This window comes from Thunnus maccoyii, chromosome 18, assembly GCF_910596095.1.
Source record: "Thunnus maccoyii chromosome 18, fThuMac1.1, whole genome shotgun sequence".
NCBI classification, from domain to species: domain Eukaryota; kingdom Metazoa; phylum Chordata; class Actinopteri; order Scombriformes; family Scombridae; genus Thunnus; species Thunnus maccoyii.
In genome coordinates, this window is record NC_056550.1 from 28,352,717 (window position 1) to 28,568,427 (window position 215,711).

The 215,711-nt window shown below is 39.1% G+C and overlaps 7 protein-coding genes and 2 long non-coding RNA genes across 30 annotated transcripts; 4 read left to right on the plus strand and 5 right to left on the minus strand.

Annotated features, from left to right (window-relative positions):
* Positions 1-2,402: 2,402 nt before the first annotated feature.
* LOC121884441 (caskin-2-like) lies at positions 2,403-83,958 on the minus strand. Of its 8 annotated transcripts, none has more exons than XM_042393250.1 (22): positions 83,643-83,958; positions 78,028-78,463; positions 48,882-48,933; positions 38,903-39,000; positions 37,456-37,601; positions 34,667-34,762; positions 24,771-24,901; positions 22,196-22,304; positions 20,708-20,816; positions 18,608-18,702; positions 16,235-16,352; positions 13,881-14,054; positions 12,524-12,598; positions 9,775-9,911; positions 8,242-8,305; positions 7,867-7,964; positions 6,741-6,851; positions 6,451-6,552; positions 6,212-6,350; positions 4,468-6,129; positions 3,543-4,140; positions 2,403-3,276 (listed from the first exon to the last, which is right to left on the minus strand). In XM_042393250.1, exons 2-22 carry the CDS (start codon positions 78,119-78,121, stop codon positions 3,180-3,182), a joined length of 4,305 nt encoding a protein of 1,434 aa, XP_042249184.1. In that variant the 5' UTR covers positions 78,122-78,463; positions 83,643-83,958; the 3' UTR covers positions 2,403-3,179. The 8 variants fall into 8 exon arrangements, with proteins under 8 accessions (XP_042249184.1, XP_042249183.1, XP_042249182.1 ...); XM_042393249.1 differs by having other exon boundaries at positions 2,403-3,273; positions 7,849-7,964; XM_042393248.1 differs by having other exon boundaries at positions 7,849-7,964.
* Positions 83,959-86,076: 2,118 nt separating this feature from the next.
* On the minus strand, positions 86,077-94,512 carry st6galnac2 (ST6 (alpha-N-acetyl-neuraminyl-2,3-beta-galactosyl-1,3)-N-acetylgalactosaminide alpha-2,6-sialyltransferase 2). 2 transcript variants are annotated; one of them, XM_042393348.1, is made up of 9 exons: positions 94,454-94,512; positions 92,122-92,212; positions 91,817-91,988; positions 90,561-90,714; positions 89,945-90,083; positions 89,750-89,853; positions 88,433-88,513; positions 88,250-88,352; positions 86,077-87,269 (listed from the first exon to the last, which is right to left on the minus strand). In XM_042393348.1, exons 1-9 carry the CDS (start codon positions 94,486-94,488, stop codon positions 87,090-87,092), a joined length of 1,059 nt encoding a protein of 352 aa, XP_042249282.1. In that variant the 5' UTR covers positions 94,489-94,512; the 3' UTR covers positions 86,077-87,089. The 2 variants fall into 2 exon arrangements, with proteins under 2 accessions (XP_042249282.1, XP_042249281.1); XM_042393347.1 differs by lacking the exon at positions 94,454-94,512 and having other exon boundaries at positions 92,122-92,313.
* Positions 94,513-99,615: 5,103 nt separating this feature from the next.
* si:ch73-366l1.5 (FILIA-N KH-like domain-containing protein) lies at positions 99,616-131,676 on the minus strand. 5 transcript variants are annotated; one of them, XR_006092355.1, is made up of 5 exons: positions 131,269-131,674; positions 114,225-114,798; positions 109,575-109,674; positions 106,955-107,039; positions 102,854-103,574 (listed from the first exon to the last, which is right to left on the minus strand). XR_006092355.1 is itself a non-coding variant. In XM_042393353.1 (5 exons), the coding sequence occupies exons 1-4, from the start codon at positions 131,542-131,544 to the stop codon at positions 104,381-104,383; spliced, it is 990 nt and encodes a 329-aa protein (XP_042249287.1). In that variant the 5' UTR covers positions 131,545-131,675; the 3' UTR covers positions 102,854-103,574; positions 104,367-104,380. The 5 variants fall into 5 exon arrangements, 4 of the variants coding, with proteins under 4 accessions (XP_042249286.1, XP_042249285.1, XP_042249287.1 ...); XM_042393353.1 differs by lacking the exon at positions 106,955-107,039 and adding an exon at positions 104,367-104,420 and having other exon boundaries at positions 131,269-131,675; XM_042393352.1 differs by lacking the exons at positions 102,854-103,574; positions 106,955-107,039 and adding an exon at positions 99,616-100,257 and having other exon boundaries at positions 114,234-114,798; positions 131,269-131,676.
* A 2,551-nt stretch (positions 131,677-134,227) lies between these two features.
* On the minus strand, positions 134,228-144,847 carry jmjd6 (jumonji domain containing 6, arginine demethylase and lysine hydroxylase). The gene is made up of 6 exons (XM_042393340.1): positions 144,418-144,847; positions 142,273-142,661; positions 139,605-139,891; positions 138,114-138,249; positions 136,577-136,712; positions 134,228-135,156 (listed from the first exon to the last, which is right to left on the minus strand). The coding sequence occupies exons 1-6, from the start codon at positions 144,544-144,546 to the stop codon at positions 135,025-135,027; spliced, it is 1,209 nt and encodes a 402-aa protein (XP_042249274.1). The 5' UTR covers positions 144,547-144,847; the 3' UTR covers positions 134,228-135,024.
* Positions 144,848-144,951: 104 nt separating this feature from the next.
* mettl23 (methyltransferase like 23) lies at positions 144,952-149,566 on the plus strand. Its single transcript, XM_042393392.1, has 5 exons — positions 144,952-145,276; positions 146,271-146,375; positions 146,457-146,694; positions 147,384-147,468; positions 148,846-149,566. Exons 1-5 carry the CDS (start codon positions 145,175-145,177, stop codon positions 149,012-149,014), a joined length of 699 nt encoding a protein of 232 aa, XP_042249326.1. The 5' UTR covers positions 144,952-145,174; the 3' UTR covers positions 149,015-149,566.
* Positions 149,567-150,485: 919 nt separating this feature from the next.
* LOC121884446 (NACHT, LRR and PYD domains-containing protein 12-like) lies at positions 150,486-168,235 on the plus strand. Of its 10 annotated transcripts, XM_042393269.1 has the most exons (13): positions 151,624-153,876; positions 154,408-154,547; positions 154,689-154,721; positions 154,836-155,115; positions 155,773-155,850; positions 156,668-158,510; positions 161,373-161,549; positions 162,485-162,658; positions 163,938-164,111; positions 165,758-165,931; positions 166,614-166,787; positions 167,463-167,636; positions 168,118-168,235. In XM_042393269.1, the coding sequence occupies exons 4-13, from the start codon at positions 154,845-154,847 to the stop codon at positions 168,161-168,163; spliced, it is 3,285 nt and encodes a 1,094-aa protein (XP_042249203.1). In that variant the 5' UTR covers positions 151,624-153,876; positions 154,408-154,547; positions 154,689-154,721; positions 154,836-154,844; the 3' UTR covers positions 168,164-168,235. The 10 variants fall into 10 exon arrangements, with proteins under 10 accessions (XP_042249202.1, XP_042249204.1, XP_042249203.1 ...); XM_042393268.1 differs by adding an exon at positions 150,486-150,819 and having other exon boundaries at positions 153,762-153,876; positions 154,408-155,115; XM_042393270.1 differs by adding an exon at positions 150,486-150,819 and having other exon boundaries at positions 153,767-153,876; positions 154,408-155,115.
* A 13,526-nt stretch (positions 168,236-181,761) lies between these two features.
* LOC121884568 lies at positions 181,762-183,991 on the plus strand. The gene is made up of 2 exons (XR_006092368.1): positions 181,762-181,891; positions 182,880-183,991. It is a non-coding gene; the product is annotated as an uncharacterized LOC121884568 (long non-coding RNA).
* Positions 183,992-198,429: 14,438 nt separating this feature from the next.
* Positions 198,430-213,720, plus strand: LOC121884484 (phospholipid transfer protein-like). Its single transcript, XM_042393328.1, has 14 exons — positions 198,430-198,569; positions 200,008-200,104; positions 200,470-200,619; positions 205,594-205,749; positions 206,218-206,269; positions 207,135-207,290; positions 207,632-207,805; positions 210,150-210,197; positions 211,067-211,195; positions 211,532-211,602; positions 212,386-212,425; positions 212,523-212,574; positions 212,696-212,769; positions 213,363-213,720. Exons 1-14 carry the CDS (start codon positions 198,461-198,463, stop codon positions 213,441-213,443), a joined length of 1,389 nt encoding a protein of 462 aa, XP_042249262.1. The 5' UTR covers positions 198,430-198,460; the 3' UTR covers positions 213,444-213,720.
* Positions 211,205-213,991, minus strand: LOC121884565. The gene is made up of 3 exons (XR_006092365.1): positions 213,840-213,991; positions 213,343-213,419; positions 211,205-211,595 (listed from the first exon to the last, which is right to left on the minus strand). It is a non-coding gene; the product is annotated as an uncharacterized LOC121884565 (long non-coding RNA).
* Positions 213,992-215,711: the final 1,720 nt, after the last annotated feature.

The window sequence follows — 215,711 nt, forward strand, 5'->3', positions numbered from 1 at the left end:
ACAGAGGTCACATGATCACTGGGGGTTAACAGTCATGTTAGCGCAGAGCTATGGCATGCTAAATATGGAAACTTTATCCATACACTGCAGGCTGGACACATAAAAGAAACAACATTTTATAAGCATCTTGGACAACAACAAGGACAAGATTTATTTTACAGGTCCTTTAAATTTGTCGTAATTTTCTGGAGTAATTTGCAGGCAACACAACCCCTGTAAAATACAGCTATGTTGTAAAAATCATTTCACATTATTATTAAAGAAAGACTTTTGTCATTATGGAATTAAACAGTAAAATCTAATTTCACTGTATTTCAGGATCTTGTAAAAAAATACAGCCATTTTGTAGAATCACCATCATTTGACTTTATTTTCAAAAAGAAAGACTTCATCACTTTTGTGGAATTAAATAATTTACTTAATATTATAATATATATATAATATATATTATTTTATTTTATACTTTGTATCAAGTTGCACCAACCTTTTTGTAAAATGTCCTAAAAATTACCCATTAAATACCTGCAAATTACTCCTACTTACTAACACTACCATGTAAAAATACATTAATGTTGTATGATAACTGGCATTGGCCCTATTTGTCACAAAAAGTCTTGCTTTTTTTGTATTACGAAATTTGAATGTAAAATTAATTTCTTGGTGTGTTTTTACTTACAAAACCTTTTTTAAAAAAACCCCAAAAACAGTCATGCTGTACTTATAACAAGCATCAACTTTAAAAAACAGACATTAACTTATCGAGTGTTTAGTGTCGAAAATGTATCAACACTCAACAATATTCTTCAAAAATGTGAAATGTGTGTAAAACAACGTGAAACTTTATCACAGATTGTATGTATATAAATATATATATTCTTACAGTATATTTAATGGTTAATTTTTAGGCATTTTACAGAAAAGTCAGTGCAGTTTGAGACAAATTGCAAGAAAAAATAGAAAAAATGTTAAGTTGGTTTAGTGTCGATTCATTTAATTTGGGTTTGTATATAGTTGTTAATTTGCAAAAATTACACTCTTAACAATTCTTTAAATGACAGGATACTTAGTTTTCAGTGTGTAGTTTTGTGTTTAAAATGGTATATTATCATATTAGAATCAACAGTTACAGCAGCTACTTTTTAGAAAATTGAAAAAGTGTAATATGCTAATATATGGTTTGACACAAAATTACATTGAAAACTGTTTTCTATCAGTTAATTGTCAAAAGACTAATTTATTAAGAATCTTTGCAAATGAACAACTACGAACCCAAAAATCGACTACTCACTAAATCGTCACTAAGTCGACTAAACACTTTTTTCTTATACTTTTTACCAAATTGCGCCACCTTTTCTGTAAAATGTCCTAAAATTTCCTGTTAAATACCTGCAAATTGCTCAGAAAATTTCCTGGGCTTTTACTGTAAAATTAAAGGACCTGTAAAGTTTTCTTTTTTAAAGGAAATGTTTGTGAAAATATGTGAGGAAAATCTGTACAAAGACCTTTGGTTGAATATCTGCTCCTGTATATAGCTCTAGTGTACAATATACATATTTAGATAACTCTAATTTAAATACTAATTTGGCTAAAATGAATATAAAAAATAGTATGTATGTTACTGACATGAAATGAGCTGAACATGCATCTCTTCCCTTTATATAAACAACAGGATTTTACAGGTTTACTGCAGCTTCATTAACACACACGTGTATTTGTAGAAAAGGTCAGTTTTAAGCACACAAACATACTTTAGTGGCACCTAGCTGAGCCGAGGACAATCTAAACACAGTTAACATCACTTGGTATAAAATAGATTTTTTTTTTTAAATATTAAAAAGGATAAAATTTGAAATGGTCAGACATGACAGATAGAGAACCGAAGTCAGAAAAGCCCATTCAAAACTACATTAATCAAATAAATGCCAAAAAAATCTGCCTTACAACGCACCCTTACTCAACTGTGTGTCATGTGGTTCACTCCATATATAGATAAAAATGGTGCACTTTTAGAAAGGATGTAAGATAATTGTTTAATTCATATTTTTGTTTAATCCGCTCCGTTTTGGAGCAGAAACGCCTAATATGACATACCCACCCACCTTGCCGACAACCTGATGTCAGCTCATCGCACACGCCAATAAATGAGTGTATAAACGATGGATTTGAGAAGTTGACATTTGGAGTAAAGGAGAAAAAGAAGTGAAATCCTGCTACTGTAGTTTGTTTACGTAGCCTCCGGAGCCAGAGGAAGCTTCCTGAAGCTGACCAATCAGAACAGAGTGGGCTCATCAGGAGGCGGGGCCTTAAAGAGACAGGAGCTAAAACGGCCTGTTTCAGACAGAGGCTGAACTGAGGGGCTGCATAAAGGACCAGTAGAAGATAAATAAGGAGTTTTTAACTGTAAATCATGCAAAAATATTCCAGTAGAGCCCCAGAATATAAATATACACCTGGAAATGTGCAGAATATGTGTACTTTAAGTTAGTTGCATGTATTCTTAATAAGTTGCTGATTAAAAAAATGTGTTTAAATAAATAATGTTAATCTAAATAAGTGATGATGGCAAACACATTCAACCTACTGCCTGTTAACCATCAACATCTCTGAGATTAATGCTGTTTTTTCATTGCTGAGAGATTATTTATCATGGTTTGGGGTATTCATATCGACCTCTGTAGTAGATGCTCATTTATATTAAAACATGGATGTTAAACCCCTTAATCACGCTTCACTTTTTCAGACAGTAAGTGACATCCAGACTTCGGCTCTCTAAAATGTCAAACAGACAGAACTTCATAGACAAATATTAGTATTTAAGAATAATCAATAATACTCAGGAGTTTTTCCTCACAGTGGACCGCTGCTCCGACTCTGTCTCTGTTTGGTTCATGTTTAATAAGACAACATAAAGATTAAAAAGATCCATCCGTACAGAAATCAGATTTCAATTGTTTCAGTTAGAAACATGAGTGCAGGATTCAGTTTTTCTGGTGGAGGAAGCACAGTGAGGATTAAGTGCTGGTGTTTGACTTTAGCTCCTCTGACTGTCTCCATTGTGCAGTTCAGAGGGAGAATCGGAAAATCACTCCATCAATCCTTCTCTGTTCCATCTTTTCCTCTTTCTGAGTTTCACTTCCTGAGCTTGAGGGTGCATGTTTTGTGGATTTCATACGAAATCTTCAGTCCAACATGGCGTCCAGCTGGTCGGCCAGGTCATCAAACATGTTGCCGATGTCATCCAGAATGTTCCCTGCTGACTTCACTGTGTTCGCTCTGCTGGTGTGGAAACAAGAAACGAGACTCAGTTAATATCAGTAGTGGAAAGTCATTAACTACATTTACTCAAGTACTGTACTTAAGTACAACTGTGAGGTACTTGTACTTTACTTGAGTATTTCCATGTGATGCTACTTTATACTTCCACTCCACTACATTTCAGAGGGAAATATTGTACTTTCTACTCCACAATATTTATTTGACAGCTTTAGTTACTTTTCAGATAAAAATCAAATGTAAGACGTAAGTAAGTAAGAATTTCTTACCTATCTGAGTCCTCTAGGTTCAGTTTCCTCTCAACGGCGATTAGAGCTGCTTCCAGAGACGTGCTGGTCTGATCCAGTCTCTGCTGGACCACCTCCGTCCCGCAGGACAGCTCGGGGACGAGGCCCGGACCCACCACGCACACCTGAGGCTTTGCTGCTGTCAGTGAGGGGCTCTGAGGGGCCGGGGACAGGGAAGGAGCCGGGGCCAGAGCTGGAGCCGAGACCAGGGGCCCATGGGCTGGAGCCGGGGCCGGGACCAGGGGCCCGTGGGCTGGCGCCGGGGATGGGACCAGGGGCCCGTGGGCTGGCGCTGGAGGCAGGACCAGGGGCCCATGGGCTGGTGCTGGGGCTGGGACCAGGGGCACGTGGGCTGGCGCCGGGGCTGGGACCAGGGGCACGTTGACTGGCGCCGGGGCTGGGACCAGGGGCATGTGGGCTGGCGCCGGGGCTGGGACCAGGGGCCCGTGGGCTGGCACCAGGGGCCCATGGGCTGGAGTTGGGGCTGGGACCAGGGGGACATGAGCAGGAGAGGACGGAGAGGTGAAGGCCACGCTCTGAACCACGCTGACGGTCACAGCTGGAGAGGAGGGTCCAGCTGCTGAAGAAACAGAAACAACAGCAGGTTAAATACCAACAAGTTCCAAATCAACAGCAACAAGTCACAAGTCAAGAATAACACGTCCTTAGTCAATTCCTGTCAAGAACAAATCAACAGACAAGAGTAAAAAGTGTCAACTCAAGACCAACAAGTCCCAAGTCAAGACTGACAAGTCTCAAGTCAAAGGTGACAAAGTCTAAAATAGTTAAATTCATGACTTGGGTCTGACTCGAATCCAAGTTATGTGACTAAGGAGACACAAATTCTGATTTGTCACTTCTTGTCTGTAAGATTTCTTAGCAGTGTTCATACCTGACATAAAATTACCTTGTGCTGCTAGCAGACTATGGCGGACAGGTTTTGGGGCAACTGCAGGAGGTTTTGGGGAGAGTGGAGGTTTGATGGGGGACCCTGTAGCTGGACTGGCTGGCCTCTCCACACTGGCCTCACTGATCCTCAGACTGACCTCCTCCTGGCTCTGGGACGGAGGCCTGCTGCTGTCTGACTCCGAGCCTGCCTCTCTGCTGGGGGAGCTTCCACCCTGCTCCTTGTCTTTGGGTTTGTGTCGGCGCTTTACTGTGTCTGACTCCTTCAGGTTAAACTCGGGCACCTCTAGGTTTTTGCCTGCTGGTTTCTCTGGTGGCTCCAGCACAGCTTCAGCCCTGGGCGGCCCCGGAGCTTTGGGCCTCTGTTTGATAGTCAGGTTGCCTTCCTCAGCGAAGGGGATGCACTCGCTGGAGCTGTTCTGAGGAGATGAAGATGCTTCCAGTCCGTGACTTTTAGATTCTTCTTCCTCTGAGTCTGACTTCACCCCTCGGTCTGGCTCGGTGCTGCTGGTCTGGACACACTCGCTCTGCACCCTCCTCCTCACCCCTGGAGTCTCTCTGGACTCGGGGGGAGGCAGTTCTTGCTCAGTGAGGTCTAGTTTAAGTCCTGGGTGGTTCGTCACCTCTGTGCTGCCCTCCAGGGTGGCTGTGATGCTCCTCACGCTCCCTGGACTGTCGGTCACCACCCCACCAGCAGAGGATGTCGTGCTGCTGTCGCTCAGCTCCCCACTGGTGGTGCTGCTCACTGAGCTCAGTCTCTTGGGAGGGGGAGGAGGTGGACCTTTTTTTCGGGCGCGCACTGCAAATGACTGACTGCGCCCTACATTGCCGTTCTTCTCTGGACTCGACTGTAATCGAGCCAGCTGGCTGCGGCCGGGTTTGCGGGTTAAGGTGGCATATGATGGCAAGTTTCCAGTAGGAAGAGTAGGTTCCTCGTCTTCATCATCGGGCTCTCCGTCTGAGAGAGCATAGCGGGTCAGGCTATGAGTGCGCTTCTTGGGATGCGTCAGAGTCTGGGTGTAATCCTCAGGTCTGGTAGATGGGTTCAGGTCTGTGGAGCCACACTGAGAATGCAGGTAGCTGAAACCTTTCAGTGCCGGGGAGCCGTGAGGAGAGGATCCACATGAGCCAGACAGTTTGGGTTTCGCTGGGATGGCTGGGTACTTGAACACAGTGGCTGTACCCAGAGGCACCTGCTTGGGCAGCAGCTGTTGCTGCAGGGGCCTCTGGTCCCAGCCCTCAGGGAGGTTCCTCTCCTTGGCAGGACTGCCATCCAGGCTCTCCTGGGACCAGCTGTGGGGGTTGATTGAAGCTGTGGGAGGCTCCTGGGAGCGGCCAGAGCCTCTGGACCTGTTGTCAATGCTCTCCTGGCTCTGTGACATCCCCACAGCATTCTTGATGGCCAAGCCTTCTTCACAGCCTCCATAGTGGCTGGACATGGCCGTCTGCAGCTCTGCGCTCAGCTCGCTGTCCTGGAAGGTCAGCATCTTTGGGGTGTGAGGCGAAGAGCATTCACCTCCAGCATCGGGCGGCTCAATGGTGACCAGATGGAGGGCTCCAGGGGCTTTGCGTCGCAGCGTGCCTTGGCCTGATTCAGCCTGAAGGATTGCCCTCTGGATGTCACACAGCTTCTTCACTGCCAGCATCAGCTTCTTCTGGTGGCCTGGAGGGGAGAAGTTTACCATCAAAACAAAGCAAAACAACACTTGTACAGTCACACTGAAGAGCATATAACATCTCCTCACCCAGCTTGGTGATGCCGATCTCCTGCAGATCCTCCCATGTGAGGTCTCTGACTATGCTGATCGAGTCGTAGCCGTTTTCAGAGAGTTTCTTGTGGTACTGTGGGAGGCCGATGGCACTGAGCCACTCACCCAGATCAGACTGTGAGAAAAGAAACATCAGTCAGATCAAAGTCAGTGATTGGAAGTCAGTGTATTCACCAGGTCTGCAGCAGCAGCTCTGGTATAAAACAGTTCCTCACTGGGATGTACTCCGGCAGCCACTCAGGGATGTTCAGGTTGTTGATCTCGATGGAGATTTTCTTGCGGTGGCCTGGTTTGGTCACTCCGATGGCTGTCAGATCCTGCAGATACAACAAGACACAAGACATGAGTTACTCTACTATAAGTTTTACACAGCGGTTTCCATTGAGATAAATTAAACAAATGAAGCTGCTGTCACCAAAAAACAGACAGTTCCAGATAGCAGGTCTAATGCTGTTAATTATGTGTTAATTATAAAAATACAAATCATCAGACTGTGTTTGTTCACCTCAGGAGTCATCCTGCTGATGGTCGGGACATCATAACCAGCACTGATAAAGTTTCCAGTGTACTGCTCCAGCTGGAACTCGCTCAGCCACTGATAGATGGCTTCTGCATCCTACAACACACACAAGTACAAAGGGTGAATATAATACACACCTCAATGACGTACTGCAGAACTCTGAAGTGTTCATTTCCTATTACTTTCTGTTAAGGCTGGGCATTTTAATCTAAAATTTAAAACTTGATAAATGGTGACATTTATCTTTATAACGATGAAATCGTTATAAAATTTATATCAAATTTATTATAAAGAATTCAAAATACACTTTTAAGGGCAAATGATGTTGAATTTACATTTTAGGAGATTGAAACTCCAATCATACAAATATGAGTGACATTTCGTCAGAATCAGTCATAAGCTTATCACAAGTTAGCGTGGAAAACTCAACTGGAAGGCTGAAGCTTTTAGTCTGACGTTGTGACCTTACAGTACCCTCACACTTTTGCTTACTTTCTTTAATATGTACGTATACATTGCAATACAGCTTTCAACAAAGGATATTTATAAACCAAGTCATAATACATTATAGAAATGCAAATAAGTACAAATAAATAAATAAAATAAAAATACAATTATAAAATAAAAATGCATGATAGAAAAACAAAACTTAGTAAATTGAAATCAGAACATTGGGGTGCACATTAAACCTGCTTTAACTGAGTTTTTGTAGTGAAAACAACACTGATGTATCATCAGCTTTTAAGTTGACATGTTGAACTTGTTAGCAAACAGTTGCTTCTTTCCACATCCAGCAGTTACGGAGCAACATTATCATTCATGTGGAGTCGTGTTTCTGTCCACCTGGTGAATGTAAGTCCAATATTCACTCTCCTTTAGCTGTTTTTGCTCTCTACCAACTCCTGAGGGAAATATCTGACTTTTTAGCAGAGATAATGGGATTTATAGGATACCTGCCCAGAATACTTTATTGCAAAGCTTAAAGAACTGCTGAAAACACATGCCTGACTTATAACGAACATGTTCTTCATCCACTTTAATAGAACATCTACATAAATAAAGGATTGACAAGGCAACAGTTTGAAGACAGCACCTCTGTGTGGATCTTTACCTTCCCCTCCAGCAGCTGCTGAGGACGGACAAACTGCTGAGAGAAACTCTGCTCTGCAGGCCTCTGCACCGTCACCGTCTGCCTCCGAGGAGTCCCACCTGCAGTGACATCACAGGAGGTCACACAGAGGTCAACGGGTGCACTGAACTCAGTTTGTAACCATGTCCTTGAAATATCGGCATCTTGGTAATTTCTATACTGTATATGTAACATGTGGTAACATTTAGGGAAGGACAAATGGGATGGAAGGAATTTGCTACATTTTGCTTAATATATGTTGAAAATATTTGATCAAAAAGGTGTTTGGTGTTTGGGAGTCTAATATAAGGGGGGAAATGTTATAAAAACATGTTTGATAAAGGAAATTAAAAGTACCTGCAGGATGGTCTGGCTGTTTGCTGAGGTCTGAGTGTCCAGAATCAACAGCAGAGGGCACCGGCTGCACATAAAAATAACTGTTCATTAGTAATATTTTACTGAAGAGCAGAGAACTGATCAGAAGTCAGAATGTAGAATAAGACATCAGCACTACATGATGAACTGAAGTGACGATGCTAACAGCTGCTATTCAACATCTTCAGTTTGTGACTTTGACTCAGAGAGACCTAAAAATCTGGATTTATTCTTGGCAGGAAACAATATTTTACACAAAGATTAAGTAACTCTAAATCTGAAATCCTGTAAAATACAGAAACAGATTCAGACATACTTTTGTGCAGGGCAAGATGAAAAGATGCCTGCCCACATGTAAATCAGCAGTAAAGTTCATGTTTATGTGTTGCCTACATGCAGCAAAAGCTGTCATTTGCATTTCTCCATTGTGGAGTTCTGCACGTCAACAGATTGTGATCTAATATTGCCTGGTTGGTTTTTAAGGATCTGTTTATTTTGACAAAGCAAACACAGAAAAACATTTTGAGCTGTTCACTAGTTTGGAGCAAAATATGCATGTAATTTTTATGGGAATTATAAATATGTGAAAAATTCAGATGACTCCTAGTTGTTTGGAGCAAAACACAAAGATGTCTGAAAAAACTAAAGACATAACAATTCATTCTCTGATAATCTGCTTAGAAAAAACCTAACTACTAACTACAATAAGCATTCAGCTAAGAGATGAAAAATTAAGAATAAATAGATCTCTCTGTCAAATGTAGAAATGGCAACATAATTGAAAAATGATTTGTTGTTTTACTTTGTTTAAACTAAACCTCAATGCTTACTTAAATGAACTGAATGTTTATGATGTTATTTTACTCAGTGTAAAAGAGAAATCAATAAGGATTTCAGATTATTTATATATCTTTATTGTAACTGTTTGTTTCAAATCATTTTAACTTAACTGATTTCTTTTATATTTATTTGATGTTTTTATATTTAAGATAAAAGAAGCACAAGAATAAATGGAGGAAGCAGAAATGGGGAGACTACCCATGAATCCAAATGAAATTAAATCTATATACAGATACAAAAAGTAAACAGTAAGTAGAGATCAAATTGAAATTAGAAGCTATATGCAGTATATACTACATAAGTGTGCTTAATGTGCAATAATGAGTTAATGGATTAGATAAAAAATAAATGCTCTTAATGAGATAGTTTTCATTATGTAAATCATAACATCTATCGATTCCGAAAATAAAAAAGTAGTATAGCTTTTTTTCTTTTATTTGCTATTAGAACTATTTAATACTCTGCCAACACATTACCCCCAAAGTGGTGCTGGCTAATTATCTTGTGTCTTGTTCTTAATTTACCCTCTTAATTTATCATCTGAAGAAACTGTTGCATAAATGAGCTGATGATTAAAAAAGGACAAACATAATCAAATATACTGTATGTCACATCAGATCTGACTGTTTTACATTAAAGACTGATATCAGCCTGATATACTGTATATTTGTGTACCTTGTTAGCGTTGTCATGGTGACCGGTGTTGTGTTGGAGTCCGTTGGATGCGTTGTTGCTCTCGGTGCTCTGTCCGCTCCCGGCGCTGCGCGTGCTGCCGACGCTGCCGGTGCTCCCAACACTGTTTCTGTCTCCGGCTGCAGAGACACAAATACATTTATGATGTCCGTCACATTCACAGCGGCGGACATGTCGGTCGGAAGCAACGGAGGCTCATCGCCAAGGGCCAACAAGCCTGCAGGGGCGATGGACTGAGGGGCCGGGGGGTGACGGGCGGGATGCAGGTTTCTGGTATGAAAGCTGTGCTGTGGCAGAGCAGGGGAGCCATCCATGACAGGCATGTAGCCAGCAGCATCAGGCTTTAAAGAAGGGGGGGTAGCAAAAGTCTGGAGCTGTACTCACCAAGTATTTCACTTCCTAAACTGCAGAAAAAGATACTTTTTCACTAAACTGCTGGGATGAGTGAAACTCAGAAGCTGCCTCGCTACTTAGCTAAAAAGAAAATATATTTATGTAGATGTAGATTTTTGGGGGACCCTCATTTTAAATTTAGGGCTTTGCTGCCTGGATTCCAAAAATTGTCTAAATGCAGCAGGACTACAATCACAGATCTAAACTATGATTATTCATTGAGGGAATAAATAACAGTACTCAGAATACAGGGATGGACTGGCATGGCCTCCTTGTGGCAGCAGCGAGGAGCTCTGACTTAGTTCAGCCTGAAGCAGACGATACATTGAATGATACAGAGTGTTTGGACCCAACACACCAAGACGACTGTCTGCCGCCGGCCGTCCCAGACCATCAGGAGCCTGAAGATTTTCTAGTGTGCTGTTGGCTCCAGTCGGCACTAATCAGTGACAGTTCGAAGACTACGTGAGATGATGTGAGGTGACGTGATGTGAGGTGACGTAAAGCGGTTTGACTTGAAGTCACTTGAAGTGACGGGCAGTGACATGAGGTGATGTGAGGCGACTTGAGTTGACATGAGGTAGCATGAGTCGATGTGACGCAACTAGAAGTTATTTGAAGTGAGGTGAGGTAACGTGAAGCGGCATGAAGTGATGTGAGGTAACGTGAAGCGGCATGAAGTGATGTGAGGCAACCATAACTGACTTAAAGTGGCATGAGACTACAAGAAATAAACTGAGGTGACATGAAATGACAGGACGCAACGTGTGCAACCAGAAGCAATGTGAGGGGATGTGAAGCGGTTTGAAATGAAATGTAGTAACATGACGTGACTAGAAGCAACATGAGGCAATCACAAGTGACTTCAAGTGACATGAGATGTGGTGATGTGACATGAGGAGACATGAAGGAACTTGGGGCAACATAAAGGAACCTGGGGCAACTTGAAGCGACAACTTGAAACGACATGAAGGAACTTGAGGCAACATGAAGGAACTTGGAGCAACTTGAAGCGACAACTTGGGGCAACATGAAGGAACTTGAGGCGACATGAAGGAACTTGGGGCAACATGAGGCAACATGAAGGAACTTGAGGCGACATGAAGGAACTTGGGCCGGCTTGAAGCGACAACTTGGGGCAACATGAAGGAACTTGAGGTGACATGAAGGAACTTGGGGCAACATGAGGCAACATGAAGGAACTTGGGCTGACTTGAAGCGATAACTTAGGGGCAATATTAAGGAACTTGAGACAACATGAAAGAACTTGGGGCAACTTGAAGCGACAACTTGGGGCAACATGAAGGAACTTGGGCTGACTTGAAGCAACAACTTGGGGGAAACAAGAAGGAACTTGAGGCGACATGAAGGAACTTGGGCCGACTTGAAGCGACAACTTGGGGCAACATGAAAGGAACTTGAGGTGACATGAAGGAACTTGGGGCAACATGAGGAACATGAAGGAACTTGGGCTGACTTGAAGCAACAACTTGGGGGAAACAAGAAGGAACTTGAGGTGACATGAAGGAACTTGGGGCAACATGAGGAACATGAAGGAACTTGGGGTGACTCGAAGCGACAACTTGGGGTGACATGAAGGAACTTGAGGTGACATGAAGGAACTTGGGGCAACATGAGGAGACATGAAGGAACTTGGGGCAACTTGAAGCGACAACTTGGGGCGACATGAAGGAACTTGGGTTGACATGATGCAATCTGAAGGAACTTGGGGCGACTTGAGGCAACAACTTGAGGCAACATGAAGCAACTTGGGGGGCAACTTGAGGTGACGTGAGGTGAGGTGATGTGAAGTTACATGAGGTGACATCAGGTGACATGAAGCGTCTTAAGCAACATGTAGGAACTTGGGGCAAAATGAAGTGACTTGGGCAACATGCGGTGACATGAGGTGAGGTGATATTATGTGAGGCGACATGAAGGAACTTGGGGCGACATGAGGAGACACAAACTTCAGGAAACATGAAGTGACTTTGGAAACATGAGGTGAAGTGAGGTGACATGAGGTGACATGAAGCGACCTGGGTGACATGAACGAATTTGGGGCAACATGAAGCGACTTTGGGGACATGAGGTGAGGTGACGTGAAGTGACGTGAGGTGACATGAGGCCACATGAAGCAACTTGGTCGACATGAGGTGACATCGGGCGACATGAAGCGATGTGCGATAATGTGAAGCAACACAGCCACGAGATTCGGACAACAGCAGCTCTCTGAAGTGGTCTTGGTGTGTCGGGGTCCTAATGCAGAGCATTCAGCGGGCAGCGATGCAGCTTCGGGGCAGCCGGGGAGGAGAAGCTGTTGTTCGGGGGCTCTTACCATGACACGAGTCCCTGAGCACCCAGATGTCCTCGAAGGGACACCCGGACTGAGACAGACGGCTTGGAGACAGACCTATCAGACACAAAGACTCTGATGGGCTGAGCTCTGTTGGGGGGTGGGGTGTGGGGTGTGGGGTGTTTCTGTCCGTGGAGGGGAGCTTTGATTTGGTGAAAATGAATGAATAAATTGAAGTTTTCTCTAAACTCTCTTCTTGTGCACAGTGAGTGGATGAGCTTCAAAGCTCCTGTGGCTGCAGTAGTGACAGTGTTTGCTGCACAATCCACTGTCGTACCTGTTTCACTTGCAGTTTATTGATGTAGAACGTCTCCCAACGGCGGCAAACACATACAAAAAACTCTTACAACTACTGTTACTGTCTACAGCAGGAAAGAGGAAATATTCAACACCTTTGGACAGGAAACTGAACACTTTTTAATACTTGTAGACACCCTGAAATATATGCTGGAGGTCAGATTTCGATGTTTATTAGCTGTGGTGGAAAATAACTAAGTACATTGACTTAAGTACTGTACTTCAGTACAATTTTGAGGTATTTATACTTGTACTTTACTTGAGTATTTCCATGTGATGCTACTTTCTACATTTCAGAGGGAAATATTGTACTTTTTACTCCACTACATTTATTTGACAGCTTTAGTTACTTTTCAGATGAAGATTTGACACAATGGATAATATAACAAGCTTTTAAAATACAACACATTGTTAAAGATGAAACCAGTGGTTTCCAACCTTTTTGTCTTTTGACGTCTTACAAAAAGCAGTGTGTAGTCGGGGTCACATTTCACATGTCTATGAGTTGTTAACAGCTCCACCAAATAGTGATTTTTCCCTCTAAACTTCTCACATGCTTTCATTTCAATAAATGTTCAAATGATCCAATATTTCAGCAAAAATCAAAGATTAGAGAAAAAGTCCAAAAACTGAAAACAGATTTGTGTATCAGAACTTTGTTTTTTCTTCTTTCCTCTCCCATTAATCATCTCACCACCCCTCAGATTTATCTGCTGACCCTTTGGAGGGGCCCGACCCCTAGGTTGGGAACCACTGGACTAAACTAGCTAACTGTATATAAAGTAGTGTAAACTAGCTCCACCTCCAGCAGCTACAACAGTAACATGCTGCTCTAACACTGATGCTTCACTATTAATAATCTAATGATGTCATATATAATAATATATCAGTCAGAGGGACCAAACCACTACTTTTACTGCAATACTTTAACTACATCAAGCTCATAATACTTATGTACTTTTACTTATGTAAAGGATCTGAGTACTTCTTCCATCACTGTTTATCACTTCCCATGTGTGTTTTGTGTCCTGAGTGTGTATACCTGTGTTGGCAGCGAGGCCGTTGGCTAGTGGCAGCACCACATGGGTGGGGGGGGCGTACAGAGTGTAGGAGTCGTCAGTCTGAGGGGCGGAGCTTAGGCTGGAGGAGAGGGGGGCTCTGGACAGCAGCTGCTGGCGCTGGGTGGGCAGAGAGGCGTGCCGGGACAGGGTGCCCCCTACAGGGCGAGACGGGGAGGAAGAGGAAGGGGAGGAGGAGGAGGAGGAGGGGGAGGTTATCAAGCTGATGGTTAGAGGTGGAGGTCAGTGATTACGTGATGTGGATGGAGAGATGGATGCAGGAAGGAGGAGAGAGGAAGTGGAGGCATGGGATGGTCTGGAAGCAGGCGGGTTAGTTCTTATTCAGGATCTGTAAGCAGCGCTGAGGGGCTTTAAATCTACGTCACATCCAGTACGATGAAGATTATGAAGCTCTCTGATCTATACATGACTGAAGTGAACACTGACCATCAACTGGGTGAAGATGTAGAAACAATGTCCAAAACTCCTCACTCATAAATGTCAAGTCAGCAAATCTTATGTGCAGAGAGAAGCCAGGGATGAACTGATCTATTTACAAATATTGTTATTGATATATTTTCTTCCTCTGTGTTGTAGAGCTCCATTATTGTCCAAAATTAATTATTATTAATAATCCAACACACACACCATCCTGCTGCCAGAAATACTCACTAGAGCACCAAATGTGGATTCATCCACCACTGAAAATAGTCCCCAACGAATGCACTATTTCCTCCTTTTTGAGTAACCATTTCTAAAATAAACAATTGACTTATGGTAAAGCTGGTCAAACAACCTTCATCTGGCATTTCATACAGAAAATGGCCACAGGCCTGCATATTATATACGTATATATATATATACACACACACATACACACACACACATGCACCCACAGAACAATCAATCAGTCTGAGGTACCAAGTAATCAATAATCTTATAGGAAAAACACACCTGGGGAGTAACAGGGGATGAATACATTTCCCTTAAATCCCCCAATAAATAAAGTATAAAAACAATGATCAGAGGGTAATAACCACCATTACACATCAGAGAGAACTCATGATTCACAATAAACCTCCAAAAGATAGTTTCACAGAGACCATGTTAATATTGACCATGAAACATTAGAGTCAAAGGACTAAACCTGTCTGTTTACACCTGTTTGCAGGATTAATAACCCTTTTTAAAAAATGAAACTATACATTTGTGAGCTGTTAAACCTTCAATAACTGATGTTTGATCCACTAGTTTTCAGAAACAAGTAGTTAACACAACACTGACATATTAGCTTTTAAGTTGATATGCTGAACTTGTTAGCAAACAGTTGCTTATTTCCACATCCAGCAGTTACGGAGCAACATTATCATTCATTGATAATGTCAACAATAACTTTTAGGGTTCCTCATGGTTCTATTCTTGGTCCTGTATAGTTTCAATCTGGTTAAAGCTGCTTGAAATTAGGTTTTTTTGTCCACTTGTTTTCAGCAGAACAGTGTAAACACAACTTCTGTCATATTATCAGCTTATAAAGTAGTTGTGGCTAACATGTTAGCAAACAGTTGCTTATTTCCACATCCAGCAGTTACGGAGCAACATTGTCATTCATGTGGAGTCGTGTTTCTGTCCACCTGGTGAATGTAAGTCCAATATTCACTCTCTTTTAGCTCAGTTTTTGTTCTCCACCAACTCCTGAGGGAAATATCTGGCTCTTTAGCTGCTAAATGCTCCACTATGTTCACCAGCTAGTCTACAGCTAACTGTGTCTGTTTGCCGTTTGATGCTGAGCAGGTAGTGTACAGTGACTTTTTACAGCTTTTTCTCTGAAAACGACGCTATGAGACGCTGAGAGTGAACCAAAAAAGTAAAGTTGCAACCGGACAGATAAACAATGAGCTGAAACTCACTATAAAGCTCCGTAAAGCTGAGAGGAGCTGCAGAGTCACTGATAATTCTCTGTAGGTTCATCACTACGAGCCACGACCAACACATTACACACTGACAGCGAACACAGTGGAGTTGTAGAAATATAGATTATATCTGCTCCAGTCTTCAGTTGGAACCAATGGACTTGGGGCTGCAGATAGAGTAGAGAAGTCACAAACTTTTGAGAGAATGCACATTGTTGGTTTTAATCTGCACATGAGATTTGTTGAGAATATAAAAATGTAAAATAATGGAAGCCTCTATCAGCTTTCCTGTGTTTCCAACATCATCTTTGACATTTCGACTGTCATCAGACAGGGTTTGATATTTTCGCCGAAGGTCTGGAGGCGTGAGAGGCTGAGTGACGACAGAAACAACCTGTTAAACCCTCCTCTGGGTGTGTTTAACTGACCGTTTCGTCTGCTGATGACCTCCACAATGGATGGAGGGAAGAAGCCGACTCTGTCCGTCCCTCTCTGGCTGTCGTGGATGTGTCCCTTCCAGCGTCCGTCCATGTGCTGCTCCAACACCTGCAGGAGGACGAGACGGTCACTGAGGGCCCCCTCCCATTAAAACAAATAAATGAATGAGAGAGTAATACAGGACAATAAAGACACAAAAGGAGAGAATGATGTGTTTTAATCAATAACCCAATTAAAAGAATCCTCATTAAGATGTTTATGTTGTTGCAGTGACGTGAACCATAAAACCAGCTGAAAACGGCAGAGAGTTAATAATTCCTAAGGTTTTCATTGATTAAATTAATGCAACCTGGACCAGAATAAGTGGCAGAAAATGAATAGAATCAATTAAAAATAATGAATTAATGTTAGTTTTCTCTAAACTCTCCACAGCGAGCACGTGTTTGCTGCGGGTCTAAAGCTGCTGACTGAAATAGAGCTGCAATTATTAGTCGATTAATCAATTGTGGCCAACTATAAAATTAATCGCCAACTATTTTGTTAATCAATTAATTGTTCTGAGTTATCTTTTTAGAAAAAAAATGTCCAAATTCTCTGATTCCAGCTCCTTAAATGTGAATATTTTCTGGTTTCTTTAGTCTCTATGACAGTAAACTCAACACTGATCCACATTTTTCACCATTTTGAAAATAATTGACAGATTAATTGATAACGAAAATAACTGTTAGTTGCAGAAAAGGATTAAACAGCTTCCTGCAGCACGATCCTCTGCCGCATCAGTCTCACTTGTAGTTTATAGACATAGAACGTCTTTTTCTACAGACGAACGCTACTTTCAACATCTGTTTTGTCGTCTGGATTTTTCCAGTCTTCATACAAGACATAAAAAAAAAACTGCAGAACTTCAGCACATCGAGGTTTTTCAGTACAAGTCTGAACATGAACAGACTCACAGCTGCATCACTTCAGCTTTACTCACCACTGATTCACTCGCAGGAAGTCAGACCGGTGAGCGCTTTGACTTCAGATGTTTAATATTTCTAATGTTTCATCAGTGTTGCACTGACTCTGTTGCAACATGTAGTTAAGAGTCAGTCATTTATGGGAAGTGTGGAGATAACTGAGGGGTAGAGGTGTGAAGCTGCTTGTTCAGGAATTGTTTTTCCCTGTTCTGTATTCACATTACTAAAATCCTCGATTTACTTCAATTACTGAACATAGAAACTTAAGACTCTCCTGGATAAAGTAACCGTCATATATGCGGACAGCTCTGATTACTACAATACCCAAGTCAGATGCATTTGGGAACAAAACGCAGCATTATAGTTATTGAATTAATCCAAAATCTGAAAATAAATTGATTTAATCTGCAGACTGTAAAATCAGCTTTCTGTGAAGCAGAATGTGAAGATCAGTGATTGGATGTTTCTCACTGAAATGCACCTTGGGAAACGTAGTTAATCCTTCCGTTTTATGTCCACAGTCTTGTAGTTTCGACTTTTCATTAAAGACAGGTTAATATTGTATATACCTGGTGCAGCTGCAATGATTAGTCGATCCTCAGAAAATTATTCAGCAACTATTTTGTTAATCGATAAAGCAATTTTTAGAACAAAAATGGCTTCCACATCTTTCACAATTTGCTGACATTTAATAGACCACATGAATAGAGCTGCAACTATTAGTGGATTCATCAATTAGTTGTCAACTATTTGAAAATAGATTAATCGTTTTGAGTCATTTTTTTAAGAAGAAAAAGTCCAAATTCTCTGATTCCAGCTTCTTAAATGTGAATATTTTCTGGTTTCTTTAGTCTCTATGACAGTAAACTGAATATCTTTGAGTTGTGGACAAAACAAGACATTTGAAGACGTCAACTAGATTAATAAATAATGAAAATCATCCAAAAATGAAAAAAGATTTTTACTTCTGGAACTCTGTTATTACCAGAAAGAAACAAATCTCACAATCAGAACCTAGAAAACTAGAATCATTCCTGCTTTATTTGGAGGAACGAGGACTAATTATAAACTGAAATTAATAAAATTAAAAAAAGAAAAGACATATCAGTGATTTTCAAAACATCAAACATCTTCCAGGTCACAGACACACACGGAGAGAATTCTGCTGGAAAACTGAGATTTTAATTTAAATTACAGGTGAGACAGGAAGTGATGCGTCAGAGGGAAACACCTCTGATGAGGCAGAATGTGTGTGTGTGTGTGTGTGTGTGTGTGTGTGTGTGTGTGTGTGTGTGTGTGTTGGACTTGTCTCCACCTGTTTCTAAGAGATTAAAGGTTTGTCTGACTTCAAACATTGACCTTTGCTCAGACATTTTTGAGAGAGAGGAGTAAGCGTCTCACCATGATGACGTCTCCGGCTCGGATGTTGAGGGCGGTGGGGTCGTGGAGGTTCCAGTAGTCCTTGAGAGCTCTGACCTGCAAAACGCCCGTCGCGTCTGTCGGAGAAACAATTCACAGTTCAGTTTGGGAGGTCAGGAGCAGAAACAGAACCAGGACTTTAGAAATACGGAGTCCAAACTCCTCCAGAAACACCCACAACTGTAAGAAACTATAGAGTCAGTATATAAAGCTGCAGAATCAGTAGGAAGTTATTTCAAGAGACTGCAGCTGACATATAGAAGAAACGCTCAGACAACAGGGAGAGTTTATTCTAGAAATGATAAAAAAAAGTATTGTGCAAAAGTTTCAGGCCGTTTAGATGTTTAGATTCTTCTCCATAATGCTCAAACATCCAGCCAGAGTCATAAAGATCTATCTTCATCAACAAGAAGAACAAGGAGTCCTGCAACAGTCAGTCTGGGATTAACATAAAGAGACAGAAGAACTGTGGCAACTTCTCCAAGACGCAGGAACAACCGACCTGCTGAGTAGCTGAAACACTGAGGAGAACTGCTGCTGTTTTAAAGACAAAGCTGCTCACAGCAACATATTCATTGACTTTCTGCTGTTTAATCAACTTTGGATCAAGTTAACTGATCAATAAAAACTATTCAAAACATCCTCACTTTACTTGATGTGTCTTTAACTTCTGCACAGTATGTACTTGCTGATACTGATTAAAGCCAGACAAAAATATGAGTCAGTACATCAGTATCAGCGTATATGTCAGCTGAGGATTATCAACCAGCAGCTTCACATCTTGAGGCTGAAGTATCTTAGACGGCCGCTAGCTGCTCCAACTGACTCACATTCAAAAAGCATCAACTTGTCTCTAGAAACATTGAGTCAATCATTGTTTTCAACGAGTCATTCTGGTCTAAATCTCTAAATTCAGACCCTCTAATTAGTGTGCTGGTGGTCACTTTGGAGATTATTGCTCCGTTAATATGATTTGAAGACTTATAGTAGCTTTGATGTCTGCCGTGTGGGCGTTGATTGACAGCTGTGATTGACAGCTACGTCCGTCTTTATATACAGGATATGTTTTGAGTTTTATTCAGAAACCATGTCTACGTTATATAATTTGTCCACCAGAGAGCACTGACAAGTTTATTTACAGTAAAATGTCCTGATCACTACAGGTCGTCACTGTTATAAGTGAGCGAGTGCTGAACCCTCAGACATAGCATCACACTTGTACAACATTGTCAGAAAACGTATAAAAATCGATGCAGCAGAACCAGAAACAGAGTCTTTTACAGAGTACCTGCAGTTGTTTCTCACAACTGAAAGAAACTTTGGACAAGCCATCAATGTTCTCAATGTTCAATTATTTCATAAATGGCTCAAAATTATTAATTGATAATCAAAACAGTTGGCAATTCATTTTCTGTTTTCTGCAGCTTGAGAGAATTCCTCTGAAAATTAAAAATATATGGTAGAAGTTTCTCAGTTATGCCAACACTAATTTGAAACTCTGTCCAAGTTAATATAACGAGCACGTACGACTATCTGTGAAGCCACAATCACATAAACTGTATTTATGTATTTTCTGTATTTTAATGTCTCCTCTCTCTGTTGTGCTGTTAAGCTCAGATCTGCTTCTGTCTGTCTGTGTGAAACCAACAAAGTGAAAAAGTCTCACATCGATAATGAATCCTCAGCAAGTGTTGACTGAGTGTGTTCGAGTTATTCATGTCTGCTCTGCTTCAGTAAACAAGACGGGAAAGTCTTCTTCAACACAACTGCTCATTATTCCCTCAGTCGGTTCCCACAGGAACTTCAAACGCCGGCCGGATTACAGAGCGCACACACAGTCTCTCATACTGTATATACAGCTCTGTGGATGTGAGCCGGCTGCTCTTTGAAGCTGTGAGAGCTGACAGATACGAGTTTAAGGTTACATAACCCCAAAACTTTAAGCACCAGCTGCTTTTGTGAATTGCAGATTATAGTGTAGCGTCAGGTGAATCTGCAGCACAGAGAGCTGAAGACGAGCTCTGAAGGGGAGAAAGAAAACCAAGACAGAAGTGAAGGAAGCAGAGTCCGTGTGTTTCTGACCTCGCAGCAGCTGCTTGATTTCCTTGCTGGCGTGCGACGTGGTGAACTGGTTGACGATGTCCAGGGCCGTCTGGTTGTAGGTGTTACGGATGTTCACGTCCACTCCGGCCTGAACAGACGACACAAGAACAATTCAATTTACTGTTTTCAGTCTCCAATTTTGTTTTTTGGTATAAAAATAATTAGTCTCAAAATATTGAGACTATTTACTTCAGAGGTTTCAGGTCCTCCAAATTCAGTTTAGTTCAGTTAAGTTCAGTTAAATTAAGTTAAGTTCAGTTAAATTAAGTTAAATTAAGTTAAGTTCAGTTAAATTAAGTTAAATTAAGTTAAATTAAGTTAAATTAAGTTCAGTTAAATTAAGTTAAATTAAGTTAAATTAAGTTAAATTAAGTTAAGTTCAGTTAAGTTAAATTAAGTTAAATTAAGTTAAATTAAGTTAAATTAAGTTAAATTAAGTTAAGTTCAGTTAAGTTAAATTAAGTTAAATTAAGTTAAATTAAGTTAAATTAAGTTAAGTTCAGTTAAGTTAAATTAAGTTAAATTAAGTTAAATTAAGTTAAATTAAGTTAAATTAAGTTAAATTAAGTTCAGTTAAATTAAGTTAAATTAAGTTAAATTAAGTTAAATTAAGTTAAGTTCAGTTAAGTTAAATTAAGTTAAATTAAGTTAAATTAAGTTAAGTTCAGTTAAGTTAAATTAAGTTAAATTAAGTTAAATTAAGTTAAATTAAGTTAAATTAAATTAAGTTAAATTAAGTTAAGTTCAGTTAAGTTAAATTAAGTTAAATTAAGTTAAATTAAGTTAAATTAAGTTAAATTAAATTAAGTTAAATTAAGTTAAATTAAATTAAGTTAAATTAAGTTAAATTAAGTTAAATTAAGTTAAATTAAATTAAGTTAAATTAAGTTAAATTCAGTTCAGTTCAGTTAAGTTAAATTAAGTTAAATTAAGTTAAATTAAGTTAAGTTCAGTTAAATTAAGTTAAATTAAATTAAGTTAAATTAAGTTAAATTAAGTTAAATTAAGTTAAGTTCAGTTAAATTAAATTAAGTTAAATTAAGTTAAATTAAGTTCAGTTATCTAATCTGGCGCCTCTATCAGCAGTAATCGTCAGGACAACATAGAGGTTTGATTCTAAGCTGCAGATGCAGACGTGGACGCTTCTGAATCGACTCAAATGTCAAAAATCGATTTTCTAAATGTTAGTTAATAACGTGAACTCAACCGTCAGTCGACAGTACGCACACGCTGGAGTTACCTGGCAGCTCATCTTCCAAAAAGGCAGCTGTTACAAGCATTTTTTGATTTAATGACTAAATATTACCTTTGCGAGACGAACCTGAAGTATACTGTGAACTTTCTACGCCGTCTTTCAGAGACTAATGTTAGCAGAGCGGTCAGCTGACCAACACACACTGCAGCATTAAACAACTTAAACCAACTCTGAGGTGTATCTGTATATAGTGAGTGTTCAGGTGAACTCACGTCCAGCAGCAGTCGCACCACCTCTGTTTTCCCGTACAGCGAAGCTTCATGCAGAGCCGTTCCAGACTTGGTGGTGTTGTTGATGTCGATGCCGGCCGTCAGCAGCAGCCTGCGACAAACAGAGACACACCATCAGCCTGCGAGTCCTGAAACTGGGCAAACAGCTGCAGCTGCTGTACTGAGCTCTGAAGTGATGATTTCAATCAGACTTTGGTTAAAAATCCCCCAAATTCGTTCATTTCAATTCAAAAATTCAATTAATCCTGTGATCTAAACGTTCTTCTACTTTTTATGTGTCCCAACAAAGCTTTGGGTTTTGTTAGAAAGCTGCAGGTTTAATGAAGACGTAATGAAGGGTTTCAGAGCTGCAATAATTAATCGATTAATTGAATAGTTGCCAACCATTAAATTAATTGCCAACTACTTTGATAATTGATTAATTATTTTGGGTCATTTTTTATTAAAGAAATTTTCCAAATTCTCTGATTCCAGCTTCTCAAATGTGAATATTTTCCAGTTTCTTTAGTCAGTAAACTGAATATCTCTGTGTTGTGGACAAAACAAGACATTTGATGACGTCATCTTGGACCAAACAACTAAGCAATTAATCAAGAAAATAATCAACAGATGATTCGATAATGAAAACAATCATTAGTTATGTTTAAAAGCCCTAAATGGTTTTTAAACATAACTCTGGTTTTATTTATCACTAGGCAACAGCTTGTTGTAGCTTGTGTACTGGTGTTGATAACAGTCATAAACTTTATTTCTACAGAACAACTCGAGTATAAATCCAACACAAAATGCAAAATATATACATATTACACAGCAGGTCCATGTAAACGTCTATAGTGTGATTAAGAACACACACACACACATGAAACAAGGATGAGAGCATCACTGAACTGGGTCACGGAGACGTTGGAGGCGATTTCAGATTTCAGAGCTCTGCACACACACACACGACCAGCACCAGAGTTCATGCTCCACATCCCCGTGCAAACACACCGGCTCAGTGGTTAACAGCCACAAACCACAGCAGCCTTCACATCCACACTCACACACTGAGAATCACCGCAGTCACCACACGTCTAATGTCCACAAACAATGACACAATCATGTGTTTAACATGAACATATATACATATTTAGGGACTCATTACAGGGTGGATTCTGCTCTTTGTTTCACTCAGTAGGCTGTTTTTTATTTTATTCTTTTATCTTTTATTTTGAAATACAGCAGCAAGAGTATTCGTTGACTCCCTGATCGTCCAGGTTTCTGCAACGTTCACTAAATTTAATTTTAGATTTTCTAAGATCTTGTAAATAGAGGTGTGACGTGGGAGGAGATACTTCAGGTGTCTCTGGTTCATTCATGTAGACGATGTTAGTGACTCTCAGTTTTCTCTTCTACAACATGAAACTCTGCTGGTTGAATCATCAGAACAAAAGATGAACAGCTGTGTTAGAAAATATCTGGTTCTTTCATAAAAAGTCAAAGCTACACAAAGCCTGTGGACATAAAAACAGAAGGAGAGAAGTTAAGTACGACTCCCAAGGTGCGTTTCAGCTAGAAACATCCAATCACAGAGCTTCAAATTCTGTCATTTCTGGGTCACTTTTGATCGAATTCGGTATCTGTGGCGCCATGTTTTGTTTACAACTGCAATGATGAAGCGTTTTAATTCACTCCTGCTCTGATTGGCCTCTTCTCCATAGCAACGGCAGCTGAGGGCTCATGGGTATTGTAGTATATTTAGTTGTCTGCCAAAATGACGACAAAACCTGATTTCTCAGAAACAAAGTTGAAATAATTAGAACATTAACATATATGATGGTTTACTTCATCCAGGAGAGTCCTGAGTTTCCATGTTCAGGAATATCGAGGATATCGTTTAAATAAAAACGGGAAAACACTTCTGGAACCAGCAGGTGCTGGAGGGACAATAAGGCCAATAATTATTTAGTCCATGAATTAATTAACATGTATATCATATTTTTATCATTACTTCCCTGCTGTAAATAATAATAATCCACAGTAATATAAGAATTAATCAATTAACATGACTTGGACGCAGATAAGTGGCAGATTCACAGAACTCTATTAAAGGACTATTACAAATGTTTTATTTTAAACGACTTGAATGGATAAAGTCAGTTAATTAGACAATTTTTTTGTTTCAGTTTAATGTTTTTAAACTCCTGCTGAATAATTGTTGTTATTTTTTTAGCACATGGATTTGGAGCTTTTGATATAATCCACTTACTGAAGTGAGATATTAACATGTTTATATATATATATATTATTTCTCTCAGCAGCTGGAGGTAAATATTGTTAGTGGTGAATTTAAATTTTAAACTTTTTTAATGAGCTCAAACCTTTTCAGTCTCTGATCTGCACTTTAAGATGCTTCCCTGTCTTAACATGTAACACTGTGAACCAGACTTCATTCACAAAACTCCAAATCCTCCTCACTCTTTCCAAACATATTGTGATTTTTTTTTAAATTTAAAGGCCGTCAACAACAAAAAATCCCAAAATCTGACTGAGGTTTGGCTCCTGAGACTCATCTCACCGTATGATGTCTTTGTGTCCGTTGCGGGCGGCGAGGTGCAGCGGGGTGGTGAAGGCCGAGTCTGTCGGCTCCTTCCTCTCTCCCTCCAACAACGCCACGACCATGTTACTGCTCAGCAGCAGCTGGGCCACCTGAGGAGTCAGGAGAGACGTCGATAAGGTGAAATGAAGACTAAACTGCAATTATAACACCTGCAGACAACATAACATAACACACAGAGCAGCCAGCTCAGACGCCTGCAGGTGTGAATGATGTAATACCGCAGTGACCCAAAACACCATAAATGAGTCCAGATGTTTGGCAGCAGACGGTTTGACTCACAGCTGGAACCTCATGTTCATTTTTAAGAGAACAAAACTAAATTTTGTTCCAATCTATCAAGTAGATGTTCAGTTATTTCAAAGCGTAAGTGAAAACTTTGACCTGCTGTTTTAAATTATATGGCAACACATGTGATAGTTTTATAGTTTTTTAAATTTTATGGCAATCAAATAGTTGTTGAGGTGTTTCAGTCTGGACCAAAAGGCGAGTGAGGTGATCAGTCCACTAATTAGTTTTTAAAGGGAACGTATTCTGTTTTTTGTGGTTTACTGTTATTTATATCTTGTTCTGATGTCAGATGTTAAACATGGTCAAAGTTCCTAAACCAGAGGTGAATGTCAGTAGAGACGCTGCCTGCAAGTCAAAAATCAGGGCTTCAACCTGCCCTGAACGCTTCGTTTATGACGTGTTTTTCTACCTTGCTGATGTCAGCTCATCGTACATGCCCTTAAACGGCCGTCCATTCTGTAGTCTTGGTTGCTGAGATTGTTGCTAAGGTGGTTGCTAAGGTGTTTCCATGTGTTGTTCAGCTCCAACATGTACAGATGGATTTGAGAAGTTGACATTTGGAGTAAAGAAGGAGAAAAAGAAGTGAAATCCTGCTACTATAGTTTGTTTACGTAGCCTCCGGAGCCGGAGGAAGCTTCCTGAAGCTGACCAATCAGAACAGAGTGGGCTCATCAGGAGGCGGGGCCTTAAAGAGACAGGAGCTAAAACGGCCTGTTTCAGACAGAGGCTGAACTGAGGGGCTGCATAAAGGACCAGTAGAAGATAAATAAGGAGTTTTTAACTGGAAATCATGCAAAGATATTCCAGTAGAGCCCCAGAATATAAATATAGAGCTGGAAATGTGCAGAATATGTGTACTTTAAAGTTTTGCCAAATTGATGAAGTTTTATTTGATGGTGATTGACTGTTTCTATCTGCAGAGGGAGAATAATGCTGTAAAAACAGAGCCTAAATAATAAACATGGATCTTATGAATCATCAGTTTAAGTTTCTGGATCATTGTCTTTGGTTGAATATGGTTTAGGATATGTTATTGATCACTATTTCTTAAAAATTTGAATCGATTGCATCTGTTTTCATATCCCTTGTTAAGTTACATCAACTGCTCTTTTTATTCATTTTTCTGCTGATCACATCTGCTTATTGATCAGTGATTACTCTGTTTATTCTGTATATCTACATATTTTATGGTGTGTGTTATATGTTTTGTAACTCCTTCACTGTATGTTGTATTTTAACCAGGGTCCAACAGTCCAAAACCAAAATATATTCAGTTTACGATCATGTAAGACACAGAAAAGCTTTAAATGACCACATTTGAGAAACTGCAACCAGCAAACATTTGGCATTTCTGCTTAAAAATGACTAACAGTTGTGGATTAATTTCAATTTAATATCTAAACAAAAAAATCTGCCAGTTTAATTTTCCGTGAACAAATAACAAACAACGGCTGCAGAACAACGACGGGAGCTGCTGCTTGACAACGTCTCACCAGCTGACTGTTAATAACTCGATAAACACCATCAATGCCTCAGTTTTAGAAGGAGAGCTGAGTGGAAACACAACAGCTGCTGTTGACACACCCGACACACCCTGACATCACTGAGTGGCAGCTGACGCCTTAACACACACACACACACACACACACAAACACACACACACACACTCTCTCTCTCTAAAGATATCTCAGTGAAGTTTGGATCAGCTGTGAGAGGATCAGGCTTCACTTTCATGTCTCATTTAACAAACTCACACGAGTCAGAACAAAGATGACAACAAAAACTTTTAGATCCTTCATCATTGAGGAGTTTGGTCATGTTAGTTAGTTTAGAAACAGCTCCAAAGACTAATAACAGCATCATGTTTTCAGTCTCAGGAGAGTAGTTCTGTGTAAGGACGTATTCAGACCAAATCAGGCAGTGCGGCATTGAGCTGCAGGGTCGTGCGGAGGTGTGGTGGGGAGGGGGTGTGGGCGTGTTTATTTGTGCTCTACAACGTAACCGCTGTGAAACAATCAGAAAATGACGTTTTATTGATCTGATTCACCGGCTTTCTCGCTACCAGCGCTCCCTCTCTTCATTCACTCTCTAGCTCGCTCAACCACTGCCGCTGTCTCTCTCTCTCTCTCTCTTTCTCTGTCGTCTTTTTTAAAATGAGTCACGAAGCTGACAGCAGAGTCTATCTTTACTTTTAATATTACCAAACAAAGAGAAATGTCCTCCCCTCATCCTAGTGACGTCTTTGTGCTCTGTCATGGCAGAGTTTACAGCTCTGATCAGTCTGATCTCTGGCTGTGATTGGTCACCGCAGCCTTCAGCTGCAGTGACGTCAAGTTGCGTTTTTCCAAAAGTTGACTCTGGCTCAACATTTTCGGCTACAGTCTGGTGCAGCGCCGCAGCGGCCAAAACAGCCGCAGCCAAAACGCACTACCCCCATTCAAATGAATGGGAAGACCGGCGTTTTCACCGCACCACCTGCCCTGGTCTGAATACGGCCTAAGACAGACACAAATGAGCATGTGCAGCAACACAGTTCTGTTTACGGCTTCACTAGCTTGTTGTGCAGCAGATCACAACCTCTGGACTTTGTGTTACATTATAAATAACTTTAGTATCAAGTCAAGAGGTTGTGATCCAGATCAAACTGAAGTCTTGATTATTGCTCCTGATAATCTTCACTCAGTGATCAGGCAGAAACTTGTTGTTTATCCTTGTCTTCTCGGTCTAGTCTGCGTAATGTAGGTGTGATATCTGACCAATCAATGAGTTTTGATGCTTATATTAAGATGCTGACTCAACAGCAGAACTCATTACACTGATTTTAACCTCTCTACATTGACTTCCTGTCAATTTTGGAATTCATTTCAAAACCTTGGAGCTCACTCATAGAGCGCTACATGGTTCCACATTGTATCATGGACCTTCTGCACCCCCACACCACCAGCCGAGCTCTCAGGTCCTCTAACCAGGGTCTTCTGAGGGTCTTCTGAGGGTCTTCTGAAGGTCTTCTGAGGGTCTTCTGAGGGTCTTCTGAGGGTCTTCTGAGGGTCTTCTGAACATCTTCTGAAGGTCTTCTGAGGGTCCCTCGGACACGCTTTAAGACTCGGGGAGATCGTGCTTTCCAGTCGGCAGCAGCTAAGGTTTGGAATAGTCTCCCTACAAGTCTGAGGTCTGTTGAGACAGACATTTAGGCAGCATGTGGTATTTTATGTGTTAACTTGTGTTTTATGCCTGTTTTTTTCTCCTGTTTGTTTTATTTGCTGTTTATCTTTGATTTATTTTGTGTCTGCCTGTGAAGCACTTTGAAAGGTGCTATATAAATATACTTTACCTACTTTACTTACTTACCTGCTCTCTAGAGACTGAAACCATGATGCTGTTATTAGTCTTTGGAGCCGTTTCTAAACAAACTAATGTGACCAAACTCTTCATGATGAAGGAACATGTCACCCAGTGCAGTGGCTTATAGTCGGGTTGATACAGTATTGATTGTTTATTGACTAAGTTACAAGAAGTAAAGCTGTGTAAACACAAGTACACAGTAATAGTTTTTGGAAAACAGCGGAGGAATAAGATGAACCTGAACCAGATCAAACTAAATGACTGGTCAGGATGGATGAACTTTGTGTTTGTGTTTCCACCACAAAATGTTTGAAAGCAGTGAGAGAAAAACATGGAGACAATACAAAGACAACAGTGATGTTTACAGACAGAGATGGAAATGTAGCCATGGCAACGTAATCAAAGCTGAGTGTATGCGAGTGTGTTTGTCCAGCTGTGACTGAGTGTTTGACCCGTTTTTAAACGAGAGCAGCCAAAACACCCTCAACAACTTTCAGTTAGCCTGAAACTTCATGACTTTTCCAAAAGTGACCAAGAACAAACAAACATGGAAATATTTCACCTTTTTATTTATGTTTGTGAACCTCATATACATTTTATACATACTGTAGAGTAAATTTGACCTGTTTTTATTCAAAAAAGTTAAACTGAGCAAACAGAAATGTATTTTGTAGGGCTGTCCCCGACTCAGAGTCAGCACCTCAGACCATTCTCATCTCTATTTCTCTATATTTATCTCGTTACATGTATTTAGTTCTTATATGTACTGAAAAACATTATTACTTATTGTTTCTTTCCTCGATACAGCCCTCTATCAGAAAGTCTCATATCTCCGCCCGGTTACCGCAGTCACAGTCAAATCAAGCGCACCTGCAGGGCAGCCGTCCTGCACTAAACTGATATAACAGCTACATGAGTCACATGTTTTACCTGAAAGACTCGTGTTTTCATGCTGCTGTTCATCAGCTGTGATGTGAAAACATCAGATTTACACAAAGTCAGAGAAATAAAAAAGTCCAAAATCCAAGTGCAGCACGGATCGTCTCTCCTGATTGGCTGCTGACGGTGCTGTCAGCCGTCAGTAGAGACGCTGGTAGAGTTTACTCACTGAATTAACACCAGAGCTCAGAGAAGGAAACAGTCGCTCTGCATCGCACTGTCCTCCATCTCCATCATCCTCTGTTTCCATCATCCTCTGTTTCCATCTTTCTCTCTGTTTCCATCTTCCTCTCTGTTTCCATCTTTCTCTCTGTTTCCATCTTTTCTCTCTGTTTCCATCTTTCTCTCTGTTTCCATCTTTCCTCTCTGTTTCCATCTTTCTCTCTGTTTCCATCTTTTCTCTCTGTTTCCATCTTTTCTCTCTGTTTCCATCTTTCTCTCTGTTTCCATCTTTCCTCTCTGTTTCCATCTTCCTCTCTGTTTCCATCTTTTCTCTCTGTTTCCATCTTTCTCTCTGTTTCCATCTTTCCTCTCTGTTTCCATCTTTCTCTCTGTTTCCATCTTTTCTCTCTGTTTCCATCTTCCTCTGTTTCCATCTTCCTCTCTGTTTCCATCTTTTCTCTCTGTTTCCATCTTCCTCTGTTTCCATCTTCCTCTGTTTCCATCTTCCTCTGTTTCCATCTTCCTCTGTTTCCATCTTCCTCTCTGTTTCCATCTTTCTCTCTGTTTCCATCTTTCTCTCTGTTTCCATCTTCCTCTCTGTTTCCATCTTTTCTCTCTGTTTCCATCTTTCTCTCTGTTTCCATCTTTCCTCTCTGTTTCCATCTTCCTCTCTGTTTCCATCTTTCTCTCTGTTTCCATCTTTCTCTCTGTTTCCATCTTTCTCTCTGTTTCCATCTTTCTCTGTTTCCATCTTTCTCTCTGTTTCCATCTTTCTCTGTTTCCATCTTTTCTCTCTGTTTCCATCTTTCCTCTCTGTTTCCATCTTCCTCTCTGTTTCCATCTTTTCTCTGTTTCCATCTTTTCTCTCTGTTTCCATCTTTTCTCTGTTTCCATCTTTTCTCTCTGTTTCCATCTTTCTCTCTGTTTCCATCTTTCCTCTCTGTTTCCATCTTTCCTCTCTGTTTCCATCTTTCTCTCTGTTTCCATCTTTCTCTCTGTTTCCATCTTTCTCTCTGTTTCCATCTTTCTCTCTGTTTCCATCTTTCTCTCTGTTTCCATCTTCCTCTCTGTTTCCATCTTTTCTCTGTTTCCATCTTTTCTCTCTGTTTCCATCTTTCCTCTCTGTTTCCATCTTCCTCTCTGTTTCCATCTTTCTCTCTGTTTCCATCTTTCTCTCTGTTTCCATCTTTCTCTGTTTCCATCTTTTCTCTGTTTCCATCTTTTCTCTGTTTCCATCTTTCTCTCTGTTTCCATCTTTCTCTGTTTCCATCTTTTCTCTCTGTTTCCATCTTTCCTCTCTGTTTCCATCTTTCTCTCTGTTTCCATCTTTCTCTGTTTCCATCTTCCTCTCTGTTTCCATCTTTCTCTCTGTTTCCATCTTTCTCTCTGTTTCCATCTTTCCTCTCTGTTTCCATCTTTCCTCTCTGTTTCCATCTTTCCTCTCTGTTTCCATCTTTCCTCTCTGTTTCCATCTTTCTCTCTGTTTCCATCTTTCCTCTCTGTTTCCATCTTTCCTCTCTGTTTCCATCTTTCATCTCTGTTTCCATCTTCCTCTCTGTTTCCATCTTTCTCTCTGTTTCCATCTTTTCTCTCTGTTTCCATCTTTTCTCTCTGTTTCCATCTTTCTCTCTGTTTCCATCTTTCTCTCTGTTTCCATCTTTTCTCTCTGTTTCCATCTTTCCTCTCTGTTTCCATCTTTTCTCTCTGTTTCCATCTTTCTCTCTGTTTCCATCTTTTCTCTCTGTTTCCATCTTTCTCTGTTTCCATCTTTCCTCTCTGTTTCCATCTTTCCTCTCTGTTTCCATCTTTCCTCTCTGTTTCCATCTTCCTCTCTGTTTCCATCTTCCTCTGTTTCCATCTTTCTCTCTGTTTCCATCTTTCTCTCTGTTTCCATCTTTCTCTCTGTTTCCATCTTCCTCTCTGTTTCCATCTTTCTCTCTGTTTCCATCTTCCTCTCTGTTTCCGTCTTCCTCTGTTTCCGTCTTCCTCTGTTTCCATCTTTCTCTCTGTTTCCATCTTTCTCTCTGTTTCCATCTTTCTCTCTGTTTCCATCTTTCTCTCTGTTTCCATCTTCCTCTCTGTTTCCATCTTTCTCTGTTTCCATCTTTCCTCTCTGTTTCCATCTTTCTCTCTGTTTCCATCTTTCTCTCTGTTTCCATCTTCCTCTCTGTTTCCATCTTTCTCTCTGTTTCCATCTTTCTCTCTGTTTCCATCTTCCTCTCTGTTTCCATCTTTCTCTCTGTTTCCATCTTTCTCTCTGTTTCCATCTTTCCTCTCTGTTTCCATCTTTCCTCTCTGTTTCCATCTTCCTCTCTGTTTCCATCTTCCTCTGTTTCCATCTTTCTCTCTGTTTCCATCTTTCTCTGTTTCCATCTTTCTCTGTTTCCATCTTTCTCTCTGTTTCCATCTTTCCTCTCTGTTTCCATCTTTCTCTCTGTTTCCATCTTTCTCTCTGTTTCCATCTTTCCTCTCTGTTTCCATCTTCCTCTCTGTTTCCATCTTTCTCTCTGTTTCCATCTTTCTCTCTGTTTCCATCTTCCTCTCTGTTTCCATCTTTCTCTGTTTCCATCTTCCTCTCTGTTTCCATCTTTCTCTCTGTTTCCATCTTCCTCTCTGTTTCCATCTTTCTCTGTTTCCATCTTTCTCTCTGTTTCCATCTTCCTCTCTGTTTCCATCTTTCTCTCTGTTTCCATCTTCCTCTCTGTTTCCATCTTTCCTCTCTGTTTCCATCTTTCCTCTCTGTTTCCATCTTCCTCTCTGTTTCCATCTTTCTCTCTGTTTCCATCTTTCTCTCTGTTTCCATCTTTCTCTCTGTTTCCATCTTTCCTCTCTGTTTCCATCTTCCTCTCTGTTTCCATCTTCCTCTCTGTTTCCATCTTCCTCTCTGTTTCCATCTTCCTCTGTTTCCATCTTCCTCTCTGTTTCCATCTTTCTCTCTGTTTCCATCTTTCTCTCTGTTTCCATCTTTCTCTCTGTTTCCGTCTTCCTCTCTGTTTCCGTCTTCCTCTGTTTCCGTCTTCCTCTCTGTTTCCGTCTTTCTCTCTGTTTCCATCTTTCTCTGTTTCCATCTTTCATCTCTGTTTCCATCTTTCATCTCTGTTTCCATCTTCCTCTCTGTTTCCATCTTCCTCTCTGTTTCCATCTTTCTCTCTGTTTCCATCTTTCTCTCTGTTTCCATCTTTCTCTCTGTTTCCATCTTTCTCTCTGTTTCCATCTTCCTCTCTGTTTCCATCTTTCCTCTCTGTTTCCATCTTTCTCTCTGTTTCCATCTTTCTCTCTGTTTCCATCTTTCTCTCTGTTTCCATCTCTCTCTGTTTCCATCTTCCTCTCTGTTTCCATCTTTCCTCTCTGTTTCCATCTTCCTCTCTGTTCCATCTTTCATCTCTGTTTCCATCTTTCATCTCTGTTTCCATCTTTCATCTCTGTTTCCATCTTCCTCTCTGTTTCCATCTTTCTCTCTGTTTCCATCTTTTCTCTCTGTTTCCATCTTCCTCTCTGTTTCCATCTTCCTCTCTGTTTCCATCTTTCTCTCTGTTTCCATCTTTCCTCTCTGTTTCCATCTTCCTCTCTGTTTCCATCTTTCTCTCTGTTTCCATCTTCCTCTCTGTTTCCATCTTTCCTCTCTGTTTCCATCTTCCTCTCTGTTTCCATCTTTCTCTCTGTTTCCATCTTTCTCTCTGTTTCCATCTTCCTCTCTGTTTCCATCTTTCCTCTCTGTTTCCATCTTTCTCTCTGTTTCCATCTTTCTCTCTGTTTCCATCTTCCTCTCTGTTTCCATCTTCCTCTCTGTTTCCATCTTTTCTCTCTGTTTCCATCTTCCTCTCTGTTTCCATCTTTCCTCTCTGTTTCCATCTTTCTCTCTGTTTCCATCTTCCTCTCTGTTTCCATCTTTCCTCTCTGTTTCCATCTTCCTCTCTGTTTCCATCTTTTCTCTCTGTTTCCATCTTTTCTCTCTGTTTCCATCTTTCCTCTCTGTTTCCATCTTTCCTCTCTGTTTCCATCTTTCTCTCTGTTTCCATCTTCCTCTCTGTTTCCATCTTTTCTCTCTGTTTCCATCTTTTCTCTCTGTTTCCATCTTTCTCTCTGTTTCCATCTTTCTCTCTGTTTCCATCTTCCTCTCTGTTTCCATCTTTCCTCTCTGTTTCCATCTTTCTCTCTGTTTCCATCTTTCTCTCTGTTTCCATCTTCCTCTCTGTTTCCATCTTTCTCTCTGTTTCCATCTTCCTCTCTGTTTCCATCTTCCTCTCTGTTTCCATCTTTCCTCTCTGTTTCCATCTTTCCTCTCTGTTTCCATCTTCCTCTCTGTTTCCATCTTCCTCTCTGTTTCCATCTTCCTCTCTGTTTCCATCTTTCCTCTCTGTTTCCATCTTTTCTCTCTGTTTCCATCTTTCTCTCTGTTTCCATCTTCCTCTCTGTTTCCATCTTCCTCTCTGTTTCCATCTTTCCTCTCTGTTTCCATCTTTTCTCTCTGTTTCCATCTTTCCTCTCTGTTTCCATCTTCCTCTCTGTTTCCATCTTCCTCTCTGTTTCCATCTTTCCTCTCTGTTTCCATCTTTTCTCTCTGTTTCCATCTTTCCTCTCTGTTTCCATCTTTCTCTCTTTTTCCCTCTTTCTCTCTTTTTCCATCTTCCTCTCTCCTGTTTCCATCTTTCCTCTCTGTTTCCATCTTTCCTCTCTGTTTCCATCTTTCTCTCTGTTTCCATCTTCCTCTCTGTTTCCATCTTCCTCTCTGTTTCCATCTTTTCTCTCTGTTTCCATCTTCCTCTCTGTTTCCATCTTCCTCTCTGTTTCCATCACAGTATGTATTTAGAGACAAGAGTCTGTAAAGGTTTACAGGGTGTCATGCGTTGCTCCGTGTGTGTAATGACGTGGATAAAAAGGCGGCTTATCAACTGCATCAGCGACTCGGCAGCCTTAATATTTTGTGTTAAATAAAGTCATTTACAAGGACACAAGTTATCTCAGGACACTTTTCACATAGAGCAGGTCTGCCCTTTAACAAGAAGAAAGCTCAGGCAGAACCGGACTCTAGGTGGACGACGTCTGCCTCGACTGCTTGCTTAAACTAAATTATCCTGTGTGATAATAACGTCTCTATAATTTTATTATTTTATTTGGCTCACCTTGACTCGTCCAAACTCACAGGCCAGATCGAGGGGAGTCTTCTTGGCCTTGTTGACCAGACAGGGGTTGGACTGATGCTGCAGCAGCATCTCAGACTGAAACAGACACAACAACAGCTTTTAAATACATTTTACAAAGTGAAACAACAAGAAAACGTACAAGAGGTGACAGACGAGAGAAACGTTTGTGTGTGTGATGAAGGAAATCAGTGAATGTAAAGTAGCAGAGTCGAGGAAAATAGAATATGGATAATAAAGATAATAAAATATATCACATTGATAACATGGGAATAAATATCTAATAAAAAACTGCATGTTAACATCTTGGAACCAGCATTTAAATGAATTAGAGCTGCAACAATTCAATAGTTGATTTTATCAGTTAGTTGCCAACTATTAAATTAATCAGCAACTATTTTGGTGATCGATTCATCGTTGGAAAATGTCCAATTCTCTGATTCCAGCATCTTAAATATGAATATTTTCTGGTTTCTTTCGTCTCTCTGACAGTAAACTGAAGATCTTTGAGGACGAAACAAGACATTTGAACACCGATCAACATTTTATAGACCAAACAGCTAATTGCCCTAAAAGCAATAATGTCAGTGTTGACATAAAAATATGAAAAACAAACAAAACAGACTGTAATCAGTTTAAAGTTTTACATTTTGATTTCAAATCAAGCTTTAATATTTTAAGCAGAAGCCGCAGACTCTCTGATCACATCGACATTAAATCTGTCTGAGAATGATGCTCAGCGGGGGGGCAGACTCACCTACATTCAACATAATCCTAACAGATTAAATAACAACAGAACAACAGTCAGATCTGAGCTCAGGATTCATTTAAAAACACCAAAAACATCCCGTCCTCCTAAATCCTCCTCGTTATCACGTCTGAATCCCAACAAACCGTCACAACCAGCTTCACCACCAGCGACACAGACTCCTCCAGTACAGCTGCACCAGTGCCTGAACTTCACACCATCACTGAAGCATCAATCATCTCAATAACAAAGACAGATGAATCAGCTGAGAGGAAACGTGGTGAGCAGCTATTAAACAGTATTAAACAGTGAGCAGGCAGATTCTAGCATTAGAATCAATTACTTACATACTTATTAAAAGAAAACCAGGATATGTTTGATAAGTTTGAAGACCATTTATTACTTTTATGAAGAGTTTGTCACATATCAAGGAGCATTCATTCCTTCAATCTTCTATCAGTCCCAATTCTGTGCAATTAAGATATTATTTGAATATCTATTTCCAATTTAGAAATGTGTTTTTACATTATTACACTATAACAACAATCTACAAAACAATTGTTTTGTGTATCGCTGCGACTAGTAATTATTTATAGATTAATCTGTCGATTATTTTTGTGATTAATAGTCGTTTAATCTCTAAAACGTCAGAAAACTGTGAAAAATCTCAGATTTCCAGACTCCAAGGTGACGTCTTCATCTGACCGTCAGTCCAAAACCCAAAGATTCAGTCATGTAAAGTCAAAAAAAGGCATCAAAACCCACAAAGATGATCAAAATAGTTGCTGATTAATTTTTTATTGATCGACTAATCTGTTCATAGTTACAACAATGTGTACTTGTGTTTACACAGCTTTACTTTTTGTATCTTAGTCAATAAACAATCGATACTGTATCAACCCGACTAAAAGACGACGCTTCTCCAACTCTGACACTCGTCCTGTTGGGAAAGTTTCCCTGTTATTAATATTACTATTAATCCAAACAGAAGAGTCTTCATGCTTCCATTTAAAGCAGAATGTAAATGTCTCCTGTCACTGATCTTTGTGTCTGTCTGAGCTCCTCATCCTCAGTGACGGCAGTAACGTTTTCACTCGTCATGAATTTATTTCCTCCGCGGCAGAAAAACACGTCACACGAGCCTTCAGAAGATTCAACACTTTTAGCACCGACTGACTCTGATGCTGCGTCTCAAATCGCTTCACTTCTGTACTTACACTTAACATTTTGAGTGCATAAGTGCGTTCACACTGAGAATTATGGGAAATGCAGCGTACTGTGAGAACCCGGATGGTGCACTCAAAACGGTCAAAAAGTTGAGTTTGGGACTATGGATACTTCTCACTCTCAATGGTCGCCATCTTGGCTACGTAGCAGAAGGGGAGGGACCACTTTTCAAACTGGAAGTGACGGCCGAGTACGTTGTAACTACGGTGAACATCACCACATTATATAAATGTGAGTTATACATGTGTTTTTTAGCAGTAAGCATCACTATACTGTTGTCGGATATAAGCCATCAGTATGTTTTTTGGGTTAATTTAGCAGTCTGTAATGATTTGATAGCGCGAACAATAACGCGAATGCTAACGCTAGCTAATGCTAATTTGTGATTTGTCATTTCCAGTGAGTGCGCAGTGGACGTGTTTGATTTGAGACAACACTATCCTGTCAAAATGAATATATAGTGTACACAGTGTACTACATGACAGTGTACTAACAGAAGTATGTGGTTTGAGACACAGCTTAACAGAATCACTATAAACACACTGGAAGAAACTAGCTAGCCTAGCAACATTAATGCTACAAACAACCCATAATGCAACATTCTCTGTAGGAGCTGCAGGAAGATCTGATGTTGTCTCGTCTTTAAATATAAGACAAACCAAACTACTTCAAATGTAATTTCTGAATAAAATACCGTCTTATATTCGGGCTAATACATGATGTTGTGATTTTTTAAAAAGTGGTGACAAGTATAAACTGGTGATGAAGTGAACGATGTGCTGAAGTGTAAACTCACCACTTCGTAGTGTCCGTACTGAGCCGCCAGGTGCAGAGGGATGTGTCCGTCCAGCGAGACTCCGTTCACCGACGCTCCGGAGCGAAGCAGCAACAGGACCGAGTCAGCTTTACCCTGCCAGGCTGCATAATGCAGCGGACGCATCCCTGCACGGGTCGGTACACAACACGCACACACACACACACACACACACACACACACACACACACACACACAGACACACTTTAATATTCATTCACATATTCTGCTGCACTTCTGTAAAATCAATTAATTAAGATCAGTTCAGAACATCTCTGTCACCTTATTGTACGTCTGACTCTGCTCACTGTAAATGTTCTTCATTAAAGTTCAATAGAAGTGTCAGTAATGTGTGTGTGTGTGTGTGTGTGTGTGTGTGTGTGTGTGTGCGCGTGTGTGTGTGACTTTCAGGGACACATCAGACCTAAAACCTGTTAATTGGGGGCAGCTTGTGCAGACAAAAGCTTTGTCCCCAATTGGTAAAATGCTGATTTTTGGGTCAGTGGTTATTGTTAGGGTTAGGTTAAGGTTAGGGTGTGTGTGTGTGTGTGTGTGTGTGTGTGTGTGTGTGTGTGTGTGTGTGTGTGTGTGTACACCAGCTGGTTGACACACAGATGGAAACGAGCTGCAGTGAACGCAGCACACGTCAGCTGTTAAATCTGCTGTGATGATCTGAACCAGCTGATGCTGTCTGACACTGTACACACACACACACACACACACACACACACACACACACACACACACACACACACACACACAGCCAGGTCATGTGACTCATGTGACTTGACAGAAAATTAAATTTGTTCTCAGCAGCTGTTTATTTAAATAAAGTGAGTTTTAAAGAGAAACTTTGGATGGTTCACACCGCTGGAAGATGTTATTAGTAACGCTGATCAAAATAATGTTACATGTAATTATGATATAATTACATGTAAATATGGATAAAGGACTAAAAAACACAAAGTTGTGCTTTTGTTGCATCAGTTTTGTTGTTGCTATTTTTCAGCAGGTCTGAGAGTTAATGTACCATTTGTATCTAATTTTGTGTTTTTATCTTGCAAAGTTTGTGCATATTGTGCTTATAGTTTAAAGTTTCATAGTTTAATATTTAATTCTCAACTCTGTTTTGTTATCTTATCTTAGTGCAAATGTTCTCTGTGCACATGACGGTAAAGTTGATTTGATTGGCAGCATCTCTCAAAACCTGCAGATCCTGATCCTGAAGTCGTATCTATCAAGAAATCACTCCTAACATCCTCAGAGTGACACATGTGTGGTTTTTCCATTTCCCAGTGTGTCTTAAAGCAGACTCTGCACTCCTTTCTTTATCAAAGTTCGATAGAAAACATTAAAAGAAGTGCGGCTAAACTGTTGTTTTTCGTTGTTCACTGAGGAGGAAGGAGAACGTGTTCAGTGTATTTCTCACCGTTGCTGTCCTTGATGTCCACGGTGGCCTGAGCCTCCAGCAGCGCCGACAGCAGCTCGGTGGTTCCTGTGAGAGCGGCGTGATGCAGCGCCGAAAACCTGCCGACAGGTCAGAGGTCACAGCAGAGAGAGGGAGGGAGAGAGAGAGAGAGAGAGAGAGAGAGAGAGAGGGAGGGAGAGAGAGCTGATTAGGAAACACGTCTGAAACAGGAAACAAAATCCCTGCTGTTGACTGAAGAGTTTCCCAGAATTCCCTGCAGTAACCCACCGCACCCAGCCGGATGCAGTCGTCTCCCTCAGAAGCACTTAAACGCACCACATCACATCACATCAGATCAAATCAGATCAGATCAAACACTCGGAGGGTTTCATTAAGAGTCCTCAGATACAGACTGTAAACACAAGAAACCCTTTCAAATGCTGTCAGAGTGTTTTTAACCACAGAGAGCTGAGTGTGACCCCGACGACACCCTGGAAACCACTGGTTTCATCTTTAACAATGTGTTGTATTTTAAAAGCTTGTTATATTATCCATTGTGTCAAATCTTCATCTGAAAAGTAATAAATGTAGTGGAGTAGAAAGTATAAAGTAGCATCACATGGAAATACTCAAGTAAAGTACAAGTACCTCAAAACTGTACTGATGCACTTAGTTACTCTCTACTACTGGGAACCACTGAAACAACTACATTTGTGGAGTGAAAATTCAGTGATTTGTAACTGATGAATGAAATAACTTTACTGTTCACTAAACTCCTCTCGACAGTCTCAACAGCAGGTGTGTCAGTGTTTGTGCTTCACATGTTGAAGCAGTGAACAAGGAGCTGACATCAGTTCCCAAAACCAAAAGCACAAAAGCAAAAGTGAAAGAAATAGATTAATGTTTATCTGCTGCTGTCTTAAGAAGACCTACAGAAGAAAACTGGAGTTACTTTAACGCTCTGATGGACTGATGTGTTCCCAGCCGCACGTCCACATCTGACTCACGCAGCAACGCACGCCTGACTCCTCCTGCCTGTTAACTCACATCCAGCCAGTCAGTCCAAACACCAGCAGGGACATCACTCATACACACATACAGGATACAGCAGCTTTTGTTCTACTCGTCCTTGATAAAGCTGCTATTGAACACCAACACTAGTTACAGGTTCCTCACATCAAACAGTTTCAATAATTGTTCAGTAACAATAAGAAAAAATACGCTGCACCAAACTACACATGAGTTTGTACGGAGCAGGTTTACATCTTGAGAGTAAAGATGTTTTGGGAAACTTACAAATGTCCTGATGTCTACTTACAACAACATCATAGAGTCTTATAAATATTGATGGTTTATATGCTGAGTAAGGCGGTTAAAATAAAGTTTTACCACTAAACGCTTTACACCAAACCACTTTTCAAACGATTTCACTGTCGCAGACAAATTTCCAATGTCGGAATAAAATCATGAGAGTCTTGCTAGAGCTGCTGCGCTCCCGTCATCTCCATCATTTCATATCAGGTGGTCATAAAACTCAACCTGTATGAAGGCTTCTATACAAATAAAGCGGTTGAGTCATTTTTTTTAGAAACCAAATTCTCTGATTCCAGTTTCTTAAATGTGAATATTTTCTGGTTTCTTTAGTCTCTATGACAGTAAACTGAATATATTTGAGTTGTGGACAAAATAAGACATTTGAAGACGTCATCTTGGACTTTGGGAAACACTGATCTTTCACATTTTTCACCATTTTCTGACATTTTATGGACCGAACAACCATTTGATTAATCAAGCAAATAATCAACAGATGACTAAGTGCAGTTAATAATCATTAACTACATTTAGGAACTCTTTAACAGACAGTTTTTTTTTTTAATTTTCTGTTTCTAGTTCTTAATAAAGTCGCAGCATCCTCCCTCACATGTGAAGCAGACAGAGAGACAGGAGAGGAAATAAAGCTACAGGCTACATGTGGTCGTCTGTAAATAACCAAGCAGCCGCAGACATTAGAGCAGCTCTGCACAGGAGAAAAGAAATAAAAGAATAAAGAACTGAATACAGACAGAGAGGAGGGGGGGGGGCTGCTTCTGAGTGCTGCTCTTCCTTCCTTTCTCTCTGTTGCGTAACGTCATTCATGTGGGCACGGTAACAAACAGCGCCGAGGGCAGCTCCAACAGTAATGGATGGATTACTGAGAGAGGTTACAAAGAGCAGGAGAGAGTGACAGGAAGAGGAGAAGAAGAAGAAATCCTTCAGTCATCGCAAAGTCTTTAATACCAGCAGCCCGTCTGAGTCGGGAGGGTTTAAACCGAACCTCGGTGCAGAGAAACAACGAGTCCCGCTGGTGTTGAGGTGGAACTGGAGGAATGAGATAATTAGTCTGAGTAGAGTCCCTGAAGGCTCCTAATGAAGACTCTCACATGGAGAGACTTTATTATCAGTAAGTCAGACAGTCCAGGCTCCTCGTTTCTAATGACAACAGACAAAGTTTTTTTTTCATTAAGGGGGAGGCAGACGTTGCGGTTATGTGGCCCGCATCTTAACCAGCAGGTAAACGGGACACGTACCTCATTTATAACGTTACATATGTCATTCATAATGTGGCATATGAAATTTATAATGCAAAATTTATAATATTATGTACGTCATTTATAATATTATGTACATCATGTCTTACATTAATTGACATCGTTACACACAGTATTTTTAAAGTAATGTAAGTCATTTATAACGTTACAAACATAACTTATGTTACGTACGTCCAGTGGCGTTTTTAGGTGGAAAAAAGGAAGCATGTCTACGTTCCCTCAGATCAGTACGTCTGCCGATGATGTTTTCACCCCTGATTGTTTGTTTGTTTGTTTGTTTGTCTGTTATCAGATATTGTTAGCGTGATATCTCAGAAAGTTATAGACAGATTTGAACATGGACCAAACTAAACTGAACTGTTTAAAATGTCACGCATATTAGCCAAAAGGGGGCGTGGCATGTCACAAAAAGGCACTTAACCTCCTATATCACAAAAAGTTATAGACGGATATCCCTAAAAACTCAAAATTCTTCCGGATCAAACACAGAACAGTAACAGAAACAGACTCAGGTGACCTTTACACTCTTATCCAAAATAAATGGCTTCCATGCAAGTTTGAAGTTTTCTGCAGCAACAAATACAAGATCACACATCCAAAACATAAAATATGACTGAATATCTGCTTCATCTTATGCATGGCAACAGTTACTTATGACGCTAAAGACCAGTTAGCTACGTGAGTGATGATTAAACCCCCAAGAAACAGCGAAGGACTTTGAAACCAATCTGACATAGCGACCAAACCGTGATTACAACGTCACATGGACTCACACTATGAAAGAGACGTCTGTAAATCAGCGCCTCCGACATTGTATCCAGTCCTCTTTATACATCCATGGTGATGACGGACTGATCACTTGTGTACGGATGAGCTAATGATGCTTTAGTTAACTTAGTATCCTGCTGTTATTATTCGGCTCTGAGGTGACCACAGAGACACTTCCTCCTCAGTCCTTCAGTCTTCCGTCCTGCTCACCTGACCATCCTCAGACCTGTTGAAAGCTCCAGGTCTTTCCTCTCTCCCTCCCTCCCTGGGAGAACTAGGCCCTCTGTGACCTCACCTCTCATCAGTAACGCCACTCGACATCCAGAAGGAGAGAGAAGAGAGGGGGGAGGCCCTCAGACGGAGCTCCACAGAGGCCCTGACCTCCTCCTCCCCTCCTCAGCCCCCTCCTGCTGGTGTCATCCCTGCAGACTGGAATGCACCGTGGTGGTATCAGACAGAGAGGGAGAGTTACAGCCGGTCGTCACGTCAGATGACATTCCTGCTGATAGTGTCACATTCCTGCAGAGACCCGGCCAATCATGAGCTCTTCATCTTCCTCTGACTGTAGTCTGGCAGCAGGACGCCACTGATGAAGACTTCTGATGAACAACAGTAATGTTTGGTTTGGATTCGACCATTTTCAGACCCACTAAATTCCGTTAGTTACTCTTTCTATTGTTGTCACCAGACTGATAAATGGTCCAGGCCAATATATCGGTCGATGTTCCGAATGTTGATATGGATCCGTTAGACATTGTGAAAAGACGTCTTCTGAATTTTGAGTTTGAGATGTTCAATGACAATCAGCTATCTGGATATAAGAGGGGAACATCAAAGCTGTAGAAGAAACTTCTTTAAAATGAAGAATTGTTTCAAGGAAATATTATATCAAAAAGATATTTCGATTTTTTTGTCAAATTTTTAGCGTCTGTTGTTTTTTTTATGTGGAAATTGAAAATATGAATAAAAACAGGTGGAAACAGACCTACTAATACTGATTCTATGTCCGTCTCCTCTGTAGCTTCTTCTGAGGTTTCTTCCATTTTTTCCTCTGTTAAAGGTTTTTTTTAAGGGAGTTTATCTTTATTGGAATCGAGGGTCAACAGAGGGATGTTGTATTACTTTACAGATTGTAAAACGCTCTGAGGCAAACACGTGATTTGAACTTCACATGAGATGTATGGTCCACCTTTTGGTTTCTATCTCCTGACTCCAGCTGCCTCTGGACATGTCGGTTTGTCCAACAAGGTCTCAATTAGTTTCCTGTTTTAAAGGATCGGTTGTTCTGCTCCATAAACATTCTCTCTTTTATAAAACGAATAGCGGTTTTATCATTAAACTCTGGAGGATACAGTCTCAGAGTTTTTTGTCGAGCAGCTTGTTGACAGAATAACACTCTGAATAAGTCAACAAATAAAACTGTATAATCCAGAACAGATTGACAGAAGAAGAACAGAGCTGGAGGTTATGTTTAATGAAACAGAAAGGTATTCAGCTTGCCTCGCCAGAACTGTCTGTCTAAACAACTGCTGACATACTTCCCTCCCTCAAACTGGCTCACTGATGATGTGCAGCCCCTCCTCTCCAGGTGGATCTGGGTGTTATTCATGTTGTGATTGGAGGGAAAGTTTCTGAGAGGAGAAAGGAAGGATTGTGTTTGAACATGCAGACGGACAGACAGACCCGACGAAGGCGTGGAGGTAAACTCAGACGAACTGCAGTCATAAATCAGTGTTATTAAGGATGTGTGAGCAGCTATTCATCACTGAGAGTATTTTGTCTTTATTGACATGCATGTCAGTGTGTGTGAGAAACAAACACACACAGGGTATAAAAGGAGGCTTGTGAGACAAATTAGTGTTTGAGTCTGTGCTGACGTCTCCGGCGGAGCGTTGGCTCAGTGTTTGGATGTGTTTCCATGGAGAGCGGTGCTGGAATGGGTCTGCGATGGTGGGAGCTCTGGCCTTTTGTCCGGGGGGCTGAGAACCCGGCGCTGCCAGCGGCCGTCACGTGTCTGAGGAGGGAAAGGAAACCAGCCGGCACAACCGAGCAGAGTTCCCCCAACAGAATCTGCTAGAACACCTCCAGTCACACCTGAATCCACAAGTCAACACATGTATCTGCAGTGGTTATTAGAGCAATCAGTACTTAAGTGTTTATGATGCATTTAAGAACGTCTGCACAATCTGAACTCTCAGACTACGACTGTAATGACTGTGGGAAACTTATACTATGAGGTTTTACAACATTATACAACATTATTACCATCATTTTTAGGTTTTCATCAAACCCTGAGTATAAAAAAATATGTGAAATGATGAAACAATCAGTTTTATTGTTTGAATGAGCCATAATTGATTCTTGACATCCAGAGATCAATCTTTGCATTTGTGCCTTTGCTAAGTAAACATGTGTCATGTGCATTAAATGTTATGTGCATGCAGTGTTTACTTGGTTCAGTTAGAGCTGCATGATGTGTTAAATGTCTACTTTGTGGGAAAAAAAATCTTATTTTAAGTTAAAAAGTAGCTTTTAGTACAGCTGCTATATTAACGACAGTCCTGTAAAGCATGACTCTGCCATAATTTTATGCTTTTCTTTGTCATACATGATACTAAACTAAAAATATTTGGATTTTCGGTCTGTTGGTTGAACAAGATAAGATATATGAAGATGTAGTTTGTGACTCTGGGAATTTTTAACGGATATTTTTCACTGTTTTCTGACATTCTACATGTTTATCTGAGTCACATAAACTCAACATACAGAGCGCAGCAGCAGATCAGATCTAACAGAACCTGTGTGAACAGAGTCGGTGTTTGCTGACTCACTCAGTATAAACATGATCTGACATCAACACACTGGAGGATTCTGGGATGATGAGTTTAGACACAGCGCTGTTATTATTACCGCTGCTGCTGCTGCTGCAGGAGGCGGAGTTTCGTCTGAGCTGCATCGCCCGGCGACTCGCCAGCAGCTCTGATGAATAATGAAAAACTTTTTCCTCCGCTTGAGATCTACAGTCCCTGTGGAGGCTATTAGCCCAGACAAACACACACACACGTAATCACACACACTGAGGGAAAGCACCAATTATAGCTCAGACATGCTAATGTTGTTCTCCAAACATATCACAGGGTTTGAGCGAGAGTGAAACACTGCAACAACCATAAAAAGATAAAAACTACAACCTCCCTGAGCCCCATTGTTCCTCATAAAATCAGAGCAGCCTCATTAGAATTTTTAGATTTTATTAGCTTGAATAAAAATGAGAAAAGCTCACAAACACTTCCTGCAGGCAGACACACCTGACACACCCCCAGTGATGCTAATAATACTCACTAAAGATGTCGAAGAACAGGACTGTTTATATGTTTTATTAACAGACTTTACTCTGTTGCTCCGTCCAGACTAAAACAGCATTTTGCTTTTCCAGAACGTCCTCCAGACTAAAACATGTGAAAACGCTGGCTTGGCGTCGTAGCGTGTGCGGAGAAAATGGAGCTTTGTAGAAACACTGTCATATCAGTGACAGAACAGATGGTGGCAGTAGCGCGGCGTTTCATTAGAAGAGAAAGAAGAAGAAACATGACAACAATGGCGGACAACTTCAGTGAGTTTTTCTCATTTTTAGTCATGAATGTATTATAAGAGCTGGACTAAAAATGGAGCCCATTCAGTCCTATAGGAATTGCTCGCCTGGCGCATACGCCAAAAAAAGTTTCTAGCTTCCAGGTTTGCTTCCGCGTTGTGCGGCCCACTGAATATGCGCAGTAGTGTTTCCCCCACTGGCCCCGCCCACGAGCTCCCGCTCGGTCCATAGACTTTACATTGTGATGACGTTGCGGATTTTTAAATCGCTTTTCTCGGCTCGAGGAAAGTTTTACAAATATAAAACCTCCATGAATCAAAAGTTCATAATAGAGACAGTCATAATTGACGTTGTTTGCAGTTCGAGGCGTCCTGTAAACAGTTTTACAGGCGTCTCTTTTACAGTGGTGGTCTATGGGGGAAAATCCTTTTTGGGCCACAGGGGGATTTTTCGCTGCAATACTGCGAGTGGCCACTGGGAAAAATTGGCTGCAAGGCTGAGCGGCGTAACAGGTGTAACATCTTTCAATTTTTAGATTTTATTAGATGGATCGACATTAATTTCATGAGTTAGTGAAACTACAAAATGAAACTGTTAATTGTGCTTCACAAACTGGTGTTTGTATGCTTGGCCAAGGATGGTTTGTTAAACACTGTTCCACTTCTAAAGGTAATGATTAGAATAAGGAAAACTTAATTTAAATATCACAGTAATGTAGCTGTTGTGAGCTAAATAATATAAATAATATAAATATGTAGATTGATGTAGATCAACTGAAGTTCTGTGAAGTTGACGTCAGCGGTTCAGTTAAACTATCAAACTCAAATCTTAAAATTTTGATCCACATGATTTTATTATAATTATTGTTTATAATTTGTTTAGTGAAATTAAAAACAAAATCAGATATAAATTAAGTTGTTATTATTGTGTCACACACTCAAACCTGCAGTGTGGAACAGTCTGTTACATTCCAGCCAAACCAGTTCACACATTACTGATTAAGTTTATTAAAACCAGATGAATGTCTCTGTATTTCACAGTGCAGCTGAGTTTTTAATCTGGTGTCAGGTTTAACTTTCCCACACTGGTCGGATGTTTGCATGAATGCAGACCTCTGCCGGCTGAGCGGCTAACGTCCGGTTAGCTCTCTGCTTACTTGAATGGGAATAAAATAATTTAATAATGCGGCTCCTCTAGACCTTCCAAATGTTATCGGACCAAATGGATCAAATTCTGACAGTGAAATGATTCATTTCTCGGAGGTTATGTGACGCTCAAAACAATTTATTCACTGTTTTATAGCCACAACAGTAGCGACGGAGTCGGCTACACCGGAGCCTACGACGTCAGCAATTGTCAACAGTGCTTTTGTAATTACTCTCACTGCCAGAAGGAGGAGATAAATGTCCCCTTCCTGCAGTTTTAACGATGCTTTGCCTGCACAGATTTACAGGTCAGGAACAGAGCGCCGCGTTTACATCAGAGAAACTTAACTTTCACAATCAAATCTTTCGACCTTCATTGTCTTAAATTAACTTCACAAATCACTGATAAAAACATTTACTATATAGTGGTGGAGAAATCAGAATAAATACTAATTAAATGGTCTAGCTTGTCTGTTTGTTAACACTGTTAATCGACACTTAAATCATCATAACGTCTAACATCACCTCAGGAACAATCTTTAACTTTTGCTCATTTTTCAGAGGCTCCAGCTGTCAGCGCTGCATTAAGTCATACTGGCTCTTTGTAAACACTGCTATCTAATCGGTCATGGTCCACCCCTTTGCTCCCTGACCTTTGACCTTGCCGGGTTCCCCCTCTGCCCTCCAGAAGGCCAACAAAGGAGTCCAACACTCGACAATGTCTCAGGACTGAAGTGGAGGTCTACAGTGTGTTTTACTGCCCTCTCAGACTCCCTGTGAGCTTTTGTTACGACAACAATGTCGACTTTAAACTGATAACTTTAAAGGACCAGTCTGCTGTTTTTCTACATTTTTGTTACACTGTCAACAAATCCCATGAAAAGACAAAACCAACAATGCGTTAGTACGTCTCTCAATACTTTCCTCCTTCACCCACTGGTTCCTCTTTAAAAAAAAAGCTCACAAATATCTAGTTTAATTTTTTAAAAAGGTTTAGTAATTTCCTAATACATAAATACTAATAATAAACCGACACAGAAAGTAGATCACTGCCTATTTACCATATAGTGCGCTATATTTACTGACATCTTATTTATGTGTATTCTGAGTTTAGACGTTTAAACTCTCCAACAGAGAAAAATGACATTTACACATTCTGATAACAATCCAACAAGGCAATGCGTCACATTTTATAGGTGTGAAAATGGCCGACTTCACAGCTGATGGTGAAAGATAGATGACAAGTCAGAAGACCAAAGTTATTATAATTCATCCTGAGAGGAACATGACTATGTGAACCAAATTTCACATCAATTGATCTGATAGTTGTTGAGATATTTCACTTAAAGCCACAAATCTGAACCTGCTGGTGGCGCTAAGAGGAAAAGTCGACCAGGAGCTTTTCCATCTGGGTACGCCAAATATATATATATAAAGAAGAAGAAGAAAGAAATATTAATTAACACAAAGGTGGTGAGACGAGACACCTCTGAGTCCAGGAGGAGGAAACAGCAGTGAGACATTACATGCAGGATAATAAAAACTTTTTCACAAAGAGAAATATTGATGAAGAGAGAAACTTTCTTCCTATTCCTGCTTCCAGGCTAATAAACTGTGAGGAGGGAGAAGTGAAGCAGTCAGCGTTTCCAGCGGGGGGAAAGTGAGGGTGAGCGGAGCGAGGTGGAGGCTCAAGGTTCAAATACAGAAGAGTAAGAAAACACGTCTTGAAATGATGTTTTGACTCCAGACTCAACTAACAACACTTGACTTGAATCTGCTGCCTCAGCTGGACAGACAGCAGCAGTTACTGCGGAGTGGAAACACCGTTTTATAGACGCAGAGGGAGCATCGAGCAGAGAAAAGTGTCCAAAGAAATGTCTGTTTATAGTGTTGACTTCATCACTCACCCGTCTGAGTCCTGGTAGTTCACATTCAGTCTCTTAGTAGAGCCCAGCAACTCTAAAAAAAACACAAAACACAGAATATTAATATAATTTAAACATAACATGATACACTGTACCAGAGGTTATAAAAGTCTGACACTGTGCCCCACCTTTAATCACCCTGCAGACAAATTTCATAGTGATAATTGAGATTTTTGTCTTCATGTCAACACAGGACTAATATCTGTATCTGACTGGTAGAATATGACTAGTAGTGTAGTCGGCTATTCATGTGTGACGGCTTGAGAATAAGGAAGGAACGTTTGTGTGTCTTGTTTGACTGGGAGGACGACGGGACGACAGAGAGACAGAGTCTGGTCTCAGAGATGAGGAGGAGAGAGACTGGAGATTATTTGTATCTCTGACTGTCTCTTTCTGGTGTCACTGGGGGAGCTCCAGTCAGAGACGGGAACATTTATTCAGCAGACTGAGACACCTGAGAGCTGTGACTCATAAATCCCTCCTCTGTCTCTCTGCTAGACCTCCTGAGGAAGCTTCATTAGCCTCTGACCCCGGTTTGACTTTCTTGGCTGGGTCAGAGGATGAACTCACAGCTCTTTGATCTCCTGCCAGACAAAGACTCCCTGCTTCTTCTTCTTCTTCTTCTTCTTCTTCTCCCCGAGGCCTCTGCTGACTCCCACCTCGTTAGCCGGCTCTACGTCCACCGACTCCAGTAGCTCGGCCTTCTCTCTGCAGCCTCGTTTTCACTCCCACTCACAGGAATGTCGTGCTTTCTCGCAGTGCAGATCCTGTGACAGTGTGAGCTGTGTTCGCTGCAGTGGTGGCCCGGCCTGCAGGTCATTATAACGCCACGGTCACTGACTCTGCACTGTCCGTCACCAGGCTGCTTCTGAGTCATGAAACAATCACAGTTCTGTGCAGAGTCACAACTACAGCCAAGTACAAGACCTAAACTAATCAACAACAGAGAAGAGTCATGATGTCACCTACTGTCTAGCTCAAGCAGCTACCACGTCTTGAGGCTAAAGTGCCACAAACGGCGGCTAAAAGCTCCAACTGCCTCCGATTCACAAAGCCTCAACTTCACCCCAGAAATACTGAGTCAATCATTGTTTTCAACGAGTCATTATGGTCTCAGACTCTAAATTCAGGCCCTTTAATAAGTGTGCTGGTGGTCATTTTGATCAAGATTTAAAGACTTATAGTAGCTTTGATGTCTGTTGTGTGGGTGTTGATTGACAGCTGTGATTGACAGCTGGACTCACACTGAGTCAGACTATTGTTACAATATTTCAGTAACTTTCACAAGTTTAATATTACTTGATTATGATACCTGCCCTGTTAGCACAATTTAGCTAAAGTAGCTAACGTTAGCCCAAGTGTGCAGTGCTCTGTATTCCCAGTAAGCTAATGTTAGCTTGGATCGGAGTTAACCATGGATGTATAAAGAGAACTGGATACAGCCCGGATCTTCCGGGATCATTGGGCCCATAGAGCAAGCACACCAGTGACTTTAGTCGGCCGAGCTGGCTACTTCCAGTTTAGCCCTCCGGCTAACTTGAACGAGGATGAAACAATTCAATCATGCGGCTCTTTTAGGCTTTCGAAATGTGATCAGACCGAATGAATCAAATTCTGATAGTGAGACGAGTCATTTCGTGGGGGTTGTGATGCTCAAAAAAATGTATCTGCTGATTTACGGACGTCTCTTTCACAATGTAAGTCTATGGAAAAAAGTCTTTTTGGGCCCAATAGCGTCACATGACGTTGTAATTACACGGTTTGGCTGCTACGTCAAATTGGCCTCACAGTCCAGCACTGTTCCTGGGGGCTTGGAGTTAACAGGGCATGTTTCAAACACCCCACACTCCTTATTTGGAAGGTCGGGGCTCCAAATAAAAAAAGATGGCGCTGACCGTAAGCTACAAACGTTTTTTTCATCTGTCTTTCTGAAAAAGATGAAGCATGTTCCTGGCGTTTATTCTCCATATTCTCAGACCGCTCAGCTTCACTACAGCAGCTGCTGTCAGAAATTTAAACTAAAAAAAGTTAAACAACTATTTCATTGTGTGCACAGAAAAAACTACAGTTCCCATTAAAAGAACTACAAGTGCAACAGTGCAGGTACTTACATCACCATAACTTGGTTTAGTCCATATCCATAAAACTCATTGTTGCTGTTTGCATCTGTAATCTGAGCTGTGTAAAGACGTCTATCTGTCCTGCTGGTGTTGTTTATTATTATTCAAACATGGCTGAACTCGCCGCCGCCCTCCACTCGCTCACGGACTCGTCTCCTCTGTTGAACCATGACGTTTAGCCCGCAAACCTCTAGGACTTGCAGGAAACGGTGTTCGTTAAAGTTCGCTAAAATACGTAAATATTGAATAAACAACTATATTAAGATGGTTTTCCAGAAAACTCCCATCACAGGTCAATGAGATTTATTTGAGGGGGGGCATTTTATGACTTTATTATAGAGACAGTGGAGAGATGACAGGAATTAAAGGGAGAGAGAGAGATGGGGGGGGTTTGAGCCTCTGACATTACAGTTATATGGCATGCATCTGAACCAGTAAGCTACTGGGGCGCACTGAACAAATGTTAAAGAGATAATTTAATGAGGTTTTACTACGTCTGTAGCTTAATTCGAATGCTCTGGTTTGACTTTGGCTCTCTATAACTAAAGGTTAAATAAAATAAAAAGGTAACACGAGCCTTCAGAAACTCCTGCAGGTTAAACTGAGCGAAGCAAACACTTTTGTTGCTGATTGACTCCAACAGACTCACTATAAACACACTGGAAGAAACTCGCTAGCCTAGCAACATTAAAGCTACAAACAACCCATAATGCAACACTTTCTCTAGGAGACACTCATTCAAAGCCTCCATTTAAAAAAAAGGAGTATCTGATGTGGTGAACAGTGTGTCCTAACACAAGCATCACTTTTGCAAAATGTAATTTCCAGAAAAAGAAAATCATGCTCGCACAAAAGAGGAAAAAAAAAAAACACTATCAGAGGTCACAGCAGGTCAAAGGTCAGTCACAGGGCTCTGCAGGGGAGGGCCCAGACTCCAGACTTTAAATGTAGCTGCAGGAGAGAGCTGGGCAAGAGGCTGTGTGTCGTATTTAACACCTCCCACCTCCACACCTCAACCCCCCCCCCCCCCCCCCCCCCCCCTCACAACAATACAGCTTTGAAGTATTTGAGATCTCGGGGAAACGCAGGAGGAGTTCCCTCTGGGGGTCTGTGCGCTGCTTTGATAATGACCTGGATTTTATAATTAATGGGAATAAATCAGCACATGAACAAGACACAAAATGAAACCACAGACACACACGGAGCTTTCTCCTCTCAGGGCTTTGCATGCAGCGTGAAATGAGAAAGTGATGCAAATGTGGAAAAGTATTTGTACACACGAGTTCTGACGCATCTGTTACCTCTCCTCTCGCTTCATTATTGGCAAAGATCAGTGGAGAGTCTTCGATCTGTGAGTAACTTGATGACCAAATGTCTGTCAGTTTGTGTGTCTGTACTCGACCAAAGATCATTTGTGAGGGAAGAAGCTCCACTCTGTAACACCACCGTACAATCAGAGTGTTTCTGTAGTTCCAACATCTGCAACAGAGTGAGACATCTTCACTCTCTAGAGGATCAGGAGTCACATTCACAGCTTTCATTCAGATCAGATCAATAATTTAAGCTGATCGATTAAATACACTATTTTCATAATCGATTAAACATTTTATCTATAAAACGTCAGGAAACAGTGAAAAATGTCAGTGAAATTTTGTCAGACACGAAAAAAAAAGACCTCAAAGGCAAAAAAACCCCAATATAACTGTATAAGAGTGAAACATTTGATTACAGTATTCTGACTTTTCTTCCACTGATCAGGATTTCTTCTCTTTTGTGGTCACTTCCTTCGGTTTTGCTGCTGAATTTTTCAGTTTCAGTTCAGTGTTTTTTCATTTCTGACACAAAGCTCTCATGTGGGCGGGTGGCTGGTTACTTTTGGAGGGACAGGTCAGCGGTCCAACGTGCAACAGGTGGTACAACTTTAATTCAATTTACCCGACCGACTCCTTTTCTTCATTTTTCTTAGGTTAGATTAGTAATTATAAATAACCACATGGATATTGGAAGTTTTGCCTTCGAGGTCATTTTTATGGTTTAAATTTATTTGTAATTTATTCTCTTTCAATTAAATTTTTTGTTTGATCCTTGGGGGATTTGGTTCAATTTTTATGGCACAAATTGAATCCCATATGCCTCTCCTTAAAGTTCTTCTTCCCCTGCAGATTAACGAGGCCGACTGACATCAAACTCCACTTGACTCACTTGACCGACAGCTCTGGCCGCTGTATGAGCTCCAAGAGGAAACTACAGTAGTTGCTGCTAAATATTGTAGCCAGCAGTCATCCTAAAGCTATCATCATCTGCTGCACATTTGTCCAAAGTTATTTTTAATGTTGTTTATGGAGAGAGGCGGAGAGGCTGGGAGCTGAGCTGGAGCCTGATGCAGCTCCAACATTTGCTGCGACTCGGTCTCTTTTTATAATTCCAGCTGAAAGTTTAACGTCCCGTGGATCTGCTGCCACAAGAATGTAGAAAGGAGGAGGAGGTTTTGCAGGAGTCTGCAAATTTGAGAGGTCTTGTTGGGATCAGGCCCAGCTGAAAGGGAATCTGTTGTAAAAATCTATCGACTAAAATTAGACGACCGCTGTGAGAATCAAAACTATGATTAGACGTCTGCAGGCAACGCCTCACACATCTCTTTGTTTCTTGGGGCTTGAACGGCTGCATTCGGGACAAAGCAATAAACAAACAAGGACGATGTGGCAGCCCATCATTTTCCTCTTGCTTCTCATTGCGGTGAAGTGTAGAGACCACGTTTTCTTTCAAGAAAGCTGGACGTCCTCCAGAAACACCACAACAGACTCCAGTCAGAAACGGTTCCCTGAAACGCAGCAGAGGTCCGACTCCCACCGCTGAAGATTTATACTGCAGATTAAATCTTGTAGTCTGAATATAAACAGGCCTTCCAGTTTTAAAAGCAGCCATAAAAAACAATACACGTCTTCATCTGGTTAATAAAGAGAAAATTGTTTCCAGAATTACTACGAAAACACCTCCAACACTCTGACACACAGGATGATGCTGTAGACGGAAGTAAACAAAGCTCCAGTTCTATGTTGAAAATATAAAATAAAGCTTACAATCTACAAACTGAATGTGTTCCAGTTTGAACTTTTTATCATCTGCTCCATCAAATCTATCTGACTTTCAGAAATCTGAATGAAATCCTCATGTTTCATTCTGAGCAGCGTGCTGACAAAGAACTGACCAGGAGCTCACGGTGTCACAGTCACATGGACAAACATTTCTGGGACTTGTGACACCAACACTAAAAAAAACCAACATCACAAGTTTTTCGACTTCAGCAAGAAGAGACATATTCTTTACATTTCCAGCTCTATATTTATATTCTGGGGCTCTACTGGAATATCTTTGCATGATTTCCAGTTAAAAGCTCCTTATTTATCTTCTACTGGTCCTTTATGCAGCCCCTCAGTTCAGCCTCTGTCTGAAACAGGCCGTTTTAGCTCCTGTCTCTTTAAGGCCCCGCCTCCTGATGAGCCCACTCTGTTCTGATTGGTCAGCTTCAGGAAGCTTCCTCCGGCTCCAGAGGCTACGTAAACAAACTATAGTAGCAGGATTTCACTTCTTTTTCTCCTTCTTTACTCCAAATGTCAACTTCTCAAATCCATCCGAACATGGAAACACCTTAGCAACCACCTTAGCAACCAAGTCTACTGAATGGACGGCTGTTTATGAGCATGTGCAATGAGCTGACATCAGCTCACCAGCAAGGTAGAAGAAATCGTCACAAACGAAGCGTTCACAGCAGGTTGAAGCCTTGTTTTTTGACTTGCAGGCAGCATTTCTACATACGTTCACCTCAAGTTTTGGAACTTTGACCATGTTTAACATCTGACATCAGAACAGGATATAAATAACAGAAAACCACAAAAATCAGAGTATGTCCCCTTTATGTTCATCACAAAAACTAAATCTGAACACAGAATTTGTGGCATTAAAATGTTTACGTGTGGAATATTTTCCCTGAAGTCTCGTGTATGAATTGGCCTTCACATGCTCCCCTCGGTCAAACTTTAGTGTTTGATAGTGTCTCTTGGACAGCAAAGCCGGAGAGATAGTGGGTTTGATTGATGCAGCAGGTCTGTTTGAAGATTCGGAGGTCTCTAAGGGAAACGTGGGCACCATCAGCAGCTCATAGCTCCCCCTCCTCCTCTCTTCTGGCCTTCAGATAGCCTGGCACAGGAACACAGGAAGCCGTGGAAGTGTTTGTCCAAAGCAGGAGCGGGACACATCCGTCTCCTCTCTGCTGACTGAAAGAGGACGGTGACGGCAGCACAGCGGCAGCAAAGAGATGAAGATTAGCTTTTCTTGTCTTATCTGTCAAAAAGGGTTCATCCCTTCAGCTTGTCCTACGAACCGCAGGGAGACGAGAGCTGCTCAAACCCCCCAAACTGAAGACATGTCGCCAAACTGGAGCACAATCACACAGATGCACATTCAGACTGTTTTATAAGTTTACTGAGTTCAGTGAAAAACAAAGTCTCAATGTTAGATATTTAACAAATAGTTACAGTAAGGACAAAGCTGTTTGTGTGTTCAATAAGGCTGGACACTACTGAATGCCTTTAATTAATCTTCAAACACTTTTACGCAACAAAAGGCCGACAATAAATGATTAAATAAAAGAATCACTGAGTCTTTAAAGTTTAACCTGGTCATGCTGAAAGGGGAATCCTACATGTAAAGGCTTGTATGGAAGATTTGAAATGCCTAATTTTAAACAAATCAAAGTATTGAAGAGAAATACGTTTATTTTTAAAGGCAAAAGTTAAATAACTCTCCTTTTAACATAAGTTCAATTTCATAATGACAGTAAATGCACACATATAAAGCAAATAAAATGTGTATTGTAATGTGTTTTAATTGAGACATTTTAAATCCTTGTTAGACTGGAAGTTTCAATTATTTTGGTGTTCATGTTCTTATCATTCATCAAGCCATTCAAACTTTTCTTTTCAAAATATTTTTCATGCAAGATGAAGACTTTATTATCACAATGTAACTTTTTCTGTATTTCTAAATTTATGATTATTTTCTTGAAATATTCCAATTTGTTTCTTGTACAAATACAATTTTATTTTTTCATGCCATTCTGACTTTTCTTCTCTAAATATTTAAACATTTTTGTTAAAAATGTTGTGACTTTTTCTCATAAAATATTACTTTTTTCTCTAGTGAAACAACAACTTTTTTCTTGTAAATTACAACTATTGTTCAAACATTTAGGTTTCATACTAGTGAAATTGTGACTTTATCTCATAAAATACATAAAACCCTTTCTTTCAAATTACATCTAATCCTGAAATGTTTGGATTTTTTCATGTGAAATTACTTTATTTCATGACATTACAACCATTTTCTTGTAAATTACAAAACTGCATTTAAATTATAAATTACATTATAAAATTACATTTTCTACAAAAATTACAACTTTTTTCTCATAACATTACAACTTTTCTCGAAAATTACAACTATACACAAAATATTTTTACTTTTTTTCTAGTGAAATTACTTTATCTCATAACGTTACAACTAAAATTACAATGTTCTTTTCGTAAAATTACAACTTTCTTGTAAATTACAACTCTTCCCAAAATATAAATTAATAACACCACTTTTTCTTGTAAATTACAACTATTTCCAAAATATTTAGATGTTTTTACCATGAAATTACAACTTTATCTCATAACATTTTATCTTTTTGCAACTTTTCTTTAAAAATATTTGATTTAACTTTGTTTTTTCCCCCTAACAATGGCTTTAGTACTCAGTCATGACTATACATTAATCATCTTAGGACTGAGTATAGGTTGGTGGTTTACGACATGAACACCTGTACGATATCATGCGGCCTGGTACGATAAAGACAACATGTGTGAAGCCTGTAATGATTATTTTTGTTGACACTGCCCCTCAGTCAGCGGTGAGTGTCTGTGGTGTTTATGGTTTAAAGGAAACGGGTGAGGAAGTTTCCTGTGTGTGCTAATGTGAGCGTTACGGAGGCGTTGGGCTGTAACCTGGCCATGACTCGATGTCAGAGGAAGAGGAGGGGGAGTGTTGTGTTGACAGAGGCTCTCGAGGCGTGGAGGAGCTCTCAGAAACAAAGCCGGGCCTCGGAGCAGGGCCCCTTCTACACTTCCTTTCCCAACACTATTGTTCCACAGAGCGGGAGGCCGAAGCATTGTGTGAGCTCAGACCCCTCCCTGAGGGAAACAAGAAACCCACAGAGTGATGGACTGAAAGAAAAGAGGAAGCTGACTGATGTGGTCTAACTTACTAACCTCCTCTCACTTTCTCTGCTTTTTCTCCGTTTTCTCTGCAAACATAAAATTTTAAAAGTACGTTAATGTACTCTGCACTTAAAATTAGAGCTGGAACGATTTGTCCATCAACAGAAAATTTATTGCCAGCTATTTTGATAATCGATTAATCATTTTGAGTCATTTTTTTGAGAAAAATATCAAAATTCTCTGATTTCAGCTTCTCTAATGTGAATATTTTCTGGTTTCTTTAGTCCTCTGCGACAGTAAAATGAATATCTTTGGGTTGTGGACAAAACATTTCAGGACGTCATCTTGGACTTTGGAAAACTGTGATTGACATTTTTCACCATTTTCTAACATTTTATAGACCAAACGACTAATTGATACATGAAACTAATCGTTAGTTGTAGCTCTGTTCAAAATGTTACAAATGTTCATATTGTACGGTGTCATGAAATTTCATCCTCCAGAGGCTGCTAATAAGGTTTTCAGACTTTAAGTTTTGGTGACAAAGATACAAAATCAGCTCCTTATAAATCAGCAAAGCCAGAAATCATCTACCCAACACTACATTACTTCTAAATAACTCCAGCAGAACACTTTCTTTCTGCTCCTCCCTGCTGCTTTGCCGCCACATTTATCAGCAGACGAGCGCAGAGTTGATAACACCGACGTCACAGCAGAGCCGATAAGACCGGCCTTGTTCCTCCGTCAGCGTCCCCACTCAGCCTGAACCCCCGGCCATCGCTGCACTCCACCACCCGACACTCCAGAGGCTGCACAGGAATGTAAACAACTATTTTTACTGGGTATCTCAGAGTAAATCTGAGATGTTTTTAATGGTACAACGAGTTTCAGGCTGAAATGGAAGAAGCGGAGAGAAATTCAAGGCTCTGCCCTCTCCTGATGGTTTGGAGGTTTTGGCAGGAGGAGGGACGCTGTGGCATGGAAATACAGAAGCTTTAACTCACAAATACACTGCAGGAGCCAATAAAAACATGAGACGGAATGAGCTCTGAATCACACACACTTTGAACACAAGTACTCGTGAGCAGACACAAGGAGGGAACAAAAAATGCACAGTTCAATGTGAGGTTTGGTTTCAGAAGGCAAAAGATTGTAAAACCTCCAAAAAATAAACATTAACACATCAGTAAGTAATCTAGAAGAAAATAAAGGCAGGACGCCTCTTACTGCTGAAAATGACAAATCTGTATTAACACATTCACATGTTAAAGGGAACATATTCTGCTTTTTCTGTTTTTCTGTTATTTATAAGATTTATAAATAACTATTTTTTATATATATCCTGTTCTGATGTTGGATGTTAAACATGGTCAAAGTTCTAAAACTTGAGGTGAACATATGTAGAAATGCTGCCTGCAAGTCAAAAGTCAGGGCTTCAACCTGCTCTGAACACTTTATTTCTACCTTGATAATGTCGGCTCGTCAAACATGCTCATAACCGTCCGTTCTTAAGCCTTGGTTGCTGAGGTTGTTGCTAAGGTGGTTGCTAAGGTGTCATATTTCAGATGTGATTCAGCTCCAACATGTACGGATGGATTTGACAAGTTGACATTTGGAGTAAAGAAGGAGAAGAAGAAGTGAAATCCTGCTTCTATAGTTTGTTTCCGGAGCCTCCGGAGCCGGAGGAAGCTTCCTGAAGCTGACCAATCAGAACAGAGTGGGCTCATAGGGAGGCGGGCCTTAAAGACAACATTTCATTTGCAACAATCTGTGAATCAATTTTGGCAGCATCTGCACAAATCTCTCATAACTGATCGTTGGTTGCAGTTAGCGGTGCAACGGATTGTAGTTGATCCTTGATCGGTACAGATCGCCCCCCACGGTTCGGCACGCATGTGAACCGCAGATTAATTTAATGTCTCATTTAAGACAAAGTAAACAAACTGCTGTAAGTACAAGTCAGGGACAGACAGCGTGTCGCTAACAGGGATTTTGAAGAGCAACGACCAAACCAGCATCTAACAGCTCCGCAGTGACATCTGCAGGTATGTTTAGCTGCTGTTTAATGTGCTGCAGCTGAGCAGCTAATTAGCGTCTAGCTGCTAACAGACGTTAGCAGTGAATGTTTGTTTGGTGGCTCGTTCAACAAGCTGCAGGACAAGACGTGTGTTCATGTTTGTAAGTTATTATCAAGTTTTGATGATGTAGACAGAGGCTGTTTCATTCACTACCATGTTTGAAAGAGGAAGGTATCAGGTCTCATATTGTAATTTAATTTAACTATTGAATATTTTATACATTTTAAGATTTTATTTAAACATTAGACATCTTGAATGTTGTTTTCATTTAAGAACCAGAAGTTCCTCACTGTAAATGTTTTACAGAATAAAGTTGTATTTGTCTCCTTTTTTTTCCCGCTGATCCGAAAAATGATACGATCCGTGACTCAAATCCGTGATACGATCCGAACTGTGAGTGTTGTGATCTGTTGCACCCCTAGTTGCAGTGAAGCTTCTTTGAAAGATGTGTTAAAAAAAGATGGAAGTCTTGCTGATTTATGACAATTTTTTGAAGTTTTGAGCTAAATTCTGTTCCCTCGCTTATAAAGCCTGAAAACCAAAACCAAATTTCACCTGCTGACTAGAACACGGGACACACAACATGACTGTCAGGTTTATTCAAAGTAAACCTGTTCGTGGGAAAAGAAACGGCTGAGCGCACTTTCTTATAATTTCTAAACTTTGGTTTCGAGAGATGCAGTGAGGTCACAGAAATGTCAGACAAGAGAACAAACACACAAATCTTTTCTCACAGAGATCTCGCAGATAAAACATGGATGCAGGAAAACAACAACATGAACTGTAGAGCAGAAGGCCTCCGTATCTCTATTAACATCTTTGATGGTTTTGGAAACCAAAAGCTTCTCTTGAAATTAAAAGTTCTGCACAGAAGCTACAGTGAGCTCCTCTGAATGAAGAACTTATGTTGCCACCAAAGAAAACTAATCTGTTCTCATCATGAAAACAAGCTGAGTAATCACAGTCTCAATCTATAACAGACCTCATATTTAGCAGATTCAGTTTTTATGACACTTCCAGCTTTGATGTACAGCTATGAAACTGCTTTTATTGTATTTCTGCATGTTTGTTTGCACTTCCTGTCTGTTCACACAAGCCTCCCTTCCCGAATCACAAAATAACTTTTATATATGACATTTCTGTTACGCTTTCTGTGTGCAATAAATTCTTATAAAGAAAATTTGGGATTCAAATAACAACTTAAGTCTGTTAGTAGGGATTCGTTAAAACAGCACAGGGAGCTGCATTGGTAGAGGCGTTTTGTTTAAGCAGGTGAAACATGAAATACGTCCAGTTGAAACTACAGATTAGTGCGTTTAAAGGTGTATCAGATGCCAAAACACTGCAGAGAGGTTTATAAAACTCACAGACAGGATTTTACAACTCACGGCGGCAACTTTCGTCAGGTTGATCACGAGGTAAACTGTAGAAGTCTGACATTCACGTTACAAAGTAATCCACCAGATGGAGACATGATGTCGTTTAAATAGAGGGATAATGGCGGATAATGGAAGAGTTGTGTCAAGAATGAAAACAAGACGTAGAGAGAGAAGTTCAAACCCTGCACAGCTGACCAATGATGACCCTAATCCGACGTAGGAAAGGACGACACATATTCTGCACATTTCCAGCTCTATATTTATATTCTGGGGCTCTACCGGAATATCTTTGCATGATTTCCAGTTAAAAACTCCTTATTTATCTTCTACTGGTCCTTTATGCAGCCCCTCAGTTCAGCCTCTGTCTGAAACAGGCCGTTTTAGCTCCTGTCTCTTTAAGGACCCGCCTCCTGATGAGTCCACTCTGTTCTGATTGGTCAGCTTTCAGGAAGCTTCCTCCGGCTCCGGAGGCTACGTAAACAAACTATAGTAGCAGGATTTCACTTCTTTTTCTCCTTCTTTACTCCAAATGTCAACTTCTCAAATCCATCCGTACATGTTGGAGCTGAATCACATCTGAGATATGAAAGTGGATAACATATGGAAACACCTTAGCAACCACCTTAGCAACCACCTTTGCAAACAAGGCTAAAGAATGGACAACTGTTTATGGGCATATGTGATGAGCCGAAGTCATCTCATCAGCAAGATAGAAATAAAACGCTGCAAACGAAGCATTCAGAGCGGGTTGAAGCCCTGAGTTTTGACTTGCAGGCAGCAAGTTTTGGAACTTTGACCATGTTTAACATCCGACATCAGAACAGGATACAAATAACAGAAAATCACAAGAAGAACAATATGTCACAAACCTTCGTGAGGCAGGACTCAAAAACAAGATTTCAGAGTAGAATGGAAGTAGGAAACAGCCTCCCATAACAATTTTTCCACACAATGACAAATAATTCATGTAGTAACAGGCCTAAATTCTTCACTAAGTGGTGGGTTTTATGTTTCTCTTTGTAATATTTGGTATTAGAGGTGGTGACAGCTGAATAAAGGTTGTCCCTCCCTCCTGAAGCTTACAGTATCAGCATCACCTTCTAAACACTGATCTGACCGTGGAATAAGCTCACCTTTGAACTTAAATGAAATACACTTTTTTTACCTTGAAGCTGACGTAACATTTAGATCATTTTTGAGAGTATTTATGAACTCTTGCTATATGAATGATGGCTTCAGGTTTGAGCTTGTTCAGGAAACATCTGAAAACTTTTAGATTTGTCAAAAAGCAGCAGAAGAAGAAGACTTTCAGCAGCTTGAACCTGACACTCAGCAGCAGCCGGGGGGAATTAAGAATTTCATGTTCCATGAAACGGTGTTCAATAAAGCACAGCGAGTCCAAAGCAAACACATTCTCCAGGTTTTTCTTCCACAGGAGACTCAGCTCCGGTTTTTCCTTTTAAGACGGCAAAATGAGCTTCCCGGCTCACACAGGGAGATCCTGCTGAGTAAGAGACCATAAATCAGAGAGTTTGACGGGTTTCACAGCCGGTCAACAGCCAGGTGATCGCTCATATCTGACAGGAAAACATATATACACACGAGTCTGTGACGGCTGAGAACTAATTCTGAACTGAAGCTGCCGAAAGTCTGTGATTCAGAGTTTAAAATCTACAAGTTCATCCAAAAAATACAACAAGGACTCAGTATTCTGCCCCCAACACCACCCATCTACCGTCCAATTTAAAACAGCGATAATTAAGTTTCCTGCCTGTATGTCCTCAAGTTTCAAGAGTGTTTCAGGAATATAAGATTCTGAGGATTAATAATGTCATAAAAACATTAAAAAAAAGTTTGTATTAATGGATTTTGTCACACTGTTATTATTCTTTGTTCCTTGTCTTAGCTTGAGTTGGTTAATCATGCTCTCAGTTTTGGAACTACAGTTCCCATAATGCTTTGAGGGATGTGAACAGGAAGTAGAAGCACAACTTGAGCCCCATTTTTTGTTTTTAGCCTGTATTTGTTTACAACTTGGTTAATTGGTGCGAGAGTTGCAACTAACAAGTATTTTCTCAATTAATTCTTTAGTCTGTCATAAGAAAAAGAAACAAAAAAGTGAAAATGATGTCACAATTTCCCAAGTGTTGTATTACTCGACCAAAAGTCCAAAATCCAAAAATACTCTTTATTTTCATATCTGACAAACAAAAGCATCAAATAATCACAATTGGCAGTAAAATTTGGGCATTTTTGCTGGAAAAATAACTAACGATTATTTGATAAAATAGTTGCAGATTAACTTTCTGACAATCAACTAATTAATCTCTAATTGGCTCCATTAAAGGTAATGTCAGCTGTTAGCTGTTTGCAGACAACTATCACTGGATTACTGTGATACTGAAGAAAACTAAAATGTGATGATTCTCTGCAGGTTCTGTTATGAGGAACGTCGTTTTTGTATGATTTTGAAGCATATTTATGGACGTTTACTGGTGATGTACATCGGAGATAATGATATCTCCAGGAAGTCACACTGAATCTAAAAATTATGACTCAAAGAAGGAGAACAAGTTTTGACTTAAACCTCCGCCTTACATACAGTGAAATTAAAGAAATACGGAACACATTTTGCATTTGATACATGAAGCTATCTGATTACTGTGAACACACCGACGGGTAGAAGTGTGTTTTGGATGCTGTTTGCTGAGAGGCCAGAGTCAACAGAGGCTAATGAGGAGGCAGAGAGTTGGTTTGTGGTGTGTTGATCCAGCTGGAGGCTGCCGACAGCCGCCTCATTCACACTCTGCTGCGGAGACGGTGAGCTGGACGCTTCAGGCCTGAACAGGAGAGGACGTCCTCATGAATGTGGCTGACTGTTGGGCACAGACTAATGGGAGCTAATGGACAGTTGGCGATGTAGTGGCAGCCGGCCGTCCCGCTGGAGTGTGTTTAGTGAGGTATTATGACACCAGCTTGTTAATGAGAGACTTGTTGTCCCAGAGGACAGCACCGTTAGACTCTGAGTGAAAAATAACACAAACCCTTGAGTTATTCTGAAGGAAATCAGGAGTTCACACATGCAAGTTTTTACTTTTAAATAGTGTGAATAATGCATTAACAGCTCAAAAAACTAATCTTTTTAGTACTGAACACTCATCTTGTAGATTATAAAGGTAGGGTAGGTGGCGACAGTTAGGGAAGAGTATAAGTAATAGATTCATCGATTACTTATTGGACAGTATGGACACACATATGGGAAAAAAAAACTGCATTAACTGATGTTTAGTTTCCATCAGAAACAAGTAGTGAACACAACTCTGACATACGGCACATAGGTTGAACTCGTTAGCAAACAGTTGTTTATTTCCACATCCAGCAGTTACGGAGCAACATTATCATTCATGTGGAGTCGTGTTTCTGTCCACCTGGTGAATGTAAGTCCAATATTCACTCTCTTTTAGTTCTGTTTTTGCTCTCTACCAACTCCTGAGGGAAATATCTGACTCTTTAGCGGCTAAATGCTTCACTATGTTCACCAGCTAGTCTACAGCTAACTGAGCAGGTAGTGTACAGCGGCTTTTTACAGCTTTTTCTCTCTGAAACGACGCTATGAGACACTGAGAGTGAACCAGAACAGTAAAGTTGCAGCTGGACAGATAAACAATGAGCTGAAACTCACTATAAAGCTGCAGAGTCTCTGATAATTCTCTGTCGAGCACGTTCAACAAAAGAACAATCTATATTCTGTGAAACCTCTTTAAGTATTGTTTTCCCTCTGAAGAGTTTCAGGGTGGAGTGTTTTGTCTTCTGTTTTCTTGTTCCTATTTGAACCTAAAATAAGAAAGGGCACAAAGCTCCACACACATTGTTCAGGGGGATGTGAGCTCAGCTCCACACCCGTTCCTCTGCTCATAATGGACTTTTCCTCACAAACGAACCTCCATCTTTTTGTACAGTCCACCCCTCCTCCTCCTCCTCCTCCTCCTCCTGCATGTGACCGGGCCTCCACTTACAGTAACAGAGATAAGGTGACGTATTAACTGCAGCAGGGAGAAGTTCCTTCTCTCTGCAGCTCCACATTTCTTCTCTTTTTAGCTTTCAGATTGTGTTTGTAGTGTTGAAGCCTCTCCGGGAAAAGAGCAGCGAGAGTCTGCTGGCGGTGTTGCAACAGCCGTGAGGCCACACTCGCCTTTCTCTCTTTATGTCTGCTGAAAAAACAACTTGAGGAAACATTCTGTATTTCAGCGGAGTCAGATTCCAGCTCCAGAAAGGGGATCGAAGGTATTGCTACGGGGTTCACATACCAACGCCATGACATCACCACCTCTATTCAAACGTTCGCTGCTGCTTGGACAATAGCTGGCACAGACACAACTCTGGGGATTTTTTTGGGGGGGAGGAAAAGAAAATAACTGAAATTTTAAGCTTAGAGTTGACAGCTGTGAGTCAGACGTCACGCTGTGCTGTTGGCCTCTGCGCTGATCCTGAAAGCTCTTTTCAGTTTGAAGGTGTTTGGATAAGCAGACCTGCAGTAGCTGCGGAGTAAAAATACACACGTTTTTTAGCATCTTACCACAATTCTGACCCAAATTAGTATTCTGTGAATTCCTCTCATGCTCAGCGGTGGGAAAACGTCTTCATACACAGTCAGACAAATCAAGTCAGATACGAGACAGTCTGGAGAGAAGATCTAGTTTTACGCTTATATAATCAACAATCAATCAATCAACACGCAACTCCAGCATCCAGTTTCTGGAGAGAATATGCACAGAAATACTTCAGTACACCAGTTCAACAACAGAAATATGTGGAAGACGTAGTGAAAGAAAGAAGTCATATTTTTTGTTTTATTAAAGATATTAAAGACATTCTATTTTCTATGTAGGACTTGTATTACTTGGTAGAATACAAACAGAAAATCTGTGCAAGAATGATGATCTGTACTTTTTAATTTAAAGGATTTCTGCTTTGAAATGAAAGACAAATCCAGGTTACAGGTGGAAGTAAACAAGCCTCCATCACTGCGCTGGCATCTCATTTGTAAACCAGCAGATCCTGCAGCAGCAGTTCTATGTTGAACATATAAAATAAAGTTTATAATCTACAAACTAAATGAGACAAACAAACCAACAACAAACAGACACCACAAACATCTGCTCCTTCAAATCTATCTGACATCCAGAAATCTGCATCAAATCCTCGTGTTTCGTTCTGAACGGCGTGACGACAAACGAGCGACCAGGAGCCGCCGAAGACAGAACCAGTGTTACGTTTCCTGCTGAAATTCCACGTTTACAGCATCATGTGTTTGAGATTTGTATGAAATGATGCATTTATTCTGATGACAGTGACAGAAATCAGGAGTTTGATGATTGAAAGTCATTCCTGCTGCTTTAATTAACGAGTTTACACAAACAGTATGTGTATGACACCGTTATATACAGCACACAGGTTAATAATAAGACAGAACAAATGTAAACAGTTAAAAAGAAATTAATATATTTTTAAATGATGAAAATGTAATAAATGTGATGGATATAAATAGTAAAATATGTCAGATATGAATGTATATATATGTTTTATATTAGGGGTGTGCCCGAATACAAATATGTTATTCGGCAAAGCACAAATAGTGGGTTTTATATGAATATTTGTTTCATACAAATATTTTAAAAATTATTTGTTTTCGGGAAGGAAAAAAAAAAAACATGTTAAATACCAACATGCAGGTTGTTTACATCACTATCTCAGTGTCTCTCCTCTGCTCCGCTGTGACGTCTATCAGCAGGTCTCAGTGAGGGGAGTCACATCCACCTGCTACATGACGCACATTTCCTAATTTGGACATCAGTCCCAGAGTTGGGGGTGTTCCCCAGAGATAAAGCTGAACTACTGACACACGCTTCATGAACACTTATTGTAACACTTTAATTTTCTAAAATTAAAAGCCTAATAAAAACAAAAACAGGATTTTTAAGCCTCTTTCCACTTTTATTCGAATACAAATACAAATAATTTTGCTGCCTCAACAAATACAGATACAAATACTGGGCCCTCTGCACATCCCTAGTATATATATATATATATCTCTGTTGTGGAAAAGCAGCAACCTCAAACAGACGTCATCACAGGTGTTCACTGTTAACCTGGCAGCTGAAAAGATGCATCCAGTGTTATTAAATGCAAAAAGTCACATCCTATGACCTCACAGTTCAGTCATGTGACCTCTCAGCTGCAGAGATGAAAAGAAAGAAAACCTTCAGCTTGAAATTCACAAAGGAGGAAACCGACCGACAGAACGCCCGGTGCAGAAGATCCATTACATAACACACCAAATAAAGAAAAACCTCCAGCAGCCATTACTCTGCTGATCCACTACACAATATATAGCCTCAAACTAGATTCATTATCGTCTACGTTTCATTTCAAAGCCTCTGTAAAAAGTGAGACGAGGCCCACTACGCTGCTGTGAGCACACTCCACTTGCAGGCAGCTTATTTTGGAAGAGAGCAATCTAATTATATTGTAGATGGTGTTTATGTGAAAAATATGAGGACAGCGAACTATCAACATGAGACCGTCGGTTCATCAGCAGTTCATCAGACGTCCTGGAGGCTGATTGGACCAAAGAAGGCAGAAAAAAAAACTCTGGTTAATTCGTTTAGCTCAAAACCAGAGTCTGTATTTATCAAGTATCTCAGAGCAGGAAATCACTCCTAACTGGTCAAAAACTCCCAAGTGATTATTATCTTATTTATAGGTCTGAGTGTAAAAGGATCTTATCAACTTTCCTAACTTTAACTAACCATTAACCCCGACTATCTGATGTTTGGGAGCTGCAAGAGAAACCGTCAGTGGGAGGAGATATTCATTGATAAATATGAGCTTTAAAGGACATGGTTTTGGCAAAGAAAAAGAATATTTTTTTAAATGACCTTGTATGAGATGCAAAAGAGAACATGCTCTCAAAAAGCAGACTCTCAAACGTGGGAATTTGCTGCTTTTTCCTTTTCTTACATTAGAGTAAACTGAATGTCTTTGGGTTTGGGACTGTTGTAGAGCTGCAATGATTGGTCAAATAATCAATTAGTTGCCAACTATTAAACTGATCAGCAACTATTTTCATAATCGATTGATACTTTTGAAGAGGTTTTGGGAAACAGTGATTAACATTTTTCACCACTTTGTCATTTTATAGATGAAACAACCAATCAATTAATCAAGAAAATAATCCACAGATTCATCTTTAGTTGTTCATTCTCTACACAACACTGTTCCTGTTTACAACCATGTGCAACATCATAAATATCTTCCACGAGAGACCGTCTGAAAAGTATTTAAACGATTATCATGTCTCCCCGCTCTATGATGGCGAGCTCTTCACCCCGCCTCTACGTGTGGCCGTTTGGAACAGCTGTAAACACTTATGTCTTCAGACGTGGTCAGACAACATGTTGTGTGAACTCTTTCCTTCCAGCAAAACCCAACCCTACGAGACACTTCATCATTCATGAATGAGGTGCAAAATTATTTAATATCTCCGCCAAACGTAAGCCTGGAGGAGATCATGTGTTCAACTGTGTGTGTGTCCGCAGCTGATCTCACATTACTACTATCCATCAAGCCCAATATGTTTTGTGCAAGGACCTCTCACGTTTGCAGTGATTCACAACTGTTGAAAAATCTATTTTATGACTTGTTTAATACCATCACTGACTGCTGACTCCTCCAGTAGAGGCCACAAGTGATCAACAACTGCAGCAGAAGGCCTTTCCGTCCGATCGACTAGACTAAAAACAGCTGCAAGCCACAGTTTGGCCTTTGTTGTGGCTCAAAAACTGACATTCATAGAAATGTTTGGTCTCATCTTGAACCGGAGCATCTGCAGATTAATTCCTGATATGTTATGATCCATTACAGTGAGGCACGATATGATGAATAAATCCCTGTTTTTGTTAGCTTCACCGCCATCTTGACTGTAAGGGTGCTGGGAGGGACAGTTGAGTGAGATTCAGTTCTTGTCCCGTTTATTGTTTCTTTACTAAGTTTATACAGTCAGGTGAACCCAGGAAGACACTCGGGTACAATAACATTACACTTATCTATGTAAGTTAAAGAAAACTGCCTCCAGACACACCTGGCAGAGATCTGCACTCTTCTGTTTGAGAATAGTTTGAGTGCAGACACAGACTCTTGGTCCAATGCTGGAACAAACACATCTTCAACCCCCTGATTACTCCGCTTCAGTGAGCCTGAGGTTCAACATCATGTGGGCTGCTTGGACCCTCTTATACTTGCATACAGTCTAGTTTTTAGTTCCTTTTTTATTCTGGCAACAATTTTTGTACCAATAACCAAGACAGCTTACTCAACTATATTATTTGCCTATATAGCTTACACATGAATGTGTTTCTATTTCCTAAATATCACCAAAGAGTTTTTCCAGGAAATAGAAACAGACTTGAATCTCATGTTCACGTAACCATGAGAGAAAATCGATATCAGTAAGTGTTTTTGCATCCACCTGTTTTTATGTGCATTTTCAAAAACCTGAGTGGCGACGCTAGAAATCTGAAAAAAAAAGTCAAAATATCTTTAAAAAGAGTTTCCTGTCTGAGGTGTAACAGCAGCTGTGTAGATAAAAATCAAATGTAAACAGACTGAGTGAATAAATGATGACGTACATGAATCATGTGACTGAAGAGCTGATAACATCAGATCTGTGTGGAGCGATGATGATGAGGAGACTGTAACCTTCCTCACATCAATACATGAAACTAACAGAAACGTCATATTTCCATCATGGTTTCCATCGTTTGAGCTTTGAGCTTTTTTTTGTGTTCTCTTCTTCTGCAACGGTTTAACGGCACCGACTGAAGAATTGACACCACCAGCTGTTTATCATGAAATTAAAAAGATAGATAGATAGATAGATAGATAGATAGATAGATAGATAGATAGGCCTCAGTTGGTTTGCTTCCTCTTCTGTTTCCCTTCACGTCAGAGTCAGGACTGACCTCCTGACAGCCAGAGGTCCTGAGGGGCCCCTCAGTCCCAACATATAGCCTATATATAAGAGCTTTGTTTCCCTTTCAGAGGTATGACCAGCCTACTTTACAGGCTATAGGGGACCTGTCTGTTGAGTAGAGCAATTAAACATTTAGCACACCAACAGCAGAGTTGACAGGCAAACACCATCAGCTCAAACACAGAGGCAGAATTTCATGGACTGTCTGAAAAGTTTTAACACTTTCCCTCAAATCTGTCGCGTCTGGAGGAGAGTGGAAATTTCCTTCCTAATTATGCTCTCAGGCTGCAGTTTGGTGTTTTGTGACGAGACTTCTTCGACACTGAACAAACAGCCTTCAGAATAAAGTGCATATTATGTGCAGGAAACTTCCTGTTTCTGGGTGTGAATCTCAGTATTTCTTCCCAGTTACATACATGTTAAGTGACTCAGTTATTCCTCATTTGTCAGCAGGAAAACCAAGATGTTTGACAGCAGGCGGCGAGCGATTTGCACAAAAACGCTGCAATAAATGAGTTTCTGGAGAAAATCACAAGTTTGCAAATCTGGTTCTGTATTTATTAAATGTGTCAGAGCAGGAAATCAGTCCTGACTGGCTGAAAAGTCTCAGAGTGATGCACATTTGGTCCTAACCTGTAAGACTGAGATATTATTGCAAAGAAGAGAGAAATCATTTTAACAAACTCTGAATAATTTTCAAGACTGACCTTCATGACTAATGCTGCAACTAACGGTTATTTTCTCATTTAATTGATGGATCATTTTGTCTGTAAAATGTCAGAAAATAGAGAAAAACCCACTAAGCCAATATTTGGCAGTTTTGCTTAAAAAACGACTACAACGATTATTCAGTTATCAAAATAGTTACAACACACAAAACTCATAGCGAAGAGCCATGTTTCTATGATAACACTTAACACCTGCTGACCGGTGGCACTGAATGACATAAAAATAGCGTTTTTGAGAGCGAGGAAACCTGTTGGAAATATTCAGTACTGAGGACATGGTCCAGTGGAAGGTTTTGGTTTTGTTACACTGCTTACTGAATTTTCACAGACTAATTTCCTTGAAACTTGTGATTTTTTTCCTGAATAGAAACATTTTCTGCTGGAGTGAGTGAAGATGGGCGACGTGATGCAGTTGCCATGTTTTTTAATTTGAAAAAAAGGTCTTTATTTACCCAGAATTCATGGCAAAGTAGTCCTACTTAAGATATTTCAGAACTTGACAGTAGCAACAGCAATGGATGAATTTAGACATCCGTCTGAAACCTGAGTATTAGTTTCCAGCAGTGGAAGAAGTACTCAGATCCTATATTGCAGTAAAAGTACCAATACAGCAATGTGAAAATACTCCATTACAAGAAAAGTCCTGCATGAAAAATCCTACTAAAAAGTAAAAGTACATAAATATTATGAGCTTGATGTAGTTAAAGTAAAATAAAGCTGTTTAATAAATGTAGTGGAGTTGAAGTATAAAGTAGCATCACATGGAAATACTTTAGTGAGTACTAAATGTACTTAGTAAATGTACTTATTTGCTTTCCAGCACTGTTAGTTTCATCTAAACCAGAGTAAAAGTCTTTGTGAAACCAGCCCCTGATGTAGGAGTGTTTTGAGTCCTAAGATCAGTTTCAGAGAGATCCCGAGACATTTGATAAATATGGGCCCAGTGTTAAGAGGTAAAAGTGAACATAAAGGAGAATCTGAGATGAGCCGCAGAGGAAAACAGTCCAAAATAAAACAGGAGTGCTGCAGACAGTGCTCGTGTTAGGGGAGACTTTGTGGGGGATGATTGGCTGAGCTGAGTTTGAACCCAAACTCATGAATAAAACATGAGGCAGAAACGGTCTGAGGGGGTGTGAGGAGAGACAGTCGGGCCGTCACCCCCCCCCCCTCCTCTCAGAGGAGACTCCGACATGCCGCTTGCCGTTTTGTTTCAGTTCTCAACCGCCGGCTTTTCATAGAGAGACACGACAGGTTTATGAGGCTCCAATAATGAGACACTGATGAGCTTCAGCGGTAAACATCACTCCAGTGAGTCAATGATAATAACGCCTCCTGTGGCACACTTTGTAGAGGAGACAGATGGGGACGTTATAGGCCCTTTCATTCTGCTGCTCTTTGTTTTTAAATGTCTAATAACCCACCAGACTCTCTGGTCCTTCAAAAGAGATTTTATATGAGGATATAAGTTCTTAAGTAGGACTGCAGTGATAAGTTAATCGATCAATTAGTCAATCAAGTCCAGCTGGTTCCAGCCTCTCAAATGAACATAATAATATACACATGAATATTTCCTGGTTTCTTTACTCCTTTATGACAGTAAACTGAATATCTTTGTGTTGTGGACAAAACAAGACATTTGAGGACGCCATCTTGGATTTTGTATGTCATCGACTTTTTTTTTTTTTCATTTTCTGACATTTTAAAGACTAAACAACTTATCAATTAATTGAGAAAATAATCAACTGCTAATCTATAATTTTTGAGTATTTCTAAAGCAGAAAGGAATTGGCTTTCATGAAGCTATTTAAATTATATCATATTTAGCAATAGGACAGGATTAGCAGTTGGTGCCTCTCATGTCTCAGAGCCAAGCATACATTTCTCTAAAAATCATAAATACAAAATCAATCTTTAAAAAAGCTAGAGAGTTCAGAAGGTATTTCAAAATTATTCATTAATGTTTGAGAATTATCAGTGACTCTGCAGCTCCTCTTGGCTTTACAGAGCTTTATCTGTTTATCTGTCCGGCTGCGACTTTACTGTTTTGGTTCAATCTCAGCGTCTCATAGCGTCGTTATCAGAGAAAAAGCTGTAAAAAGTCACTGTACACTACCTGCTCAGCACCAAACGGCAAACAGACACAGTTAGCTGTAGACTAGCTGGTGAAAATAGTGGAGCATTTAGCAGCTAAAGAGCCAGATATTTCCCTCAGGAGTTGGTAGAGAGTAAAAACAGAGCTAAAAGAGAGAGAATATTGGACTTACATTCACCAGGTGGACAGAAACACGACTCCACATGAATGATAATGTTGCTCTGTAACTGCTGGATGTGGAAATAAACAACTGATTGCTAACAAGTGAGGTACAAGTACTTTATAAGGTGATAATATGACAGAAGTTGTGTTTACTTTTCTGCTGAAAATAAGTGGACAAAAAACATCATTTTAACCAGATTGAAACTATGAAGGATCAAGACTAGAACCCTGAGGAACCCCACATGTAGTTATTGACATTATCAGTGTGATGATAATATTAACAACTGTTTGCTAACTAGTTCAACATAGTAACTTCACTTTGTGTTCACAACTTGTTTCTGCTGACAACTAGTTGACAAAAAATGAGTTAATGCAGGATTAAATATGTTTCAAAATCTGATAAACTAAACCAAACTAACTATAAATATGTCATATTTTGGAGGGAGGCTGGCTGCTAAAAGTGTTTAGTTTGTTTCTCTTAGGGTCAACGTTTTTGCATTTCAAAATGTTTTAGACATGTTAGAAAGAAAAAGAAATGCAGCAGAATGATTCAGCTTTCATGTGTTTTTCTGTTTGCTGCAGAGAGTTTAACTCGTTTTCCAGTGACAGATGTGTTTTGTTCTTCTTCAGCATCTTCCACAGTACAAACAGACTCGCTGACAAGGCGACTGAAAACTATCCTGAACACAGCCTCAGAGGTTCTTCAAAGGAAATTGAGGTTATGAGATTAGTCAGTTCAATTGTAATCTAATAGAGCGTCACAGTCACAGTGCGTTGACTGTATGAGAACCAGATTCCAGTGCATCTGATAAACAGAGCTGGACTCCCTCCCCTTCCCTCCCCAACACTGTAATTCCTGTTAATCCTGGCCGGGCACCAGCTGGGAGCTCCTTGTGATTTAGGTGATAGCAGTCGGGCAGATACTGAAACACCAGATGTCAGGAGTTTGGGTCACACATGTCCCAAAAAAAAAAATTACCAGCAACATCTGAAAATCAGCAATGAGGCCGTCAGTGTTTCATCTCCAGCTGCAATTTTCTTGATTAATGGATCAATCATTTGGACTATAAAACATCAGATTAAAAATGACTCCTAGAGCACAAAGTGACATCATCCAATGTCTTGTTTTGTCCGACAAACACTCAAAAAACGAAAGTCATTTGCTTGAAAAATGACTTGGACTTAGAAACAAATTATCAGAAGATAAAGTAAAAATTTAAATTGTGCCAACAGCAAGCTAGTCTCAATAACTTGTCATCTTAATCAATCTAGATCTGCAAAGATTAGTCAATTAATCAACAGTCATTTTTAAACAAAAAAGCCCAAACATTTGTTAGTTGCAGCTCCTCAAATTTGATGATTTGAAGCTTTAATGTGTTATACATGATAGAATACCTTTGGATTTTGGACTGTTGATCAGAAAAAAACAGATATTTGAAAACATCTTCATGAACTAGAACAGTTTTCCGTCATTTTATAGACAAAATGATTTAAGGTTACAACTAAGGATTATTTTCACTATCAATTAATTTGTCGATCATTTTCTCGATTAATCAATTCGTTTTTTGGTACATAAAATGTCAGAAAATGGTAAAAAAAAAATGTGGGTCAGTGTTTCCAAAAGCCCAAGATGATGTCCATCTTGTTTTGTCCAAAACCCAAAGATCTTCGGTTTACTGCCACAGAAGACTCAAGCAACCAGAAAATTCTAGCAATTGTCTTTGAAAAAATGACTCAAAATGGTTCAATTAACAATTCATCTTCTTTCAGTTAACCAATTGTTGCAGCTCTAAAACGATTAAATCCGAAAATAATCTTCAAATCAATCAAGAATGAGAATAATCATTAGTTGCAGCTCTTGATGCACGAAAAGCTTGTTTTAGTTGAGTTAAGATTTTCAGTTTTTTGCACTTTACTCAACCCTTCTGGACATATTATGACTGAGAATCCTCACAGGCATTTACACTGGATCAACTCTAAGCCTAAACATAAGAAATTAAGTTAAACTGTATATGAAATGGTATTTATTCACAAAGCAGGAGAGACGTTTATTTGCGTCCCTGGTGTAGAAACCGGTGAACAGGCTGGTGTCGGCAGTAACAATGGTCACTTGCTCTCATGTAACATATGAGCTGATGGATTGGGTGTGTTGAGGTGAGGAACAATGGGTGGGAGTAACATGACAGTCTGCAGGAAGTCCCTTGGGGAGCAAAAAGGGGGCCTGTCAGCTGGCCGAGGAGGCCTCCACCAACATCTACATATGAACCTCTGCAGCCTGACAGCACAGAGGCTCAGCTCTGACACGCTGAGCAGTACAGAGACGTGTTCATGACATGTCAGAGTCACCATGAGCGTCTTCACATGAACTCTAGTGTCGCAGGTTAGAGTCTCATCCTGGTTTTGAAATAAAGACTGATCGTCCAGTGGACTCACAAGCCGTTTGAGACTAATGTATGATTAGAAAACTGAAACCGAAAGCACCAGTATGTCCGACTTGGCTGTAAATAATGTGGAAGTGCTTGAAAACCCAAACAAACATGGATGCCTCACATCAGCCAATGTTTTGTTGTTCAAGGTAGTCAAAAGGCTAGTTTGGTGATCCTCTGACTTGTCCTCTCGCGCCACCATGAAAGGAAACTCTTAGTACCTTTACACCTTGAATTAAAACATATCCAGATTGTATCTAGATATGATTTAACCTGGTTACATTAACACCAGAAGGATGTACTGAGGCGAGATATGTGAGTTAGCGAGGTATGTTGAGCCTGCAGGGTTTTCAATGTCACAAAGGTGTCTCTCTATTAATCTGGCTAGATCACCATGGTGACTTATGCTTCAAGCTTAACCTGGTCCAGAGCAGGTTATGTTCCAAGTTTCGGCTTAAATCAGCAATAAAAAGTGTCGCCATTTCACCAACTACCTGATTTGCTGCCAAGTCTGTTTAACACTGCTGCTACTGCAGCTATTAGACCACCGATTAGAAAACTGATTAGTCTTTTATCATGCTTATATAATACAACACGATCAAATCACAATCAAAAAAGCCGGGTGCTGAATCCTTTAAGTGTTAAAATTGAATAAAGAATGGAATTAGGACAGCACACCTAGTCAACTGATTTTAATTTGAATTGCCAAACGACGGACGTTTCAGGAAACGTCTGGCGAACTTCCCAAAACCAAACAGTATTTGTATTACAAAGAAAAGCAGCAAATCCTCCTATTTAAGGAGCTGAAACCAAAGAATGTTTAGTTGTTTTGCATGAAAAAATGACTTAATTGATTAATTGACTGTCAAAATAGTTGCTGATTAATTTTTTCCCTATTGATTAATCAATTAATTGACTAATCATTAAAGCTCTGATGTCCCTCAAGGCCTGTTCTCTGGAAAATGAAAATCTACACAAAGTAAATTTAAAGTATATAGAAGTCTGTTTCCTATTTTGTCTTTTATTTTATCTTCATGTCTGTCGCATCATTGTGACATCACAGCCTCAACATGTGACCCATGTTTGGTAAACAGGTCAGAGATTGCTGAACCCGTCCACTCCTTCATCTGGCCTCCAACGGTCAGAGGTCACTGATGACGCCGGGCGGTCCTGTGACAGGTGAGAGGTTATCTGCCTGATAGAGCCTGACCTCCTGCTGGCCCCCAGGGGCCCTCAGTGGCCCCCTTTTCTTGCTCACTCTGACAGCAAACAAAAACAAGTGTCAGGCTGAGCAGAGACGGAGAGGCCACGACATTAGTCACAGAGAGAAGGAAGAGGAAGAGCGGAAAGCAGAGAAGACCTGGGTCAAACATCAGATCTCCTGAACCTCTCTGACTTTTCTCTGTGTTCCAAAAAACTCGCTGAACATCACAAAGTCTTTGTAAATCTCTGGTTTCAGCCTGATGAATGTCACCTGCTCACGAGGAGGAGAATGTTCCTGAGATTTTATCATTAACACCATCGATGCCCATAAAATGTCCATATAAGGAGACCTGTTCTGCTCTGTTTGTGGGCGAGTTTCATTCACAGAAATGTTCCCAAAGAGTGAAAAGAAGAAAAACAAGAGAGGCCGCGAGCAGGACTCCGCTTCACAAGCAGTGAGTCCAGGAAACCTCAGAAGGACGGGTTCACAATTTTTAAAGTGTGTCTTAAAACAACAGTCAGGGGCCCAAATAATAGTAATAAGCGAAAGTAGTCACAGCTTTTATTTTTATTTACATTATTATATAAGCTAACGTGTATTGTTCTGTTAGGTAGATACAGCACAAAGTTAAATGTTTACATTATTCTATTTCTTATGTTAATTATAATCATCATTAATTATTAAATAACACCAATTAAAAGAGGAAGATGATGCAAACATATTCACAGATTCTTGAGGACAGCAACTTATCAGAAACAGTTCAGGATGAGCAGCAGAAAACAACCATAATGTGACAGAGGTGGTTTTAAATAAATAAGTCTGAATAATTGATCAGAGAGCAGCTACAGTGACCAATAACATCTAATCAGACGTTCACATCACTACAGCCGTCATCATTCAGCTGCTCGCTAATCGCTGCAGTATGTTGTCAGATGTCAGAGAGAAAAATAAAATGTCTTGTTTAAAACTATCTGATACAAAAAACAGCTAAAACTGTGAATTTAAGGATGAGTGGACTGAAAAATACACGTTCAGTTTGCTCGAGGGAAGTATGAGACCAACAGTTTGTGATTTGCAATGAAACAGCGTCCATAATGAAGAACCAGAAAACTGAACCAGCTGATGTCGTCACATCAAGACACCAGCAGAATATTTATACAATCAATCATTTTGAACTATGAATACAGGGAAGAACTAACAATGAACACTTACAGTGTCTCCACCTGCCATCAAACCCTCTACTTCAAGTTTAGGGACTCAGTTACAGAACGAAGGTGTAACGTCTCCCATTAATACAGAGCTCTGTAGTTTCTATACTGAAATATTATTGAATGCATCCTTACTGGACCTGTGATGTGGTGGAAATGTAAGACTTGTATTTGAGCACCTCTGGTCTAAAGTCTGCACTACAAGCTGGAGGTGTGGAACTGTTTACCAGCAGGGAGGCTCTAATGAAAGACAGTTGCATTGTGGGAAATGTAGGATGCAGCGTTGTTGGAGCTTGACTTGAATTACAGACTACAAGTCAGGACATCTCAGGACTTCTGACCACTCGTCACTTCCTACATCCTGCACATGTGACTTTAAACATCAGCAGCAGTGAGCGGCTGAACCGCGACTAGCAGCAGGCAGGTAAATGAACAGGTGTACTCACTGTTTCTGTTGCTCTTGAGTTTGGACAGCAGCTTCTGAGTGGACAGCAGGTCACCACTCTTCACTGCCTGCAGGAGATCCTGCTCCTTCCCCATAATCCCTTCCTCCTGTTTCAACCAGCTTTATTTAAAATTCCCGCCGCCGCCTCCTCAGAGCCGCATGCTGCTGAGCGCCGGAGACATGCACCTGCCTCAGGTGACACTTCCTGTCTCTGACGCTCAGCTGACAAGAAACAAAAACCCTCCTTTGCTATTTCCTCTGGGATCCGAGAGACGGAAAACTGCTCTGCTGATTAATTTCCCGCCCAGACGTCTCTGCTTCTCAGTCTGTTATTTCCAGGGGCAGCAGCAGGATGGTGGAGCTGCTGATGTGACCGGAGGACAAGGAGGATGAGGAGGATGAGGAGGATGAGGAAATGTAGTCAACCCCCGCTGAGCCTGAGAGGGAAAAGAAACGAGAAAAACACATCAGAAAACACAGCAGCTCTCCTGTCTGCCGCCTGAAGCAAAGGTGTCGGAGATGAAGAACAAACCGACTTTGTCTTCTCTCCACAAAGAGAGATACAAGAGTCTGACATGTTTCAAAGAACTTCTAATTAAAGGACAGATATTCTGCACATTGCCAGCTCTATATTTATATTCTGGGGCTCTACTGGAATATATTTGCATGATTTATAGTTAAAGGACCAGTGTGTAGGATTTAGGGGCATCTATTGGCAGAAATGGAATTTAATATTCATAAGTATGTTTTAATTAGTGTATAATCACCTGAAAATCAGAATTGTTGTTTTCGTTACCTTAGAATGAGCCTTTATATCTACAGAGGGAGACCGCCATGTTGGACCGCCATGTTTCTACAGTAGCCCAGAACGAACAAACCAAACACTGGCTATAGAGAGGACTTTTCATGTTTTTCGCAACTTTCACGGCCCCCGTAAGTTCTACACACGAATCCTACACACTGGTCCTTTATAAACTCCTTATTTATCTTCTACAGGTTCTTTATGCAGCCCCTCAGTTCAGCCTCTGTCTGAAACAGGCTGTTTTAGCTCCTGTCTCTTTAAGGCCCGCCTCCTGATGAGCCCACTCTGCTCTGATTGGTCAGCTTCAGGAAGCTTCCTCCGGCTCCAGAGGCTATGTAAACAAACTATAGTAGCAGGATTTCACTTCTTTTTTCTCCTTCTTTACTCCAAATGTCAACTTCTCAAATCCATCCGTACATGTTGGAGCTGAACAACACATGGAAACACCTTAGCAACCACCTTAGCAACCAAGGCTACAGAACAAACGGCCGTTAATGAGCATGTAAGACGAGCCAACATCAGCTCGTCAACAAGAGATAACGATGACTTCAAGTTTTGGATCTTTGATCATGTTTAACATCCGACATCAGAACAGGATATAAATAACAGAAAAGCAGGAAAAGCAGCATCTGTCCCCTTTAAATAATAACAGGACGGACATGATGCTGAAAACAAACAGAGATTCAATCACATTTTATCAAACTCAAACCTCGTGTTGAATCCACTAATCGAATCCTTTCACATTCCTTCTCAAATCTAATGAGGTTCAGCTTCCAACATCTATACAGAACTCCACATATAAATAATAATAATAATAATACTAAAGCGATAAAACTCAAAGATTCAGGTGATATCTGTCATCAATTTTTGTTGTATAAGAAGTAAGAAACAGTTTTCAGTCCAACTTTATTTATAATGCAGCTTTCATACATGTTAACACAATGATAATAAAACAGAAGAAGAAGCTGATGATTAGTCCACTGACAGAAAACTAATCTGCAGCTATTTTTAAACAACTAATCGATTAATTGAGAAAACAATTCAAAGATTAATCAATAATGAAAATGATCATTAGTTGCAGTCCTGGGTTATTGTAAATCATCCATCATAAATCCTGAATGCAACTTTTAACATAATGTTTTTGTATTTTTGTGTTTGTTTTTCATTTTTTTGGAATTTTATGTAAAGTACTCTGGGCTGCATTATTATTTTTATATAATCATTATTATTAAATATGTATTAATCGTTAATCAGATTTGAAAGAAAAGCTGCATTACATCCATATTTGAAGCTAATAAGAGAAATGGAGGAGAGACTGACAGAGTTCATGAATTATTTAAAGAACATTTCAGAGCTTTTGTGTATGAAACCTGCTTCACACCTGACGCTGATGGATGAACTCTCCCCTCATGTAAAGCTTCAAATTCAATTCACTACTTTTATGTCACATTTTTACAGTTTGTAGGGAGACAAAAGAAAACGTTACAACAAATGTTGCTGCATCAAGTACTTCAAAATCATCAGTTATTTGCTGTTTTCACTATGGATTCAGACCAAATCAGGCGGTGCGGCGAAAACGCCAGTCCTCCCATTCATTCAAATGGGGGTAGTGCATTTCGGCTGCGGCTGTTTTGGCCGCTGATCAGCCTGGAGATCAAACTGATCAGAGTAGTAAACTCTGCCATGGGGGAGGACAAAGACGTTACTAGGATGAGGGGAGGACATTTATCTTCATATGATAACTAAATAAAGTTAAATAAAGTTAGACTTTGCTGTCGGCTTCTCGATTCATTGTAAAAAAGAACACAGAAAAAGAGAGCGAGAGAGCGCAGCTGTGGTTGAGCGAGCTAGAGAGTGAATGAAGAGAGGGAGCGCTGGTAACGAGAAAGCCGGTGAATCAGATCAATAAAATGTTATTTTGTGATTGTTTCACAGGGTTACGTTGTAGAGCACAAATAAACACGCCCACACCCCCCCAGCACACCTCCGCTTGACCCTGCAGCTGAACACCCCACCGCCTGATTTGGTCTGAATACGGCCTTAATCTGCAGGCTATTTGCACAATTAAACTATTCATTGTTTTGTCAATAAAATGTCAGAAAATAGTGAAACATTACATCATCAAATGTTTAAAGCTGAAAGATATTCAATTTAAAGATAAAACTGAGGAAAGCAGAAAATGATCACATTAGAGAGGATAAAAGTATGAAAAGTTTGACTTTTTTCTTTTCAAAAATGGCTTAAAATGATCAATTGGTTATCAGAAAAAACTGCTGATTATTTTCTAATCATTTAATTGACGAATCATTTCAACTCAACGTATTTATTCATCAAGTTCTTTCTGGTTTGGAGTAAAAAAAAGTGATTTTAAACAGTCCAATAGAAGTCAAAATGATCAGTAACGTTCACACACGATCAGAAAATAGTCGATCAATATCTGTTAAAATCCTCCATTAGGAATCATCACCCTGTATCCAGATTTAGTCACGTTGGTTTCTGGTCTTCCGCGTGAGACGTCACACACCTGCTCCAGGTAGATCAGGACTTGTGTGACCACACAAACCTCCTGAGAGCTGATTGGTCGCTTTGATTACAGCTCAGCAGCTCCTTCAAACACAAAGCGCTCATGAAGAATCTAACTGGTGGGTTCGACCGTGCTGAGTAAACACTGATGTGACTTTACTGCAGCATGAGAAGTCACACATGTGCTGTGCAGGGGCTTTGCACCAAACTCCACTCAGTTCTTTCACATTTTAAGCCACAGAAAGGCAGGAAGTGGTCACCTGACAGTCCTGCATGCCACTCGGTTGACCAGCTCTGCTCTGCAGCTCCCCTCGGGGCTTCATGATAGATTATAGGCTTGCTTTGGCCATGCATTGACTTCCTCTCAGCTGCAGACCAGGCTACTTAAAGTCTTCCAGCCCAGTGGCCAGGCACAGCTCTCTCAGATATAGGAGGAAGAAGTTGGCAGAGTTAGTCAGACCTACTTTCTTGTAGCTAACTGACATTACTGTTGACAGTCCTGATCTCTGCATGAAAACATGACCGCTGCTGCAGCACATCCAGCCCTCTACAGGCCTTTAAAACAGTGTTGCTACATAAACAGAAAGAGTGTTTTGGGGAATGTTCTGCACTCTGAAGCACTGCTCTGTTTTCATGGTCACAACTTGTTTCATTACATAACCAGGCAGCCACAGAGGAGCGCTGGGCGTCAGCAGAGCTGTCAGTCCCATTAACACCGATCATGTCCCCATTTTTTTCTTCCACCTCTCTCTCAGGCGTTTTGTATTCTCACTGCATCCATGACAAGAGGAACGACGCACAGAAATTTCACTTTGACACTACTGCAGAGACTCCGAGTCTCAGCGAACTGATCCAAAATGGAAGTGAATAAATTATTTTACTGCTCACAAACTAAAAAAGAAAAGTTAAACTGGTGCAAGATGAATAATATATTATTGTTTTTGCAAATACTGAGACCTACTCCTTGCCTGTGAAGCTGTTTTTGGTGCGGTGACACTATATAATTAAAGGCTCAACCAAAAGTTTAAATAAATCAAAACTTCATTCTGTGCCAGACTCCATCAGACAAGCTTCTATATTAATATTCCCACGTTCCCCGACCACATTAAACACATACATACAGTCTGATTTCTCATTTTTCCTGAATCTGTGGGAGTCATTCTTCCTATTCTAACTTGACTTTTTACTGAATGAAAGAGCTGCTTGATGCTGTCAAAACACGCTGAACTGAAGACTTTAGTTTTATTATAAGAAGCTTCAGGATTTCTGAGGTGTTTCACTGTATTCTGATGTTTCCTGATGAGGAACTTCAGCTGTGCAGCCGCTGCAAACTATCTTGTAACTATGAGATCATTTCTTACAAGATACGACAATAACACGCTGCTTCTGCATTGATTTATTTCATATATGAGTCACAGACCCATTTCCTGCAAAATTAATACTTTACTTTAGTACTTTAAGTAAATTTAGTTGGTAGTACTTCTATACTCTTACTTAAGTAGGATTTCAAATGAAGTATTTTTACATTTTGGTGTAATCTTCTTGGAACAATAATGTGTGTCTGATATGTTTGGTTCTTCTCCCTCATTAAAGAATCTATAAATATGTAAATATATTTTCATTTCTGAAGTTTTCCTGCTGGACACAAGATGTCTCCTCCTTCACTGTAAAGTCTCAGTGTTTGTGCTCTGGAGGCTTCAGGTTTCCACATCACACATTTATTGCTTTTTATATTCTGTTTTTATATTTATATGCTTTATATAAACGTATTTACTGCGTCTGTAATGGAGCATCTCAGCCAAAGAATTTCACAGGAGGGACAATAAACATCTTATCATGTCTGGCTTCAAACTATAAACTGTCAGTGAGCTTCAGCAGATGATGTGAAAACAAACAGGGTCTCCACACACTTTCACAGATAACATTTCAAAACTGTTCCATGACTTTTCAAGGACCCATAATATAATTTCTATGACCATTCCAGGTTTTTACATGACCGTGGGAACCCTGGAGAAGAGAACAACATCCTACTGAAGGAAGAGGAAGAAGAAAACATATCATTTTGAGTGGAGGAGGACTTTAAGTGAATGATGTGAGTTCTTCTTCCAACACTGCAGGTCACCAAACACGGTGTAACACCGGAGAAACAACGGGCTGCAGTCGGTATGTAAACAGCCGGGAGATGGCTTCACACCGCCGCTGACCTTTGTACCCAAGTTTGTTTACACACCTGTAAAAACCTTTTTACTGAATATATACCTGTTAGAGGGTTAAATCCATATAAGACTCACCTTTTTTACTCAAATACGTCAGAAACTTTTCACCCTGTTTCCAGCGGACCACGGTGGCAGTTTACAGGAAGAGCTGGGAAAGTATTCCTTGTGTTAATATTCCATAAAAATCGGGTTTCCTATTCCATGAGTTTTACTCTCCGACAGCAGAACAGTCTGGTTTCACCTCCGCGCAGAACTTCCATTAAAACTTTATGTATTTTAGGAACTTTGGTGTCGCAGTCGGTCAGCCGCCGCCGCCGCCGCCGCCGCTGCTGCTGCTGCTGCGTTTCCCTCCGCGCCGTGAATGCCTCATTCTCCCCGCTGCGGGCTGCAGGATGCGGGACAGGTGTCAAGTTACCCGCAACACCACACGCAACATCCGGCTCAAACTTTCAAATGAAAGTTTATCAACTAATATCGACAAAATCTTACAACAGGGGTCAGAAGTACTCAGAACCTTTACTGCAGTAAAAGTACATAAGTATTATGAGCTTGATGTAGTTAAAGTATTGCAGTAAAAGTACATAAGTATTATGAGCTTGATGTAGTTAAAGTATTGCAGTAAAAGTACATAAGTATTATGAGCTTGATGTAGTTAAAGTATTGCAGTAAAAGTACATAAGTATTATGAGCTTGATGTAGTTAAAGTATTGCAGTAAAAGTACATAAGTATTATGAGCTTGATGTAGTTAAAGTATTGCAGTAAAAATACATAAGTATTATGAGCTTGATGTAGTTAAAGTATTGCAGTAAAAGTACATAAGTATTATGAGCTTGATGTAGTTAAAGTATTGCAGTAAAAGTACATAAGTATTATGAGCTTGATGTAGTTAAAGTATTGCAGTAAAAGTAGTGGTTTGGTCCCTCTGACTGATATATTATTATATATGACATCATTAGATTATTAATAGTGAAGCATCAGTGTTAGAGCAGCATGTTACTGTTGTAGCTGCTGGAGGTGGAGCTAGTTTACACTACTTTATATACAGTTAGCTAGTTTAGTCCAGTGGTTCCCAACCTAGGGGTCGGGCCCCTCCAAAGGGTCAGCAGATAAATCTGAGGGGTGGTGAGATGATTAATGGGAGAGGAAAGAAGAAAAAACAAAGTTCTGATACACAAATCTGTTTTCAGTTTTTGGACTTTTTCTCTAATCTTTGATTTTTGCTGAAATATTGGATCATTTGAACATTTATTGAAATGAAAGCATGTGAGAAGTTTAGAGGGAAAAATCACTATTTGGTGGAGCTGTTAACAACTCATAGACATGTGAAATGTGACCCCGACTACACACGGCTTTTTGTAAGACGTCAAAAGACAAAAAGGTTGGAAACCACTGGTTTCATCTTTAACAATGTGTTGTATTTTAAAAGCTTGTTATATTATCCATTGTGTCAAATCTTCAACTTGTTAAATATTTGCTGGTTGCAACTGTGAAGATTTGATAGTAAACTGAATTTTTTTTGGATTTTTGTCGATCGAGGAAACAAAACAAAATGTCTGAAGACGTCATCACGAGCTCTCAGACTTTATAACGGCCATTTTTTTGAGACAAAACGAATGATCAAGAGATAATTATCCAATAATGACTATAATCATTAGCTGCAGCCCTACATTCAATCTCAACTTTTAACAAACGTTATGATTTGTAGGAAATAGTTTTGATTTGGCGTGTAAATTAGTTTCTTTAAAAACTTATTCCAAACTTGAACTGCTGAGATTTTTCTTTCTTTCAACCTTTATTTAAGATTTTTGGAGAATCACTGAGGTCACTTCAAACAGTTACAGGCAGGTAGTTGATGGTTGTTAATAAGGTTCCTATGAGAGTTTTCAGTTTTAGTCGGTGAGTTTGCTGCACTGACACTGAAACAGTCCGTCTATCATCCAGTCACCAGCTTTAAAACACAGAAATGTAAAAGTTCCCTTCTGGATGAACAAATCTCCACACAAGTTATTATTTTTATTGTTATTTCTTGTTTATAAATATATATTATTGGCTTCATATCTTACTTTTACAGTTTGCTTTGTGAACTGTTTCTGTCTGTTGGCCAAATAAATCTGATCATTATTTAATGTTTATATTTATTTTTCTTCCACATTATTTGAGTCTTTACTTTGATTGGTTGTTGTTGCTCTGGTGAGATTATTCACTGAAATGCCTTATTGTGGGCTATCATGTATTATGTGAAAAACAACTCAAATAAAAACTGTTAACATCAGTAAATATTAAATAATATAAATAAACATAAATATTCTGACAGATACAGAAATGCAACGTGCGTCTTCAACATGCTTTTATGTTGAAGAATCAACACGCTGTTTCCTGTTTAATCTGCCTCTCAGTGAGGATTTTAACAGAAATAATCTGGACCCTCCCACATTAATCTCTCTCCTCCTCCAAAAAAAAAGAGATCAGTTTAAATCCGTTTTTTTAAATATATTTTTAAAAAATCACTTCATTTAAAACAACATTTATTGACTTTTTTCCAGCTGGAGGCATCAGATTAGCACATAAAACAATAAACAACAACAATAAGCGATAAACAACAACATCCAACACTATCAACAGCTTCTGCCATATTAAATTGATCCATAAAAATATTGATTAGTGCAGCTTTAATGTTCATATTTCAATATGTTAATACGCGACAGCTGTTTTCACTTTTACACACAGTAGTCTTAATAAAATCTTGATGTTGGATTTAAATATATATTTAATATATAATTCCTCTATTATTAAAACTTTATTGTTACTTTTATGTGAGAGAAGAATCAAGAAAATGCTCAAATAATCAAAATGTTTACTCAAAGTGATACTTGTGATTAAATATAAGTGCAAAAAAACAACAAAGACACGAAAAACCGCACATCACACATTATAATGACAAACTATAATAGAATCTGCTGCTTTGTACAATATAAAACATCATCTATATAAAATAATGTCGGCTGAAGATGCTCAGAGTGCAAAATGTGTCATAAAAAATGGTCTTAACATACATTTCAAATATAATTCAGGCCTTTCAGCTTTGTGACAAGTTATTTTCAGATAATCCAAAATGTTTTTATTTAATTGTTTATTTAGCTCAAGAAGCAGGAGGAAATATTAAATCCCAAAAAACAAACAAAACAAACAGTTTCATTGGAGAGTGATGATGTGCTTCGTGGTATTAAAAGGAAAACCTGTAATTTAAAGTGACAATTTTATTATTTATTAATTAAAACATTCAAACGTCAATTAATCAAACCCAGAATGCTGCTTTTTACAGCTTCACATCACTTTTAAATATGTGTGTATATATATATATATATATATATATATATATATATATATGTATTTGGCCTGAAAAATGTTTGGAAAGTTTTGGCTCCTCAGCAGAATTCAAGCTTCTTGTGTGCAGTTAAATCTGGAGCAGGCTGCAGACACCTGACTGAGATATGAACTGACGTTGCTCCTCCTGTCCTCCGTCAGCTCCGTGAGGTCCTTTGGTACAACCGGAGGACGCCCCGGCGGTGCAGCGCCTCCCACAGCCGGCTCTCCATCTGCAGGTCGTGGTTGGCGTAGAACCTCAGAGGTTTCCTCGCAGAGTCGAAGTAATGATCGGAGAACGCTGCGTAGTTCCTGGTGATGAAGCCGTACGCAGAAACCTGCAGGAGAGACACAACGTCCATCAGACACGGCTGGATTAACAGCGGGGCCCCCGGACCTCCAGGAGCCCCAAAGGCCCCAGCTGCCATCCTGTCCTTAATTTGAACAGATTTTAATTCAGATACTATTTAACTATTGATGGTATAAAAGTGGATGCTACAATATTTTTTGATACAATTGTCAATGTTTAGGTTGGGTTGGTTAAGTTTAGGACTGAAACTAACGGCCGATTATTTTCTCAATCAATCATTTTGTCTATAAAATGTCAGAAAATAGTAAAAAACACTCTTTATAATTTCTCAGTTAAAAATCCAAACATATTCAGTTTACTGTCATATAATAATAATAATAATAATAATAATTTGTTAATATATGAGAAAAGCTTCACATCACCAAAACTGAAAAGTTGCGATCAGCAAATTCTTGGCATCTTTGCTTTAAAAAAATTACTAAAATTTATCAATCTATTATCAAAATAGTTGCATTGAATGAATGAATTTATGAATTTTCTGTTAATCAACTGATTGATTAATCAACTAATCGTTGCAACTTTAGTTAAGTACAATATTTCCTGAAATGTAGTGGAGTGGAAGTTAACATGTTGTTTTTTTTTCTTCCCAAAAACAAATAATTTTTAAAATATTTGTATGAAACAAATATTCGTAAAAAAAAAACCAAAAAACCCCACTATTTGTGCTTTGCCGAATAATGTATTTGTATTCGGGCACACCCCTAGTACAAGTACCTCAAAACTGTACTCGAGCACAGCACTTAGTTACTTTCCACCGCTGTCATTCCCACATTAAAACTGTAGCCTTAATATTAATATGTGTATGTTACATGTTATTAAGAATTCTGCGTCTCTCATGTTAACACAAAAAACTCAGAATCAGTTAATAACCAACTTCCTGATATTAAGTCACCAGGATCACCAACATCAGGCTCAGAGAAGCAGGTGAAACCAGGTGTGTGTGCTGACCTGGTCACAGGTGTGCACGGCGGTCAGCAGCATCAGGGCTCCGGTGCTCGGCATGTACAGGTGACGACTCCTGATGTCGGTCAGCAGAGGAGACGACAGGAAACTGAGAAATAACCCCAAAATAATTAAGTTAAAAACATGACTCTTCATTTCTGTAAACAGACTCATGAATGAAAATATCACCTGTGAGTCACGTAGGAAATAAAACCTGGGTGAAGAATCTTGAAGCTTTCAGCTGATTTGTGGCCGAAATACTTCCAGGGCCTGTTGGACGAGACACAGAACCTTCATAAGTAACATCAACCTTTACTTCTACTGTTACTGCAAGACAGAGGAGCCGAAACAAGAGAAAAAACTACCAAACTTATTTCACAAAGAAAGCTGCTGAGTCTTTAAGCCTTGTGCTGCCATCTGCAGGCCAAACACGGTATTACAGCACAGACAGAGAGTGAAAGAAATCCTTTTTACTGTGATGTTTGTTGGTTTTATTTATTTTTTCTTATTTGTTTTTATGATTTTTATGAGTGGACATAGTGTGTTTTTTTCCTTGAGTGTAAATACATACATACTGTGCATACATCATCATTAATTGATGATTATCCTTAAAATAAATTGATTTAAAGTGTAGGCACAGAGGAAAGAATGTTTACTGGTTTTTCTTCTTTTTTGAGTTGTTTTTCTTTCTCTCTGTTTTTAAAGGAGGGATTCACAATTTTCCAACTCTTCAAAACAACAGTCAGTTCTTGCTGTAATCATTCTTCCTGTTCATACTGACCATTAGGAGATCCCTTCATAATGACCTTACAATGGAAGTGATGGAGGACAAAATCCACAGTCCTCCTTCTGTGCAAAAATGTATTTAAAAGTTTATCTGAAGCTAATATGAAGCTTCAGCGTCCAAATGAGTCAAATCAAGTAGATATCTTTCAACGTTACAGTCTTTTTAGTGCCAAAGTTCCTCTTTTTGTTACTATACTTCCACCTGCAGCTCAACAGGGAAACACTGTCCGAGGAAACACAAAGAGGGAATTTGATGCTAAAAAGACTGTAAATGTGTCAGATATCCACTTGATATGACTAACTCAGACTGCTGAAGACTCATAGAAGCTTCACAGACTGTGTGGACACACTGTGGATTTTATCCTCCATCACTTCCATTGAAACCACATTTGAAGGATCTTTTAATATCCAGTATGAACAGGAGGAATGATTACAGCGAGGAAAACCTCTTTCACTGCTCATATGGACACCTGACTGTCACTCAATACTGTCATTTAAGTTCCCCTTAACGACTGAATCAGAAGCTAACTTAGCATGCAGACTAAAATTGCTTAATTTCTTGTGTTGACGATGTTAACTATTGACTCAAAATGGAATGAAAGGAAATGTGAGAGCGACTCACAGCAGGGAAGAAGTAACAGTGGATCTGTCAGCTCCCTGCACAGATCATGGTCATTAAAATCCTGTTTCCTTGTTCTTTGACATGACTGCAGCTCTCACCTGTCCCCCCTGTCTTTGCCGGAGCGGACAGTCCGATCCTTAATGGCAGCTGTCATCATCACGTAGTCTCTGAGGTCTGATGGGATGAAGATGTATTTAATGTCCTGGAGAAGAAGAAGACACAGACAGAGAGAAATAAACTCACAGCAGGAGAATAAAGTCTTTCTGAGGTTTGTCGCTCTGGTTGTTTCTCACCGGACTCCGAGGGACTCTGGTGAAGCCATCTCTGAGGTACCAGCTCAGAGCGTTCTTCATGGTGTTTGTGGTGAATCCATAGAAGGAAATCTTCGTCCCCACGTCTTCCTCAAAGCCTCTGATCACCGCTCCGTTCACCCTGAGGACCAGGAGGTGAAGGAAAAGTAGGAAATCAAGGTCATGTCAGTTGATTGCAGACGGCTCAGCATCACATGTGATTAAAAGATGATTTAAAAACAGCAAAAACTGTAACGATTAGTCGATTAATCAATTAGTTGACAGAGAGACAATTAAGCAGCAACTATTTTGATAATCAATTAATCATTTTAGTTATTTTTCAAACAAAAATGCATCAAATATTTGACAGTTTGAGGTTTACAGCTTTTCTTGGTCTTACTTCATAGTAAATTGAATATTTTGGGGTTTGAACTGTAGTCCTTATATCACCAGATGCTCTAGGATATTGTGACAGGCATGTTTCACTCTTTTCTGATGTTAGATTAATAGATTAGATTAATAGATGATCAATAATAAAAATAATAATTCATTTCAACCATAAAGACAGAGAAGGAGTGCTGTTTGAACGTCTGGAGGCTCCAGGTGTGTTCAGTCTCACCTGAAGACGAAGTCGTGACTGTCGATGTTCTTCCCCTGCCGGGAGCCTCGGAGGATGCCGCCGTTTCCCACCACAGCGCAGCGGACACACCTGCCAGGTGAGCCTCGATGAAAGAGACGAGAGCTGTGTAGGAGGGTGAGCGTGGAGTTGACCACTGAGGAACAGAGAATATATAAATATAAATGTGAGTTTATCTTCCATCTACAATCCAAACAGTCTCTTAGTGATAAAATCTGCACTTATTTCCTGCAGGTGTTGCATTTAACAAACTTTTTAATACAATTTTGGTGTAAAAGTTTTGGACAAGTTATGAAAAGAAGCTCTGTAAGAAAACACAGATTTTAAATTCTTTTGAACCATAAATACAGTTTAACAGGGTCACACCACTGAAATAACAAACAAACAAACAAACAAACAGAAGAAGTCCAGGGCCCTGTTCTTTATACGTGGATAACTGAGTTATCCAGATTAGAATAATAACTATTTCACATGAGTCGAAACTGGTTTAAAATTAATCTGGAACTGTTGTCATAGCAACAAGTCCTTAAACCCAAACCTGCTATAGTGCAGTTTATTGACAGTCAGCTGATCATGACCAAGACGTTTTAGTCTGAACCCCAAACATGAACAAACTCCTGTTCAGATACTAATGTCTCACTTTCTCAGATCTACAATGAAAGAATGTTGATATAATTGTTGTCAGGATGTGAACCAGAGTCCTGCATCTTGTACGCCACCCCATCCACCCCGACCTCTCCCTCCCACTGCAGAGCCATATATAAATAAATATATAAACGTGGCTTCATTCATTCAAAAAAATGTTGACCTGTGACCATCATCCAGGCAGAGATGACATCTGTCAACATCACTGAGAAGACAATTTTATTTCACAAATAAAACCTTTTGTTTTTTGAGTGAACTCACCCTTTAATGCAAATAAAAAGTTCATGTTTGGCTAAAATCTATTGTAGTAATCTGTGACATTTTGCTGATGTCTTTATTTTAAAACCAAACACAGATGGGAAATCTTTAAAGTGCTCAGAAAAAAATGGAAATTTGAACATCTGTAGTTAAAGACAAATTCTTCTGCTCATGAAGATCATGATATACAATCAAAAGCTGCAGAACAGCTACTAAATGGACCTGCACAATGTATTTTAGTGTCTCTTTAATAACAGATCTCATTGAGAACACCTACTGAAATAAAGGTTATACAATATCTAAGTTGTTTCCTTGAGGTCAGGAGGAGTGTTTACCGTCAACAGGAAGTCCCTTCCAGCCGTACGGCGGCGCCCGCTTCTTCAGTTCTTCTCTGGCCGGTTTGGAGAAGCTCCTCTTCCACTGAAGCACTGGCACCGAGAAGCTGAACCTGTTGCTGAGGAGAAGATCGTTCCTCACTGCCTTCCTCAGAGAACACGGAGCTTCTGTCTGAAGAAACAAGAGGTTCACACATGACTCTGTTGATGTGATTTGAGTGAACTGAGCCTTTAATTGTGTCTGGGCACTAAAGTAATGATGAAAAATAAAATTACTTCTTGTCAATTCTATGCAGATAACTCACCGGTTCTTCTTCTTCTTCAGTATCTGTGAGGAGCCTCCAGTCCACCTGATCCTCATCTGGAGTCTCGATGCTGCCCCATGCTGTCTGCTTACTGACATCACAGAACACATCCAACATGACCAAACGCTGACAGTCGGCATCGTTCATTTTTTCAGATGTTACTATGGTATACTGAAGTATAATTACAAGCATTTAATAAGCGTCAAAGGCTTTTATTGACAATTACATTAAGTTTATGCTAAGAGTCAATATTTGTAGTGTTGACTGGCATGCTGTCAATTAACTTCTAGGCCACATCCTGACTAATGGCAGTCCATTCTTGCATAATCAATGCTTGGAGTTTGTCAGAATTTGTGGGTTTTTGTTTGTTGCTTGAGGATCGACCACAAGTTCTCAATGGGATTAAGGTCTGGGGGGTTTCCTGGCCATGGACCCAAAATTTCGATGTTTTGTTCCCCGAACCACTTAGTTATCACTTTTGCCTTATGGCAAGGTGCTCCATCATGCTGGAAAAGGTATTGTTCATCACCAAACTGTTCTTGGATTGTTGGGAGAAGTTGCTCTCTGAGGATGTTTTAGTACCATTCTTTATTCATGGCTGTGTTCTTAGGCAAAATTGTGAGTGAGCCCACTCTCTTGGCTGAGAAGCAACCCCACGCATGAATGGTCTCAGGATGCTTTACTGTTGGCATGACACAGGACTGATGGTAGCGCTCACCTTTTCTTCTCCGGACAAGCTTTTTTCCGGATGCCCCAATGACTTTACCCCAGTCCTCAGCAGTCCAATCCCTGTACCTTTTGCAGAATATCAGTCTGTCCCTCATGTTTTTCCTGGAGAGAAGTGGCTTCTTTTCTGCCCTTCTTGACACCGGGCCATCCTCCAAAGGTCTTCGCGTCACTGTGCGTGCAGATGGACTCACACCTGCCTGCTGCCATTCCTGAGCAAGCTCTGCACTGGTGGTGCCCTGATCCTGCGGCTGAATCAACTTTAGGAGATGGTCCTGGCGCTTGCTGGACTTTCTTGGGTGCCCTGAGGCCTTCTTCACAACAGTTGAACCTCTCTCCTTGACGTTCTTGATGATCTGATAAATGGTCCTTGCCTGTGAAGCCCTTTTTGTGCAAAGCAATGATGACTGCACGTGTTTCTTTTGTGAAAATTAATATTTGTGTCATTCTCAAAACTTTTGGCCATGGCTGTACGGTAAAACTTTGAAGCTCAAAATCATTGATATTATAGGGAGTCTTTTGTTTCCTGTGTTTGTTGTTTTGTCTTCCACATACCTGTCTGGGGTTGGGTGTTTGCACAGTGTCCACAGTTAACCATCAATATGTAACTGAAGTGACACATTGTTAATCTCCTCAGTTGAATCATTAAACAGAACAGCAGCAGGAATCTGTCCAATCAAGCAACACGCGGCTCCACTCTGCAGTCTGGTTAAACTGTTGAGCTGTGACTGAAGGTTGCGTTTTTAAGGGCGTCCAGGTGGTCTAACATACCACAACATCCAGTTAAAGTCTGGCTGGGGACCTTTACATGTTGCCCCCCCCCTCATTTCCCGTCTTTGCTATCAAAGACACTTTGGTTCAGACTGAAATATCTCGTTTACTATCAGATGGATTGTTATGAAATCTGATTCATAAGTTAACTATTACTATACTAAGATTAGAGTCTGTTCCTCCCAAGAACAACAGAACAATGGGCCTTGTGCAACAAGCACTCGTACGAACAGATTCAAATGAAATTTACAAGTTCAGAGCTGACGTACGTGTCATGAATAGATCATCTCTGCCTTTCCTCACAGGGGGGAAACACTTGTTTGACTCACAGTTATAATGTCCTGATATGAAATAATTTGGAGTTTAAAGATCCCCTTCAGACATGTTTTAAGATGTATGTAAAATACTCTAATTTGAATAATAATTTGTGTCTGATATAGTTTTTCCACAAAAAAAGTTGAATTATCTTCTAATCATCTGTTCCTTCTCCTTCATTAAAAATCCAGAATCAAAAAATATGCAAATATATTTAATCTCATAAGTTTTCCTGCTGGACACAAGACGTCTCCTTCTGTCTGTTTCTTGTTCTTATGGATGTTTGAATGATGAAGAGCTTACAGCTCAAATTGTTGCATGAATAAATTTCAGTATATATATATATATATATATATATATATATATACACGTGTGTATAATAAAATACTGAAAATATCAGATAATAATAATAAATATAATAATAATATATAAATATGTACTATAAATCATTTTGAAAAAGTATAAATCTTAAAAAACGATACTTAAGTATGAAAATACCAAGTAAGAAGGCTGAGTGTACCTGGTTGAGTTTGCAGTCTGCTTTTTTGTTTGCATGTGCACATTATTCACCTTTGAAATGAATAAAACACTTCACCAAACATGTGGCCGAAAATTTGATCGTTTGATAGTTTGGAGGACTTGTTGTTTGCTTCATGAGCGAATACCTGCAAAACTAAAGACGTCCCCATCAGCCTTAGCTGTTCTTTGTGTTTAGTATTAATTAGCAAATGTTAGCATGTTAGCACATTAAAATAAGATGGTGAACATTGTAAACATCAACATGTTAGCAAAGAGTAAATAAGTTTAAAATCTGTGAAGAACATTCCAGCTTCTCAAATGTGTGATTTATCTTTCTTTAAAAAAAAAAATAAAAAAAATCAGTTTTACAAGGAGAAATAGGTAAATAACTTTCCTTGCCCTGGGTCTTGCCTGTCAGACTTGAGAGGAAGACTGCAGGTGCTGCTCAGAGCACAGTTAACATCCTGCTAAATATTCAGAATTTGTAGGAGCTGAGTTATGACACACCAAATATTAAAGATATGATGACTTTAGGGTCAGTGTATTAAAAATATAGTAATTTATACAGAATTTCTGCTTTTTTATTATTAAATTACCATTTTTTGAAAAGCATATGACACATTTCAGTTGTTTTCTAGGTTTATATTAATACTTAAAATGCCAGGTTTTTAAGATTTAGATATTATATACGTTATATATATCATACACACACACACACATGCATATATATATATATATATATATATATATATATATATATATATATATATACACACATATTAAAAACCTCTTGACTTTTGTGTGAGATGTGATCAGGTTGTCTCTTTGCATTAGTGGTTGTAACTCAGCCGTAAACAGTCTGAATACCTGAGCAGGTGATATGATCGCTCACCTACCTGAGGCTCAGCTCGCAGTATTGTCCCCATAGGAAGGTACAAATAAAGATAAAGAGAGTCCCCAGCAGGAGGAACACACACTTCATGAAGGACACTCTCATTATTCCCTTTAGGAGCTTTTAAAATCGCTGACATGGACTTCTTCTTCCTTCATTGTCTTCCTGTCAGGTGGGTTCAGGTGAGACTCTGCAGCTCATTTCCATTTCAATCAGTGGAAGTGAAAGAAGGTGAAAAAAGCTTTCCTGCATTCACAAGAGAAAGAAAATAAACCTGTTTGACAGGAACACCCGCAGACGTTTATTTTCTTTTTGTGTATTATATTACACGGCCAAACACACCTGCTGTGATGTCACTGATAAGAACGTGAACAGTAGCAGCTACGTTTGAGGTCACTGAGGTCGTGTCCTTCTGGACTTGTTTCCTATAATTTTAGTAACCTGAGGTGAATAACATTTATTATTCAAAAGTTAATGACATTACAGTACACATCCTGAAAAAACATAATAATCACAAAAACTGCAAAATAACAAGATATGTAAACAACAACAAAAGCAATATAATAATAATAATAATAATAATAATAATAATAATAATAATAATAATAATAATAATGATAATAATAATAATAATAATAACTATTATTATTATTATTATTAGTAGTAGTAGTAGTAGTAGTAGTAGTATCTGTATTATTAGTATTATTATTATAAAAGGCTAATATTATCACTGTAACAATAAAAAACAAATAAAACAAACTATTATTATTACTATTATTGTCATGAACTGAACTTAGGTCAAGTGAGGAATAAATACAAGTAATTTCTGATCAATATTTTACATCTTTATCATTATTATTATTAAAACAGACAACTGTCAAAAATAAAAGATTTATCTGCTGATTCCTGTATTATTAAACCCAAAATATCTGACCACCTTTTAGGTTAACAATTATTAAATATATAAAACATTCAGTATTTCTCCACCAGACACATGATGGAACAATTAACTGAATAAAACATGAAAAATCCAAATGATTTAAAGATTTCAGAGACGTTATGCTTTGATTTGACCACAAGATGGCGCCAAAATGGCAAAAAAAAAAAAAACTACAGAAAGGTGATAACAAATTAAATAAATGGCAGCAATTATCATGCAAGATGAATTTTAATTGTAATGACTTTGATCTAGGACTAATGATTCAAAGGGTTTAAATTTGACCCAGTTTGGGTCGATACAGCACCAACACAATACTGGTTTAATGTTGTTTTGAGACAGTTTTAGTTACTTTTACCCAAACTAAAGCTTGTTATAATCTACTCTTTTTACTGACATGTCACACTTTTATTATTATTATATTTGATTGTTAATAACTTGTGCATCTTTTGAATGCAAATAATTTTGTACAAGAAATAAGACGTGACAGATTTTAGTTAGTTTGTTGTGTGTAACTGATTCCCAATGTTGTGTTGGTGCTACTGTATTTTGACCCAAAACGGGTAGAAATTTATTATTTACTTTCCCAATTAATCAATTCTTCATGTGGCTCATAAAACTGAGTCCATGTTACTTCTCAAAATACCTTGTTTTGTCTAAAACTCAAGGATAATCTTTTTATTATCATAAAACAGTGTGAAAACCTGAATACATTCACATTATATTCCACATTACATTCATCAATATATTCGTTTGCTCTAATGATGATTCAATTAACAGAATCATGGTCAATTAATGTTATGACGATCAACTAATTGACTAATTGCAAAACTCATGACATTCCCATCAGCCTCTGCTGTGTTTCGTGCTAATTAGCAAATGTTAGCATGCTAAACTAAGACGCTGCTGAATATGGTAAATATTACCTTCTAACATGAGCATTTTAGCAGCAATAATACTTACTGTGTAATTTACAGATTTATTATATTTGGTGGAAGAAAACACAAACTCTCATTTTCTTCTTTCTTTTAAAGCTGCAGTTAAAATGTAAATGAACAGCATCACCACCTGTTTTGTTTTTGTAAATATATTTATTGTCATTAAAAAAAAAAGTAATTACACAACTTATTTGAAATAAAACTTATAATAAATAAACAAAATTTCAGTTTGCCTACATAAAAATCACACCAAAGCAGTCATTAAACAGCAGCTACCAGAGAAGATGTGATCCAAAATAAAATAAACTGTTAGAAAACACTATGTTACCCAGAATGCAGTGCTATACAACACAGCTCTATACAAACCGTTATCCTTCAAGAGGTTTTCCTAAAATGATTCTCAAAAACAGAAAATATGTCAGAGTACATTTAGAGAATAACATTTAGAATATATATATATATATATATATATATATATATATATTTAAAAAGATCCTAATATTTCAAGAACAAAGTTGTAATATTTTGGTGAAAAAAAAATCATAAAACTTCGAAAAATGTTGCTTTATTTCAAGGATAAAGTCGGAACACTTTTAGAGTATAAGTTCTAAAATTTCAACTAAAAAGTAACTAATAATTTGAGTCGTAATATTTCTAAAATAAATTTGTAACATTTCAAGAAAAAAGTAATATTTCGAGAACAAAGTCATAATATTGCAAGTTTAGTCATAATATTTTGAGAAAAGCCCTGCAACATTTAGAAAATAAAGTTGTTATATTTATAGAGAGTTGTATTATTTTGAGAATGAAGTTGAAATATTTTAGGGAAAAAAGGGATAATATTTTGAAAATAAAATCATAAAAGTGCAACTTTTCCATAAACAAGTTTAAATGTTTTGTGAGCGAAGTCGTAATATTTTGAAGATCAAGTTTTTTTTATTTTTTAAAAAGTTGTAATACTGCGAGTGTAAAGTTGGAATATTTTGAGAGTAAAATTTTATAATATTGAGGAAAAAAAGGAAAATTTTCCCTTAATTCTAAAATTTTACATCAATTTTACATTTACTTTAAATCTCATTGGCCCTGATACTGTCTGATATTGTAAAAACCATTAAGTCCACATGTGTGAAAAGAGTTGATGTTATTTCTTATTTCAGCTCATATAAACTTTGCATCATGTTGTGTTTACTGCGTCTGTAAAAGCAAACTTCACTTCATCACTTACAGGACGAATCAGCTGTAAAACAGAATCCATGTTGTTCCAGTGATTTTTAAATATGAAGTAGAATCAGAGAAAGAAGACCTGAACAGTTCGAGATAATGATGTTGAGTCATTTTTCTTTACGGTGTGAAAATGTAACATCAGAGTGAAGATTGTACATGAAATCTGGAGACAACTGAGCTCTTTTTTTGTTTGTTTTTGTTGATCTGAGAGAAGAAAGAAATCCAGAGAACCAGAAGGCACAAAGATAAATCTAATCAAACCATCTCACATCAGTTTGTAATCAACATTATATTAGTAGAATCTTGATAAAAACATTGATGTTCATAATTTAGCAATTTTTTGACTGAAATGCTGTTATGTTGATTTACAACTCTGACACATCATGAGCTTTTAAGTTGATATGTTGAACTTGTTAGCAAACAGTTGCTTATTTCCACATCCAGCAGTTACGGAGCAACATTATCATTCATGTGGAGTCGTGTTTCTGTCCACCTGGTGAATGTAAGTCCAGTATTCACTCTCTTTTAGCTCTGTTTTTACTCTCTACCAACTCCTGAGGGAAATATCTGGCTCTTTAGCTGCTAAATGCTCCACTATGTTCACCAGCTAGTCTACAGCTAACTGTGTCTGTTTGTCGTTTGGTGCTAAGCAGGTAGTGTACAGCGGCTTTTTACAGCTTTTTCTCTGAATATAGCTGCCTAATGTGGCCCAAAACGACGCTATGAGAGCACTGAGAGTGAACCAAAACAGTAAAATTGCAGCCGGACAGATAAACAATGAGCTGAAACTTGAGAAAAATTAAAGCAATTAAACTCAAGGAATTTCCAAAAAGTTCCTTAATAAGTCCACCAAAAGTAAAAGTGGGAAAAATATAACTGAAATGTTGCTAAAAGACTCCAAACTGACTCACAAAGTTTGGTGAGTCAGTTTGTAGGTGGTGGTGGGTATCGCTTTTTTAGGATTCATCTGCAGAGTTTTATGAAAATAAAAACTTTGGTCCAAAAGTTCAACAGTTTGGGACACGACTCAGGCTGCAGCTAACGATTATTCTCATTGTCAATTTTCGTTTGCAATGTTTTTTTCTACCTTGCTGACGAGCTGATGTCGGCTCGTCGCACATGCCCATAAACAGCCGCCCGTTCTGTTGCCTCGGTTGCTAAGGTGGTTGCTAAGGTGGTTGCTAAGGTGGTTACTAAGGTGTTTCCATGTTGTCAACTCTCATATTTCAGATCTGATTCAGCTCCAGGAAGCTTCCTGACGCTGAATATGTGAAGTATATGTGTTCTTTAACTGTATTTTCATGTATAAGCTCAGTATGTGTGGAGATACATCTTTTGTGATGCTGAACCAAAGATAAATTCTTTAAGGTCCTTAAAATCATCACTCGACTTCTTGACTGATCATCTGTGAATGTTCAGTTCAGGGTCAAACTTTAGACAACTTTTCACTTGTGTATAAAAATGAGTCAATAACATAACTGTCAGTGAAGGTAGACGAGCACAGAGTAGACAGGAAGTGATGTCAGGATATTGGCCCTCTGGAGTCGGTTAGAAAAAGCAGCGAGCTGTGATCTAAAGTCACTCCACCAGGACAGGAAATAAAACCATTTAAACTAGAACAAGTTGCAGCTTTAAAGTGTACATTTTACATTCAAGTTTTGCGAGTCTGTGTTGCCGTGGTAACTGTCTCAGAGGTGTCTCAAAGGGAGTAGAGCTTCAGCTGCTCCTCCATGTCGCCCTCCGTCACCTCCCCGAGCGCCTCCTGGTTCTCCCTCAGCAGCAGGAAGATGGCCGCTAGCTGCTCCTGTTGCACCCTGGGAAGTCAACACACACACACACACACACACACTTCCATGACCTCCTCTGCTGCTGACATGTAGAAACGCAGCGTGTGACATGATACGTGGATGTGCTCTGAACACGGCGTCAGAAATAACCTCAGACAGCTGCGTTCTGTTACGTCACATGACTCTGACAGAACATCAGCTTCCTAATCATCATTATTTGCAGAAACTCAAGACATTGATGTAAGTTGAACCTTTTGTGAGGAGCTCAGAGAAACACTGGAACATTTATTTTAGTCTTTTGCTGCACACAAAACAACTGTGGAGTAAACTGTCATGTTTCATTGCTGATCATATCCACCTTCACTTACAGAACTACAGTGGATTCCCTGAATATGACAAGAATATCTGGTCTCAGTTTTATTTAATTCATTTGTTTGTTATTTTATTGTTATTTTAAGCAAAAAGCCAAACTTTTCAGGGCTGACTGTTTATATCAAACAATATTTATTCTATATCTGAGTGTTCAAACAAAAAAGCTGTTAAAATTTATAACTCCTGTAAGCTTTACAAGATATTTATTTAACAATTTCTTTTTCATTTTATTACTGCCTTCAGTACCGCTGGAGTCTCTGTAGACACCAGTTATAAACACAAGGTGATGTTTACCGTCTCAAACAACAGGTCCTGGATCAGGTGACACAGTAATCAGTGTCTTCTTCTTTCTGCTGCGGACACTTGAAATCAACCTTTTTCACATTTTAGACATGTTATTATCCGTACTTAACCCTTTCATGCATAGCGGTCACTACAGCAGACAGCTATTCAAAAGCCGTTTTCTTATATATGCATGGGGTTTTAATGATATAGTTGCACATCAGCCAACACAGTGGATTCTAGTGTGTCATCCCATATACTGCCATCCATTGGCCAGCCTTTGTAAGTGCAACAAATTTCTCAAAACCAAGATGGCCGCCTGCCAGCTGGAAATGCTCAGCAGCTCAGGAACATCTTGCCAATCCTTCTATAGTAATAAACCCTTGCAGGTGAATAAAATTTTGTAACGTCAAGTAACAACTAGGGAGTGATACAATTGTTAAAATTTCCAAGTATTGATTTTATGTTGGGAGAAAATGACAATTAATCATCTGTCCACTAAGTTGGACAAACTCCTTGAAAAAATGTGTGTTCATGCCTAAAGAGGAATAAAAACACTGACGGAGGTTATCATAATTCATGCATGACAGGGTTAATAACATGAATCATAACAGCGATGTTCCTGCTGGCGATGCAACAATACAACTTCTTCAGTCCTGTTACCGATATCTGAGCTTCGGGTATCAGCTGATACCGATTATTGATTAGATACCAGTGTTTAATTAATAAACTATATGCCTGACTGTGTGGAAGAGGCTGGGGTCATTCTTTTATGTGTGAGGCTCAATCAGGCTTGACTAAAACATTGCTTTTCTAACTTTGGAAAGCAAAATGTAACAAATAAATACATAGATATAAATGTACTGAATTGTTATTTATTAAGTCAGAATGATATCTGATCTCAGCATCGATGTATCTTTAGTTCCTGCTGTGAAAAGTCAGAATATCTGTTGTGAGAAAGGTCAACAGTCTGTGAAAGGAATTTAAACAGTGTGTATTACTTTTAGCCTGATTTTAGTATTATTATCTGTCTTTTACATTTTATCTGTTACCTGGTTTTGTTTACAACCTTTTATGCTGATTTTTTGGCTGGATCTACTTTGCAAAAGAGTGGATAAAACATCTCAGGTCACTTACTTCAACCCCATCGCCAGACAGACAGAGCCTTGATATTATTGCGAGTGTTGTTTTTTTTTTGCAAAATGCATTAAATGCATGTTTTTGTCCTGCAGAAGTTTCATGTTAAAAGCTGTGTTTGTGTGTGCTGCAGATCAGAAAACAGGGAGGCTTCTTACTGAAACATATTATAATATATATTATAGATATATATTTATAAAACAATAATAGAGTTCTCTGCAGTTAAAGTCATGTTTGAGAATTCACCCTGCAGACTAAAAATGTTGCATGATGACCCTGTTCATGCAATAACATCATTTATTCCAATTTATACTCTCTTAAACTTGAAATATATATTAAATATTCACTTTCTCATGCTTGTATCTGGTTTCTCAGAACTTATAAATATATAAATATATTTATAGTTGAAGAAATTCACCTTAAAAGGACCAGTGTGTGGGATTTAGTGGCATCTAGTGGCGAGGATGTAGATTGCAGCCAACTGAATACCCCCCCCCCCCCCCCCCCCCCCCCCCCATCTTCTCCTAAACCACTTTTTTAACTTATTAATTACTGTATTTGTTCATTTTTCTTCCATTTCTATTTAATCTGGTTATTTATTCATTCCTCATCCATCTTGAGTCTTAAAGTTTCAAACTATGTGTTGCTGTTTTTCTACATGGTCACTTGACGGCACTGTTGCCTTGTTTGAGAATTACTCTTGAATTGTGCAATAAAGTTTTGGAGGAAAAAGATGATTAGATGCTGAGCTGTATTACAGGCATTACATTTACTTGAAGAAGAAGAAAAAACAAAAACAATATGAAGACAAAAAACGAGGATGAAACAAATCCCAGATTTAACAAACGTCACTTTTAATAATCCAGAATTTATAAAAGCCTCCAAAACTCTCAACTCTGGAACAAATAAAATTAAACATACGTACGGTTTCACACATTTATTGCATGTCAAACATTTAAACCAAACTCAGAAGAACTCAAACCCCAAAACAGGACTGAAAACCGAAGCCTGTCATCACTGGAAGACGAGTGGATTCACTTCTGTGGGTTTTAAATTAGCTTTAGCAGACATAAAGGCTGATAGTTTGATGTTAGGTTGCTGTTTTAAGTGTTTGAGACTTGCAGGCTACATTTAACACAACGCTGAACTTCATTTGGGTTTAGATCACAGTTTAATAAATGTCACACAATCCTTCTTTTCTGTTAACGCAGCTCACTTCCTTTTCTACACCTGAAGTTTCTCCCTTTGCTTCAAAACACTTCAAAAAAACAGACTGTAAAAAACACAGATTCCTGAAGGCACTTTGGTGTAAAGACGTTTGCTATATTCACAAGCAGCTGTGGCCTGAAAGCTCTGTCACCCCCTCCCACAAACTAAAAATATATGAAATGATGTAAAAATTAAATTTCCTTCATGAACCAAACTGAGCCGATCTTTATCACAGGTGGATTAACTCCTCAGTGTTCGTCGTCTCTAAACGTCAGCTGTAAGAAAATCAAAGAGGATAAAAGAAGCTGAGGGGTGTGAAGTGTGATGTGGATCATTCAGGTGCTCTGAAAGAAAAAGAGAAGAAGAGGAAAAAACAGTCAGCTTTCTTAGAACAGAGAACGAACAGTTGTTTTTATTTGATTTAAGTACAACAACACAACTGTAACTGTACTGCAGAGCAGAGTGAGTGATGTTAGTTGGTTCAGAGTCTTTGCAGGGTTTTAATTAACATTTTTAAAACCACACAAAATCTAATTTAAAGGACAGATTCACTGTAATCATTCCTCCTGTTCATACTGACCATTAGAAGATCCCTTCATAATGACCTTACAATGGAAATCCACAGTCCTCCTTCTGTGCAAAAATGTAATTTGTAATGTATTGTAAATGTATAGATATCTTTCAACATTACAGTCTTTTTAGTGCCAAAGTCCCTCTTTTTGTTACTATACTTCCACCTGCAGCTCAACAGGGAAACACTGTCCGAGGAAACACAAAGAGGGAATTTGATGCTAAAAAGACTGTAAATGTGTCAGATATCCACTTGATATGACTAACTCAGACTGCTGAAGCTGAATAGAAGCTTCACAGACTTTTAAAGGACTGTGTGGACACACTGGGGATTTTGGCCTCCATCACTTCCATTGAAAGCACATTTGAAGGATCTTTTAATCTCCAGTATGAACAGGAGGAATGATTACAGCGAGGAAAACCTCTTTCACTGGAAAAGTCGTGAACTCGTCCTTTAACATCTGACAGCTGATCATCACTGACTGTTTAACTTAACAAACCTCCTGAAAACAAACTTGCTGGTGTTTTCCTTTAAGAAAGGATCAGGTCTGAGTGACAGCACTCACCGTAGGCTGTGATGTTAGCGGGCAGCATGCAGGGTTAGCAGGTGAGCAGCACAGCTGGACAGAAGGTGACAGATGTGATGAAAGACTGGAATCAATAAAAACACCGACAGAACCGAACGCTCGGCCCTCAGTGACAGAAAACCTCCACCAGAACAAAGCAGCAGCAGACGGAGGCTGAACTATGTGGAAGTGTGGCTTTATTTTACATCTCTCTCACTTTTATACCAATTACCTGGAAATTTTCTGAGTAATTCTACAATTACAAAACAGTGCAATTTGGTACAAATTATAGGAAAAACAGAAAAAAAGAGTTGGTTTAGTTGGAAGATGGTACAGTTTTCTTACTAGAGATTATTTGTTTGTTTACAAAGCAAAATCAATAATATATAAATCTGAAAAAAAAAATTAGACTCTTAATTTTTTAACTGACAGAAAATACGTAGTTTTCAGTGTGTAGTTCAAACCTTGGATCTATTTTAGACTCACAATTTAAGCACGAAAAAACCCCCGAAACACTTTACAATATAATGTAATCCAGCTTCATCAGACACTTTTCAGCATTATAACTATAAATAATGTTTAGATTTTTCTCTCTGTTAAGTACGTTTACTACGTAGCAAAGACAAAACTGCTGCATACTTTTATATAAGCAGGTATAATTACAAACTAAATGAACTAAATTGATAATAGTAAACATGAACTTTATCAGAAGCTTCAAAAATTTATTTCTTGTAGGACTTTTGTATTTAGTATTTTTGTAATTCTACATCACCACCCACATAAAGAATGTATTTTCTCATTATTGACTAATTTTCTTATTATTGACTGATTCATTTCCTTCCTTATTTTGACCAGTGAGTGTTTTGACTCGCTGGCAGCAGCGCTGAGAAGGAGAAAGTCTTCTTTGTGTTTCCTATAAAAAGCCTGCTGGAAGGTCCCTATAGGATCTTTTGTATTTCCTGTATGGACATCTTCTCCTCTCTAAGCACACATGACCCACATTAGGCGGCGTCTCCGGCCTCTTTTGTCTCTTCTTGAATGTATACTGGTTTCTAACTGGGAGGCTTCAGCTCTGGGATTGAGCTAACAGGACGGAGGACACGGCGGTTTGGTGACGGAGGTGAATAATAAGAGGACGAGCACCATCTGTACGACACAGATGCACCATGTGACCCTGGACTGAACAACCAAACAGGGATCCAGTTAAAACCATGAATGGATCCATGTGGGATGATTTAAGGGGGGGGGGGGTGGGGGGGGGGGTGGGGGGGGGGGGGGGGGGTGTCAGTGCGGGCGTTATCAGCAGGGACAGACTGATTATTATTTATTTATCAACATTTATCAACAGATATTAAACTTACAATGAGGTATGAAGGTTTACCAGCCAATGATCCTCATAAAAATACAAATATTTCTTATTTTTTTGTTTTATAAAACTGGATGGACGTCTGTGTTGATCTGAACATCAACAACATTGTTTAGTAATAATGACAGACTGGTTCTCCTCCTGTCATTTAAATCCCTTCCAGAGCTCCGTTCTTGTATTTTTAAGTGGATCTCTGAGTTTTTTCCTTCTTCTACAAAAATGTTTTTACTAATCTGACAGATGGAAACATGCTAACAGCAACACGTCGGCCTGTCTGAACCAATATGACGACAGAAACATCAGGTAGCTGCTGCTGTTCTCTTTCAGACACATTTTACACCTGATTTGTTCAAATTTAGTCAAACAGTCTCCGTTAAAAGTCCTGCGAATCAGCTGTTAGCAGCTCCTCCTACAGACACTGATCACTGTGATACTTCAACATGTTCAGGTTCTGCAGCCTCTTCTCTCTCTGGTTTTCTAAGTGGATTTATGGAGGTTTATTCTTGATGGACATCAGAGATAATGATATCCTCAGGAAGGAGGAGGATGCCTTTTGACTCTTCTTCACTTAACGCAGTATCTTTGCTACACTTTCAACTCTCCGGCGCCCCCCTCGGGGAGGCTTTTAACCTGCTGAATGTCCATCTACAGCAGAGCAGCGGGGTTAAAAGTTCACTCAGAGTACCTCCCTCTGTGATGTTTATTCTGACTGAATGTGGTTTACGTGTCTTATTTCAGGGAGGAGGATCTCTTTATGCAGTTTCTGTTATCAGATTAGAGGCTTGTAGTTTCTAAGCCAAACGGTTGAACTATTTAAAAACTCTGAGCTGTGAGTTGTCTTTCTGCCAACATCTGAGCTACTGATAAAGAACTTCATCACAGTTTAATAGAAGATTATCTGTAAAGTTTCGGCTCACTGAGCCTTGACCTCCAGACTCTTCTTCACCTGACAGGTGTTACAAAACTAAAATCAAATATCTGCTATATGCTTCAATTCCAAGTGTTTCATTTCCTCCAAAACAAATTTGACAATGAAAATGACTTGAATAAAATTATTCACAGACGGTGACAGTTATGTGAAAATTTAACACGTATATTAACATTGTAAATAAATAATAAGTCTATCCGTACTGACAGGTGAGGAGTCGGGTTGATTCAGGAAGAGGACTGAAGGACTGGGGGGGGGGGGGGGGGGGGTTATTCAATATAAACAGCACCTTACCATCTCCCTCCTAACACACTGTGTGTGTGTGTGAGAGTGTGCTGAGGTTGATTATAGAGAAGTAAAATCGGATGTAAGCTCTATCCTGAAAAGATAAAGGTGGAGGCGATGAGAGACGAAACACGCAGACAGATCCATGACTTCCACAAACATTTGTCAGAATACAACGTTCACATCTCTGGAATCAGGAGACGGAAGGACGAATTAAAGTTTTCAGGGTAGATGTACAGTCCTGAGACTCAGCTGAAGCTAGTTAGCAGCAAGATGTCGCCCTTCTCCACTGACAGAAAGTAACTAAGTACATTTACTCAGGTAAAATTTTGAGGTACTTGTACTTTACTTGAGTATTTCCATGTGATGCTACTTTCTACATTTCAGAGGGAAATATTGTACTTTCTACTCCACTACATTTATTTGACAGCTTTAGTTACTTTTCAGATGAAGATTTGACACAATGGATAATATAACAAGCTTTTAAAATACAACACATTGTTAAAGATGAAACCAGTGGTTTCCAACCTTTTTGGCTTTTGACGTCTTACAAAAAGCAGTGTGTAGTCGGGGTCACATTTCACATGTCTATGAGTTGTTAACAGCTCCACCAAATAGTGATTTTTCCCTCTAAACTTCTCACATGCTTTCATTTCAATAAATGTTCAAATGATCCAATATTTCAGCAAAAATCAAAGATTAGAGAAAAAGTCCAAAAACTGAAAACAGATTTGTGTATCAGAACTTTGTTTTTTCTTCTTTCCTCTCCCATTAATCATCTCACCACCCCTCAGATTTATCTGCTGACCCTTTGGAGGGGCCCGACCCCTAGGTTGGGAACCACTGGACTAAACTAGCTAACTGTATATAAAGTAGTGTAAACTAGCTCCACCTCCAGCAGCTACAACAGTAACATGCTGCTCTAACACTGATGCTTCACTATTAATAATCTAATGATGTCATATATAATAATATATCAGTCAGAGGGACCAAACCACTACTTTTACTGCAATACTTTAACTACATCAAGCTCATAATACTTATGTACTTTTACTGCAATACTTTACTACTGGAGTACTTTTACATGTCTGTATTGGTACTTCTACTACAGTAAAGGATCTGAGTTCTTCTTCCATCATTGTCCACAGAAAAATTCCACAAACTTTGCCATGAAACCAAACTTCAGCCGTTAGAAGTGGATCATACTGTATAAACTTGACTGAAAGGAAAGAATCAGACTGTCGGGTCGAGCATCATTCACATGAGGACAGAGTTTATAGAAACAAAGAGGGGAGATGGAATGAAGAACTGGACGGGGTTCAGCTTGGTACTCTGCTGGAGAAATATTTAATCATCTGTGGTGTTATTTGGCCCTGAGTCACTTTCCCTCCTCTGCTTCTCCTTAAAATCTCAACATAAAAACAATAAAGCAGTGTTGCCAGGCCACGGAAACATTTTCACAGTTTGCTGCGTCCAATCAGGAGGCTGCAGACGTCCACTCCCCACGCTCACAAAAAAACAGAAAAAAAGGACCAAAACTGTAAAAATGTGTTTTTTTTGTATTTTTCCTCAAGTCTCTCCACTAAAAAAAAGACAACTTTGTCCACCTTGAGAGCTCACTGAGAGACAGAGAGCATACATAACAGTCATTACATAAGAACCCTCTATTCTCTAGTAGTGCAGCCCTCAGGATGTGTTGACGAGAGACGTGAATGGAGCTGACGGAGCTCTCTACCTAAATACACAGATGTAAAAACCTGATTTTTGATTAAAAAAAATGGCATTTTACTCATTAAATCAAGGCTCAGAAAGGAAGCGTTTCCTCCAGTCTGTAATCACACTCCTCAATATTAGTGAACATGGAAACTCGGGGCTCTCCTGGATAACGTCACCATCATATATGTTTAAGTTCTGACAACCAGTTTCAATGATCTCAACTGAAGATCCCTTCATAATGACCTTACAATGGAAGTGATGGAGGACAAAATCCACAGTCCTCCTTCTGTGCAAAAATGTATTTCAAAGTTTATCTGAAGCTAATATGAAGCTTCAGCGTTCAAATGAGTCAAATCAAGTAGATATCTTTCAACATTACAGTCTTTTTAGTGCCAAAGTCCCTCTTTTTGTTACTATACTTCCACCTGCAGCTCAACAGGGAAACACTGTCCGAGGAAACACAAAGAGGGAATTTGATGCTAAAAAGACTGTAAATGTGTCAGATATCCACTTGATATGACTAACTCAGACTGCTGAAGCTGAATAGAAGCTTCATACAGACTTTTAAATGACTGTGTGGACACACTGTGGATTTTGGCCTCCATCACTTCCATTGAAAGCACATTTGAAGGATCTTTTAATATCCAGTATGAAGAGGAGGAATGATTACAGACACCTGACTGCTGCTTTAACACACTGGAAACATTGTGAACTCGTCCTTTTATCAGAAACGTCTCTTCAGTTGCTTATCATTGCTAAAGAGCATCAATGAGATAGTTTGGCTTTTCATTTCATGCAGGAGTGAAACAAATCAGCACAAAAAGGCAGACAGCAAGAACTGTGGAGTGTTTGTTGTTAGCGTGCACAGAGCATGTAATAAAGGTCATGCCACAGTATCCTGAGTTCAACTGACCTCTGCTCCTCCTCGATCTCCTCCTTGGTCATCAGCGTCTCAAACTTGCTCTGTTTCATTCCAGCGGTGAACTTCACTTTATCTTCAGCTGCAGCCTCATCTGACACACAGGAGATACACAGAGAGAGACGACACGTTAGCGACGGTCCACACGGCTCAATCATTCACAACATACACGCTAACATCACCGTCATGGTCCTGCAGTCCATCATTTGTTCCCAGTTCAGTTAAAGCATAATAATAAGCTGAAATTCAATCCAATTCTTGCTTATTTTTATTCAATTCCACACCAAATCACAACGTAAGACAAATTAAAAATCAGAAAACTTATCAACATTACTTAATTTTGCAAAAAAATGTACTTTGTTGTGTTGGAAAGATGAGACTTCTCCAACTTTTAATTTATTTCTTGATCAAATATAATATAGTTTTCTTCCCCTGGAGAAGTCACCATTGGAAAAAAATATTGTGGACAAATTTATATATGTATGTGATTTTTGGTCAATTTTTATCTCATATTTGGAAAACACACAATGCAAAAAGGGTGAATGTTTTGTTATAAGCCATATTATTATTATTATTATTATTATTATTAATAATAATAATAATAATAATAATAATAATAATAATAATAATAATAATAATAATAATAAATAAATAAATAAATTTCAAAAAATAAAATGAACATGAATGTAATCAAACATTGATGTACTATAGGATGGATTAATTGGCTCCTTGTTTATAACTTAAGTGCTGTTTTTGTTTGTTTGTTTGTTTGTTTGTGGCCTGCGTTGGTGTGTGAATGATGAAATATGTGGGCTGCATTGCTCACAGTATCTACAGTTTAATTAAATGGAAAATAATTAAAAAATATATATATTGCATAAAAGTAATAGCATAATCCCGAATGTCAGATTAGTTTAAGTGTTAATTTTTATACAAAATAAGGAAATCTCCCACACAGTTTAAGTCAGAATTTGTATTACTAACAGCATTTTATATTAACATGGTGTAAACTAGCAAAATCTGTATTTTAGTCTCACAGATTTTTTTTGTAGAATATTATTTACTTTGATGTTTCCTAAGTGTTACTATACTCGGTGTATGTTAAACTCTGTATAATCCCGTCTGTAGTTGACAGTGACAGTTCAACATGTATATAGATGCTGTGTGTATGTATGTTGTCCATAGATAAACTCAACGTAATCTCAGACTGTGGAACAGCATCTCCTCCCCGTCAGATCTGCTCCTCCAACAACACTCTTCAGTTCAGGCTCAAAACTTAACTCTTCTTCTCTGGTGTTTGAATCCTCCTGAGCTGTGAGCCTTGTTGTTTCCTGTATGTGTGGTTTTAGCTACATGCTCTGGTCTGTGCAGCACTTCAGTCAACGTGGGTTGTTTTTAAATGTGCTTTATAAATAAATTTGTCTTGATAGATATGTAAAACTTTTTACCTTGTACGAAATATCCTTATGTTTATGTCTGCTTGTCTCTGTTAGCCTGCTGTGCTGGTTTTAGCTGTATGTCTTCTGTACTTGGCCAATAAAGCTAAAACTTCTCTCACTGTTGCACAAACACGACAAACACCGACCAGCCAGTGAAGTTTGAAAACATCCACACACACCAGTCTCACCAGTTTGCTAAAAGTGTTTCCATACTTGGTGTATGCTAACACTTTTCCTTATAATTCAGTCAAACTTGACCTGGTTTATGCTAAAGTGTTAGCATGCTGCGTAGCTTGGTGTCTACTAAAGGAAGTGTTACAGAAAGTAAAACTCATTATTTTCCATCAATAAACTTGATGAAAACTAAAAGCAAAATGAGTTAACACATGCTAAATGTGCTAACATACGATATACAATTGATTGATGTATTTATTGTTAAATAGGTGCACAATATGACCAGGGACATGATCTAAAAAGGGTGAAAGGGCATTTTTCATTTTATCTAAAGTTTAAAGCATTATTTACTTCCACTTAACTGGATTAGTGGATTAACATTTAATCTTAATTTGGTGTATGCTAAACATGCTATAAGTATTAGCATATCCTTTAATGCTGGAGACCAGTTTAATAAGAACACATGTATGATTTTAGACTTTATCATCACTTAATATGTAACTTGGCCAAATGGCTGATATGACAAATAAGTGGTGTATTGATTAGACAACGAACACTTTACGTGCACACACACACACACACACACACACACACACACACACACACACACACACACACACACACACACACACACACACACACACACACACACACACACCTGTTGCTACACCTGCTGTGTCACAGGTTGGACGGACATAAAGCAGATTGTCAGTCAGGCTGTTGTTCGGGGCAGCCAAGTGCTTTACTGACTGTTCCAGATTAAGTACTGTATCATCCCTCTAAAGCAGATGGCTGCTCCACCTCTATACACGCCAACCGATCCACTGATACAGCACACACACACACACACACACACACACACACACACACACACACACACACTAGTGTCCTGTCACTGGTGGACGCACAGAAAACAGCTTGCAAACAACTGGTGCAGACTGCTCATCATGTCGAGGTGTAACTCAGTTTATTCATAGCGATGCATGTCATGCTGACATGTTTAACATACAGTTTATGTTTCAGTGTATGTTTCAGATATAAATAAGATGCTGCCTGTCAGACGGCATCCCAGCAGACGGAGAACAGTTTGTCTGAGCTCTAGTTAATCTTATGGATGGAGGATTTTCTGCTCATCAGATTTATTATTACACTGTAAATGTATTGATTAGATTTTTTTCATTTTATTCATTTATTTGACCTTTATTTAATCCAGGAAACCTCACTGAGATTAAAAAAAAATCTCTTTTGCCAGCCTGTCCTGGCCAAGACAGGCAGCAACAGATAGATCTGTCACAACCTCTCTTTACTCAATATAACATAATAAAAGAGAAAATAAAAAATATAACCTTTAAACTAGATCAGGACTGAGAAACAGCAGCAATATGAAGCATTAAAAACCTCCTAGAAAGCATCTTGACACCAGCAGATAGATGATGATGCACAGAGCTTTAAAGAGAAACCAGTGGCTGTAATTTTAACTCATCCATGTTCTGTCATGTAATTCAATAAAAACGTGTGTGTGTGTGTGTGTGTGTGTGTGTGTGTGTGTGTGTGTGTGTGTGTGTAGACTGTATACAGTATGCAGCCTAACAGCTCTGCTCTATTATCTTTCTCTGGAAATGACTTATCTGTCGTGCACAGCTGCTACAAGAAGCTGTTTTTTTCTATTCAGAGATTAGATTGAGTGTAAAACAAAGGAAACCCTCCTCGAACATAAATCCGTCTGGATAAAACCACACAAGACGACAGAAACAGACAGACTGCAGCTCGTATGAACTGAGCTCGTCCTCAGAACAGTAAGCACCACTGACTGACAAACAAACCAAACAAACAAACAAACAAACAAAAACTGTGTTTAATGTGAATGTGGACTCTCAGATGTCAGCTTGAAACATGCAGTAAATCGTGATGAAGACGTCTACTAATCACATATGTTACAGTTTATATTCAAATTGTGCAATAAACACATACAAACAGCTGTGTCTATATCTACATGTATATACTGTACATAAAACACTGTATGTACCTAAAGGAACTTATTATCTGTATGTTTTGCATGACTGTTACTCTGTAGTTTACAGTGACAGTTTGACCTGAATACATGTTGTATGTATGTTGTTGTCAATATATCAACTAGGGCTGTGTGATATGACGATAGAAAAACGTATATCATTTCATTTTATGTTTTTATGTCATGGTGTCGCAAATCACACTCTTTACGGCGATATCTTTCGTCATTTGACGACACTTCGCGTTCTGTAAGGCAAAGGACGAAGGCAAGACGACATAAACAAACATGGAGGAGTCCAACGAGGAGCTCGTATTTAAGAAAGGGGCTACTTCTGTCGTATGGACGTGATTTGGGTATGAAAAGTCTGACATGGACCAGAAAACTGTATTTTGCAAATTATGCCACAGATCGGTCCCCTCATCAAACTCAAACACCTCTAACCTCTTTTACCATGTCAAAGAGTACGGGGAGAGTCTACAGATGAAAGTACAGCAGAGCGCTGTAAAGAAACCCCAGACTGAGACATTGCAGGAAGCTTTTGCCCGCGGCACATCGTATAGCAAAGATTCACGGTCAGCAAGAGGATTCATGTCAAATATAATAAGAAACAGGTCTTTCCATGTGCTCATTTTATATAAAATATTTTTCATTGAATTTACAGAAAATGTGCTGTATCGTGATATGTTAGTCATATCGCCCTAATATCAATCATTTATTGCTAATTAATGCTAATATTGTCTGAATTCCTGCTACCCGACACCTCTTAAATTATTTAGAATCATTTCAATCAATTTAATTTTATTAATGTTTTTCCACCATGTGTCTGTATAAAGCAGCTTTATGTTTATGTCAACTTATCTGCTGGTTTTTATTTATTGATATTTATTTTATTCTATTTTATTTATCGAGAGCCAGTCCAGTTCCTCGTGTGTCTGAACGGACTCGGCCGATAAAGTTGATTCTGATCTTTGTTGCACAAACACGACAAACACCGATCAGCCAGTGAAGTATAAAACTCACCAGTCTCACCATTGTTCAGGACGGTCTCTGGTTCGGGTTCTGGTCCAGGCTCGGGTGATGCCTCAGAAACAGGTTCAGGGGTTGGCAGGTCGTCTTCTGTGGATCCAGGGATCAGCTCAGGTATGGACTCCTGCGCAGGTTCTGAAACTTGTTCTGGTTCAGCCACAGGCTGCAGGACTGCTTCAGGTACCGGTTCAGACTCAGTCACGGGTTCTGGCTCAGGCACTGCAACAGCTTCTGGTACTGATACTGGTTCTGGGACAGGTTCTGGTACTGATACTGGCTCTGGGACAGATTCTGGTTCCGCTACTGGCTCTGGGACAGGTTCTGGTACTGGCTCTGGGACAGGTTCTGGTTCCGATACTGGCTCTGGGACAGGTTCTGGTGCTGCAGCTACTTCTTGTACTTTAACTGGTTCTGGAATAAGTTCTTGTGGGACAGGTTCTGGTTCTGAAACAGGTTCTAGTGCTGCAGGTGGTTCTGGTACAGTCTGTGGTACGGTTACTGGTTCTGGGACTGGTTCAGGTGCTGACACTGGTTCTGGGACTGGTTCTGGTGCTGGTTCTGGGACAGCCTAGGAAGACAAAAGGTTTAAAAACAATTAACTTTCAGAGTAAAAAGCAGAAACTTAAACAAACTGTTTTGATCAGCTGGTTGTTAAAACATCGATGCGGCTGCAGAGTTTAAAACCAGCTGGTCCAGAGATAGAAACCGTCCTTTGAAACTAACAGAAACTGTTTCAGGTTTTATCTTTTAGGTGAAATGATGAAACGGGATCCTAGGAGGCTGGTTTGAGAGACAGATCGTGTTTCTGTCCACCTGGTGAATGTAAGCCCAATATTAACTCTCTTTTAGCTGTTTTTACTCTCTACCAACTCCTGAGGGAAATATCTGGCTCTTTAGCTGCTAAATGCTCCACTATGTTCACCAGCTAGTCTACAGCTAACTGTGTCTGTTTGCTGTTTGGTGCTGAGCAGGTAGTGTACAGCGGCTTTTTACAGCTGCCTGCTGCGGTCCAAAACGACGCTATGAGAGTGCTGAGAGTGAACCAAAACAGTAGTTTCAAATGTGCTGATAAACTGCTTTATAACCTTAATGTCATGATTATATATCTATATATATACTTTTTTTTTATTATCAATTGATCTGTTGATTATTTTCTTGATAAATTGATAAATCGATCCAGAAAATGTCAGAAAATGGTGAAAAATGTCAATCAATGTTTCCTAAAACCCAACATGACGTCTTCAAATGTCTTGTTTTGTCCATAAAGATATTCAGTTTACTGTCATAGAAACTAAAGAAACCAGAAAATATTCACATTTAAGAAGATGGACAAAGAAAATGTTGACTTTTTTTTTTTTTTAAAGAACTCAAAACAATTAAATGCTTAAAATAGTTGGTGATTAATTAAATAGTTGGCAACTAATTGATTAATTGTTGCAGCTCTAGTCTAAACCCCAACATATTCAGTTTCCTGTCATGTATATCAATCATGTTTGTATGTTTGAGATGAAACATTTCCACATTGCATTTCCACTGAAACAATTAATCGAAAACAACTGATTGATCAAAACAGTTTCCTATGAATTTTCTGTTTATAAATTAATTGACTAATTAGTGCAGCTCTTATTAGAATCCACCCCGAGAATTGATTATCAAAATAATTGAAGATTAAATTAATAGTTGGCAACTAATCACTGTAGCTGTAATAAGAAGGATAATATCTGTACGTAGCTGCTGTACTGAGTGCTGACTGGACTGCTGACCTCTGACCTCTGACCGGCTGTCTGACCGCTGTCACTTGCAGCTCCTCGTTGAGGAGCAGCCGCCGCCTGCTGCTGACACTCAGACAAATAAAACCCTCTTCAGAGCACCAACCTGTCCTCCCTGACACCTGACAGCTTGCACACACACATATATACGTATATATATATATATATCCATCTTTTCAATGACCGACCTCTCTGCTGGCCTGTACAGACGCACCTGTCTGTGTCTTTTGTGAAGTGCTGAGGCTGCACTGATCGACATCTGAGCAGCAGATCTGGTTTCTCCAAACAACCTCTGTGCTTTTACAACAGCCGAACACGGGACGATCCACTGATTCAGGCAGCGCTTATAACTGATGTATTCACCAATGAGGTGTTAAAGGACAGGTTCCCAGTGTTTCCAGTGTGTTAAACCAGCAGTCAGATGTCTGTAATTATTCCTCCTGTTCATACTGGATATTAAAAGATCCTTCAAATGTGCTTCAATGGAAGTGATGGAGGACAAAATCCACAGTGTGTCCACACAGTCATTTAAAAGTCTCTGTGAAGCTTCTATTCAGCTTCAGCAGTCTGAGTTAGTCATATCAAGTGGATATCTGACACATTTACAGTCTTTTTAGCATCAAATTCCCTCTTTGTGTTTCCTCGGACAGTGTTTCCCTGTTGAGCTGCAGGTGGAAGTATAGTAACAAAAAGAGGAACTTTGGCACTAAAAAGACTGTAATGTTGAAAGATATCTACTTGATTTGACTCATTTGGACGCTGAAGCTTCATATTAGCTTCAGATAAACTTTTAAATACATTTTTGCACAGAAGGAGGACTGTGGATTTTGTCCCCCATCACTTCCATTGTAAGGTCATTATGAAGGGATCTTCTAATGGTCAGTATGAACAGGAGGAATGATTACAGCAAGAAACACAGCTTTAATGTTCATATGGGCTTCTGACTGTTGTTTTAAGACAGACCCATCCTATAAGTTAGCCTCTAGCTCCCAGTAGCTTACAGCTAGCTTCTAGCTCTTGAACCGTAAATCAGCTAAAGGTAATTACAGGATGGATTGGTGATTAGCTTGTTAGCTGACAAGACACAACATGTAAATTAGGCTGCGGTTGTTTGAAGCTAGGAACTAGCAGTTTACTCACACTTCTAGTGTTTGTGCTGAGCCCAGCTAAATATATTCTCAGGAAACAAGTATATTTTACTGAGTCCCGGCGTGGTCAAAGACAGAGAGAGAGAAAAAATAAAATATATATATATATATATATATATGTGTGTTGAGGCTACGTTTTACTATATCGAGCACTATTGCATGCACATGAGATACAGTTCGTTACTACATTTTGATTCATTCGTGGGCACCAGATACAGCTGGTACATAGCACGATAAGTGTTGTTGAATGAGTTGTGCGTTTCCTTCCACGCAGTGGATATACTTGGATTAAGAGGTACCGTAGTTGCTTGTTGATAGCCTACTTCAACGTAGACTTTATTATGGTGAAGAAATTGATGCCAAGTTAAAGTTGATTTTATAGTTTATTCCATAATTGTCAGTGTACAGTTCGTGCACTTTTACCTCACTGCATCCGCACATAAGAATATGTGGGTACGCAAAACATGCCTCGCATAATAAGGCCTGTGATGTTACAGAATGTACCATGATGTAACCCCATAAAGCCAATTAGCTGTTAATAAGGCTCTACTATAGCGAACACATGGTGATCGATATCCTAATAAACTAACCAGTGTTTTATCAATTGAGATGCAATGATCGTGACTGAATCGTCGATACGTTTGTCTCTCTTTATGTACATTTATCTCGTGCACACGAACTAACCAAAAACGTGGGAACTAATTGTATCTCGTGTGCATGCAACAGCATTTTGAGCTCTCGATGTAGTAAAACGTGGGCTTGATATATTTTCTTTTTCTCTCTATGAGCACTCCCCAAAATATCACTTTGTTGAGCTGAAACAGCAGAAAAGTGAAGCAAGAATAGAAGTGTTTTCAGAGAAGAGACCGATACAGAAATGAACGTCCTGTCTGATCCGATCAGTCAAAACCAGCCTCGACCCGACAGACGCTGCGACTCATGAGTCACCGTGTTGACAACTGGTGGCATCATGGAAGGTCAGACAGTGAAATGCTCCAGGCCTGAATGTATTAAGCTACTCCTGCTGGCCCATCTGCTGCCTGCCTGCCTGCCTGCCTGCCTGGCCTCTAAAATCCCACAGCAGCCCTCCGCCACACCCTCAAACTGGAATGGCATCCATTTAGCCGGAAACACTGGTCCCTTCCTCTGCCTCTGAATTCCTGAGCTATGAAACACCAAAATAATCTCCACGCCAAAGACCTGACTTGGTGAAACAAAGTGTTCAGGGTCGCAACACTAAACACGGGGGTCGTTAAATCATTTTATGAGTCAGCAGGATGATAAACCGTATTCTTAGCTGAAACCAAGGCCCAGCTTTTACTGCTGGCCTAAACTGGTCAAATATGTCAGTTGGATGATTAAGTCCTACATGATATCATCATGTGCAACGTTATTCTCTCAGGCACTTTTACATCCACACAAACACTTTATTTCTGCTTTGAGGAGTGAGTCAACCGAGCAGCAACCTGAGAGGATCAACTACAGAACGTTTTAAATAAGGACACGTCAGAGTCTCAACAACCACCAACATCAAAAAGTTCAGTGAACATTATTAAAATCCAGTTGTCCAGTAAGAGGAAGGTATGGAAGCAAATTATGCCAGAGAAAGTTAGGAATGACTAAAAATGTAAATACTTATGGTAAATCAAAATTGTGAGACAAGAAGTCATATGTAAAAAAGAAATACTAAATCAGGATTATGAGTTATTAAAGCAAGATTGATATATAAAGTCAAGATCATGAGATACTAAATCAAGATTATAAAATACTACATCAAGATTATTAAAAAGAGATTAAAAAGTCAGGATCATGATATATTTGAAACAAGATGTACTACACTACAAGAAATACTAAATTGATGTTATAAAATATTTAATCCATATTACGAGACAATAAAGTCAAGATCATGATACTAAATCAGAAAACAACTGTATTTCCCAAGATGTCAAACTGAATCGAACAAAAACTAAGTGAAAAAGTAAAAAGAAGGAAAATGTCATTTTAAAAGGACAGTGAGTTTTTGTCTCTCTGGAGTCATTCAAGCCTCCACAACCTCTGAAAGCATTTCCTGACAAAGACATCCCGATCTGTAACATTACACTGAGCGCTTCACTCGTAAAAAGCCGTTTTAGCTCTTTAACAGGGCACAGAGGAAGGGCATTAGATCACTCGGCATGTGTCGGAGTTTAGTGAGCGACCTGAGCAAACAGAAGAGAGGAAGAGCTCCAGCTGGACTGCAGATTGTGTTTTTAAGAAGTGATGGTGAAGAGGCCACGTGAGCTCAGAGCATTTCTCCCACATTACCTCAGAACATCAAGGTTTATTCTACAGAAACTGTAAGAAGTTTTTAGGACTTTTAGTTTTTGATCAGGTTATCATTATCATCTAATTTAAAGCTGCAATGATTAGTTGATTAATCAATTAGTTGCCAACTATTAAATTAACAAACTTTTTTGATAATGGTAAATGGACTGTACTTGTAAAGCACCTTTCTAGGTTTCCAACCACTTTCATACACTGAATGGGTACAGGGGCTACCATTACAAGGTCCCAACCTGCTCATCAGAGGAGGAAACTAACCATTCACACACATTCACACGCTGATGGAACAGCCATCAGGAGCAATTGGGGGTTAATTATCTTGCCCATCAGCATGTGGACTGGGGGAGGTGGGAATCGAACCGCCGATCTTCCGAGTAGTGGACGACCCGCTCTACCTCCTGAGCCACAGCTGCCCCATAAACAATTCATTGTTTTGAGTAATTGAGTAATTTGGCTGGACCAGCCACAAACCAGCTCCATAACTCTGAATGAGTGATGAAGTTACACCATTGGTTGGTCGGCCCTGTGTTGCAGTTTCCCTATTGGCCGTTGCTCTTTCAAACTGAATCAGCGTGAACAGTTTCGATTACATCCTCATGGGCCCTGAAATAAGTTTTAAAAACACACGTTTACCATCAGAAACGTCTCACACAGAGACTCTGACACCAACCTGCACATACAAAGAGGCGCGACTGATCCGTTCTACCAACCTGCATGGCAGCTAGCAGCTACTTAGCATTGCTAGCATCGTTAGCGTGGCCGTGCCCTGCTGTGTGTAGTCCATAGACTGTATAAAAATGTGTTTATGGTGTTTGTGTGCTCTGAAAGACGTCACAGTGCGAGAGTTTTTACGCTCGTCTGAGGTGTAAGAGTTGGTGTATCGATCAAAGCAAAATACAAAATCGTTTGTTTTCCGCCGTTTGACTGCCATCCTTTTAATGACGTCATCTCGCTGTGTCTTCTACTGCAGCGGTTTAACGGCGCTGACTGGAGGATTAGTTTATCTGCTGATATTCACACAACAGCAGTGGATGGAAACAAACATTCACTTCATTTTCTTTTGACCATTTTCTGGAAATTCTGTTAAAATCTGAGCTACATTTTGACGGAAACTCGGCTTCTGTCTGTTAAGATTTCCCTTCTAAAAGGTTTATAAAGATGACCGTCACAGATTTACCATTGAAGTCTGTTGTAATTTTTGATCTCAGATGGAAGTAAAAAAAAAAAACAACAACTTCTCATTTATTGTTGGTGGTGAAATTACAACTGGCTACTTTAAACAGCTCTTGCTAGCGAGCTCATTAACATAACCTCTGTAGCCAAGTATCCATCCAAACGAAGAGCCAAATTTAACTGATTTTTCAGAAACTGCTGTTGTGTGAAACTATGGTCCAGGACCACCTCCCACATGCTGGATGCTCCAGTCCTCCACGGGGATTTTTCTGCTTTAAAATCTAACTTTAGAAAAAAAAAAAACGAGTTAGCTAATATATTCTAACTCTCTGCCTTAAAGCAGGAAGTGACCTAGTTAGCTGGAGATGCTAATATTAGCAGCCTACACTAGAACAAATAGACACACAGTTCAAACAATTCCTTTCACTTTTTCTCTGTGCTTTTGGAAAGACATTTAAACATCTTTTAACTCTTACTATAGCTCCATGTAAACCGCTTTAACATATATAGTTAGATATATAGATAGTGGGTCTCCATATTTCAGAAGAGAACAGAACAGATAATTAATCCATATGTTTTGTTTTTAAGTTGTAATCTTGAGGTAATGTTGAAGTTCTTCATGTCTATAAACATCACTTCATTCAGGGTTTTTCCCACGAATGAGACACTAAAGATATTTTGCTGAGGAATAATACCAGTGGTTTACTGGTCACTTTCCCATGCTGCAGTATACAGGGATCTCATCTGGACTGGAATAGACTGCTGTTGTGCCCTGTTTCTCCGTCCAAACACTGACTCATTGTTCCCTCTGCTCTCTGCCTTATCTGCACTCCAGCTCTCTGACGCCGCCTCCATTTATGAAAGAGACAAGCAGACACTTCCACTGTTGTCTGTTCTGTGCAGGAGAGACGTCTGACATGCAGAGCAGCAGCCACAAGGTGGAAAGTGTGGACTTCAAAGTCAGTCAGACTCAGTGAGGCCTCACAGCACAAATACTGTTTATAATTAAACACCAGGGATTTGTTAAGAAACAATATTTCCAATTTCACTGTCTGATTCCTGAAATCAACAAGCAGTCAAAACTACTTCAGTGAAGTTCAAGCAAGACTTTGTACATCGCAGCAGATTCAAGACTGAGTCAGAAATAATAAGAAATTGTCCATTTCATTTGAGGAAAAACTAAATGTTCTTGCACACTGTTGTGAGTGATTTAGTCTGATATCTTTCCACACATTTGTGCATTAAATTACGCAAATAAAATGAAGATGCTAAGTTATTACATGGCAAAGACACACTGTGGAAACCAATGAGTACCTGCTCCTGCAAATGACAGAGCAGTGATGGATTACTGAAGAATTTAGCACCTCTGTGAGGAACTGACAGCAGTGGAAGAAGCACTCAGATCCAGCAATGTAAAAATACTCCATTACAAGTAAAAGTCCTGCATGAAAAATACCACTGAAGGCATGCAAGTTTTTTTTAAATCGCACATTTCAAAAACAAGGCAAGTGCTTTACATAAAACATAAAAAAAGAAATATTATAAAAGGACATTTAAGTACAATTAAAATATCCAAAGATCCAGTGATACTAAGACTGGAATTGTGCAACTGTTTGTGTTTAAGTGGATGTCACTGAAGACCTTAACAAGAGCAGTCTCAGTACTGTGGTGAGGAAATTCTGACTGGAAGACATCAAAATAGTTGTTTAGTGCCAAGAAGTAGAAAAACAGCTTTTTCAGTGATTTTACTTCGCCTTTAACTGTTTGGACTTTTTCTCTAATCTTTGATTTTTGCTGAAATATTGGATCATTTGAACATTCATTGAAATGAAAGCATGTGAGAAGTTTAGAGGGAAAAATCACTATTTGGTGGAGCTGTTAACAACTCATAGACATGTGAAATGTGACCCCGACTACACACTGCTTTTTGTAAGACGTCAAAAGACAAAAAGGTTGGAAACCACTGGTTTCATCTTTAACAATGTGTTGTATTTTAAAAGCTTGTTATATTATCCATTGTGTCAAATCTTCATCTGAAAAGTAACTAAAGCTGTCAAATAAATGTAGTGGAGTAGAAAGTACAATATTTCCCTCTGAAATGTAGAAAGTAGCATCACATGGAAATACTCAAGTAAAGTACAAGTACCTCAAATTGTACTTAAGTACAGTACTTGGATAAATGTACTTAGTTACTTTCTACCACTAGGAACTGACAGCTCTTCTTGCCTGCTTGCTCGTCCCTCAAATACGTAAAGTAAAACCGAAAGCTTGAACCTTCAACAACGCCTCTGTCCTTTACTGGTTTAACTCTTCTTTTGTAAATATCAGTGGATATCACAAAATATCAGACCTGTATCCACAAATATCTTTATCAGCATTGTCGCAACACCAGCCCATCGCTTAAAGAGCAACTTCACAGCAGCTGATCGTTGGGTGCAAGAGACTGAACTGGTTTTTATCAATGTTGCAGAGCGAGCAACAAAAGAGTGAAGAGTTTTTGGAGACTATGTTAACTGCTACAGGTCTGAGATGTTTGGTATCAACCTTTTACACAGGTGTAATCAATAATTAATTCAATCTAGATTAATCAGTCACTGGGCTTCTCCTGCTATGACAAGTCAAAATGTCTGCTGTGAAAAAGGTCCATTGTTACACTTTTTTTTTGCTGAATTTTCCCAGTGAAATGTTCTGGTAACTGTTGAATTCTTCCAGGAAGCTGCTGAGTGAAGAGTGGTTCGATGCGGTTTCTTGGTCAGCCATGTTTTTTACTTAAAGTATTAATTTACCAAGAATTCATGGCAATTTAGTCCAACTTAAGATAGTCAAGAACTAGACGTCTATCTGAAGATCTAAGTGGTCAAAGTCTTTCTGCGATCAGCCAGAATTTCACAATTGAAATTACAAAGTTAACGTGTTTCTGTAGAAATGATGTATTTCTGTATAATGTGAATTTTACACAAACAGTCCAGACAAAAAACAGATTTTCTGGTGAAAGTTAAAGTTCGCAGCTTGATGCAAATCAAAGCAGTTTGGCAATCACAAAATATCAGAGACTTCTTTTTGCCCTTCAGGTCGTCTGTTAAACACTGTGTTACTCGCTGGTTGTTAATAAACAGCTGTGAAGCCTTTAAGAGGAAAAAGTGAGTTTGAATGCTCTTCCTCTCAGTATCCTGACTCACTGCAGCACTGCAGCACGGCCAAAAAAGACCAAAAAATGCCAGGATTTCAGGGTGTGGTGGTGGTGATGAGGGTGCCAACTTCTCTGAAATCACCACAGAGGAGGAATTAACTGTGATGCTGTGATATGAAGCTGTTGTTTTCTGCTGGGTTTGATGTCCGGCCAAAGTCTGAGCTCTGGGAAGCAGAGGTGTAGGAGGGTGGAGGAGCCGAGCCGGGCCGGGGGGGAAATACCAGGAGAGGTATGTCAGACGGCAGTCGGTCCAATGAGAAAACAGCTCAGCCGAGTCGATGACAAACTACCGTTCAGTCAGATTCAGTCCAACTGAGTCTGTTTGTATCTGAGCTGGAAGATATGTGAAGGCACTAAAACTAATGTGGGAAGAATGACGCGTAACACATTCTGGTGACTCTATAAATAACTGAAATTATGACAAAACATTTGGGAATCAAAACAAATGTTTGGGGGTAGCATAAAAAAAATAGAAATATGAGAAACTGTGGGGCACTGTAACATTTATTTATTTATTAATGTGTTTTTTAATTTAATGAAATTTTGTGACATGACAAATAAATGTTGGAGGCGCTAAAATATGAAATGGAAATGATGACAGATGAGGGACTATTTAAAGTTTAAAATCTTGACAAATACATTTTGGGGACACTATAAAAATATTTGGGAATTATGATGAATGAATGTAGGGGGAAGTATATAAAACTGGACTTTTTACTTTGACTGACATATTCTGTACCAAACAGGAAATGTTGTAGAGCTGCAACAATAAGTAAATTAATCAATCGACAGAAAAATATTCTGCAACTTTTTCGATAATCGGTTAATCGTTTCGGGTTGTTTTTAAGAGGAAAAAAAGTCCAAACTCTCTGATTGCAGCTTCCTAAATGTGAATATTTTCTGTTTTTTTCGTCTCTATGACAGTAAACTGAAAATCTTTGCGTTGTCATATTATTTGAGGATGTCATCTCGGGCTTTGGGAAACACATTTTCTGACATTTTATATAACAAACGACTAGAAACAGTCATAAACCAAGCGACAACCTCCGGGGCTGAAAAATGAAGCCAAAAACTGCAGTTCCTTGAATGGCCATTTGAGGCTCCAAAAGCGAGTCAATCCCCATAGACCTCCATGTTAAAATGCCCAACTTTACAGCAGAAATAAACATATTTACAGCCTGGTATAAAAAACAGTTTTGGTCTCTGTAGCTAATTTCCTCTTTCATGACAACTGTACGGGGGGTGAATTTTTTTATAACTCACCTGTTTAAGTTTTATTAAGCCGTAAAGTTCTGCATAATGAAGGACATGGCTGCTTTGAGTGACAGGTCCGCCAGCCGCTAGGTGGCTTGTTTCAGCCATTTGGCCCCGCCTCTTTGCCCATTTTTGATTGGCTGGGAGTTACGCAGCGTCACGCACTGCCAAGATGGTGACGGCCGGAGCGGCTCACTTTGAGCTTCAAAACTGCTCTTCAGAAACCAACGGGTGACGTCACGGTAACTACGTCCATATTTTTATTCAGTCTATGGTCATAAATTATAGTCTGCTGCTGTGTACATCTTCACATTTTGGAGGTGTGGGGGATTACTCTGCTGCTTTGGGCCCCAGAAACTCTTGATCCGGCTCTGTGATAATATGACGCATGAATGATATGATGTAGAAACATACAGACATGATGTGTCCGAACTGACTCCACCTCTGGACGGGACAGAAACAGCTGGCTCTAATGGGATCTTTCCTCTTCAAACCTGCATGATGTGTGCACACTCACATTTCCATATATGGAGTGCTGCATCGCCGTGAGCAACATGGTTGGTAATTTTCAAAGAATGAGGAGGGAGAACAAAAGTCAAACACAAGAGAGGAAAGCTCAGTATACAACATATTTTACCTTTTATTCATGCAGATGTTAAAGCCAGATTCTCTCATTTTCATATTTTAAACTAACACAGCACATCTCTAATCATCATCATCATCATCACATCTATTACGCAACAGTTTAACTTAAATCTGAGTTTGAAAAGCTGTTTTATCTCCTGCTCCATTTTTAGGCAGCAGGGTGGATGTAACTCTAGAAGAAGGAACAGGACAACATGCTAAGAACATAAATGTCAGAGAGCCAGATTCGGCTCTGACAGCAGTGATACATGGAGCGGCTGCAGGGTCATAAATCTGGACACAGGAAGCCGCCACATGAACCACAGCCAGGTACTGAGCAGAGAAACATGAAGACACCACAGGGAGGGAAAACTTCATGTTTGGAGTTTGGAGAACATGATCATTTATCACCGGATTATTCCAGTGGAGTTAAAGTCCAAAACAGAAGCCGTTTCTTCAGCATTGGCTTGTTATAATGATAATGGTCAGGTTTCCATCTAAATGTAGCTCAAATTTTAACCAAATTTCCAGCAAATCAGCAAAAGAAAATGTGACTAATACTACCGCTGTGTGTGAATATCAGCAGATAAACTAATCCTCCAGTTGGTGCCGTTAAACCGTTGCAGAAGAAGAAGAAACAACGAGATCATTAAAAGAGCGACAGTCAAAGCTCAAACGATGGAAAACATGATGGAAATATGACGTTTCTGTTAGTTTCATGTATTGATGTGAGGAAGGTTACAGTCTCCTCATCATCGCTGCACACAGATCTGATGTTTTCAAGTCACATGGTTCATGTACGTCATCATTTATTCACTCAGTCTGTTTACATTTGCTTTTTATCCACACAACTAATTTTACACCTCAGACAACAAGAAACTCTTATTTTTTTATTTGTGGCGTTTCCTCTCAAAAGTAGAAAAGTAGAAAAATATGTCCTCCAGATGTTGGAACCTGGCTGCAGCCACATGAGCATCAGTGAGATCCAGCACATATTAGAAACATCTCCATAAACATCTCCCCAGTGTGATGCAGAAATGTAGAATTTATGGCAGAGCTGTTGTATTGGATTGTTTTAGATCACCACAACCTGACCATGACAGCTTTTGAGTGACAAGTTGCTCTGGTTGAAGAAGTAAAACGGTTTCTTTAGAAATGTTGACATCCATCCACAACTTTTTTTATTCTCTTTTTCAATTTGCACATAAAAAACTGAGTGGAAACACTGGAAAATTTGAAAAAAAAAAGTCAAAATATCGCAAAAAAACTTGAGGTGTGAAAGTTGACGTATGGAGAATTTAGCAAACGATGTCATACAGGAAGCAGGTGACTTAAACGTTCCTGAAGCTTCCGTCCCACCGGAGAGACGGAACATGGCGGCAGACGTTTTTCACTTTCAGCTTTCCTCTTCTTCTTCATCCTGTTCAGTACGCGTCTGTATAACCGACACAGAGCCGTTATCAAAACGCTTCCAACAGCAGGAAGCTGTGATGTCAGCCGTTTGTCCTTCACCAGGATGTGATGTCATGTTTCCATCATTTCAGCTCTGACTGTCGCTCTGTTCAGTACGTCTTCTTCTGTTTCTGCTTTACTGCAGTCGACAGGAGAATCAGCACCAACATTCATTCGTAATTAAAAAAAAAAAAAAAATCGATTTTCTGAAATTTCAGTTAAAATTTGTGCTACATGTGGACGGAAACCTGACAAGTGAAAACTGTGTGTTTAAGGTTGAGTGGACGGAAGAATACAGGCTAATTTTGCGGGATTCTGAAGTAAATATTAAACTGCAGTGAAACAGTGTCGGGAACGCAAAACGTCACTATGACACCAAACATGGCTGTTTCAAACAAACCTATCCCAAAAATACAAAGAACCACAAGTCTGAACCATTTGAAGTCGTGATATCAAACATTATCAACGATGAATACAGTGAAAAACTCACTAATGAACATTTACAGTGTCTCCACCTGCCATCACACCTTCTTATGCTCAAGTTTAAGGACTCGGTTACACAAGGTGTCACGTCTGCATCCTTACTGGACTTTAGATGTGGTGGAAATTTGCTGAGTGGATCCTTAAGACTCATATTGTACAGGTGTACCTAATAAAGTGACATCTCCAACAGAGAGAACTGTAAAACTAACCATGATGCTGCGAACAGCTGAGCAGTAAACAGCGTTATCAGAGCAGAGAGAGGAGGGCGGGACGCAAAGCTGCTCAGTAACAAGATTCATGTCTGTGATACTTCTACAGGAGAAAGAACAGTAAAGTGCTGGTTTATATTTGGCTCAGAGCAGCATGTCAGGTTGTCATACATACGTTATGTTGTCAATTTGCCAAAACGATGCTGCCATCACGTCTGTTGTGATATAATATTTACTCCTTCAGGAGGGTTAATAGAGTAGTGAAGGGAGTTATTTCACACGTCTATATTATCTGTTAAGTAAAAGTGAATTGGCTCACAGTCGATCTGTGATTCAGAGCTCTCAGATCAACATGGATCTGGTTGAAGGTACAAGTCTGTGGACATAAAAATGATTCTCAAATGCACCTTGTGTCAGTTTAGAGTTCTGTATTCACATGTTTCTTTAAATAACGACAAATAAATGACAGTCAAGGGGTTTATGTTCTGACCGTCAGTTTCAATTATTTCAATTTTGTTTCTGAGAAATCACATTTTCTCTGTCTTTTTGTCACATGGCTATAAACACTACAATACCCATGAGCCTCGGCCAACGCCGTTATGGAGAAGAAGCCAGTCAATTTGAAACACTTCGTCGCTGCAGTCGCCGTCGGCCCTCTGTGCCGTAGACCTCTGTTGTTGTTCCAGAAACTATGAAAAACACGTCAGTGAGGCACATGTTCCTTCATCATGAAGAGTTTGGTCACATTAGTTTGTTTAGAAATGGCTCCGAAGACTAATAATAGTTTTAATCCTGTTTTCAGTCTCTGGAGAGTAGTTCGTTGCTACATCACAACCTTTGAGAAATTTATAATGTAAAGTCCAGAAGATGTGATCTGTAGCACAACAAGCTAGCAAAGCTGTAAACAGAACCACGTTCCTGCACATGCTCAGTAGCGTCTGCCTCACACAGAACTACTCTCTGGAGACTGAAAACATGATGCTGTTATTAGTCTTTGGAGCCGTTTCTAAAGAAACTAATGTGACCAAACTCTTCATAATGAAGGAACACGTCACCCAGTTTCTGGACAACAACGGAGGAATCAGATATATCAGCTTTGATACACACACAATACTCGTTAGTGGATCAGTTCATTGTTGGTTTGGATCCAAACATGAGATTTGTTGACAAGAAGAGAAATACAGAAAACTGCCGGACTGATCCTTTAAATTATCAAAGAGACCTTTGTGTTTCTGTGTTGAGGAAAATCATTGAAAGAAAACTTTGAAATGTGACTTTACAGAAGGAAACAAAACAGCTTTTCACAGCTCTCCAACCCAACACAGTGTTGAAGGATCAGTCTGTACAGCCTGAATCAGCAGGATGAAATAACAGAGCGAACCTCCCAGTTGTCAAACAATATCACATGAAGCGGTGTGAAGGCGTCACCTCCACCGCCACCTCTCCCTGCAGCACCAGAGTCCATTTCAGCCATGTGACACCATGAACGCCGACATAGGTGTAAATATAGGGTTCATGTTTGGCACCAAATATAGACGGTGGGTCTGTTGCATGTTACAGCAGCGGTGGGCACATTCCTCAGGCTTTTTAAAGGCCTCGGCTCAACATGGAAGAAGGTCAAAAAGATGGAACAAATGAGAGGTCAACATGTTGCGTGACCTGTGGGGGATAACTATGTCCGACAGCGGAGTTTCTGTCCTGCTGTCCTGATTTGCATGCGACTTTATGGCTGCTGTAACGTCAGCTGGCATTCAAATGCTCCAGCAGGATGATTTCACTCCACAGTCCCCAAAACTGTCCCACATTTCCATATAGAGACGCCACCATGTGCACAAGCATATCAACACTCAGGAGGAAGAGATGGCAGATATACACCTCAACCAAAGTGAAACTATATGTGAGATAAAAGAGCAAAGATTAACTAGAAATAGCAGGAAATGTCCTTTACCGTCTAATCTGGTAAATTCAATTAACGAGCGGGGAGGATAGAGAAGCAGCAGCAGGCCTGAGTGTCAGGAGGGCAGAGGAGCACGACTGTAAGCTGATAACAGAGTGACCCAGCAGCTCTAATGATCGATCAGACTGGATCAACAGCAGCACGGCTCCAATTCCTCCAAATCTAGCATCAGCGTCCCACAGTTAGGGTGCAAAACTCCCAAATCTACCACAGATCAATTGATATTAAAGTCAGACTCATGTATGATTTGTTAAGGTTGATATGATATCGATAATTGAGCATTTAATTTTGTTAAACTGATGTTAGCATTTGTAACTAACTTAATTTTTTTTTATCCAAGAGTTGTGACAAAGATCATCTCCTGAGACAAGATATTTATTAACGATTATTTTCATTATCTTATCCGCACTTTGCGGTTCTTTTTTCAATTAATCGATTAGTTGTTTGGTCTGAAATGGAGAAAAACGTCAATCGCTGTTTCCCAAAACCCAAGGTGACGTCCTGAAATGTCGTCAAACACCTTCAACAACTCAAAGATCTTCAGTTTACTGTCATAGAGACTAAAGAAACCAGGAAATATTCACATTTTAGAAGCTGGAATCAGAGAATTTGGGTATTTTTTTCTTTAAAAAATGACTCAAACTGATTAATCGATTATCAAAATAGTTGCCAATTCATTTAATAGTTGGCAACTAATCAATTAATCGACTAATCGTTGCAGCTCTTCTTTAAACTCATTAAGCAGAAGTAATGTCTGATGATGATTGACAACATAATATGAACTCATAGGTCATCATATCTAGGGGCTGTAACTAATGACTATTTTCATTATTGATTAATGTTTGGATCACTTTTTGTATTGATTATTTAGAAAATAGTGAAAATGTCCACCAGACTTCAATCATGACAACACCTGGCACATCTTTCTGTTGTCTATAGTTTGTGAAAAGATTGATTGGTCAGATTAACAGGATAATTATCACTAATTGGTTTAACTAACTGCTTTCAGGCTTTTTTAAATTAGAAAACGCTAATATTTGCTGGTTAAAGCACACGTGAGGATTGAGTTGTTTTTTGCCCTTTTTTAATGTCATTGTTAGTTCAATAATTCAATATATTATAATATATAATATATATTATAATATATATTTTTTGGGTGCTATTCAGACGAAATAAGGAATTTAAATTAATTTGTAATACAAAAACTCCCTTTGTTCTACATTTATATTTATAAAAATCCTAGTTTTATGTCGTTTTACTATATATTTTTTAAATTTCTTAACATTTCCTTGTGTATGAATCTTATTTTAGTTAAAAAATTAGAGATCCCTAATAAAAATTTGTTATTTGGCAAAATACACACTGAAAAGCTTTGGCGATGTATGATGGGTATCCATGACATTATTGGATATTTTATAAACCAATCAATTCATTCAATAAAAAAAAAACTTTTTTACCTTAACTTCTGCATCCTGGATCGTCTCAGCGGCTCCGATGTCCTCCACAGCCGGAGCAGGTGGCTCGGAGCGCGGGGAGGCTTCAGGCTCGTGTCGGAGCGGTTCTCCCAGAGCTCTGGACGGAGGGACGTCATCTCCGTATCCCACTTTGGGCTTCTTGTTCCCGGCCGAGGAGGAGGAGGCGCCGGGCTTCTTGTTGAGGAGCGACGAGGCGAAATAAATGGCAACGACCGTGAAGAGGATGGCGGGAAGGATGACGGTTGGGTCCAGATCCATGATGGAGGACAGTTAATAAGTCTTAATAAAGTTATTTATCAGGAGTTCAGTGTGTGAGGACAGTGTGTGTCTATCAGCCTGCAGTCATACACACACTGAGCCGCGTCCTGCCTCTCAATACAACAAAACATCCACACACCACCGGAAACAACCGCCGCTGAACATCCGGTCTGCTTCCACAATAAGAGCAGTTACAGCAAAAATAAAATACCTGTAGTGTTTGTGAGCTGTCAGAATAAACAAACAACAAAACACATATGTAAACATATATATTTACAAAAATTATATATATATATAAAATATATTTTTTTGGGTGCACAAGAACAGGCACTCAGTACAAGATCAATGGAGGCGGGGATCTACCACACCAGACAGGACCCCAAGTGCAGGCTGTGCAAAGATGCTCCTGAGACAGTTCAGCACATAATAGCAGGGTGTAAGATACAGGCAGGAACAGCGTACATGGAACGCCATAACCAAGTGGCTGGCATAGTGTACAGGAACATCTGCACTGAGTATGGGCTGGAGGTCCCAAGGTCACAATGGAAGACACCTCCTAAGGTGGTTGAGAATGACCAAGCCAAGATCCTGTGGGACTTCCAGATCCAGACTGACAAACTGGTGATGGCGAACCAATGGGAACAGAAGAAGGCAGTGGTGATAGACGTAGCGATCCCAAGCGACAGCAACATCAAGAAAAAGGAACACGAGAAGATCGAAAAATACCAAGAGCTGAAAGAGGAGCTAGAAAAGATGTGGGGAGTGAAGGCAACAGCGGTGCCAGTGGTAATGGGAGAACTGGGGGCTGTGACCCACAAACTGGGAGAGTGGCTCCAGCAGATTCCAGGTACAACATCTGAGGTCTCTGTCCAGAAGAGCGCAGTCCTAGGAACAGCTAAGATACTGCACAGAACCCTCAAACTCCCAGAGTAGAAACACACCCCCCCCCCCCCCCCCCCCCCCCCCCCCCCCCCCCAATGGGGGGGAGGAGGGTGAGAGGGAGATTTTTTGGGTGCTATTCAGTCAAAATAAGGAATTTGAATTCTTCCATTTTTTTCCTGTTAAAGGGTTTTTTAAGGAGTTTTTCCTTATTCAAACTGAAGGTCTAAGGACAGAGGATGTATTGTTGTATAGATTGCATAGATGAGGCAAATATAGGATCTGTGATTTTGGGTTATACAAATAAAAAAATACTTGACTAGTTGCCAGTATTTATATGATGTATTTTTTTGTTTTATTCATCTTGAATGTTTCTTTTTTTATCATTTATCTGTTTTTCTAACTCTTCACTTTGGTTCTTGTGTTGCTGTGATGTGTGAGGATCAATAGTCTTGTAGTCACATATTTCTGATTGTCTCATTGTTGCAACTTAAAACATCATTCTGATATAGTCATTTATAATTATGAGTTATACTAACTTGACATACCATCCATTTCAACTTAGTAAATCATTTTTTTTTTTTTTTTACAATAAAACAGATTTACATAAGCAAAACTCCACTGTGAAAATTTAAATACAAATCATACTGCAAATTATGATCAAAACTTTGAGATACTGTGTCTTATTTGAGACATATTACGGAAATTATATATTGTTAAATGTCTAATTTGTTATCTGTTTTTGTGTAAGAAGACTGTGTTTTATATAAAAACAGGGTAGTGTTTGTGAACAATCATATCTTTATTTTAGTAAAAACAACCTTCAATAAGTTTTAAAAGAAAGCAGAATGATCAGACAAACACGTTTTCAGTCATAGAAAAGATTTTATTCACCAACAAAATGAGCTTTTATCACATCAGGCTCTGTCTGAGTGTCCCGTCTCAGCACGTGAACAGACTCCTCTCCTCATTCTCGTTTCATCATCAACATTTGAGCTGGAGACACAGATTCAGCATCAGCATCCGTCCGTCCGTTCCTGCACGCTAACAACTACTACAGTTCAGAGGAGGGAGGAGACGCTCTGAGACAGAAAGCAGATGGAAGGCACCGTGTGACCGACCTCAGACCCACATACAGTAGTGCCTTCACATTAGTTTAAGAACCGATTAAAAACACCGAACACGGTCAGTCACACTGACACGCCTCGCAGGCCGACAACACTCACATATCATCATCATCATCATCATCATCACTTCTTAGAGGCACTTTAGCAACAGATGAACACCAGCTGCACAGATTCTGCAATTAATGTACTCGGTTTCAGAGAAGCTGCAGGAAGCTTTAACTCTCGGGTTTAAATGTATATATGTGATTATCCCTGAAGGAAAACGGAAAAGATTCATTATTTTATTTCTTTTAGCAGTGACGCTAAATGTTTGATGCTTTTCCTTGATCTCAAATTTAAGTAATTGGAATAAATCTTTTGGATTTGGACTTTTGTTTGGACAAAACAAAGAATCTGATTACAGAAAAACATACTGAAAGAAAAAGGTTTGGGACTGTTGTAGAGCTGCAACGATTAGTCGATTAGTTACCAACTATTACATTAATTGATTAATTGTTTTCAATCTTTTTTTAAGAAAAAAAAAATTCTCTGATTCAGTTTCTATAATGTGAATATTTTCTGGTTTCTTTAGTCTCTGACAGTAAACTGAACATCTTTGGATTGTTGACAAAACATTTGATGACATCATGTTGGACTTTGGGAAACACTGATCCACATGTTTGATATGTGGACATTTTATGGACTAATCGATTAATCGAGAAAGCAATCGACAGATTAATTGATGAGGAAAGTAACCGTTAGTTGCAGCTCTGGTAAAATCTTAAGGGCAAAATGTCAAAGGGGAATAAATGGCACAGAGAAAACAAAGAAGCTTGGACAGATATTGTGACTGACATGTTCCCAGCTGTTGTTTTGTGGGTGAATTTTTTTGCGCTGACAGTTTCTGATCTGACCGAGTGTTGATCAGCTGTTAGCGCCAGTTTACCACCATGAAACTAGAGGCCCATGTGTTAGTTTAATATTGTTAAAGTTTAGGTGTCTGTTAGTGCTGGTGATCCTGTCCAGAACCAGAAGACCTGCACTGCTGCGGTGGCCTTTGTGTTTAGGATTCATGTTTTCACACCTTTTCTGATGGCTGAATGTGTCAACAAATATCATTCTTACAGTTAAAAGATCCCCAGATTTCCTCACAACTTCACACCAGAAAGCAGCACAAGAGAGTTTTAAAGCCCAACAACAAGTTCTTGGAGTCGCCCTCAAACCCGGACCAGTCCGTCATCTTCATGTTCCCCTCCGTCTCCTCTCACTACAGAAGCTACACAGACAAACACATATTGATTGGTGTTGAAAAGCACAGTGGTGGCGGGTCTCCAGCAAATCCTCCTTGATCTCTGCCGTGTTATCTCTACAGACAGACAGGGGGGTTTACCTACACTAGCCTAGCAGCAGCTGGGAGTCGCAGGTGTGTTTGTGAGAGGAGGAGTCACCGCTGGGGGGGGGGTTGGGTGGGCGGGGCCGGACGGAAAGCTTGGGGTCACCGTGATGAGCTCCTCTCCTTGCTGACGCAGTCGTCCTGGCTCCGGGTGTCTCCGTTGGCCGTCATGCCGCAGGTGCGTCTCTTCTTCCTGCGGTGAGACATGGCGTCACCCTCGGAGCCTGACTCAGCCTGCAGGGAACACAACAACAACAACAACAACAACAACCACATGGTTACAGTGGATTACGTTACAGACATGAACATATCCGTCACATGTTAACACCTGCTGGCAGCGCTAACTCCTTGACTGGCTGTCCCTGGTGACAGGTGTGATCCTGAGCGTGCGGATTTATATAAGCAGGGATTGTAACAGAGTTCACACTCAGCAGAACTTTATATCCAACACACTGCAGGAAGGAAACGACTTCTCTTGTTGAGCATAAAAAATACAAAACTTGAGGCAGTCACACATTGATCTGTTTCCTGTCCATTACAAAATAAAGGCGACATGCCAAAAATCTAAGCTTAAAGCTGCAATAAATGATGTTTAGTTTCCATCAGAAACAAGATGTGAACATAAAGGTCTTTGCACACCAAATCCGTTTTTTTTCATCCGACGTCACGTTGTGTCAATCATGTTTACACATCGACTCCGAAAGTTTCGTCCGTCATTAAAGTTTTCAGAGCAGGTTCGATTTTCTGCTGGGTTTTTTTTTTACATCCATCAAAAGCCTTTACAGAGTTGTTTGACCACTCAGAGCCACCGTACACGCAGACAACACAGCCTGGGAACACTGATACTATCAGCTGATCACAGGACGACTGTTGATCATGATCTTGTCTGTATGTTGCAGCGTTTTGAGGCTGTCTGAATATTTGTGTGTGTGTGTCGTGTTTTTCTTTTTACTGTGTGGTTCTTTCTTTTTCTCTCAAGAATTTAGAGGACCACAGAATCATCCTCGCTGCTTGACGACTCCATTTTGCCTCGTATTGCGAATTTTCACAACGAATATAATAATAAAACACATCTGACTCAGTGTGCGAGGTTTCTGTGCGTCACGATTTTTGTCGGATGACGGATTAAAAAAACGCATACGAAAAAAACGGACGTAGTGTGCAAAGACTTTAACATTGATATATCATCAGCTGTTAAATCAATATGTTGAACTATTTTGATAATCGATTAATCGTTTTGAGAAACTTTAAGAAAAAAAAGTCCAAATTCTCTGATTCCAGTACCTTAAATATTTTCTGGTTTCTTTAGTCAAACAACTAATCAGTTATTAAAGAAACAATCACGAGTTCGTCCCAAATTGTATCCAGTGTACGTTTTGGTTTTTTTTTCGGGGCAGTTGCATCGTTAACGTTTATGCTTGTGCACTGACACAGTGTCATATCTTCTGCTGGACTTGCTATCAGCAGATAATCAATATTAAAGGAGTCCGATCGGGATCAGTAAACTCCACTGCTCTCATGTGATTATCATGTCTGCTTGTGAACGTTTGGTATAAGTATCAAGACCTCAGTATGCCTGAGTCTGAGTGTTACTGTGTGTGTGTGTGTGTGTGTGTGTGTGTGTGTGTGTGTGTGTGTGTGTGTCAGCACATACATCAGAGGAGTCAGACGAGCTGGAGGATGACGATGATGAAGAGTCACTGGAGCTGTCGGATGCGATGCCTGTTGATTCCTGCAGGTCCACTTTGTCTGCCAGAGCTGCCAGATCAGGTCTCTCCTGCTTCAAAATACTGACAAACAAACAAAATGAATGTTCAACACAGTATTTATTCATCTGGTCCCTTTTTGTCTTACATTATGTGAATTAAATGGCGTCGCCAACAAGAAGCTTTAACATTTATTCACTTATTTTTCTAGAATGAATAGTTATAAATGTTAGCTTGTCAAGAGTAGTTGGAGGAAATGCTGAATGTTGTTGCAGTTGATTATTATTATTATTATTATTATTATTATTATTATTATTATTATTATATCCAAACTGACGGTCACAAGTTTAACAGACAGTTTACACAATATTTAGCCACAAACTGAACATATTGTGTGAACAGCAGGTTAATTAGTTGAATATGGGCCACTTTCCAATGGAGAATAACTGTATATAATCCAGATGTATTACAGCTGCGCTGCCAACTTAGAGGCTACTGTCTGTTTCCAACATTATAAGAAACATTACAAGGTCAATGCTTCTCGCTGAGCACAGTTTAAATTATGTAAATGGTTACTGAGGATAATAAACACAGATATATATTGATTCATGTAAATTTGATAAGACTTTTAGGAGCCAGCTGCCGTCGCTACGAGCGACCAGCTGAGAGTCACCAGTTAACACGGTTAACCTTGTTAAACCGAAACACCAGATGTCCTCCGTCCGCCGAACAGCCGACAGATACCACTTCCTGGAGAAGACTTTTGTTTTGTGGCTGCGTCATTGTATACAGAGTAGTGCCGTAACCAACAATTATTTTCATTATCAATTAATCTGTTGATTATTTTCTCAATTAATCGATTAGTCTTTTGATCTAAAATATGTTGATCACTGTTTTCCAAAGCCTAAGACGGCATCCTCAAATGTCTGTCCTGACCAACAGTCCACAACCCAAAAGGTATTCAGTTAACAGTCGTATTCAGTATGAACACAGTAATATTTCAGTTAGAGTGGACTAAAAGTTCACATTTAAGAAACTGGAACCAGAGAATTTTAGCATTTTTTCTTGAGAAATGACTCAAAGCAATTAACATACAGAGTGATGCAGGGTGTCAGTATGACATGTTAACTTTTACAGATTCTTGTCCCTAAATGACCTAAATATATAACCGTGATGGAAACAGAGGACGGTGTGAAGCAGAGGGACCGTTTCCTGCTCCGACTCTCAGCTCAGGTTTTGAATGTTAGTAAATTCGGTTAAATTACTTTAGAAGCAGACGCTGGTCCTCAACCGTCCAGTGTGATCGACTCTTCGTCTGACAGTGCTATCAGCAGCCAATCAGGAGAGACGCTCCGTGCTGCACTTGGACTTTATAACTGAACTAATACGCACACTTACTGTTTGGAAATCTGATGTTGAGTATTTATAAGAAATATATGTACAGAGAGGAAACATGAAACACAAGCCCAAATGTTGAATTCTTACCGATACCACTTCCTGGAGAGCTTGGGCCGGCCTCGGACGGTTTTGTGCCACACGATGGGGAAGTTGGTGGTGCTGGCAAAGTTCTGAGTGACGGCGATTGTCGTGTCCAAGTTGAGGACCACGTGCCACCATCCGCCTGCGGACACACAGCTAGTTACCATTAACATCAGAGATGAGAAAAAGAAAACGCTGCTGCTGCTGCTGCGCATTAACAGTCCTCTCAACAAGACTGTTAAACTGATTAGTCTGTCAGTCCACCACAAACGGCGAATTCCAACACAGAACAAACTCGCCCTCAGTATCAGATTGGCTGAGTCTGCGCCTTATTTTGAAAAGCTTTAAAAACTCACCTGTACAGGCATTTGTATAATATTTCTATATGTTTTATCTCTCTGTTTCACTCCTTGGATTCCCTGGTTTTAGTGCATTTTCTGTGTACGTTGTTCTTTTTTTGGTTAATTTCTCTATGTTCATCCTCTTTGCACCTATTTTTTTTTTATGGTATTATATTCTGTGAAGCACCTTGTAATTCTTGTTTTGAAAGGCACTATGAAAATAATATATAAATATATTATTATGTGGCACCCATCATATCTATGTTACTTTTGACTAAAAAATTACTTTTTGTGCAAAAACAGAAAGTCAAATTTACTGGCTTTGTCTTTTCTATACAAACATCTGTAAAGCTCACTAATTAACACGAACCTCGTTTGTTTAATCTGAACAGAAACACAAATATGAAAACCTCAGTTTGTGGTTTTAAGGGGATTTATGTGCTGAAAGTATTTCTTGACAAAGCTCAGTTTCCATCTGTCCATCAGTACATCCTCACTGAGACAACACGACTTCTTAAACTGACTATTACGGCTGTTTACATCCATGCCAGACTTCTAAAACTGTATTTTCTATTTCTTAATGAAGCAAAAGGTGTAATAACTGTTCCTCTAACTGTATTTCTTTAGAGTGTTTTTGTTTTTTTTACAGAGTCAGTCAGTGAGTCAGGTGAAGTCTAAATCCTGCAGCTGAGGGTTTAATCCAGCTTCATCACCATCAGCTCTGTTGGCATTACATGAATCCAGGTCACATCTGTTTCACTGCGTGTTGATACACAGAGCTGTTTGTGTCTAAATACACTCGTCCGTGCTGTGAGTCTGTGGACGCACCAAAGAAACTAAAGTGCAAAAACGCAGTTTCTACTGCGTTTTAAACGTCATTTATTAATTGTGTGTGGGTCTAATCTGCAGGATCTACCTGGTTCCTCAGATGTGGTGGAAACACAAACAGGATGCATAACAGAGACTTTCAGTCCCAAATTTAGTTCCTGAGATTAGTTCCTCTGATTCCAAAGTACCTGGCGATTCTGGTCTAAACAAGGCTAAAGGCTGAGAATCTGATTGGTTTATAAAACCTCTTTTTTTAGAGAAGAGCAGAAGTTATTCAGCTTTCTTGTCATGAAGATGAAGATTTAGAAAATGATGTTGCTTCACTGACCAGGAACGAACACGGTCTCCCCAGGTCTCTGGAGGATCTCTAGTGGTCTGAACTCGGGAGACCAGTTGGGCTGCTGGGTGCGGGGATAAACCACATTGAACCAGGTGATAGCCTCGTCCTGCTGGTTGCCTCCGTCCTCTCTGGTCACCTTGATCAGCTCGCGGGGGGTGTTGGTGGGGAACAGGCACCACCTCTTGTGGCCCTGAACCAGGGCGTTCCAGGCGCTGGTGCCCAGCGGATCGATGTGGATGCCGGTGCCGGAGCGGGCCGGGCCCATCACAAACCACCTGAGGAGGAGACGGGGTGAGAGGATAAACCAGGTGTTCCAGATGTGTGGACAGTTAACATGTCCGTCAGCTTCTCGCGCTTCCTTCCTTTCCCTTTCTGACAAGAAGCAGATTACGTTAGAACAAAACAACCTCACACCAGTTTTAGGCTGCTGGTTCTACACTGCTAGTGGTGTAGAACCATCAGGGCTGCAACTAACAATTTTCATTATCAATTAATCCGTCAATTATTTTCTCCATTAACAGATGTGGTGTTTGGTCGATAAAATGTCAAAAAATGGTGAAAAATGTGGATCAGCGTTTCCCAAAGCCCAAGATGACATCATCAAATGTCGTATTGTCTTCAATTCCATTTTATTTATAGAGTACCGTATCATAACAAAAGTTATCTCAGGGCACTTTTCACATAGAGCAGGTCTAGACTGTATTCAGATATTCAGTTAACTGTCATAGAGATTAAAGAAACCAGAAAATATTCACATTTGGGAAGCTGGAATCAGTGAATTTGGACTTTTCTTTCATAAAAAATGACTCAAAATAGCTGGAGATTAATTTCATAGTTGGCAACTAATCGATTCATTGTTTCAGCTCTATAGTACAATGTTAGTGCATTAATCTAATAATAATTTTAAATGTAATATATTAAAAATATCAATTGTTTTTTCATGCAAACACACAAACATTTGATAGTTCAAAGTTGTGAGAATTCGATGGGTTTTTGTGTTAAATTATAGTGAATTGAATATTTTTGGACTGTTTGTTGGACAAAACAAGAAATTTGATGATGTCACAGTGCTCTGGGCTGCTGTGATGTTTTATTGAGTGAACAGTCGGGGGGGAATCTCACGATTCAATTCTGATTCTTTGGTGTCTGATTTGAATCAGAATCGATTGTTGATTCAAAACCAATTTTCGATTGCATGAATAGAAAAGGAGGCACAATTTTCACTCTTTTACTCCAGAAACATAACTGGCAGGTAAGATAAACGGTCTGGATGAATGTCACTGTCAGCAGCTTTTTTTGATCTTAAAAAGTTAACTGCATTAATTTAATAGTATCTTACAGTCTTCTGCCTGTACGAGAATATTGAAATTAAAGTGTAATTTACTGACTAACATCACTGGTTAAATGTCTTTTGTAAAAACAGAAGTTGGTGTGTTTGCTCTGCAGTAATGGGAGGTTGTTATTAACGTCTCCGGGGAAAGACATCGCTGTCCGACGCGCTGAGCGGCTGCAGGGTTTCTGAGGTGAAACAGACTGACTGCTGCAGTGTGTGTAGGTCAAACTGTCTCGTTTGTTACTGCTGGAGTTTGTGGCTCCGCTCTGCTAACATTAGTCTCTCTGTGATGGCGCAGAAAGGATTCACAATATACGTCATGTTCATTTTGCAAAGGTGATGTTTTTAGTCATTAAATCAAAGAAAGTGCCCAAACACTAAACGTTTTAGAAGATAACTCCAGTGTGTGTGCTGCAGATTGTCCGGGTGCCCTCACAGTTCAGTTCTGCCTTCTTTGTTCCATTAACATCAAATTATTAATTAACATTTAGAAAAACACACCCCCACTACTAAAGAGTTTAATGAAGAAAATATTTTGCAAATGAGTCGATAATCGTTAGTTGCAGCCTAGTAAAGCTCAACGTGATCCATCAATCAATCAGCAGCTGAGCTGAATCAGACAGATCTTGATGCACAGGTTCAGATAACTGGGCAAATAATCTCCCATCCTCTGTTCAGCCAGTTTGAGCGTCTGAGCTCTAGGTGGTGCTATAGAGTCACTCTGGCAACTAAAAGTGTATTTAAGAAGTCCTTCATCCCAAGTGCCTTCAGTATTCTAACTCTGCAATCTGTTTTAATGTCTCATGTGACCTTGTCTCTGCGCTTTTTATACTAACTGCTTCATTGTCTCTATCTTGTAAGAATCGTGTGTTGTGCGTCTTTATGTTTTGGGGAGCTGAAGATGATTTTCCACCCTGGTGGACAAGATATATTTTATTCTATTCTACAGATTAATAATAAAAAGAATAAGATACAGCCCGACTCCACTCAGACACTTCTACCAGTTGTGTTGTTGCTTAGCTGAAGAGTTAAAGGAAAAATTCACTGCTGTGAATATGATGACTTCTTAAAAACTACGTCACCTATGTAGTAGAAAAAGGCTGTAGAGTCCCCATACTGCTCTTAAGGAGGAATCCTACAACAACCAGAATGCATTGTGCATGTCCAGTCCAATCATCTACTGATTGGATGGCTGTCTGCAGGTCGTCTCTGAAGAAGACGGGCAACTTGTAGATTTGCCGGTAAATTAGCGGGGAGCTATGGGTGCATTGTAATGATACAATGCTGGTTGAAAATCTGCAAAGTTTTAAACAAAGGTCATACCTGTACGGCGGTCTGCGCTTCTCCCCTGCAAACTGGAACAGGTCGTCTCTGAAGAAGACGGGCACCTGGTAGTCCTCCAGCAGCTTCCGGCGCTTGGCGTGTTCACCATAGCTGCTGTCAAAGATGTAGAGCGGGCTGTCGTCCCTGGTTGCTTCCAGGTACTCCACGTAGTACTTCATCTTCATTTTCACTGAGTATCCGTCATTGTCCTCCCCACACTTGAATTTCTGGTTGCGGTACTTGCGTTTGAGGCGCTCAAGAGTCCATTTTTCTCGGGCGGGCCAGGTCTCCTGGCAGTTCAGCAGGACAACAGGCTTGTAGGGCCGCTCGAAGCGCTGGATGAACTCTTCAGGACTGACATGAAGGGCGTCCACACGCTCAACGTTGTCCTGAAACAGCAAATGTCAGTGCAGAGATACACAGAGTGAGTATTGGTCTACAGCATTTCCAGAATCCTCACAGACTCATCTGTCCTGGATAACAACATATTTCATCCATTGCATTATTATCAGGGCTGCAACTAATGATTATTTTCATTATAGATTTATCTGCTGATTCTTTTCTTGAATAGCTGATTAATCATTTGTCTGGGAATTTTCATAAAATAGTGAAAAACGCCCGTTAATAGTTTCTCACAGCTCAAGCAGATGTATTAAAATGTCTTGTCTTTGTCTAACCAACATTTTTCAGTCATATGACAGACAAGAAAAACAGCAAATCTTCACAGTACAGGAGCTGAAATTAATGAATATTTGCTTTAAAGACTATTAGACCTGCAACAATTAGCTGATTAATCAATTAGTTGCCAACTATTGAATTAAACACCAACTATTTTATTGATTGATGAGTCGTTTTGAGCAATTTTTTAAGAAAACATCCAATTTCTCTGATTCCAGCTTCTTAAATGTGAATATTTTCTGGTTTCTTTAGTCTCTATGACAGCAAACTGAATATCTTTGGATTGTGGACAAAACAAGACATTTGAGGACGTCGTCTTTGGGAAACACTGATCCAGATTTTCCGACATTTTACAGATCAAATAACTAATCAATTGATCCTGAAAATAATGGACAGATTAATTGATAATGAAAATAATGGTTAGTTACAGCCCTATAAATGACAGAAAATGGTCAACTGATTATCATAATGGTTGCAAATTCATTTCTTGTCAATCGACCAATCGTTGAAGCTCTAATTATTAACATTATTTTGTTATTACTATTGTTAATTTAATAGGGACAATTCACAATACATTTAAAGCACCAGATATATCTTAAAGCTAACTCTCCTCTGTAGTGCCTGGACAGAGGCCACTGATGATATGAAAAAATACTTTCATTTAACTTCCTATTAACCAGTGGTGGAAGAAGTATTCAGATCCTTTACGTAAATAAAAGTATCAATAAAGCAATGTAAAAGTACTCAATTGCAAGAAAAAGTTCCTCATGAAAAACACATAAGTATTATGAGCTTGATGTAGTTAAAGTATTGCAGTAAAAGTAGAGGTTTGGTCCCTCTGACTGATATATTATTATATATGACATCATTAGATTATTAATACTACTTCACCGACATCTGAGATGTGACCCCGACTACACACTGCTTTTTGTAAGCCGTCAAAAGCCAAAAAGGTTGGAAATCACTGGTTTGATCTTTACAATGTGTTGTATTTTAAAAGCTTGTTATATTATCCATTGTGTCAAATCTTCATCTGAAAAGTAACTAAAGCTGTCAAATAAATGTAGTGAATATTTCCCTCTGAAATGTAGTGGAGTGGAAGCATGGAAATACTCAAGTACAAATACCTCAAAATTGTACTTTGGTGCAGTACTTGAGTACATGTACTTAGTTACTTCTTACTCCACCACTACTACTTATTAATCATTGAGTGAAAGTGTTTCCATCTACAATCTTTGTTCAGATTGACATTAACCTGAATACTGTTGAGGCACCAGAGCTATCAGAATAAAGTATATGAAACACTACATAACAAAACTTTTTCAGTGTCAACATATGTTAGCTGAAAGTCTAAATGGGCATAACGTGACCAGCAGCTCGTCAGGTTTCTGTGCCTACGTGACAAACTGCACTCCTGCGGCGGCTAGCTGCTGTTAGCTTAGCTCTGTATGCTACAGTGACAGTTACCTTTACGGTGTGATGCGACAGGTCGAAAGTCTCATGATAATCGTGCTTTATCCAGTCTAATGAATCCTTTAGCTCGGGCCTGGCGCTCCGTTTCGCCTCTTTAATCCTCTTCTTACTCTTATGGTTCATTCCTCCTGAGTGTTATCGCGGCTCAGCTAGCTATGGAGCTAACCCGACACTAGTACAGAAACACATACGACGCTACTAGCCTGCACTGATTGTCGGCTAGCTGACACTCTCGCCGTAATTGTGTGACAAGACAACAAAACCACAAGTCGGGTGCTATTTAAATCACGTCTCCAGGTCTTTACCAACAAATGTCAGGACGCTTTTACACCTGCCTGGTCGAAATACTTTAATAAACAGTTACCAACAACAGAAGCTAGTTTGCTAGCTGGCAGGCGACACAATGCTTTTGCAACTCAACAGCGCCCGCCCCTGCTTGCCTATATAGAAAGCTCATTGGCCACAGCAACCGCGAAAGCAAAACAACGATTGGTTAAAATGTTGAATAAGCCTTCCCGCCAGTCATACCGCATGGATTTGATTGGCTGTGGCTGTGTATCCTTCTTGTGTTTTGGTGGACGCGAAAATAGCATGGGAAAGGATAAAGGCAAAAGCGTGGTTGATAATGATACGATGAAAACATAAATTTGTCAGTTAAAATGGTTTAATATGATTTTCTAATGAGAAGACGAGGAGTGAGAACATTAGCTGGAGATGTATTAGTTTAATTAAGGGGGCATTAACGTGCACGATGGACCACAGCGGAGGCGAAACATCTAACGTTAGCTTAGCTTACAAAGTTTTCACGTTTGGAGAAAACAAGAAAAACACACTTTCTGTCTCCATACCTGAGGTCAGTTTGAGTATTTATATAAGTACATTATTATACTGGATGCACAGCTGTTTGTAGTATACATCTGCGTGGAGCTGATATCAACTTACGATATGCTGTCATGGCACTAAAGTGCTATTAAAATATGTATATTTAAGTTAATCATGGGTATTAAAAGGGTATATTCGTTATAGAACAGAAAACGCGAGACTTTCAACGATACGTTAGAGTCCTTTCTTCAATCCGGCATACATCCAGTACACAAAGATGAATTCATTAAAAATGTTTGGTTGAATTTGTTTAGTTAATTTCATTTCGGCTTTATTGTCAGACTCAAATTCAATTAGAAAAACATACAACACAAACAAGGTAGACTACATACATTAGAATAAAAAGAAAAACATTGCCACTTCTTACAAAAGACAGTTATACCAGTGTTTCCACGGGGGTGACTGGTATCGTACAACACTAAAACTAGGATTTGACAGCAGCATGATGACCCACAGATACATTCATACATCAGATTTCAACAGAGCCTGGAAAGTGTCGAGTCCTGCATCATTAAACAAGTCGCTTGCACTGCACGACCTCGTTTTTTAAAAGGAATATCGTTACAGGCAACCTGAAACTTATGCATGCTCGCCTTTTTAATCTTTTCCCACAAGGAGGCAGTATAGAGAGGAGAGCAACATGCTCTAAAGAGATTTATCCTAATATAGTCTGAGCACAAGTTAGTTTGAGCATAATACAGCACTGCCTATGCATGGATTAGTGCTGCGACCAATGATTATTTTCATTATCACATAATCTGTTGATTATCCCTGATTAATCAATTAATTGTTTGGTCCGGAAAATGCTGAAAATGTCTTTCACTGGTTCCCAAAGCTAAAGATGATGTTCTCAAATGTCTTATTTTGTCCACAACCCAAAGATATTCAGTTAAATAGTTGGCGATCAATTTAATAGTTGACAACTAATGCATCATTTCACTGTAAACTGTGACCGTCCCTCTCAGGTTCTGGATTCACAGTACGGCATGTATGTGTGGCCATGTGCAGTGGTGCTGGCTCAGTATCTGTGGACACAACGAGAGGAGCTGAGAGACAGGACAGTGCTGGAGGTGAGACGGATCTGAACTGACACCTTTAAAAAGAAGGAGCTTGAGCTTTAACAACATGATGGACGTTATTTCTCTCCACAGCTTGGTGCAGGTGTGAGTCTACCAGGTGTGGTGGCAGCCAGGTGCGGTGCAAAGTTGATCCTGTCCGACGATGCGAAGAAGCCGCTGTGTCTGGAGAACTGCAGGCGCAGCTGTGAAGCCAACGGTGTCACTGATGTGCTCGTGGTGGGTCTCACCTGGGGGGAAGTCTCACCTGATCTCGTCCTGCTTCCAAAACTGGACATCATCCTGGGATCAGATGTTTTCTACGAGCCAGGAGGTTGGTTCCAGAGCAGAAACAACATGTACATACATTATTATTGATTAATCTGCCAATTATTCTCTCGATTTGTCTATAAAATGTCAGAATATACCTGTTTTACTTTCTTAAAGTTAAAAGAGATGTCTTCAAATGTAAAAAATCCAAACATATGCAGTTTTCTATCATGTGTGACACAGAAAAGCTGCAAAGTCTCACATATGAGAAGCTGCAACAACTGACTATTTGGCATTTCTGCTCAAAAAATGATTAAAGCAATTATTTGATTATCAGAGTAGTTACTAATTAATTTTTGTTGGAGTTTTAATGACCTGAGGAGGAGTTTACATCCTAGAATTATACACAAACTACTCATGATGGGTCTGATTCTGATGTTTTTTTGTGTTAATATCTTTAATTCAGACTGTTTTAAGCAAAAAAAATATTAAATTACACATATCGTAATTTTTTCAAGCAAAAATGCTAAACACTCTCTGGCTCCAGCTTCTCTAATGTGATTATTTTCTGCTTTTCTCTGTTTAAAATCATTAAAAACTGAATATTTTTAGGTTTTGGACTGTTGGTTGGAACTATTTCTGACATTTTATAAACAAAAAGTTTGATGGAGAAAATAATCAGCCGTGTTCAGCTGTCCACATACTTTTGACAATACAGTGTAAAATTTAAATTTGTCTCTTGATCTGTTACAGAGTTTGAAGATGTCCTCGTGACTGTTGCTTTTCTTCTAAGAAAAAACCCGACAGCCCAGTTTTGGACGACATACCAGGAAAGAAGGTACATCTGTGGGATTGTGGGAAATGGTGTCATCTGGGGGTGTCAGTAGTTTAGTTTTCGGTAGCTTTGCCAGCTTGTGTATTTGTACCATAGAAGAAGTTTAACGATGAAGAAAATAAATAGAAAATGAGTGAAACTCTCTGCAGCAAAGTGAAACATGCATTAAAGGACGGGTTCACAATTTTTCAAAGTGTCTTAAAACAGCAGTCAGCCGTCAAATGAACATTGAAACCTGTTTTTCTTGCTGTAATTGTCGTGGAAATTGTCTGAAAACACCAAACACTCATGAAATAATACACAAAACACTGGTGGGTTGAAGATTAAAAATTACTATTGTACAATAAGGAGACAGAACACACAAATATTTGCATCAGCTTGTCTCACCAAACAAAGGAAAGAAAGGAAAGGAATGGAATGGAAAAAACAAAGGAAGGAACAGAGAAATGATTTATAATTAGTCAATGTATCAGCTTATATGATTACAACCAATGGCACACAGTCACAGGATATATATTTATATGCACATGTATGTTACATAAGAGTCACATTTCCCCTTGAGCTGTTGACTTGTTTTGCTTATTCTAGATTGTAGAGTATGACCTTATTTGGCGTGAAACAGGATGGGAAAGGCCAGTGGGGCCTCTTAACAATAACAAAAGAACATTCCTATCTGGAGGCAGACACAGAGAGACCCAAGGACAATGTATTTGTATGTTAAAATGAGACGATAATCATCTGATCGTCTCATCACCTCAACATAATCATTCCTCCTGTTCATACTGACCATTAGAAGATCCCTTCATAATGCACTTACAATGGAAGTGATGGAAAAATGTATTTCAAAGTTGATCTGAAGCTAATATGAAGCTTCAGCGTCCAAATGAGTCAAATCAAGTAGATATCTTTCAACGTTACAGTCTTTTTAGTGCCAAAGTCCCTCTTTTTGTTACTATACTTCCACCTGCAGCTCAACAGGGAAACACTGTCCGAGGAAACACAAAGAGGGAAATTTATGTAAATGTGTCAGATATCCACTTGATATGACTAACTCAGACTGCTGAAGCTGAATAGAAGCTTCACACAGACTTGCACAACATGACTCTTCAAGTGAAAAACAAACTGAAACCTTTTACGATAAAAAAAACTTACAATAGCAGTTGAACTTTTTTTGAGATTCACTTTAATTGATGGCAGTTGGATACTAATGACAGTTTAACAAGCGTTTGAATGTCATTGGTTGATTCTGAACCAGTTATAAAAGGGTGTTCACACTTATGCAGCCAGGTTACTGCAAGTTTTTTGAATCTTTCTGCTTTGTGAGAAAAAAATCTGGTTTCTGCTTTAACTCTCATATCTGTCGTCCTCTTTGTGTTTCAGTGCTGACTGGTCGATTGAAGCTTTGCTCCACAGATGGAAACTGAACTGTGTCGAAGTCAAACTGGAGAGTTTTAACGCCGATAAATCTCAGCTGGCTGGATCGACTCTACCAGGCAGGCACATCATCCAGATGATGATAATCACACTGAAGACAGAAGACGGACAGTAAAAGACAGATTTGTGGGGGTTTTTATCGTCTCACTTCCCTGCACATGTTGCCTGTCATCATTATTCATTGTCGGTGCCTCACAGCTGGGTAACAATAAACATGGAGGAGAGCAACAACAGCGACAGGGGTCAATGGAGAGACGAGGAAGTTTCACATTTGTTGGACATTTATGGAGAAGCTTCCATTCAAGCCAAACTGTAGGAACTTATCGTAACCGGATGCTAGCAGCCATGTCATCCACGTTAATGATCTAACGTTGTTGTTGTTGTTGTTGTTGTTGTTGTACACATGTGGCTCATATTTCAGTTAAATCTGTGCATTTGTGGCAGTTGACACAACGTGGATACACGTAACTCACAAACATGAACCATCAACACAAAAACATCAGATCTGACTAAAACATCTGAACTGTGCATTAAGGTTCACTGTGTGTACCCTGTTCATGGCAGAAGGTAGTAAAAGTTATGTTGCAGAGAGAAAAGACATTAAAGACATTTATAGTTACAAAGAAGATGTCAATTTTTTTTATTAAAAAGTGTTGAAAATCAGTCTTTGAAAATGTTTTATTTATTTTTATGGCATTTTTCTAGTCACAAAGTGACTAGAAAGACAAGCAACACATATAGAGACACAATATTTATTATTGTAATTTATTCTTTTGTATTTTCCTAAATCATGTTGTATTTAACTTAGTTTTTTTTTTTTCGTTTTTAAGTTGTCTGTTGTATCATATACACCTGTTTTATTTCTAGAATGCTGTTTTATTTTGTATGTGTGTAAATTATAAGTAAAGCTAAGCAACAGTCCACAGACTGACGCTGACCAGGATGGAAGAAATACTCCTTCAGTAAAAGTACCAATACAGCAATGTAAAAACACTCCAGTAAAAGTCCTGCATGAAAAACCCTCCTACAGTAAAAGTATATAAGTATTATAAGCTTGATTTAGTCACGGTGGGTCATGAGGGGTCGTGAGATGATTAATGGGAGAGGAAAGAAGAAAAAAAAGTTCTGATTCACAAATCTGTTTTCAGTTTTTGGGCTTTTTCTCTAATCACAACTGAATGAAGCTCCCTTCAATAAGGTCTATTATACAGCGGCAGGCTGTGGGACGAACTTCACTCTCTGGCAGAAACAGGAACCATGGTAGATCATTTATATACGTATAATAAATCTTTGTATACAGTCAGTGGTCGGGAACGGCAACGGTTGCCATCATCCACCAGCTGTTGCAGGATGAGAGAAGGAGATCTTCCAGAAGGCGTAGGTTGTTTTTGTTTTGTTTCGTTTTAAATATTTTTATAATCCATAATACAAAAAGACATTTCTTGGACAAGTGGAGATGAGCCATTTTTCAGTCATGCGATCGAAAAAAATCGATTTTTAAAGACCACTTGTTATGCAGCAATTCAAAAAGAATAATAATAACTTGTTCCCACAAGATAATTATGTTGTGCGCACAAATTAATAACTTCTTCCCTCAAGATAATAACTTGTTTGCACAAGATAAAAAATATACAATCTTTTGGGACTTTAGGGGCTCCGTAGTTATCTCCAACAAACTTCTGTTAGGATGTTCGTAAAGTGGCCACGCCTGTAGGCTGAAGCCGAAGCAGCAGGGTTAAACTGGTATGAAAGTAATACGGGATGAAAGTAACGCGGCGATTTCCCCCCGAGCCCATACATGTTTAACATGTTTAACTGCATCTGTACATACAGCACACGACACTTACTAGAACCTCGAGAAATCGTGTGGATATGTCATACTTCCGCTGAGTTTTACCTGAAAAGCTGTTTTCGACCACGGTAAGTAATTTCACTCAAACGGTTTTTGTTTTTGTTTTTGTTTTTTTAGACGAGTTGTGTTTATTGTTTCATGTCATGATCATTTGACGGATTATTTAGTACTTTAACACACCCTGAACTAATACTAACTCTACTTTGATCAAACCACTGCACCTACAGTACAGGACAAGGATGAGGAATGTCTTACGAGTCTTTTGTCTGCACTGGTGCGAGGCATGTTATATCTGTCACAAATCAGACAATGAATAAAACAAGAGAATTTATTTTAGTAATACAGCATATTAAATGTGTTATTTTTACACTGTTGACTGTACACTAGCTTGTGAGCTGTTATCTCTAACACACCTCTGTTAGGATGTTTAGAAGTGGCAACTACAAGGCCTTGAGGCTGAAGCCAACATAGTACCTTACAGTGCAATGCCACTGACAGCTGCTAGATGCTGGCTCCAAAAAAAGAAGGCCTTCCTCCCCAAAAAAGTCCTGAGCTCCCCCGGAAGCAACAAAATTTTGAGTTTGTGGGGGTCTTGGAAAAAACAAGCATTAAGTATAAATAAGCATTAGTGGCCGGTGCAACTTTATCATCTGACAATAATGCACTTAACATGATTGATGGACATGTTCAGGGTGTGTTTATGTATCATGGCTCACGTGCTTCTGTTCTCTGCATAATTATTGTGCGTGGATTAATAATAATGATGATGATGATGATAATAATAACTTTATTTGTATAGCACCTTTCATACAAGAAATGCAGATAAAAGTGCCTCACAACAAAATAAATTGCATGCACCAAGTGCTTTAAATGAAAAGGACATAAAAGCATGTAAAAAAAACATTGATGTAACACAACATAAAAAATACAGTGAAACTAAAATAGATAGAATGCATACTGAATAATAATCAAAGAATTAAGTATGATAAGAACAAATTAAAGCATAGAATATGTAGAATGTATAAAATAAATATACATTTTATCACACACACTTATACACGCATGTGCTCACATGCTCACGCACACATACACACAGATGGGGGAGCAAACAGGAAGGCAGGAAGGAAGTAAAGATGAAAGTGTTCAGTCTATTCAAACTCCATTTTAAAGTCAACAGAGCAGAAGGAGGAAAACAGCAAGTCTGAGGCAGGGTGAGTGTTAATATTAGCACTGCAAATAATGATTGCAATGTAACATGGCACCATGGCTGTTGCAGCAATTAAAAGCTTGGCTTTTAACTTAATGTTCATATTTTGTTTGCCTGTTGCTTATAGCCTTCTTGTTTTTGTGTGACAAAAGCTATCATGATGTTATCCAGCTAAATTGATGGATTTGCTCACACACTCCTCAAACATATGCCACTTATGAAATCAAGAATATTGCTTTTCATGAAAGATGGCAGATAGTTGTTACAATGATGCTTTTTCTCATATTAATTATCATCTAAATATTTCTGTGGAGTTCTTCTCGGTAGCAGTGTTATGTATGTTAAATGTGTGTGTAAACAAAGCCAACAAGATAAATGGCTAACAACATAATCTAGCTTTGAGACACAGGCCTCAGGTCCTGTGATTCTTCATAGTTGTAGAAATGATTGGAAGATGAATGCAGTATATTGGAGAATGCATAGGGGCACTTTGACTACAGTTGTCCTCTCCACTTCACTCATTGATTTGATAACATTAGAGAAAATCATTTAACAGAAATTGCAATTGCATGCAAGCATAAAGAGATCCTCAAGTTTAAATAAACAATGAGTGGTTATTATTAAAGATGGCCCTGAATCAGTCATCAAATCGATTTCTGTACTTTTAGCTTTTTAACATACAAATATGTGATCTGGGTCCAAACACTTCCTCTGGATGAAATAACAAAATGTAACCATAATTTTTCTTGCAAGTATAGCCAGATAAAAGTATCAAACCACCTGTTGAAAGGCACCAGAATAAAGGAAATTACATCTACTCTGTTAAAAATTATCTGAGGGAGGAACCCCAGACCCACATTTTCAATGCTTCCTACATCCATGTGCGCCACACTGATTCATTAAAATAGAGGTCACAATTAAGAACGACATAGATGTTTATCTGATATCTGTTTGATGGATTTAAACCAGAATCAAAGTTTATCTTTATCATGGCTAGAAAACACACACGGTCATAGTTAAATTAATGTAAACTAATAAGAAGCTACTAAGTTGAGAGGTAGGACTGGTTTATTATATTGTGTGTGTGTCTCCAGTGTTTCTGGTTTACCTCTCAGACTCCTTAGAGGAAGAGAACAGACCAGAATTTCTAATTTCCAGCTGTCTGTCTATGAAGAGTGACCAGTCAAAAGGTGATCCTCCAGCCTTCAGTAATGAACTTGGACCCTAAGACACAAAGTAAAAGGCTGTTTTTACTCTAAACTTATGAAGATGATTCAGTGTTGAAATGTAATTTAAAAAAAACACCACTGACTGACAACCCACACTCTACTACAATCATCTCCATCAGTTATTAGTGAGAATCTGAAGATCTTCTGCATCACATTTATCCATCTAAATATAAAGTGGCAGCTGATGTGTTTAGCAAAGTTGTGCAGTTCATAAAAATGTCTGTAAATGATACAGTCAAACTACATGCATGCATCAGACTTTACATACAAACAAGAGATAAATGTTCAGGATTTGTGTCATAATCATTCACAGTGTTTACACATTTAGAAGTTCAAATCTCTTCTCTCACATTTGTTTTCAGTTATAGATACAAAAAGAACCACAGACCCCATATTCATAGTGTGTACTTTGGTTTTTTTGTTGTTTGGTATTTAAACACTTGTTTGTGAAAATGCTGTAAAAGTACGATATCACTTGAAAAGATGAAGGCCTCAAGGTGGGTTCAGCATTAGCAGTTAGAAACAAAAGGCCCAGTTCTGACACAAACACCTAAACTGTGTTTCTTATTTGCAGAACAGAAAATGCTTCAAAAGGTGTTGAAATCTGAAAACTCTTCATGCAGTCATCAAAATCATAGACTGAACATGGCATGTCTATATTCCCTTAGATCAGGACCTCCACCAATGAGGTAATGTTTTGACCCGTTTGTTTCTACTTTTGTTGGTTTGTCTGTCTGTCTGACCCTAACCCCCACCCTTCAAGGGACCCCAACAGTGCATTATGTGAATTGTGGAAAGGCCAGCTTTGATGCTTAGGGAGCATAGGGCCTATTAGGATGGGTAAAAAACATTCATAAGGAAACATAGGGCTGACCCCGACTGAACCTGCTGATTTATTTATCTTCTCTGGTGTCACAGAGAGCTCAAAGAGAAATACTATCAGCATCATTAGTCAGGACTAGAATGTGATTTATCATAAGTAGAGACAGACAGGAAGAATGACACAGGATGAAAAAGCCTGATATTACAGGAGGATAGTCACTGTGTTTCACTTGTTTCACATTTTATTGGGGAACTGCTGGGCTTACATATCACTTATATGATCACTTCCTTGACAGTTTTGCGTTCAGCAGTTAACAGTAGTTTAACTTTTAATTAATGACAAAAACACATATGTAGCCAACTATTAAAATCCTGTGGTTTGTCTTTTGTTTTCACAGAACAAAAAAAACACACATAAGTGCACTTTGAAACAAGACCCTCATTTTTACGCACTCTCGGTTGACAGCTTTCACACGAGCGTTAATGAACCATTCAAAACATGTAAAGACACCAGAAATCACTGAACAACAACAAACAGGTGAGTTGTGAAAGCAGAGGTCTAACTCGACTTTGTTGACTGTTGTTTAAGATTGAACTTTTATTCTCAACATTTAAGCCAGAAAAATGTAAATTTTAACATGTACATTTTCATGACAACTGAGAAAACTCGATCTGATAGAAAGCTCCAGAACCGCTACTGAGTAGACTTGTGGTAAGATGTTTTCACTGAAGATCCTCTTGTTATTACAGTAGAAACACAGAATGAGTTCCTACTGGCAGACAGAAACACAACTGTTCTTTAATCAGTGTTCTCTGATTTTACCAGAGAGCCAAGATGACGGAGATGGACCTCCTTAACGTTCTGGAAGATTTAACAGATGATGAATTTAAGAAGTTCAAGTGGTCCCTGAAGTATGAAAAGTTAGGCAACATCTCGCCCATCAAAGAGAGCCAGCTGTCAGAGACAAAGAGGCAGGACGTGGTGGATCTGATGGTGCATAAATATGAATTTGCTGGAGCTGTGGAGGTGATCAAGAGCATTTTAAAGAAGATCAGCAGGAATGATCTGGTGAGGGAATTGCCAAACATTGGCTCAGGAGCAGAAGGTCAGTCATAGGAAGAGAAAAACATGACATGACTTCCAGACAGTAGATCTGTGAGGAAAAACAGCCTATGTCTTTATATTTTTCATAATTTTAGATACAGTACACACAGTAAGTATTTGGACAGTTACACATACTCATTTTTGTTCCTCAGGTTCTGTGCTTCAGCACATTCAATTAAAAATAAAATAATTGATATTACATTAAAGTCTCACCCTTAATTTGAGTAGGTTTATTAAGTAATGGAACAGATACACATGAAGTCAGACTAAATGATCATATAACAACGCTGACATAAGTATGTGAACCGATGTCCACGGTAAATCTGGCGCTATCTCCTCCGCTGATCAACAGACACTATTGGTTGGTATTGGTTGAACTAGGCTGGTTTCATACCGTGGGTAATTTGGGGAGTTGTCATTTGATCATTGAAATTTTGTGGGTCTTACTGTGGAAAACATGAATGAACTCTTGTCAGGGGGGAAGTGACGTCATTCTGACAGGTGGTCCTACAAAGTAACCATTATTGGTTACTGTAATGGGGTTTGGGGATAGGAGAAACCTTATTTCCCCAGGTAGATTTCTCCTGGAGAATGTTGATTTCTCTGCCATAGTCATTTGTTTACAGTAATTATATGCATACCCTTCTTCCACCAACAGACCTCCATCATCGAGACCCCGATAATTCTGCAGGTCCCCGGGCTCCAGAGGCTGCAGAACTCGGGCATGTCCACAGAGGTGCTGTGTCTTCTGTGTTCAGTTAACTGTACAGTTCCTCAATAATTATTTTGTTAAGGATTGTTTCATGTTTTAAGTTTGTTCGACATTATCCCCACACTGTTTAAGTTAATTAGTTTCACAAAGTCGTTTTTCGCGTCTTTCAGTCTCATCTGGCAAGACCCGGTGTGCATTTACATGGAAGAGTTATTGGTCAACTGAACACTCACTGGGTTGTCGTTGGTCTTTGTTTATAGATGAATGTGGGTTGTAGGTAGAAGTAGACAAGGCAGCATTACTGAGGTGGCGCATCACTTGTAAACTTGCATGTAATACTGTAATGTATATAGTATGTAGGCTAAGCGCTTTTGTCAAGAAATCTGTCTGAGAGCCTATAGAAATGATTATTTCATCCTTGTATGTATAGTCCAACTAAAACTGAAACTAACAAAAAAGTATCTCCTAGATGTCTAAAGTTGGTTTCCACCACTTAACTTACTGTTTATTGAATTCAGACACAATCATGAGGTGAGTAAAAGTTCTTACTAAGACACACAAAGCATAACAGAACAAAAAGTCAGGACTAACAAACGTTTTCTATCAATAATACTGATAAAATAAGAAAGGCATGCTTCGAGAATAAGGTCAGTGTAGAGGAGAAATCTGATCACTGAGTTGTTGCATGTACACACAGATTTACAATAACTAGGTTACTACTGTGCGTGTTAACACGTTCCCCGATTACCAACGTAACCTAGTTTCTCTGAGTAACCTGGTTATATAAGCACATGTAAACACACTGATAGATGTTTAAATCTACATTTTTCCTCTCTTTCAGCAGATAGTGGTCTGCAGGAGGTTTTAGATATATATAAGTTAAGTCTGAGGAGGAGATGTCAGCATGTGACTGAAGGAACTGATGAAGCAGGAAGTGAAACCCTCCTCAACAGGATCTACACTGAGCTCTACATCACAGAGGGAAAGAGTAAAGAGGTTAACACCCAACATGAGGTGAGACAGCTTGAGACAGCTTCCAAGACCCTCCATGACACTCCAATCAAGTGCCACAACATCTTTAAAGCCTTACCTGACCAACAGAAATACATCAGAGTTGTTCTGACGAACGGCGTCGCTGGCGTAGGAAAAACCTTCTCAGTTCAAAAGTTCACTCTGGACTGGGCAGAGGGCTCAGAAAACCAAGATGTCAGTCTGGTGATTCTGTTTTCGTTCAGGGAGCTGAACTTTATCAAAGATGAGAATTACAGTCTTCTCATGCTGATCCATGAATTCCATCCAACATTACAGAAGGTCACAGCAGAACACCTTTCTGACTGTAAAGTTTTGTTCATCTTTGATGGCCTGGATGAAAGCAGATTTTCACTGGATTTCAAGAACAGGAAGGTCGTGTCTGATGTCACACGGATGTCATCAGTCAATGTGCTGTTGAGAAGCCTCATCGAGGGGAATCTGTTTCCACTAGCTCTTGTCTGGATAACTTCCCGACCTGCAGCAGCCAATCAGATCCCTCCTACATGTGTTGATAGGGTAACAGAAGTACGAGGCTTCACTGACGACCAGAAGGAGGAGTACTTCAGGAGGAGATTCGGTGATGAAGAGCTGTCCAGCAGAATCATCTCACACATCAAGACATCCAGGAGCCTCCACATCATGTGTCACATCCCAGTCTTCTGCTGGATCACTGCTACAGGTCTGGAACACATGTTGACTACAGATCAGAGAGGAGAGCTGCCCAAGACCCTGACTGACCTGTACACACTCTTCCTGCTAGTTCAGACAAAAAGGAAGAGGCACAAGTATGATGAGGGACATGAGACAAGTCCACAGGTTCAGCCAAAGCGGAAGAAGCACCAGTATGATGAGGGACATGAGACGAGTCCACAGGAGCTGACAGAGGCTGACAGGGAAGTCCTTCTGAAGTTGGGGAGGCTGGCGTTTGAACAACTGGAGAAAGGAAACATCATGTTCTACCAAAAAGACCTGGAGCAGTGTGGTCTTGATATCACAGAGGCCTGGGTGTACTCAGGATTTTGTACACAGATCTTCAAAAGAGAGTGTGTGATCTTCCAGAAAACAGTCTACTGCTTTGTTCATCTGAGCATTCAGGAGTTTCTGGCTGCAGTCTACATGTACCACTGTTACACCAGCAGCAACACAGAGGTACTGGAAGACTTCCTGGGGAAAAAACACAGTTACTCATCTCTGGATGACTTCCTTATGGGAGCCATGGAGAAATCTCTCAAAAGTAAAAATGGTCACCTGGACCTGTTTGTTCGCTTCCTCCATGGCCTCTCTCTAGAGTCCAACCAGAGTCTCTTAGGAGGCCTGCTGGGTCAGACAGAAAAAAGTCCAGAAATCATCCAGAGAGTCATCAACAACCTGAAGGAGATGAACACTCGTGATATCTCTCCTGACAGAATCATTAACATCTTCCACTGTCTGATGGAGATGAACGACTGCTCAGTACATCAGGAGATTCAAGAGTTCCTGGAGTCAGCGAACAGATCAGAGAGGGAACTCTCTGAGATCCACTGCTCAGCTCTGGCCTACATGCTGCAGATGTCAGAGGAGGTTCTGGATGAGTTGGACCTGGAGAGGTACAACACATCACTGGAGGGACGTCGGAGACTGATCCCAGCTGTGAGGAACTGCAGAAAGGCTCAGTAAGTCCATATGTGATAAGCATTTTAAATCAGTGTAGATTAGTAGTTTAGTTCTTCCAATATGAATAATAAAATTCTTATTGTTGTTAAAATAGTGCTCTCCCTGTTTATAGCTGAAATGTCAGTTATATTTAGCCACAGATGTTCTTGAGCTGATTCAAATGCTGAGAGTGCAAATAATGTTGATTTTTCAGTTGGTTGTGTTTATAGCTGTTAAGTTATTCAACACATTTATTCTATTTATTTCTAGTAATTATTGGATTCTACAGTTTTTTTCTTCTGTTTATATTCCTTTGGGTGACGATGCGTCATTCAAATCTGGTAAAACAAATGAAGGAAGTTGACTGAGGTTTTGTTACAGCAGCATTTTATCATAACATACAGTGCTGCTTGAAAGTTTGTGAACCCTTTAGAATTTGCTGTATATCTCCATAAATATGACCAAAAACGTGATCAGATTTCCATTCAAGTCCAAAAACTAGATAAAGAGACATCAGTTAAACAAATGAGATAAAAAAAACTAAGACCAAAATCAAACTTTTTGGCTTGAATGAGAAGCGTTATGTTTGGCGATGAGCAAACACTGCATTCCAACATAAAAACCTTAACCCATCTGTGAAATATGGTGGTGGTATTATTAAGGTTTGGGCCTGCTTTGCTGCCTCTGGACCAGGGGCCTGTTTTAGAAAGCAGGTTCAACAAACTCTGAGTCTAACCCTTAGCTCTGAGTTGATGAACCCCAAGATGGGAAACTCAGAGTTTTCGGATTCATAACAGCTCATCAGAGTCAGTTCAATCAACTCTGAGTATGTTCACTCTGAGTTAATCGTGTGCGTGATGAATGAAAAAAGCCATCATCAATGGAGCTGCGATACTATGAGTCACCATGGCAACAAGCAAATAAAAAACAGAGCCTACATTTTAATCCAGTGGACGTAGAGATATGAATGCATGTGTGTGTGGACCCTGCACTTTTATCTTTAAAAAAAAGAGCAGGAAAAGTGTCAATAAGTTAACACAATAAAGTTTTATTGAGTGTTGTCTATTATTTCATCATTTACCAGATGTACATTTCCTTAATAATGATAAAGTGGAATCTGACTGTGTATCAGGCTGTAGCGCTACATTACATTTTAAATATATTTTTATGGACTTATGGATGTGAACCTGACAGCAGGTAGCTAGCAATGAGAGATGATCTTTCTCAACTGTAACTGTTCACTCAGTTGAACTGAAAATATCCTGGAGTCAAGTTGAAAAAAGCGGACAGTAAAAATATTTTTCTGTTCAAGGTGGCCTCCTTTCATCCTCAAGATTAAAGCAAAACAAAGATTAAAAGTCTGCAAGTATGAGAGAGAGTGATGAGAGTTATTGTTTCATTGAAACACAGTGAGATACGATTAACTGAGTGGAGTGCTCTGGTAGCCTACTGGTTAAGATGCATGCCATATAACTTATAACATAACCAAGAAAACCCATTCAGCCCCGGGGCTGAATGAAGCTGGTATGCTCTCATCTCTGCCTGGGAGGCAGACCCAGCTCTAGGTTTTGCAACCTGAGTGGAAGTGACGAACGACTTGTCCAAGTCGTCCTCCCCTGATATGAGGAATCCCAAGGTGTCCTCATCATCGTCTTTGTAGTTCAACTCCAACATGTCTTCCAAAGGTAGCAGCAGCGTGGCTAGGTCCACCTGTGAGCCCCAGCTAGTGATAGTGCTGGTGCGTGGCCCGGCATCCATGTCTGTCCCCACCATCTCCCCGTCATCAACTTGCATGTTGCTGGCAGACAAGTAAGGCTTGTTATTATTCTAGCCATCTTCAAAGACTCTTGATGGTGAAGCAGGCACAGTGCCTGCATGAAGCAGGGGCTTCGATGTCCAGCCGGGTATGTTCCAGCCCGAGGCAGCATGAGCAGTCCTGGGGCCGGATGCATAAACAATGCACATGCACAAAAAAAAAATGCATACACCATTTCCTGCACATAAACTGGTATATACAAACACAGAATGTGCAGTGAGAATGTGCGCACGTCACACATTCTTCAGACTATGTGTACACATGGCAAAGTCGAGGCCCGGAGTCTCTGTCTCCTTTGGTGTGAGGGAGGGTAACATCCATCTTCGCTAGCAGGCACGCTAATAGAGAAGAATGGCAAAATAGCTGGCGTGTTAATCCTGTGGGAGCCGAGCGTCTCGCCAACCCACTTGGTATGCGAGTGTGAACGCTTGGTGAATCACACAAGCTACTGCAGTGGGTAGTCAAGACCATTGAAGACCTGGCCATAGTATGGCTAGGCAAAAGAGCACTCTAGTGTTTGGTGAAAGCTGGAGAGTCAAAGTGTACTGAGGTAGCTAGCGCCTGGCGCTGGAATGTTTAGCCGAGATAGCTCTGGTCTGTGGACAGTTAAGAGGTGTTTGAATGACGCCTGCGTCGTAGTTTAAGCTATTTAAAGGTAGGTGGAACCACCTGACATGGATGTTGCAATCACCAGCCAATCAGGTTTGGCATAGTGAGATAAATGCTTCTGAGGAATACCCAGGGGGTGTATCACATTGTGAGACATCAAAACAAGACTATGAATGAGAACCACAATGTTTGTGGTTTGAATTCAGTGGTGGACTTTTGTTACATGTCATTCCCTGTCTCTCTTTATACTTGTTTCTGGTTATGTCTTAACTGTTGCTTTCCATTAAAGGAATAAAGTGGCTCAGAATTTTTTTTTCAGCTGAACCACTGATGTGACAGCAAATGTTAATCAAAATGGGGAATGTCAAACTGTCTCATCATTAAATAAAATATTTACATTGAAGTAAATATAAAGTGTTCTTCATGATAATATGTTGTAATATGTGTGTCATGACAGACTTTCTCACTGTGGACTCTCAGCGACTCACTGTGAAGTTGTGGCCTCAGCTCTGAAGTCCAAGCCTTCCCTTCTGAGAGATCTGGACCTGAGCTACAATGGATACCTAGATGATTCAGCAGTGAAGCTGGTGTGTGCTGGACTGGAGAGTAGAAACTGTATACTGGAGACTCTGAGGTAAATACTCCAGCTGTAATTTTGGTAATGTTTTTTCTATATATTCAGTTCAAATCCTTCACTTAAGTTTCAAATGTTTAGTTCATACATTTTCGAGATTTGCCCGAGCACAAATCTGTAGAATTAAATTTTTTTTCATGAATTCAAATTCCAGTCTTGTTCTGTGTAAAACTGATTTCCAAGGTTTAAACTGAGGCTTCAGCAGTCTGAGTTACCCATATCAAGTTAGTATCTTTTGTGTCTCTTCAGTGTTTCTTTGCTGAGCTGCAGTGAAGGGATCGTAACTCAAAGAGGGAATTTTGTACTAAATAGTCTGTAACTTCGAGTTAGACAAAGTGGGTGTCTAGCAGACTGTCAAAGCCTAATATTAGCTTCTGCTGAACTAGTAAACTAATTTCCTACAGTGTAGCAGTGTTTGGAAGAGACCACTTCACAGTCAGCATGGACAATAAGAATAATTACTGCCACCAATAACATTTAATTACACATACCTATTAAACTACCCAATACAGGAAGAGGGAGGTCATGTAATAAACAATGAACAGGTTTTTAGTCCAAAATGTCTGATTTCATATTGATCCTCTAATTACAGACTTGACTGAGTTCAGCAGTATTTTATTAATCCATGTTGACATGAATAGATGTCTGAATGTTGTAGTGACATTTGGATGATGTTAGTACAAGGCTGACATTATGATGATCCACAATAACACAATGACAAAGTCCCTCTACTCATTTTAGAGAAAAGGTCATCGATGAGTACAAAGTAATGTTGAACTACACATTTAAAAACTGAACACATCTGATTTGATGAAACCACTACATACAACCTCTACATTCTAAACCTTCTTCAGCTCTGAGCAGATTATGAAACATTGAATAATTTCAAGCATAAACCTTGTCCCTTAAAGTGACATCATTTATTCTTTATTCAGATTGTGTTGCTGCAGAATTTCAGAGATCAGCTGTGCTTCTCTGGCCTCAGCTCTGAAGTCCAACCCCTCCCATCTAAGAGAGCTGGATCTGAGTGACAACTTCCTGTATGATCCAGGAGTGACGCTGCTGTGTGATTTTCTGGAGAGTCCAAATTGTAGACTGGAGACTCTGGGGTCAGTTCACTGACTGTCTGTTACGGTTGTTGAACTTAATGTTTAAAAACTGAACCTAATTTATGTACATACAAAACTTAACATCCATGAAGTGAATTTTCTTTTTTCCATATTTTCGTTTCTTACTGAACAAAGTTTAATCTCTAATAAAAGGGTGACTGATTCTTAAAGGAAATGTAGAAAATGTCCACTGTTAATTGTTAAAATAAATTCATGTTTAGAATTTTTGGTAAAGAGTCACATCTGTATACAAAAGATCCTCTCAACTATTATCTATAATATTTAAATATTTCTTTATTATATTCTTTAATGTGTTTTAATTAATAATGTCTGATCATTGATATTGATCCTTCAGAACACACACAAACACACACATACACAGAAAAAGAGAGAGATCAATGCGGGTGTTTAAGTATTTTTTATGAATCAGTGTTGACATGAATAAGTGTCTGAATGTTGTGGTGACATTTGGATGATGTCTGTAGAAGGCTGACATTATGATGATCCACAATAACACAATAACAGTCACTGTACTCTTTTTAGGGAAAAGCTCATTAATGAGGACATAGTAATGTTGAACTACACATTTAAAACCTGAACACATCTGATTGGATTTTTACCTACACAACAACAAACAAGAAAAATGGTTTCCACAGGTAGATTTCTCCTGTAAAACTCTGATTTCTCTGTCATGTATTGGCTTTTTACATGTGAGCATGTGCAGGTAAAGGACTGCAGGCAGAGAAAATAATAGCAGTGCAGCTGGATGAAAGCAGAGATCATTGCACAAAGTGATGTGTCCTCATATTTAAAATAAATCCATCTTAAGTCCAACTAAAACTGATACTAACACATAGCAGCCTGTAGAAGTCTAAATAAGTTGGTTTCCTGCACTGAACATTTAAATATTTGTTAAATTCAGACACTTTGACGTTTTGAGGAAGAGTTCTACTCTGTCTGTCCTCCTCTCACTGTGCTGTGAATCTGCTCTGATACAAACACTCATACCAAAACCACAAAACAAAGTCAGAAAGCAGAGATTTCTTTCACTAATACAGTTCAAATCCGTGAGCCACACTTCCAGAGTAAGGTCAGCTTTAGTAGAGAAATCTGATAACAGACCTGCTGCATTTACACAAAGATTTACAGTAAACAGGTTACTACAGCGAATGTAAACACTGATTGATGAGGACATAGTAATGTTGAACTACACATGTAAAACCTCGACACATTTGATTAGATTATAAATTGATTTTTATCTACATCATTCATTCTTCAGATTGTGTTACTGCAGATTGACAGAGAGCAGCTGTGCTTCTCTGGTCTCAGCTCTTAAGTCCAACCCCTCCCATCTGAGAGAGCTGGATTTGAGTAAAAACGACCTTCAGGATTCAGGAGTGAAGCTGCTGTGTGATTTCCTGGAGAATCCGCTCTGTAGACTGGAGACTCTGAGGTCTGACCATTTTTTACTTCGGTGCTGAAGTTATATGATGTGAAAGTTGCAGTGACACTAACCTACAGACATAAAGTTGATATTATGCTGATCCACACTGAGTATCTTAATGGTAAAGTCTATTTTCTTCCTCAGTGGTTTAGTCCATAGCTGCACATTTAAAATCTTCATAGAACCAGAAAAATTCTACATTGGATAATTCACTCTGAAACTCTTAAACTCTTGTTTTTTACATTAAATTTCACCTTCACATTTAAACCAAAAAACTCAATCAGACAGCACCAAATATAATATTGTGTATTTACTTGTTCCAACACTTTTATGAAGTTATGCAGTGTTTATACTGACTGAAATATTAAACCATAAGATGCCTGATCTTTTTTATGGTGACACCATTCTATTAAATGTAAATATTGTAGATATATTGAACACCCTTTTCCTCCTATTTTCCTAAAATCCATCCTGATATATTTGGTATCTTTTGTAAACGTTGGAATCTTGAGCAGAACCTGAAATAAATTTCTGTGGGTTCTTTTTACTTGTGTTTTGCTGCACAACATGAGTTTGTATAGATAGAGTCACTGGTGAAGCTGCAGAGTTTAAGAGGTTAAGTCACTACGTCTTTATTGAAGTAGCAAATAGTAGTACTAATGAGAGCTCCTTTTCACTGTTTGTATTTGACAGTTTTTAGTCAATTTTCTAAACCTCTACATTCTAAACCTTCTTCAGCTCTGAGCAGATTATGAAACATTGAATAATTTCAAGCATAAACCTTGTCCCTTAAAGTGACATCATTTATTCTTTATTCAGATTGTGTGACTGCAGGTTGTCAGAGATCAGCTGTGCTTCTCTGGCCTCAGCTCTGAAGTCCAACCCCTCCCATCTGAGACAGCTGGATCTAAGTGAAAACAATCTGCAGGATTCAGATGTGAAGCTGCTGTCTGATCTTAGGGAGAGTCCACACTGTAGACTGGAGACTCTGAGGTCAGTGCACTCACTGTCTGTTATTATTGTTGATCTTTGTTTAACAAGTGAACCTTATTTATGTACACACATAATTTGCATCCATGAAGTTAATTTATTTCTTCATACTTGAACTTTTTACTGAACAATGTTTAATCTGTTTATAAAAAATTACTTATTCTTAAAGAAACTGTAGAAAATGTCCGCTGTAAATTAATATTTATATTTTTTGGTGAAGAGTCACATCTGTATACAGAAGATCCCCTCAGCTAACATCTGAAAGAGAAATATTTCTGTATTATATCCCTTAATGTGTTTTAATGAAAAATGTCTGATCATTGATATTGATCCTTCAAAACACACACACACACACACACACACACACACACACACACACACACACACACACACACACACACACACAGGGGGATAGAGAAAGATCAATGCAAGTGTTTAAAGTAATTTTTATGAATCAGTGTTGATATGAATAGGTGTCTGAATGTTGTGGTGACATTTTAATGATGTATGTAGAAGGCTGACATTATACTGATCCACAGTTTCACAATGATAAAGTCACTTCACTCATTTTAGTGAAAAATTGATTAGGACATAGTAATTTTGAACCTGAACACATCTGATTATTATAAATGGATTTTTATCTACATCTTTTATTGTTTATTCAGATTGAGTGACTGCAGTTCGTCAGAGATCAGTTGTGCTTCTCTGGTCTCAGCTCTGAAGTCCAACCCCTCCCATCTGAGAGAGCTGCGTCTGAGTCACAACAAGCTGCAGGATTCAGACGTGAAGCAGCTGTGTGATTTTCTGGAGAGTCAACACTGTAGATTGGAGTATCTGAAGTCAGTTCACTGTCTGTCTGTTGCTATTGTTGATCTTACTTTTAACAATGAAACCTAATTTATGTATACACATAACTTACATCCATGAAGTTACTTTTCTTTTTTCCATATTTTCATTCTTTTACTATGCAAAGTGTAGTCTGTAGGTATAAAATAGGACTGATTCATTAAAAAAACTGTAGAAAATATCCACTGTTAGTCATTAAATAAATTAATGTTTATAATTTTTGGTAAAGAGTCACATCTGTATATGAAGATCCTCTCAACTAATATCTGTTTTAAATTGATCAAGTTTACTTTTTGAAGGAGAAATATCTTGTGTATTATATTTTTAAAGTGTTTTAATAAATAATATCTGTTCATTGATATTGATCCTTGAGAACACACACACACACACACACACACACAGAGGGACACAGATAGATCAATGCAAGTGTTTAAAGTATTGTTTATGAATCAATGTTGATATGAATATGTGTCTGAATGTTGTGGTGATATTTGGATGTTATCTGTAGAAGGCTGACATTATGATCGTCCACAATAACACAATGACAAAGTTACTCTACTCATTGTAGCGAAAATTGATTATGACATAATAATGTTGAACTACACATTTAAAATCTGAACATATCTGGTTGGATTATGAATGGATTTTTATCTACCTCATTTATTCTTTATTCAGATTGTGGGACTGCAGTTTGTCGGAAATAAGCTGTGCTTCTGTGGTCTCCGCTCTGAAGTCCAACCCCTCCCATCTGAGACTGCTGGATCTAAGTAACAACAAGCTGCAAGATTCAGACGTGAAGCAACTGTGTGATTTTCTGGAGAGTCCACACTGTAGACTGGAGAGTCTGAAGTCAGTTCACTGACTGTTTCTATTGTTGATTTTAATGTTAACAATTGAACCTAATTTATGTGCACACATAACTTACTTCCCTGAAGTTAATTTCCTTTCTTCCATATTTTCATTTTTTTTACTGTACAAAGTTTAGTGTGTAGTTGTAAAAGATGATTGATTTTTTAAAAATAAAAAACAGTAGAAATTGGCCGCTGTTATTTGTTAAAGTAAAGAAATATTTATAATTTTTGTTTAAGAGTCACATCTGTATAGAGACGATCCTCTCAACTAATATCTCTTTTAAATTGATTAACTTTACTTGCTGAAGGAGAAATATTTCTTTAATATATTCTCTAATGTGTTTTAATGAATAATATCTGATCATTGATATTGCCCCTTCGGAAAACACACACACATAGGGACACAGAGAGATCAATGCAGATGTTTAAAGTAATTTTTATAAATTAGTGTTGACATGAATATCTGTCTGAATGTTGTGGTGACATTTGGATGATATCTGTAGAAGGCTGACATTATGATGATCCACAATGATACAATGATGAAGTCACTACTCATTTTAGATAAAAGCTCATTGATTAGGACATAATAATGTTGCAGTACACATTTGAAATCTGAACACATCTGATTTGATTATAAATGGATTTTAATCTACATCATTTATTCTTTATTCAGATTGAGTGAATGCAGTTTGTCAGAGATCAGCTGCGCTTCTCTGGCCTCAGCTCTGAAGTCCAACCCCTCCCGTATGAGAGAGCTGAACTTGAGTAACAACAACCTGCAGGGTTCAGGATTGAAGCTGCTGTGTGATTTTCTGGAGAGTCCACACTGTAGACTGGAGGCTTTGAGGTCAGTTCACTGACTGTCTGTTACTATTGTTAATCTTAATGTTTAACAACTGAGCCTAATTTATGTACATACATAACTAACATCAATGAAATTCATTTTCTTTTTTCTATATTTTCATTTTTTACTGTACAAAGTTTAATCTGTAGTTACAAAAGATGATTCTTAAAAAAACTGCAGAAAATGAATGTTCAGAATTTTTGTTAAAGAGTCATATATGTATACAGAAGATCCTCTCTAATATCTGTTTTAAATTGATCAAGTTTACTTGCAGAAGGAGAAATATTCCTTTATCATATTGATCCTTCAGAACACACACACACATATCCGATCATGGTCCCTTTTGGGGACATTACATAGAACCTGAAACCTGAACACATTTGATTGGATTATAATTTTTTTAGTTTTATTTTCATAATTTATGCTTTATTCAGATTGAGGCACTGCAGTTTGTCAGAGATCAGCTGTGCTTCTCTGGTCTCAGCTCTGAAGTCCAACCCCTCACATCTGCGAGAGCTGTGGCTGAGTGACAACAAACTGCAGCATTCAGACATGAAGCTGCTGTGTGATTTTCTGGAGAGTCCACACTGTAGACTGGAGATTCTGAGGTCAGTTCACTAACTGTCAGTTCCTATTGTTGATCTTAATGTTTAACAACTGAACCAAATATGTACATACATAACTCAGACCCATGAAATTAATTTCTTTTTATCCATATTTTATTTTTTTTACTGTACAGTTCAGTCTGTAGTTATAAAAGATGACTAATTCTTAAAGAAAATGTAGAAAATGTTCACTGTTAATTGTTAAAGTAAATTAATGTTTAGAATCTTTGGTAAAGAGTCACATCTGTATACAGAAGATCCTCTCAATTAATGTCTGTTTTAAATCAATCAAGTTTACTTTATGGCGAAATATTCCTTAATTATATACTTTATTGTGTTTTAATGAATAATGTCTGATCATTGACATTGATCCTTCAGAACACACACACAAACACACAGAGGGACACAGAGACATCAACTCGAATGTTTAAAGTGTTTTATGAATCAGTGTTGACATGAATGGTTGTCTGAATGTTGTGGTGACATTTGGATGATATCTGTAGAAGGCTGACATTATGATAATCCACAATAACACAATGACAGTCACTCTACTCAATTTAGGGAAAAGCTCATTAATGAGGACATAGTAATGTTGAACTGCACATTTAAAACCTGAACACATCTGATTGGATTTTAAATGGATTTTTATCTACACAACGACAAACAAGAAAAGTGTTTTCCACAGGTAGATTTCTCCTGGAGATCTTTGATTTCTCTGTCATGTATTGGCTTTTTACATGTGAGCATGTGCAGGTAAAAGACCACAGACAGAGAAAGTAACAGCGGTGCAGATTTTAGAGAAAAGCTCATTGATTAGGGCATAGTAATGTTGAACTATACATTTAAACCCTGAACACGTCTAATTGGATTGTAAATTGATTTTATTTAAATAATTTATTCTTTATTCAGATTGTTGGGCTGCAGTTTGTCAGAGATCAGCTGTGCTTCTCTGTACTCAGCTCTGAAGTCCAACCCCTCCCATCTGAGAGAGCTGAATCTGAGTAACAACGAGCTTCAGGATTCAGGAGTGAAGTTGTTGTGTGATTTTCTGAAGAGTCCACACTGTAGACTGGAGTATCTGAGGTCAGACACCATTTTTTTCTTCTGTGCTGAGATTAACAAGATGTGAAAGATGTGGTGATACTAAACTGCAGACTTAAAGCTGATATTATGCTGATCCACACTGTTATTAGAAAAGTCTATATTCTTCTTTAGTGGTTTATTCCATTGACTGTGTCAGAGTAATGTTGAGCTGCACATTTAAAACTTTAATATAACAAGAAAAATCCTACACTGGACAATTCACTCTGAACCTCTATAACACTGTTTTTTGTCTTGTATATTTGATAGTTATTAACCTGTATCCTGTTGGGTTCAGGTCTTTGGAGTTTCTAAATTTCAGGGCTGGACAAAAAATGGATTTCCTGATTATTATTTGAAGGATCAGTAATCGGTTCTTGAAATCCAGAGATCAATCTTTGCATTGTGCCTTTACTCAGTAAACATGTGTACATGTGTACTGTGTTGTGTGTATGCAGTGGTTACTTGCTGTAAATGGTTCAGTTGGAGCAGGATGATGTGTAAAATGTTTACTTTGTTTAATTTTCCCACCAACTAATAAACTCATGACAACACTGGTGTTACCAGTTACACCGGACATTTTACAAATTAAGATATTCATCAATGACACTCATCCATTGAGCACTTACTTTGATCTTTAACATTAGATTTTTAGTTTAGTTATTCCCCTTATTTAAGAGTTAGTGACGGCAGGCTTCAGGCTGCTGCCAGCGAGTTGTCCTCCATATACATATACAGCTGGGCTGCGGTGCACACAGACAGGGATGAGCCAGAGGACGACTGCTGCTTAGAACTGGAGCAACTTGCCTGCCATTCGGAGGGAGACATACCAAGAGCAGGCTGAGCAGGCAGAGAGTGGGAGAGTTGTTGCTGAAAACAAGCACAGAGACCCGGGGAGACATGAGAGCAGCTGCTTGCTAACAGATAGCGTTATGTTTGTTTACAGCAGCAGGACAGAGAACAGACATCCCACTCTGCTACTTTTTGCTGCAACTCTGCTGCTGCAGACACTCCTGGAGCAGACACTGCCAGTTTATAATTATGGCGTCTGTCGTCCAACTAAGTATTGATAACACACTTGATACTTTACGAATTGGAGTTTTTTTATTTGAAAAATGTGGGCACTGATACACGTTTAAAAAAAAGGGGGGTTGTTTCCATAGAAAAAGCAAAGCTATGGTATGGGCAGTGTACAAGTAATGTAATATGTCCCAACACCATGTAACACCGGTAACACTGACTACCGCAGCAAACCTAGTCTCTACATGCTGGGGAGCTAACACCAGCCAGCAGCTTTCTGCAGGTATCAGACTGACACAAATACTTATGTTGACATGAGCAGACTTTCAGTTTCTGCTGTCTGTGCTCAAACTGATAAAGTTGAAACAACAGGTAGTGACAGTCCATGTGTTGTTTCATGGCATAGCATTGTTTTTTTTTAAAAATGTGCATAATGATGAAGCCCTTGCAAGTGATCAGTGGTGGGTAGAGTACTGAAAATCTATACTCAAGTAAACGTACAATTATTCCCATAAAAAATGACTCAAGTAAAAGTGAGAATTAACATTTGAGAAACTTACTTAAGTTAAAGTAAAAAAAGTACCTGGTTAATAAATTATTCAAAGCACAAGTTATTTTCCATTTTAATATTTTTAGGGTGTACAGGCCAGTGCAAAATAATGAAAAAGCAGCACTTGTTGAAAAACCATTTTGTAATGATGTAGAGCAGGTAGGTCAATCAAACAAATAAGGATAACCTATACAATTGAAATATAAACAACTTGACCACAGTCTACACTCAATCCCCACATTTAGAGCAAAGTAGAAGAGTAGAAGTACAGTTTAAAAAAAGGAACATGAAAAATACTTGTTCCTTTAAAAATAAAGAAAAAAAATGTAATATTAATTGGAGCTCTTTTTTCACTGTTTGTATTTGACAGTTTCAAACTGCATCCTGTTGGGTTCAGCTGTTTGGAGTTTCCATTTTCTAAACTTCTACATTCAAAACTTTTTTCAGCTCTGAACAGATTATGGATCATTGAATGATTTCAAGCATGAACTTTATCTTCTAAAGTGACACAGTTTATTCTTTATTCAGATTGAGGTCCTGCAGTTTGTCAGAGATCAGCTGTGCTTCTCTGGCCTCAGCTCTGAAGTCCAACCCCTCTCATCTGAGAGACCTGGATCTGAGAGACAACAATCTGCGGGATTCAGACATGAAGCTGCTGTTGAATCTTAAGAAGAGTCCACACTGTAGACTGGAGTATCTGAGGTCAGTAGAGCGTTCGAGCCAGTCTGTTCTGGTTTCAGCAGTATTGTATTAAACACAGTTAGAATCAAAGCAAAGATCCAGTATTTCCTGGTGAACCTCCAACCTTCTCAGTGGCTGCTTTCCCCAGTGAAGCTGTGAGAGGATACCAATCAGATCAGCCAGAAGCTTTTTGTGATCATGTGTTTGAGTAGATGTGAAGATGATGTTGTGTTGATGTCTGCAGGAAATAAAATTGGATTACAGCTGACAGCTTTACTAGAGACAGTGGCCCTCATCATCAGTCATACCATCAAATCTAATTTGATAGTGTTTGTTCTCTCATTTCAACACTAAAGAATTGATCAGTTTATCTTTGTCTCTTTGTCAGATAACAGTCTGACTGAAGCCTGCAAATCACTACGAACCATCATTAGTTTAGTTTACTTACTTATTCCACCTCAAAAACATCGCCCGTCCCCGTCCATCTCTCTCCTTCTCAGCCGCAGAAACTCTTAATCCATGCATTCATCACTTCCAGACTGGACTGTTGCAATAGCATCCTCTATGGTACATCCTCCAAAATCCTCAATAAACTCCAATATATTCAGAATTCTGCTGCATGTCTACTTACCCACACCTGTACTGGCGACCACATCACACCAGTCCTACAAAACCTCTATTGGCTCCCTGTCCCCTCAGCACTTTATTTCCTCTGTGTACTTCAGTGAAATCTAAACAGACTTGATACCAAAAGTCTGTGCAGGTCTGTGAGCTTGGAGCTCAGTGTGTTCACTCCAAATTGTTACATGAGAGCTGAAAGGAAACTGGCTACGCTGCACAGCTGTTCCACTTCTGGTCTGAACAGGACTGAAGTCCCTGCTGCTCTTTATACTGGATGTGCTGTATCACTGACTGACAGCTGATGAAGTAAGTCTCACTAAACACTGATTTATGACTACTGTTGTTTCTTCTTCTCTCATCAGCTGGAAGTGATGATCTCTGTAAGAGTGTGAGTGAACATCCAGGAGTGTGTGTTGAGAGAGGATCAGCTGTATCCTGATGATCAACCTGGACCAGAGTCTGGATCTGGATTTTGTCATTTTCACTTAAGTGAACCCTTAAGTGAAAACCCTAACCCTCGAAAATATCCTCTATACAAGATTGCACCAGACCATTTCATCACACTAGCTTTGGGCAGTCAGCTTTCTCTGTGAAAGTCACAACTCAGTGGAATGCCCTACCTGATGATATGAAGAGCTGCAGTTCCATCAATACATTTAAGGCCAAATTAAAAAAATCTACTAAAGACCACTCAGATCTGTGATCACTGAATCTAAACTTCATCTATGGTCTTCTCCTTAGCGCAGGTAGTCTTGCTTTTAATTTGACAAGTTTACATTATTAATTTCTAATTGACATTGTGGGTGTATGTGATGTGCTGTTGTGTGTAGCTTTGTATTTTCTATGGTGTGTTCTGTGTATTTTTTGCTTTGTACTGTTGTGCTGTTGTATGTTTTGATTGTGGGAGACCGCAGATGTAAATTAGCTTTGAGCTAACTCTGGTGCAGTGCATCTTTTATATTAAAAACTGTACACTGTCCCAATAAATAAATACAATCAACCAATGATTATTTTCATTATCGATTTAATCTGTTTATTATTTCCTTGATTAATCAATTAGTTGTTTGGTCCAGAAAATGCTGAAATTGTCGATTACTGGTTCCCAAAGCCAGAGATGATGTCCTCAAATGTTTTATTTTGTCCACAACCCAAAGATATTCAGTTTACTGTCATAGAGTACCGAAGAAACCAGAAAATATTAACATTTAAGAAGCTGGAATCAGAGAATTTGGATGTTTTTTTTCTTAAAACATGACTAAAAATGATTAATCAAATATCAAAATAGTTGGCGATCAATTTAATAGTTGACAACTAATTAACTGATTGTTGCAGCTCTAAACTGGATAATCTAAAAGAGATTTGAATAATTGATTATCAAAATTGTCAGTTATTTTTCTGTTGATCAATTAATCGACTAATCCTTTCATCTCTGATTTTAATGTATCAACATTCTGCATTGTGGATAATACATATAAGCTGATTTCAGAAGATGCCAACTGTTCATATATTGTCTTGTATCTTGAACTGGTCTCGCACATTTTTGATGTGATATGCAATTAAGGCATCCTTAAATAGCTGAATGTGATGTTTTATTATCATGCATCATTTCACGGTAAACTGTGACAGTCCCTCTCAGGTTCTGGATTCACAGTACCGTATGTATGTGTGGCCCTGTGCATTGGTGCTGGCTCAGTATCTGTGAACACAATGAGAGGACCTGAGAGACAGGATGGTGCTGGAGGTGAGACAGATCTGAGCTGACATCTTAAACAAGGAGCTTGAACTTTCACAACATGATGGACATTTTTTCTCTCTGCAGCTTGGTGCAGGTGTGAGTCCAGGTGTGATGGCAGCCAGGTGCAGTGCAAAGGTGGTCCTGTCTGCCTCAACATAATCATTCCTCCTGCTCATTCTGACCATTAGAAGATCCCCTCATATTGCACTTACAATGTAAGTGATGGGGGACAAAATCCACAGTCCTCCTTCTGTGCAAAAATGGATTTAAAAGTTTATCTGAAGCTAATATGAAGCTTCAGTGTCCAAATGAGTCAAATCAAGTAGGTATCTTTTAACATTGCAGTCTTTTTGCCAAAGTCCATTCTCTTTTCGGATGACTTTACACGACTCTATATGTGAGTAAGATGAATCGTCATGTTTGAGAACAGCTGTTTGTCTTTGTCTTCGTTGATCCTTTGTGTCCATAAAAATGCTTGACTTTTACTCAGAATAAAATGTATAAATTAAAATTCCTTTTGACTGAAAACGTTCTGAAACAAGCATAATTTCCACTGGGGATGCATGAGGGGACATGTTTTATTGTTTCAGGTTGCTTTTCTTTCTGCCGTTACTCTGAACATAGTTTTTTTTACTTTTCTGTTCTTCTAAACTGTTCTGAGTTTATCAAAATATTGATGTGCTCATCTGAGGCTCCTTTAGTTACTAATGTGAGCTCAAAGCAATGAGCATAAGGAGCTGCAGTGAATGGAGTAACGAGTGACTTATTTTGTTGTGGGTTCTGCTTCTCAAATGTCACTACCTTATTCATTGAGGTTGTTAAGAACAGAAGGCTGCAGCTCAGGAGGTAGAGCGGGTTGTCCACTAGCAGGGCTCGGGGTTCAATCCCCAGCTCTTCCTGTCCATGTGTCAAAGTGCGCTTGAGCAACACACTGAACATTTATAAGTGCAGTCCATTTACCATTTGCTGGGGCTGTATGCAACCCCGCAGATGCTACTCAGGGCTGAAAAATATGTTGCCAATGTTGTTTTTTTAATGAGATTTATTTATCAGCATCAGGTTTTTATAACTATTTTCAGTAGGGTTACAATACAGAGCTTTACACAGTAGTTCTGTTATACTATCATTATTATGGAAAGCACAAGACCAAATTTTGTTTTCATTTGTTTGTTTCTATTTTTTCACATCATAACGCTCTTAAATGTTAGAGGTCTGTGAAGTTGTTTCAGAGTAGATGGTGGATGGCAGCAGCACAGAGACAGAGGAGAGCATCTGTTTTACAATGTCTCTATATCATTGGTCACAATGGAAAATATGTTATCCTCAGAAGCTGCTGCTGCTTCCAGCTGTAGTCTCCAACACACTTCTGTTAGGATGTTCCGAAGTGGCAAGTACCATGCCTTGAGGCTGAAGCCAAAACAGCAGGGTTAAGCTGGTATGAAAGTAACACGGGATGAAAGTAACAAGGCAATTTTCTCCAAGCCCATACAAGTTTGATAACTAACTAACTGCATCAGCACATACAGCACACAACACTTATAGAATGTTGAAAAATCATTTGGATATGTCATACATGAGTTTTACCTGAAAACCTGTTTTCAACATCGTTCATATGTCACAGTTTTGATCATTTGACAGATTATTTAGTACTTTAACACATCTTGAAGTTTGCCATGCCAGAGTTTTTCAGTAGGCCTATAGAAGGAGGTCATGTTTAACTGTCAGTAGTCATTGTCCATCATTACTCTTTCATCCCGCTGCTAATGCAGTCACACTGTGTGTGTTACAGCAGGTCTTTTCTGGTCAAACCACTGCACCTACAGTCTTGTGAGTGGGGAGACATTCAGCTCATCCTCAATGGGGAGTGTGGGTGCAGTGTCTCTTTTTTCTGCACTGGTGCGAGGCATGTACTGAGGGTGCAGAGCACTATATCTGTCATAACTGTGACAGTGAATAATAAATAGAGAATTTATCTCAGTAATACAGCAAATGAAATGTGTTATTTTTACATTGTTTTACTGTTAAATTCTCTTTAAAAGTTATACTGTTCATACTGTTGTAAAATGTTTGATGAAATTGAAAATTACATTTATTTTTTATTAAGATAAGGGACATAATATGTTTGCAATTAAGAAGGACACTGTCAGATATTTTTAATAAAAACAAGAATAATATAAACAATTCAAGTTTATACTGTTGTGTTACTTTTGTCCCACCCGTGTGTTACTTTCATCCTGACTGATGAGGTTGAAATTAATAATTCTCAACTTCCATTAAAAGTCAAATTATACCAAAGTCATTATCAAAGTCATATGTCAATAACACCTGGCATTGATAGACCACACATGTAAGTTGTTGATCATAACTAAAATTAGTTTCTGTCTGTAACATTTTCTTTTGAAATGACATTTATCATTCGTAGTGCGGTAGTTGTGCCTCTTCGGCAGCTGCTGCTGTTTTCTTGTGAGCTGTTATCTCCAACACACTTCTATTAGTATGTTTGGAAGTGGCAACTACCAGGCCTTGAGGCTGAAGCCAAAGCATACAGTGTAATGCCACCGACGGCTGCTAGATGCTGCCTCCAAAAAAAGAAGGCATATCTCCCTCAAAAGAGTCCTGAGCTCCCCTGGAAGCAACAAAATTTAGAGTTTTGGGGGGTCTTGAAAAAAATGATCAGTATTGATGATGAAGTATTAGTATTCCTGCCAACAGGAATTTTCGGGGATAAGCATTAGTGGCTGGTGTAACTTTATCATCTGACAATAATACGCTTAACATGATTGATGGACATGTTCAGGTTGTGTTTATGTATCGTGGCTCATGTGCTTCTGTTCTCTGCATAATTATTGTGTGTGGATTCATGTCAGATCAACAATTCTCAACGTCCGTTCCGTGCAGTGTTGGAGCGCACCTCCTGACCGTACATTCAGTTCAGCAAAACACCTGCTGACCTGGTGGGAAATATCTAATGGTGTCTCCCACAATCCTCTAACCCCCCTCCGAGTTCAGAAATCAGCCTAATTCCCCAGCATAAATAACAGACTAACTGGTCACAGTCAGTGGCCTACTATAAGATAAAATGACATTTCAATAACCAACACAGGAAACAAAATAAAAACAACTGCCTCACTACAGTCTCTGTGCGTTGTTCCCAATGCCTGTCTGAGTGCCAGCCTCTGATGCCTGCATGGAGCCGGGTGCAGCACAACGTGACACAGCCGGGAAGACAGCAGAAAATCAGCGGTGTCCTGAAGTCCACCCAGGTTTCGGCCACTTGTGAGGCTGTCAGTCAAGTAGGTGGGCCGGCTGAAGAGAAGAGAGAAAATGGCGATCAGTGGACATCTTAATGTCAATTTCAACTCACTCGTGCATAAATGTGGGTCTCAGAGGGACCGTCCTTTTACAAAGGGGAAGAGAGAGCTATATTTCCTTTTTAGCGATCTCCTCGGCATCCAAAGAGACACACCAGAGTTCCGTACAGCAGCAGTCTGATCTCAAGATGCATTACCACCTACAAAGCAGTCAGTCCCCTCCAGCTGCCGCACGGCGTCTGCCTCCTTCGTTTATCACCTCTGCCTCTCGACCGGGGAGCCTTGAGAGCCCCAGTATAATTAAAGTTCAAGTCCCAGTTCATTACTTCCTCTCCACCATCACAGTTCACTCAATTCAAATCCCTATTCAATATTTTCTCCCTCAAGTCACAGTTCATTCTTACACTGTTGCCCCCGCAACACAAGATAAAACAATTATCGTGCCGCATCTGTTTCGCAATGATGCTCTCCTTTTGTCCTGTGAACCGCACAAAAAACTGCACCATACTATATCATCATGTGATCTAAACTGACTGACGGCAGCCAGGTCATTTTATTTATAACTAAATTATTATGGATTGTTAAATGGCCTTCTTGATAAGGGCCATGGGCAGACCTTCACAAAATAAGTAAAATGAAATAAAATATGCCTTGACAAAAGGGCCCTTTGGACATCAAGGGGCAAAGCCCCCCCTCTGCACGTGCCTGCCCTGGAAGCAAAAACAACTGACTGACTGGGAAACAGTCAAAGATACCTATGGACCAGGATCATCTACTCATAACACTCTACCACAATTCACAGGTTCATCATCGTGCTATGTGTACATGTATCTATGGAATGACAGTGATGCAAAGCATGTGAGTGTTATTCAATTTCATTAGTGTCCATCTGAATATCTCTTATAACAGATCAATCAAAGCCTTTTCTAAAAGATTTCAGAAGCCATTTCAAACAGTCTCTGAATCTCCTCTGTTTCATGTTTCCAGGCTTACTTAGACCTCTCACAGTTTGGTGACCAAGGAGTCTCGTATAGTAACACTCATCCAGCCTTCTCATTCAGTTCTCTGGTAGGTATTCGACATATTTGAGGTGACACGCACGCCCATACATGCGCACACACACAAACACACACAGATATGACTTCCTTCAAAAAGTGTGGGAGAGCAAGCAAGAAGGAAGTAAAGGTGAAAGTGTTCAGTCTGTTATTCAGACTCCATTTTAAAGTCGACAGAGCAAGTCTGAGGCAGGGTGAGTGTTAATATTAGGGCTGCAAATAATGATTACTGTAATTATTGATTAATCTACTGATTACTTTTTGGATTAGTTGATTAGTTGATTAAACTGTGTCAGAAAAATATGAAATCACAGTGTTGACATCTTCAAACATTGTTTCCTGTTTTTTGTTTCCAGGTTTCTGTGTCTGCACAGCGATGTAACGTGGCACCATGGCTGTTGCAGCTATTAAAAACTTGGTGTTTAACTAAATGTTTGTATTTTGTTTGCCTGTTGCTTATAGCCTACTTGTTTTCGTGCCACAAAGCTATTATGATGTTATCCAGCTAACTTGATGGGTTTGCTCACACACTCCTCAAACCTGTGCCACTTATGAAATCAAGAATATTGCTTTTCATGAAAGGTGGCTGATGGTTGGTATAGTAAAGCCTTTTGTCATGAAATGTTGCCCTAAATATTTCTGTGGAGAGCTTCTCGGTAGCAGTGTTATGTATGTAAAGATAAATGGCTAACAACATAGTCTAGCTTTGAGACACAGGCCTCAGGTCTTGTTATTCTTCATAGTAGTAGAAATGTTTGGAAGATGAATGCAGTATATTGGAGAATGCATAGGAGCACTTTGACTACAGTTGTCCTCTCCACTTCACTCATTGATTTGATAACATTAGAGAAAATCATTTAACAGAAATTGCAATTGCATGCAAGCATAAAGAGATCCTCAAGATCCTCAACACTTCCTCTCGATGAAATAACAAAATGTACCCATAAATTTTCTCATGCTAGTATAGCTAGATTAAACTATCAAACCACCTGTTGAAAGGTACCAGAATACAGGAAATGACATCTACTCTGTTAAAAATTATCTAGGGGAGGACCCCCAGACCCACATTTTCAATGCTTCCTACATCCATGCGTGCCACACTGATTCATTAAAATAGAGAGAAGTCACAGTTAAGAACAACACAGATGTTTATCTGAAGTCTGTTTGATGGATTCAAACCAGACTCAAAGTGCATCTTTGTAATGGCTAGAAAACACACATGGTTGTAGTTAAAGTAATGTAAACTAATAAGAAGCCACTAAGTTGAGAGGTAGTACTGTGTTTTTTATATTGCGTATGTGTGTGTCTCCAGTGTTACTGGTTTACCTCTCAGACTCAGAAGAGGCGGACGGACCAGAGTCTCTAATTTCCAGCTGTCTATCTATGAAGAGTGACCGGTCTAAAGGTGATCCTCCAGTCTTCAATGAAACTGGACCCTCACACACAAAGTAAGAGGCTGTTTCTACACTGACCCTAACCCTAACCCTAACCCTAACCCCCGCCCTCCAGGGGACCCCAACAGCGCATTATGTGTGTTGTGGAAAGGCCAGCTCTGATGCTGAGGGAGCAGAAGGCCTATTAAGATGGGGAAAAACATTCATGAGGAAACATAGGGCTGACCCCAACTGAACCTTCTGAGTTTATTTATCTTCTCTGGTGTCACAGAGAGCTCAAAGAGAAATACTATCAGCATCATTAGTCAGGACTAGAATGTGATTTATCATAAGTAGAGACAGACAGGAAAATGAAACAGGATGAAAAAGCATGATATTACAGGAGGATAGTTACTGTGTTTCACTTGTTTCACATTTTATTGGGGAACTGCAGGGCTTATAGATCACTTATATGATCACTTCCTTGACAGTTTTGCGTTCAGCAGATGGATTTAACAGTAGTTTAACTTTTAATTAATGACAAAAACACATATCTAGCCAACTATTAAAATCCTGTGGTTTGTCTTTTGTTTTCACAGAACAAAAAAAACACACATAAGTGCACTTTGAAACAAGACCCTCATTTTTACGCACTCTCGGTTGACAGCTTTCACACGAGCGTTAATGAACCATTCAAAACATGTAAAGACACCAGAAATCACTGAACAACAACAAACAGGTGAGTTGTGAAAGCAGAGGTCTAACTCGACTTTGTTGACTGTTGTTTAAAATTGAACTTTTATTCTCAACATTTAAGCCAGAAAAATGTAAATTTTAATATGTACATTTCCATGACAATGGAGTAAACTTGATCTGATAGAAAGCTCCAGAACCGCTACTGAGTAGACTTGTGGTGAGATGTTTTTACTGAGGATCCTCTTGTTATTACAGTAGAAACACAGAATGAGTTTCTACTGGCAGACAGAAAGAAACACAACTGTTCTTTTATCAGTGTTCTCTGATTTTACCAGAGAGCCAAGATGACGGAGATGGACCTCCTTAACGTTCTAGAAGATTTAACAGATGATGAATTTAAGAAGTTCAAGTGGTCCCTGAAGTATGAAAAATCGGGCAACATCCCACCCATCAAAGAGAGCTAGCTGTCGGAGGCAAAGAGGCAGGATGTGGTGGATCTGATGGTGCAGAAATATGAATTTGCTGGAGCTGTGGAGGTGATCAAGAGCATTTTAAAGAAGATCAGCAGGAATGATCTGGTGAGGGATTTGTCAAACACCGCCTCGGGAGCAGAAGGTCAGTCACAGGAAGAGACAAACATCACATCACATCCAGACAGCAGATCTGTGAGAAAAAACAGCCTATGTCTTTATATTTTTCATAATTTTAGATACAGTACACACAGTAAGTATTTGGACAGTTACACATACTCATTTCTTGTTCTTGACGTTCTGTGTTTCAGCACATTCAATTAAAAATAAAATAATGATACTACATTAAAGTCTCAGCTTTAATCTGAGTAGGTTTATGATAACATAGAAAGAACTGTGTGGGAGATATAGACATTTTAACACATAGTGCCTAAATTACAGGGGTTCAAAAGTAATGGGACAGATACACATGAAGTCAGACTAAATGATCATATAACAACACTGATATAAGTACGCAAACCGATGTTCACGGTAAATCTGGGGATATCTCCTCCACTGATCAACAGACACTGGTGGTTCTGGGACATACAGTACTTCCTGGAGGCTGGTTTCACACCGTGGGTAATTTGGGGGGTTATCATTGGATTATTGAAATTTTGTGGGTCTAACTATGGACAACATGAATGAACTCTTGTCAGGTGGATGATGTCAGTAGAAGGCTGACATTATGATGATCCACAATAACACAATGACAAAGTCACTCTACTCATTTTAGAGAAAATCTCATTGATGAGTACAAAGTAATGTTGAACTTCACATTTAAAACCTGAACACGTCTGATTGGATTATAAATTAATTTTTATCTATATTGTTTATTCTTTATTCAGATTGAGGGACTGCAGTTTGTCAGAGATCAGCTGTGCTTCTTTGGCCTCAGCGCTGAAGTCCAACCCCTCCCATCTGAGAGCACTGGATCTGGGTAACAACAACCTGCAAGATTCAGATGTGAAGCTACTGTCTGATTTTAAGAAGAATCCACACTGTAGACTGGAGTATCTGAGGTCAGTAGAGACTTGGAGTCAGTGTGTGCTGGTCTCAGCAGTATTGTGTTAAACACAATTAGTATCAAAGCAAAGATCCAGTATTTCCTGGTGAACCTCCAACCTTCTCAGTGGCTGCTTTCCTCAGTGGTGCTGTGAGAGGTGACAGACTTCAGGATTTAACAGTAAGACAGAGAGAGAGAACAGTCACCTAATTAGATCAGCCAGAAGCTTGTTGTGATCATGTGTTTAAAATGATGTGAAGACAACTGTTATTGTGTTCATGTCTGCAGGAAATAAAGCTGGATTACAGCTGACAGCTTTAATAGAGACAGTGGTCCTCATCATCAAACTGCCATACCATCAAATCTGATCTGAAAATGTTTGTTCTCTCATTTCAACACAAAAAAATTGATCAGTTCATCTTTGTCTCTTTGTCACAGATCAGTCTGACTGCAGCCTGCAAATCACTGGCTCTGATTTCACAGAACCATCATTACGTTTAGTAACTATGTGGTCTTTATACAGACCAGAACCTCTGCTGAAGTCCAGGAATCATAGCAGGTGTTTAGCTGAGAACTCTGACTGATTGTCATGTGATGATTTAACAGCAGGAAAGAAATTCTGTAGCTTTTGAACCTTTATAACAGTTCACATGTATCAATAGTAAATCCATCAGTAAACTGATGAGTGAATGTCTCTGTTTCTGCACTAATGATGTGTCTCAGCAGTTTATTTCCTCTGTGTACTTCAGTGAAATCTGCAGAGACTTAATACCAACAATCTCTGCAGGTCTGTGAGCTTGGAGTTCACTGTGTTCACTCCAGCACATTCACATGAGAGCTGAACGGAAGCTGGCTGCGCTGCAAAACTGTTCCCCTTCTGGTCTGAACAGGACTGAAGTCCCTGTCTTTATACTGGATGTGCTGTATCACTAACTGACAGCTGATGAAGAGAGTCTCACTAAACACTGATTTATGACCTCTGTTGTTTCTTCTTCTCTCATCAGATGGAAGTGATGATCTCTGTTAGAGTGTGAGTGAACATCCAAGGAGTGAGTGTTGAGAGAGGATCAGCTGTATCCTGATGATCCATCTGGACTGGAGTCCGGATCTGGATTTGTCATCTTCACTTAAGTCTTTTAACTGACTACAACCTGAACAGTTAAATCTGGATTTTGTTGAAGTCAGCACTTTACAAATTTGTTGTACATGAGCTTCTTGATGCAGAAAAGATAAAAAAGGGTGTTATAAGTCAGACTCTGACCCTATTTTATCAGGCATCTCAGAATCACACTGAGAGTTAATGAGTACTAAAACTAATTTATGAAGCAGAAGAGAATTTACTCTGACTTTCAGCAGGAGAAGTAGTACTCCTGGGAGAGAGTAACATATCACTGTTTTACCACAGTCAGAGCAGCAATGTAGAGATAATGATGATGTGTTGTAGTTTTCTCACAGTCTCGACCGAAAATATTAAACAGTGGTAATTTGGTGTATTATGCTTATAGGCAGGTAACCAGACAGGTAACTTACCAAGGTTATGTAACAAAACCATGATGGCAAAATTCATTATAAGATGATATTTACAAACTGTAAAGAAAGTCTGAGAGATAAATGTAGCCTATATTTTAATTAAGATAACAGGTAATTTCACTCAGCTGCGTGAAATGATCTTGGTTCAGCCATATGGTTTCATAGCCTGTAATAGTGCTGCATCTTGCACATATTGAACAGACACATGTTGCAAACCCTCTCCATGAACATCTTCTCTTCCATTGTCCAATTCCTCTTTCAACTACACCCCAAGTTAACTTCTGTTCTCTACATGAAGGTAAATACACTTTAACAATATAACCATGTATTTTTAACGTGTTTCACTGCCATAAATACTCTTGAGAACAAGAAACATTAAAGAGGGAAATCAGCAAGCTTGGAGTGGAAGAAATTAGTCTGAAAATGTGTTAGGGTGTCTATTCCATTGTTTGAAAAAAACTGGGCTGATCAAAAGAATTTAGTGTTAATTTTCAATATGCAAGAGTGTTTGTAGCTTTGCATCTATGACACACTGTGTCCTTGTTTTGTTTCATTTACTTAAATAAAGATTAAACATGACAATCAACTTAAGTCTTTGTTGTTATTTGATAACCATTAATAAATAAGACAAGTAGTATAGGGGAAAGTAAAAATGGTAAAGTCCACCCCTGGGGAGGGATGAAGCTGACCAGCTGAGGTCCTCAGTCTGGCAACCATCACAGCTCTCAGCAGCAGAAATTTAAAAAAATCTTCCTCCAACAGCTAAGAGGAGCAGAAAAGAGAAAACAGACTGAAACTGGACTTTTTTTCTTCATTGAGGATCCAGTCTGGAGATGATATATCTCAGCAGAGGGAACAGTTTCTCTATGTTCAGATGTGGAAAGTTAAGGATCAAACGTGATTCAGCTGGGTTTAACTACTGAGGTCACAGCTGCAGTGGTCAAGGTTTCCCTCTTCCCTCTCCACCCCTTTCACTCCTGAAGCCAGTATTCCATAAGGTGCAGTCCTCAGTCCACTCCTTTTTCTCCTCTACATTTTTGATATGTTGAGTTGAATCAAAATGGGACAAATAAAACATGAATTTGCGGGCCGGGTGTAAAATAAATTGTAAACACATGCATGTTCTTAAAATGTGTTAGGGTGTCTATTCCATTGTTTGAAAAAAACTGGGCTGATCAAAAGAATTTAGTGTTAATTTTCAATATGCAAGAGTGTTTGTAGCTTTGCATCTATGACACACTGTGTCCTTGTTTTGTTTCATTTACTTAAATAAAGATTAAACATGACAATCAACTTAAGTCTTTGTTGTTATTTGATAACCATTAATAAATAAGACAAGTAGTATAGGGGAAAGTAAAAATTGAATTTGGGCAAGCAGATTTGTGACCCACTTACCTGACTTGGCAAGTGAAAAAAAAACATTAATGTTGAGCCCTGAAAGTTTAAACAATTAATACCACACTAAACATGTCATGTTAACAGTAATAATCATGCATTCAAAAATGTTCTTGGGTAGAAGTGAAGAAGTATCAGCAAAATGTACCTAAACATCTGGTCAAAGTGAAGCTCATCTTAGCTGCTTAATATACTGCTGGATAGTTTAATCTATCATAACATATCATATATTCTCTGTTGATCTTGTATTTTGTGTATAAAATCTTAATCTGTAAAGTAACCAGTAACAAACTGTCAGGAAAATGTAGTAGAATGGCAAGTACACTGTTTATACCTGAAATAGAAGGAACTGAATCCCTCCCAGTAGAAGTGGAGTAGAAGTATACAGTTGCACATTGTATAAAGTTGTATACAGTCCTACATTGACAATGATTTTTTTGTTTTTCAAGTATTTTGTGGCCCTTTCATAAGTAATTTTGTGGTTTAATGAGTTAAAATAGTAACACAATTTTATATGTTTCATATCTAAACATCATAATACATCTATTGCTGTTTGGGGCTCATTTTAGTTGGAGGGCCCCAGCAGTTGCCTACCTTGCCTAATGGTAAAGTCCACCCCTGGGGAGGGATGAAGCTGACCAGCTGAGGTCCTCAGTCTGGCAACCATCACAGCTCTCAGCAGCAGAAATTTAAAAAAATCTTCCTCCAACAGCTAAGAGGAGCAGAAAAGAGAAAACAGACTGAAACTGGACTTTTTTTCTTCATTGAGGATCCAGTCTGGAGATGATATATCTCAGCAGAGGGAACAGTTTCTCTATGTTCAGATGTGGAAAGTTAAGGATCAAACGTGATTCAGCTGGGTTTAACTACTGAGGTCACAGCTGCAGTGGTCAAGGTTTCCCTCTTCCCTCTCCACCCCTTTCACTCCTGAAGCCAGTATTCCATAAGGTGCAGTCCTCAGTCCACTCCTTTTTCTCCTCTACATTTTTGATATGTTGAGTTGAATCAAAATGGGACAAATAAAACATGAATTTGCGGGCCGGGTGTAAAATAAATTGTAAACACATGCATGTTCTTATCTGATCTGACCCGGGCTGAAAAACTGTGACTGAAACACACCAAAACAGTAGAAACTACATCATCCAACATGTTTTAAGCAGCAGCAACACCTGCTGGACAAAACACTCACCTACGGTCAGTGCAAGAGGAAATACACACACTTCAAGTTTCACCACAGTGTAGAAATACTTCTTTCACAGTACTTGATGTTACAGCTGAGTTACAGTACTGCAGTGTGTGACTGTGGAGCAAAGAGGGAAGCGACGGGAACAGAAAAAGAAGTCAAACTAAATCAGGATTTAGATGTTTTTCTTCTATTTTAAATGAAATGTATGATCAGTGAAGTTAAATTTGATTTCACTTGAATTATTTTTAATTTCATTAAATCGAAAGAGGAAATCACCACATTCCCCTCACACCCTGGAAATAACCTGTTCCACACTCTCTCCTCTGTACATCAAAACCACCACACACAGAAACAGTTTCTTCCCCCTCGCCATCACAGTGATGAACACTTTAATCACTGTGGCATTGTGCAATAGCCGTGGATCACTGTAACACCCACTGCATATACAAATATTTATTTTAGTCTTAAATACAAAATGTGCAATAACATGTATACATTTCATGCATGACTGTTTGTTTCCTGTTTACAGTTCACAGAAACAGTTTTACCTGTATATAATCATTTTTTGTGTATATTTCTGAAGATTGTTGTGTTGTTAATTGTGTAACTACAAGTTCTCATCACCACCTCTGACTCTCAGCGGTGGCCTTCAAATGAAATTAAATTATTTTTATTTAGTGTAGTCCAGTTTGTCTTGTTTTGAGTATTTGCTTCTAGCTTCCTACCTCTTCTGTACAGATTATTTGCTTGAAATTAATGTGTAGCTGAGTGAATGCTGGTACAGGTGTGTTTTTGTAACATATATGTGAATGGCTTTGTGTACATATCAAATCTTTATATATTTTATAATGTATTTTGTAATGTGCAAACAAATAAAGGAATAAAGTAAAACACCAATCAATGTAAAGCAAGGGGACAGGAGCAGAAATAGACATTATATCCTTTATCTGTCAAATATTTAGACTGTCAGGGCTTCATATCTGAACAGAGGAGAATCTTCATGTCACACTTGTTACCAAAAGTTTTATGTTATTTAACTTCACAATGCTGACATGAATTACATAATGTTCATATTGTGTCCATCTGTAATATTTGGTTACTGAATGTTTTCTGTCTCTTTGGCTGATAAAAGGTGTCATCAACAATCTGAATTCTTAGTTCAAGATCAGACTAATAAAATCAAAATCTTTACAATCAAACAAAAAAATGAAGAGTTTCTATAAAACATCATGTTGTTGATCCAACATCTGAGCCAGTCAGCTCTTTGATCAGGCGACAGTCGGTGGAGAGCAGCCGTGGTGACCGGCTCTAAAAACTGCGGCTGCCTCGAACTTGTGTGGTTATTGTTGCCTGCGCATGCATGACGTCAGAGAAAGTTGGGATCAAGTCGGACACAAATCTAACCAGCATGCTTTTTTTTTATTAATATTGCTTATTATTTATTTATTTATTTGACTCTGGTACAGAGTACAGTACATGCCCATTGGAATTCTTGTGCGGTTCACTCAGTCAGGTAAAAAAGGAAACAAATTCACAGTAAATTAAAATTAGATTACATTAAAATTAAAAAGAGTAGCAAGGTCTGAGAGATATTACATAATTTACAACAATTTACAATTTTCATTTACAGTCTCCTCAGGCTGTAGCAAGGCACTGGCACTGGGGTATGTTGGGAGGTACTCAAGGTATGGGAAGGTAATTGGTGTATGGGGAGATCCTCAGTGTAGGGGGGAGGGACTTTGCGTATGGCGGAGTACTTGAGGTACTCAGTGTATGGCCCTCTTGGTAAGGGGGTTAGGGGGACTCAGGATATTTGGAGGGTATTCAGGGTATGGATGGGTGTCCACAGGGCGTGAGGGTCATAATCAGCATGTGGGAAGGTACTCACGATATAGGGAGGTAATCAGGGTTCTAGGGTTTACTCAGGGTATGGTGGTCAGTGTTTGGGGTATGGCAGGGTACTTGAGGTACTTGAGATACTCTGTATGGGGAGATCGTCATGGTATGGGGGCAAGGGGTACTCAGGATAACTGGAGAGTATTCAGGGTACGGGGGGCGACCCTAAAGAACAAGTGGGATGACACATAACCCTCAGCTGTGCTTGATTTAAAGTCCTGTGCTCCCTTGTACCTTTAGTGTTTTCAGTTCTATGATCTTTTATTTTACTTGTTGTGTAAAGTGTGTTGGAGCCCTGATCCTCCTGGAGTCAGATACTGCTGCAGGAGCTGGTTATAAACTCTTAAAGTTTTGATTTCCAACTCATATATTACCTGAAGAATCTTAAAAATTATAAAAACATAAAAAAATCTTTAAATAATGTTATGTATATGAATTTGTAACTTCTTCAAACTGTTGTTGTGTAACTGCATAACAAGCAATTAGAGGAGATTAACATCTTCACCTAGTAGGAAACACGTCCATATTTGGTACAATGTTTGGTGTGCCATCTCCTAAAAGTTGCTATTGTCACCACTCAGCTGTTGGGTAACTTCCTGAGAGGACAGATGCTGCAATGAATCAAAGACAGCAAAGTCCAACTTTACTTTTAACGTTATCAAATGAAGAGAAATGTCTTCCCCGGCTGTGATTTGCCACTGCAGCCCTCAGCCGCAGTGACGTCATGTTGTGTTTTTCCAAAAGTTAACTCTTGCTCAACTTTCCAGCCACACTCTGGTGTGGCGCCGCTGTGGCCTAAACGCCTGCAGCCAAAACACACCGCTCCCATTCAAATGAATGGGAGGACTAGCATTTTCGCCGCACCACCTGATTTGGTCTGAATACGGCCTAATACTCTGTTGGTCCCAACAAGACCCCTCCTGCTGTTCAGTTTCATTCTTCTATTTGACCTCTTTGATTTTATAACACACACCCTCCTTCCCTTCCTGGAGGAACAGGTATGGTAATTGAGAGTTGTCAGAGAGTGAGTAGAGGCATAACATTAAGGAGGCATATAATATGACAACTTCAAATGTTTATGTTCTTTATTGATATTAAAAAAGTGAATTATTTATGTTTTTCATGTCATTCGTGTTTTTTTCTTCTTATCGGAAAGCCTTTGTGCCCTAAAAATGTTGTGACACTGAACGCCAAATCTAAGCCTGGTTACATTTCATTTCACCAGTTTTGGATTATGCTGATGTTGTATATCAGGCTGCATCCAAAACCCATCTTCTTCCTCTCAATATAGTTTATAATAGAGTTTGCAGATTTGTTCTTGGCTGTCCTTTCACAACTCATCATTGTACGATGTATGAAACTATGAAACTGTATGGAAAGCTCCCTCTGACCGGAATAATCTGCCTGTAAATATTCGATCCATATCATCCTTCCACTTGTCAAAAATGCCTTGTCTTCTTATCATAGGATTAGTTGTACATGTCCATAATAACATATCTATAATTATGTTTTATCACTTTATTGCTTGATGCTGTCACTGTCATTAATACTTTTCTATAATCCATGAATGAATGATCAATTTTCATGCTAGGCTTGGAGTATGAGCTCCTGATTTTGTATGTCTTATTAATTGATATTTATTGTTTTTTGTTGTTATTGCTGTTGTTGTTTGTTTGTTTGTTTTTTGTCACATTTGGTATCATTTAACCATCTTGTTATTATTTTTGTTTTTTGTGAAATGTTTTGTCTAATTGTGCTTATATTGTATTATTGTCATTGAGAACCCTCTTGAAAAGAGATGGTACATCTCAAGGAGTTATTATTAATAAAGAATTTCCAACTAACACGAGTTTGTAACTTCCTCAAACTGATGTTGTGTAACTGCCTGTCAGTTAGAGGAGATAAACATTTTCACCTAATAGGAAACATGTTGAAATCTCATAAAAGTTGTTATTGTCACCACTCAGCTGTTGGGTAATGTCAGGACAGATGCTGCGATGGAGATAAGCACGCAAAGTTTATTAATATAGCACCTTTCACAAACACCAGTTACAAAGTTCTTCACAGTCAAAGAAATAAAATAAAATAAAATAAAGTGAAATAAAAATAAAATAAGATAAAATCAGAATAAATAAAAAACAAAGACACCAGAGAAAATATACAAGGAGAGCAGATAAAATGGACAAATTAAGATAAAATATCACATACTACCCAAATGCCTGTCTGAACAAATGGGTTTTTAGCTGCTTTTTAAAGGAGTCTACATTATCCAAGGACCTTAAGCTTGTTTGGAAGAGTGTTCCAAAGCTTAGGGGCTGCTGACTAGAAGGCTTGATCCCCCCGGATCTTAAAATGTGTACGCGGTACACTTAGAAAGCCCTGGGTGGAGGATCTAAGATCTCGACTTGCGGTGTAGGGGTGCAGAAGGTCACTAATGTACTGTGTAGCCTGGCCATGTAGGGCTCTATAAGTGAGCACCAAAATTTTAAAATGAATTCTAAAATTTACTGGAAGCCAGTGCAATGAGATTAAAATAGGAGTTGTAGCCTAGCAGCAGCATTTTGGACAGTTTGTAAGCATTGTATGGAAGATTTATTAAGACAGGTGAAAAGAGAGTTACAGTAGTCCAAACGTGATGATATAAAAGCATGTATTAACATCTCCATTTCATTTCTTGATACCACAGACCAGAGTTTGGCTATGTTTCTCAGGTGAAAGAAACATGATTTAGTTAGCATCTTGACATGCGCTTCAAAACTCATGGATTGGTCGAAATTACACCAAGATTGCGCAGGCAAGACCGGGAAGATGAAGATAAGGCACCAAGGTTCTGCCTGATTGCTGACTGAAGATTGCCAGAATTTGTAACTTTTTCAAACTGTTGTTATGTAACTGCATAACAAGCAATTAGAGGAGATTAACATCTTCACCTAGTAGGAAACACGTCCATATTTGGTACAATGTTTGGTGTGCCATCTCCTAAAAGTTGCTATTGTCACCACTCAGCTGTTGGGTAACTTCCTGAGAGGACAGATGCTGCAATGAATCAAAGACAGCAAAGTCCAACTTTACTTTTAACGTTATCAAATGAAGAGAAATGTCTTCCCCGGCTGTGATTTGCCACTGCAGCCCTCAGCCGCAGTGACGTCATGTTGTGTTTTTCCAAAAGTTAACTCTTGCTCAACTTTCCAGCCACACTCTGGTGTGGCGCCGCTGTGGCCTAAACGCCTGCAGCCAAAACACACCGCTCCCATTCAAATGAATGGGAGGACTAGCATTTTCGCCGCACCACCTGATTTGGTCTGAATACGGCCTAATACTCTGTTGGTCCCAACAAGACCCCTCCTGCTGTTCAGTTTCATTCTTCTATTTGACCTCTTTGATTTTATAACACACACCCTCCTTCCCTTCCTGGAGGAACAGGTATGGTAATTGAGAGTTGTCAGAGAGTGAGTAGAGGCATAACATTAAGGAGGCATATAATATGACAACTTCAAATGTTTATGTTCTTTATTGATATTAAAAAAGTGAATTATTTATGTTTTTCATGTCATTCGTGTTTTTTTCTTCTTAGCGGAAAGCCTTTGTGCCCTAAAAATGTTGTGACACTGAAGGCCAAATCTAAGCCTGGTTACATTTCATTTCACCAGTTTTGGATTATGCTGATGTTGTATATCAGGCTGCATCCAAAACCCATCTTATTCCTCTCAGTATAGTTTATAATAGAGTTTGCAGATTTGTTCTTGGCTGTCCTTTCACAACTCATCATTGTACGATGTATGAAACTATGAAACTGTATGGAAAGCTCCCTCTGACCGGAATAATCTGCCTGTAAATATTCAATCCATATCATCCTTCCACTTGTCAAAAATGCCTTGTCTTCTTATCATAGGATCAGTTGTACATGTCCATAATAACATATCTATAATTATGTTTTATCACTTTATTGCTTGATGCTGTCATTGTCATTAATACTTTTCTATAATCCATGAATGAATGATCAATTTTCATGCTAGGCTTGGAGTATGAGCTCCTGATTTTGTATGTCTTATTAATTGATATTTATTGTTTTTTGTTGTTATTGCTGTTGTTGTTTGTTTGTTTGTTTTTTGTCACATTTGGTATCATTTAACCATCTTGTTATTATTTTTGTTTTTTGTGAAATGTTTTGTCTAATTGTGCTTATATTGTATTATTGTCATTGAGAACCCTCTTGAAAAGAGATGGTACATCTCAATTAGTTATTATTAATAAAGAATTGCCAACTAACACGAGTTTGTAACTTCCTCAAACTGATGTTGTGTAACTGCCTGTCAGTTAGAGGAGATAAACATTTTCACCTAATAGGAAACATGTTGAAATCTCATAAAAGTTGTTATTGTCACCACTCAGCTGTTGGGTAATGTCAGGACAGATGCTGCGATGGAGATAAGCACGCAAAGTTTATTAATATAGCACCTTTCACAAACACCAGTTACAAAGTTCTTCACAGTCAAAGAAATAAAATAAAATAAAATAAAGTGAAATAAAAATAAAATAAGATAAAATCAGAATAAATAAAAAACAAAGACACCAGAGAAAATATACAAGGAGAGCAGATAAAATGGACAAATTAAGATAAAATATCACATACTACCCAAATGCCTGTCTGAACAAATGGGTTTTTAGCTGCTTTTTAAAGGAGTCTACATTATCCAAGGACCTTAAGCTTGTTTGGAAGAGTGTTCCAAAGCTTAGGGGCTGCTGACTAGAAGGCTTGATCCCCCCGGATCTTAAAATGTGTACGCGGTACACTTAGAAAGCCCTGGGTGGAGGATCTAAGATCTCGACTTGCGGTGTAGGGGTGCAGAAGGTCACTAATGTACTGTGTAGCCTGGCCATGTAGGGCTCTATAAGTGAGCACCAAAATTTTAAAATGAATTCTAAAATTTACTGGAAGCCAGTGCAATGAGATTAAAATAGGAGTTGTAGCCTAGCAGCAGCATTTTGGACAGTTTGTAAGCATTGTATGGAAGATTTATTAAGACAGGTGAAAAGAGAGTTACAGTAGTCCAAACGTGATGATATAAAAGCATGTATTAAAATCTCCATTTCATTTCTTGATACCACAGACCAGAGTTTGGCTATGTTTCTCAGGTGAAAGAAACATGATTTAGTTAGCATCTTGACATGCGCTTCAAAACTCATGGATTGGTCGAAATTACACCAAGATTGCGCAGGCAAGACCGGGAAGATGAAGATAAGGCACCAAGGTTCTGCCTGATTGCTGACTGAAGATTGCCAGAATTTGTAACTTTTTCAAACTGTTGTTATGTAACTGCATAACAAGCAATTAGAGGAGATTAACATCTTCACCTAGTAGGAAACACGTCCATGTTTGGTACAATGTTTGGTGTGCCATCTCCTAAAAGTTGCTATTGTCACCACTCAGCTGTTGGGTAACTTCCTGAGAGGACAGATGCTGCGATGAATCAAAGACAGCAAAGTCCAACTTTACTTTTAACGTTATCAAATGAAGAGAAATGTCTTCCCCGGCTGTGATTTGCCACTGCAGCCCTCAGCCGCAGTGACGTCATGTTGTGTTTTTCCAAAAGTTAACTCTTGCTCAACTTTCCAGCCACACTCTGGTGTGGCGCCGCTGTGGCCTAAACGCCTGCAGCCAAAACACACCGCTCCCATTCATTTGAATGGGAGGACTAGCATTTTCGCCGCACCACCTGATTTGGTCTGAATACGGCCTAATACTCTGTTGGTCCCAACAAGACCCCTCCTGCTGTTCAGTTTCATTCTTCTATTTGACCTCTTTGATTTTATAACACACACCCTCCTTCCCTTCCTGGAGGAACAGGTATGGTAATTGAGAGTTGTCAGAGAGTGAGTAGAGGCATAACATTAAGGAGGCATATAATATGACAACTTCAAATGTTTATGTTCTTTATTGATATTAAAAAAGTGAATTATTTATGTTTTTCATGTCATTCGTGTTTTTTTCTTCTTATCGGAAAGCCTTTGTGCCCTAAAAATGTTGTGACACTGAACGCCAAATCTAAGCCTGGTTACATTTCATTTCACCAGTTTTGGATTATGCTGATGTTGTATATCAGGCTGCATCCAAAACCCATCTTATTCCTCTCAATATAGTTTATAATAGAGTTTGCAGATTTGTTCTTGGCTGTCCTTTCACAACTCATCATTGTACGATGTATGAAGCTATGAAACTGTATGGAAAGCTCCCTCTGACCCGAATAATCTGCCTGTAAATATTCAATCCATATCATCCTTCCACTTGTCAAAAATGCCTTGTCTTCTTATCATAGGATTAGTTGTACATGTCCATAATAACATATCTATAATTATGTTTTATCACTTTATTGCTTGATGCTGTCACTGTCATTAATACTTTTCTATAATCCATGAATGAATGATCAAGTTTCATGCTAGGCTTGGAGTATGAGCTCCTGATTTTGTATGTCTTATTAATTGATATTTATTGTTTTTTGTTGTTATTGCTGTTGTTGTTTGTTTGTTTGTTTTTTGTCACATTTGGTATCATTTAACCATCTTGTTATTATTTTTGTTTTTTGTGAAATGTTTTGTCTAATTGTGCTTATATTGTATTATTGTCATTGAGAACCCTCTTGAAAAGAGATGGTACATCTCAATTAGTTATTATTAATAAAGAATTGCCAACTAACACGAGTTTGTAACTTCCTCAAACTGATGTTGTGTAACTGCCTGACAGTTAGAGGAGATAAACATCTTCACCTAATAGGAAACATGTTGAAATGTTTGGTGTGCCATCTCGTAAAAGTTGTTATTGTCACCACTCAACTGTTGGGTAATGTCAGGACAGATGCTGCGATGGAGATAAGCACGCAAAGTTTATTAATATAGCACCTTTCACAAACACCAGTTACAAAGTTCTTCACAGTCAAAGAAATAAAATAAAATAAAATAAAGTGAAATAAAAATAAAATAAGATAAAATCAGAATAAATAAAAAACAAAGACACCAGAGAAAATATACAAGGAGAGCAGATAAAATGGACAAATTAAGATAAAATATCACATACTACCCAAATGCCTGTCTGAACAAATGGGTTTTTAGCTGCTTTTTAAAGGAGTCTACATTATCCAAGGACCTTAAGCTTGTTGGAAGAGTGTTCCAAAGCTTAGGGGCTGCTGACTAGAAGGCTTGATCCCCCCGGATCTTAAAATGTGTACGCGGTACACTTAGAAAGCCCTGGGTGGAGGATCTAAGATCTCGACTTGCGGTGTAGGGGTGCAGAAGGTCACTAATGTACTGTGTAGCCTGGCCATGTAGGGCTCTATAAGTGAGCACCAAAATTTTAAAATGAATTCTAAAATTTACTGGAAGCCAGTGCAATGAGATTAAAATAGGAGTTGTAGCCTAGCAGCAGCATTTTGGACAGTTTGTAAGCATTGTATGGAAGATTTATTAAGACAGGTGAAAAGAGAGTTACAGTAGTCCAAACGTGATGTTATAAAAGCATGTATTAACATCTCCATTTCATTTCTTGATACCACAGACCAGAGTTTGGCTATGTTTCTCAGGTGAAAGAAACATGATTTAGTTAGCATCTTGACATGCGCTTCAAAACTCATGGATTGGTCGAAATTACACCAAGATTGCGCAGGCAAGACCGGGAAGATGAAGATAAGGCACCAAGGTTCTGCCTGATTGCTGACTGAAGATTGCCAGAGCCAAAGATCAGGACTTCAGTTATGTCTGCATTTAACTGCAGAAAATGGTTTGCCATCCAATTCCTAATTGCGTTTAAACAGTTGTTAAGTACAGAGAGTTTGTGAAGCTCATTAGGTTTAAATGAAGAGTACAACCGGATGTCATCGGCGTACATATGGTAGGAGATGTCCTTGAAACTGCTGATGATTTGTCTCAGTGGCAGCATGTATATGGAGAATAGAATGGGTCCCAAGACTGATCCCTGGGGGACACCACATGACAAAGCTGCAGTGTCCAACTCAGATTCACCTACAGAGACTGACAAAGATCTATCTGTGAGATATGAGGAGAACCACTCCAGTGCAGTCCAAGAAATGCCTACCAGGTGACTTGTGGAGATAACATCTGTGTGTACATAGTGTTTAAAGATATGTTGGTTTCATATAGCTGACACATGTGTAACAGGTCGGACTCATCATATGACAGCCAGATATTCTTGATTTATTCCATGATTTATGTCCACTACCAAACAGGAAGTGGTGTGTCCTTCATGAGAGGTGGACAGCTTATGTCACATTCGCCTTTTTACGAACCATCACTGACCTGACCTTCACATACAAAATCTGATTATTTTGTTTGAAAAAGATTAATTTTTAAAGCTGCTGTGTTTTATTCCTCAAAAATCAATCAGTTCAGAATATTTATTAAATGACACTTTATTCAGGAAGGATGCATCGCAAACAGAAATAATGACATTAAAATGTTTGTAAAGTTGTGAGAGAATATTCCCAAGTTTGTACTTAACTAAAAGAGATGCATGAATGTACTAATACATTTCTTTGACGCTTTGCAGACTGACACCTGGGCCTATGGCATGACTCGGAACTTTAATTTAAATGTCATATTAATGATATTGTGAAGAAAATAGGTTGTAGGTTCCAAATCTTCCTATTTCACTCAATGGCCATGTGCCCAAAAACGTTTGTGACACTGAGGGTGAAATGGCCTTGCCCATAAAATGACCAAATTCCAAGCCTGGTTACAACTCATCTTACCAATTGGATTATGCTGATGTTGTATATCAGGCTGATCCAAAACGTATCTTCTGCCTCTCAGTGTAGTTTACAATAGAATATGCAGATTTGTTCTTGGCTGTACTTTCACAAGTCATTATTGTACAATGTATAAAACTCTTAATTGACACCTTCTCCGGCTGTTATTGCTATTATTATTATTATTACTAGTCATATCTCTATTATAATTATTGTTGTTATTGTTATTATTGTTGTTACTATGCGTCTCTGTGTCTCTCTCTCCCCTCTCCTCCTCTCTCCTTCTTTCTCTCTCAACCCAACCAGTCAAGGCAGATGGCCGCCCATATAGAGCCCAGTTCTGCTTGAGGTCTTTTCCAATTGAAGGGGAGTCGCCAAGTGCTGCTCATGAGAATATTGTTGGGTCTCTGTAAATTAAAGAGTATGGTCTAGACCTGCTCCATGTGAAAAGTGCCCTGAGATAACTTTTTGTTAGGATTTGGCGCTATATAAATAAAGTTGAATTGAATTGAATTGATTGGCCCTCTCCCATCTTAAGAAGATAGTGACAATGGCTGCAGTTTATTTGTAAATGTATACATTTCAATTACCCTATTTCAGTTTAAGGTACCTTTCTCCTCTAATTATCAATTTACATACTCTATACAACTCTTTTATGTTCCCACAGTCTCTATAATAATAATATCTATAATCTACCTGTAAATATTCAATTCATATCATCCTTCCACTTGTTTTATAACTTTACTACTTAATGCTTTTAATAATTTTCTATAATCTATGAATGAATGATCCATTTTCATGCTCTGCTTGGAGTATGATCTCCAGATTTTGTATGTCTTATTATTTGATATTTATTGTTTTGTTGTTGTTGTTTGTTGTTTGTCACATTTGGTGCTTATATTGTATTATTGTCATTGAGGACCCTCTTGAAAACGAGATGGTACATCTGAAGGGGTTATTCCTAATAAAGAATTACTAACATGAGTTTGTAACTTCCTCAAACTGATGTTGTGTAATTGCCTGACAATTAGAGGAGATCAACATGTTCACCTAATAAGCAACACGTTTATATTTAGTAGAAAGTTTAGAGCGTGTCTCCAAAAAGTTATAATAGTCACCGCTCAGCTGTTGGGTAACTTGCCAATAGGACAGATGTTGCAATGGAGCTATCTCAGTCTCTCTCCTCTGCTCTGCTGTTACATCTATCAGCAGGTCTCAACGAGAGGAGTCACATCCACTTGCTGCATGACGCAAATTTCTTTCACGGAGTTGGGGGTTTTCCCGAGAGATAAAGCTGAGCTACGTGACACACCTGAAGTGCTCCCAAGGGACTCTCCATAACCTGTTGTTCGCTTTCCACTTTTATTATAAAAATAATTAAAAGAGGCAGAAAAGCAGCAGGACATGAGTCATGGTTTCAAGCAGGGCAGTGACAATGTATTATAATGATCAAACAGATGATCAAATTAACTCTCTCTCATGGAGCTGCAGCATCATGTATGGGTATAAGTAGAGGTGTAATTGCAGAAGTAGTGGTCAGCTGGTGACTCTACTGCCATCAGACACCACAGGCACTGCTTCTTCTTCTCTGTCTGTTTATCTGACTGACATATTAAACTAATACAAATCCAGCTTTCATATTTCAAAAAACAGAACTATAAGAATTTTAGACAAAGCTACTTATAAAGAACCAAAAAACTGTTTATGAGATTAAAGGCTCTAAAATGATTTGGTCGACTTTAAAACTGTTGGCATCATGTTTAGAGCTACGTGTCAGGATGTTGACTGTCCTTCTTCTTGTGTTTCAGGTTTTGGCGTCAGGATGACTTCTCGAGTTTTGTCCGCCTTCTTCTTCATCACTTTGGTTTCATCTATCACTGCTGATACCACCGGCCTCAAACTGCGAATCACCAACAGAGCTCTGGATGTTTGTAAGATCTGCACACAGATTAAACACTAATCATCCGTCAGAAACACTTAAACTCTTATAGACTAAATATCTGCAAAGTGTCTTTACCTGCCTTCTAATGAACAGAAACTGATCAGCTCAAAACATTTACTCAAATATGATAAATCTGCAGTCAAAACAGTCTAAACAGTCTGAAGATAAAAACTTTACAAATCGTCATAAAAAAACAATGCATTAGTGTTTTAAAAGTTTCAGCTTGAAACATTCTCTTATTTAAACTCTGTAAAACTGATCAAACACGTCATCCTCTTCTTCTTCTTCTTCTTCTTCTTCTTGCGTTTGAAATGGATTCAAATGTAATGTTTGAATGTAAAATATTTATTAACTCTGAAACTGACAGTATTTAAAAAACAAATCCATTATGAAATTTAATATATACTTAAAACACATAACAGAATAATATTTTATTAATCAGAACTGTGAAATGTTTGATTATTATTTTTCAAGTTTATTGGACTTAATGTTAATTGTTTTGACTTTATCTGTTCAGAAGTGTAAAATAGTTTCCTCCATAAAAATGAACAATACAGAGCATCAATTCAGCAGCATGAATTATTTCAAATATCTTGTTATGTCATGCTGGTATTTTTTCTGTCAGAACAGATTAATTAAGGAAATGTTTCAGGAACAACAAACAGCTGCGTAGAAATCCGCCTTTGTTCCAACAGTATGTTACTACTATACTATATATCATTAAAACGCTGATAAAACAACAGAAATAAAAAAACAAACAGCTGCTTGATCAATAAAAACAGACTCAGCAGTTTATCTTGATGTGAACAGATGACAGAAAGTATAAACATTCTCCAAAATGTCAGCAGCGTTAAATCAATAATTACAAAACTTCACAGAGAATCATCAACAACTCCACTGTTAGCAAAATGACCACATGTTCACTGAAAACACATTATTTGTATTTGTATAGAAAAATTAGTAGTATTTGTAGTGTGTTTTCAGTGAAGTATTAGTAGCATTTGTGCTGTGTTTTCAGTAAAGTATTAGTAATATTTGTACTGTGTTTTCAGTGTAGTATTAGTTGTATTGGCAGTGTGTTTTCAGATAAGTATTAGTAGTATTTGTACTGTATTTTAGGAAAGAATTAGGAGTATTTGTACTGGTGTTTTCAGTGAAGTGTTAGTAATGTTTGTAGTGTGTTTTCAGTGAAGTATTAGTAGTTATTGTACTGTGTTGTCAGTAAAGTATTAGTAGTATTTGTACCATGTTTTCAGTGAAGTATTAGCAATATTGGCAGTGTGTTTTCAGATATGTATTAATATTATTAGTATTGTGTTTTCAGTAAAGTATTAGCAGTATTTGTACTGTATTTTAGTAAAATGTTAGTAGTATTTGTACTGCGTTTTCAGTGAAGTATTAGTAGTATTTGTACTGTGTTCTTGCAGTGAAGGATCTTGGTCTGGAGTATATGCAGACTCTGGTTAATCACCGTTTTGCAGACTTCAATTTTCAAGGGCGCATATTTAAGGCGACCATCAAAGGGTAAAATATCATCAATTAATATTTTATTATTAATTAATTATTTTATTATCATGTTTATTTGTTTCTTTATTTTCTCCTTCTTAAAAATGTGTTTCAATTTTATCCTTGTATTTTCTTTTTAAATTTTCTTTTTTGTTTTAAATTTGTATTATTATTTTATTTGGGTTTTTTTTATAATTTAGATTCTCACTCTTAAAAATTGTTTCCTGTCTGTCCCATATAAAGACATGATTACTGAATGTAAATACATATAAGGATGCTGCTGAAACAAAGTGACCATAAACAATATTGAAATATCCTCTCCTGGTTTCCCCTCCCTGTTTCCTCTCCTTGTTTCCTGGTTTCCTCTCCTTGTTTCCTTTCAGGTTCAAATTCACTTATCTGTCAGTGAATCCGGCTCAAACAGCTGTTAGTTTCCAGCCGAACTCTGGTCTCCAGTTTGAAATCAGGAACATGGGCTTCTCCGGGGAGTTTGTTCGATCATTCTACATGCATTTCCTCTGGAGAGACCGTCGGTACGTAGAAAATTTGATGCCTCAACTACAGCACAGTTATGATCAGTGTTTTTAATGTAACAATGGGTTTGATGAGTCTTTGCAATGTGGTCATTTCACATCTCTTTGCGGTCGTTTTACGTCTCTTTGTGGTCGTTTTATGTCTCTTTGTGGTCATTTTACCTTTCTTTGTGGTCATTTACATCACTTTGTGGTTGTAACCCTGGCAAAGGCACCAGGGATACACTTCTTTTTTTCCAAGTAAAATGAAAACAGCTAAAGTCATACACAAATATAAGGCTGGAGATAGACACATACTCTCAAAATATAGACCTGTTTCTTTGTTTTCACAAAAATATTCTATTCAAGATGAGACAATTTTATCACAAAATAAAATATGCTATGTGATCAACAGTATGGATTTAGAAACAATAGGACTACTTCATTTGCACTCATGGAATTTGTGGGGAAGGTAACAACTCCTATGGAAAATAAAAAATATTCTGTAGGAGTATTCCTAGATCTGAAAAAAAGAATTTCATACAGTTGACCATGACATATTATTAATAAAACTTCTGTTCTAAACTAGCTGTTCTAAAATCACTGTAAACAACGGCCTCTTGGTGCGTATTGCTTTTATAATATGGTTACTGCATATACCTGGGAAGGTTTCATAAATAAACACACAAAGCAACAAAATTGCAATAATTTATTTATATTTTTATTTAATTTATTATTTTTAACCCACGGATGCAGCAACATAGAGTGGAAAGCATGCTCAAAGATGGGGTGATTTTTAACATTTGTATAGATATCACCATTAATCGTGCAAGTGCTGAAGTAGTATTCAATCATGTTAGCACTCTTCTTTGCTGGTACAAGAGTGTTTAGGATATTGCTCCAGCATCTTCTCTCATTGTAGTTTGAGTGCCAGTAAGATTGCAGGGATGATTCACATTTATGCCCCTTCAAAAACATGATTTCTCTTGCCTCTAGGCCAGCATCAGAGAGTTTGTGTACAGTGGTGCTTTGCGAGCAGTGGTTGGTGTAGATTGTCTCAGTTCCGGCTGCTTTACAGATCCATCTGTTGCATACCTAACGTTAGGAAAAAGAAAAAAAATGTTCCCATCATGTTGGAGTTACATTATAACCACATATGTATCAACCATCGACAGCTATTATGCTCACTTTCCCCTATAGCTGTTGTCACTTGCCAACCATATCATTTTTGTTACAGTTTAGAGTAACCAAGCTACGCTGTAACAAAAAAAGTTGCATCATTAACTTACCATAGATTGACAGTGTAGTTTGGATGGAGATAAAAGGCAAGTGGATTTGGCAGCAGCAACAAGAGGTATTTCTCCAATGAAGCGACAGGACAGAGTGGGTTCCCTGGCTGCTCAAACATAAATCCCCATAGGTTCTCTTTGTTTCTTTCGCTGGCATCCTTTTGTTTTTTGTGCATTCATTGAATGGAACTTAGCAAAAATTCAAGCAGGAAGGAAGTTTCCCTCTCTGTAGCTGTCCGTTGTCATTCCAGAGCAATTGTTGTGAATGGCACACATGTTACTCACTTTTTTCTGCATCCTATTGCTGTCTCGTAAGCTCACGGCTGACTCTGAGCACGATCTTTTCCTGGATGATCCAGACCCCGAGATCAACCTATTGCCAGAGACTGTATCTACTTCTTTGGGCGGTCAGTGCAGGAGCGCTCGTCTGGCACTACAAGAAGACTCCTTTACACATGAGTCAGATCTCCTCTCTTCTCAGCTCCAAGACTGCGGCATTACTCCAGCCACGGGTCTCCCCCTTTCCCAGCTTTGTGAGCTTGCAAAGGAAGCAATTCAGCCACGATCCGGCTGAGCATTCACCTCCAGCTCTAGCTGGCCCAACTTCCTTACCTCGCTTTTCTATTCATGCCCCTCCTGCTACTTCAGGCCACTCCAACGTAGGCTCCTCCTAACCACTTCACAGTTTCTGGCCAACTCCGTCCAATCCATCAACGCTCATTTGCTATCCCTGGAAAACACCTCAGCCGCAGCCTCTTCTTTCGTTGCAACTCAGGCAGCTATGCTGCAGCCAGCCTCCTCACTCAGCTTGCCCTCCACATCCTCCCAGTCTGAAGCCATCCAACACGCACTGGCCTCAGCCATCCCAGCCCCAGCTCTAAGTAGGGAGTATATTTCCCTCCCCTGAGTGCAATAAAGCCATCGCCACAGGCACTAATATCCTAATGTCCGCTGATCTCCAGCTGAACAGAGACCTATCCATCGGGCAGTTTCTTGTAGCTTTCGGTGACATTATCTGCTCAGTCTTCCCCGAGAGGAGACAGGAATTTGACTCATACATGTTGCTAATTGGTGATCTCCATCTAAATCACGGAAAGAATATCTTCTATCTGTATCACAAAGCACTCTCAAGGAAAGCCGCGCTGTACATCACACAATCTAACATTCGCTTGAAATGGGCTGTTTTGGACACGGAATTGCTGATCATGGTTGCTGGAGGCACTCAAATGGTTTCTTGCATCACCTGCGGAGATCCAGGTCACACCGCTTCCCTCTGCCCTTCCATGCCATTACAGCCTCCGCCCGCTGCACATTCAATGGCTCGTCAGCCTCCCCTCACCACTGACTCCCATGGCCAACAGGTGCATCTTTTCAATAGTATGCCCATTTGCATTCATTTCAATGAAAATGTTTGTTCTTTCCCCAGCTGCCATTTTCTTCACATCTGCAGCAATTGCAAAGACGCTCATCCCTGGTCAGTCTGCCCCTGGTGCACCAGCCAGGCCCCCTTAAGACAGGAGAACCGACGCAGTTCAAAGACATTATGAACAATCGTCCCTCTACTCCAATAAATGTTCTTTCCTTGGCAGCAGAACTGTCTTCTCATCCTGATTCTGTATTTGTAGATTATGTCATTACTGGTCTCAGGGGTTTCGGGTCGGGGTTCTCTCACTTCCCTCAGTTAATTACCTAGCAAAAAACCTCCAGTCTGCAGTCGAAGAGCCAGAGGTAATTTCTCAGCTGTTAGAGAAAGAGGTAAATGATTACGTCATCGACCCATTTGAGTCCTCCAAGTCCCGTAGGAGTATCCACGAGGAAATATTCAGGAACGAAAAGATCTATCTGCTCCTCGCTCCGGCCTCATTCCCAGTGTTAATAGCCCCATCCCACTAGAGTACTTCTCTCTCCATTATGCCTCCGTCGACAATGCCATTACATTAATAAAACTAGCAGGTCAAGGCACTTGGCTCTCCAAAGCAGATATTTTTGACGCTTTTAATATCGTCCCCATTCATCCCTCTCAGTGGCATCTCTTCAGCATCAGGCGGGAGAAAAAATACTATTTTGTAGCGCACCTGACATTCAGGTGCAGGAGCAGCCCATGTATATTTAACCTAGTCTCCGAGGCTCTCTGCTGGATCTTGTTAAACAGAGTCAGGGTTCCCTCCGTTCTTCACCTGCTGGACGATTTTCTCTTGATCTATCCCCCTCATGACAACTCAGGTTCATCCCTGTCCAAAGTGAAGCACTGTTTCCAGGCTCTTGGCATCCCCCTGTCAGAGAAAAAAACTCTCTGCCTGGATACGCGCCTCGAGTTTCTCTGCATTACACTAGATAGCATAGACATGAAAGCATCCCTTCCTCTCAATAAACTGCTATGCATACATGAGATCACTAAGTCCTCCTGTGCTGCTGCGACCATCACAAAGTGACAGCTGCTGTCCCTCCTTGGCCATCTGAACTTCACCATGCGCATCATCCCCCGGGGGTGCTCGTTTATCTCCTGCTTAATGGACTGGGCTTCCTCCATGCCCAACTTGCATGATCTCATCTCTCTAGATGAAGGGTGCAGCTCCGACCTGAGTTTCTGGTCTCACCTGCTTGATCACTGGAATGGCATCACTTCTTCTACGAAGAGCTAGCGCATTCCTCCGACTCCCTGAAGTTCTTCATGGATGCCATTTGCTACTGCATGGACGTTTGCCATTTCAAACCTACATTCGTGGGCTGGTGTCTGGGATTCAGTTCAACATTAGATGCTACGATCATTCTTTTCCTAGTTTATTTTCCAATCCAGCCATAAAAACCGACCATAGACAGACAGACTTTCTCTCTCTTGCATAGGATGCTTTACTCCTTCCATTGATACTTTGCTCGAAGCTGCATTTTAAGTGGCGAATTTACAACTCCCTCTGAGTCCTTTGATCCCAATAGAGACATTTCCTTCTCTGATCTAGCTTTCCATCCTAGTCACTTCAGTTTACGCCTTAAGCATTCAAAACATGGAGGTGCCTGCTCCGTCTTCGCTGCTCGCACTGATTCCACTTTCTGCCTTTTCAAGTCTATGATAAAATACCCCCATATCAGACTCAGCTCTAGCTCTCTCTCTCAATTATTTCTCATCCCAGGTAATCTTCCCCTATCCAAATTCTGGTTTAACCATCATTTAGGCAAGTCCTCATAAAAAGTGAATTATCCCCTCAGCTTTATTCAGGGCATTCTTTTAGGATAGGCATGGCTACTTCAGCCACCAACCAAGGCATTTCGTCCACCTCCCTGCAAAAAATGGGTCCTCCTCTGCCTACACATCCTAGATTCTCCCCGACCAACATCAACACAGTTCTTGCAAATCAAAGCCCTTTGTAGACGGAGCTCTTGCACCCATGCTTTGTGGTTGTTTTAAATGTCTTGGTGGTCATTTTACGTCTCTCTGTGATAATTTTAAATGTCTTTATGGTTGTTGTATGTCTCAATGTAGTCGTTTTAAGTCTCTGAGATTATTTAACGTCTCTTTGTTGTTGTTTTAAGTCTCTTTGTAGTTGTTTTAAAACTTTTTGGTCGTTTTAAATGTCTGTGGTTATTTTAAGTCCCTGTAATCATTTCACATCTCTCTGTGGTCATTTTATGTTTCTTTGTGGTCATTTTAAGTCGCTTTGTGGTCACTTCATGTCTTTGCAATGTGGTTTTGAATTTATTCATGTCGCAGACTCAGCACAAAATCCGTTACCTTCAGTGGAAGAGGTGTGAACATCAAGATTGGAGTGAATCTGAAGAGAAACCCACAAGGACGTCTGAATGTCCAGATATCAACCTGTGAAGTCAAAGCTGATCACATCATCACAAGGCACCACAGCATACTGGGGTAACACATGATTAAGATGTGGTCTGGATTAAGACCTAGTTTGAGTTGGTGTTCGATGGAGTCGCTGCTCTGTTTAGGTTATAATGACTCAGTGTTGTCATTGGTCAGGGATTCCTCAGGTAGAGCTCCAGGTGGGGATGTGACTCAAATGTCAAATGTCATTATGATCATCATCAAATGTTCATGAAATACTATTTAAGCTGAGCTGTAACATGTTGCAACTCTGCATCACAAACTGGCTCAGTGTGATGGGTCATAGGTACAAATGTAATGTTGACATATAAATAAAAAGAGCAGTTAAGATAAGTATTTATAGTGTGCTTCAGTATTTAAGTACATGTGACACATGCTAACATGCTGCTAGCATGGCTGAAAATCTCCTTCTGCCTTTAAATCATCAGCTGGTTGATCAGCTGTCTCTGATGTTAGAATGTGATGACCCTGATGATTCTGTTTGTTTGTTTCTAGGCGGCTTTGGGACTTACTCAAACCACTTTACCGATGGTTATTCAACCGCAAGGTTTGTTCCACCTTCAGTCTTTAACAGAAAACTAAACCAGGTCTGGATGAATCCCAAACCTGCTCAACCACGTGACAGGTGTGCCATTCAGACTGTAAAAACAAAAAACACACACGAGAGATTAGACATTAGTAAAGAGGTCTTCAGGAGACGTGGAGGAAACTATTTCTTCTTCTGTCTTCTGGAACAAGAGTTGAAGGTCAGTTCTGAGTCACCTGATTCACCTGAGCATCTGACTGAGCTAACATGCTAACATTTATAATATTTAATAATATTTTATCTTATTTTGTTGTATTTATTCTTGTTTTGCTGTTTTACTGCAAATTTTATGATTCTTTGCTTTAATGTTTAATCATGTTATGTTGCATGATAGAAATCAAATTTATTATTATTACTATGCCAACATGCTCACAGTGATAAGCACAGCAGGTGTTTACCATGTTCACCATTTTGGTTTAGCATGTTAGCATGCTAACATTTGCTAATTAAACACAAAGTACAGCTGAGGCTGATGGGAAAGTCAATATCTTTGCAGGTCTTGTCATAAACTAAAGTACTGGACAAATTTTGACCTGCTGGTGGCGCTAGAGGGAAAGTCAGAGGATCACCAAAGTCAGTAGGATTCATCCTCTGGGGAACATCAATGTTTGTAGAAAGTTTCAGTCGAGCTGATAGATGATGAGACATTTCAGTCTGAACCAAAGTCGTGGTTTGGACACTACAATCTTAAACAGAAAGGGCTGATAGTTCACCCTGAGATGCCAGCGAACATAAAATTGATGAACTAACTTAACATCAAAAATTCCAGTAGTACCTGCATAACAGCCCTGTCTGTTTGTCTCTCTGTCTCTCTGTCTGTCCTTAGTTTTGTCCTGCTGTTCAGGAGTACGCTGTGCCTAAAATCAATGCCATGTTGGAGAGCATCACCATGACAAAAAAGCTTCATGAAAGCTACAACCTCGACTACCACCTGAGCAGCGACATCACAGAAACCCCTTCATGCCTCGACGTGCCCTTCAGGGTGAGACACAAACATATAAAACATTAAATGTCACACACTGATCCTAAACATGAACAAAACAAAACTCCTTACTCTGAAATTCATTAGGTCTCCAAAGACTCTGTCAACTCTTTACATGAAAACAATATATTTTTTTGAATTTCACGTTGACATAAAAAAACAACAACAAATAGACGGGAAGTGAGGGAATGACTGAACAAACAATGAATGAGACACCTGAGGTTTGTGTTTATTCAGATGATTAACCTGGTGTGTTGTTAACGTCAATGTATTAGATTTAAAAGCAGAGAATTCCTCTGGACGTGTTTACAATCTGTAATAAAATGATTTGTGTGTTTCAGGGTGTATTTTTCAGGCAGGGGGAGACTGTTGACCTCAGCTCTATAAAGAGTCGTATGGATCCAGTTTTCAGTGAAAGTTACCGGATGGCTTATGTGGGCTTCTCTGAGTTCTTCTTCAACAGCATTGCGATGTCACTCCAGAAGACCGGACCTTTTAAGTTAACAATTCCAAAGGTGAGAACTGCTGAGAACCACCTGACAACCTTCACACGTCATCACAAACCAGCATCTCATATGATTCTTCACAGACCAACAGGAACCCTGAAAGTGTGGTTACCATGGTAACAGACAAATACATTGGGCCCAATTTTAACGATCTAAGTGCACTATTTAAAGCGCATGGCGCAAGTGCATTTAGGGTGCTGCACCCTTCTGTGGCCCTAATTTGTTGCAAATTTATTTTCGTGTGTTTTTTGAAAAGGTTTATTTTTTTAATTACAGCTTTGTTCTTTTTTTTGTTCTTTTTTTTAAATCATTGTGTTCAGTCATGGAGTAACAGGTAAAATCAGTGGGGTTTTAATTGTTGAAAGTATGGAAACCTGATCGCTGAAAATGTTAAAGAATATGTGTTAAAAAAAAAAAAATTAATTTAATTTTAATAATGTAAAAAATCATCATACACAGTTGTCAGGACTTGATCAGCTCTCCAAGGTGCTGATCCTGCTGCTGCGCCTCAACCTGACGGGTCCGTTTAAATACCTACGTGTATTGCCACGATTTGGTCAAATAATTAGACAATGTCATCTGGCATTATTGTGATTCGCTAATTCTGATAAATAATAACTAACCATTATAACATGAATTTTTAAAAATATGTTAATGTACACAATAATAATCTTTAACATTGTAATCCTTTTATTTGTAAGCTGTTGCATGTCTGTGTGCTGCTGCCTGTCCATGTGTGTAACAAGCAGAGTGTATGTTGTGCACCCACCTATGTAGCTGCATATCTCTGTCTTGATAATGTGCCCCTAAAATAACAGTGAGACGCTGCACCATTGACTTCAGACAAGGTCTTTGTTGGTCAATCTGCCTCAAGATATAAATGTGCCAACAATGCACCCGACCACACCTCATCTTAAGGCCAACATGCCCATGGGCGCTCAGATGGGCGCAAGTGTATTTGCTATTTAAACAACATGGGTGCTGGATGGGAAAATGACAAATGCGTTGTCTTAAATTAGCAAAGACACTTGTGTTGTATATCTTATTTACAACACTGAGTGTAGTCCTTCAGTGCTTCATCCTCTGAACACCACAGGATGGCGACTGTAACACACAAACTGCAAGAAGTACACTACCCCTCTGAACTTTAAACTTTAAATCAATCATCTCACATCCTCTTCGCTGTTCAATTCAGGCTGCAGCCCACAGTACACATGGCCTATCTGTCATGCCCTCCACTTCTGTCTTCTCCTAGTGTGTGTGTGTGTGTGTGTTTGTGGGTGTGTCTCTCTCTCCCCCTTGTCTATGCCCAAATTACAGGAGTGGAGACAGGTATGTGGGAGTCAGGCGATCAGCTGCCATCCATCAGGAGTTCTCCTTAAATATTGGGTTCAACCTCCTACTCACCGCCAGACTCTTTCTCACCGTCAGTCGCGCTTCAAGCCTCCTAACTTTACGTCTGTTCAGTTTCGACAGCATCACTAATCTCTGTTTCTGTGTTTCTATAGTTTTTGCCTTTGCCTGCCTGCAGCCCTTGTCTCCTGGCTTCCTGCCTCACCTGCACAGCCCATCCCTCTGCCTGGCTCCCCGCTCCATTCCCTCTGCCCAGCCTCACGCCCAGCCCAAGCCCCAGGTTCCCGGCTACCAGCCCAGACCTTGGCTCAAACCTCCCAGCTACCACTTTGCAAATAAAATCCTCTTCCAACACCGCTCGCTGCCTCTTGCCTCGGTGTCCTGCTCTTGAGTTCACTAGCCTAGCCTTAACACTATCATTTGTTAAAATCTTGATATTGATTTGGGGACCATCACATAGGTGGATAGCTATCTAGTCGTGTTGTTAAACATTCTGTCAATTTATATTTACTGTTTGTCAACCGTACCCAGTGTTAATAACTTTGAATCTTGCTAGCATAGTGTTAGCTTTCTGGCTCATAGCTGAGCCAAAGGCCTCTATGAGCTGAGAAGATTAGAAATATCTCCCGTTGCTGAGTCGTATCTAAGGTTCTTCCTATTTGCTGGAGTAGTGAACAATGTTTCCATTGCATAAGAACCTTATGGTATGGTAATGATTGTTCCAGGTATTGGTCAAACCCTCAGGTGTTACCAGAGAAACTGAGTTATGGCTTGTGAAAAACGCATGAAAATATGAATTAATGGTCTTAATTTTTTTTTTTGGCAAGTGACCATGGTATAAGTGGGATAATTCCCTTCAAGGTGTCCATAATCTGGAATTAATGAACTCAACAAGCCTATAGTTTGAGATAAAATAATTTTATTTTTGTTAAATGATCCCGAAAAATAAAAAATGAAATAAAAAACGTGAATGCTGCTCTTCCTCTCATCACTTCAACAGCTAAGCTCCCTTAAAGAACGTGCTCTGGCTGCTGTGGGACTCTCTACGGTAAGATATACAAATGGTAGAAACAGTAGAATAGTGAATTGTTCATGTTTTAAATTTCTTTGTGCTCATTTTAAATCTCTTTGTGCTTGTTTTACATCTCTTTGCTTGTTTGCTCGTTTTAAAGGTTCAGTTTGAAGAATTTAGTGGCATCTAGCAGAATGGACTTGGCAGAAATGTAATATAATATTAATAAGTTTTTTTTAATTAGTGTATCCCATGTAAATAAGAATCATAGTGTTTTTGTCTCCTTACAATGAGCTCTTTATATCTACATAGGAAGCGGGTCCTCTTCTACAGAGTCCACCATGTTGCACTGCCATGTTTCTACAGTAGCCCACAATGGTCAAACCAAACACTGGCTTAGAGAAGGACTTTCGCATTTTTCACAAGTTTCACGGCTACTGTAGGTTCTCCTACACACTTGGAAGGGGAGGGTGAGGGGATGGCTATTCATTTGGTTGCAATCTGCAACCACACCGATAGATGCCACTAAAACCTACACACTATTCCTTTAAATCTCTTTGTGCTCGTTTAAATCTCTTTATGGCATTTTTGAGTATCCTTGTAGTTAGTAATCTAAATCTTTGTTCTAAATCTTTGTAGTTGTTTTGTGTGTCTTTGAAATTGTTTTGAGTCTTTTTATAGAAGAAACTGCAAAGAAAAAAATCAGGAATTATTTACTGTTATTTACAGTTATAAACCGAGCAGCAGAGCAGCAAACAACAGCTGGAAGCAGTTCACACAGTTCAGTGTCCAGGCTGCTGCTTGGGTTGTTTTGTGTATTTCATTATGACAGTATACTGTATACTGCTGGTTGAATCTTCTGTTGTGCTGGTTTCCTGCTGCTGATGCTGTTTCTTTAACTGTAGGGTCGTATCAAATTGAAGCTCGCTCAGTCGCCCACAGTCAGGATCAGTAGAAATGGAGTCTCTGCCACTGTGAATGCCAGAGTCCAATCTTTAGCAAGACCAGCTAACAAGAATCCAACCGTTCCTGTGGTAAACACACAACACACACACACACACACAAATACAACCAGACTGAACAATTCATCGCTGCAGTGTTTTTAACGTCCATCTCACAGAACAGATACTTCGGTTTTAACGTTGTCTATGACGACAGATGAACACTTGAAGTTTTCAAACTAGTGATTTCCTAAATCAAGTTGTACAATTAAAACTTAAAGAATAATTATCTGGTAAACACATCCATAAGTCACATCAGGAAGTGACTGCGGCATCACAAACCTAGCCAAAGCCAAACCTATAGGACTGAATGGGTGCCATTTTTAGTCTATTATCCAGCTCTTATAATACATCCATGATTTCCTGCAGGCCTGCCAGGTGGATATCAAGGTCGACATCAAAGGAAACCGTCTGATCCTTCGTTCTACAAAGCCTGTCAAGTAAGAACAAAACACACACTCACATACAGATCAACCTTTATTAGTATTTTTAATAATGAAAATAAATGATAATAAATAATCATAGTAAAGGCTATTTCTAATGTAACACAAAGTGCTGAACATAAATGCAAAGAATCAAAGCATTTACAATAAAACATGTGAAGGTACATCAGACATTCTGAGCTGAAGTACCCATTCACCACTCGTCATGTTCAACATGTGTATATTTTTAATGATTTTAAGGTGGATATTAAGGAACATGACAAAAAGAAAAGACTTTTTCATGAAATTAAATCGTTACCTTTAACGTCACATTTGCATTCCTATAGTACTAATACTATAGTACTAATACTAATAATACTAATTGGGATGACAGAAGCTGGATCTTTCAAGTTGGGCTGCAACTAAGGATTATTTTATTGACTGATTAATCTGTTTATTATTTTCTCAATTAATTGATTGATTATATAATCCATAAAATGTCAGAAAATGGTGAAAAATGTCTACAACTGTTTCCCAAAGCCCAAGATGACAGCCCCTTGTTTTGTCCACAACACAAAAATATTCAGTTTACTGTCACAGAGGACTAAAGTAACCAGAAAATATTCACATTCAAGAAGCTGAAATAAGAAAATTTGGACTGTTTTTCTTTAAAAATGACTCAAACCGATTAAACGATTATCAAAATAATTGGTGATTAATGTAATAGTTGGCAACTAAGTGATTAATTGACTAATCGTTGAAGCTCTACTTTCAACTGTTTGCAAACTTTTTCTTTTTCAGATGTAAACTCAAACCTAAAACATTCAAAGGAAGATTTATGGTAAGAAAACGTTCTTGTAATATTATTATTATTATTAATAATAATAACAACAATAATAATAATAATAATAATAATAACAATAGCTGTTTCTGTGCAGGCGCTGTTCGTTAACATCGGCATAAACAGATATATTACAGGCACCTTGAAGCGTAAGCACTTAACTACACACTTCACTGTTATTCTTATTATATATATATATATATATATATATATATATATATATATATATATATTTAATGTGTGTGTGTGTATGTGTGTGTGTGTGTTCAGGCTTGATTGAAGGGCTTTTGATCCCTCTGCCTAAAGGAGTCCGCTACACTGAGGGGAAGATCGACTATCATGACGTGAGTTTGCGCCTCATTATATCACAGACCACATTATAGTAGACCTGCCAACCCTGGACGAATATTTTGAGTACCAATTCGGTTACTTAGATGCAACAGACGTGAATAACTGCTGTTCACACAATGAATTATTGTCCATAATTTGCATACATACACATTAAAGTACATCATTTGCATACATACAGCAGTCAAACAGACAAACACTGATATGAAAATTCTTGATACCAATAATGGATTGTTTACAGAAATATCTGCAGATGCCAGTACTGTTAGTTGGTTATTTCTGCTATACATTAATCTACCACTACTGCTGCTTTTATAGTTTTTATTGTTTACACATCCACAATAATCAAACTTTAAGCCAATTTGGTTTCTGAAAATATGATTATCAGCTAATGAAAAAAGTAAAATAAAAATAAAAGATGATGACAACGACCCTAAACTGCCTAAACAGACTATTTTGTGGCTATAGTGAAATAAATATTTTAAACTGGTTAATACAGCTGCTCTAATTATAGGTAGGCTATTATATAATGGTATGATGACCTAATAACAACAGAAATCTGTCACTACCTGTGTTGTTGTGGTTGCAGGGCTTCGTGGTGATTGGAGGGAGCCTGAACTTCACTCCAGCTGGGAGGAGGACGGTGCTGAAAAGAATCGGCAGAGTTTAACATGAGCTACTTTCTGTATCTTACAAACTTTGCTGTTTTCAGTCAGTCACACCAAATCTCATATGATTAATGTTAAATTTAACAAATCACATTTAAAGACAGAAACAGCAGGTTGGTGATGATCCTGTTAGCTTTCACTTTCTCTCTCATGTAATCGCTGATTTTAGATTTGACGCTTGTGCAGTTGTGATACTTCTGTACCTGCATTAGTACTGTTACAACAAGGTAAAAGTACTATTATTAGTGTCACATCCCGCTGCAGCTTTTTACTCTTACAACTTGTTATCCTGATTCTTTCTCTACAATAAAACGCTTCAGCATCACTGACTCGTGTTTTTATTTAGAACAGAATTTTTGGAGTTTCTCAGGTACTAAATAGTGGAATCTTTTACTCACTTAAATCAAATGTTGGAGGGTAAATGTACAGATCAGATCTCATTCTTCATCATTATCCTCTTCACTCCAGGGAAACTCCTTCCCCTGAAAGACAGGCGGTGTTTTAATCAAAGTATGGAAGCCCTGAAAGTCAAGTGAGAAAAAAATATTTCTGGAGGTCCAGTTTCTAAGTCTGATGACTGATTATGACTTAAGAACAGGTGAAAAAAAGGTTTTGCCAGGATAATCTTTCTATGTTTTTGTTGAATCTTCTGTTGTGCTGGTTTCCTGCTGCTGATGCTGTTTCTTTACATATATTCTGCACATATATTGTGTGTTAGCACAATATACAACATTAGTAACGTTTTATAACTTGCTAACACACAATATACTCACCTTGTGTTTAGAGTGTATGGAGAAATAAAAACACACCTGAAAGAAAACATGAATGCTTTCAGTCCTATTTGGAACATGGAGTAATGGTGTAAATATGCCCTCCTGTGGCCGAAATGAGTATTACAACAACAAACACTAAGAAAAAAAAACAACCTTCTATTTCAACAGATGAAAAAAAAAAAAAAAGATCCTGGCAAAACTCTCTTTTTCACTTATTTTCACAGATAAAAAAACAACTTTTTTTTCAGCTGTTCTTAAGTCATAAACACAGGAGAGAAAGGAATTTAGATCAGACTTAGAAATTGGATTTCCAGAAATATTTTTTTTCTCAACCAACTTTACTGCGACTTTATTAAGCTCCTAATAAAGTCACATTGAAGTTATTTCAGTGTGCGGTGGTCGATTTTGATTTTTAAATAAATAAATAAATACAGAAATAACCTAAATAAAAGTTGATATATGGAAATGTAGAAAAAAAAATCAAGATTCAAGATTAATTTATTACCATTTTGCAACACAAGATTGTATAACAAAATGTAGTTTGTAGTCCTTAAATGCTACTCACAAAAACTGAAATTATATATGAAATGAATGAATGAATGAAATTTGTATTATTGTGTCATGCATACAACTGTACGCCCAGCCAACATGGGCTTACAAGACACCATGAATTCCAACAAGCCAGGACCAGAGAACAACTTATATATTGTAAAAAGAAAATCTTTCACCTTCAGATCTAGAGTTCATCATTAAATAGTTCAGACATTCTGAATTACAGTTGGAAGCTTATTACTGAAGAGTCTAAGTAAACACTGATTAAACAATCTGTCTTGCCTTCTTTTCCAAGCTTTTGAGATAAAGTTAGCAAACTTAAATACGTCAAACTTAAACAGCCATTCCAGTTTTTGCTCATCTGAACACCAGAATATTTCAGGGTTTAGTCGAGCAATTTCATGAAACAGTAACTCTCTTAAGTCATCGGAATTTGTACAGTACAATAGAAAATGGGACTCACTTTCCACTTGGCCAGAGGAAGAATACCAGCTCTCAACTGCGCAACCAAAGGTCTTTGGCTTCTAGATAAACGAGATGTTACATATAATTCAGGGCCAAAATTCTGTTTGATATGAATATATGTTCTTAATTTTGGCTTTAACAGAACATTTTCAAACCATTTTTCTTCAAATTTCAGTAGAGGCTTGTTTTTAATAGAGTTAACGTTACAGCACAGGTTATTCCTATAGATATACAGCATATCCACCTCCTTGAAGATTGAGTGAAGCTCTTCTGCCCATAGAGAACTATGTAATTTACTCCACATAAATACTTTCTTATTTATTCTGTCCTCTGCCATTTTGATTAGACGGTTCCACAATCGGATCATTTCACATTTTCATTGTATAGACCCTGGTACTCAGCCCATGTCTCCCTGAGCTGCTGGAATTGGAGCAAATCTATGAACCCCCAAAAAACATTGTATAGCTCTACTCTGTATAG

Bases quoted from the DNA above. Each gene is read 5' to 3' on its own strand.
- LOC121884441 (XM_042393248.1), bottom strand. From the start codon at position 78,121: ATGGGGAAGGAGCAGGATCTCCTGCAGGCAGTGAAGAGTGGTGACCTG. The intron at 18,703-20,707 runs GTCAGAAACACA...TTTCTCCGACAG, and splicing joins AATCAAGCAGCTGCTGCGAG to ACGCGACGGGCGTTTTGCAG. The intron at 7,965-8,241 runs GTACTTTTAATT...ATGTCACTGCAG, and splicing joins ACAGCCAGACCATCCTGCAG to GTGGGACTCCTCGGAGGCAG.
- st6galnac2 (XM_042393347.1), bottom strand. From the start codon at position 92,313: ATGCTTGTAATTATACTTCAGTATACCATAGTAACATCTGAAAAAATG. The intron at 90,715-91,816 runs GTAAACACTCCT...TCTGTTCCTCAG, and splicing joins GAAGGGACTTCCTGTTGACG to TGGTCAACTCCACGCTCACC. The intron at 88,353-88,432 runs GTGATATTTTCA...GTTATTTCTCAG, and splicing joins ATTTCCTACGTGACTCACAG to TTTCCTGTCGTCTCCTCTGC.
- si:ch73-366l1.5 (XM_042393351.1), bottom strand. From the start codon at position 131,544: ATGGATCTGGACCCAACCGTCATCCTTCCCGCCATCCTCTTCACGGTC. The intron at 109,675-114,224 runs GTGAGTTTTATA...CCTGTGTGTCAG, and splicing joins CCTGAACAATGGTGAGACTG to ATGAGGCTGCAGCTGAAGAT. The intron at 100,258-109,574 runs GTCAGTTGAACT...TTGACTTCCCAG, and splicing joins GAGATCGAGGAGGAGCAGAG to GGTGCAACAGGAGCAGCTAG.
- jmjd6 (XM_042393340.1), bottom strand. From the start codon at position 144,546: ATGAACCATAAGAGTAAGAAGAGGATTAAAGAGGCGAAACGGAGCGCC. The intron at 142,662-144,417 runs GTAACTGTCACT...TTGCTGTTTCAG, and splicing joins TGTCGCATCACACCGTAAAG to GACAACGTTGAGCGTGTGGA. The intron at 138,250-139,604 runs GTCAGTGAAGCA...GTGTGTCCGCAG, and splicing joins GGAGACCGTGTTCGTTCCTG to GCGGATGGTGGCACGTGGTC.
- mettl23 (XM_042393392.1), top strand. From the start codon at position 145,175: ATGGACCACAGCGGAGGCGAAACATCTAACGTTAGCTTAGCTTACAAA. The intron at 146,376-146,456 runs GTGAGACGGATC...TTCTCTCCACAG, and splicing joins GAGACAGGACAGTGCTGGAG to CTTGGTGCAGGTGTGAGTCT. The intron at 146,695-147,383 runs GTTGGTTCCAGA...GATCTGTTACAG, and splicing joins TGTTTTCTACGAGCCAGGAG to AGTTTGAAGATGTCCTCGTG.
- LOC121884446 (XM_042393268.1), top strand. From the start codon at position 154,845: ATGACGGAGATGGACCTCCTTAACGTTCTGGAAGATTTAACAGATGAT. The intron at 158,511-161,372 runs GTAAGTCCATAT...GTGTCATGACAG, and splicing joins AGGAACTGCAGAAAGGCTCA to ACTTTCTCACTGTGGACTCT. The intron at 165,932-166,613 runs GTCAGTTCACTG...TTCTTTATTCAG, and splicing joins TGTAGATTGGAGTATCTGAA to ATTGTGGGACTGCAGTTTGT.
- LOC121884484 (XM_042393328.1), top strand. From the start codon at position 198,461: ATGACTTCTCGAGTTTTGTCCGCCTTCTTCTTCATCACTTTGGTTTCA. The intron at 200,105-200,469 runs GTAAAATATCAT...GTTTCCTTTCAG, and splicing joins TTTAAGGCGACCATCAAAGG to GTTCAAATTCACTTATCTGT. The intron at 212,575-212,695 runs GTAAGCACTTAA...GTGTGTGTTCAG, and splicing joins TATTACAGGCACCTTGAAGC to GCTTGATTGAAGGGCTTTTG.